Genomic DNA, 288,358 nt, shown 5'->3' on the forward strand with positions numbered 1-288,358 from the left:
AGAGAGAGAGAGAGTGAGTGAGAGAGTGAGTGAGTGAGTGAGTGAGTGAGTGAGTGAGTGAGTGTCACGGGGATCCTATAATACCCGTAACTGAATGAAACACGATTGTCCAAATATCTCTCCTAACTGTATATCTATTAGATCTCTCTGTAACAGGCAGTTATACCCGCGTGGCTCGTCTAGGTATGATCAGAGATAAGATCTTATATAAAGTATATATTATTATAGCACGTTTAGTTCACTAGAAAACACAACAAAAACACAATACACTTTGGAATCTGTATTAACCTACGCTGACAAATGTACTGCCGCAGTAGTTAATTAACAACAACAAATAATAACAACCCAGAACTGATCACTTAATTAGTTAATCTCTAGGTGTCTAGTTTACACACTATGCTAATCACTTCACCGTGACACAACACCCACACGTCTGATAATTGAGAAACGCTTCCAGGAGAACTTAATTAATAAAGGAATTACAACTCTATTCCTAACTGGTTAATTTTTAATTAACCCTTAACTACTCATTCAGTAACGTGTGATAATTGAGAAACGCTGCCAGGGGAACTTAATTAATAAAGGAATTACAACTCTATTCCTAACTGGTTAATTTTTAATTAACCCTTAACTACTCATTCAGTAACGTGTGATAATTGAGAAACGCTGCCAGGGGAACTTAATTAATAAAGGAATTACAACTCTATTCCTAACTGGTTAATTTTTAATTAACCCTTAACTACTCATTCAGTAACGTGTGATAATTGAGAAACGCTGCCAGGGGAACTTAATTAATAAAGGAATTACAACTCTATTCCTAACTGGTTAATTTTTAATTAACCCTTAACTACTCATTCAGTAACCTTGTAACACAGAATTAATACTGGTACCTATCACAATAAAGACAATAACCTACAGTTTACCTAAGTCCTCTAGGATGACTGGCTAAGCTTTAATAATTATTTAGACAGTGAGCCTACAGTTTACTGCGTCAGATGACCGGCAGCACCGTCTATATAATATTGGTATAATACAGTATTAAAATATTTAAAGTCACATCAATCACATCAAGGTTATACAACAGAGCAGAAATAATATATAATTACCACGTCCGGACTGAACTTATATATTTCTTTCAGTGGACGACGTCCGTTTCCCCTGCAGCCTTCCTATGTTTCTCCCCGATATCTCTAAAACCCTAGCTATTTAGCATAAAGCCGAATATCGCCTGGGGGCACAACGCGGTACCTCACGTATCATGAGATATTTCCGCAACTCCCAGAGACGCAGTTTTCTCTTAGAAGACCAGACTGGCTGTCGCCATTCCGCAAGCAATCCCCTGGTCATAAACAGCACTACCGGAGTTATTACGTAACTACTGGCCACATGGCCTCCACACCTCGGCTGGGTGTGTATTGTAACAGCTCGACCACCGTCGCGCAGCGGAGGTATTACGTAACAAAGTGCCCACCTGAGCTTAAGTGCATATTGGGACTGCACACGGCCCTCTAAAACAATTAATATCGCCACAGGCGAAAAGAAATTAAGAGCATGTCCCGTCACACACACCCACCTCAAAAAGGATATTTCCTCTACTTTAGGAATAGGGAAATAGACTACATTAAAACAAGGTGTGCGTTAAACGACGCATCCGGGCATTTATAACACATAGTAATAAGGTGACTACCAGTAATTACAATGAGTCTCTGAGTCCCTGGTATACAATAAAATATATAAAAACAAAACAGAAATCAAGAATGTCAACACATTATCATAACGTTCAACTAAGGGACAGGGCATCAGCGATTACATTGGAAGTGCCCTTGATATGTTCAATGGTAATTGGGAATTCCTGCAGAAGAAGACTCCATCTCAAACTCTCTGGTTGGAGGCTTTCATTAGGATGGTCCAGTCCGTCTTCGTCTTCTTGGAACAGCACAGCTCCAGCTCCCACGTCACTGGCACCCACAGCTAGCTTGAAAGGCATTCGATAGTCTGGTGCTGCCATCACGGGAGACGAGGGGAGGATCTGCTTAGGACGGTTGAATGACTTCTCGCATTCATCTGACCACTGGAACTTCGTTTCCTTCTTGTTCAGTGTCGCACGTTTTCCAGGTTTTCTCCGATAGCCATGCTGTCGAATCGGTGTAGCGTTGGGTTCGAAGCGCACATCCTGGCTTAATGTATTGGTAACCGTTGGAAGGTCCTGACAAATGGAAACATTGTCTGGTATCAATGTAGTCAACTTTGCTCGCTGGGGGCTCAAGTCTGCTAGAATCTGGCTGTTGGTTAATTTGATCTCTGCAGTCTTGACGTCATCAACGAAACTGAGTGACTCTCAATTTGGACCGGTAACTCTGGAACTATCGGCAGTCTGTCAAAATAACCTTTTAGCAAATTGATGTGACAATACCTACTTTTCCTAACCCTATCAGGAGTGTTTATCACATACCCTGTCTCATTAACCCGTTTGTGCACAACATAGGGCCAGAAATAGCTGTTCTGCACAGAACCCCGTTTAATGGGAAGGTACAGCAGCACCTTATCCCCTTGTTTAAATTCCCGACTCCTAGTCTTCCTATCAAACACTGATTTTATTTTGCTCTGAGCCTGGCTCAGTTGCTTCCTAGCTAGTTCGGTTGCCTGCCACCTCCTATCTCTAACTCTCTTATTCATTAATACTCCCTTGTCCTCAGTTAACAATGTAGTGCAAGCTGCCAACAAATTTGGACCAGCCCCCTGCTCTAGGATTAACTCTTGTCTATTACAAGGTAAGTCCCCTCTATCAAACACAACTGGTTCAATTCCCCTCTGCGGGAGATCAACATGTTCCACCACATTTAATTCCTCAGTTGACTTATCTACCATTTTACTGATAACCTCATCCACTCTAATTTCATGGCTCACACACGTATCAGACAAATCATAAATATCCTCTGGGTCTCGTGTTACCCTTCTGGTCATAGCCCTAGTCATTACACACGCAGGATATCTAATCTCATCAACCTCACTCTCTTCTATTGGTAAAGGGCTGTCTTTAATTAACAATTGGTCACATTTCGGCTGACAACACTGACTAGTCAAATCATTACCCAACAAAACTCCTATGTTTTCAACAGGTAAGTCCTTCACAACACCTTCGAACACAAGAAAACGTTATGTAACCGGACAACCATATTTTCTCCAGTAACTGAGGTTAAGGCAAAACTACGTCCTGTATCTGAATTTTCAATACCAGCTAAACACTTTGACGTTATAAGCGACAGGTTACACCCAGTATCTCGATAGATTGATATTGCCTTACCAGTGGACACATACGGGTTTACTTTCTCTGCCATGGAACTAACCATTAACTCTCTCGCTAATGGAGCTGACCTCACTAAACCGACCACTTGCGCATTATCGCCTTTCCTTTTAAAACAGTCCCCGACAAGATGGTTATCCTTTTTACAGTAACTGCAATGTGGACGAAAAGTTCGTGCATTGGCTGATAATGCAGGCTTATCCTTACTTTTCCCACCAGGTGCATTCCTTGCCTGACTAGCTGACCAACTAGATGACTCTCCCCGATAGTTACTTTCCCGGGAAAAACCTGGCTGAAATTTCTTCTTATCACCCTGTTGTATAGAGCTACCCTGTACTGCCTGAGCTTTGTGTATTAACACGTAGTCATCTGCCACTGTGCCTGCCTCCTCTATTTTTTGATATCACGATCCTCTAAATGAATACGTAAGCTAACTGGTAATCCATTCTTAATGTCCTGTAAGATCAACAACTCCCGTAACTCGGTATATGACTCTACCTGATGAGAAACCACCCATTTATCAAACATCCCTGCCTTCTTAGCCACAAACTCACTATAAGACTGACCCTGCGTTTTTCTCAACTCGCTATACCGTAAACGATAATCCTCAGGTCGTAATTCATAAGCCCTCAGCACTGCCGCCTTAACTAGGTCGAACTGACTCATTGAATTATAAGCTACACTAGCCTTCCCCGTAAACTTAGACACGGCTAACAATGTCCACTTAGACTGCAGCCAATTTAGCTGCTTAGCGGCCCGTTCAAAAAGTTGGAAGAACATATCTACCTCCTGGTCATCAAATACAGGCACTGATCTATAAGCCTCCGACATGTTAAACCCATTTCCGGCCTCCCGTCTAACTTCTTCAGTATTCAACTTTAACTTATGTTCCACTTTTAATTTTGCTAACTGGAATTCTCTATCCCTATCTCTCTCTCTCTTCTCTCTCTCTCTCTCTCTCTCTCTCTCTCTCTCTCTCTCTCTCTCTCTCTCTCTCCTCTCTCTCTCTCTCTCTCTCTCTCTCTCTCTCTCTCTCTCTCTCTCTCTCTCTCTCTCTATCTCTATCTTCTCTTTCTCTATCTCTCTCTCTATCTCTATCTCTTTCTTCTCTATCCCTCTCTTCTCTTTCTCTCTCTCTTTATCCCTCTCTCTATCTTTTCTATCTCTCTCTCTATCACCTAAAACTTCCTGGATAATAATTGTCTTTATATCACCTAAGGTTTTAGCTGATGTTAAATCAATTTCTCGCTCACCCGCGATTTCAACTAATTCAGCCTTACGTGCTCGCTTAATCTCCACTACACTGAGCGTAGGCCTATCCAGCAAATTCTTATCCATGTTTAGATATGACGCACTTATTATTAATTAATTTTCTAGTGAACAACGTTGCTACTTCTAGTTATTTGTAAAAATAATTTAAAAAGCCCCCATTTACAAACAATACTTTTTTAAATATGCATGTCCCGTTTCAGATCCGGGACGAGCGCCCCAATTTTCACTTCTGTCACGGGGATCCTATAATACCCGTAACTGAATGAAACACGATTGTCCAAATATCTCTCCTGACTGTATATCTATTAGATATCTCTGTAACAGGCAGTTATACCCGCGTGGCTCGTCTGGGTATGATCAGAGATAAGATCTTATATAAAGTATATACTATTATAGCACGTTTAGTTCACTAGAAAACACAACAAAAACACAATACATTTTGGAATCTGTATTAACCTACGCTGACAAATGTACTGCCGCAGTAATTAATTAACAACAACAAATAATAACAACCCAGAACTGATCACTTAATTAGTTAATCTCTAGGTGTCTAGTTTACACAATATGCTAATCACTTCACCGTGACACAACACCCACACGTGTGATAATTGAGAAACGCTTCCAGGAGAACTTAATTAATAAAGGAATTACAACTCTATTCCTAACTGGTTAATTTTTAATTAACCCTTAACTACTCATTCAGTAACCTTGTAACACAGAATTAATACTGGTACCTATCACAATAAAGACAATAACCTACAGTTTACCTAGGTCCTCTATGATGACTGGCTAAGCTTTAATAATTATTTAGACAGTGAGCCTACAGTTTACTGCGTCAGATGACCGGCAGCACCGTCTAAATAATATTGGTATAATACAGTATTAAAATATTTAAAGTCACATCAATCACATCAAGGTTATACAACAGAGCAGAAATAATATATAATTACCACGTCCGGACTGAACTTATATATTTCGTTCAGTGGACGACGTCCGTTTCCCCTGCAGCCTTCCTATGTTTCTCCCCGATATCTCTAAAACCCTAGCTATTTAGCATAAAAGCCGAATATCGCCTGGGGGCACAATGCGGTACCTCGCGTATCATGAGATATTTCCATAACTCCCAGAGACGCATTTTTCTCTTAGAAGACCAGACTGGCTGTCGCCATTCCGCGAGCAATCCCCTGGTCATAAACAGCACTACCGGAGTTATTACGTAACTACTGGCCACATGGCCTCCACACCTGGACTGGGTGTGTATTGGAACAGCTCGACCACCGTCGCGCAGCGGAGGGAGAGAGAGACAGAGAGAGACAGAGAGAGAGAGAGACAGAGAGAGAGAGAGAGAGAGAGAGAGAGAGAGAGAGAGAGAGAGAGAGAGAGAGAGAGAGAGAGAGAGAGAGAGTGAGAGAGAGTTAAAAATAGCTACAAAGTGGGCCTTGATTGTGGCCTCAGACCACAATTAATTTCGCTATATGTTTCTATATAGCCTTAGTGGCTATAACATTTTTATTAATATCAGCAGGCCCGTGAAGTTTTGTATGTACCTTTGCCTGCATGGGGGACACATACCCTGAAAAGGACAACCCCTGTTGTCCAGCTCTTTCTCCCAGCATATTGGTTTAAACAGACACACCCTCTAAACCAGGCCGGAGTACACCCATTTTACACAAAAAGCACTACTTTTGCATGGGCCGGAATTACCACAAACAAGTCTTCAATGTCAACAAGTTACACATGTTTACAAACTACATGCTATCCCCTGTCACTTCAGTCAAACAGTTGCCACTTCATAGCTGTCTGCCATGAAATAATCACAGTCAAACAGCAGACTATTTGCGCGGTGAAACTTCCGGATTTTGGACAACCAAATGGGAAGATAACTGTAATCTGAGGCCATGTACGTAAAGCCAACTGGCGACAAAATGGTTCTAGAGCGACAACATGGTGGTTGGACTATACCAATTCAAATCCCATAGGCGACCATGTTAACGTTTGTGTTTAAAAACACTATATACAATATATCAACCAAACTGTGACCCATAAATATCAGTACTACAACCCCTACCTCAAAGTATTAACTGCAGAAAATGGTACCTTTCATGGCTCATTTTCGGTATAACCAGATGTTTCTGCAACACCCCTAGTTTCGCACAAAATTTTAGTACTTTTTTTTACAGGTACCCCATACATGTTCCAAGCACAAGGCTACTTGACACGGTGGTACTACATCAAATAAAATTGCATACATTTTTAGCCCAGATGAAACTAATTTTTTTTACAACCAACACACTCACATTTATAACCAATCACAGGACTTGTGGTGTTAACTTCTCTATCAAAAGTTCGGTACACCTCGAACTTCGACCCAGCCGGAAATTAATTGGTATAGTGCAACCTGGTGCGGCAGGTGTGACTCACTTTTTCGCTGGCGACAAAATGGGCCGTTACAGTGCTCTGCATTAGACTTCAGGGATTATTTTGTGTAATCGATGTAACATAAGACTAGAGTAAGTAGCTGTATTAAAAACCACTCAGCATTGTTCTTGTTTGCAGTGCGATTTTTTAAAGTTGCATTTGCCAGACGCATTAAATACACATTTTAGTGTGTGTGTGTGTGTGTGTGTGTGTGTGTGTGTGTGTGTGTGTGTGTGTGTGTGTGTGTGTAATTTCTTCTTTTTTTCTTTTTTGTTAAGTTTATGAAACGACATAAAATGCAGTTATTGTAAAATGAAATTGTAGCTACAATAAACATTAGGATGACCAGAAATATACTGGATGTATAGATATTAATACTTTAAGCAAGAAAAAACTGAAGGGAGTGATTAATTGCTCTCCTGACATACGATATAAGATATTTTCATATTGAGAATTGGTATTAAATCCTTTGCTGTATATTTGTTTTTAATCACATGTATGCTAAAAGGAGTTCCAAGTCACTCTCCTTGAAGTACCGGTACAAGTAGGATTAGGAGAGTAATGGAAAGGGAGAGTAATAGCTTCCTTAGTAGCAAGATATTTTGACACTCGTGAGGGCGGACAACAAGGACACTGGATATAATGTCGACTTATCGGGTACATGCATAGTGATACCTGATGGTGATACCTGATGGTGATACCTGATGGTGATACCTGATGGTGATACCTGATAGTGACACCTGATAGTAATACCTGATAGTGATACCTGATAGTGACACCTGATAGTGATGGGATGAGACGTAACCCAGTGGTAAAGCGCTCCCATGATGCGCGATCGGTTTGGGATCGATCCCCGTCAGTGGACCCATTGGGCTATTTCTCGTTCCAGCCAGTGCTCAACAGCTGGTTAAACCAAGGCCGTGGTATATACTATCCTGTCTGTAGGATCGAAAAAAAAAAAAAAATGTTTTATTTAACGACGCACTCAACACATTTTATTTACGGTTATATGGCGTCAGACATATGGCTAAGGACCACACAGATTTTGAGAGAAAACCCGCTGTCGCCACTACATGGGCTACTCTTCCGATTAGCAGCAAGGGATCTTTTATTTGCGCTTCCCACAGGCAGGATAGCACAAACCATGGCCTTTGTTTAACCAGTTATGGATCACTGGTCGGTGCAAGTGGTTTACACCTACCCATTGAGCCTTGCGGAGCACTCACTCGGGGTTTGGAGTCGGTATCTGGATTAAAAATCCCATGCCTCAACTGGGATCCGAACCCAGTACCTACCAGCCTGTAGACCGATGGCTTACCACGACGCCACCGAGGCCGGTCTTAATCGAAAAAGGTAGCCCATGAAGTGGCGACAGCGGGTTTCCTCTCTCTATATCTGTGTGGTCCTTAACCATATATCCGACGCCATATAACCGTAAATAAAAGGATGAAAGTTCATGTAATTGAGGGTTAGAGCCGGTTAGGAGTGTTCGGGGACATGCTTTCCCCCCCCCCCCCCCCCCCAAAAAAAAGAAGAAAAAAAAAAAAAAAAAGTGAAAAAATTAATTCCAGGTATTAAAATATGGTATTTTCAGCCTACGCGCACTCTCGTATTATGTATTTTGTCTGTGTCTATGTATATGTGTATGAATGTATGTATGTATGTATGTATGTGTGTATGTATGTATGTATGTATGTATGTATGTATGTATGTATGTATGTATGTATGTATGTATGTATGTATGTATGTGTGTACGTGTGTGTGTATTTGTGTCTGTATCTCTGTATATGTGCTTGTGTGTGTGCGTGCGTGTGTGTGTGTGTGGGGGGGGGGGGGGGGTGTGTGTGCCCGCGCGCGTGTGTGCGTGCGCGCGTGCGTGCGTTTCTGCGTGTGTTTATGCATAACAATTATTCCATCCATGCAGTAAAAAGAATGCAGTACTATTTTAAGGAGTGGAATATGTAGAACAACGTGACCGCAAATATAATATTTTAAAGCCATAATGGATTTCTTGTTGGTTTTACTCCTTTGTTATTGCTGTTTGTCAAATGTAAATCTTTAAAAAGCCGAAAGAAAGATACACTCGAGAAAGGACACTTTGGTCGCATGTCAGTGAGCATGTTAAAACATTGTTTGAGCCACGGAGACGTACCGGTTCATAGAACCAGGAAGAATAGTAACGCGATCCGTCTGTCTTTGTAATTGTATGACTCGGCTGTTTAAAGGTATACTGATGGCCAAAATAAACACACAACTGATATCTGTAGCCAGATATACATGTACATGTATTATTCAACATAAAACGTATCCTAAACGACCAGAGGACGAAAAGTCTAGGGTTTAAAATGGTAGTGTGTACGAAATGTCCAGGGACGAAACAAATCGGGTACAAAACGTCCCGTAACCTGGCCACAGACCACAAATAATTTCGCTATATGTTTCTATAATGGCTATAACATTTTTATTAATATCAGCAGGCCCATGGATTTTTGTATGTACCTTTGCCTGAAAAGGACAACCCCTGTTGTCTAGGGCCCCGTTCCACGAAGCGACCTTAGCCCAAAGATCAACTTTAGTGCATAAAGTAGCTATGCGCTTAAAGTAATCTTAGAACTAAGATTGCATCGTGGAATGGGGTCCTGCTCTTTCTCCCAGGATATTGGTTTAAACAAACACACCCTCTAAAACTGGCCTGAGTACACCTATTTTACACAAAAAGCACTACTTTTGCATGGGCCGGAATTACCACAAACAAGTCTTCAGTGTCAACAGGTTTACAAGGTACATGCTCTCCTCTGTCAACGTCAGTCAAATAGTTGCCACTTTAAAGCTGTCTGCCATGAAATAATCACAGTCAACAGCAGACTACTTGCGCGGACAAATATCCGGCTTTTAACGGGAAGACAACTGTAATCTGAGGCCACCTGTAGCCATAAGCGTACGAGATGGGGCTGGAGCAAAACCCTCTTTTTTTTTCTCCATCGACTCTCGATGAAGTCAGACGTGTCTACGTGCGCTCTCGAGTTGCCCCCCCCCCCCACCTGGGGGGATTGATGGCTAGCTACGGCTTGCTGTTGGAGTACCGCGTCGCGTACACCGGGTCACGGGCAACCGTGACCTTGGTGTATGGTGACGCGGCCACAGCCAAGAAAAAGAGAACTAGAAAGAAGAAACGTGCGCCAGGGACAGCTCAGGCGGGGACAAAGCCGGTGGCCCAACCGCCGGCGGCGGTCCTGTCTGCATCGCTGCCCCCACCACGACAGATCCAGACGGAGCAGAAGGAGGCGATTCGTCCACCAACAGCACCGACTGTACAGAAGCAGAAAGAGGAGCAACGACCCATTGCACCACGGCCTGCTTCACCTGTTCTCGCCCGTCGCTCATCAGCGTCGAGACCCCCACCCATGGGGGACTCCGCGAAAGCGACATTGGACGTTGGAGTTGCCAAGCGGAAGGTCGTGACCCCCCCCCCCCCCCCCCCCCCCCCCCCCCGAGGGACCAACCAGCCAAGACGCGGCCCTCCGCTTCCGACAGGGACGAATGGCAGCTGGCTAAAAGAAAAATCAAGAGTCAGTACGCTAAGTACGTGATTGGGGACGTCTCGGATCCCTACCAACTGCCAGGCGGGATCCGAGAGGAAGAGTTCAAGACTTTCCAGGACGGCAACCAGATCGCCATCCATCCTGGAGACCTACGGGGAATCGGGGAGGTACTGGTCATCACCTCGCGCCGGGATGATCTATACAGACAGGGGATCCTCTACAAAGAGATGGACAACCACACCGTCCACAGGATCATCAAGATCATCGCCGGCGCCCAGTACCTCCCACTGGCTCAATGCCTATGGGGACACAAGTTTAGGAAGTTGGTGCCCCACTTCAGCGAAGAGTTCATCATCTCCTCCCCGTAGACGCCAACCTTATCTAGGACAGGTAACCTCCTTTTTGGACTTAGTTGGACTTTAAACGTTTTCGATCGAGCTTCAAAATTCTTATGTTTATTTTTTTATAAATAGTCCAACGCAATTTATTTTGGCGCCCGTTCAATTGCTCAAATCACCTTAAAACCTTTTCGGCCGAGCAGTCAAACTTATTTTTGGGTTTAAATTCTTAGTCCGGACATGATGATAGGTGCAGTTATTCTCCGTAGACATAGGTTTTTCTAGTTAGACCCGAAGGAATTGAAATTCAGCCAGTCAGAACACGGCCCATTTTCGGTGTCTACTAGTCGGTCCGCGCAGTCGCTGGACACAACTAAATACGTATTCCAAATTCTGCCCACTTCAAACTCAATCCCCCGCCCCCCCCCCCCCCCCCCTGTCCTGGACTTAGTCACTGGCAAAGGCCAGAGATTATGCCCAGGACAGACATGCTTGAAACCTTCGTGGTATATGAGCATGTAAATAAATATTGGAATGGAGCAAAACCTCAAATTCGGGCAAAAACGATAGAGATATTCTGGAAAAATATATTAATATAACCTAAGACCTTTTTACTGTGTATTTCCATCATTCTACCAGCAAAATTAGTTGTAATCCATGTAAAAACGCGTAGTAATGCTAATATGAATAAATGTTATTATCCAAATTCAGGCATTTTCGTTTAATTCGGGCAAAAGCCAATAATAAGAGTATGTACTGGTATTCAAGCAACGGTCTCGGTAGCGTCGTGGTTAGGCCATCGGTCTACAGGCTGGTAAGTACTGGGTTCGGATCCCAGTCGAGGCATGGGATTTTTAATCAGATACTGACTCCAAACCACTAGTGAGTGCTCCGCAAGGCTCAGTGGGTAGGTGTAAACCACTTGCACTGACCAGTGATCCATAACTGGTTCAACAAAGGCCATGGTTTGTGTTATCCTGCCTGTGGGAAGCGCAAATAAAAGATCCCTTGCTGCCTGTCGTAAAAGAGTAGCCTATGTGGCGACAGCAGGTTTCCCCTTAAAAAAACCCAGTGTCAGAATGTCTATATGTTTGATATCCAATAGCCGATGATAAGATAAAAAATCAATGTGCTCTAGTGGCGTCGTTAAATAAAACAAACTTTACTTTTTTTTGGTATTCAAGCAATAGAACACGATCCAGGAAGAATGTGCCACTCCTTTGGTTACAGACAAAGGATATATTTACAGCTGATTTTATTGGGGAAGACCAGTTGTCCCGAAGTGGCTTTTAATAGAAAAACTTCCTGATATTTTATTTCCACTAGTAATGTTGCATCTGCAGATCTTCCAAATATCACGCAATCTGCGGGAGCCTCGTGCATATTGGACACCTCACACAAGAAAGAATGATGTACTTTAGTAAGTTTGAACTTTAAGTTGTCTGGGCTGGTTATTAAAGGAACACGCAATCGTCAAAAGCGAAGTCACGCGTATATGATTAACTAAACAAAAATATGTGCTTGCCTTCGTCTGAATAAGGGCCAAAGAAGAATAGGGGTTGGCGTATCTTCCTGGTCGTAACGTATCTGTGTTGTTACTTATCTCATTAAGGCAGCCCAGTGTAGTAGAACGTTTACCTGAGGTGCGATGGGTCATTGCCTTCTATGGACTCGGGTTTTTTACCGTTCCAACTAATGCTCCACGCGTAGTATCATCGTCTTCTATCACATTATATTCATGTATTCTAACGTGTAAAAAAAAATATATATATGTATATATATATATATATATTTGCAGTCAAACCTGACTTAAGCGTTCACAAACGGGAGTAGAGAAAAGTGACCGCTTAAGACAGGTGGCCGCTAATTACAGGTTACCACATCTAGTCTTTAAAACGTTTGGTGTTTCTTTTCTCTTTTCTCTTCTTTTTTTTTTTTTCTTTTTTTTTTTCTTTGGACATGTCGCTTCCTTCAGAAATAAGGTCATTGGAATGTATTAATTTAACCGTTCTCAATAAGTTTGCCTGTGTGCCCAAGACCTAATGGTGTCGTAAAACAAAACAAACTGTTTTTATATTAAATACATTTTTCGACATATAATATCAGTGACTGTGTATTAAATGTGTTTCTGGTTATCCCAGTGTTTATTGTATGTCAAACTTCATTTTACTTCCGATTTTATTTCTCGTACGTACAACTGCGAGGCTAGGACCCTAACTCCAGTTTGGGCTACTTACAAACATTAGAACCAAAAAAACAAAACAAAAACAACAAATAAACAAACAAACAAACAAACAAAAAAACTAAACAAGAAAAAACCCTGAATATACAGTCAATGACTATTCTAAACAAGAAACTATATAGTACGTAATTTTAGCAGTTAAAATATTTTATTAGTCGAAAACATCTCACAATGGCAGCAAATACAGGGCAGAAATGTTTACGTAACTTATTTTAATCCCGATACTGGTGACTGGCGTATTTGCTATTTCAAAGGGAAAAACTACGTGACAATGTTGTCACCCCTGCACCATAGCCCTTGTAGAGGATTTTTTTAAAATCGTATATCAGTCAGCATTCAAAATAAACAAATGACAATTCTGTGTCTTAGGCCCCGTATCCATAGACTGTTCCCTTGTGAACTTGTGACAGTGTGGTGTTGTGACCTCGTGACCTGGCCTTGTATCCTGTCTCCATAGCATGTTCCCTGTGGCGTGTGCACTACCGATTTATTCTACTTATCACCACGTGATTATCTTATAAAACAAACGTTGAACAGAATGGAAATCAAGGAAATCACAAAAGCTTTTAATTCAAAAATGATTTTGTTTACAACTAAAGGATGAACCGAACTACTGGTGTTTGTCATTGTGATCCTTATTTGTAGGGTCCCACCGCAGCTCATGTCCTCTCACCTCAATAAATTCAGCTTCACTCATATTGAGAACAGGAAGAAAGGAAATGTTTTATTTAACGACGCACTCACCACATTTTATTTACGGTTATATGGCGTCGGACATATGGTTAAGGACCACACAGATATTAAGGGAGAAAACCCGCTGTCGCCACTTCATGGGCCACTCTTTTCGATTAGCAGCAAGGTATCTTTTATATGCACCATCCAATAGACAGGATAGCACATACCACAGCCATTGATATACCAGTTGTGGTGCACTGGCTCGAGCGAGAAATAGTCCAATGGTCCCACTGACTGGGATCGATCCCAAAACAACCGCGCATCAAGCGAGCGCTTTACCACTTGTCTACGTCTCGCCCCCTATTGAGAATAGCTTCACATAACTATTAACACCAAAATGGCTTGTACGCTCTTGTGGCGTATGAAAAATATTTTCATTCCCTGTGTTCCCAGTTAGTAGGTTACACGTGCTGTGCACAAGGCCACACCGTGTTCGACCTATGGGAACGGCCACTAAGCAAAACAAAGATTCATTGCCTATGTGGCATGTCACAAGGTCACATGCGAACACGGAACAAGGGGACACACCACAAGGGAACAGACTATGGATACGGGGCCTAGGGAGCATTTCATCATGCAAAAAAAATAATTAAAAATCCACCACCATCAAGACTAGGGTCAATGCCTGTTATTTTAGATGCCATCGGAATAAGCTTTATAAAAAAAAAAAAAAAAAAAAAAAAAAAAAATTATGGAAAAATAATATTTACTAAATCATGGCTACCTAGAGCGCAAGCATTCACCAGGCTCAGGGAGTTTAAATAGCTTTCACGAGTCGATGATTTTAGTTGAAGAGGCACACGACTTTTTAAATATAAGTATTGAAACGCGATACACCAATCAAATAAGTAAAAAGTAGACCGAAGAATCGACATTTTTAATACTGAACTTCCGGGTTTGGTCTTGTTCCCCAGATTTAACAGGTGTTGTCACGTATATAGCCTATACTAATGGAAAGCAATTCCATCTGCATTAAATAATGTTTAGTGGATAGGCCAACATGCCGAAACAAGACTGATAGGAATTACGTGTTGAAAGCAGTCTTCCATGTTAATATCATTCTAATAGGGCCATTGAACATGTTCAAGGTGGATGAATGTTTCACTTTTTAACATTAAGGTCATTTGAAGGTCACAGTGGTCAAAAAGGTCATTTTACACACAGAAACCCACCCCACCCCATTTTTTTTAACACCCCCCCCCCCCCAAAAAAAAAAAAAAAAAAAAAAAAAAAAACAATGTTAAAAACTATATTTTTTTTTTCCACTTGGAATCAATACTAATGGTTTATTAAATACTTGCAACATAAAATTATTGCCCATTGGAAAATTATTTTTAATTTCTGACAATACAAGATTGATTATTTTTGTATGTTTCCATTAGTCTATTTTCCATTAATCACATTTTATATCCTCCTAGTCAGTATGAAGAAACATTTTAAGCGTGGGAACGTTACTCGGTCTAGAGCTCTTCTTCCACTTTTAAGGCCACTACGTGTGACGTCGTATCAGCAAAGACATCCATATATGACCAGTACACCTAAGGAATTAAAAAAGAGAAGAAAAAAAAAGAAAAAAAGAAAGAAAAAAAAGTAGTTTGTTTTATTTAACGACGCCACTAGAGCACATTGATTAATCAATCATCGCCTATTGGATGTCAAACATTTGGTAATTCTGACTCGGTAGTCATCAGAAGAATCTAGCTACATTTTTCATAATGCAGAAACGGATCTTTTATATGCACTTTCCCACAGACATACCATGGCCTTTGACCAACTGGCTGGAACTATATATAAAAAAAACCCAATCAGTTGAATGGTTCGATCCTGCGACGCAAGCACCTCAACGGTGTGAACTAAATCCCGCCTCTCTCCAGTAATAGGGTACGACCAGTAGACAGCACCACTTGTTCAGGGGAAAAAAGAAAGAAATTTTTCATTTAACGACGCACTCAACACATTTTATTTACTGTTATATGGCGTCAGACATATGGTTAAGGACCACACAGATTTTGAGAGAAAACTCGCTGTAGCCACTACATGTACTACTCTTTCCAATTAGCAGCAAGGGATCTTTTATTTGCGCTTCCCACAGGCAGGATAGCACAAACCATCGCCTTTGTTGAACCAGTTTACACCTACCCACCGAGCCTTGCGGAGCACTCACTCAGGGTTTGGAGTCGGTATCTGGATTAAAAATCCCATGCCTCGACTGGGATCCGAACCCAGTACCTACCAGCCTGTAGACCGATGGCCTAACCACGATGCTGGTCACTAGTTCAGGAGACAGGACTTTTTCCAGATGGATCACAGTTGCAAAGCTGACGGCCATATTAAAGTTTTGCTTACGTAGTGTATAAAACCACCAGTGGTGTTGGCGCATTTGGCTCCAACCTAGGTCATGATATGGAATATTCCACCTTCTGCAATCAGGTATCAAGCATGTGTTAAAGCAAATGCCTCTACAGCAACTGTCACAGCAACCAATAGCTGTTAATTACTTTTGAAATTGACAAAGTTTAACAACCTATTTATAATAATAATCTACAATATATACTCTTCAAAAGAAGAAACGCAAAACCACATTGTCGTAACATTTGGAGAATTGATTTAATTATTGAATGGTGAGTCCGATAATTACCAAATGTTGCAGGATTGTTCACAATTCACTCTAGTCCATTGTGAGTAAGTGATAGGACACACCACCAAGGTCAAGGTCATCTGGAGTCAATACCGGGTGTGGCCTCCGCGTGTGTTGACAACTGCCTGGCACCGCCTGCCCATTGAAGCAACCAGAGTACGGATGACGTCCCGGGGGATGGTGGCCCACTCGGCCTGCAAGGCTGCTGCCAGCTCGGGCAGAGTCTGGGGCTGTGGTTGTCGCTATCGGAGGCGTCGGTCCAACTCGTCCCATAGATGCTCAATTGGGTTCAAATCCGGTGATATCGATGGCCAAGGAAGGACATTAATGTTGTTGTTCTGTAGGAAAGCCGTTGTGAGACGTGCTGTGTGAGGCCTGGCGTTGTCATGTTGGAACACTGCGTTGGCGTTGGCCATAACTGGAACGATGTGTGGCCGGAGGATCTGGTCAATGTAGCCCTGTGCATTCAGGTTGCCCTGCACGTGGACCAGGTCAGTTCTGCCAGTGTGTGAGATGGCTGCCCACACCATGACACTACCCCCGCCGAATCTGTCCACTTCCTGCACGCAGTTTGCCGCATAACGTTCACCACGACGCCTATACACGCGACATCTTCCATCATGACGTCGGAGCAGAAATCGGGACTCGTCACTGAACCACACCTGTCTCCATCGCAGTTGAGGCCATTGTCGATGAATCTGGCACCACTGCAGTCGGAGTCGACGGTGTTGTGGTTTTAAGACGACACCTCGAACTGGACGTCTGGCACGAATTCCTACCTCACGTAGGCGGTTCCGTACGGTCTGGTCGGATATCCTGCGCAAACCTGGTATTGCTGCGGCTGTGGAGGTGGCAGTAGTCAATCGTTCCCGAAGGTGGCGTACCCGGATGTAGCGGTCCTGCCCGGGGGTAGTGACCCGTGGTCGACCGGATCTAGGGAGGTCACGTGTTGATCCATGTTGCTGGTAACGGTCCCAGTCTGGAGATGGTGCTTGGCGACACATGGAATGCCCTGGCAACGGCCGTTCTGGATTCGCCTGCGTCTAGTCGGCCGATGGCATTGTTTCTCTGCGGTTCACTGAGACGTGGCATGTCCTGGATTGTCAACTGTCGGCCAGATACAGAGGCCAGGCAAGCGAACACCCTGCACTTTTATACTGTCGGTGTTCATGTTGCACGTGCAGACAACGCACGTGCAGTGGTGACATGGTTTGCACGTGGCTGCGTTTTTGCGAATATTCACATTTTGGAACTTTATTGTACAGTAGCTGCGTTTTATCGAATGTAACCGTGGGAATGTGTTTGGGACATGCAATGATCTTATATTCACAAAGCATGAACCGGTAGGAAACATAAAATCAGAGTTATAATCCATTTGTACCCTTTTACGTTTCTTTTTTTGAAGAGTATATGATGCTAGATTTCAAGTTTTTCATCGTTCGGACCACTTCTCCTCTTTTGATTTGTACTGCAGACTGCCTTGTTTGTGCTTTCTCCCGATACCGCATTTCATACTCAACACATAAGTGGTTAAATACCATGTATATAGGCCGTGGCTAGTTATCTACACTGCGATCATATTTTGGGTGGCAAGTCCAGCGTAAAGTCACCACCCCATGCAAATCTCAGGTTACATCTAGTTTAATATACCACATACAAAAGGGAACAGTGGAAACTGCATATGGAAGGAAATGTTTTATTTAATGACGCACTCAACATTTTATTTACGGTAATATGGCATCAGACATATGGTTAAGGACCACACAGATATTGAGAGAAGAAACCCACTGTCGCCACTTCATGGGCTACTCTTTTCAATTAGCAACAAGGGATCTTTTATATGCACCATCCAACAGACAGGATAGTACATACCCAGCCTTTGTTGCACTAGTTGTGGAGCAGTGGCTAGAACGAGAAATAGCCCAATGGGTCCACTGACTGGGATCGATCTTATTGCATATGGAGACATATTAATATAATACCATCAGTATCGCACATTTTACTCTGTATACCACTTAAGTTGGAACAAACAGCACCCCAGAAAGTAAACTATTACGGTAACTGAAAAACAACAACAAATTTCTCAAGTCATTTAAGTTTTTTCTTTTTTATTTTACAAGTTTTGTGGCGTAACACTGCGCAGTATGGCCATTTGTACATGTTAAACATGGAACAAAGCCTGTACACAGCTGCTCCACATAAGCTTCAACTACCGTTTCTGTTTAACGTGTTCACAATGAAACATGTGGAAGTTAATATTTGCTTGAAGATGGCAGATCAAGAAGGCAACACGATTTTTAGTTTTATTAACAGAACAACAACATTATGCAATCGCCTTCTGCGAAATGAGATCTCCAAACAAGGACACATCTAAAGAAAAATGTTTTAAGTAGCAGCCTGAAAGGGCAGAGCAACCAATGAAAACATCAGTTGCTTCGAAATAAAACAAACCTCATGTAAATACTCTTGTCTAAGCTCCATGAATCTAAAGTTCAAACTGCTAAAACATGGAAATAAACAGCTTTTAAAACAACATGATGAGAGAAATACTTGTAGGGAGGAAAAACCCAAACCTTTTATTCATACCCCATTTCTATTCAAACATCTCCACAGACAAATATCTGTTTGATTCAAAAGGCTAAAGAATGTTTACAGGTATAAAATTTAGCAATAATTGTCCCTCACCCTTGTGGGTTTGTTCTTCAAATCCCTCCCCTTACCACCCCCACAAAAAATCCAACACCAAAACCATACCCAAAATTCTTTAATAAAATGCTTCATACTAATCAAAATTATTATCCGAGTCAAAATAAGACAATTTGATGACTTACTTCATTTTATACTGTAACTGAAACTGTCAATAGTAGAACATGCACATTTTTGTCAGTATATGGTATATAACAGATGGAAACTGCACCAAAAACATTTAAATTCAACAAAACAGAAACAATAGTTAAGAGTTGTATATTACGGTAACTACAGGTTTTGTTACCTAAAAGTTTATCTATGTAACAAGGTGCTTTCTTAAAACTGAATAAAGAAAACACCTAATTCAACTTTTATTTATTTATACTGAACTCTCAAACTGGCAGATACAATAAAAATTGTAACATGCAAACCATAAACTTCATATTCAGACCATAAACTATGTCTTATTGGAAATAACAAGATTCATTAACATGAAAAAGTCATACAATTAATAAGTTAATAATGTAGCACATACATTTTTATACTTAAATAATATACTTTTAAATTTAAATTAGTTTTTATCAAAATTAGCTTTTTGTGTCAACTTCATACAAAAATTTCATACTGAAATCCATTCAATGGAAAGCAAACTGATGAATTAATTAATAATTTAGCAATTCAATTGTGTTTGTGGCTCTAAAAGAAATGATACAGAACAGGTTAAGTACTTTAAAAAAAAAAAAAAATGAAAATGTGAGATCTAAGGGAGACAATTTGTTTCAGTCCCTCTCCATAGACACGAATTCAAATAGAACATTCTAACCATACGAGAAATATTGGTCACTGCAGTAACCATAAAATGAAACAAAAGGAGGAAGCCATTATTTACATATATATATATACATATATATATTTAAAAATGTAAATGGTTAGTTGTTTATTTAAAATTACTGACCATTAAAACTTAAAAAAAGAATTTTACAAAGGTAGCCCGTTGGGTGACCATCGAGTTTAGGATATGAGTAGTATGAGCTGAAAAACAAACCCCACACAAAAAATCAAATGACAATATTCACTGTGTTTGTGCTGGCACATACTATAGAACTGGCAGCAGACGACATAGAAAATGCTCTATATATTTTGACAGTGCCAGACTCAGCTTCTGCGATTTTGGGCCGGGGCTTCTTTTTTTTTAAAAGAAGCTCAACATGTATTGCAGACACTGCCTGTATATTTTAAAATCTTGAAGTTGTTGACTTATTGGAATGAATTGGATACACCATAATTATCTAGCAGACCAGCATTTTGACATTCAATATTATGGTAAAATTAATCTAATCAGCTGTTATTCTGGGACAAAATCAAAGTCTATATTGTAGTTTTAACTCACACTAATGCGAGAGCAAATAAAACACACACTGAATAGGTATTGAAGGATAAAAATTAGTGATTTGTAGGGTCTCTTTGTGTTAGCATGACAATCAGTGCATTAGTCTAATAATTCAAATGCTACTTGAGTTAATTTAATTATAACAATTGTACAATCAAAAACTGACTAGTTAGTGCAACCAGATTATAACCGATGATGTATGATTAAATTACAACCAATTCCCAATGCTAGTTTTGGCCACCGACCTCCCTGCAACCAATATCTTGAATAACTGACATTTTACTTGTTCTGCAAGTATCATAAAAAGCAGTTTCGTTACTAAAGGCACAAAACATCCAGTTAGGGCAAAATGACTTTAAATCAGCAAAAGCCAACACTGAGTACGATAGATAAAACTTGGCAGTGTCTGTATTCACTAAAGATTAGACAAGGGTACTACAGATCTGCTGATTAAACTAGTGTATAAATCTACAACACAAACTGCTACTGTCACAAATACTAACATGTCAACTGTACATCTGGTGAATATTAATCTGTTAAACTTTTTAACTATACATCACCTATGTGTTATGCACAATATTTTTGAGAAAAAAAAGAAAAAAAAAGAAAAAAAAGAAAGAATAGTTTACAACAAAAACATTGTACTTGACTAAATGAATAATAATATATCAACAGAATGATGGGAGTGAAAATGGACAACCGATAATGAAGTGGAGGTTATTTACAATGCCTATGTTACAATGTACATGTTTGAATGTATGGTGAATGACTGTTGTGTGTGGTCTATGTACACTGACGTGATCATCAGCACTAGTCTCCAGTAATATATGTAGCACCACCGTATGCCAATGTTTGCACAATTGTGAACGCTGCCTAACAAAAGAAATGAACTTAGTTCCTCGTCATCACAAAATGCAGTCCCTCTATGTCAATATTTCTAGCAGGTCTCAACAAAGTCAAAATATTCTATTATTAGCATGTGGAATTGGTAACTTCAGTGTCTGTATAGCAAATTATATATTTCATTTACTACAAATATCACAGCTGCATCAATTCCAACAATCTGTTAATGGTACATATGCAGAATTCCTCTGTTCATGAATATGGTCGATTTTCAGGAATATTTAAGTGCAGTCATGTCAAATAGCATTTAATGTTTTGTTTAACTAGTTTAAAAACTGTAAAGGTAGTTCAATTAATTTACAAACAGTATAAAATACTTAACAGAACTTAAATTACTGGTTTCAAATTGTGAGCAGAAAAATAAATGCGCACACACAAAATGTTCCCCTCAAATTTTCAGTTCAAAATTTTAACCATACTTGTTAAAAGTAAACTCTATTATGATTGAGTGAAAGAGACAGAAAATGTATGCCATCATTAAACATCACCTAAAGTGACTGCTGTATAAAAAAAAAAAAAAAAAAAATCTATTTATATGTTTTAAAAAAAACTCACATGAATCTATGAAATTATTCAAAATGCATTAAAAAAAATTTACAATTGCTATCAGTAGTAGTTGCTTGAACTTGGATATACTTTATTGGGCTTCCGGCTGTAGACGTCTGAGCCGGACACTATAGACGACTGTACAGATGAAGGATGCTGCTGTGGTGGGGTGTGGTTCCACTGAACGGTAGACGACTGGACTCCGTGGTTGTACTCAAACTGCTGAACTTGGGGCATCGAGTGCGGAGTAGTAACTTGAGCAATGTACTGTGTGTTCTGCGATGCACCAGACTGGATGGCACTGACAACACCTAGCTGCTGCTGCTGTTGTTCGGAAGACCCAGGATAACGTGGAGCTGTTTGAGGTTGTGAAAGAAGAGGCCTGTTTACTGGAGCCGGTGAGGATCCATTCCGTACTGAAATTATTAATACAAATATGTAACAGTAATAACAGTAATACCATTAACACTAAGCTGCATTAAATGTAGCCCAAATATCCAAACCGAATTTTACCTCCCATTAATTTAATTTGAACACAATAATACACCGAGTAGGAAATAAAATGAAATAGAATGTAAGGACATTGATATTCAAAACCTAAGAAAATGTCATGAATTATGTAATTATCTGACATCTCCAAATGACAGAAACTTGTGACAATCAGTTTAATAAAATATCATATATATATATATATATATATATATATACGTTTACAAAAAAAAGTAGGGGAACCTGAAATATTAATATCAACTATTAGCCGAACATACGTTTTGACCACAGACATCCTAGTAAAGAACGTTCAGGTCTGTTTATCAACACACCGAAATACATTCCATAGTTTGCATATGCAGTTGCCCCGTACACGTGTGTAGGTTGTCATTCTCGATTTTGACAATTTCCAGGAAGGTCCATTAATCACTGTGGAACAATATTTCTGTCAATCTTTTTCATTCTGTTGATCATACAGTTGTTGTTTTGTTTTTAGTAATTTTTATTGTTGTATTTGCGATTTACTGATAAACAAACGCTTCTGACCCCAATCGTCCTTCAAGATCTTTAGTCATAAAACCTACTGTAATTCTGAACTACTGGTTGTAATTTTTGCCCAATTAATTCACTGTTATCATATAACAATTCACTACAGCTAATATACCTTACAATTTTGGCAATATATATATTACAGGTCATATCATATACCAATTGCTCTATTTTTGGGGTGGGATGTACCTCAGTGATAAAGCATTTGATGTGCGGTCGGTTTGGGATAGATCCACGTTAGTGGGCTCACTGGGCCCCATTTCTCGTTCCAGCCAGTGCACCACGACCAATATGTCAAAGAGCGTGTGTTATGTGCTATCCTGTCTGTGGGATGGTGTATATAAAATATCCCTTGCTACTAACAGAAAAATGTAGCGGGTTTTTTCTCTAAGTCTATATATAAAAATTACCAAATGTTCGACATTCAATAGCTAATGATTAATACATCAATGTGCGCTAGTGATGTTGTTAAACAGAAGGATTAATGTTAAAAATAGAAGGGAAAAAAGGAAAATAGAAGGATTAATGTTAAAAAGAGAAGGGAAAAAAGTTTGTTCTATTTTCCTATTTTAACAATTATAATTCAATTAAAACTTTCAGAATTAAAAAATAAAAATTATTGACAACCAACCTTGACCAGCAACAAGTGGTCTATGACCGGTCAGTGGCATCCGTCGGGCTGGCCCTTGAGGAACCAACGGCCGTGGTCCAGTAGGTCGATTAGACACAGAATGGGACATAATGGGTCTTGATGGCAGAACACTTGGTGCCAAAGTTCGTGGCGTCCCAAGAGGACAAACCATTGGTCGCAAGCCACCACGAGGTGGGGGCGGTGGCGGTCTAGAGCCACCAGGAACCATCTGTCCGCCGATAGGAAAGCGAATAGGAACCCTGGGCAACATTCTTCCAGCAGGAGGAATACAGCTCCCTAAAGGGACTGTAGTTGGCCTGACTGCGGAATGAGCTGGTGCAACTATGACAGTTGTGTTCTTGTCCGAGGACGGTTCCTCATCTACAAACAAACAAAATAATAAAAGAAACAAGCATTCTGAGAATACTGCTAAAGCAATACATGTCCTCTACTGGGCCAAAACAAATTTAATATCTCCTAAATTCAAGAACCATAACTGTGAAAAATTGCCATGAAAAGTCAAACCTGATAAAGCTATATACAAAACTTCAATATCTCAAGGCATTGTGAAGAAACATCTGGAAAACTATTTGTGGGACACAGATGGACCAACAGAAGGAAACTGGTTGGACCGATTGGGGACGAATAAAAATACAATATCTGAAAACATCCTATTAACATATATGGTGATTTATTTACCAGTGCAAAATAACATTCACTTTAATGCTTACATATAAAAATAATGTATATAGCTATCGGTCAATAAAATACATTGTAGACATGTTTTACAAAAGGAACTGGAGGCCACCAACTTAATTTTAAACCAAAATTATTTTACGTTTTCAGAGTTAAAAAGTTGATTTTTACAATACTGTAGACAACAAAAATCATGCTCTACAATGCATACATTAAGCATAAATTGTTGTTCTAATTAAACAAAAAGGTTGACTTGTGTATTCAGCTGTCTGTGATAAAGTTGTATGAATTTCAAATTGAAATGCTAAATTTGCAGTAAATATTTTAGCTGACAACAGAAGCCTTAGTTGTTTTAAAGGAACTGATAGTCAATTGTGATAGGTAATTTAATAATAATTTTCAGTTTTTCCACAACGGAAATCATGCAATGGTGTGACGTATTTCACAAACTGTCGTCAGTAAGACATGGTGTTTGAAAATAATAACTGTGAATACAACAGAACATCAGAGCACAAATCTGAGAAAGGATGCATTGCTTTACTTAATTCAGACTACACAGTTCCAAGCAGCCCTCAAATTAACCATTAGTCAGGTCTCCTATCAGTTATGAGTTCACTTGCTATCATTGTGTTCGCAATACATGGTTTTCACAATTGAAGAATTATCTCAGTTGACAGCACTTACTGTAATAAATAATACCCAAATGAAATAACATGTTTCTATAGTCCGTCCCATCCTCCTACAAAAATGTTTTTTGTAAATAATTTTAGTTTGGTTAGAAGAAAAGTAGAAGTGTTTTAGAAATAACTAAAAAACACTATTTTGTGTGCAATTTAGAAAACAATCGGCTCAGAAATAAACAGTTTGTAGTAAATTCCAAAGTATAAAAAAGGCATTCTCTGCTGAAAGGACTATATGTATATTTATCTTATTTTTTATGGTCGAAACTCTTCCAGATATCACTTAAATTCCATTAACATCTCACAAGATTTCATCTCATAGGAATTACATGGATCCTATTAAACATAATAAAAAAAATTAAAAACCTGCATTGAAATTCACTGACTGAAAATTTCGGTCTTAAGTACAATTAATTCATTATAAATTCCTTAATATAATTTGTTTGCCATCTAGGTTATTTAAAATGTCATTTCTGGAGAGTGCTTTCAAATACCCACAAACACATGTCATGACTATGTTGTTCATTGCAAATAGTTTCATATTCATGGTAACACCCAATTCAATCGAATGCCATGCTGGTGTTTATTACTATCCATTCATTCAGTGTTTAGTACATTCCATTCTGATCAGCAATTAAAATTTCGAAACATAACTGATTCGGTTATGACTGAAAAATACTATGTAACCTACTAATCAGTTACCCGGACTACATCTTACCTCGAGGGCGAAAAAGACATCATACAGTAAACAAGATCCCACATAAATAATATTTAATATTTTACACAGGTACAGTAATTTATGAATTCATACACTTTGTAAATAAGAATGTCCACCAAAAACTCAATAGTCTAAAGATAACAATCAGTGGAATATGGAAAACTGGAACACTGGTAAACCATGCACAACTAAAACTTTGCAAATCCTAAAATAAATGCACAAACAATACTTTAATAAAAAACATTTTGGGGAAAAAATGCAGACATCTGCATAGTTATTTCAATCAAAAAATACATTTACATTCATTGATATTGGAACATACAAACATTGTTTGGATTTTTTTGCAGGAAGATTGCAAATATACATGCATCAGATTTTGCTAAAAAAAACATCAGTTACTGTAGTTAATTTTGAGAATTCGATCCTTGGTAGTCATGTTTTTATCAACTGCCAGATCAAATCCCCAGCAAAATCACAATGGTCAAAGGATTTCAAATGGATCGTTATTAACCAGATCTTTATAAAATTTTAAAGCACCAGCACATGAATGTGGGGGGTTTTCTGTTCAGATTTTTTTCATTAGTTTTAGATAAACCACCACCATTTCTCCCATCCCTAGCTATGCAAGACAGACCCATTCCATGATGTCAGCCCATACGGAATAAATCTGTCATGTATAGGCTACGACGTCACTGTGTTTAACATTGGGAGCATTATGCCGTTGATAATACATGATGTCATATTAATGCTAGTTGGTTAGTTTTAGATCAATATTTTGTTATTAAAATCTGCATTATAAAAGCCATCTTGTTAACACATGAAACAGACGCAACAAATATGATAGTGTAGTTTATTTATAATAAAATGGTAAAAGTTACTTTTTCAGCCATCTTTCATTGTTCATGTAAAATAATGATTTATTTATCGAATGGATGGGAAAAAAAGACTGTCATATGTGGTCATGTGCGACAGAAAAGGCACACCCTCAGTGGTAGATATTTCAACTCTGGGACTCATCAAGCCTTGTCCACCACCTCGGGTGTACTTTTACTATCCCATATAACCATATATGATGGAGTCTTATTAATCTACTTAGGCAAGTTTTGCTTAAATTCACGTGCCTATGCCCTCTTTCTGTAACCCAATATCATGTTTCTAGTTTAGAAAACAAAGCCTGGAAGTGGCAGTCCTCTTTGTCAGTGTTTCTGCCAGAAAGAAATTGTTGGGTATGGCACTATGTAAGTGAATGCTACCACAGCCAACAGGAGGTATCAGGGGACTCCCCCAGAAAGAAAATGAGTTAAGTTTACGGTTAGGTTTAATTAGGGCTTCTAGATTATGGTAGCCCCGCTCCCATAGCTAGTGATATTCAATGTTGGGCTAGTAAATAAATACTATTGCCATGCCCGACGGCTAGTGAAAACAAAAGTCAAATGTTTCAGTAAAGTCAATTTTGTAAATATATCCTGCCCCTACACCAACTCCTCAATGTTTGTGTTTTTAAGCTCCATCTCCCTCTTTAGGTGACATATCTGATTATTACTATTATTTAGTCAAATTGTATTAACTTAAAAGTAGGTAGGGCTAGTGAATTTTTAATTGTGGCTAGTACATTTTTTAAATCACTGATCCCATGGCTAGTGGATCTTATAAAAATTCTAGAAGCCCTGGTTTAATTTTTTTTTTTTTTTTTTTTAAATGTTTTATTTAACGACGCACTCAACACATTTTATTTACGGTTATATGGCGTCACACATATGGTTAAGGACCACACAGATTTTGAGAGGAAACCCGCTGTCGCCACTACATGGGCTACTCTTTCCGATTAGCAGCAAGGGATCTTTTATTTGCACTTCCCACTGGCAGGTTTGCACAAACCATGGCTTTTGTTGAACCAGTTATGGAGCACTGGTCGGTGCAAGTGGTTTACACCTACCCATTGAGCCTTGTGGAGCACTCACTCAGGGTTTGGAGTCGGTATCTGGATTAAAAATCCCATGCCTCGACTGGGATCCGAACCCAGTACCTACCAGCCTGTAGACTGGTTTAATATAGTCATACAGTAATGATAATAGTAGTACATTTTGTCAAAAGGTTAACTTAAAAAAAAAAAAAAGTAATCAGCAAAACATTTTGGTTTACCCTCTGGCAGAAACCCTGTTTGTGGTGGTGCAATAAAATATCCAGTAAAGGATTTCCTCATTATTTTCACCTATGTTACCCTGACTCGGTGGTGTCATGGTTAAGCCATCGGACGCAAGGCTGGTAGGTACTGAGTTCGCAGCCAGGTACCAGCATCAACCCAGAGTGAGTTTTAACACCTCAGTGGGTAGGTGTAAGACCACTACACCCTATTCTCTCTAACTAACCACCAACAACTAAGAATTAACCCACTGTGCTGGATAAACAGCCCAGATAGCCAAGTTGTATACCCAGGAAACTTAATTTGATATAAGCACGAAAATAAGTTGAAATGAAATGAAATATATTATCTCTTACAAGAACTAATCCTACGTCTTATGAACACATAATTACTACAACTAATTCTACTTATATGAAAGAAACAAGTCTACAAGCAATAAAGCTTCATGCTATTAACAAGCAAGCTAACTGAAAACAAAAAAAAGCAGACAAAAGAAGAAGAATCAGGCAACAAGCAAAGTATCTATGGAGGGTTAGAGACAGAACAGAACACAGCATGTAAAGCTGGTCTGCTCCGACATCAACTCACCATCGACCCGCCGACACAGAGGGGTCGGGGCACCATTTGGTGGTGGTGGGGGAGGCGGGGGTGTTTGTGAAGATGTGTCATTTTCCTCATTTTTCAATTCTACAAAAGCATTTTAATTACATAAACTTAAATACATAAATATTAACATACAATAAGATTAACAATATATTATTCAGATGACAATACTAAAAATAATTTTAAATATTTTTACTTTAATACAAAATTAGTCATTATATAAAATACATTTTTTTAAACTAGCACTTTCAGCATGAGCCAAGCTGCAATAAGCAATCAAATGATTAATGTCACGTGATATAGTCAGTATTAAAAATAAAAAAATAAAACTATGAAGCGGTTGTCGTGAAATAGTTTACCCTTATCTTCTTCTTCACTTTCCTCCAGGCCAAATTCTTGTCGCAGTCTTTCCGTTAAACTCATGGGCTTTCGAGGTCCTTCCTTTCTCAGTCTCTTAACTGGAAGTATTGACAACAGTTTCAAATAGAAACATCAAAAACATGTATTCTCTAATAATAAAATAACTTCTACTTCTGATATGTTCACACATTAAAGATCAATAAATGTTAGGAACAAGTACACAGACATTTATGTAATCTGTTGCACATTTTACTTTCTAAAAATAATTTTGGTTAAACTTTTAAGTTTATTAGTAAAAAATAAAAATCCCTACAAAATTACTGAATTTAACTTTTTTCATCCTCAGAACTGCTAGTTTGAATTTATTAAACACAACTGATTCTTAACAGATAAGAAAACAGACTTAAGTTCAAGCAGCCATTTTGCAAACTATTTTGACAGGTTCCAGCCATGGTCATTTGTTTAATGTGTAAAGTAAAAACCAGTCTAGCAAGTGTTAGTGACAAATGGATGACTGTGAACTTATCCCCGGATAAACCAAATATTCTTTGGAACAATTTTTTAAAAACATTTTGTTGATGTATGAACAAAAATGTAATCACATACATAAATTTATATTCTATTATATTATAGACAGTTAAATACTTTTACGTTAAACAAGAATGCAAATAGCAACAGTATACATTATATGTAATGTACACAAAAAAGTAAAACGTACCCTTTCTTGAAACTTTCTCAGCAGCACTAGGAAGAGACGAGAACAGTGGCAGCGGTTGCAGACTAGCAATTCTGGAGTTATTCATGTGGGTACCGAGAGATGAAGAGAAAGATTTAACGGGCGTTGAAGAGTTACTGTTATCTTGTTTCTTCTCCTTAATTCTCTTTCTGTATTCCAGCAAGCTAACCTTTAAAAAGAAACAATGATCAATTACTATCAATTAATCAAGCCGAGAATTGTTTCTAGGTCAAAATGCATCATTGCGAATAGGTTTAGGTATGAATAATCCACTTACCGTATAACCAGAAATTTTCATGGTCTTAATTTTTCGTGGTTTGGGGTATAAAAACATTTCAAGGTTTTTTATTTTCGTCATTTGCCAAATCTAAATTGAAAGTGATTTTATTTTCGAGTTTTAACAAGTCTAGTTGCGAGAATACTTGTTAGTGTTGATTAAAGTTTCACGTCGGCTGCCAGATATTCAATACCACCGATGTGTAAAGTTAAACAATAGAGCACTCAGCTGTAGCCTAACTGGCCACTGTGATACCCTGTATGCTATTCGCAAGATGATGATAACTAGTTTAACGTGCCCATATACCACTAGGGTTTCGAACACGCCCATCCTGAGTCCGACCTCCGATAAGATCGGTGGCCTGACTCAGGATGGAGGGGGGGGGGGGGGGGGGGGGTTCAAAATGGGCAGAATTGACTGCTCGGCTGAATATTTATATAATTTGGAGCATTTTAGAAGGACAGTCCAAAATTAAGTAAGAGAAAGAAGAGAGGATCGGACTATTTAATAATATTTTTAAAAAAAGAAGTAATTTCGACATAACATTTTGAACGCAGATCTAAAAGTTTAAAGTCCGATCGATATGTCCACGCGAGTGGCCTCGTTAAGGCCGTTTGGGTGCACAGCTTAAAGGGACGAGATGGGTTGCATCCCGTCAAGAAAACTCCTAGATTGACAGTCGATAGACATTGAAGGTATAGTGCTGTGCTGAAATACAGATCTTGAGAAGCCAGATCCGTCTGAACGAGAGAGAGTATCAGACTAGGGTATAGTCCAGTCGTCATGGTTTGGTATAGTGGTGCGGACGGGCCTGACTCCGGAGGATACAAGATGGTATCACTATAAAGCAAGGTAAAGTCTAGAAAAAAAGTAGTAGGGGCCGACCCCGCTTCCTATTTCTTCTTAGAGTGGGGCGGTCAATCTTCCAGTGCTGCTAGGACAGGCTCGGACATGTAGAGACTAAACGAGAACAACCGAGGCGTTCTGCAGAATGGCCGTCATATGAGTTACGAAAAAAACCAAGTCGACAGTCAGACGGAGAAATGACGTGGAGGCAAGGAATCTCGCTAAAAAAGAATCCAACCTGGTGGTGCAGGCTGTTGAAACAAGAAGCGTTCCAGCGCTCAATCAGTTCCAATGGCCGCATACATCCCAGTACAAAACTTCATTTTGCTGACAAAAACAACGAAATGAAGGACCCCCAAGCCTAGCACACGAAAGCACGTGCAGTGTGCACACGCGAAACAAACATGTCTTACCGCGTGGAGCTCCAGACTGGGAATCTATTCGCAAGACAACTGATCAGTCTTTGATTTTGTGTAAAACCAATTACGATTTGTGTGAGATGTTTTCTAAGTCAGTTTGTGTGAGATGTTTTCTAAGTCAGTCTGTGCAGTGTTTGATGTTTAATCTGAGCTTGACATGTTTCACTCACACTGGTATAGTAAGCTGGCTTTGTATACCAGTGTAGCAAACATAGCAATACATACACATTTTACATTTCAAACTTGCAACATGAGTCTGTTGAGCTGGTTGAATAAATCGGTCGAAAACTATAGTTTTTTTACCATCACCGTCAAGAGGACATGAACTCGAGATCCCATCTTCATATATCGATGCCGCAAATAAAGCCATATCTACACGTAAATCACGGAAATGAAAACGCGAGTACAATTTATTTGATAACGAACATACAGCTAAGATTGGAAAATATGCTCTTGAACATGGCGTGGCAAAATGCAGTCGTCAATTTTCAAAAGAACTGAATAAACCAGTCAGCGAATCGACAGTTCGAAGTATCAGAGACAGACATAAGCGTCGTATGCTAAACGCCAGATGGAATATTTTATCTACAGAGAGAGATATTAAAGTAACAGAAACAACTTTGCCCCCCAAAAAAACATGGGTCGACCACTGCTATTGGATGATGTTGATAAAACAATCCAGATTTATCTGAAGGCCATCCGTGAGGCTGGGGGTGTTGTCAACACTTCTATAACAATAGCAGGTGCCAAGGGACTGCTGACAGAAAACGGTGGTTCAATATCTTTAACGAAGAGCTGGGCAGCTTCCCTCTTACATTGGATGGGGTTTTCAGAACGCAAAGCAACAACAAGTGCAAGAACTTTACCACAGAACTTTGAATCTATCAAAAGTGAATTTCTAGACAGAATTTCTACAAACATAAATCAGTACGACATTCCAGATGAACTAATAATAAACTTTGACCAGACTGGCTTGAAGTTTGTGCCGTGTGGTGAGTGGACCATCGACCAGAAGGGATCAAAGCGTATTGAAATTGCTGGACTAAGCGATAAACGCATGATAACGGCTGTTGTTGCTTCGACACTGAGTGGGGACATGCTCCCAGTGCAGTTGAATTACGATGGGAAGACAGATCGTTGCCACCCCCAGGGTGCAAAATTCTCTACTGACTGGAATATCACACACTCAAAAAACCACTGGTCAACCAACGCAACAATGGATGAATACACTGACAAGATTATTATACCATATGTGAATCACGTTAAGAAGGAACAAAAACTACCCAAACGTCAGAAATCACTGGTCATACTCGATATGTTTAAATGTCATCAAAACCGAGCCTTTCAAGACAAGTTAAAGAAAGCTCATATCAACCTGGTCTTTGTTCCGCCTAACTGCACCGATGCCCTGCAGCCACAAGACGTATGTGTGAACAAACCACTTAAGGACGCCCTGAAGTCCGAGTTCACCACATTGTATTCAAAGCAGCTTTCCCTGGCTATGAAAGACGGAGATGGTGTAACAAACATCAAGATCGACATGCGTACTTTGGCAATAAAACCAATTCATGCAAGGTGGATTATGAAAGTTATGGCAGAATTGAAAACACGCCAGGAAATGTTGAAATCTGCATTTATCCACCCTGAAATCATTGATGCAGTGCGGGCGATCCACAGTGATAATTAACCGTTACAGTACTGATAAACATCCGAGCAGTACATGGTTATCTGTAATGTTTATTTATTATTATGTGCGTAACTGTGCAGTTTGTGATTAACAATTAAGGACAGACATTGACAAAAACAATATACAAAATTTTAAAATTTTAAAATATTTCATTATATTCTACAAACAGTGAAATTCACACAATAACTTTTTTTAAATTCTAACTTGTTGTCTTAACTATACTATTCTCTTGTCGTATCCGGTGGACTGCGCATAACAGGAAATAAAATGTTTCGGTAAATTGTCAGCGTGTTATGGTTTTTATAATAAATATTTGAGATAGAATTTGTTGATGTTTTCAAATATTTTCAAGGATTTATATTTTCGATGCTGACTACTTACCCTCGAAACCCACGAAAATAAAAATCCTCAAAAATTTCTGGTTATACGGTATACAAAATAAAAACCATTTCCCACAAACAGCTGAAAATGGGAATTGAACTGTAGTAATAGTATATAATATATAATAATATAACTGAAACAAGAGAAAATATACAATAAATTCGATTTTCTGCTATTTCAAGTCAATAGAATTAGTATATTGACAGATTTCTGCAACATCCCCTCTACCCCAAAGTTGTTATCTAGAATTTTTCTGTTTTCTCTAGTAACAGTACTTAACATACAATGGCTTAGTTGACCGAATTTTGAACACTATTCAGGTGATTGTTGATTATTTTATGAACATCGTATTATCTTTCAAAATTCATGTTACAAGTAAATTGAACATTGTCATTTCTAGAAAAAAAGGCATTCAACCAGGAATCAAAACAAATCCAAACCCACCAAATAACTTATACCATACATTTATTTAAAATTTACTTCAATTTACCTTAGTTTTTTTTTACAGCTTTCATTAGACATTAACAGAACTTACTTTCTTCTTTGTTGGTGCTAGACTTGTGTCCTCTGCTGTGATAGGACCCGTGGACTGCACCGACGACTGCGCTTCAGTCTCTGTAGACACCACAGACTGAGAAAAATTAGGGAGCGAGGCTGCAGAAGACTGCGAAATGTCCTGAACCGATTCCACGGCACACGTGGAAGAGACCCCACTCAAGTTCTCAAACCCTGAATCTGCACTGGTTTCATCACAAGCTAGTTTTACAAAGTTTTCTGACTGCGAATCAGGCACGTTAATACTGTCAGCACTATGGACACATGAAGTGGCATCACTTGTTTCATCACCCTCACCTTCCCCGGTGCTCGACACACAGAACAGGCTATCATCACACTGGACGTTAGTCCTTTCGTCTTCAATATGCGACACAGAATCACAAACATTGGCATTTTCCACAGTGGCGGAACACAGTTCTATATTATTGGATGAACAAACATTATCTTGTACAGAAGTGTCTTTAGTTATGCTGCCACACGAAACTTCATCGTCATTCGACTTGATGACCTCCGACGGCACACAACTTTCAGACACCTCATTTGATCCACTGTTCCCGGCACCCTTCAGTGTAAGTGAAGAGTCTACAGTTCCCGAAGACACACACGTCTCGTTATCGGCAGCAGGGTCACTTTTACTCTGCTCCACGTCGCAGGCAGTGTTCTGGGAATCACACAGCAGCTCATCATCAGCAATGCACTCTGTGGAGTCTGACACCAGTGGCTTGCTTTCCATGTCCACACTGTCACTTCGACACTCGGTCATTACAGCATCAGATTCGCCATTTTTTTGTAAACAAGACTCACAATCACTGCCCGTGCCGTCAGTCTTGTCCTTGGTGGTCACATTGCCAGCTCGAGAGCACTTGTCCTCAGAATGATCGGGCTCAGTTTTCATTATGCTGTTGTTATCGGCCTCCTGTTTGTCCAGAACATCCATAGCACTAGACTTCTTGATGGGAGATTCTTTCATGTCACATTCGCTGTCCATGCTAACACTATGCTCAGTAGATGATTGAATAAGAGACTCGGACGCATCGCTTTCAATGTCTGTCGAGTCTCGATGACCACTAGAGTGGCGGAACTTTTTGGACAAGTAGATATTCTGAAATGAGAAATAAATTTATAATTTGTAGATATTCAGAAATTAGAAAAGAAATTATGATCACCAAGAACCAATTTTAAAAAGTGAGCTCAGGGTTAAAATCACCTTCAATGCATAAGCACATTATGCACTTCAGGTGATCTTAAATGCATAAGCACGTTATGCACTTAGCGATAAGATTGCTTCGTAAAACAGGGCCCTGAACTCTTATTAACTAATGTTTTTTAAACAATTCAGTCCACTTCCGCACACACACACACACACACACACCCCCGCCACCTACTCACCCCAAAAAATAAATGGAATTAAAAATAAAAAATGAATAGCTTACATGTTCAGAGAAATCTGCTGGTATAATAGGGGTGAGAGGCATGAAACCATTCTTGTTCTGTAGGTCTTGAAGGTCAGCTACCAATGGGACGCTATCGGCTGAAGTCGAGTCACCTGACTGGACCGATGACATTATGGACGGAGTGGAGGTAGCTGGCTGGTCTAACGATAGTGACTCGCGAGCAAGACGACGCTTCTTCAAAGGTGTAATGATATCTGAGAAAATACAAACATTCCCAAGTACATCATTTACTTAAGCTTTAGAAAGGAACATTTTCCAGCAAAGAATATATTTGGACCTAATAATTGATGAGTATTCTGTATATTGTTCCTGACTTACCACTAGATGGAATATATTTTGACATAATAGATGATGAGTATTCTGCATATTGTCGATGACTTACCACTAGATGGAATATATTTTGACATAATAGTTGATGAGTATTGTGCATATTGTCCATGACTTACCACTAGATGGAATATATTTGGACCTAATAATTGATGAGTATTCTGTATATTGTCCATGACTTACCACTAGATGGAATATATTTGGACCTAATAATTGATGAATATTCTGTATATTGTCCATGACTTACCACTAGATGGAATATATTTTGACATAATAGTTGATGAGTATTGTGCATATTTGTCCATGACTAGATGGAATATATTTGGACCTAATAATTGACGAGTATTCTGCATAATATCCATGACTTACCACTAGACGGAATATATTTTGACATAATAGTTGATGAGTATTGTGTTTACTGTCCATGACTTACCACTAGATGGAATATATTTTGACATAATAGTTGATGAGTATTGTGTTTACTGTCCATGACTTACCACAAGACGGAATATATTTTGACATAATAGTTGACAAGTATTGTGTTTACTGTCCATGACTTACCACTAGATGGAATATATTTTGACATAATAGTTGACGAGTATTGTTTACTGTCCATGACATACCACTAGATGGAATATATTTTGACATAATAGTTGATGAGTATTGTGTTTACTGTCCATGACATACCACTAGATAGAATATATTTTGACATAATAGTTGATGAGTATTGTGTTTACTGGTCATAACTTACCACTAGATGGAATATATTTTGACATAATAGTTGATAGAGTATTGTGCATATTGTCCATGACTTACCACTAGATGGTTTATATTTGGACATAATAGTTGATTAGTATTGTGAGTCCATGACTTACCACTAGGTGGGGATGAGCCTGGGCTGTACAGATGAGGATTTGGACTGGCACCCCCAGACATGGGTGAAGCATTGTCACTCTCACTAACCGTGGGACCAGTTTCAAACATAGCCTGACGCAACCATCGCTGTAAGACAACAAAACAACATACATGAATTGCATTACTTATTTTAATTCTTAAGACTCTGAACATCACAAAATTAAAACCCTGAAACATGCTTGACACATCCATCTCTGTAGACAACAACACAACACACATGAATTACATTATTTTATTTTAATTCTTAAATCTCTGAACATCACAAAATTAAAATCCTAAAACATGCATTTGAAAATCTCCTTTATCAAGTACAGACAAAAATTCTACAACGTTTTGCTATATGCAAAATCTTTACAGTCACAATGTTCTAAAAAAAAACCATACAATAGAACATACATTTCTAAGCACTTAGTAATCCAAATATAATAAAGTTACAATTGTCTGGCAGTCTATTTAAACTTTAAGTACTGCAGTGAACATTTTGTTCAGTATCGCAAATCTATGGAACTTTCAGAGATCACTACAGAATTTTAGCTGTTAATCAATTTTCACTTGACTAGAAATATCACTAATCAAAATTTTTAAAACAAAATGTTCCCTGTACTGACAAGAATTTCATGGATATTTTAATGAAACTGGATAAGATCTTAGACCATTACAATATTCAGAACAGGAAAGAAAGAAATAAAGTAACTGAATTGTGCCGTGCAAATATTATAGGTCTTGAACAAAAACTTAAAAGACAGTGCAACTCACCTTTTTGGCAGACCCGCTACCATGTTCAATAGTTGCTTTCTGTGCAGGCTGGTGTGCTATGGATGGATTGGAACACCCAGCACTCTGACTGTTTCTCCGGGGCAGGTGCTCCATGGCGTTCCGGGGACTTGGCAGACATGTGACAAACACCGTCTCGTCAACTTTCACCTCCAGAGGTTCAGATTTGCAATTTGGTGCTGGCTTCAGATCGGATATCTTTTCACTCTTCCATTCATTAAATAAATGCTGTGATAGAAAAAGTGTAAAGATTTGACTACAAATAGCATGGTCAACTTTCAGAATTTCAAGATGTAAGGTATAAAATTATTTCAAACAAGAATCCTTTTGAAAAAAATATTAGCTCAATAAAATTAACTTAATGGTTTAATAATAAAATTTATTAGTAAATTAGTTGAACAATTATCAACACCCTCAAATAACTGATATTCTGACATGGTTGTCAAACCAAAACAGGCACTGAACAAAAAGCCTTTTCAATTCAAAATTCCCACTAGTTGTTACAGAAAACTATCCATATCATGCTTCCATTTGCAAAACAAAACAGGAAAATAATGTGTAGTAAACTTATCCCATTTGAATGACAAGTAATGTGATTTAGTGACACCAGTACATGCAGCATAATATGGGACAATATAGGTGATCTGCAGAATCATGAAGGTCAATTAATGTTTTGTGGATCTGTAACCTACTTTCTTGGTCTTTAAGAACTTGAAGCCTCCACTTGCTTCAATAACCTCGGCGGACATGGGGAGAGGAGCGGACGTGGGTAGAGGAGTGCACGGAGTCGATGCGTTCGAGTTGCTGCTCTCGTCGACAGAGCCAGCCGATGAGATCTCCAGAACACTGGTGCTGTTGATTCTTGACCTCCTGCAGAAGTCAACAGAAAAATAACTAGTAACCACAGATACATGAAGACATTCAGTAAACTTTAAAAACAAAGTAACTTGAAAATAACAGATACAATTAAAAAAATAAAAATGAGAGGGAATTTCAATTTTTGCCCAAATGTAAAATATAACACACAAGCGTTCTGAGCAGGGGTGAGGAAAAGCCCTTTTTCCCCGGTCTGGGACCGATCCTCGATCTCTGAGACCGAATTTTTTTTTTTTAAATGCGCGTTTGCTGGTCCCACTTTTGTCATTCTTGTCGGTCCAAAGCACTTGTCCATTTCTATTATTGGAACAAATTCCTATCGGTCAAGTGGACCGGCCGGCCCAGACATCGGTATCTCATGCATGATTTAAAATAATAAATAACTAGTGGTGAATATGGCTGGTGTTTCAGACGTTTGTGATTTTAAAATCTGCCAAAGTATATCGCCAGTCATTGAAGTCGGACCTACAGTAGTGTCAATTGACTGCCACTAGGCTAGACATTTGTCAAAGTCGCTGAGCCGGTCAAGAGATTACACGGACACTAACGATAGCACCATTCTTGGACCCAGAATTTGCAACTGGTTACAATCAACACCTGTCAACACCTGTGTATGGAGCTCTGTCGGGTCGAGTGTCCTAGTCCGAAGCAAGAGGCTTTTGTGCAATACAAATAATCTCTAAATTTATTTATGGTTGACTGTTCAATGTAGTGTATCCAATAATTATAAAGGATTTTAAAATTAACAAACGGTTTCCACCTTTTTTTTTAACAAGTGGGAGTAAGCAGAACAGCTACATATACTGTTATCTCAAGAGCCAGTAGAGGTCAAATTTCATCCAATCAGTGATGACGTTATTACTCTCTTTGTCTAAACATGTGCTAGCTCAGGCTGTCAAACGCTTCACCGGTGCCATCTTTTATTAATTTTCAGGATACAGTACTGAATACTCGTACTTTTTATACATATATGAGAAATAAAATTCATAACTTTTATTCTTTTTTTTATATTATTTATTCTATTACCGTATTTGACCGGAAATAAGCCCAGGGGGCCAAGACAACTCATTGTGAGCTTAGCATGGGGTGGGCTTGTTCCCAGACAAGGGGCCAGTTTTGTTGAGAAAAAAAAAAAATAATAATAAAATAAAATAAAATAAATAATAATAATTAAATAAATTAGGAAGAAAACAAAAAACGTTCAGTAGCACCTATTAAATAATTAATTAGTGTTCCATTTGTTATTAATAAATAATAATTGTTTATTAATTAAATTGGGTTTTTTTACTAGTATCTAATTATCTGAAACACACCTTCCATGTTACAATTACTTACCAGTTCTGTTTATTTACATCCAAAATTTAATGCTGAGAAGACTTAAAACAACAGCAATTGACAAAGTCAATAGCATATACACACGTTTCTGACACAGGCAGCCAGCTTACACTACAAAGAATTGCCAATCTAGGTCATTGTTCTTAGCCAATCAGAATACGGTATTTGCCTAATTAGCATTAACTGCAGACCCAGTGTGGTGGTAAAAATAGACATTGGTTTTAGTTCAGACTTGGGCTTGTGTACTTCAAAGAAATACTGCAGGCATGAAATTGAAAACAATGTTATACACTGTTACTGTTAGACTGTAATGTTATACACTGTTACTGTTAGACTGCTAAATCTCACTGGTGGTAAAATATTGTGTTACATTTGTGTTTAATTATCTGCAGGAGGTATGACCTTTTAAAATGAACTTTGAGCAAACTTGCACTTTCATGTTATTTATAAGGTGACAAAGTTGGGGGTGGGCTTATTTACAAATGAGGGCCTAATTTCTTAAATGCTATCAAAATGGAGGGGGGCTTATTCAAAGACATGGGCTAATTTCCGGTCAAATACGGTATGTAAAATATATACAATTTGTGGGGGTTTTCACTGATCATATGTGATTAATTTTTTTTCTTCATGTTTATCGTTTCGCGTTCATGATTCAAGATAAAACTATACAAATATCACTCTGATTTTAAAAAAAACTATTTAGCAAATATCGTTTTTTAAATGTTTTTTTTTTTTAATTCCCTTCCAAGTGATGACTTCAAGTGGGACCAATTGACAATTTTATTTTTCCCCACCCCTGGTTCTGAGTACTACTAAAGCAATACACGAAGGCTACTGTAGCCCAACACATAAATATTTCAGCTCAATATTTTAAGATGGACGGACAGACGGACAGACACACAGGACAGAGAATACCTATAGTCCACTCCAGTTGGACCAGCAGTGGACTAATAAATAACACTAACACTATATCTATATTGCGCATATCGAAAAGCATCTTACCGTTTCCCATGTTTTCGACTTTTCTTTCTGCAAACAAATATAAAAAAATTATTACAATAAATTTTTCTATGTAAATATGTATAGTTTATTTCAAAAAATACTTTTAGAATATGCCAATTACAAATTTATTTAACCTTCTGACTACAGCAGTTTTGTACACGGAGACCCTGTATGAGTGGTCCCTATCATAGTCATATAGTTATAGTCATGTGACTGGGACAGGAAGGAATGTACAGTAGAAGAATCTTAGGCCATCCCATTGGCTGTTGGGATGTTCGAACCAGACTACTATCCTTAGAGGAATACGCACTAGTTTGAGGACAGGTGATGTTGAAAAGAAAATACATACTTAACAACAGGAAACAGTTTAGTTAAAAGAATGGCTGTTTTTGATTTTGCTTTTTCAATGGAAAAGTAAAGTTTGTTTTTTATTTAACGACACCACAAGAGCACATTGATTTTTTATCTTATCATCGGCTATTGGACGTCAAACATTTGGTCATTCTGACAGTTTTTTTAGAGGAAATCCGCTGTCGCCACATAGGCTACTCTTTTACAACAGGCAACAAGGAATCTTTTATTTGCGCTTCCCACAGGCAGGATAACACAAACCATGGCCTTTGTTGAACCAGTTATGGATCACTGGTCGGTATAGGTGGTTTACACCTACCCACTGAGCCTTGCGGAGCACTCACTCGGGGTTTGGAGTCGGTATCTGGATTAAAAATCCCATGCCTCGACTGGGATCCGAACCCAGTACCTACCAGCCTGTAGACCGATGGCCTAACCACGACGCCACCGAGGCCTGTCAATGGAAAATAACTTGGAATTTCGAGTTCAAAAAGTGATTTTCGGAAAGTATTTTCGCTTGACAACAACAGTGGCACATTGCGGTCATTTTCAGGGATTGATAGCCGATTCTGACAGCTAATTTTATAATATGATCGTTTTACCAACAATGAAAATCACCAAATATTGGGACATGAATCAGTTTATTTTTTGTAAAAAATTCTGGTAAAAAAAAACCCCACACAGTCATTAGGAATAATGGACATAAATACTAGTTATGTTGCCACAAATTCCCATAAGTAAATGTGACTTTTTGCCTAATTTTAGCATTAATTGATCAAAAATATAAAAATTTGAAAAACCCACAAAAATAATACTTACCTATTCAAATATGAACTTTATTTTATGTATTTATAAAAAAAATAAGGGAATATATATAAGTACAAATTATAAACTTGTACCCATTCAATTAAAATATGTTAACATTCACAACCGAACATAACAGAAAAACATTAAATACTTAATATACCGAATAGTTCATAGTTCAGCTAGTCTAATATTAATTACCACCATCATCATAATCATCATCAAAACGTTTGTAGCTTTCTCTAAAGTTATGTTCCAAAATGACCTATAATTTGGGAAAACATTCCAAAGCACCACATTAGTGTTCTACCATGCAATATATGTATACATATTTTACTTTAAAGCTTCCTTACATTACATACCCTCTATAAACCTTTATTGGAGGAACTTCTGGTTTGAGCTCCACTTTAATATCCACTGAACTGGTTACAGGTGGTTGGTCAGGTGCTGGATTTTCAGTCTAACAAACAAAATATTTATTTATTTATATATTATGTATTATTTGTTTTAACACAGCTGTAAAGGGGCCATTCAAAAAGATCTTTAACATGTTTAAAATACCAGAAATGTACCAAATTTGCATCCTCACAATCATGTGTAAGCACCATCCTTAGTTTGTAACAACTGTAAAACAGAAACAGCCAATATAGCCTTTATTAAATAATTTTTTTACGATGTACTTACATTTGCATGCCTAGAATATAAATATGTTTATTCAATACATTTTAGATGATAATCTTTGTTATTTTGTGCTGGGAGAGAGGGATCAAGAGTGAGAAAGTTTTGTTGTTGTTGTGGGGTTTTTTTTGTGTGTTTTTTTTATCCCAGTGCCCCCCTTTCCTTTCTCTCCTTTGAATTCCATCTCATTTCTTCCCGATCTGGCAACTCCTCCTATCTTTCAACTTCTTTCGCTGTCCACCTCCACATCCCAGTCCTTGTCTCTCCAACTGCAACAGGTGCTAGTCTCTTGTGGCTATCTGTGCCACACACCTGTTCCCCATCAGCTTTTAGCTGTGGGCTTAGTCTGACCACTTCGGGGAGTGTTCAGTACTGTATTTTCCCATGTATTATGCGCACCGGTGTATAATGCGCACCCCCCACTTTGTACGTTCATTCCAAGAAAAAAAACAGGAACCACAATATACTGTGCACCGTTTTTTTAAACCACAAAATCGACAGTGAATGCAAGATGTACCGTTTTCCCCCCCGTCACCAAAATTAACGAAAAGCGAAAGAAGCGGTATATTCAAGAAACCAAGAAACAAAACTTAAGTTAGGTATTTGAGTACATAGACCTACATGTCACATTAAACAAAGGCTAGTACTTGCGTACTTACATGTCACAGACTCACACGTGCATAAATCAAAACAGTTATATACCCCATACACTGTAAATGACTAATAAACATATGAAAACTAAAATATAGCATATTACATTTCGTTCACGTGGCTAACGTAAATGCGCGAGATTTCTAAATTTATAATAGTGTGGTATATTTCCGGTTTGCCGGAAATGGCCGAATTAAATCTCATGGAAATTAAAAATATTTACGGTCCAGTTTTGTAATTTTTGTGCACTTTTTGGCGAGGTATGGATACTTTTGTAGATTTATTTTGCATTTATTACAACCATCACAAGTGAAAAGCGATTTTTAAGAGGGTTTTCGCATTTCGTTGTAATGAACATTGTCAATAACCTGTAAAGTACCGTAAACTACTGATCGGCGATTTTTCATGGGTGATCGCTGGACATTTTTAAAATATATTTTTTCTATTGCTATGTATAGTGCACACCCCCATTTTTAACCTGTATTTTCTGGAAAAAAAGTGCGCATAATACACGGGAAAATACAGTAGTTACTTCTGGCATTGTTAAGAGGCACTTGTAGCCACCTACTATGCACCCCTACTACCGGCGGTCGTTAGTTAGTGCCGTGGGTAGGACCAGCTTTATTAGCGGCAGAGGACGAGGATGCCAGGTGGGTGCAGGGATATACACAGAGACTGCACCCATGGAGGAAGTTGAGACAGGTAAGCGATGGTGTGGACGCTCAGAAGACAGAGGAAATTGACAGAAAGGGTCGAAACAGATTGAAATCGTGGGAGAAATTGGAAAGTTTTTTATATTAAGATAATGAGAATGATAGGCAGAGGGTGATAGATGAGAAAGATGAATGAATGTGTGAGCCAGCTTTGACGGGATTTGAACAATTGTCATCAGCTTGATTGTCCAGCAGCTTATCCACTAGACCACGGAGAGAGTGAGAAAGTTAAGGAAGGGAGAAGCAAGGGAGCAGAGGGAAGGAGGGAATATAGATACAGGTACAAAGGGTTAAAATTTGCTATTAACCTTTTGTTTGACGAGGCAGTAATGTTATATGAATGTAGATAATAAATGTGGGTGACTACATTTTTACCACCGTCCACTTTAAAAGAATGTATCTTTTATTTGTGTTATAAATTTAATCATAAGATAAGTTCTGAACATTCTCAACCTTTTTGTTGTGTTCACTCACCTGTAATTTAGACAATTCCAGAGAGAAACTCTCATCAAACACAAGGATTTATTTGCCTATACCTCTAGTAGTCCATTCACACACTTTTACATAATCGTGGCTGTAATATCCAGGTAAAAAAATAACAATCACCTTTCGTGGTTTGTCTTCGACATTTTCTTTCACCTCAGGTGTCTCAGGGTCTTTATCGTCACTCTTGGGAGCCTCACTTTTACTGTCGTCGCTCTTTGAGTCTGGATTCTTGCCATCCTGACTTTTCCTCTGAACACCAATCCTGGCCAAAGCCTCTTTACGACGCTCTTCTCGCTTCTCCAGTTTTTCAAAGGCTTTCAGGATAGCTTCCATCTTTCTTTCCTCACGGGTCTAAATTACATTAGAAACACAAACAACTTAAAGCAAATGATTATACGTATATCAGGTGCCATTTACTGATCTGCACGATTGATAGATCGATCTTCTGCACCAACAGTGGAACCATCATTAGTGTAACCATCAGTAGATTATGCAAGCATCTATCAATCGTGCAAGTATAGGATTGATCGATCAATAATGATCAATTGTTAGCATAGCCATCGATAAATCACCTAAGCATTGATCAATGCCACTGCACAATCTACCGATAGCTAAATGAACAATAATCGATAATGCAGACCAGTTGATGGTACCAGACACATATACCATTAAGTTTTCAACCCACCACCATTTTCAGAATTATGACTTGCAGAAGGCTGCATAATTCAGAAGAAAGTAAAGTTTGTTTTATTTAACGACGCCACTAGAGCACATTGATTTTTAATCTTATCATCGGCTATTGGACGTCAAACATATGGTCATTCTGACACTGTTTTTTTTAGAGGAAACCCGCTGTCGCCACATAGGCTACTCTTCTTTACGACAGGCAGCAAGGGATCTTTTATTTGCGCTTCCCACAGGCAGGATAGCACAAACCATGGCCTTTGTTGAACCAGTTATGGATCACTGGTCGGTGCAAGTGGTTTACACCTACCCATTGAGCCTTGCGGAGCACTCACTCAGGGTTTGGAGTCGGTATCTGGATTAAAAATCCCATGCCTCGACTGGGATCCGAACCCAGTACCTACCAGCCTGTAGACCGATGGCCTGCCACGACGCCACCGAGGCCGGTTAATTCAGAAGAAGAAAAATACTGACTTAAATTTTATGAAATAATTCAGTAATGTCCATACATTAAATATATTTACGAAACAGAGATAAATATAATTTAATGGTTAGACATCTTAAATACAAGAAGCTATTTATGTTGACCATATCCACACTTTGTACTTTACCTTCTTGTGGGCCTTTTCCGCTGATTCAGCATCATCTTCAGTTTGGGAGTTAGCTTGGCTTTCTGTGTTAGCACCAGATGGCAACGGTTCGAATTTTGGAATCACCAACGGCTCTTTAGGGGAAATTACTTCAACAGGTTCTTCCTTTGGTACAATCTTTTTCTGAACCTTTTAAGAAAGCAGGATAATATAATTGCTTAACATTCAAGAACTAAACAAACAACTACTCTTACTTTTTTTTAATACACAAATGCAAACTGTAATAAAACATTAGTAATAATGTAATAATAGAAGATTACATCTTGTGACAAGTAACTTAGTAAATATTTTCCCTCCTTCAGTTTTGTTTGTCACAAATGTTAAATTACTCTTACAAGCAAAATATATCAAAAGTTAATTTAAATATGAACACCAATAACGTGTCAATAAACCCTAACAAATGTGAAATACAGATGTCATGTATGTACATTATGTTCATATCAGAGAATCTCAGTTATACTTAAATTACACTTTAAATATTAAAAGTGTCGTTTTTGTTAGTTTGGTTTTTCATTTCATTCATTTCAACATCAGAACTGACACACAGTTAAATTACACATAAATATAATGGGGTCTGTGATAATTGATATAGTGTAATGGTGGTTGTCTACTTTCCTTGATTAACCATAGAGGTTCTGTCAGTTATGATGTTAAAATTAATGAAAGCGGACGGACACACACACACACGCACATGCACACAAAAACAACTTTTAAACTAGTAATGGCACTCACATTTATAATATTAAAAGACGCTCTTGTGTACACATGAGACTTGATGTCTGGTGACTGTTTAACTGGTGATGGCAGAATATTATTTGGACACAACGAATCATCGACTTTTGTCGGAACACTAGAACCACTGGATTTCCTCGAACGATCATCCGTGCTGTTTTTTCGCACTTTCTCCTCGGTACTACTACTCTTCCTTGTCCTACTAACCACTTCAACACTGTTCACAGTCTGTATTTCGGGAGTACTAGGAGTACTAGGTTTGTCTGTCAATTCATTAGCAACAGTACTTTTTTTTCCTGGAGTATTTGACACACTAGGTTTTCTTGTTTTCTTTTCCTTCACTGGCGATTTGGATGTTCTACAAACAGACACAGATACACAATATTGCTAAAAAAACAAAACAATGATGTCTAGGAATCACAGAATGGAGTACACATAGAAATGTACACCTGCCAATTGCCAAATTAGCCATTTGCTAATTTATTATACAAAGTGGCTACCACATTTATTATTTGGCTAATAAGTCTTTAAATTAGCCACTTTTAAATAATTTTAAAGGAAATACTCTACATGTGAAAAAGAAAGAAATGTTTTATTTAACAACACACTCAACACATTTTATTTATGGTTATATGGCGTCAGACATATGGTTAAGGACCACACAGATTTTGGAGGAAACCCGCTGTTGCCACTACATGGGCTACTCTTTCCTATTAGCAGCAAGGGATCTTTTATTTGCGCTTCTCACAGGCAGGATAGCACAAACCATGGCCTTTGTTGAACCAGTTATGGACCACTGGTCGGTGCAAGTGGTTTACACCTACCCATTGAGCCTTGTGGAGCACTCACTTGGGGTTTGGAGTCGGTATCTGGATTAAAAATCCCATGCCTCGACTGGGATCCGAACCCAGTACCTACCAGCCTGCAGACCGATGGCCTACCACAATGCCACCGAGGCTGGTCTTTACATGTGAAAACTGCCTAAAACAAATTTGTTTCTAGTGCTACATTTGAATAGAAAGGTTAAACAGGGTTCCTTTAACACAACAAAACATAGATCTGTCACATAACACTTCAAAAAATGAGAAGGGAAAAAAAAAAAAAAAAATCTCTCATAATTTCAAGACTAGAGATACAATTGACAATGATCTCCTGGCAATAATATTACTTACATGTTCTCAGCATTTTTCACTTTTTTCCAAAATTTTGAGACAGGACAGTTGTTTCGCAAACAAGCACATTCAACACAGAAGGAGCTGAAACAAAACACAAACAATTCATTTATTATGATAGCAAATATTATTCAAAAAGATCAGAAACATTTTTTTAAATACCAGTAATGGACCAAATTTGTTTTAATCACACACTCATACGTGTAAGCATAAATGGAAATTAAAAACTTACCAACTGATACACAAAGGACATTTAAGTGTTATGCTGTCTTCTTAACTTTAAAAACAGATGTGAAAATTTCTGCACACACACAAAATGAGGTTAGAAATAACACAACTGATGCCACAATTTTACTACAAAAATATTTCTCCAAGTAGCTCTGTAGTAAAAGAACTGAAATCTTTCTTTTTGTTGGCATTTTGCAATAAAAATGCTGCAAAAAGCAGCCAATTCTACTCACCACTCTTGATAATTGTAGTCAAAAGGGATGGTGATTTCTGTACCCTGGAGGATGTTAGTTTTGGCATGAAAGAAAAAACTGATGTTTCCTCTTTCCACCATATGATGCACCTGTAAAATTTGTGAAACTGAATGTTTATACTGCAGTCTTTTAAACAAACAGCAAAGAATCATCATATATTACATTCAGTAGTACATGTTATTTTAATAATTTAATTTTAATACAGTTGGGGAAAAAAAGCTTTAAGGCAATGGTTTAGTGTCTCCATTATATTCAATCAAGAATTTATTTTTGACTGCACAAACAAATGTGGTTAATAATGTGTCTTCCGTTTTCCAAACACGTACTTACAAAAGAAAAACACAAATGTAACAAGTTAAACCAAAAAGTATTGCCTATGAATTCCACTATTAAATCAATAAACTGCTATATGCCAAATCTCATTAACTTGTATCAATGTCTTTTTAATAAAGTTTTTTTGTTTAACGACACCACTAGAGCACACAACAAACCTCAGCATTGGGAGAACAAGATCTTCGGACAAAACGTGCATCACTGCCAAACGAGCTGGCATCAACAACAAGATCATAATTTTCATATTTTGAGTAAAACAGAACAAACGGATGCAACCTGCAACAAGAAAAAACACATGTGTAAAAACAACATACAAATTCAGTTTGGAATTCAGTTTGCACTAAGTCATGTAAAGTGCCACAAGAAGTCCAAGATTTTAGAATAGTAGTTTTCAAGACAAATATTTGCAGAAATAATAAGAATGCACATATAAATAAAAAAATTAGTTTTAAAAAAAGTCATTTTAACTTTTGTACGCACATAATTTTTATCAGTTGTCCTGGAAATGTGTACTTATATTGTTTAACAAAAGATTTATTGCAAACCAACATACCATTCTGACATATTAATGTTTTACAAATTTCAGAATAAACATTTTTTAGCTACCAAGATGGGTGTCTCAAGCAACAATGAGAAACACACTAGATATTTCTAAATAAAAAATGTGCATGTTTAATTAGTTCAAACTTTTATACTTATACTTTTTTTTTTATGAAGCAAAAATCATCAATATTGGATCCGAAGCTTCTCCTTTTCATAATATTTCAATGGATAACCAATGCAATTGTCAAAGGTTTTACAATACCTTTTAAAAAATAGATTTTCTTCAAAGTACTGTTGTCGTAGCAGAACTTTGCCTTTAAATTCTATCACAATTTGACCTGGGGAGATCTGGTCTGCAGCCAGCAGACCCTGTTAAAAAAAAAAAAAAGGTGTATTAATTTTATTCATAAATCAGTACATTTCATCCAAAAATGCATTTTCCAATTTATATCATATTTTAGAGCAGTTAATGGGTTTTAAAATTATACAAAATATTGTGTCACATTTACAGATATCCACTATTTACACCCATTATTACCAATCAGTGCTTTGGCAACCACTTTTTTTTTTAAAGTTTAACACTTTATATTTCAATATTTTTTTGATTTTCATGTTGGTGAAATTTAGGATCAAATTAGCTGTCACAATCTGTTATCAATTCCTGTAAGAATTTTCTAATTTAACAGAACCAGGATGATTGTGTTCCCATGCAAATAATTAAGGGCATACCACATACACATGTCCTCTAAATTGTAGCATAATGTGGAAACATAGTTTCGTCTATTCGGAACATGTATTTGATAATCGTATTCAGGACTATTTATATAATAAGATTTAATAGGTATGTAATAAAGTTTGTTACACAATGCTGTAAAATACAATCAAGTGCTTACTTTTCTATTCTTCTGGACATCAGCGATGTAACATAGCTGAACCCGCAGCCGTGCCACATCCATCTGGATGTCATTCTGAAACAAATAAAACAAGCATATTGAGAGTGTTGCTAAAGCGATGCATGTCCCCTACCAGGCCACAACTACAAAAACTAGGTAAATCGCCATGAAATTCAAACTTTATTTGTAACAGTAAATGATAAAGTTAGACACAAAATTTCAATTCAATATCTTGTGGCAAAAAAAAAACCCTGCAAAACAAATTTCCATATCTCCTACCCTCAAAGGACTGAACTGTCAAAAATGGGTAAATCGCCATTGAAGTCAAACCTGATCTGTAACAGTGCATGGCAAAGCTATACAAAAAATGGCAGCTCAATATTTTGAGACATTGTGAAAATAAGGTCTGGAAATCACTGATCACACAACAAAAAACTAAATCTAAGTAGTATATGCCAAGTGACTGAGAATTGTTTAAAACCAGTAATCAGAAAGAATGAACCACTTATTTTAAATCTCATGAACACAGCATTTGTTGTCAAGTACACAAATGATTACATACTACAAAAAATGAGTAAATGAGATATATATACAAACTAAACTCACATGGATTCCATTTATCTTTGTAGCAGATAAAATTTCTTTTAAATCAGCACTATAACGATTTTCCTTTGCTTCTTCATATCTATCCACCCATGGACTAGAGATAAAAAAACCCACACATATTATACACATTCAAAAAATTGGAAACCAAGTAAAAAGCGTGTAATTTTATTTTAAATATATATCCCACCCCTTTTTAAATTATCCCACCAATATTCTTGATTATATTATGTAGTTCTGCAATGCCAACACTATATTTAATTACATCTTTGCAAAAAGGTAGTTTTTCAGAAGACCCTATTGAGCACATACATTTTAGTCAAGTAGACAACAACACAACCAAAATGGGTTTTTCCCCCATCAATCAGCCATTTACAAATGTCAAAATTCATTAGTCTAAAATGAATCACTTGCTGATATCACTTTCACACTACCAAGAGCAGTCACTGAATTCAAATATATGTAAGTGCATTATACACTTGACATTTAGTTTTTTCAGCAAGATAAATATTTAAAACTAGTACCAGCTACGACTAATAAAATTGTCAAGACAAATAAGTGACAGTGTTTCTGCCAGAAAGTAATTTTTGGGTATGGTGCTATAAAATTGAATACAACCACAGTCAACAGGGAGTATAGGGGGCCTCCCCTAGAATGAAAATGGGTCAAGTTTAGGGTTAGGGTTAAGAAAATCATACAGTAATGATAAGAGTAATTAATTTTGTGAAAAAGTTAATTTAAAAAAAAAAAAAAAATTGGGTATGGCGCCATACCCGTTTTACCCTCTGGCAGAACCCTGAGTGAGTACCTCAAATTCACTTTTCAAATTAAAATATACCTGAATGAACAGTTCCACGGATCTTTTCGACTAACCATTGGAGACACAGACAGTGGCATATTCCTCTTTTTCTGAAATGGACAACACGGGTGTCAATATAAACAAACCTTTTTAGAGTACTCCTAAAGCAATACATGTCCCCTATTTGGTCCAACAAATTTTCATATCTCAAACATTCAAGGGCCATAACTGTGAAAAATAGGTAAATTGCCATGAAAGTTGAACATGATCATATATAAACTTTAATCTCAACATCTTCAGAAACTGAAAATCAAAAATGTCTGGAAAACAAATGTTCATTATCTCCAAAATTTAAGGGCCATAACTCTGTGAAAATTAATAAATTGCCATGAAAGTCAAATCTGTAATAGTATATGATAAAGCTATACACACAATTTCAGCTCAATAACTTGAGACACTGCAAAAATATCTGGAAAACTGTATGCGAGACAGACAGAAGGATGGAGATCAAACCTATAGTTCCCTCCAGTTGGAATTGGTAGGGGACCAATAACCTCATTATATAAATTAAAAAATCATTGTTGGTCATTCGTAAACATCGTGAGATGATCTTGCACAATTATGTTGCTGTTATTACCTCTGTCAAATTTTGCAGTTGGTTTGGTGAAAAGGAACTTTACAATACAAATATATATTGCCAGACTGATCTGGATGCCACGTTTCACAGTAAAATCAAATAATGCATTAAGTGCAATCATTTTAAAGTCTGATATGATTTTCTTAGATCTCAAAGAGCAAAAGCAGTGCAATCATTTTAAAGTCTGATATGATTTTCTTAGATCTCAAAGAGCAAAAGCATCATCTTTTTTAATAATCAATCAAAATAAAACTCACCCTAACTAATTTCACTGCTGTCTGAATGCTGCCCTGTGTCACCTGAAAATCATAAATTACGATTTAATTTTTTTCCAAAGAAATAAGCGGAAAATCCAACATGGCTAGCATTTAACATACTGAATAGTGAAAAGATTAAGCAGGACACAGACTTAATTAAAATCACTTTTTCCAGAACAGTATTAACCTCTAGAGCATATTACATATTTATTAACACTAGATTATAATGAATTTCAAAGGGTACATTTCGACCAAATTTCTACTTTGCTTTGCTAAATGGGCAATTCCACGAAAAACGGTACCTCTGGAGTGATTTTCCCCCCCCACTATTTATGCCTTTATTTTTCACATAAAGCTTTTTTGTTAATAATCAATAAACCATAAAATACTCAGGTTTTAATTCAAAACTGTGTCATATGACTTGGTGGCCATCTTTAATTTGTGCTATTTCCTCCTAAGAATAGAACCCAAATTGCACTGAAATATTTTTTCAAAAATGTCATTAAAATTGGATGAATATGATAAAGGTAAGTATTGCATTTTGTTTCCAAGATCTTAATAGTAATTCCCAAACAACACAAATTAATAAATTTGGAATAGATTTTTATGAATAAAAACTTATAGCATGACCTCGTTGCGTCAGTTACCTTTTGAAGCTTAATTTTAATATTGCCCTCCAACAGTGCTACCATATATTATATCTTTTTATATTCTCTTAGTGTGCCATTGTTACACAACATGGCAGCATAATAATTAAGTGAGCACACAAGAAGTTAAAATTTATTGGTAACTGACATAATTCCACAGTCATTGACGCAACATATTAACACATACATTATTTTCCATTGCTATATTTCTTCGAGGCATAATGTAAGATTGTGAAATGTGTTAATTCCCAAACTAGAGTGAGTGCGATAAAAAAATTAATGATAAGTTTTTGAATTTTCTTGACCTTTGCACTTGTAAGTTTTATAATTTCTTTATTATCACATCTGTGTAAAACTATAGAAAAAAAAAATAGTTTTTAAGAACTGCAAATACTGTCACTCCTTAGAAGTTAGTCTAAAGATGTCTATTTCACTAAAATAAAATAATCAGGACTCAGTTAACAGTTTTTAAATAGATACATGTATGTAGATGATAGCAGTTTCACAAGCATCAATGCATATACCCGTATCCTTCAAGATAATATTATATACAATGTATTGTATAGCTTTTGACATCAGATGCACATAGAATTTGTTTCATTAGATATATTATATTGCTTATGATGTCAGAGGCAGAAGTTGTTTCATTAGCTTAGATTGATAATGTAAACAGTATCTATAATGTTCAGTAATAATTACCAGTAACACAAATTTAAAATCAGTTTCATACATGTAGTGGCAAGTCACTTATTTTGTTATTTTTACATTTATTTATTATAAATAACTACACATTGGATGATTTCATACATAACCTTTCATAATTAACTCAGAAAAATAAACCAACATTACACCATACTGCTAGTGGTTTCCCATGAATTCTTGGCTCAATTTGTAAAGTACATGTACATAAACAGTTCAACAAAATAGCCAATCCTTTGTCACTGTGGAATTGCAACTCAAATTCAAAATGTGATTTCACGCAATTAACTGTTGGTCACCTGAAATGAATTTTGTAATGATATAATTCTTTTTTACCTGTAAATGAAGTTATTTGGTTGTAATATTTTATGGGCATGTAATTTAATTCAAGAATAATCTTCACATTTCAAAAGATAAATAAAATAATAATAATAATTTTTGGACATGTATTATGCAACTATGAGATTGCCCCTTTAATAGTTCTAAATAGCAAATGTCCTTTCATTTGATAAATTGGTTACTACTTCTGAAAATATCCCAAGTTGCTGATGTGTTTAGTAGAGTACCTCCCAAGACAGCAACCTAGAAAATTAACAAGAATCAAGCACATTTGAACGAAGACAGAAAGAGGTTGGAGAAGGAAAAGAACAGAGAATAGTGAAAAATGGAGCAAAATAAAGTGAAATCAAACGAAAACAAATGAGACAGGACAGCGTGCTGAGAATAAAAAGAAAGAATATGGGTTATTTACAATATCTGCCTTATTCCCATCGATTTTTTTACAAAAACATTTTGTTTGGTAATGTCATAAAAAAGTGAATGCAGTATATATACTTGTAAATTTCAAAAACATTTTTTTATTACACTTCCAATCAAGATGTACATATAAACTTAAGCTGTTGCATAGCTGCCAACATTTAAAAACGGGAAAGACTAATCATTTTCGCGTGAATTGTGACCCGTCGTATAAACCCTTTTGCTGTGTAAAATATCCAGATATTTGTTTATGAATTGTTTTATCGCTGGCCTCATCGATGTCCTGGTGTTTCTTCGTTTTGATGTGCCTTTGGCAATAATTTTTCCCGCCATGGGCAACAGAAAAATCAACACGACATAAAGTGCAAAATACACTAGTATTACTAACAGAACTGGCCTTCAAAACAGGCCACTCATTGCTGTAGTCCTGTTTATACTTCTGTACTACTTTTGGCTTTTTCTGAGCTTTGCACAGTTCATATGGCTCTGATCGTTCGCGTTTTTTCGACATCTTTACAAAATGGCGTCGTTTCACAAGCTACGTCTATACGTGGTGTGTGTGAAGAGTTGGAAAATTGTGAGAACCCGATATCCTAAAATGCAATTTCTTGCATTCTACAAGTGAATTTCATCATGACAAATGCATGTATTTGCATATTAAAATAATAATAATAATTTGCTTTGAGTAGGGATAGGGTTGGGAAATGGGGGATTAACCCACCACCCTGAACATGCCCCTATTGTTAGTTTTTTTTATTTCCCTTTTAAGATGTATGTATTTCTTACAATTTAGATGCACCATTTGCCAAAGACAAATGTTTTATTTTTAAAATATGTTCTTATTAGTTTTTATGATTTGCAAATGTTGCGCCAGTTACTTTTAGTGTTACGTCAGTTAGCCATTAATAAAAAAACTTAATAAAACAAATCCTTGTAGAAAACTTAAGTTCTCTTATTCTAGTGATCATAGATTACCTGTGCACTACACATTTCTATATATACCTGAAAACTTGATGCTTCAGATTCAAAGAATTTTGGCAAGTTCCAAGACATGTCAAATACAAGTTACTTTTTTTGTTGCGTCAGTTACCCACACTTCATTTGTGATTGTAGCTGCGCTGAGATTATATGCAATGAAATTTTCTTTTGACATGACTTTGTCACCATATATTTATTTCAATCAAAACCATTAAGAATTTTATTGAATACTTAAAAAAATAAAAAAATAATCAAGATGTTAATAAATGTCTGAATGTTGCGTCAGTTACCGTGGAATTGCCCAAATACATTTATGGGCATGTAAAGATTAATTATTTGGTGAAAATGTGTATCACATTTCAAAGGAATGAGGCAATTAAATTTTTTTAAACAAAGTTCGAAATGACAAATAACCTTCAAATACTATATTCACTGGAAACTTTAATTTGTAAATAAAGTATATACTATTTTGATAGATTGTAAATAAAATCCTCACCTTTGTCAATTTATTGACATCTTTTAAGTTTTCCTTTTCTTTTTTCGGCAGTTTCCGGCCATTCTTTACTCCAGATTTCCTTGGAGAGACTTTTTCCTTAGTTTTTGAAATTCGTCTCTGTTTTGGAGTTTTACCTTTGGTTGGGGATATGGATTTCCTGTTCAAAGATGCCAGGTGATTAGCAGCCTCATCTGGATCAGTGTCAGTAGCACTAGTGTCTGAAAATCAAATACAAGAAAACATACAATTTACACTTGGCCCTTGAATTTCACAGAGACAATCTGCAGTGTCAACACAAAAACAGCTGCTAAGTTGATCAGCGATAGCAGTTTTTAACCATTATTGGATCTTATTATTGGTACTAAAATGCTGTTGGAAAGTAATCTGAAATGCAAGGGCTGGGTATCTCTATCAATACAGAGAAACTTTGTTTCTTCTCGGTCTAGTGAAAAATAGTACAACTGGCAGTCACATTAAAATTTAAGATGACAAATGAGTTTTATTTTACAAATAATCAATATTTATTTATTTATTTATTTATTTGTAATCAGTAATTTTTGTTAATACTACAATAATTATATTTAATGTATTTAAAAAAATTAAAATGTAGTTCACTCTATATATATGAGATGAAAAAACATTCTGATCTTACCTATTTCTTCTCGTTTCTTTCTCTGGATGAACTTCGCTCTCTCCACATCAACTGGTTTAGATTCACAGAGCTCACAATAATAATTATCTGGTATATTATTACGGTCGATGCCCATGCAGTCAATATGCTGCCACACACTGCAAAATTAATTTCAGTAACAAATTTAACTATGCTCTTAAGGATGGCATTGATGATATTAGAAACCCTTAGCCTAAGAAAAGGTTGAAAAATATGAAAATATGGACATAAATCTGCAAAGAATTATCCACTAACAAAGTTTTGTAACTATCTGTTCAACTTTTCAACAGCCATGTCTGAAAACGTTTTATTTTGAACTGATCAAAAATTGGGCATTAAATAGGAAAAATAAGATATGTTTTATTCAAACTGGGTGAAATGAACCAGTGATTGCTTAACACATTATTTTATTTTATAAATAAACCACAACCACTTTTTATTGCTACTGTATTACTGAAATAAGCACTTATAACGTGTTTTTGCATGTATTTGATATGGTTTTGTCACAAGTAACTGGTCTCCACCCTATCACATTTGCTTATCATCCAACACATCAACCAGACTAGCATTATTTTTTAAATTGGAAAAAATTAAATACTTAATTCAGAAAGAAAAAAGAAAGAAATGTTTTATTTAACGACGCACTCAACACATTTTATTTACGGTTATATGGCATCAGACATATGGTTAAGGACCACAAAGATTGAGAGAGTAAACTCGCTGTCGCCACTTCATGGGCTACTCTTTTCGATTAACAGCAAGGGATCTTTTATATGCACCATCCCACAGACAGGGTACTTAATTTAGTTAACATTTACAAAATGCATACCTGCACTTGTCACAGCATATCATGTACCCATCATCATGCAGGTACCCACAGATACATCGTGTAATGCTGTCATCAACAATTTCTTCCTTGGCGGAAAGCAGTTCATCCATTGCCGGAACAAACTCCACCTCCACATGTCCATTGACCTTCGGAACGGGGGACCGAGGTGGTGATGGAGGCGGAGGAGCACCATAATTATGATCCTGTAAGTTATAACAAATAAAAAATTAAAAATTCTCTCTTTCTGGCAATGCCAATAAGGAAACTGATGCACAAGTTTCTAAAAACTAAGAATGAAAGACTTTTGAGGAAGCTCATCACCACTTTGCTGAGACTAGCTTAGTTCTTCTTAGCATGTGATTTAAACAAAAATTAAAAACTAGATTAGGATTAAATAAGTCTTCACCAGGAAAGGCGAGTGATCACTTATGCTCCCCTCCATACTCACCTGTAAAGTTTTAGGAGAGGAGCAAACTGATTGCCTTGTGATAAAGTATTTAATGAATTTTATTTGAAACTTTATGCGAGTGCTTGCCAGGCAGAGTTTCAGAAGAGGTATGTTTAGGTTGCCTTTGCTCATGGAGAACACAGTATCAATGTTCAATATCTAAATCAGGGGACCAATTAATCATAAGTCTGCATGAATTAAGATTTAAAATTTGAAATGATCAGCAATGCTTACTTACAAAATCAGTTTACTTACAAAAGCAGGGCTAGCCCTGGGTGAGCTTAAAACAATTCGCCAAACTGTCTACTGAACTTCAAACATTGTAGAAATCAAGTTATTTTATATAAAATGTCAATTATTACATGAAATTATTTTGCCAAATTAAAATAAAATTTGCTAACTGCTTTCAAAATTCACAATTGGCGAATCTGGCTAGCCCTAAAAAGAATAATGGATATTGGTAACATTAAAAAGGCTTTATTGGGGAGAATTTATTGATAACACAAAGATGAAATAGTACTAGTGGTAATCATGTAACAGATATGTACAATACCTGATATGGCAAGCCGAAACAGCTGGCATAACTCTGTGATGTTTGGCAGGATTCACTCCTTGAAGATGATTCAGCTACATGTATATCAGATCTAAAAAAAAAAAAAAAAAAAAAAATTCAATAAGAATCATTTTTAAAAAATCACAATAAACTTCATGCAGGTTGCACACCATCAATCACTTCTGCTTCTTTTCAATACAATTATTATTACTCAGAGTAAACTCTCAACAAAACAACTTGATATCGAGAGAAATATTTCACTGCTGGGTTTTTTTTAAAAAGGACAATTAAAAGGTAACTGACATATAAAAGACCAATAAGCTGTTAACACGGCTAGTGAATTTCAGTCAGAGCTAGCTTTGCCACTCGCCAGATTTGCTAATTACAAATTGTAAAAACAATCATCAAATTTTAATTTAACATAGCAAAATAATTTCATGCAGTAATTGCTGTCAATTATATTATTACTAGAAAATTTGACCTACAAAATTATATTTTAAACTTCCGACTCCAAGGTACAAGTTTAAATCAATTAAGACTTTGTAACAATGTTCTTGTTATAATTTTTAACATATAAAAAGGGAAGCGACTGTTCAAAATGTTGTTACTCTCCATTATTGTAAGAAACAGCATCAGTGGTGTCGTGGTTAAGCCATCGGACATAAGGCTGGCACGTACTGAGTTCGCAGCCCGGCACCGGTTCCCACCCAGAGCGAGTTTTAACGACTCAATGGGTAGGTGTAAGACCACTACACCCTCTTATCCTCAGTAACCAGTAACAACTAACCCACTGTCCTGGATAGACAACCCAGATAGCTGAGGTGTGTGCCCAGGACAGTGTGCTTGAACCGTAATTGGATATAAGCACAAAAATAAGTTAAAATGAAATATTGTAAGAAGCCACTCATGGGAACATGACTACACATGTATGTAATAAAGGTAATTTTAAAATAACTGTATTTGTCCAAGATCAGTTCAAGGTTATTCCCAAATTTTAACCATTATTATAGTTTTGGAGAGTACTAGCCTATATACAGGATTCTGTAAGTATGTAAGGATGAGCGAGTCCTTAAATATTGATCCAGGTTAGTATTAATTATTTGCAAACAGATATGTTATATATTGCAAAATAGTTTATTGGGTGGTTATGAATTATAGAAGTGGTAGACCTTTTAGTACTTTTATGACAACAAAATCTTAACTTGAACAAATCTATAGATTGTAATTTAGCAAGTGCCATTTGAAAATATTTAAGGCAATCAAAATGCAACACAAGGACCCATAAATATTTCAGCACTGAAAAATTGTGCAATTATTTGAAATTGATTCAAGCAAGCAGTAAACATCCAAATTTATATGGATTCCCATAAAAATTACTAAACATTTCCTAAAATTTAAGAGATCAAATAATCATCTGTAGTCTGTCAGTGTTAATAAACTCAATACATGTATACCGAAATAATAATAGTAGAAAACTCAAGCTTGTGTGTGGATTTAAAAGCATAGCATACATGTTTTCACATGTTTGTAGACTTGCAAATGTAGTGGTTTATCAGTCTACCAGTGATTAACCCATTTCTATGAAACAAAGTCACACCAAAAAGACCAGTGGAAGCTCAATTTTGTTTCCAAATATTAGTATTAGATCCAGGTTTCCTGTGTTGCTCATTTTCAATACGAACAGTTATTAAGCAAAATTCTAAACTTCAATAAACAGTTTATAAATTAAACATGCCATTTTGTTTTCTACAAATTTATTTGGTTTCAGAGGATTCTCACAGACTGCTTTCACACAAATAATTTTATCGTGAAAAACGACATTTTAGCCCTGCATTCAATATAATTGATCTACAAAGTTATTATGAATTATGTGCCATATTCCAACTGTTCTGAGTTTTTCGGCCATTGTAAGATGCTTAACCGGCTACAATAATACATTTTCTTGTTTAGAATTTATCAGTGTCTGTATGTTCAATGTATTTCTGGCTGCCTTAGTACTTCAAACTTCATTTTTTTTTAATAATATGGACAAAATCATCGGTAAATAAAATCCAGTTTTGGTTAAATTACAAACATTGATATTCTAATCAAGAAAAATCAGAGATTTTGTCGATTGTTTTTGTTTTGTTAAGTTAACCGTTTGACAAAATTAATTCTCTTATCATTACTGTATTATTTTCTTAACCCTAACGCTAAACTTAACCCATTTTCTTTATAGGGGAGGCCCCCCATACCCGCCTGTTGACTGTGGTTGCATTCAATTCCATAGAGCCATACCCAAAAATGTCTTTCTGGCAGAAACACTGAAAAGGTATTTAATATATATGCAATTTTAATTGTAGAATTTTTTTTTTAATATTGTGAGTTGGAAACATGCTACAATGGCAGCAACTTCGGGATGACCTCTGTAAACCTTGAAAAAGTGCCATGGAAAACTTACTCATGCGACCACTTGACTTCATTGCCACGCACAGGTCCAACGTGTAGTATGAAGCTCATCTTGTTGGCAGGTTTATGTGTAATCCATGATCAGTGGGTCTGGCAAGCAGCTTAATGAAAATCACTTCACTTGACATGGCAGACGATACAATGGACTCCTGAATAATATAAACAACATTCATCTGTCAATGCAGTGTACAATTAAAAACAAGATTTTTTTTAAAGAGCTACTATCAAGAAAGAAAATTAACTGCAGGGCTTGAATTAAACACAGCATCAACAGCAACTGCCATAGCTGCAATATGAATTGCAGGGTTCACCTTGTCCACTGCCAAATTAGTCAATTTGTATATGAAGTCATAGCTTTTAGGTCTCACTAATTTGGGCACAACACGGGGGTTTTTTTTTGTCTGTTCTGAGCACACTACGGTTTTTTTTAAATGAACTATTTTTAATAACTTTCAAGGAAATTCTCCACATTTAGATCTCAAAATTGGCTAATACAAAATTTTGTACTATTTGGTTATTGCCATTTCTGGAGAGAAAAAAACAGATTTTTTATAGACTTTTTGGCCCAGACCCTGGGCGTTTTCTAATGACCCATTTGTTCCAGTGTGAGTCCTGTAATTATCATAGGTCAAGGACTTTACCTACAAAGTTTTTTTTATGTTGCTGAATAAAAATCATTGCCATGAAATCAGAGGGCTGGTATACAGAGTACAAATTTTTCAATTTATTTATGTAGATGACAGAGGAATATTTGGTAAATATTTCAAATGAATCTGAAACCAAAGTGCTTGGGAAAAATGGTTGATTTAGAATGGATTGTTAGAGTGGATTGACAAAACAAGAAGTAAAATAGGACCCGCTGTTATATTTTTTAAAAAGCAGGCCAAAAGAAATATGAGCTGCTAAGAAAAACATTTATGGCATGTTGGAAATAAAGACAGCACAGGGTCAGTGGAGGGTTTGGGATAGTGTGTGAAAAATTAGGAAGTCCTGAGTTGTATTTTAGAGCATTATAAAATTAAAATATAACAGAATAACATGCTCATCCTCAGCTAAATAGCAGATGTAATGATTGTACATATATTTGTGTCTTGAAAAATGAACTGGAATATTATAAATTTTTATTTTACCTGCTAGGTCTAAAAATGGACTGCTTTTTGAAGGCCACTATTTCCAGCCCTGCTGACCCATACAAAATCTTTATACATAGCACAAATTAAACAAAACCTGGACCACACATCTGCATTCCAGTCTGTTAAAATGTGTCTTGAGCATTCAGTTCATTCTGTTAAAATGTGGAAACACCTACACACGAAACTGCAAATCAACCAGTTCAACTGATTCAGTCTCAGTGGTGTGGTGGCTAGTGTGAAGGACTCACACGAAGGGCTAACCCTAGATCAAAAATAGCTACATGTTTTTTAAAGACAAAACATTAGCCAACTTGGAATTTTATTAGCCATTTTATGAAAATGCTTCAACCAAACATTTTGTTAGTGCTGTTCCAGATATATGATGTATTGAGCTATATCAATAAATATATTATTTAATACGATTAGAAAAAAAAAAAAATTAATAATAATTATATATCGGTATATTTTCAATTAAATTAAAAAATATTCCCCTGAAAAACAGAACCAGCTGAATTCGTTTGGGAATTTCCGTAAGATTTGATCCGTGACGTCACGAAGGGAACTCCTTTCGATAGTCAGCACCATTGTTCATTGCTTCTTTTGTGTTTATTATGGTTAAACATTGTGTGTTGTTGGCGGCTGTAGCAATATAAAAGCTGGTAATTTTAGTCTTCACGCATTTCCTAGTAATGCTAGTGTCAGAATGCGGTGTGTGAATTTGTTTAAAACAACATGGAAAGACTGGACAGGAAAAAAATGCCGGAGACCGTTGCAAAAGCAGACACTTTAGTTTCGATTCGTCCGAACTGGCTTGTCGGATTAAGCAAGATACGGGAATACCATGTGTTATGGCTTTTAAAAAAGATGCTGTACGAACAATTTTTCTGCAACACAAAACAAATGACAACAAGCCGACGACATCCACACCGAAATGACATTGGGGTGCATATCGTCAACGTCACGAACTGCGTTATGCTTCCCACTCAGGTCAGTTTGTTTTCTCATGCACAGTTCGTGCAATCGACATCTGATTTGTTGTTGTTTTCATCTTGTTCACTTTTTCTTTACAGTTCAAGAACATTTTCATTAACAATAAAGTTCAGACAAGTAAGTATCTATAGCCTAGTCCGTCCCATCCTACAAACATGTTCTTTGTAAATAATCTCAGTTTGGTTTGACGTAAGAAGAAAAGTGTCTTGGAAATAACCCCCCCCCCAAAAAAAATGCTATTTTTGTATGCAACTTAGAAAACAATCGGCTCAGAAATAAATAACTTGTAAATTCCATAGTATGAAAAAAGGCGTTCACTGTGAGACAGACTATAAATACATTAAATTAATTTCACTATACCTTCCCACAGAGAACACCCTTTTTCATACTATGGAATTTACTATAAGTTATTTATTTCTGAGCCAATTGTTTTCACAACTGCAAACAATTTTTTATTTTTTTATTTTTTTTAAACACTTTTACTGGGGGTTTTTTATGTTAATAAAACTGAAAGTATTCACAAAAAAACATCTTTATAGAGGGATGAGATGGACTAAAAGTCGTTTTTGTTTATTTCTTAAAATTATCGATATCGGGTTCACTTGACTCATAGAAGTCAAGTGTTATTTATTGTCTTTTCTACTACATCACAAGTACTAGAACATACAGTGTAGCAAAGTAATTTGCACAAAAAGCTAAAGAACAAAACAAGAATAAGTCTCCAACGACCATTTCCACGTCATCTGTCTTTGCAAGACGTTCCAGGTTGAAACTTGTAAGGCATTATTTGTTGTGTTGCACAAATATTAGTTCAGTCATCATTATTACACTATTCATCATCGAAAGAAGAATCGCATGATAATTGAGCCTGGCAGTTATTGTCAGTCCCACTTTCACTTACACTGGAAGTCATCTTGTGCTAGGTTTCTGTGAAGCAAACAGAAACCAAGTTCCCTTCACAACGTCACGGCTATTTACAGGCAAATGTTTTTACAGAGTATTTTACTCGGTCATTTCTGGCAGTGTTCTACGGGAGTGATGTTTTAATACTTTTATGGGACATTTTCGTAATTACTGATTTACATATCGGTGTAAAATATTACTGCAGTGAATTAAGAAGGCATTAATTGTGGAATATGAAATTTTAGTGTATGGTCTGGAAAAGAACTTTCAATATCATGTTGTGATTCGCTATGCATGTTTCAGAGATTGTTACACAATTTTAAAATGTGTAACAGTAGTTGCTAATTTATAAATTTTCAGTTGTCGCCATCAAAATTTAGAAAACAGAATCAAAATATGAAAATGTATCTTTTTCAGCTAATACTGTACAAACTGGAAAACAAAATCCATATCAACTTAATCAAAATTTAATTTAAAACAAAGATTAAACATAGATCAGCTTCAGTCTGTCACCACCAATACAACATCGGGCCAACACATTTCTGCATCTCCCAAGTTCAAGAGCCACAACCCTTTGAATGCCATAAAAATTAAATGTGATCTGCAACTACCGTATTTTCCCCTGTATTAAGCGCACTTTTCCCCACCAGAAAATACAGGTTAAAAATGGGGGTGCGCACTATACATAGCAATAGAAAAAAATTCTTTTAAAAATGTCCAGCGATCACCCATGAAAAATCGCCGATCAGTAGTTTACGGTACTTTACAGGTTATTGAGTGTTCATTACAACGAAACGCCAAAACCATCTTAAAAAATCGCTTTTCACATATGATGGTTGTAATAAATGCAAAATAAATCTACGAAAGTATCGAATCCTCACCAAAAAGTGCACACAAATTACAAAACTGGACCGTAAATATTTTTAATTTCCATGAGATTTAATTCGGCCATTTCCGGCAAACCGGAAATATACCACACTATTATAAATTTAGAAATCTTGTGCATTCATGTTAGCCACGAGAACGAAATGTAATATGCTATTTATTTTTTTCATTTATTTATTAGTCATTTACAGTGTATGGGTATATAACTTTGTTTTGATTTATGCACGTGTGAGTCTGTGACATGTAAGTACGCAAGTACTTGCCTTTGTTTAATGTGACATGTAGGTCTATGTACTCAAATACCTAACTTAAGTTTGGTTTCTTGAATATACCGCTTCTTTCGCTTTTTGTTAATTTTGGTGACGGGGAAAACAGTACATCTTGCATTCACTGTCGATTTTGTGGTTTAAAAAAACGGTACGCATTATATTGTGGTTCATGGGGTTTTTTTCTTAGAATAAACGTTCAAAGTTGGGGGTGCGTATAATACATGGGGAAAAAACGGTACATGACAAATATATACAAAGTTTCAACTTATATCTTGACGCATTGCAAAACAGAATATAAAAATGACAGCAATGAAACCTATAGTTCCCTCCAGTTGGACTGGTAGGGAGGGGGACTAATAGAATAAATATTTGTTTTAGATGAGAGCTGGTAGAATTCATTATCCTTTTAAAACTAAAAATTGCACGGGTTTTTTTTTTTGGGGGGGGGGGGGGGGGGCGGTTTAAAGTAACCTCTCAATTTACCAACCCCACCATTACATAATTTGCATTTAATGATATTCATCCATTTTATTCAGCATCTTGTTAATTGCCTTTAAGAATATTGGATTCACATTTTATTAGAACAAAATGTTTCATTAAAAATCGGCAACATTAAAAAGGATAATCAAACTAAAACAAGTGTATATAAAATCCAGCTAACTTTGAAAGTTATGTGATGTCACTTTGCAGTCTTATAAGTATATTATTTTATATAACAAATGTCATTATTAGCAGAGACTAATTTTATTCACTGTACATGTTTAACATAAGCCTACTGTTATTTCCCCGTGACCTTGATGCATGCCTGTTCTAGATGGTGTGTGCGAAATCAACAGACTGGAATAATTACACAAAACTAGTTAAGTACATCCATTAATGCGAACAATTGTTTTTCACTAATTTATATCAAGATTTGCTTGCATGTGATCAGTGTTTAATCTGTGCAACTGTCTTGACTACACATGCAATCTCAAATGACCTTGGAGCATGACCTATATTTAAACCATGTCTCGACTACACGTGCAATCTCAAATGATATTATAGCATATATTCAGTTTGACATTCTTGCAAACATATATGACATGTATAATATTCGCATCTTGGCACTGTTGTAATTTAGCTCTAACGAACAAGCCATGTGAAAAACGTCTAATTTTCAGCCAGTTTTTATTACCTTGGTCCAAACAAAGTTTGAACAACAAGCTTTAGATCTTTGTTTTCATATATGCTGAGCACATGCCATCAATTTAACAAGCATTCTGAGAGTACTACTAAAGCGATACCATAAGCAATAATTTTACATGACAAAACATAACTATCATCAAAAAGATTTAATTTTTTAGCAAAATTAAAATAAACGACACATTTAAGCAACATAAAACATTAGCATGCAGCACTCTACATTGCAACCGTTTCTTTCGTTTGGCAACCAATACATTTCATACTATCTATATATAAAAATCGAAGTAAACTCCTAGATGGAAAAGTTAACGAGGAAGGTCATCACATTAGAAACTGTCAAAGATAAAGTTTAAGTTGTAAAAGATGTTTAAAAATAATATATGACAAAACTTAACATTATGCAGGATATAGACAACTAAAACTTAGTAAAAAAAAAATTGTAATGTACATGCTAACTATTGTTGTTTGGTATCCTTTTGGTTTAATCAATAGCATGTAATCAGTGTTGTGTGTCACGTCAAAGTCGATCACCTACAAAACAATCTCACACATTTTTTTCAGAACAGTCTGCTATACATTGTCATACAATATCAGCACTGCTAAATTCTTTAAAATGTTATGCTCACCAACATATATATATATATATGTTTAATTATTATTAATTTTTTATTATGCATGTAAACATGGCCAGGCTGCAAAACGATGGGTTTGCATCGCAAAAAGTGATGCAAAATCTTGCGATCGCGATGCAATATTTAACGACTAGCAGTTTGCGATGCATGTTTTTTTATAGCCAAACTGATATTTGTATTGAGATTGTAGGAAAAGTATGTTTTGTAGTGCACGCGCGGTGGTTGGCTTCTCGATTTACAACTTTCACGCATGTGCCAGTATTTCGAATAGAAAATACTGTCGAATATGCAGAGGATGTTCAATGTTTTGACAAGAACAGTGATGTAGGCTTACTAGTTGATACGTTATCGGGGAACCTAATTTGCAAGCGGCTATGACCGTGTGCATTTATCAGTGAAATACTCGCCATGGCGACTAATAAAATTCCCTTGCGTCTAAAAAATAAAATCACATTTGCCAGTTGGCAACTGGCCAATAATTTTACTTTAATCTATAAACAAAACTGGACATCGGAAAACAGTGGACCAGTAGCAATTTATCTTCTATAAAACTTTTCTTCTGTAATTTGTTTGAAAAAAAAAATGTTTGAGACAAGTTATATCAAACTATGAATAACGATTTTCCAGTATTCAAGAGTAAACACATTTAAGGGAGGCAATACTTCGTTATGATGTTAACTTCCGTACTTGAATTTCAAGCGTTTGGAAATAATTCCTCCAAGTCAGTCCTGTCCCATTTAGAGTTTAATTTATGTATTAAAATGAGACTGTTGAGTCACTGTGTGTCTTTACATGTCTGTTTGAAACTCAAATGTTAATTATTTTAAATGATACACATTTTTCAAACTCAATATAAAGTTGATTTTCGACACACCCTCTCTGTTATAAACATGCTGTTGTCATTTTGACAGCTAAATAAAATAATAGTTTAGGCCTACGTCATTCCCTCCCAAAATGAAACCACAGGAAATAGTGGGACCTATTCGAATGCCACCTTCAGTACCGGTCACTGCCATCTCAGATCCCATATGTACCGCCTGAAACTGGCAGACGCTGATAAATGTCCATGTCAAACAGGACCACAGTCCCCAGAGTACATCCTACAATTCTGCCCCCTCTACGATGAAGCCAGGATAAAGCACTGGCCAAACGGAGCAACACTGGCTGTCAAGCTTTGGGGTTCCAAAAGACTTGACAGAGACAGAAACAGCATTTTTTATCACCACAATGGACTCAACCAGACTCCAAATCTAAAGCATGATCAACTATAGCTTGAACGCAGAATAAGACAACAGTGACAGTAGTCATCAGGTTAAATATTTCTACAAAAATACTACTTCTTGACCCCTATATTTATGAAATACACCACAAATAATTCGTGCCAGTGATTTTGGATCAAATGTGTAATGGGTTTGATTTGAGTGTGTTGGAACCAATTCAGGTTTACCTGAACCGGAACACTGAGAAATAATATTGTACTCGATATAATAATCATGGGGAAAAAAAATTTGGTTCAGTAATTTTACGGACATGGTACCGGAAACAATCATCACTGTGAAATCCTAAGGCCTTATTCTGTGCCCTGCAAAATGGTAATATCTTGGGTTTTAAGATAGGAGAGCAATGAAGCACTCTTCTCAATTGTTTTTATGACGAGGTCTGCATTTGGTAATTATATACTGTAGGGTTTTTATATCTCACTAATTTGGGAACAATGAGGACCTTTGTCTTTTCCAAGTGCAGGGAGGTTGTTTTAGTTGTCATTATTCAGAAATGCATTTAAAGTTATTTTAATGTAATTAAACTCAACATTTCAGTGGTTTTGAGGTAAAATATTTTGGGGTCAGTATGTCTGTACTTAATTTGGGCATTATTATTTTGGGCACGTTTATTGTCTTGACTTAAATGCAATCTAAACTAAAAGACCTGTATTATGGTAAATTACTAATATATGTTTGAGGTAAAAAGTAAAGGAAGGCTAGCAGTATATAATCATTCACATCTGAAGACAGATTGCCTTAGTTATAATTTCAGCCACTTGCAACTTTTATTCGCCAAATTTTATTTTGTTTTTGCCAACATGAGACATGGCAAGCTAAGATTGTCATGTTCAAATACACGCTTATGTAAAATATAGGTTAGATGACAATGTCAAAGTCTTTCTGGCTATTGATTAGTGGAAATGGCTGCCATACCGGTATTAGGCTTAAGACAGTACCTTTGCTTTCATTATTGAATTTATTCATATATAAATTTTATCATAAAAGATAGTAAACAAGATGTCTGATTTTAATGTGCAGCAAATAATGAATATTATAATATATATAGATATATAAATACCAACAAATAAAAATAAATGATAATATGCAGTTGTAATAGCATACTAATGGCATGCAGTTGTAAAAATGAAGTACGAAATTCAATAACGGCTGCAGGTTAAAACCACCATGACAACTATTTGGACCGAATTTAAAATCGATCAACTTACCGTTCAAAATAATCACAATGAACCTAATCAATCCTCACACAACAAAACTACATCTTAATATGTAATCGAGAAGACAGTAAATATTTAATAAATGTATCAACGTAAATCCAAGTGAAGTTCGGGAATGAATTCCTGTCAAAACAAGCTTGTTTTGGTCGAACAGTCAATGATAGTTTTGATATTACTTGCAATATTTCCTTGCCTCCTGCGATGCAGTCATTTTATATATGCAGTTTTAATGCAAAACCACAAGTTGTCCCAATACAAAGGGTGGTAAAACACACACTTTTCTGAAAAAACGTCAATATCCTGTCTAACCATCATCTTTCATCATGGCGGCCATTGAAATTTTTAATAAGTGGGGTTTACATATTATGTTCAAGCGGGAACCTGCCAGATGACTGGTATTGAGTCATTTACGTTTCGTTTATATGATCTTAGATTAAAGAGTCAGCGTAACCACCCTCGGAATAACAGTTTGTTATAATTACAAATAAGTAGATACTAATATTTTACTACAAAATTATTAATATTCAAATAAAATAATCCATTAAATGCATGTTAAAAACATAAAATGAACGTTTATTCAAATAGTTGTTAATAATTATGGTCATTTATTTCCGTCGTCTGCTACCGACTGCGCATGCTCAGTGGATGTAGGTACCAACCTGTCAAATGCAAATGTTGATTATGCGAGGACGACATTTCGGATTGGGTTTTATAGACCTATAATTCTAGTAGATTGCTATTTTGTGTTTGCTAACATGCTTGATCCGTCATCAAGCGAAGAAGAATCCGAAAATGAAACTCAGGATGAGGAAAACTCTGATGTCCTTAGCCTACCCAGTGCTGAACAGAGAAGCCTCTCGGCAAGTGGGGATAACTTGAGTGTGGTTGGTGGACACTCCAGGTCCAACAGCATACGTCCTTCCAGTCCTAGCCCGTCTCTAGCTAGTGACAGGGAAAAAATCGTAGAGGATGTTGAGAAACTGGAAAGACAGGAGGAGGAAAGAAAGAAAAGATTACAACTGTATGTATTTGTAATGAGATGCATTGCTTATCCATTTAATGCAAAACAACCCACAGACATGGCAAGGAGGCAAACAAAAATCACTAAACAGCAGTTACAAACAATAAAAGAAAGATTTCATGCTTTTCTCAGTGGTGAAACAAACATTGTAGCAGATGAAGCATTTACAAATGCTCATCAAAGCTATTATGAAGTATTTTTGAAAAGTGACCGTGTGGCAAATATGGTAAAAAGTGGAGGTTGCTCTGCTAATGATTTTCGGGAAGTCTTTAAAAATAACATTGAGAAAAGAGTACGCAGTTTACCAGAGATTGATGGTTTAAGTAAAGAAACTGTTCTCAGTTCATGGATGGCAAAATTTGACGCAATATTTAGAGGAGATGACGATCCAAGAAAACAACCTCAGAGAGCAACAACTGCTGCTTCAGAATTGATCCTCAGTAAAGAGCAATTGTATGACATGTTCCAAAACATACTTGGTGTTAAAAAGTACGAGCATCAGATATTATACAATGCTTGCCAGGTAATGTTATAAATAAAATTTTTAGGGGACAATATTTCAAAATCGTAGATATATCTGTAACTGAAAGTCTGTTGCCTCAAACTCGCATTGAGTTTTAACAGCCCTCGAAATAAGATGTAGTCAGCATAACCAGTTAGTAGATTATATCGTATTTCTCGGTCATAAACAATTCAGTGACTCTTAGTTTAGAAATTTCTACTAAAGTAAAATAGGATGCAGATCAAAATAGATCATGATGCTAAACACCTGATGAATGGATCAGTAAATTTTACAGTGTTTGAATGTTTGGTAGGATCCTATTAATTGCCACAATACGGAAAACCATGTGATGTTAATGCACTTAAAATGGTGTCAGTAAGAATATTTAGCACCATAAGAAATACAATCAACATACTTAGAAACATACTATTTCGTTTATTTAGAACTATTATTTGCATGGCTTCTGAAAAACCATGGCAAGTGAAATATTGCACACCTCAAAATGCTTAGGTGAGTGAAAAATTGCACTTGAGACCATGCTACGGCGACTGCTTAGGCGAGTAAAAACCAAGCATTAATTTATGAAGTAATTGGTGCATGTAAATGTAGAGACATGTTGCAAAAATTAACCAATAAACCAATAATGTTTTCTTCTAATTTTATGTTGTTTGGTTCATTAGTGTAGTCTGACTTCTTTTCCCTTTCAGTAATGAAGCTATTAAAATTTTTTATGAGCAGTGCTATTAGTAATAGAAATATGACATACACTGATGCAGACGATTTGATGTTTTAATTACAATGTATTATATACTATTCAGATATCATCATTTGATGCACACAATTATAGATACCATTTCAGTGTTAGATAAACCCTGGATCAAAAATACCTGTAGCCAAAATATTAGCCAAATGGAATTTTTATTAGCCATATTGAAAATGCTTTAGCCAAATTTGTTTTACGCAGTACTGTATAGAGTATTTATATATATGAATAAGAAAATGTATCTTTTTCAGCTAATTGTGTACAAACTGGAATAAATAGGAATAACAAAACCTCAATGAGTTAATATATTACTTCGATTTTTTCATCGGGAGTGGGGTGCTTCTAAGGCCTATGACATTAAATTAACAAACATAGAGAAATATGGGGGTGGGTGGATGTTTATTGAGGGTAGTTGTTTTTTCTTTCTTCCTTTTTTTCCCAAATAAAAATTTCAGAGCTTTTTTTTATATAGAGCTCATTATTTCTTTAAATAGCAATCTTCATGTTAATTTGAATTTTTTTTTTTTTTTTTTTTTTTTATTATACCCATCAATTCCCCACCCCAAACAATTTCATAATTTGTGCCATGTTGTTGCTGTTGATTTCAGCGTCGGGTTAAATGCTTGTGATTTCTGCTTGCAAAATACCGTGGCTAAGAATACCGACTTCACAATATACTCCATTTATTTAAAAAAAAAAAAAATAATAATAAAAAAAAAAAATGTTAATAAAATTAAAATGTAAAGTCTTTTTAAAATCCAACTAACTTATTAAATGTCACCTCACAGTCTTACAAATTTACATCTTGAATAATCTAACAAATATGATTATTGTAAACTACTTTTATTCAGTGTACATTTAACTGCAATTTGTATAAATACTGCATGTTCATTTCCCACGATAGCGATCTGCATGCGTGCTCTCGACCATGGGTACGAAATCAACAAAGACAAAGGAATAAACAAAAACTGCAGTTAGGTATTCATTGATGCGAACAACTATTGTTTTTCTACATATTTACATCAAGATTTACTTTTGCGTAATTGTATTGTTTAATGTCCGCAGCGATATCTCTTGACACGCGGGTGTCGGCTGACTCTGAAGCGTGACGTATATTTGCACCGAGAGCTGTCCTCAGTTCAGCCAGCAAACGTTCTTCCTAACGTTCGCGGACTATTTGATTGATATTCGTCATGTCCATTTGGTTTAACATGAAGTGCACAAACCAGTCTAGCGAACGTTTTGTTTTCGCTCGGTCTGGCTGAACTCTGCCCTTGAGATAGCCTACATGTCTTTCGGCCCTGAACTGGCATGTGTATTAAAATTGACACGCTTTGTCGGGCTGTTTTTATTACTTTGGTTCAAAGATTTTACAAAGTAAAAATAACAAGTTACAGATCTTCCAGACATTGCTGTCATACATGTTGAATGCATGCCGTTAAAATTAATAACCGTGATTATTAAAATAAGCAAACATTATAAGGCCTACGCTAAATTCTACATGACAACAATTTTTTTGATACCGGTCGCGAGATCACCATTACGCTAATTGAATATTTGGTATTATTATTATGTTTGAGGTATCGGATAGATTATGTAACCGTTTGTTCACTTCAGAAGACAGAAAAATGGCTTAGATTTTTTTTTAGCTACTTGCAAATTTTATTAGCCATTTCTTTTAAAAATTAGCGAATGGCTAATTTGGCTACCGACAGCACGAGCCCTGAACATGCAGTTATAAACGTGTAGGAATCCAATTGTCTTGAATTTCATTATCATGTACAACGAACATTATTCTAAGGGAAAAACCCACTGGTTCTGAGGAGATGATTCAATTTTAGAACTGCGACCTAAGCATCTCAGGTATGCACTACCAACTGAATTAAGATCCCTCATATTATTATTTTTTTTTTTTTTTAAATAACTTGTTAAACATAGGCCTACAATTAGTTCAATTGATAGTGTTGGTTGGGACACTAACGTTTACGTGACACTATTAATTCAAAATTATGCAACCAGTCTCCCTCCAACCCCTGCAATTAAGAAAATAACCACGGCAAGAAAATTGCCATGCAAAAATATAGTCCACAGCAATTTTACCGTTAATATGTTTGCAACTCTGGGCACAATTTCACAAAAGATGGTAAGCCTAGTTTTGCACGTAAATGTAAATCTACGACTAAACCACAATTCTTATTACTATTACAGGCATCGAAATAAGCATTGTGTCTGGTAACCCATCTACAGGTTACCACAAAATATAGCCAGGTAACCTATACGTTATCACAACAAAATGAAAGTTAGAATTGAATTCCTGTTACTACTACTTTTAATGCGGACGTTCTGAAATTATATCGGTGCATGCAAACATCGGTACGAGAAACAAAATACGGAAGTAAATGTATCTAGTGGGCGCTGCTTAAACATGAATTGCCGAAATTGCTTACATGAACATTGGTGCAATTTCGAACGAGAAAACGAAATGCAGAAGTAAATTCATCTAGTGGACACTGCTTAAATGCGGATTAACTATAGCTGCTTGAAAACGAAACGCGGAAGCCTGGTTTATGTTCGGAAACGAAACTATCGTTAAAACATTGAAATTTTTGTCGAGAACAAAACACCGTCTTTTCTTACATGTGGTAATCTCCCGGTAAGCTGAACGACCGTTCTCGACTTATTTCGATGCCTGCTTTTATAGTTAGAAATACACATATTTCATTTTCTTTTGTTCTTAAAATGCTCCATTTTTAGTAATGGTGTAATTTTCTTTGTGACATAGATGCCGAACACTTGTAAATGTATGCCCAGTACAACTGCTAGCCGCAGACATAAATTTACGAAGTTTTGTGAAAGTGCCCTCTGGATACATAAGTAAATTTGAATTGAGTTTATTTGTGTTGTTTGCCAATATGCTGTAAGATTCACTTATGTCAGTGTGGTGGTAGAAATTAGGAAATATTTTAAATGTCCTGGGGAACTAGTAGCTGAGGAAAGTTACTAGTCCCCAGGAAAAATTACTAGCTCCCCACCCCCATTTCATTATTGAAGCAATTTGAGAAGACGAAATCTATATGGGGACTATACACAGCAACTAAAATAAGCTTAACGTACAAAAACGAACAGTGTTTTCACAGGTTCAGTTCAAGTATAACTCGCTTCACCAACTTGGTCGTCATTTAGCAACTGTTTTTGGGGGGGGGGGGGGGGGGGTTTGTTGGTGGTTTTTAAATTACACCTCCCTCCCCTCAAGGCGGCAATAAAGGGTGGAGTGTTTACAAAAAATAATAGCAATTATAATATTAAATTCATTTAAGTCATAAAACTTTACTTTATTGAATTATTTTATTCTGTCATAATACACTCGGACGTCCACTGGTAAACTCGGAACTCTCCACTCAAGACGTTTGGAAGCAGCTAGTTAAAATCCATCGATGCCAGCATGATCTATTACAATGTGTTTAAAGACTGTATTTATTACCGACGAAACGAACACAAAACACTAACACAAAACACTAACACACACACATGAACAAATAAAACACTTATTTCCTTTCCGTACATGCCTCATCTATAATTGGAATATTACGGTAATTTTCAGAATTCGGAAACAAAAACCGGAAAGTTCTAATTGTGTTTGTCGTAAATATCCGGATTTATCGAGACCAAACGAAACTGCAATACTTTTGACTGTCAATCTGTCATGGCAATTTATTTTAAGAAGGAAATGTTTTATTTAACGACGCACTCAACACATTTTATTTACGGTTATATGGCTTCAGACATATGGTTAAGGACCACACAGATATTGAGAGAGGAAACCCGCTGTCGCCACTTCATAGGCTACTCTTTTCGATTAGCAGCAAGGGTTCTTTTATATGCACCATCCCACAGACAGGGTGGTACATACCACAGCCTTTGATTTACTAGTCCTGGTGCACTGGCTGAACGAGAAATAGCTTAATGGGCCCACCGATGGGGATCGATCCCTGTTTGACCGCGCATCAAGCGAGCGCTGTACCACTGGGCTACGTCCCGCCCCTTATTTTGATAAAATACATCTACAGTTTATATGTTTAATAGGTTTCATTGGCAAAATAGTTTGACTGTCCGCATCATGAATCTGGGTCACAACTACCCAGTATTTCTCACCCGGGGGACTAGCACCATTTAAATTGTACTCGCCCCCAGGGATTTCTACTCGCATTGGCTTCTATCCCTGCCAGTGGTGGTATTCGTTGACCGAAAGTGACGTAACCATTAACACGCAAATGACATATGTACAATCAGGAACAATGTAAGGGATGACAATTTATCATATATACAGTGTAGTCAGTCCACACTGGAATGCTAATTCAATCTTTATCTTTTAATTATATTAAATCAAAGTGTCAGAATATATTTAATGTGATAAAGAATTTAATAATTTTTTATAATAACAGCATAATTTCTGTTAGGAAATCTGTCACCAAGACCGAATGCACCCCTTTCAAACCCAAGTAAATCGGTTGAAAGGGGTAGCATATTTTGCAAATATAAATGTCGGAGAAAATTTTATCAATCTACAGGAACAATCTGTCTCTATATATGTATATCTACAAATATCTCATTATCAGTCTGACATGACCAGTGGCACGTGCAAAACCACTTTTGCCTCAATGATGCTGTGCACATGCTATGTATCGGGTCACGTAGGCTGATGGGCTTCAAATGGAGTGTTGACATTGCCATTACAATATTTATTCCTGAAAAATACCAGCTTTCAACACTCATTGACTATTTTCAAATTTTAGATTGTGAAGATTTTTTATGTTGACTCAATATATTTACTTTTAATCTCTTTTCAGTTCACAAAGTATATTTTAATTTTAACAACAGGGAAAAAATACATCTTGAAAAAAAAACCCCAATATATTCCATGGCCAAATGCAGCTGAGAATAAAAAACTGTGGCAATCTCCACAACATTGCCAATTGCTGCAGGGGTTGCAAATAGGACATTTTCTAATCAGTACATCTCCCAACATGACATGTAGTATGAGACTAATTTCGTTCCGATTTAGATGTTGTCACAGTACTATTCGCTGGCATGCGACAAGTCAATGTGACTAATCACATAATCAGAATGACTGTTTAGCAGCATGGGATCTTTTATACATGTATGCATCATCCTAGACAGACAACATCTTTTGTTAAACTAGTTGTGGTGCACTGGCTGTAACAAGAAATAGTCCAATGGATCCACTGATGGAAGTCAAAACCTAGACCAATCGCACATAAGTTGAGTACTTTACCTCTAATCTATGTCTAGCCCCTTTTTTTTATCCCACCCCCCAATTTGTCATTTAAACGTATGATATATTGTACAAGCAGGGCTAGCTCTGCATGAGTAGAACATTTTGATAAATTATCTACTAAGCTTCCAAAATTGGACAAACCCAGATATTTTCTAACAAAATATCAATTATTTCATAAAATTATTTCGCCATATCAAAATAAAATACTCCATTTGTTTTTGAAATTCACAATTGGCGAATTTGGCGAGTGCCATTGGTAGCCTTGGTACAAGCTTCAAAATTCACGATGACTCCATAGCATTTGCCATACTGCCTTGTGTCTTTGCCGTGATCATGCCTAAAAAATGTCAGTTAATTTACTGCTATGAATAACCGTGCTCTTTTAAATATCTGTCACGTGGTGCCCCTTTTGTGTATGTGTTTAGTGTTTTAAAACTTGATACTGAGGATCACAGGTTTTTTAAATAAAAAATTAAATAAAATGAACAAATTTGATGTTCCTCGGTAGTGTTTGTATACATTTTATAAACTAAAAATAGAACGTAACAAATCATAAATTACAGTTGAAACGTACAGCGTTAAGAAAAAACCCTCTGTGAATTGCCAAAAGTTTTAACATGTCGTGCAGAGTTACGAGAAAAAAAGAAGTGAATTGCTGAAACAGATTCCCGTGACTCCATTTTTTTTTCTAAATAAAAAGTGGTTACGCGAAACTAAAGGCTAAATGAATCAGGAAAAAACAAAACTGCCAAAACTTTTTCATTATTTCAGGTAAAAATTATTATTATTTAAACTGACCTGTGGTTGTTTATATTCTTCATGACATAAATTATTTTAATGTTTATTATTGGATGGACCCATGCTAAAATCACCCATATTAATTTATTCGCAGAACTTTAATTAAAATACTGAAATAAATATGAACTGTTTAATTGTTATGTTTATTCTTGAATATTCCATTTATTACACATTTTCAGCAATTCATATACATAATCATTAACAAATGCTATATACTCTGTTCTCGTTAGAGCAGTAGCCAACAATGAAAATTGTACCATGACTTCTTCCAGTGACCTTCACCTTTGCATGTGGAAAAATAAATGCAATGGCCTGCTGCTCAGTACATGCAACAATCGAGAAATCCTTTGTTTTGTTGAGATCGCACGTGTTGTTTTTGGAAAATAAACAGACAATGTATAAGATAACTGCAGTACTTGGCAGTTTGTAATAAACACCATGTTTACAATAATTGCAACAAACATTTTACTGTACTGTCATGCGATCTCGTGGGTCACCAATTGCCGTGGTACCTAATAAGTGTTCAGCAGGTTGATGATTCCAATTTCAAACAGATTTGTCATGCTCATATCCATTCACCGTCTCTGACAATACCAGTGATTGAGTCCAGGGCTTAAGGCGACAAGTCTTGAGGTGATACCATGCAGTGGTACAAAAAGAAAACAATGGCAAACGATCATTTCAAAAATAATAATACAAATTGTTTTAAAGGGACATGCCTGAGTTCACTGCTATTTTTAAGATGTTATCTCTAAATTTTACTTGTATCTATCTGATAATCTGTGATATTTGTATTTTTGCACAGTCCTTTACACTGTGTTTTTATTTAAATCTTAAACTTTTATATTGATGTGGTTCATCAATTAATGTTTTGCTTTTACCATAGTTTGACACCCAATACCCGATGTATTTTTCTTTCTTGGGTTGTCGTTAAACATTCATTCATTCATTCATTCATTCATTCATTCATTCGACTAACATAGACTTTTTAACGATTGTAATTACATATCAAATATATTTTTCTGCACAAAATATTAGTGGCTGTATATTAAAAGTTTCTGATCGTTCTAATATTTGTACTAGGTTAAATTTCATTTTATTTCCTAAAATATTGTTTTTTCATACGTACGAAATCATTTGAAGACAAAATCCAGTTTGGGCTAATTAGAAATATTAAGACAACCAGAAACACATTGAATATACAGAAACGGATATTCTAAACAAGAAAATATATTTAATATGTAAGTTTAATCGTAGAAATATTTCATTAGTCGGAGAAAAAAATCTGTATTGAAACATCCTCCAAATCAGTGTTTCTGCCAGAAAGAAATTTTTGGGTATGGCACTGTGGAATTGAATGCAACCACAATCAATGGGGTATGGGGAGTGGGAGGGTGATTTGTGCCTCCCCTAGAAAGAAAATGGGTTAAGTTTATGGTTAGGGTTAAGAAAATCATACAGTAATGATAAGAGTAATTAATTTTGTCAAAAAGTTAACTTAAAAAAAAAAAATCTGCCAAACAAATTGGGTATGGCGCCATATCCCTTTTACCATCTGGCAAATCATTCTGGTCTTACCCGTCTCTACATATCAAGTTGAAAGGCTATTCTCCTGCATAAAGAAAATACCGGTACTGGGAGACTGGCGACTCAATTTGATCTGCACAGATCTGTGCAACTCACTTTTGAATGAAATTATCATTCTCCATGAAAATAAAATGTGGGAAATGATTAATTGTTCCTCATATAAAATGTGGCCGTAGACCACAAATTCCACCAGATACGTGTCCACTGACCAAAAAGGCACCAAAATTCTACCTTGATTTGCCCACACCTACCCCAAGGACTTTATTATGGGGAACCATTTAACCTCCTGACTACTGGATTAATAATTTTTTTGTAAAAACACGTTAAGGGGGGTACAAGGTTTTACCTCTTGTTCATATATTTTAACTTAATTTTTTAATAAATAAATAAAATAATAATATAAGAGTAGTTAATGCTGTTTATAATAAGCAAAATAATTGATAAAATCATGGGTTTTTTGTGCATTTGTGATCCCTGTCCATTATTTATGGTCATTATTCCCAACCACTGCGTTTTACGGACCACAATTTTCTTTTGGAAAAAATTTATTCATATCCCAATTGTTCCTGATTTTTGTTGTTGGTAAAATGATCAAATTTATTTAGAAATTAGCTGTACCAGTCAGCTTTCAATTCTTCAGAATTATTGCAATGTTCATTATTATTGTCAAGCTAAACCACTTGCCGAAAATCACCTTTTCCGCTAAAAAAATTTCCAAGGATTTCTCACAAAAAAACCACAAAAGTGGCTAATTGTAATCCCAATCAAAGATATCTCCTGTTTTATTATGTGCAAAACTGCAAGGAAATATGAATTGGTGAAAGCACTGAATTATTTAGAAATTAGCTGTACCAGTCAGCTTTCAATTCTTCAGAATTATTGCGATGTTCATCATTATTGTCAAGCTAAACCACTTGCCGAAAATCACCTTTTCCGCTAAAAAATTCCCAGGTATTTCTCACCAAAAAACACAAAAGTGGCTAATTGTAGTTCCAATCAAAGATATCTCCTGTTTTATTATGTGCAAAACTGCAAGGAAATATGAATTGGTGGAAGCACTGAATGTTGAACAAATTTACAATGTTTTTTTAAAATCTGAAATGTAGTTTGCATATATTGATGTTCTGGAATTGCAATCAAATACAATTGTTGTTCTGAAACTGCATTTGAATTTGTCCCGCAAATTCATCCCAATTAGAACTTAGGCGTAGTAAAAAAATTGTTTGGTTCCGGTTACCCGACCGTCCCTAAATTTTTGGTGCCGACCCTAAACTTTTTTTAACCTTTTCCCCACCCTTTTTTTTCCCACTAGGGTTTTATTTAATAATCCATTAATATCAATCCTAATTTTCGTCGACTCTAAAAACAATAACTGCAGAGAGATGCCACAAGAGCTGTCAGTCCAAGATCTCGTTACCAGAAGACCCGGAACACTTCGCGCAATTTTACTTCCGAAGAGTCAATCAGAACTCTTTGTACATTTCTACGAAATATAAACTCGGACACAATGCGTCACCATTTTGGACGGAACTTTTTTCAGTCACATGATCAAAACATGGCCATGGAATATAATTGCTCATTCTGTGCTTCAGTGAATAGACAACTACATACAACAACAAATGCATCAAAGAGAATACGCGAAAATGATATAATACAAAAGATAACAGACACATTAGGCTTTAAACCTACTGACAGTTACAGAATATGTGACAGATGTGTAAATAAAATTATTAAATTCCAGAATTTTAAAACACGGGTTTTTGAAAATCTACAGAATGCAGGTAATCATATAAGCACAGGGACGCCACCCAGCACTGGTCCGACGCCGAAACGAAGGAAAACTGTTGTTGAAAAACTTATTGAGTCTGTTGAGAAGTTAAAAGTATATACAGATCGCCCACATGCCAAAGCTTCATCACGAAGTAAACTAGTTTTTAATGATCACATATATGAAAAGAAAGATAATTTTATAAACAAATAAATATTCCTGTTGTTATTTTGGACATTTCTTACCGATCTTTTTATATAATAATGGTCCAGCTACGGAGTAAAATGCGTGTCAAATTTATAAATTTATTTTAAAAAATTCAATTTTAACTGTAATTAAATATGTTGAAGTAACCTTTTTTAGAAGTTTCTAAAACAGATTGAAAATACAAATCCATCACGAAACAATTTTTTTAGTCGTCATATCTTTATCTTTACTCATGAACCATGGTTAAATCTTTGATCGAACTACATTATGTTACGAACTTCGCCCTAACCGCGTCACCAAATACATGAAAATTTGGTGTATTCCTACAACTTGTGTCCGAGCCTACATCTAGTGTAGCGGAATGTGATGAGGTGTTCCGATTGCCGAAGAGTTCCAAATGAAAAGCTTCCGAGAGTCATTCAGAACTCCTTGTACATTTCCACGAAATATAAGCGTAGCGGAATGTGACGAGGTGTTCCGATTCCTTGAATGTCGTTTCATTTGAAATTGATTTAAATACATGTGTAATATTATTTGATTTGAATGAGCACATTTTTGACATTCTACTCTGTAAATGGAAGACGCCATTCACACCACATGCTCTCGGACGTGTTCTCGTACTCATTCGGAACTACTCGGAACTTGTGAATCCAATCTTCAAAATGTTACGCTAGTTTACAGTTAAAAAGCAGAATGATACAAATTTCCAGTCTATTTTGGTAGGGGAATTCCCTAAAACGTAATCGAACTTCTAGAAATACCGAGTTACGATTCAATGTTAAACATAAAGAGTAAACATGAAAATAGCCGATTATGCTAAAAAGATTACTTAAATTAAATATTTAGACATAAGCTCTATCAATATTTTGCATTTGTTTGACAAATAACCCCTGTATTTATTATTAAATATGATGATATCCATGGCATTTGAAATGAACTGGTAGTACCCAAAACCTTAAGAAATGACAACTCTTTTCACATTTAATAGCGTCTGCAGTGCTGTAGTTGTGAGGGGGTGTAACCATGTTGTGGATCAGACCTTTAAAAGCAAAAATACAAACCTGTTTTACCTCTTTGTCAACAGTGCAAAGATACTGTGCAGTGTCCTTATGGACGACCAAAAGGGAAACTGTTTTCCTGAAAATAGTTGTTTTCTTTTGATATCTCTGCTATGAGGATAGTTAGTATGGAGATCTTTTTGTTAACTTATTTTGTTAATTTTTATTGACATCTTCATTGTGTTCATGATGTACATTTTGTTACTGCAATACTGGCAATGAAATAGGCCGGGAAGATCAGTGTTGTTGCTGTAGTTGTGAGAGGGTGTAACCATGTTGTGGATCAGACCTTTGATATTAAAACCTTTTTCCAATGAACAAATTATAGTGTTATTTTAGTGTTATCGTAGTTTATAACCTTACCGTGTAGTATTAGACTTGGGTGGTGTTGCCATTAATACCGATTGTGGTTTGACTAGGTTACGACATGGGTTTTTTTTTATAGAAAATAATTAATGATTCTCATTAGAGTATGTATTGTCAGTTGCACTGTAACACAAAGAAAGAGCTTTTAATATATTAATCTGCTATACTATTCAGGAAATATTAGCTCAAAAATGGGGGGGGTCCCTACCTACCTACCCTATTTGTTTTTGGCATGTAACGGGAACCAAACAGTTTTTTTTACTTGGCCTTATGGAAAATGACAATGTTGAATTGTTTTAATATGATGGAAACTGGGTGCCATTTTCAGGGATCAATACAGAACTTTTAATTCGCTTACTGCCTGCTAGTAAATGACATGTATTTACTAGGCAAATCTCTTTGTCAACTCGCACAGTTTTACGTAGCATATAATTTTATTTAGGTACATGAGTTCTGAACAATAAAATAAATGCACACATTTATTAAGATTGTTATTTTTCTCCTTTTTTTTAACAATGGTTGATAATTTAACTGTTGCATGATTAAAACATTTTTGACTTTAACAATTAAAACATTTTTGACTTTAACAATTTGTAGTATATAATTTCTCAGAATTTTTAAGAAAAACACAATTCGTTGTTAAATTGGTATTCGTGAAAATGTTGCCTTTTAGCATTGATATCAAGTGTTGTTAGCGATCATGGAAGTGAACTTTTAATAAACAAAAATGTTCTTTTTATAAAATATTAAAGTGTTTGTCCTCTGTACATATATCAAAAACATTCCCCTGCCATTATTGACATTAAAAGCTGAACACGTTGAACCATGCATGCACTGAAAAAAGGTATGTTCCCAACACATGCTCTATTAGGGAATTTAAAACCTAAAACATTTTCTGGTTTTCTTGGTAGGGTTAACTTTTGTTTAGTAGAATGGATTCACTTTATGTTCAAGTTGTTTACTTTTTAAGGCTGCACCCCTATACCCCACCCCCACAATCTTTGTTCCGCAGTTACTCCAAGTTGCCTTCTGAATATTCATTTAAAATTTAATTTCACTTTTTTCCTTTTTTTGTTGTTGTTTTGTTTGTTATTTTTTGGTAAATACTTTGGAGTGAAGAACCTTTTTTACTATTTTAATGTGAATTTAATATGTAGTGAACAAAGACTAAATGATAAATGAGCATCTTTCTACATGCAGAAACCTTAGAGTTACTGGTTTGATCATAATATTTCTTTCTATTATTGAAGAGAATGCGAACTGGAATATAAAAATTAAATGTAATATTGGGACATAACATTTATTGGCTATATATATATTTTTTGTCAATTTTTAGTATTCAGACAAAAATAATAAAATAGATTTTTTATGTTTACGGCATTATAGAAACTAACCAGCTGAGTTGAGCAAATTTAATTAATTCAAGGAGTACTGGTTGAATATTTTTTATTCAAACTTAAAGTTCAAATTTTGGACTTAAAAAAAAATAAGACAGCAGTGGGTCAAGTGAGGTTTGAGATAATGTGTGGAATATTAGGGCCTGAGATGTATTTTAATGGAGCATTTATGGAATTAAAATATGTAACAGAATCACAAGGTAAGTAGCAAATGAGATAATCATACATGTATCTGACTCTTAAAAAATGTCCTGCAATTTTTGGTGGTTTTAACAGGTAAATATCTGTTTCACCTGCTAGATCTAAAACAAATGGACTGCTTTTCGCAGGCCATTTACTTCAAAAGCAGTCCATTTACTTCAGTCCCTAAAAGTATATGTTTCAAAGATCACTACACAGTTTTAAACTATTAAAGGGACATTCCTGAGTTTGCTGCACTTTTTAAGATGTTATCGACTAACTGAGACTTTTTAACAATTGTAATTACATGTCAATCAGTGTTCAAGATTAACGGTATCCTGATATGCCGGGGATACCAGAATTTAATTTTAAATACCAGACTTCAAGAACCCAGTATCCCACCGGGATACCATATAATACTAAATTCTCAGGTGGGATACCAGATTTTGAAATGTTAGTATCCAACTGGGATACTGCCCAAAAAAAATTAATCTCGATACACCGAGTCGAGCCTATTTTTTGGCATAAAATATTAGTGGCTGTATATTAAATGTGTTTCTGATTGATCTAATATTTGTACTAGGTTAAATTATTATTTTTTCATACATACGAAATTATTTGAACACAAAATCCAGTTTGGGCTTCTTACAAATATTAAGACGACCAGAAACACATTGAATATACTAAACTAACTACAAGTACATGTATATACCATGTGTGACTAATCAGCATTGGCACTATGGCAAATGAATTTTGAAAACAATTCTAGAACTCGTGATTATTATTAATGTACAGTACATGTTGGTGAAACTGATAATAAAATGCAAAAAGTTATGTAATTAGTTACAGAATTATTGCTCAAAATTGGCACTATCTGACAAGTCTTGCCTGATCATGAAATCTGCCTAATCGGTCAGATTTTAAGGAAATTTAGAAACTGATTTATAATAAGTACAACAAATATTTTGTTTTTCCAACTGAGTTAAAATTGAATTTATGAACACAGCTTCCTAAATTGTTTGGTTGGTTGGTTGGTTGGTGGTTGGTTGGTTGGTGTGTGTGATTGGGAGTGATAGATCCCTTAATTAATTAAACGTCAAGGTCTGGGTAAAATTTGAACTCTACATTTAGTTATGTTTATGTTTCTGAGCATTTTGCCTATAAAAAAAACATTTACTTGATGTTGTATATGAATAGAATTGATTTTGTGTTAATTTTTGTATTTCCATGCCCTAGAGGTTTTTAACTGAAGAAACAATAATATTGAACTATATGTTTATTACACTTCACTAAAAAGAAAAACACATGCTTCAGCCACTCATCAAATGGTAAAATTGTGAAGTAAACAAGGATCATTAAAGAGCCTCAGAGGAATTAAATCTTCAGGAATTAAAGATATGCTCAGAAGGTTAACAATATTATCACACCATCTTAAATCATGTTAGTCTTAAAAAAGACTTAAAAGAGCTGAACATGTGGTCTACATTATAATTGTAAGCAGTAAATGTTTGCACTTTGCACCATCCTTAATCAGCTGTTATTTAACAATTAAGAAATTGAACATGTCTGCTTTAAAAATGAATACACTTGGGTGGTTTTAATACTCACAGAATAGTGAGTGTATTAAATAATCTTTATCAACAGATGACTTCTTAGTTTATCCTGATATTTAATGCAGTTTTAACTATTTTGCGGTTGTGAGAAATGAAAACCGCTCTTTCTACTGGTAGTGTCTAAACGCTTGCACTGACACAGTGATCCAGAAGATTCCTACTCTGCCGGCTGGTTAAAATAGAATGGCGACAACATGCACACCAAGCCAGAATTTATTGATTCGTGGAGTGTTTGAATACAGAAATTGTTCTGTGGCCTAATAATTAAACAACATGGGTGCACTGCACAACAGCAAACCAATATTATGTAAACACTAGGGCTTTTAAACTGACTGCAAATGTCAAAAGGAATGATTAAAGTTCTTTATTCAATATTGCACTGGTAAATGGTTCATTTAGTTTCCATGGCAACAATTGATTTTGGCGTGTATACATCTAGCAGTAGTGTTCTAACACTCTGCATAATGGCTCACTGGTTATGAAGCAAAGGATTTCCCATTAGTCTGGAAAAGTGTATTTTCCTTGTGATTTTCCTTCATTTACAGGGCTCAAACTTAAGAACTTGTCACCCATGCTAATTTTAAAATGGGTTTTTTTTTAATAAGCAAAATGCTCACTGACAACAAACATAACTAAATGCAGAATTCAAATTTTACCCAGATCTTGATGTTTACGGGATCTATCATCCTCACTCCCCATCACACACGCACACACGCATGCATTCACACTCGCGCGCGAACATACCAAGGCTAGTTCAAGAAAAGTAATTTGAGCTCCCCTTAGTATGTGAATTTATATGATATTAATATTATATGTTAAATAGCACGTCATAATGTAAATTAGTGGAGCAAATAATCACTGCCTTAGTTTATTTCATGGTGAGGTCTGTTTACCATAACGCAGCTAGCAAATGCTGTGACTGCCCTGCCTGGTTTCCTCCCATGTCCTTTCCCAATAGCCATAATTCCATGTTGTGTTTATATCCATCCTTGTTCCATAGCATTGTTTCATTGACCATGTTGAATAAAAAGTGAAACAACATACTTACCCTCCCCACCCTACCCTTAATTTCTTGATATTTTTAATTGTTATTCTTTTTATATTTGTGTTATAATGTCCATCAACAACAATTAAGAAGCAGTGCTCTACAAAGCGAGTAAAATACTCAACATGGCGACTAAAAACATTCCCTGGCATCTAAAAAATAAAATCACATTCGCCAGTGGTCCTTAACTATATGTCCAATGCTATATAAATAAAATGTGTTGAGTGTGTCGTTAAATAAAACATTTCCATCCAAATTTCCAATGTAGTAAACATTCATTTTGTAACATGTTGATACACTGTTACTTGATACACTGTTACTTAGTAAATACACCAATATTGGCTAACATGTAGCATTACAAGTCAATCTTAGATGAAAGTTAACTTATTGGATGTGAAACATTTGGTAATTTTTGACTTGTAACTTGTAGTCTTAGATGAAACATGTTACATGTTTTCATTAGCAGTAAGGAATCTTTTATATATGTACATTCCCACAGACAGAACCACACATACTATGTACGGTCTTTGATATACCAGTCACGGTCCACTGGTTAGGATGGGGGAAAACACAATCAGAAAATGGGGCCTCTGAGATGATTTGATCCTATGATGCAAGCAGCTTGGTCGAGTGCTCTACTGCTGACAGAACTAGATCCTACTCCAAATTGTGGATGAATGTACATTTCAGTAGGTTTCATAAAGGTACTAAAAAGGTACTAAAAAAAATTTGTGCAAGATTTTTGTGTGTATCACAAGTCAAATTTTACAGAAACAATGTTTTCAGTCATCTGTGATAACAGTAATATAATACTAGCAAAGAATTTTAACAAAAAGTAATGGCCGCAGGGCTTCTAGATTATGGTAGCCCCACTCCTATGGCTAGTGATATTCAATGTTGGGCTAGTAAATATCTACTGTTGCCATGCTAGATGGCTAGTGAATTTTTTTTTTTTTAATTTAAATGTTGCAGTTGTCTTATTTTGTAAATATATAAATATCCTGTCCCCACCCCTACCCCCAATGTTAGTGTTTTTAAGCTGTATCTCCCTCTTTAGGTGATTTATCTGATTATTACTATTAGTAAAAATTTATTAACTTAAAGTAAAGTAGGGCCTGTGAATTTTTAATCGTGGCTAGTAAAAATTTATATCACTGATCCATGGCTAGTGGACTTCATAAAAAATTTAGAAGCCCTGATATGGCCCTTAATTAATTTTGTTGACTGTATGTACATTTCAGTTTGTGTTGTATAATTATATAGATGAGCACAAAGGTGGCTACATTAAATGAGGTAATTTGAGCCGGTTTAACTAAACACAACTCCGTGTTTGGTAATAACAAAATATGTCACGCACATCAAGCATTAGTATTTAGTGCTTATTAGTAGGCGTGCAAGTAGTAATTTTTGTTGGCTACTGTTGCCATGACAGTTGCCTAACTCTCATTCTTACAAGTATATATATATCTCTCTCTCTCTCACTGTTCAGCAGATGTAGCCACTTTTTCAAACGACATCCTGTTTTCAGAGATAATGAGCTTCCTGGTATTAAAGTTTCATTGTAGTTTTAAATGGCAAAGTCTGAAGCATTTCTGCATTTAACTAATATCATTTGGTATTTACATTAAAAAAAATACATACAGGTATTTTTTATGTTGAATAGGGATTATTTCTGTAATTGTTTTTGCAATGGCATCTTTGTATTTGTCAAAATAATTTAAATAATTCCTTTTTCCCTCGGTGAATGTACAACATTATTGCTAATCCATGCTTTTAGTTTGATTATCTTAGCCATTGTAAATTCACATCATTCAGTCTTCCTGAGAACTGATGTTCATGTAATGTGTATGGCCATGTGATCAGAAGGCATAAAAATTTAAATTTGAGGCTAGCTAGCCTAGGTGATTTACTGATTTTGTAGTATTCCTGTGAGAAGTTCTGTGGTCAGGTTCATCAACATTATAAGAAATGGATTCAAGTACGGTAAGCTTGGTTAAAAAAAAAATAATAATAATAATAAGCCTCTATTGTCAAATATCAAATAAATTAATATATTACCGTATATCTTCGCCTGTAAGTCGATCTCGGCTATAAGTCGAGTCCCTAATTTCAAGCCCTGAAAACTTATTTTTTTATTGACCCGTTTATAAGTCGACCCATGAAAAACAACTTATAAATATTGAAGTATTTCTTATTTTCAGCACATAAGAACAATAATATACAATATTTGAACAAAAGAAAATTATTTTACAAACTTCAGTTTTCACGTTTTGTACATCGCAATCAAACTACATAGCATCAAAACGAAACATTCCCTTAGTAGATAGTGAAAGCTGTTTGACTGTCACCGTATAGCACTGTACAGCATGGTTTTGTGCACAGACAACTTTATTTATAAACACTGACAACAAATCACTACGATAAAACTGAAAGTATCAGTTAATCACATGTTTTGCCGCCATATTAATACATGTAAGGAGGACAACTCTGGAAAGTACACTGGTTTTGTACCAAATGATGTATGTCCCTATTGCTCTAGTGAACTGTTGAGATCAGTCTAATCTGTTTTAAGGGAAAGCTCAGTAATATTCATGAAGTTAATCACCGACAAAACATTGTTTGAACAACCATTAATGCCAGTGACCAGATTTCAAAATAAACTCAGGTAACAGGTAGTTAGTATTGTTTACATTTTTGCTATTAGTGATGACTGTTATTTTAACTAAGTGGACTGTTCTCTTGGCATGTGAGAGATCGCACGCCTTTTTGCATAACCGAAACCGTTCTAATGCCAAAAAAAAGGTTATACAAAATAAATGTGTCAAATTAACATATTTGAGTATAAATACAGGGCATACTTCACCAATAAAACTTGTAAAATAATCCCCAAAACGGTAATATTTTTGGGTGAAATTTTTTTTACCCTCTTATAAGTCGACACACACACACACACACACACACCACACACACCCCCCCCCCCCCCCCCCCCCCCCCCCGAGTTATAAAATAATTTTTGGGTGAAAAAAAATCGACTTATAGGCGAAGATATACGGTAATCAAATTTCAGAAAATGTCATGTGAAATCATATATATAATGCAACAACAGTTAATGCAGAATATTTCAAGCTGACTTGTCTAGTAGGCAAATTTTATTTTAATTTGGCTAAAAGAAAATAGTTTTTTTTTTTTTTTTTTTAGATCATTTGACAAAACTTTCTGACCACCCAGAGCTAGCCCTAAAATGTTAGTTCTATTCCATTCATTCAATTGATTATTGATTGTAATTCCATTTTCACATTATAAAAAAACAAACAATATATATATATGTTTCCACTCATACCAAGATAATGTTTGCTTGCTGTGATCAGCCTTTCTGTGAATGCTTGAACCACATCATGGGGTCACATAATTTGTTGAGAAACATTTTGGTAAGCAATGAAGGAAGGAAGGAAATGTTTTATTTAATGACCCACAACACATTTTATTAACAGTTATGTGGGGTCAGACATGGTTAAGGACCACATAGATATTGAGAGGAAACCCACTGTCGCCACTTCATGGGCTACTTTTTTCGATTAGCAGCAAAGGATCTATTATATATACCATCCCACAGACAGGATAGTACATATCGTGGCCTTTTGTTAAACCAGTTGTGGAGCACTGGCTGGAACGAGAAATAACCCAATAGGTCAACCGACAGGCATCAATTCCAGAATGACCGTGCATCAAGCAAAAGCTTTACCACAAAAAAAACATGACTTGTTATTGCAAATATATTTTTTTGAAAGGTCAAATTGTGGAATTTTATATTGTGAAAGTAATCCATAGATTTCAAACAGTGGCAAATTACGTTTTTCATAGGCTAGGCTCTTTAACTGTTAATTATTCATTATACAGTAAAAACCCACCTAACGACCATGCTGGTACTAAGACCACCCTGCTATAGAGACCAGTATTTTAAAGTACGGAATATTTCCTTATTATTTTATAGTAAACTACACCTGTATTTAGACCACCCCACTATTACGGAATTCGACCAATAAAGTCAGACCCAATGGTCGTTTTCAGTGCATTTGGACCACACAAATGCGACCACAGCATTTATTGGTCATGTCACATAAACGACAAACAATAAATAACATGTAAAATCATGCCTAGTTGTCCACGCTATGGTGTTAAAGTTGATTGCAGGTATATGCAGGGTTTCTGCCAGATGGTAAAACAAATGTGCATGGCACCATGCCCAAATATTTTTTAAGATTTTTTTTTTTTAAGTTAACCTTTTGACAAAATTAATTACTTTTATCATTACTGTATGATTGTCTTAACCCTAACCCTAATCATAGTCCATTTTCTTTCCTGGGGAGGCCCCCCATACCCCCTGTTTACTGTGGTTGCATTAAATTCCATAGTGCCATACCCAAAAATTTCTTTCTGGCAGAAACACGGATATGTGTTGCTCAAATTAGCAATTAAAACTAACTTTTTAATTCAAGTGATCGCTCTACCAGTGAGGTGCAGTTTGCCCCTAAATAGGCTTGAAGTATCAAGAACTCATGTAGAATTCTATTTTACTCTGTGACATAATTTCCCTTAGTTCTGTCATCTACCGGTAGTGGGCATCTTTCTTCTGCTGATTCGATAGTTTGATTGTAAATCGATAGCAATTTATTTATAGAATATTAACTTACATCAGCAAGAGTTTAGTCTAAATCATCAGTTTTTTTAGCAGCCACACATAAAATACAATAGTGTAAATCTTTACCACACATTTTGAACACTAAATTCACAAGCAGTTAATCTCTATTATCTGCTTTAATAGTACTGTTAGATAAGGTTAATTCATTAATTTTGTTTATGTATTTTGATCTCAGAACAGATATCTATTACTCATCATTGTGTGTTTAGATTATCGCTGTTTTAATTATACATGTATGTATACATTATTGTTCAGCTTTTTGCTTTAATATTTAATGTTGGAATGTTGCTGTTGAGTTGGTTTCCATGGGAGAAAGAACTGATTCTTTGTAAATCATTAACAGCATGACATTCTGTAATTGCCTTTCACATTTAATTGGCATAAATGTGTGTGGGGGGTGGGGGGTGGGGGGTGTAGTTGGTGATGTTTGATCAGTGAAATTAGGTGCTGAATGAATGTACATAAAATATTCTAATATTCTTAGCTCCTTTATTGTCTGGGTGTTGTTGCAGATATATAACGTATATATGTATATATATGACTGATGCTTACCAGCTTTGACAATTACAATATTTATGGAACACAGTATGTCATGTGCAAGCTTTTGAAACCAAACTGTGCACTAATGAACATATTTTTCACAAAAGATTACATACATATTAACCAAGTACATGTATTTTAAATATATATATATATATATATATATATATATATATATATATATATATATATAATAACTGAACAAAAAAAACAAAAAAAGAAACTTCCGATTTGTACATATAGTATTTGTTGTGTTAAAGAATTCATTGTGTAATGAAATTGTATAGGTAGTATTAGCCTTGAGCTGTATTATCAGGATTCATGAATTTTATCGATTATTTTTGCACTGTTAATCATCGACAACGTGAAATTCAATTTGCACGTGCATGCATGGTTCGACATGTCCCGTGTAGTATTCGGTCAATTTGTTTTACTTGTCTTACGCGTCAATTTATGCGAACGGGCGATTGGCATGCTTGATGCTGGCATGTCGACAGAAGACGTTGCAAGGCATGTTGGGAGTTCTAGTCTTCGCGTAAGATTTCGAACGACGGGAAGCACCAACGACTTGCGCCGAAATGGATGTCCACGTGTTACAACGCATGGTCAAGACCACTTTATCATAAACACGCATTTGCACAATCGATTCCAAACTGCCACTGCTACTGCTGCTAACACACCTGGGCTTCATAATAACTGAATCAGTGGGCAAACTGTTCGTAATCGTCTGCGGGAGAACGGTTTACATGCACAACGTTTTAACGCAACATCATCGTCTAAATCGTCTTAATTGGGCACGTGTACACACACGTTGGATACGGCGACGCTGGAATACCGTTCTTTTTTCGGATGAATCCAGATTTTCTTTACAACGCGATGATGGCAGGGTGCACGTCTACCGTAGGAGAAATGAACGCTATGCTGACTGTTGTGTTCTTGTGGGGGTTGTGTCATGGTCTGGGCAGCCATTGCCCATGGTTATCGTTCACCACTAGTCGTCATTGATGGCAATTTAAATGTTCAACGTTGCCGCGTGACATTCTCACTCATCACGTCTTTCCTCTGTTCCATAACAATGCCAACATCTCGATTTTTCAGCATCATAATGCCACCTCTCATACAGCTAGAGAGACTGTATATTTCTTAGGACAAATAACATTGATTTCATTGATGACTGGCCCGCTAAAAGTCCTGATCTCAACCCCATCGAGTATGTCTGGGATAGTCCCAACCCACCCGCTAACGTCAACGAACTTCGTCAAGCACTCATTCAGGAATGGAACAATATTCCACAGGCAGAAATCAACACTTTAGTCAATTCTATGCGCCTGCGATGCACTGCAGTGGTCAATTCAAGAGGTGGTCATACCCGTTATTAAGTGGGTGGGTTTTTTTTAACCCCTACCCCAGTTTTCTGTTAACCTATGGCCATGATTTTTGCACCAAACGGTGCATCATGGAACACTCTTTAAACGCATATATAACAATTATTCCCCCGGTTTGTTTTCATCAAGTTATGTTCAAGCAAAGTTAGCGGAAGTTTCTTATTTTGTTTATTATATATATATATATTATATATTTTAGCTCTGTGTATCAATTGACACTCACCAATATCTTAACTGTCTACGCACTATAATGTTAAACATTTGCAGTTTTGAATCATTTGTGTTTTTTTAATAGAAGCTTCCATTATTGCTGAAATAAACGCTTGAGTTATGACAAGAATAAGTTTAATGAACTGAACACAGAAAGTTATTTCAGACACAAACCGGGATTAACCCGTAAGAACCTGGGACATTTACTGGGATCAAATAGATTTATTTGATTTATCTTTTTAATTGTTTTCTGTTGTTCGTCTGTCTGGCTGACCCATTGATATACAGTTAAATGGCAGAAAAGGCACTGAAATAAGCTGTAATGTGAAAATAAACTGTAATCAAAGTCTGCGCAAGTGAGTCAAATTAAAGTAATACCCATTTCAGGCAGACAAGTTTTCCTTAATTTCAGGCATGCTTTCACATACTGGGATGTAGCAGTCAGTTGGAATGTTTTATTTTTAGATGCACTGTTCAGCCAAGTTCATTATCTGAAACCAATTACAGTTCTTGCAGAGACTACATTTATTTTGTATGTGATGGAGATCTTTCTGATATACCGGTACAGCATATAGAAAAATGTACTAAATAGAATCCATAATGTATATTTGCTGCTAAACCTGTATTCTGTAAACTGCTTACCAGAGGTGCTTGCATCATAAGATCACGAATCACCTCAGTGGACCTATTCTCTGGTTGGGTTTTTGGACCCAACTAGTGCACCACGAACGGTATGTACTGTTCTGTCTTTGGGAAAGTACATATATAAAAGATCCCTTACAACTAATGGGAAAATGTAGCAGGTTTCCTCTTTAAGACTGTATGTCAGGATCATCAAATATTTGACATCCAATAGCTGAGAATTAATAAATCAATGTGTTCCAGTGGTGTCATTACATCAGGCCTTGTTTCATCAACACTGGTGAATTAAAAGGGTGGGTGACCAATTATTTCTTATTCCGACTAATTCTCTAGACCTTGATTATGGAAATTTTTTTTAAAGCTTCCTTGCTGTTAACTAATAGTAATAATAGCCTATGTGATGGTTACAGGTTTGTTCTTTGATTAAACTACGTTTAGCCACTGATTAAACATTAAGAAATGTTGCTTGCATTCTTCTCTTACAACTAGTGTGGGTGGGGGGGGGGGGGGGGGGGATAATATATTGGAGGAACAAAGGGTTTCAGTTTTAATTGTTATTTATAACTGGTAGTTACCAAGTTTTTTCCGTCAGGTTTCTTAACTGCATATTTTTTGTATTTTAACCTAAATTGTACCTGCTATACCTTATCACTTTCTTTTTTTTTTTTTTTTTTTTTTTTTTTTAAACAGCATTGAATGTCCGCTATTTATTTTATTTCAGGCTTTTCCTTTTAAATTTATCTCTACTATTTTTACATCTTTCTAGATACCAAATGTCATAGCTGATCTTAATGGCTTAAAATCAATCTCAAGTCTGCTATAAATAATATTTACAACTGTTGTGCAAAAAAGCAATCTTTGGATGATCATAAAAATTTACATCTTCATCAGATTTGGAATATTAACTTCATGGCAGTGATTTGAAATACATTCAGGATAATGATTTCTCTTCTGGTGTCTTCATTGGTGTGTACCATTAATCGAAACAACCAGAGTGAATATGTTATCTCACAAAACTACCAAAGTGATGATACATGTACATAAATGAGTAATCAATAAGTCATTTCCCGTTATTTTCATTTCCCGTTATTTTCATTTCACAGTTGCATATTTATATGTAAACATAGAAATTGTAAGTGTGTTGGGTGCTTACTTATTTCTTTTGCTCACAAATGCATTGTAATTAACTTAAAAAAGAATCAATTTTCATGATGGCAAATTTATAGTCTGTTTTTGACATATATGCAGTTTTTCTGCCAGAAAGAAATTTTGAGGTATTATGGAATTGAATGGAACCACAGTCGACATGGGGATAATGGGGGCCTCTCCCCAGAAAGAAAATGGGTTATGTTTTGGGTTAGGGTTAAGAAAATCATACAGTAATAATAAGAGTAATTTATTTTGTCAAAAGGTTAACTTCAAAAAAAAAAATCGGCAAAACATTTGGGTGTGGCCCCATACCCATTCTACCTTCTAGCAAAAACCCTGATATGACTTATACTTGTGTAACTATACGTACTTACAATGCTTAAACCAGGGATTTATACAGACGTTGAGTGGGTCTGAACATAGGCCCCTTTCCAAAAGAAAGTGGCACTGGAAATTCCCAATTTCTTTGCTAAAAATTACCTATATATATATATATATATATATATATATATATATATATATATATATATATATATATATATATATATATATATTTAATTATGTCTGTTTGTCAAATCATTTTGATGTATTTTGATCAAATACAATGGGATGTAGGTCATACCAATATTAATTTAACAGTGGTGTACTGTATCAATCGGTCACCTGAAAACAATATCTCAATTATAATTAAATCACACTAATATTTCCAATTTCATCGGACATGGGGTCATGACGACAAAATCTTGGGTAAATAAATGTTAAAACACCTGCTTTGTGGATTGAGGTCATTGTCTTTCTATTTCCCTGCAACACAAAAGAAATTAATGTGTCAGCTGATTGGTACTTGTATCTGTACATGTTAGTGCAAGTCAGTTGACAGTCCACTCCAATAGTTTGCATAGAATTCTCATATAACCTTTTTTATTACAAGTAGAAGGAAAGTAACATTTCTTAGACAACAACTCAGTACATTTTATAAACTATGGCTAGTGGACAAACTAGAAAATATGCTGTCCCTGCATAATTCTTAAATGTGTTGCAGTTTGCAGACCAACACAGACCAAAGAAAACTTAGGGCAGTATTGTCGGAGATGGTCTGCTTTGGAAAGACCATCTGCGACCATATTCCCATTAAATTTTCTTTGGTCCGAGTCGATCTGCATTGGTTGGTGTCCTAGTAGAGATTTTATCGAACCAGGCTTTACCAGCAAATACAAGGAAACGTACAACTAAACAAACTCTGAGGTGTGAGACCTTTTGCCACCATTTTGGTATGTGTTAGTTGTCTTCTGGTATTGATTGGCCATTGTTAAATGAATTTGGAGCAAGTTATAGTTTTGTTTCTAATTAAATGATCTCTTGTGAGAAATTATGTTCCAACCCAAAGAAAATTGTCTTGAGTTTTTACACTTTGTTTTGGATAATGGCTGTCCAGTTCCAGAAGCTGAATTTTTTTTAATGAACACATACGGAGTAAAATGTTCATTTTCTGTCTTGGCTGTCCATAAGGCAAGGTTTCCGGACTACTGGAGTCCAGATTATTAAGGTCTAACTGTAGTCAAGTCCCTCTGGAGATTGTAAAAAATATTTTTTTTCCTGCATAATTATTACGATTGTAACCTATTGGTTACTGACTGTAAAGAAAACTTGTAAATATGCAATCTCATTTCTAAATAGCTTTTCTAAATAAGGCAATTTTGCCCACGTTGCATGCAATTGTTTAATTCAAAGTAGATTTCCACCACAAACTGGTTATGGCATAATGGGACTATTTTTAGCATATTGTTCAACTGATGTAATATTTTCTAAATTGACTTCAGAATTCAATATTCGCCGAGCTATATAGTAATCGCCCAGAACTGCATAAAATTGTCAGCATAATTGTCTAGCAGCCAATTTATAAAAGGCAGTCCGCAGTTTGTACAAGTAACCTTGGTTGATACTGAATAGTAGACATTTGCAGTAATTTGTTGTGCACTAATGTAATATATAATTAATACATTTTTAGAATACTTGATTGCTGTAAATTGAAAAATAAATAAAAAATAAGGTATTTGAAAAGTATGTGGGCAGGAGGAATGAATAAGTGCATGTTTTATCAGGTGTCAGACAATGGTAAAATAGGCCGTAAGAAACCGTTATAGCCAAGTCAGAACAAAAAACATAACCATGTCAGGCATTCTGCCAGAAAATAATTTGAGGGCATGTAATAATAATAAAGAAACCCAGACAACTATGCCCCTACCAGGTGGTTATATATTTTAAATGCTTTGAAATTGGATACAGCAATTCATGCACTTTGACACATTTTTATACACCCGTCTATGATGGGCCGTATTAGGTACGGCGTTGTCTGTCCGTCTGTTAAATTTTTCTTGTTCGGAACATATCTTACATACAGATGCATACAGGACAATCAGACCTCACATGTAGGAACAACTTGAGATGGTGTTGTGTCGTGTACTATTACTAGGTCACTGTGACCTACTTTTCATGGTCTACTGCACATAACAGTAAATCCTTGTCTGGACCATATTTTGCATACTATTAGTTACGCGGTTTTTACCAGGGCGTACAATCCAGTACGCCCTGGCAAAAACTGCGTAACGAATTTATTACCTTTTAGATCTTTTTCAAACATTTTGAACAAATCACACAAAGATTTTTAAGGTTTAAAATATTTTTATAAGATAAAATTTCAAATAAAACACAAAAATATAATTTTTTAAAGGAATGCAGCTTTATATGAATTTTAGAAATATACTAACATTTTTAAAAAACTATTTATACACTAAGATATGCCATTTACCAGATAATACTATACAAATTAAAATGCTATAACACTAACTGAAAATATTTCTACTTTTATCAGGGTAATACAAATCACTAATCTAGGTTTAACTACAAACATTTTTATCTTTAATTATTAATTTAAGTGAATTATCCAAGTTGATTTAATATGTATGAAATGTTCAACTTCTGTTATTAATGCAGAAAATGTTAATAAATAGAACATTTTTTTATTAATATTCTTATTCGCCATTGAAGCGAGCTGTCAAACGCAGACGATTTGTAAACAAAGGGGGGCAACTCTTATCACCTTAATGACACGGGTCTTGTCAATTTATAAATAAAAATTATTACACGGAAAACTACCAAACAACTGATTACACTCGGGCACATAGATATTTATCAACCTATACTTACCCGTATAACATTCCAAAGAATGCATGTCATGCGTTTTTCAAAGAAATAGTTTTGTTATAGTTCGGTCACCTACACAGTAATAGTTCCCGCCATTAAATTTACAATGCAGTAGCATGAGTATGCGAAAATCTATATTTTTTGGTTATAACATGTTCAAGAAAGTATGTATTTAAAAATAATAAAGTAATAAAAAAACACTTGCCATAAATCGCAATCTCTTTCAAACAGAATTCAATACGTATTTTCTAGTTTAAGAGCTGAGGTGCGAGAGTGAAAAAACAAAACGATAACCATTTCTGCAGAACTTACAAAGCGGAAGTCACGTGCAAATTTTGTATTGGTGCCCAAATTCTGTATTGACCCGGAAAATGACACTGTGTACCTTTGGTATGGATTAGCTATTGACCAATCAAAACGCATGAAATTTATCTAAAAGGTAATAAAGATGCATACAGAACCATCAAACCTCACATGTAGGAACAACATGGGATGGTGATGTGTCACATAGTATTATTAGGTCACTGTGACCTACTTTCAACTTGGGATGGTGGTGTGTCACATACAATTACTAGGTCTCTGTGTTGCAGATAAATCAAATAATTTGTCTATATTATGAACATCATATGGTTTTCCATCAAACACCTGACGGGCGTATCATGTATCTCACCAGTACTCTTGTTAACAGCAGTTCTCCTACTGTCATCTGTATAAATTGATTTCCCAGATCCCTCTGTACCCTCTGGCAGAAACCCTGCATGTAATCCATGTTACAGGTACCAATATTGTGAAATATTAACAAAACATTTTGTTACAGTTTGGAAATGCTCATTTGTAATTTCTGTACACATACATGTATTGAAGCTGCATAAAATAAAAGTAGCATTTTGTGTAAGTAGTATACACATATATTTTAAAGAATTGTATTATTACTGCAGTTGATGAAGAGAGTTATTAATATAACGTTTTTTTCTTAATACAACATGTCAGAATTATCAAATGCTTGACATCCAGTAATCGGTGACTAGTGATATTGTAAACAAAACAAAGTTTAATGGTCTTGTTCAGTTAAACTTTAATTTTATTCAGATTATTCATATTTATATTTTAAATTGAAAACCATAATGAGCACAAGTATTACCTAAAGTCTCAGGTAGTGTTGTTTATTTGTATATACAATGTATTAAAGTGTTTCCATGTAAACGTTCACATGAAGATAACAAGAAATCATGTCTCTTTATTTATTATAGTTGGATAATGCTGATGAGCAAGCTGCCCAAGTACGAAGAGAGCTTGATGGACGGTTACAGTTAGTTGAAACCATGGCACGGGTGAGTTCAGAGCAGTTCGTGTACCGTAGTTATTTACATACATGTACCCCTATTATTGTGTGTGCTATTGTGCTTATGTCATTGGTTTTTTTGTGATATAAAAAGCATGCTGGTTATTATTTTTGGTGATAGATGGTTACAGTTAGTTGAAACCATGGCACGGGTAAGTCCTGAGCAATTCATGTAGTTAGTTAGTTACATACATACATGTACCCCTATTATTGAGTAGGTAGTGTGCTGTTGTGCTTGTGTCATATGTTTTTTTGTGATATAAAAATCACACTGGCTATTATTCATCTACATGTATTTTTGGTGACAGCTGCAGGTTTGCCAAGTTTCTGTGTTGTAATTTGACACCTTTGCAATATTAATAATAGTAATTTAATAATGTTCATGTCATTTTAAAAGAAATAGTAATAAACCAGAAATCACACTGCTTATTATTCATCTATTTGTATGAAGTTTTTTTGGGGTGGGTGTTTTGTGTGTTATGTGGTTTTGTCTGTTTTTATAACCGCCCTTGAAACCTCTGTGTTATGAATAATGCTGCCACTAATAACTTGGCGGCCACTTTTATCTCTGCTTTTACATCAGCTTAGCTGAATATAATAACAATTTAAAGGGCTGCAATAGCTGCTGTATTTTTAGTAACAAACAAAACACTACATAGCTGATGTCGGGTGTCTGTTATCTTTCACATTAAGAGTCGGTTTATTCAGCATGTGTAACTTGTCCTAACAAAATGTTATGCCTAATTTGTAATAAAATTAGAATAGTTGATTGCAAAGCACATTCAACACTTAATTGGCATCATGCCCACAAATCTATTGATTGACTTGTTATGGATGCAATTTATGATGAATAAATATTATAAGGTCTGTCTGTGTGTGTGTGTGTGTGTGTGTGTGTGTGTGTGTGTGCTCTACATATACTCTTCAAAAAAAGAAATGACATTGATTTTCATAGTTTAATTTAAAAAAAACCTGTCGGACATAATACAAGCAACCAAAGATCAAGATGCCATGGGAAGGGGATTACTCTGTACAACACGTTGTGGAATGTTCTGCCACTCATGCTGCAGTGCCGTAAGAAGTTGTGGAAGTGTCTGAGGTGATAGATAACTCCTGCACAGCTCTGATCCAGTGCATCCCATAGATATTCTATTGGGTTTAAATCCAGTGAACGGGCAGGCCAAGGTAATGTCTGGACATTATGGCACTGCAAAAACTCCTGACTATCATGTGCAGCATGTGGTCTGGCATTGTCATGCTGAAACATTCAACCGCTGATGTTCATGTGCAGAATGACATGATGCTGCAGGATCTTGTCTCGATATCTGATGCCCATGAGTGCACCTGCCACATGCAAAAGAGCCATCCTACCACCATGATTGATCCCTGCCCACACCATGACACTGCCACCACCAAAACGGTCGACTTGTTGCATGGAGCATAACGTTCCCCTCGACGTCTATAGACGTGTGTGCATCCATTAGCATGTGATAAAAGAAAACGAGACTCATCTGAGAACAAAGTAGTCCTCCACCTGACACGTGTCCATCTCATCCTCTGCTGGCACCACTGCAGACACTCCACTAAATGATGTGGGGTCAAAAAACGTTATGTCGCACTGGTCTTCTAGGGAAAATTCCTCCCTCCCTCAGCCGATTACAAACTGTCTGGTAAGAAATTGTGCGTAGTCCAGGGATTTGTGTCGCTGTAGTTGTTGCTGTTGTGGTTCGATGTCAAAGATGAAACACCCGGATGTTCGATTTTAAGTGGCGGTGATTACTCTGGGACGACCTGAACTTGGCCTGTTATTAACACTTTGAGTGGTGTTGTACCGTGTCTTTGATTCTGTAAAAATAATCCAATAGCATTATTTTTACCAATGTCAAGTTTCGGTTTTTTTGAAGAGTATATTATAAATTTAATAAAATGAGGATACTCAATCATTCAGAACACCAATCACTTTGAATAACTGCAAATGGATTGGGAAAAACCATTTAATTAAAAATGTCTCCAGTTTGTTTTAAAAATTACCAAGTCCCTGGTATGCCCCATTTGTGTGTGTGTGTGTGTGTGTGTGTGTGTGTGTGTGTGTATGTGTGTGTCTGTAACGTCTGTAACGTCTGTATATGTTGTTGAATTGTAGAGTTATTCCGGTCAATGCAGAAAATTGCCTTGGAATTTGTAATTTACATACTTACAGTGAACCCTCTCTAAACCCATAACACTAAATAAATTGTCTGGTTTTAAGGGGCATCAGTTTAGAGAGGTTCTGTTTTGTACTGTGAAAACATCTGGTTTTGAGGGAATTCCAGCTTATAGAGGGTGCAGTTTTGAGAGGTTTCACTGTGTATATCATTATATATATATATATATATATATATATATATATATATATATATATATATATATATATATATAGGCCCTAATCTAGAATTGAAAAAGAGAAGTGACTTCTCCCTTCCAAGAAGAACGGAAAGAAGTGTGATAAAAAATAGGCAAAGTGAACATTTATCGCTACATTTTGTAACATTTTGCCCTGTTCCTCATTCAATCGGAAAAATTCTGAATTATACACTTTGTTCTAATCATAATATTTTGATATAAAATACTACTTCTGATAATAAAATTTAAACAAAACAGTTGTATGTTTTACTAAAAAAGTTATATTATTAAGTAGTTAATAATGTGTCGTTGTGTTAAAATGAAAGTATTAATTAGTATTTTCTGGCATTACTGACATGAATATGGCAGGGGATTAACAACACTTGACTGGCACGACATACGTTCATGTACAGTCTGGTGCCAAAGTAAAAACATAGTCCAACATACAGCGACAAGGTGCCAAGTGAGCTATGCCATCAGACATTTGTTGTGTAATTTTGTTTTTGAAATCATATTAGGTCCAAAATATTATGGCGACTTCAACTTCTCACTACTACTAATAACTTTGGCATAGAAAACCCTCATTTCACTGGTAAGATTAGGGCCTGATATATATCTACTTAATATCTTTCCCAGAAGTTGCATTACCAAAACAAATGACCCTAATTTAATTAATTCTACTTAAGCTTTTATATCTGCATTGCTGAATGTTGATGCAAATTGCAAGGGCTTATATCAATGTATTATTTAAAAGTTTGATTAATATGGGTTTTTGTTTGTGTCAGATGACTGATTAAGATTTAAGCTAAAGCATTATTTTAAATTATTTGACAATTATAGACTCGTCGTCATCCAAAGTTTGTTGTCAAAGAAATGGAAAGTATGTACGTGGATGAGCTGAAATCTTCCATCAATCTGCTCATGGCCAACCTGGAGAGCTTGCCTGTGTCAAAGGGAGGAACGGAGAACAAAATATCTATCCACAAACTTGGAAAAAGGTATAACCGGTAAGTTTATTATCTAGCAATTATATTAAATACACCCGTCAGAAAAAAAGCTAATATTTTAATGTCTTGCCTCTTTTCATATGTTAAGCCCAGTAATTAAAAAAACAACAAGTAGTACTGCATTTTGAATTTGATAGCTGAATTGCAAAAGAATCAATAAAACTTTAAAATCTAGACTCAATGCTTTAATAAAATCACACCCATGCAAATTGCGACTTTGCTAAAGTATAAGCACAGTTCTCCAAGGGTCTGATTCACTAAACTTATGCAACTGTGCAACCTCGCAATGCAATGTAAGGACAGCGCAAAGTTGCTTCAAAGAACTTTGTGAATTAAGTCCCAGATCTGTATTAAGCTTTTACATAATACTTTGATGTTCCCTGATCTACATATCTAAAATTTATATATACTGATGGACAAAAGAAACGTTACCCCAGTAAATTAGTGAAATATTTTAGCATTTTCAATAAAAAAAGAGATTTATTACTTTTTCCTTATCTGCATGAAATAGACATGGCAACCTGAATTCACAATCAATAGGGGTAGCGCTAACTGGGAAAGATGCACACGTGGGTTTCATGACATTCATCGTGCACGTGCATCCAATTTTGATTGCCATTTTGGTAGAAATTCTTGCTAGGATACCTTCAAACAAAAAAAACATCAAATTCCTTTTCAAAGAAACCATACAACAATTCTGCGTCTTGACAACAGTATCAGGGAATAAGCAATTGGTATGTTGCAGGCTGGTGCAAAGCAGGTAGACGTTGCTGACGATATCACATGGTGAGGATCATCATTTCCAGGCCATGGCAGCAATATTTGACGACCAACACTACTGCTGACTGGTAGATCTAGGGTAACCACACTGAGACATGACAAATTCATCTGGTTATGGCATATGCGTAATCAGTTCGAAACGCCTTCACATACTGCATCTGTGATCCCTGGTCTGCACAGGATTTCTCGTAGAACTGTATGTCGTTGTTTGGCTGAAGCTAGCCTACGCACAAGAAGACCCTACCGATGACCTATGCTGACTCAATGTCACCACCAACAATGTCTGGAGTGGTCACGACATCACCTGCGATGGAGATTCGTGACTGGCAGGAAGTCTTGTTTCCAGACGAGTCTCGGTTTACTCTACGTCATGCTGACGACCGCGTCTGAGTATATCGCAGAAGTGGTCGGAGATATTCGGACCCTTGTGTCTTGAGTCACGATCGTTTTGAGGGTGGAAGCATTGTGGTGTGGGGCGGGATTATAAGAAACAGTCGCACAGAACTTGTGTTCGTCAATGGAACACTAAACACTTGGCGTTATCGAGATCAAATCCTAATTCCACACGTGTTACCTTTTATGGCAGCTAACATTCTAGCAGGACAACGCTCGCGCCCATGTCACAAACATTAACATCGACTTCATCCATCAACAGAATGTGGATTGTTACCATGGCCGGCTCCCTGACCCGATCTTTCCCTGATAGAGTATCTGTGGAACCAGTTAGGCAGATAAGTGAGGAGACGACGTCAGCAACCAGAAACATTGGCAAAACTTATGAAAGCTTTGCGGCAGGAGTTGCAGCATATCCTCATGGAAAGGATCAACCGCCTGATAGTGTCTATTCGTCGCTGATGCCAGGTTGTAATCAACAACATGGTATCATTCACCTGTTATTGACTTTGTGAACTAGTGGTTTTGATGAAACAACTTTGGTAACGTAGCTTTGCGCTGACATGACAGTGACTAACTTGTCTTGTCATCCCCGATTGCAACATCATTTTATTTTATAATAATGAATTGAAATATATTAAATCTATATCATAATATACACATGTAACGTTTCTTTTGTCCCTCAGTATATGTGCTTAGGATTTGAGACTTTTCTTTCCCATTCTTTTCATAAAACAGTCTTTGACAGGTCGTAACTTTATAATCACTCTGTAATTTTAATATCTACAGGAAACATTTTGTTCAGTATCACGTCGCATTTCGCTACACAAGTTTCAGAGTTTTTGAGTAGAAATACCACTAATCAAATTTTTGAAAACAAAATGTTATCCTAGTGCGAGTCATATTTTTCCTGACAATTCATATAGGATCATCAAACTTTGAATGCAAGTACAACATGGGATTGGGTGTGTGTGTGTTGTGTACAATAACTAAATTACAGTGACCTGCTTTTAATGCATTACTTCCACATTGAAGAAAATCCTGGTTCGGACCATATCTTCCTTATCAGTTCATATAAGATCATCAAACCTTATGTGGAAGTACAATTTGGGATGATGGTATATTTCATATCATAACTAGGTCACCACAACCTACTTTGGATACGCATATTGTGTACCTCACCGGTACTCTTGTTTAATTTAATCATAGCAGTCCATATAACTTGACAAAATGCTTCCATGAGGTAATAACTTACAGCTCAACTATTATGGATATTATAGTCATTATTAGTGGATGAAAATTGAATTGATATCTGAATGTATTGCTGCTTTGCATGTTATTCAGGATACATTTTCTTTAAATTAATTATTTTCATGAAAAGAATATTTTGAAAAATTTTAAACATTTTTGGGTTGGGTTTTTTTTTTTGTTTTTTTTTTTTCAGAATATATGGAATATTATGTATTTTGTTATTAAGTATGATTTTTGTCTTAGGACTCAACATTCTTCCCTGTCTAAACTGGACATCAATGAGGATAATGAACCAGGGCTTTCCAAATTGGATGTGGTGCTATCATTTACACTGGAGGTAATGGTTTTGCTCTGTATTCATAATATTACTAGCTTGATAGGGTGTGATGGCATTACACTAAAAAGTATGACCGCTATGTATTTAGCCAACCCTCATACCTGAGGCTATACATACAGATGGCATTTATATATCCATTTCTATGTTACAAATATGGCCACATCTATTGATGTTGTATTTATGGACTTTATCTTTGTACGTAATATTTTGTTGACTGGACCAGAGCACAAAAAGATCTTTGGGAAGTGCAGCATCAGATAAGTACAAAGAAGATGGTTGGCAGTGCAGTTCCAGAGAACAAGCGATCGGAACAATAAGAAACTGTCAATAAGGCCTTGCATATTATGCATGCAGACTCCCATTAGTTTCTTGATAAGTGGGTTGTCAAAATCAGACCAATTTAATACAATTTTTAAAATTACTTATTTTGTAGACTGTTTAAACTGATGCATATTTTACTGGGTCTGGAAATCTCTCTGAACTATATTGATTAATCCTACTTTAAGTCTTTCATGATAGAAAAATGCTGTCAGAAACAGAACTCTATAAATATTGGCTCTGTTTGTTGTTTGACCTTGGGTGTCCAGTATTACTGGAAAAGGTGGCTATTATAGTCTCGGGTTTTCCTTTAATCTACTAACAGAGATACTTGTCCATAACATAGACAATAATTTCGTGTAATAAGACATTGATATTTCAAAATAAGAGAACAAATATATGACTACTGAGGAGAGAAGGAACTTGTGTCATCTATAATTTAAAGCAGGAAAAAAGTCTGCATTTCATCTTGAATTATGGAATCTGATACTTTTTGCTCCATATATATAATAGGTTTAATTGCACATAGAATATAAGTTGTTTACTCATTTGCAGAATATAAATTGAAATTGAACTTAACAAGTATATTTTACAATAATGAATTTGCTTACCCATTTACAATTTGCTAACAATATTTTCTTTGCCGTCTTAAAATCTGTCTAATGTTTGTATCAGTTGTGCAGTTTATTATTTTTCAGTCGTTAATCATGGGTAATGTTACACAAATCAAGGAATGACAATTCATTATGTAGTGCAACATATTGAGAGGCAGGATTTTGTATCCTGCTGTAAGTTATCAGGGAAGGTATTACTGTGCACAGTTATAACTTAATAACATCATAAATAAATAAAAATTCCTTTGGAATGTTTGTTTGGTTGGGAGGTTTTAATGATCATTGACATCAGTGTTTCTGCCAAAAAGGAATGTTTGGGTATTGCACTATGGAATTGATTGCAACCACAGTCAACGGTGGGGGGGGGCTCCCTCGGGAAGAAAAAGGGTTAAGTTTAGGATTAGGGTTAAGAAAATCATACAGGAATGATAACAGTAAATAATTTTGTTAAAAGGTTAACTTAAAAAACAAAACAAATCTGCAAAAACATTTGTGTATGGCACCATACCCATTTTATTCTCTTGCAGAAACCCTGAAATTGTTACTTTTGTTTTTTCTTTATCCAGGTGCATGTGATAGAAGTGAAAGGTTTGAAGTCATTAGCTCCCAATAAGATTGTGTATTGCACTATGGAGGTGGAAGGTGGTGAAAAGCTTCAAACAGACCAAGCCGAAGCATCAAAACCATGGTAATAATTATTTCTTTATTTAATATCAGTATTGATTTGGATATTTATGTTTATAGATAATAAGTATTTCCTTCTTTTTTTTTTTTACTTTATTACTTTCTCTGAAGTGATTCATAACAAGACATTGATAAATAGAGATTATTATACAAGCTTGTGTGTCGTACTGATTTTACGAGCGAGAGCGAGGGTAATACATGAATCCTGACATGAGTTTCGTAAAATCAGTACGACTCACATGCGAGTGTAATAATTTCTTTATTATCCATATTATTATTGTTGTTTTCTTTATGAATAACAAGACCCAACTCAAAATGTTTCAGCCACAACTAGGAGACGACGAAATGACATCACATTTTAAATGTACAATCTGAGCTAGGACTGGAGAAGCAACGTCATGTTATGACGTAGCTTCCCAAAATTACGTCATTACACTTGTTATTACACATGTGCTTTGTATGATTATTATTAACTCAGTTATGTTGAACCATATGGATAATAATACAAATTATAAACATACTTTACAGGTTGTGAATTTAGCAGGATTCCGTGTTTTCGTGATTCTCTAGATTGTGAATCGGAAGCGTAAAATTATGTGATGAAATCTCAAAATATCTATATTACATTAGTTTACGATTCCAGCAAAATCCTAACAGAAAATCCCCAAATTCAATGCCTGCTCTGTGTGTGTGTGTGTGTGTGTGTGTGTGTGTGTGTGTGTGTGTGTGTGTGTGTGTGTGTGTGTGTGTGTGTGTGTGTGTGTGTGGAATTTGTATTGTTTTATTTGCCTGTGAATATGTCTTTATAAGGTATGTCCATAATAATAAACAAAAAAGTCAGTAAGCAGCAATAAAAAAAAAGTGTTGACTTATTTTGACATTTAATCTGTGTTATGTTTTAGTTGGGACACACAAGGAGATTTCACAACAACACACCCCTTACCAGTTGTCAAAGTTAAACTCTATACTGAAAGTTCTGGGATGCTTAGTCTGGAGGATAAAGAGCTTGGAAAGGTTTGTTAATTTTTTTATATCCTCGATTCATATATATATATATATATATATATATATATATATATATATATATATCACTCTCACTCTCACTCTCACTTTCTCTCTCTCTCCCTCTCTAATTATTTCTTATTGAATTAAACTGCTCTTTCAGGTTATCATTCAACCAACTGCTAATAGTAGTCGCATTGCTGACTGGTATAAAATGCAGAATACTAAAAACTTTCCAGACAAGCTTGTCATCAAAATTGCAGTAAGGATGGATAAACCACAGAATATGAAACATTGTGGGTAAGGAAGAATAAGTATTATTTGGTTGAATTTCAGGGAATATTTTGTTTTCTAAAGCATGATGAGCAAGTTGCTAATAAATTTCCAACTACTATGTAGCATTTTAGAATTGGGTAGCAATTTCTAAAACTTGTGTTTCAAATTGCTATACGATGCTGAACAGAATGTTCCCGGAATTATTGTATGTGGGGTTTTCAGCTATAATGCACAAATAATTAGTACATGGTGCATCATGCAGGTTCAACAGTTATCCAGTTATTGGTCTTGTTTGCAGTCATAATATACACTTCTGTAATAGATCTTTATATCAGATTTCTTATGATCAATTGCAAGTTTAAATGTATTTTTCAGTGTTTTGTGTATAGTAAATAATAAAATGGAAATTTTAGCTTGAACTAAATTGTAATTCTTGATATTAATATTTAACCATATTTATTTTTGTTTTTGATTCAGTTCCAATCATTTAAGCTGATCTGCTTTTTGTTCTTTTAGGTACCTTTATGCATTTGGTAAAACAGTCTGGAAAAAGTGGAAGAAAAGATACTTTGTACTTGTTCAGGTATGTTTTTTTCTCTTTTTTTGTTTTGTCCATAATTTAATTGTTTGTGCCCAACATATATAGCAAGGTGTAAACATGTATTGCTTTGTGTGCCAAACCCCATTAGCACCGTTTACTTCTTTACCAAATACATGCAATAATTCTATTATTACTTACTGATTGTGAATTTAAATAGACTATTTACAGTAAAACCCTTTAAAACGATACCTAGGGGCAGGATGTAGCCCAGTTGTAAAGCGCTCGCCTTATGTGCCAATGCACCATGGCTGGTATATCAACGGTTGTGGTATGTGCTATCCTGTCTATGGGATGGTGCATATAAAAGATCCCTTGCTACTAATGGAATTAGGTAGCAGGTTTCTTCTTTAAGACTAAAAAGTACCAAATGTTTGACATCCAATAACCAATTATTAATAAATCAATGTGCTCTAGTGGTACCGTTAAACAAAAACAAACTTTAATTTAAAACCAGACCCTCTGTAAATCGGAATTCCCTCTACATGCAGTGGATGTTTTTCATGGTTCCTTTTTAAATTTCAGTACAGAACAGAACCTCTCTAATCAGTAACCAGACTTTCCATGGGTGTCCAGTTTAGAGGGTTTTCACTGTTTATTTTTATTTGATGTCATTATTTTAACAGTCTTTTATTTACATTAAATCTGTTGTATTTTATTGACATCCAATAGCCATTGATTAATAAAACAGTTTGCTCTAGTGGTGTCATTAAACAAAGCAAACTTGACTTTTGCTGTGTTTTATCATATTTCTAGTAATTTTCTACATAACTCTTGATATGAATGTTTAGTTTGTCTGTTCATGTAGGTTTCTCAGTACACATTTGCTATGTGTAGCTATCGTGAGAAGAAACCAGATCCAACTGAAATGATGCAACTTGATGGATTTACAGTTGATTACTGTGAACCACTGCCAGGTTTGTAGCTTATTGTTATTTTCATAACACTTCCTAAATTGATTTTTATTCACACATCCCCATTTAAAAACTCCAGTGTATGTTGTCAATGTTTTGAATTAATGGTGGAATAAATTGCAATAATTTCATTAAACTTGATTGGATATTTTCATATGTTAAAGGTCAAGGTCATAATTTGCACATTTGTTAATACTTTTATTATAGAGGGAGACAATCTTAATAGCTGGTACCCTAATTTTTATATAGGAGTTATGAACCTTTCTGAATTATTATCAAAATATGTCAAACATTTGTAGCTATTGAAACTTGTCATATGTTTTACAGCTTGAACATCATATTTTATCTGTATATCAAAAATAAAACCTTTTTGAAAACAATGTTTTGCTGTCAGTGTCTCTCCTGTGTGTAACATTTTGATCTGATTGAGTTAAAAGTGCATAACGTCATTTGTACCAATCGTGATGACATTATGTGCTGTTGTGATTTTACTGTTGCTAATTGAGTTTTATTGGCGACTATTAAAAACTAGAGTCAACAGCTTTAAAATCAAATAATAATTGTGTTTTATAGTTATATTACCATATGAAATGAAAATTGACTTTACATGTTCAAATCCTTTGAGACCCAGGATGTCATCTCCAACTGTATGACTTGCTGTCCATTGGGGGTGGGACGTAGCCCAGTGGTAAAGCGATCGCTTGATGCACGGTCGGTTTGGGATCATTCCCCATCGGTGGGCCCATTGGGATATTTCTCTTTTCAACCAGTGCACCACAGCTGGTATATCAAAGGCCATGGTATGTGCTATCCTGTCTGTAGGAAAGTGCATATAAAAGATCCCTTGCTACTAATGGAAAAATATATCGGGTTTCCTCTTGATAACTGAGTCAAAATTATCAAATGTTGACATCCAATAGCTGATGATTAATAAATCAATGTGCTCTAGTGGTGTCGTTAAACAAAACAAACTTTCTTTTACTGTCCACTGAAAAAAGCATTATGTTAGACCTAATTTTTTGGGGTGATATTTTGTAGAACTGGAGGGCGGCAAATGTTTCTTCAACCTGGTGAAAGAAGGAGACAATGTAACATTTGCTACAGAGGATGAGTCGGAGCGTACGTTATGGGTTCAGGCTATTTACAGAGCCACAGGGCAGACTCACAAACCAGTGCCACCTGTTGTCCAGACAAACAAAATTAGCAACACACAGATTTCTAGGATGCAAGGAGGTAAAAATCAATTGACAGATATTGTTAAGAACATGCATGCATATAGATTTTTTTTTTTTTTATTGTTGTACGTCATGTTGTACGTACAAAGACACCTAATTAAAACGCAGTACAGTACAGATGGTTGGTTTATAAATAGACAATAGAGGTTGTGTTCAGGAATGTTGTAATTCTGGTCTATAAAATACTTAGTTATTTCACTGTGATTATTTATAGTAACTGGTAGCTATTTATATACTGGCAGCAGACAGGATAATAAAAGGAATGGTTTCCTGTGTCTTATTATTACTTTTTTTCAACTGGTATTCTCGGAGTGTGTTTTTCTTGAATGATATTTAATTTACTGGAATATGTTGATCCATGTTTTTTCAATGGCTTATTTTCATTGTTATGTACTGTTTTACAGATGCCGACAGGGCTCGAAAGCATGGTCTTGATGAGTTTGTTCAAGGCGACCCATGTACATTCGATCACCATGATCTGTTCAAGTTACTGCAAGTCCTCACACTAGACTACAGATTAGATGATGCTTACACCTGTCTGGTATTTATGAGCAACATATGTATACCCTTTTTTTTTTTTTCGGAGATTTAGTGTGGGTTTTTTTGTAATAGTTATACAGTTATGGAATATATTTTTGTCATTGATTAGTTTGATAATGTAGAGAAAGCCATTTAATAACATTAATTTTGAAAAAACAACACTAAATAATTTATTTGCATGTTATTGTAATAAATGAATAACATAATGTGGGATTTTTTATTCTAACTACTGCTTCACAATTGGTATATTTATATTAAAAGTCCATGTATGTGCTATCCTTACAGATGGAAAACGTTTCTTGCTGCTAAACAGTAACAGTAGCTGATGAGGTAAAAGTAGGCTTCATTTCTCTCCTAGAGAGCTGTCATAATTATCTAATGTTAGGCTTAAGATAGTTTTAAGTAATGAATTTAAAAGTTGTTTTGGTATGTATTAATATGTTAACTACATTATTTCAACACTGTTATTGCCATTGCAGGGATGGTTCAGCCCAGGCCAGGTGTTTGTGTTGGACGAATACTGTGCCCGGTATGGAGTCCGAGGATGTCACCGTCACTTGTGTTACCTCAACGACCTGCTGGAGCGAGCTGAGAAAGGCATCATGATAGACCCAACACTGATTCACTACAGCTTTGCATTTTGTGCGTCACATGTGCACGGAAACAGGTACATCAATAAACATTTATAAACAATTGAAAATCACTCATAAAGTCTTTAGAAGCATAACAGAAATACACTGATAATATGCTGACTTTAACATTTTCATCATAACAGAAACATGTAATGTTCTTGTAACTCTAGTACCTTCTGTCCTTCGTATCCTCAGTATTTTGTCATTTGAATGTTACTTAGGTGCTAGATGGATTATATTGAAACATAACATATATTGGGCTATTAGTATATGAAAAAAGAAATGGTCACCCAGTAAACAATAGCTACAGCTGCATAAAATCACATTCCTGTTTTCGGTTACACTTGATAAGATTTCTTGCCAGTATCACAAGTGAATTTTTTATTGGATAAATGTGTAGTATATTAAATTGTTAAATATGTGAATCAGTTTCCATTTTTACAAATTGTCGTCTGACTATCTTTAGTACAATTGAAACATTCCTTTAAGGGTTTTTTTTTAGTTGTAAGGTTTTCTAATTTATAAGGTCAATAATTAATTAGTAATAAATTAAGATATGGGGATTAAATTATTATAATCATAACATTTTGAGAATGTGCTTATCTTCACAGACCTGATGGCATTGGAACTGTTTTGTATTGTGAGAAAGAGAAGTTTGATGAAATAAAGGAAAGACTGAGGATTCTTCTTGAAAACCAGATTACTCATTTCAGGTAAAACTGTAACTCAACGTGTTAATAAACTTTATCGCAGACTCCACAAGGAGATAATAAATTAAACATTTATAAATATAACTCAACAGTTAGAAAAGAACTGACATATGCCATATTTGTTGTAATGAAAGATACTGTTCTTTATAGGTTGCTTGGGGGGGGGGGTTTTGGGGTTGTTTTTTTTTTAATAGTACATTGCTGTTATTGCCTCATGTGCAGAGTTGCAGAACAATGCTGATTTTACATGATATATGTATTTAGAGTTATTTAATTTTTATTATAATCTACTAAGTGTTTAGCACTTAAGATGACAAGTATATGAACTTTATACTGGGTTTTTTTTTTTTTTTTTTTTTTTTTTTACTATATAGGATTTAATTTATTGTTTGTGTTTTTAATAATGGGAGTCTGGATTTGTTTTGGGTTTTTTCAGATACTGCTTTCCATTTGGAAGACCAGAAGGTGCACTGAAAGCCACACTGTCCCTTCTTGAAAGGGTAATTGTTGTCATATTTTGCTTTAGCTGATTGTTATTTGAGAATAAAACTAGTTGGTCTAACTGTTAGAAATATATTTTAGTAAGACTTTTAACAAATATTTTCTTTTACTTTCAGGATATTTATTATTATTATTTAATGCTTCTGGCACTATTGTTTTTTTTTGGGGGGGGGTGGGGGGTTGTCTTCTGTACCTCATAATAAGTATTGTCTTCTGTGTAGTTTTCATAATTGATTACATACTAGTCTGAAACTATGGACCAAAGTTATTGTTGGGGTATTTTGTGTGGGGGTTTTTAATGCACATGTTTAAGCATTGTAAATGTATGTAGTTACCGTATTTGACCGGAAATAAGCCCATGTCTTTGAATAAGCCCCCCTCTGTTTTGATAGCATTTAAGAAATTAGGCCCTCATTCGTAAATAAGCCCACCCCCAACTTCATCACCTTATAAATAACACGAAATTGCAAGTTTGCTCAAAGTTCATTTACCTCCTGCAGATAATTAAACACAAATGTAACACAATATTTTACCACCAGTGAGATTTAGCAGTCTAACAATAACAGTGTGTAACATTGTTTTCAATTTCATGCCTGCAGTATTTCTCTGAAGTATCCAAGCCCAAGTATGAACTAAAAACCAATGTCTATTTTTACCACAACACTGGGTCCGCAGTTAATGCTAATTAAGCAAATACCTTATTCTGATTGGCTAAGAACAATGACCTTAGATTGATAATTCTTTGTAGTGTAAGCTGGCTGCCTGTGTCAGAAACGTGTGTATACGCTATTGAGTTTGTTGTTAATTGCTGTTGTTTTAAGTCTTCTCAGCATTAAATTTTGGATGTAAATAAACAGCACTGGTAAGTAATTGTAACATAGAAGGTGTGTTTCTGATAATTAGATACTAGTAAAAAAACCCACAATTTAATTAATAAACAATTATTATTTATTATTAACAAATTAATGGAACACTAATTAATAGATGTGCTACTGAAAGTTTTTTGTTTTTTTCCTAGTTCATTTAAGTATTGTTATTTATTTTAATTATTATTATTAAAAAAAAATTCAACAAAACTGGCCCCTTGTCTGGGAATAAGCCCACCCCATGCTAAGCTCACAATGAGTTGTCTTGGCCCCCTGGGCTTATTTCCGGTCAAATACGGTAATATGTGTAAGTCCAAAACAGGCTTTATATATTTGGCTCTGTATGTTGGTTTGAATTCTGCCAACTGATACTTTACTTTGTGTTTTTAAATATATTTACTGGGTCAATGTTTTTGCTGGTGGACATCCTCAAGTACATCATTAGCCGCATTGCAATTTAAAAATTGCTGTTTATTAATATCAGACTTATATTAGTTTCAAACCAAGTGTTTTTCAACTATGGTTAATAGGGCTTTCATTTTTGTGGATGCCACAGCAGTTGAGGTTGCGGACCGGCCTCGGTGCTGTCATAATTAAGCCATCGGACATGAGTCTGGTAGGTACAGGGTTCACAGCCTGGTAGCAGTTCCCACCTAGAGCGAGTTTTAACGACTCAGTGTGTAAGTGTAAGACCACTACACCTTTTTCTCTCTCACTAACCACTAACAACTAACCCACTGTCCTGGACAGATATTCCAAATAGCTGAGGTGTGTGCCCAGGAAAGCATGCTTGAACCGTATTTGGATATAAGCATGGAAATAGTTAAAGAAGAAGATTGCGGGCTGTTAAATGTCAAGGGAATCGTTGCAGTAGGTTCGAATCCTGCAATTGACACTTTGTGATTTTAAATATTAAACAGGTATTGATGAAAGACATTGTGACCCCAGTTCCACCAGAAGAAGTCAGACAGGTGATCAAGAAGTGTTTGGAAAATGCTGCACTTGTCAACTACACAAGAATCTCAGAATATTCAAAAATTGAAGGTACTGACACGTGCAACATTCACTATCATGGGATTTTTTTCCCTCTCTCTTTCTTCTCTAACAATTAATATTGGTTTCTTTGACTTAAATTGTTTCAAAACATCAAACTTTGAAATACATTTGACTGTCATCACTTTCAGTTAAAGTTTTAACTCAGATTTTGATATTTATTAATAAGCAAAACATTTATTTGGTAAGCTTTATGTAATGTATCAGAAATTTATTATAATGCTTGATAGGTTTGAAAACATTTCTGGCTTTCAAAACAAAATAATTAGCCACAGGTTTTATCTATCTCTTTTATACACAAAATATCAGTGACAACATTTGATGTCTTAACAATATAGGGCAATTGTTTTATGATTTTGCATATTGAAGTTATTCCAATTACCACTGTCGTGGTGGCAGTAATTAGATTTTTAATCAGTATGTTATAGTGAATACTGATTGACTGTGGACTTTTTGTATTTGAGATAATGAAAACAACTATATAGTAGTATGTGTGAAAATACCAGACAAACTTGCTCACCACAATCTATCAGATTTGTTGTGACCTTTACTGAACAAACAAGTGTGTTTTGGCATAATTATTTTTATTGTTTCAAATATAAGGAAGTCCAGGGTCGATCAGTATTTACTGTATGAATTGAAATGTAACAGTTAAAAGATATTTTTCTTCTATTAAACTTGAAGGACGTAAAAAAGGTGAAGTTTTAAAAAGTCATTCACTATTAGCACATTACTTTGATATTTTTCGTTCAGACACTTGTGATTATTTTTAGAATAGTCCTGTGTGTTCAGATTAGATGCATTTATTTTGTATAAAGTTATGTAGCTTCTGCGTTTCAGTATTTTATTAAAATGGTTGTTAACAAAATACTCGTTTTTGTCTCACATTCATTATGATGGATGGGGAGTGTTTGGAATGAATTAGATCAGTATGTTTGTAAATACGTAAGCTGTAGTCCATCAATCCATTATGCATACTTTAAAATAATATTAATTAATTGGTTAACAGAGGATGTAGTTCACAGGTAACAATCCTTGCCAGAGGTGCAGAGGGTTACAGGATCAATTACACATTATTTAGTGAAACTTTTTAACTCTTTGATTCTATGGGTGGAACTTGACACACCAAATCTTTTAATGTGCTATCCGGTTTCTGCAAAAGTTCATATAAAAATATGTTCCAATCATTACACTGGAGACAGAGTGAATGAGTATTTTTTATTTAGTAGAAATGGAAGACATTTTCTCTTTTTTATTGCAAAATGCATCATCGGACTGATTTGTTACTATAAATTAATTTGATGGTCTCCATAATGTTCATTGTTAAAAACTGCTAAATACTGCAAGTCATCGTGGCATAAAATTACTTGTGAGACTGATGATTACTGCTTATGGTCATTCAATTTCATCTGTTTGTAAGACACATATTGTCACTTTTTTAAATTGTAGCACTGCTGATTTTAGGTAACACTTACTGAGCACATAATTGCATAGTAACTTATGATTTATTGTTTATTGAATGTTCACTTTTGTATTGGAACATGTTAAATTTTTTCTCCCTAACCGACACCATTATTTTATTTTATTTTTTCATTATCATTTTTGTGTACATCTTGTTTTTCGAATATAAAAAATATTGGCTGGAATTCTTCACAGTACCTATAAAGGTGTTTTTTTAAGACTTCAATAACTGCATTATATGGCAACCAATTAAGTGTTAAGCAATTATTAATTCCATATATGATTTTCCCTGGTAAAGGTGATATCTATATCCTCTAAAACATTTCCTACAATTCTTTGGCAAGTCGTCTACTTGGCTTGGGTAGTTAATTTGTTTATTTACACATTATATGGACTTTGGGGAGGGGGAGAACATGGGGTATGGGCACTGATTATATGCATTAGGCAGTACGAGTTTTATGAAAAAAGAATTGGTAAGCATTTTAAAGTGTGTATATTTTTATTGTGTCTCTGCCACTTTTTTAGGAGTTAATGGTAGGTATTGATGTAGTAATGTTTTAGGTTCAGTTTAGAATTTTTTGTTTTGTTTAGTCCTTGCTTTCAGTGTTGTTTTTTGTGAAAAATGTGTTGTTTTACCAGATTTCTCTTTTTTTTTAATTACTAGGTATTGTAAAATATAAATAAATAAAAAATTTCAGGTGCACTTTGTGCATCATGAAACAGTTATACCAAGCAAATATACTATGGTTAAAAATATCTAGGTACATATCAAAGTGTTATGTCCCACTAGAACGTCAAGTGGGATGTTACATGTCAACATCATACAACTGGTGCATTACGACAACACCAGAATGTTAATCAGTTGAGTTTAGTGATATAAATTGAAATCGATTAATGGTATTAAAATTCGCTATAATTTTTTCGGTACATAAACATGATTCAAAATGGAAGCTCATTTAATATTCTATAAAACCATTTATTTTTTAGTAAAGTTAAGTTTATGATATTTATCGTGGAATCGACTTTAGTTTCTCTAATAGTTTGAAATATTGGTCCCTGCAAAATTCTCTACCACCCCAGTGCAGCCTCAAGCCCAGAGCATCTAGTTCTAGGACCTAGATCATAGTTGCCTTTATGAACCAAGCCTTTCCCTTACTATGACATTGAACTCCCAGCAAATTACATAATTATATACCTGCATCATAGATTGAATTACCTTCAGGTTACTGCTTTGCTTACTGTTAACCCTACATTCATTATGATTTATGAAAGTTACAAATCACTCGAAATGCTTCTTCTGTAATCAGCATATATATATATTGGAGAAAAACTGTATACAATGAAACCTTGCTAATCTGTCCCACTGCCTAGCCATTTCAGAGATGTTGGTGTCTTTAGTATACAAACCAAAGAAGCAAATTTGAGATCACTTTTTTTTCACAGCAGTTGTTTTCATTTGTGACTAACTAGATTTAGAAGCAGAATATCCAAATTAATGAGTAAATTTCCAACACTGAAGTTTAGTGTTTTAATCTTAATGTCCATAAGGTAACATTTCTGATCAACTGCAGTCAGCAAACAAGGTTTCACTGTTCACATTTGTTCAGAAGGATGGTTTTAGTTCAAACCGGGCTGACATGATAGTCAAAATATATTGGTGATTTAGAGACTTCTAGTAAACTGCCGAATGAATAATTTAAAAATATGTTTGTGAAGAGTTAGATTGTGTAAGATTAAAGCACAAATGATATGAACAGTTTGTTACAGTATTTTAACAGTAAACTGCTAGAGTATAGTGTAATTGACATGTTTTTATTTTATAATTATTATTTTTTCAAATTAAAAATGAGTTAAATGTGACAGAAGCACAATTTTTATTCATCAAGTTCTATAATGCATGTTTCTTAAGGCAACGACAATTAATTCTTCATCTGTTTTTCATGTGTATTGGTTTTATTAATTTTTAATTTATTAAAAAAAGCTCAGGATCATTTATAATAGTAGTTTTTGTGGTTATTCTGTAATAATTACGGTAATACTTACAATTAATTTTCTTTTGTACCTCCAAACAGAACAAATGATTGTACATAATTTAATCCTTTGGTAATGCTAGGCTAAATATGTTCGCCTACATATGTTAATTTAGTCCTGACTTTATTCTTTATTCTGTAAGGCCTTGTTTCCAGCCCAAACTTCTTACAATGAACAAAACTGTTTTACTGTTTACAAGTTAATGTGAATTCCTTTTTTTTTTTTTAAATATGTATTAAGCAGATTCATGAATGTTTTGTTTGAGATGTGTGCATTATTATTATTATTAAGGAAATGTTATAATGTACAAAAATACTACTAATAATTATGTTTATATAACACCGAAATTGTTATTACTAACACATTATAAATAAATGAATATATTATTTTATATTGTGTCCACTTCGATTTTTGTTATAAAACTTCGATTTATTTTGTTGATTTTTTAAAGTGGTGTTAAAATATAATACTTCAAAAAATTAATCCTATTTAAAACGGGAAAGAGGGGCGGGTGTCTAGGCAGAAATATCATGTTAGCAAGTTGTCTACATTGCCGTTTAGATGCTCTTGCTGAGGACGTACCACCCAAGAAGAAGCTGGAAGATATTATGCACCTCACAGAACTATGCATCGAGGTTCTACAGCAGAACGAAGAACACCATGCAGAGGTTTGTGTTTAACATGTATACATTAATATTCATTCAATCATCATCATCAGGTGTTGGCTATTTTCTTTGGTATGGGTTGTTCAACATGTATACATTAACATTCAATCATCATCATCAGGTGTTGGCCTTTTTCTTTTGTATGGGTTGTTTAACATGTATACATTAACATTCAATCCACATCATTATACATTAACATTCAGTCATCATCATCAAGTGTTGGCCTTTTTCTTTGGTATGTGTTGTTCAACATGTATACATTAATATTAAATCATCATCAGGTGTTGGCCTGTTTTTTGTATGGGTTGTTTAACATGTATACATTAACATTCAATCATCATCAGGTGTTGGCCTTTTTATTTTGAATGGGTTGTGTAACATGTATACATTAACATTCATTCATTCATTCATCATCAGGTGTTGGCCTTTTTCGTTGGAATGGGTACATGATGATGTATGTGACAAATATTTTTGATGCAATTATGTATGTCAAAATATGTTCATAAACTTTTGATTTTAGTCATTTGATAAAACAAAGTTAATTTATATTTTATTCATTTTGTAAATCATGACTGCTTGTTGGTGACAAAATAAGTTTGTCCATCAAGCTATAATGAGTTTTTAAAATTAATCTGTTTTATTTTTAAATTTAGATCTTCATGTAAAACATTTTTTGCATTAAAATATATACATCATCAGATATAGGGAAAGTATTTTGGATCACAAATGTTATTGTTATTAGTTGAGTATCATTAAACTTTGCTTGGCAATACACCCCAAAAGTTTGTGGAATGTGTATCTGAATATCTGTTTCGTGAATTTTGTGCTTCGCAGTTTACCTTTGATGGCAGTCATACTGAAACTTGTCTTTGAAAAAAACAAAAGATCATCCAATACTATTTTCTGTTAATTTTCTAAGAAACCCAACTCTCATGTCACATTATTTAACTTGTGGATGTAATTCTGAGCTGAAATGACAAGTTTTTGTAAAACTGCAAAAAGTTTGCTGTTGTGGCAAGCTTCCTGTCTAGTGCAGTCTGATTTGGTGTTGGAACGCAATGTGAAACCAACCATGTGCATAAGTTGCATGGGTTAATATACACAACTAAGGTCAGTTGAGTGTATTTTGCACTTTGGTTATTAATTTATCTCATAGTTGATTAAAAACAAAATATATAGTAGACTGCTGGTTATGTGATGGTTCATGTTTTGCATAGGGGCCCCTTTTTGCTCACATGCAAAGCATAATGTGAAACCGTAGAATGACATTTTTCTTTTGCCATCGATTCATCAATCTTTGTAAAACCTTACTTAAAGTCAGGTTAACATTCCTATGTAATCATATTTCCACTTTTGTCTTTATCTCTGTGTTTAAAAATAACATTCTCTTAAAGGTTAAGGTTTGGGGGGGGGGGGCTTTCATTATTCCCTTTTGTAATAAATGTTTTGGGGAGGGGGATTTTTTATATATTTTTTTAATTAGATATTTAATGAAAGTCAAAAATATGGAAGGCTTTGCATAAAGTTATAGAGAGATGGTTTTTTGTTGAGACTAATGTTAACAGTAATGTTCTTAAATGCTCAACAATAAAAAAAAAGATATGCAAACTAAAATGGGTTATGCAAATGGTTTTTTACATAATGCTATTTCAAGTTATGCGATTTTAAAATTTGTGATGGCCTGTATTCAGTACATAACATTCTTAAATGTGTTATGCAAATATATTTTTTACATAACCTTATTTCAAGTTATGCAGTTTTAGAATTTGTGATGGCCTATATTCAGTACATAATATTCTTAAATGGGTTATGCAGATGTTTGGCAGAGTTCGACAAATCCGCTAGCCCGACGCCCGTGGCTAGTGGTTTTTAAGTTCGGGCTAGTGAGAAACGCAAAACCACTAGCCCCTGCGGGCTAGTGGTTTCCCCCCTCCTCTCGTCATCGCTCAATCGTTTTTTTTTCTTTCTTTCTTTCTTTTTCTCTCGGCTGAAATTTCGTTTAATAAATTTGATTGTGACGTTTGTCATCGAATAATATCAACGCAATCAGTATATAATAATAATAATCCACTTGAGCTAGGTCTGCAAACTGCAGTAACATGCTATCTCTACATCGTCACAGTTACAGCATGTATTGTTTACCTTTCCCTTTCAAGTTTCTGGCACAGGAAATAAAGTCTAATGACATGCGTGTTTTGATTGGTTAGACACGTCACGTGGTAGTTAATCTCGCACATATGTTTTAGGCTAAGAACTTGGAAATCACCAATCGCGACGACAGGTTAATCTCGATCAAGTAAACCCCAGCCATGCTTTGAATTTCAGTGTTTGTTTTATTTACCTATTGTTTTCTAATTTAACACTTTGCTAACCTTTGGTTATCGGCAATCAGGAAAACAATTTACTTTAATGGTAACCGCATATGCAATGACTCGGCTTGGCCTTTTACATGTAGCGGTTTGGATAATACGTCACAGCTGCCGATACAAGATAATACCTTTTTTGTTCATCAATTAACAACGGATTAGATGTCGCCGTTATATTCTTTTGATATCAGTCTGACACGGGATAATGCCCTGTATTTGGCATCACCGTTCCTGGCGACATAAATAGTAGGCCCTAAATATATAACCAACTACCAAATACACTGAACCATCTATTACCGTGTGTCACACTGTCGTACCCTCATTTAAATTTAATTATTTTGATAGTGTGTTTAGATACCAACCAAAAGTTTGCTCAATTATTTTTCCCTGGGGGAAGGGCAAAAACGAAAACGGGACAATGACGATGGATCATACTTGACAAAAAACAAAACGTACGACACGACAAAAAAATGAAAGTTACAACATGATTTAAGTGTTTGTTTTATTTTACTGTTATACTCGTAAATGTGTAATGTTACAAAAATTATATAAAAATCCAGTTATAATTGATCAGGAATTTGGGCTAGTGCTTTATCTTGGTGGGCTAGTGGTTTTCACAAACCCACTAGCCTTGTGGCTAGTGACTTTTCTAAATATTTGTCATACTCTGTGTTTGGGTGGGTTTTTTTTACCTAACCCTATTTCAGTACCTAACATTCTAGTCATCATGGCTTTGTCTGTTATCTGTTTTACTAAAAGTAAAAGTAAAGTTTGTTTTATTTCACGACGCCGCTAGAGCACATTGATTTTTTATCTTATCATCGGCTATTGGACGTCAAACATATGGTCATTCTGACACTGTTTTTAGAGGAAACCTGCTGTCGCCACATATGCTACTCTTTTTACGACAGGCAGCAAGGGATCTTTTATTTGTGCTTCCCACAGGCAGGATAGCACAAACCATGGCCTTTGTTGAACCAGTTATGGATCACTGGTCGGTGCAAGTGGTTTACACCTACCCATTGAGCCCTGCGGAGCACTCACTCAGGGTTTGGAGTCGGTATCTCGATTAAAAATCCCATTCCTCGACTGGGATCCGAACCCAGTACCTACCAGCCTGTAGACCGATGGCTTGCCACAACGCCACCGAGGCCGGTCCTGTTTTACTAATGATCATGGCTCATATCACATTAACTTGTGATGTCTTATGCAAGTTATTTAAAGAAATGTACATAAATACATATGCATAAAGTATGTACATAAAGTGTTCTTTATGTCGGGTTCATGATTTTACCTCCATCTCATTTTACTCTAGAATGATTCACTTTTGTAGAAAAAAATAGTTTATAAAATATTAATTCCAGTTTTTTTGCATTTAAAATATATGGTGCAGTTGTTTAACTTGATATTCTTGAATAAATGTATATAATTTTAAATTGTTGTCTGATTACTGAAATCAGCTGAAGTTAATCTAATTATTATGCTCTGGTTGTAAAAAGTGCATTCTACTCAACTGACCTTTGATACTACATATTTGCACACGATACTTTTCTTAATAAGATCTCATGTTTTGTGGGTTATCATTACAGTGACGTTATACTTGTGAATTGTGATCAGCTTATGTAATGACTGTTAAGTAATCGTTTTATGTTTATAAAAAATTAATTAATATGAATTTTGTTCCCTTTTACTTTTACATTTTGATCAGGCTAATAAATAGAACATTTTGAGGGTACTGGGTTTTTTCTTCTGCAATAGAAGATACATAAGTACCATTAACTAAAATATATATATATATATTTTATTTTTTTTAAATTATTTTATTTATTTTTATGGGCTTTTTTAATCAGCAGTTGACAATGCTAAAATAATATATACTTGTATTAATCTTGTTTTATACTAAATGCAGTGTAACCGTATGTAAACCTTAAACAGCCTTAGATATAGTCTTAAAATTGGTATTGGTTGTCATCTTGTATAGTACAGATTGACGTCTTTTTATACTGGCTACTTAACACTGATTTCTGCTAAATCTTTGTTTGTTATACAAGATAAATAAATAGCCTTTATTAGTCCCCTATCAATCCAAATGGAGGGGACTATAGGTTTCATCTATGTCCTTCTGCCTGTCTATATGTCTGTCTTTTCATCTGTCTGTTTGTCTGTCCATCTGTGTCCAATGCAGTCTTCCGGATCTTTTTCTTCACAATGCCTTGAGATATTAAGGTGAAATTTTGTGTATAGCTTTATCATGTAGTGTTACAAATCAAGTTTAGCTTTCATGGCAATTTACCTAATTTTTATAGAGTTATGACCCTTGAATTTAGAAAATAAGACAATTTGTTGGGCCCAGTAGGGGACATGTATTGCTTTAGCAGTACTTTCAGAATGCTTGTTCGAACTAAAAAATAAACCAATTGGAAGGTTGGGAGTGGCGTAAAAGGAGAATTATAGAATTAATGTTAGTGTGTACAAACTACCATGTGACTATAAGTAAATACAGTAATACTGTTGCCTAGGAATGTTTGAAATCATTGTCAGTAGCCATATTAAGATGTCTAAACTGAGAGTATGGAGGTAAATAATGTTAATGAAATAGCATTAACAACATTAAAGCTAGATGCAAAGTGTTTTTAAACTGCTGTCACATTCACACCAAATAACTGTAATGGCAGCCAAGCCAGACTGCACATTGACTGTTGAGGTCTGTTCTACAGATATTGGTAATTACCACAACCCAATAACTGTTCTTTCAAACTGCATGATCAAAATATTAATTTGCTGTTGTGCTTTTTATCTTCTTCTGCTGTAGGCATTTCGATCGGTGAGTGACCCATTCTGCGAGTGCAACAACACACATCTTGTTACATTGTCACCAACAATTTGCTTGCTATTTTCATTTTCCTATTTTTCAAGCAATGCTTGAATGACAAATAGAATAGATGAGAACTCATAGGATTTGTTACTGTATTGACTCACAAAATAGATTAAAATTCACTTTCCTTTTTGCAAATAGATTATTAGTAACACACATCTTTATACAACTGATTTATATATTTTTAACTTTTCGTTTAGCTTGTAGGTTTAGATATTTTATAGCAGTTATGCATGATATTTATAAAATATTGTCATACATTGTTCTGATTTTAAAACTAAATATATTGTTAACATACTTATTGTCTCAAAATAGAGTACAGTATATATATTAAATCTTAAATCAATACAAGTTTATATCTTTTTAAGATTACTGACTGTAAACTGCTCATTATATTTATACATCTTTCAGACTGCTTGAGTATGTGATTTGCATGAAAGCAATTTTCAAACTACTTTCAAAATTATGATTTAATGCTCTTTTTTTTTTCCTTCACACTTTTCTATTCTCATGACTTTTTTCATGAATTGTTTTAATTATCACACAATTAATTATCAGTTAATTAATAAAAATTATTTCTGTGCAGCAAAAAAAAAAATAAAATAAAAATGTTAAAAGACTTAATAGTGACAAGATGTGTGTCAGTTTCTTGTTACATAACCTTGCTTCAGTGTTTACTAAATTGACACCTTTCTGTTAATTTTTTTCTTTCCCGAGTTTTTCCTTGCAAGACTTCATGCAGTTGATTTTGTTTCAGTCTTCAGTTGGTTTTTATCACCCTTATTTACAAAATCAACATTTTCATAGTTTATCATCAACTCTTACATCATCTCAGTGTGATTTCTAATGTCTGAGTTATATTTTCCGCACAGTTTTCATAACATAACATTGCCGTATCATCTGTTTTTAACTAGATGTGTAACCTTGAAGTTAATTACTAAATTGAATACATAGTTTTGGCTTTTCATCTAATTCGTCTACCGGGTAATAATTGTTTTGTGTTATGAGGGATACTTTCTTTTTAACATTTTACAGTGACATTTCATTACGATAATCGTTAAGAGCCAGATTGTTTGTGTAATGTATAATTTAAAAGGTATCTTGTTTTAACTATGCTGTTTACTGTAGGCATTTGCCTGGTTTAGCGACTTGCTCGTACAGCATGCCGAGATATTTTGGTCCCTGTTTGGTGTGGACATGAATGCAGTTCTTGATGCCCAGCCACCTGACACCTGGGATAGTTTTCCACTCTTCCAGCTGCTCAATGATTATCTCAGAACAGATGGTACGTCTTTCATAGACTATAGTCCGTCCTATAGTGAAAGCCTTTTTTTTCTTACTATGGAATTTACTATAAGTTATTTATTATTTAGCTTTTTGTTTTCGAAATTGCACACAAAAATGGTTTTTTTTTTTTTTTTTCAAAAACACTTTTACTCTTCTTCTTAAATCAAACCAAAATGAAATATAGGGCTAGTACTGGGTGGCTTTATTTGTTCGGTAAAAAATTGTGTCAATCTTCAATTTCTTTCGCCAATCTAAATATGTATTCGCCAATCTAAATATGTATTCGCCAATTACATTTTGGCATTTCAGTCCAAATATCTAGTTTTTAATCTTGTTCCTTATGATATTTATATAGTACATGCTAAAATGTACTTACTATTCAGTTTACATCTTGTATGACATTGTTTTAGGGGATCTATTTTTTACTAATCTAATAGTAATAATGAAATGCTGCTGATGTCTATAGGGCTGGCCATAGCCCAGTGGTAAAGTGCTCGTATGATGTGTGGTCAGTCTAGTGTCGATCCCCGTCGATGGATTCATTGATAGTCAGTGCACCACAAGTGGTATATATCACAAAAGAGCAGTTTTACTTTTTGTATGCATCAGATAATGATATAAATTGTATGTTTTTCTGTAATTTGAAAGAAGCAAGTGAAATTTGATCCAATATATATGTTCCCCAAAAAGATTCACTGGACTAAGATATACACTACATATATTTTTGCACCACAAGTGTGAAATGGTAAGGATCGGTATATAATGTTTACATATTTAATAACCTAACAAGTTATATCATTCAATATCTTTCGAGATATGTGTGTAAAATGCTGGAATAAATGTAGTCCAGAACAGGACCCAATGCCCTTTTGTTTTTATTACAATTTTTTTTTAAATATGATGAGACATCAGAATAATTTTAAAATGACAAAAGGAGTTTATAAATGTCCAGTTATGGAGACGTTCAACAATTACATAACGTAGGATCTGACTTTTTTTTTTTTACTCTGCCCCATTACGTTTTGTAATGCTGACAATACTCAACCCTCTAAAGTTATGTAACAATTGTCTCCCACCCACTTCCTTCTTTTCTTGTCACTAACATTAATTTTATCAACATTATAAATTTATAAACATTAGATTTTCTGTTCTTATTTTGGTTTTCTTTTTTGCTTTATATAAAGATAAAGCTCTAGTCCCACCAGACACTGCTACCCCTCCAGATATTGTTCCAATGCCACAGGCATTTAATTTTTTTTAATTTAAAGTGCCTAACTCTTGATCATACCCTACCCCATGACCTCGTTTTGTAACTACCATCCTAACTTACCTGTATGATTTATTACTGAATACAGTGCATAATTGTTTTGGTGTCCAACTCCAGATTGCCATTCACCCAAAATAAAGACAAAGGAAACGTCTTTATATGTTATTGCTATCAAAACACTGGTGTGCGACTCTTACACAAGTGGAAAAATGCTTTCAGTTTTACGCCAGTTTTGAGAGAGTTGTATTTCTGTACTAGGGGTGGAGGAATGTATCATATTGGCATTTATATTATATCAGTAGATTAAGCAAAAATGAATTATAATTTCGCCATTTAATATGTTTAAAATATAATCTTTAAACTTAGAAAGTTTAAACTAATAATGATTGTATATAAGTGAGAAACAATATGTATTTCTCAACAACGTACCCACTTCGTGGAAATGAACTCAACCACGTGGCCTAGATTTACAACATTAACCGGTACGACAAAACACGACTAATAAAATTTAAAACTTGTTGTCACTAGTAATCAGACATTTAGTATCAACAATGCAACATGTCTTAAACAGTATTTCATTTTATTTAATCGCATTGTCTAACTTTACGACAAGCAGCTGGAAGTACACTACTGAAGAGTAGCAGGGCTTGCGCTGTCGTTCGCCAAAGTCGCCAATTGCGGAAAAGAAAAACAAATGGGCAAAGAATTTTCGGTTTAGCGAAAAAATTTGCGAAAGATTTTTTCCCCATCACGATTTTTAGAACCAAACGTGTTCAACCAGTTTTGTTCAGTTGATCTGCCTCGCGATGTGAATAAGCGTTATTTGCATGTCCACGTGGCCAGTCTACTATTTAGCAGCGTAGTGCCAGCTGCTTGTCGTAAAACTAGAAAACACGATTAAATAAAATGAAATACTTTTTAAGACATGTTGCATTGTTGATACTAAATGTTTGATTACTATCGACTACAAGTTTTACTTTTTATTAGTCATGTTTTGTCATACCGGTTAATGTTATAAATCTAGGTCACATGGTTGAGTTCATTTCCACGAAGTGGATGCGTTGGTGAGGAATACATACAACCGTGTCCGGTGTATCGGCACGTCCGGTGATTCGGCGCACTTGGTATTTTGCTTAAGAAATTGTCATGTTGTCGGTGTTTTTAACGAATTAAGTTCAATTTCTTTTTCATTGGTTAATCCAGTATCAACATATTTATTTTAAGGGTGCAATTAAAAAAAGAAAAAAGATTTATCAATAATTATATCATAATTTCAAAATAAATCATTCACCTGTTTTCGTGTATATAAACGCGAAGTAGGTCAGCCTTATTGATATTAAGAATGTTAAAAGCAGTCGAAAAACACCTTTCCCACATTTTTTAAATTATAGTAAACAGTATACCGTATATTGCCATGTATTAGCCGACTTTTGAAGTCTAGAAATACTTTCCAAAAGAAGAGAGTCGGCTTATACACGGAGGCAACAAATTGGTTCATAAAATTCCGATCGAAAACACTCCCGACCCCGACTTACAAATTTTGATCAGACCCTTAGAGCCTTTCACAGCTTATGTAACAATAATTTGTGCACAATATAAATAATACTCCCCGTCATGCAATATTATGTAGTTTTTTGTTCTTGAATGCATTAGTAGTTTGATGAATAATAATAAAAATTACTTGTTTTATTGTCATTTCAATGGTAAAACGTGTTCCGCCATCTTTGTTTGACACCTCTGTCTATATAATTTTGTAAGCTCTTATTTGATTGGATTACACAATTTTGTGTAAACAACAGCCATGGACCACAGAATCGTTTTTCTGTGTGTATGGGGAAAACAGGGATTAAACATGCCTTAATTAGTTTATTATTTGCTGTCCAGTGAATAATTTAATTACTTATGTGCAGTGATATGTTGTTACAGCTTGAATTGTTTATTTTCCTGTTATGATTTATCGGTGCTAAATTATTTTTGCACGGCATGGAAGACGTTAGCATTGCGATGACGATTACCGTGTCTGTAATAATTAAAGGGGAAACAAATACAGTGAAAAAGAAAAGCACAAGTCTATTTGTTGACAGTATTATTGAAACCAATACAATATACAACTGGAGAAAAGATGACTTCGGCTTATACATGAGGCCGATGATTTTGTACTTGATATTTAGGGTCAAACTAAGAGGTCGGCTTATACAAGGAGTCGGCTAATACACTGCAATATACGGTAAATGTAATTATTTTTGTTCAGTTATTTTTATTTAAACTGAAAAGGAAAACACAGACAAATGCAAACAAAACGAAAATTTTACACCTTAATTGACAGTCATTCCAGTATACAATTGTCACATTGTTATAAAAAATAAAAGCAAAATAAGATCCATGTGTTTGCAAAATCTACCCGAGAAAAATAAAATCCATGTAGGCATCTTAGCCATGTATGACAATGAACATGTATACATCTGTAGTACTGTGCGGCCCACTCAAAAAACCAATTCTGAAACTGATCATGAGATGGGTCATGTGTGATCGTTCATTTTCATTGTAATATTTTTAACAAGACAAAACAAAAAAGTACTAAAATAATTTTGGGACAATAGTGTAGCATTTATGGGCTAAAAGTGAGGTCATGGGCGGTCTATAAATAGCAGGGTCAACAATCCACATCTACTGCGCCGAATCACCGGACATGCAAATCGTTTTGGATACAAGGGGGTGCCTATATTTATGTACCATTTTAAAATGTTTATTTACTACAGACAAAAAAGAATTTGTAGCGTATTTCAGATTATGCACTGCTTCATTGGTGAGAGTCACATTTTATTAAGTATTTCACAGTGTTCACATAGAAAATGGTCCTTGAATACTTAGGTGCGCCAATACACCGGACACCACTGTATTGTTTCTCACTTATATACAATCATTATTAGTTAAAACTTTCTATGTTTACAGATTATATTTCAAACATATTAAATGGCGAAATTATAATTCATTTGTGCTGTATCTACTGATATAATACTAGCGCCGACATGATACATCCCACCGCCCCTTGCACAGAAATGCAAAACTCGAAACCGGCGTGAAACTGAAAAAGTTTTTTTCCCCACTTGTGAAAGACTGTTGCATGCCAGTGTTTTGATAGCAATAACATAAAAACATTTCCTTTGTCTTTATGCTGGGTGACTGGCTATAACCTTGAGTTGGACACCATACCAATTATGAATAGTATTCAGTTATAAATCATACCGGGAAGTTAGGAGGGTAGTTACAAAACGAGGTCATGGCGTAGAGTATGATCAAGAGTTACATACTTTTAATTCTTTCGTCTTTTCATAAAATAAAACAGCCTGTCTGGCCATTTTGTTTCTTTAAAATATGATTTTTCTATTATATATACAATAATACATCTATTACCAAAGTGATTAAAGATACATGCCTACAGGCCTGTGGCATTGGAACAGTATCTGGAATGGGTAGCAGTCTGGTGGGACTATTGAGTTTTATTTTTATATATAAAGCAGAAAAGAAAAAAGATAACCAAATTAAGAACAGAAAATCTAATTTTATAAATTTATAATGTTGGTAAAATTAATGCCAGTGACAGGGAAAGAAGGAAGTGTGTGGAAGACAATTGTTAAAGAACTTTAGAGGGGTGATTATTGTCATCATGACAAAACATAACGCAGGCAGAGTTACAAAAAAAGTCAGATCTTACATTATGTAATTGTTGAACGTCTCCATAATTGGACATTTATAAACTTCTTTTGTCATTTTAAAATTATTTTGATGTCTCATCATATTTTTTAAAAATTGTAATAAAACAAAAGGGCATTCTGGACCTTATTTATTCCAGCATTTTGCACACACATCTCGAAAGCTCAGATACTGAATGATATAAGTTATTAGGCTATTAAATATGTAAACATTATGTACCGGTACTTATATTTCACACTTTTGGTGCAAAAATATATGTATAGTGTATATCTTAGTCCAGTGAATCTTTTTGGGAACATATATATTGGATCAAAATTCATTTGATTCTTTCAAATTATATCATACAATTTATATCATTCTCTGATGCATACAAAAAGTAAAATTGTCTCTTTTGTGATATACCACTTGTGATGCACTGACTTCAATGAGCCCATCGACGGGGGATCGACCCTAGACTGACCGCACATCATACAAGTGCTTTACCACTGGGCTACAGCCAGCCCTAGACATCAGCAGCATTTCATTATTAGATTACAAGATGTAAACAGAATAATAAGTACATTTTAGCATATACTATATGATCATAAAGAACGAGATTAAAAATTATAAAATCTTTTGACTGAAATGCAAATATGTTACTGGCGAATATATATATTTAGATGGCGAAAGAAATTGAAGATTGGCGAACAAAAATAGCAACCCAGGGCTAGCCCTGAATAGACTGGCCTCACAGACATGCAAATAGTGCTTATTTACACCATGAGGCGGATCAATAGAACAAAACTGGTTGAAGAAATGTTTGGTTCTAAAAATCGAGATGGGGGAAAAATTATTTCGCAATTTAAAAAAAAAAAAATCGCAATTGGCGAATAGAATGATGTGATGGACTATAGTCATTTTGGGGCAGGATGTTGCTCAGTAGTAAGGCGCTTGCCATAGGTGAACCACATATAGACACACCCATACTCAACAGCATTGTGTTTAGCATTGTGTTTTCCCAATCCCTGCCAGTTCCCTGTGACTGGTATATTGAAGGTATGGTAAGTACTGTCCTGTCTGCAAAAGTTTCCTATGAAGACTATGCATCAGTCTTACCAGTGTCTTGACATCCAATAGCTCTTGTGTTGTAATTAAACAAAACAAACTTAACTCTCTATTACTAATAGTATTGGTAGCATTCACATACCAGATTGCATTCATTGTGGTGGTGGTGGGGGGTCTTAATTTTGTAAAAAGTATGACTGCTGTTAAACATAATCGTAAAAGAGTCTGCTTAATAAACTAGATCAGTATTTGGTGTGAAAAAGATGAAAGCAAATAATTAGTTGGTCAGGTGTGTTATATGGTACATGAGGATCGGCTGAGTTCAAACTAAAGGCCACTATTCACAATTCAGAATCTTACCTATGTAGATTATGGCCTTATATTATAAATATTAATTATCACTTATATTTATAAACGCAAACACAAAGCCACACACGCAGTAAAATACATCAATCCAAGTTTAGAAACAATTTTAACAGATATAGTTTATTGCATGAGTATGGCTTACAGTTCACATACATTTGTTACCTAAACAAAATCAATAACCAAAAAACCTAACTTTTTACTGGATATTTTAGAGTACATTAATTTTGAATCTGCAAAGACATTTTTGTTACTCTTTTCAGAAAACTTATGCAATGGTCGATTTCATCAGCAACTGAGAGATGTTTTTGCACCACAGGTTGTCAGATACGTTGATTTAATGGAATCATCTATTGCCCAGTCAATTCATAAGGGTTTTGAACGAGAGAAATGGGACCAAGTGGGGTATGTTGTTTACACTAAAAGAGAATTTTGTAGCAGTCATTTATGAATTTTAAGTGTCACAACTAATATGGTACATACCAAATAGTTGCTCATTAAACAATGTCCTGGTGAGATGGAGAAAACTCTTTGTTTTTGGTTACCTAACATAATATGTTATATTAAAGAGGGTACAATAAGTATTAGGTATGAGTAGATTTTTTATTTTGTAAGTTGGATGTGCTACAGTTTTTATAAACGTTCAGGAAAAAGATAATGATTTTTTAATGGCATGATATAATCTTGTGTTAAATTATTTTTTGACATGGGTTGTATGTCGTATATTTGTTTAACAAAGGAATGGTTGTGGTACATCGGAAGACATTCTCTGGAAACTTGATGCCTTACAGTCTTTTATCCGTGATCTCCACTGGCCAGAAGAAGTTTTTGCTGAGCATCTTGATCACAGACTTAAGCTAATGGCTGCTGACATGATTGAGGCAGCTGCCAAAAGGTATATGTATAGTCTTGTTGCATTTACTTCATGGATTGTCACAAAATTGCCTCATTTTTACAAATACTTTTTTTCTTCTTCTTCTTGCTAACTGCTTCCCCATTACAGTTGTGTCTCCTGACTTCTCTTTCTATTGACTTCTTTTTTTTTCTTTTTTTCTTTTTTTAATGTTTTTGAAAATATAATAATAGATGATCCATATATATATATATATATGTGTGTGGTCCATAAAAGACAGTGCGCTTAAGGATATGAGATGGGAGTCAGCATTAGCAATAACGATGGAGACCATACTTGTATTTCCATCATTGTTATCAAAATAATAGTTGTTATCTTTGTAAAAATGTGTTCTGCTTCCTTTAGAACACTATATAGCTGTTTTGTAGTAAAAGCAAATGTGAATATCCATATTCAAGCATTTTCATTGAATTGGGGGGTGGGGGGGATTGGCCTCCCTTCTCTCCATCCCCCCCCACACACACACACACACACACACACACACACACAAACACAAAAGGGAGCCCACATGCCTGTAACAATTCACTTACTATTTTGTCGACTTCAGTAACAAAAAATCCCGCATAATATGTTGTAAGAAGATTACTGTTGTGTGATTTTAGAATCCACTTCAATAGAGTTGTGTATTTCAGTAGTATTGGAGCTTGTGAAAACAAATATTGTAATGTAAATATTTATTAATATTATGCTCTTCTTTTAGGACACTAAAATCATTTGAAAGTTACTTGAGAAAGGGAGGAAAAGGGTGTGACTACATTACATATGCAGAGATCTGTACCATGATGAATGTCATCATCGACTTGAAAAATAAGGTGTGTGTTACTACATGCAGTCATTACAAAAGCTTTTTTCTTTTGTGTAATATTATTGTTAAAACTAAAATAAAGTACATATTGTTTACTGTGTCATGATGCTAAGAGACTGCTAAAACTTAATATTGAATTTAACAAATATTTAGTTTATACTGGTATTATGTTAGACATACATACATATGCTGACTTTAATGGCTGTCGATAACTATTTAAAATATTGTGGGGATAAAAATTATATAGATATTTTGCAGTCAGTCATGTAAGTGAAATGCTATATATAATGACATAATATAATAATTGTAAATGTTCAGTACAACCAAATATGTTTATTCAGTTTGTATCGTGACTTTACAGTTCAATAATCTTTTACTTTGTTTCTTTTTTGTTCAGGCCCTTCACCTCTGTGCCTTGGATAGTGGCCAAAATATGGTAATATATTTTCCTTTCGTGCTTAAAGTAAATTCTGTAAGAAAATAATCTCCTTTTCCAGTTTGTTATGTATAACATAATTGATCTTTTTGGGGTCATTTAAAAATTTAATAAAATTTTAAAGTTTTGATGTGAAAATATTTGCATTGTGAAATATATTTTCCATTATTTTATTTATTGTTACTTGAGCAATTACAAATTTGCATTGTTTTTCTTACGTAATAGACAATTGTCATTGAGGAACAAGGAATATCGCAAGTTTGATTATGTGGCATCTTTTTATATTTTAAATTTTAGCAGTTAGGTTGCGAATTGTAAAACAAAATTCAGACATATTGTGGCTACCAAAATTTTACAGCTTCATGTTTCAAAAAGAAACCTTTAATGACATTAATTGCTTAACAATTTCTGTAGCATTAATTATTTATGATTTTAAGTTTAAGACTGTTATTTCTTTTTGAATGGACTTTTATTTTGTTTTTATAATAATATATCTATTCATACCTTTTTTTCAAGCATCAGTATCATACCAAGATAGATGAATTCTTGGAACGAGTTCAAGTCCAGATGGTCAAATGCCTTGTTGAAAAGGTTATTTTTCACTTATTGTGTTTTTGTGGTAAAAGATTTTCAGTATGGTCAGTATGGGTATTTTTAATATTTACATGTATTACTGTAGAATACTTTATTTTCACGGGATCAAATTTTTGCGATTTAATGAAAATGGGTCAGTTCGCAAACATTTATTTTCGCGAATCCCCCAACCCCCATCAATAAAAAAACGAAGTACAGATGTCAATAATTTTGTTTTAAAACCGGAACTTAGTTTTGCCAGTTGGTTACGCTAATCTGTAGAACTAATCCTACATGTACACACGAGTGCTATACACATAAAACAATAGTTTTCCTGCTTTAACCAATCAGACTTTATTGTTACGTTAATAAGCTTACAGAAGGTGCTAACCGCGTGCAGGTTTTCTTAATCCTTATAATTGTTATAGCTCAGTCCGTATTTTTTCACTTCCACATTTTTAATATACTGTGATAATGCGTGTTTATTTCCGTCGTTGAACACGTGTAGACTCTGTCCAATGAACTGATCGCTAGCATAAAGCTTTTTAGTGTTAGTATTGTTTTATTATCATGTATGTACTTATCATCGTGTTCTTGATTTAAAGTTTTAAACAGCTTTTGTGTTTTGTGGTTTGTTCTGTGACAGGAGGGAGCACCGCTTTGTTACTACTAGCCTCGTATATCGGAAACTAATGTGGTATAGTTGAACAAGACTACATTTAAAAAAAAAAAAATTGTCGGCCTTTATTTTTGCGTGGAATATATCTTCACGAATTTCATTCACACGCGAAAAACGTGAAAATAAATTCCACACGAAAATAAAGTATTCTACAGTATGTGGTACAATAGTATTTGTTAATTAGAACAAGTGTTGTACTTAACCTGCAATATCAACAACATGATTTTGTTGATGATTTGTGACTTTGATGTGGAGTCTAATATTTAAAATGCTTTAATGCAGCTTAGACTTTTTTCACTTTGTCTTTTCAAATGGGCAGTCTCAAAGTCGCATAATGATAAAAAATATTTCTACTTTGTTTTGGGGGGTAGGGGATAACAATTAAAAAGATTATACCTTGAATTACAAGCAGACCAAAAATTACATCCAACTTAGATTTTGCCTTTAAAGCTGCTTAGGTTTCAGGTTGTTTCAAATAGTTTTGCTGTTACAGCTTTATTTGTACTGTTATCGTAGATGCATTAAATTACCACTTTTGTTACATCCAACATGTTTCTAGTTGTTCTAGGCCCTGTTTTTTATGAAGCAATTTTAGCGCTAAGATCACGTTACATGCATAAGGTAGTTATGCACTTACGGTGCTCTTAGCACATGGTGTTTGTAATAGCGCAAAATTAATTCAGTGTGAAACAAAAAAGTTATGTACCTTGGCAACTAGGTATCAGCGAATTTAAAAATACATTAATATATATTTCAAATATTTGTTTTACAATTTCAGCTGTTGTCTGTATTAGAATCGGTGTTGAGCAAATTGGCCCGCTATGATGAGGGGACATTTTTTGCATCAATATTGTCATTAACAGTAAGTTTCACAATATAAAGGACCTTTTTCATTGGGTGTAATTTTGATGTATTTATTAAATTAGTTTGTTTTATAAAGATGTTAGATAGTTATTTTTCAAATTAATGTGAATATATAGAGGTTAATAAACGAGTTACAGTTATTATCAAATTTATGTCCCTCGTGAAATAATTTTCAGTTGCCACGAGCTTTAGTGAGTGACAACTGAAAATTGTTCTCATGACGGACATAAATTTGATAATAACTGGTACAGTTTGTTATTCTATTGGTTACCTCAGCCATTTTTTTTTTTTTCGCTTTAAGAACTTCCTATCTTCATTATGACTACATTTTTATGTAGAGATGTTAAAAACTTTACACACTATTCTGAGTATTGCTATGAATTTGTATCTTAATTAACGTTCACAGTTAATTTTAAAAGACTAAAGATCTATTTATTCTGTGAAAAGATTCATAATTAATTGTATTAAAATAACATTTTATTACAAATTTAACAATTAAAAACTGAGAGACATAAATGAAAATGTCATTGAGTATGTTCACCAAATCATGATGTCATGTTTAGTACTGGCATATTCATTGGTTTTGTAAGCATCAAATTGTCCAATAATATTTTGTTACACCAATGCGTAATAATTTTTCAGTGAGAAATTATGATTTATTTTGTTCCTGGTTATGAGTGCCTACTGGGGTAATAAACATAAATAAAATACTGCACAAAGTAAATGGAAAACAAATTTGTCATTGTCATAGTCTTGCCTTGACATGTCAAAAGGCATGAGAAAGAAATTACTTTTTCGACGACAGTAGCATCAGCTTTTGAGTTCAGCTTTAGTTTACACATTTAATTCATTTCTTACAAATTGCAAGTTCTAGATTGATGAAACTTAGTTTATAGTTACATCTGTGAGTGTTCATTTCAAAACATGCTTAAACATTTTAAATCTTATTTCTTCTCTATTTTTTTCTTATTTTTTTTTTTTGGGGGGGGGGGGGCATTTTTGGGGTGGGGTGGCGGAGGTGGGTAAGAAGTAGATTAATCCTGTTTGTTACATCACAAAATATTGTTTTATTCATTGAATGAGTGTCATGGTGGGGGAGATATTTAATTTTGTATAATTCTTGTTAAAAATGTACTTGCTAGAACTCTAGATTGTTTAGTGTATTAAAAACCATCGTCAGAATTATCTAAGACTATTTAATTTTATTTCTCAATGTTTTGTGGGTTTCTTTTACTTGCAGAAACCAGTGAATGAGCTTGGAAAGTCGTATGTTGATTTCATGCGAGGAAACTTGGATCAGCTGAGGCAAAAAATTACTGATGAACTGTATACCTTGACCATATTTGAGGTAAAGGACTTTTTGGTTCTTAAACGCTTTATCCACTTGAAAATATTTGTATGTTTTTTCAAAGTAGGATCCCAGATTTGCTCTATAGTGGCTTCTATATTATCCTTTGTATGACATTAGATTTTAATATATATCTTTGTTGTGGGAAACTGGTCAGATGAAAACAGTCTGCTTGGTTGATTAATCTTTATATAGTTTCGGAGGGGGGTGATGTATTTTTTTTTTAGGAAGATTTAAGTCTACTAAAATGGTTTATGATTGTCAGACTGATTTTTAAGAAGTTTATTTTATAATTTTTATTTTAAGAGTGGTCAAATAAATATGGTCTTTGAATGTTGGACTGATTCTAAAATATTTTTTGTTTTATAATCTTTGTTTTAGCAGTGGTATACTAAAATGGTCTATGATTGTTCGACTGATTTTTAAACAGTTTCTGTTTTTCAATCGTTGTTTCAGGAGTGGTATACCGGTCAGATGAAAATGGTCTGTGATTGGTTGACTGATCGCCTTGACCTCTCCCTGCACCCTTATCAGCTGAACTGTCTGATGGCTATAAACAGGGTTGGTCACATTTCACTAAATAATTGTCTTCATAATAACACCTAATACAGTGGAACTTGACAAAACTGAATTCCTGTTAAAGCCAGCCATATATCTCAGATGTGACATCTTTTTTTATGTATTCAGTGTATTAAAACTAAATAAACAAAAAACTTGTCTATTTTGGAAACTTAGTGGATTTTTCTGTACCATATAACTAGACATAAGACACACACAGTATGTGCACGCACGCACGCACAATCACACACACACACACAGACGGAGAGAGAGAGAAGCCCAACATTAGAAAGAATTGCTTCACCTCCCCATACCCACACTTGTACATCACTGATGGACATCACAAATTCATGACATTTAGAAATTGAGATTAATAATAATATTTGTGATTCTAGGAATACATTCCCTGGGGTTTTTTGTGGGGGTTTTTCAGAAATGTTATTCAGATTTTGAGCTGCAAGGAGTCCCAGAAAACTGCTTGAACTGCAAAACATACCAAACCATCTGTAGCCGACTTCAGGTAATGGTTAACTATTTTTGGCTTGCATATCAATGCATAAAGTTTTTAAAAAAAAAAGTAAATTTTGAATTTGAGTTTGTTGATGTGAGGAAGTGGGAAAGATAAACGACTGAGTGGTAGAGCCATCTCTGCTGCTGGTATATCAGTGTGTCGGTGCAGTGTTCTGTCCTGGAAAACCATGTATAAAAAAAGTTCAAGAGATTTTTGCCTAGATAACCAAGTCTTTAGTTACATTTTAAAGATAGTATTTGTAGCTTCCACTTCCAATAAAATATAAAGCAACAAATATTTTATTACAAATCATTAATGAACAGTTTCTTTAATACTAGGTAAAATGACTTTAAGATTGTATAATAATTCTTCACCACGTAGCTATTTTGGCAGTTTGCATGAATTTAAACATGGATAACCAACTCTCCAACAGAACAACAGTTCACATGAAATGTGCCCTGTGGTTTTATTTTTTATATTCTTAGTCTGACTCTATATAACTAAATAATATGTGTTAAGTGCATCGTTAAACAAAACATTTCCTACCTTCCTTGGTGTTGCAATTGCCATGTTGCCATTCAGTAGCCACTGATTAAACAATGTGCTGAATCATCATCCAAAGATGAAAGGACCTATCTGGAATTATCCAGCCAGTGCATGACTGGTACATCAAAGGCCGTGGTACGTGCTATCCTGTCTATGGGATGGTGCATATAAAAGATCCCTTGCTGCTAATCGAAAAAGAGTAGCCCATGAAGTGGCGACAGTGGGTTTCCTCCCTCAATATCTTTGTGGTCCTTAACTATATGTCTGACGCCATATAACCATAAATAAAATGTGTTGAGTGCCTTGTTAAATAAAACATTACTTTCTTTATCTGGAATTTTGAATTTGTAAGCATCTGTACAGTTTCCACTGTTCATATTCTCTTTCCAAAACTTACAGATGCTTTGTATCCATTCAGAATTCAGGTCTCCATTTTAGAGCATTGTGCAACCCTAACTCCAGGACCAATCTCTATATCTGACCACCAGTATTACAATTTCCTTCTGTCTTTGTTTTTTTCTTAACATACTTTCATCTCTGCTCATTGAATAATTTTTGGCATTCGTTTTGTCCCAGTGTTTTCAGTAGTTAAGATGATTAGTTCTATGCAAATTAGTTGTACAGGTTTTGAACTCGATTAATTATGCACACTTTGTTTTACCATCTATAGGTTGAAGAAGCCACCCAGTCCGTAACACAGTCTGAAAGCAGCAGCCGAACAACCTTCTTGGGTCGAAGTAATAACATCAGTGAAGATGAATCAGACTAAAGTCTTTATTTACATTTGAGGAATGTATGCACAGTTTGCAGAAAGCAAACAGAAATAACAGATTATAATGACATTTTAAGTGGAATTGTTTAAATGGTCCATTAGAATTAAATAGTTAGGTGTTTTATTTTTTTGTGACATAATTAAAAAAAAATGTCAGTATTTATTAAAAAAAACAAGACACTAGACAATTTCTAGGTTAACAGTATTTGTTGTTGAAGCTTATTTATTTACTTCCTGTAGACACTTGGGTGTCTTTCTAAAACAAATAGGAATTTTATAGTCTTAAGTTATAATGTCCGTTTGTATATCTGAGTGGGTTTTTTTTAAAGATGATTGTGATATAAAATCATTTCTATAAGCATTTGCATATAGTTTTTCTGTAGTACAACACCAAAGAGAAATGTGATTGACAGAAATGAAAATGGTACAATTGACATTAGGGATACTGAATCAAAAGTATGTGCCATTTGCCACTAGCCTGATCATTATTCCACAAGGTGTGCAAGATTTACTGTCTAGACAGCTGATACAATTATATCTATATTTTAAGGACCAATGACTTTATTTATTTATTAAGTGCGGACTCATAGGTGTTACTATTCTGGCAACTGATAGTCTTAACTATATGTCAACATTCACTGACTTGAGAGTTGTTGAGATCTGTATTAAGTATTTATGTTATTTGCAAAGTTAACCAAACATCAGTCATAGCTGGACCAGTGGTTGATGATGCTCTTTGGTTGTTGCACCTTTATTTTATGGGTATTGACATAGTGATCCCAAGTTCGTTATTGGTCTACACTGTGTTTGGCATTTAAAGCATTGCTAAGTACATGCATGTCATATGCCAAAGGTCAGTGTCAATAAATTGGATTAAAAGCCATTATTAAAGTTTTTGGGGAGTGTATATTGGCATGTAAGTTTGCCAATGTTTAGCATGCATATATATATATATATATATATATATATATATATATATATATATATATATATTCACCACAATGTTATTGGTCATAATTGGATTACAGGATATGATTTGAAATGGTTGAGGGTGTGTAACACTTTTTATTTTCATTTTCTTTGCTTACTTTGAATTACCAATAATTTGTCTTAACTAGAACTCTTTAAAGTTTGTAAAACAAATGGCTATTATTTTGGTGTCAAAACATTTATGAAATATAAATCGGATGCATAAGATTTAGGGGTATGTGTTTTTTATGTGAAGATTGCAGCAGATTATGAATATTGTGAGAAGTCATGATTTCTTAAAAAAACAAAAAAAACAAAAATTATACTTAGTTTGAACCCTAGGTGAGAAATGTTTTATCATCTTCTATTTTCCCCTGTGTACTTTAATAATGTGCTTCCCGCAAAGTTCTGGACACTGTAGATGAAAGATCTTATGCAAAAATGCAATAATTTATTGTGGTTACTGATATAGGCAACCAGTTGTAAACCACCAGGATGTAGACAGACCTGTGATCTATACGTTAATTTATGTATAGATTTAAGCAAGAAATGTTGACTAAAATTATACTATTTATTATATAGCATTTTTAATATTTGTTTGTATTACAAGTATTGCAAAGTTGTGATTCATACACTTAGGATTTAACCAGTATGCTTTGTTTTGATTAATTAATATGTAGACGTTCCTTTTACCTCTGTTTAACTAAAGAGTAGAATACAAGATAGTATTCACATTGTACAGAGGAAAATATCTTGTGTTTTCACAATGTACATTTATCAATACATACACTATGTGTTGTATATACTTAATTATATAGAGTATATGTTGTATATATACTTACATACGTTAGTATATAAAACATTTCTAAAATATATCTAAAGAGAGTATGATGTTGATATTCTTTTGTAAAAAACCCACAAACATTTGTTTTACCTCGTTTATATTGTTAATGTTTAATATCTTTACTTTTGTTTGTCATCTAGACAGAGTTTAAATTACACAAATTGTAGTGAATTGTATACAGTTTAGAGTTTAATAATTGTTATATAGTGAGTGAACATGAGGGTCTAATAGTGCTTGTTTTGTTTTTTCAAATTTTATTTATTTCTATTAATAGTGAGACAGTTATGTATGTCAGGGCTTGATATTAACAATGGTAATTACTGTTGTAATATGAATTGCTGTAGATAGTGCCTCAGTTCACGTATCGAACTTAGCACCAAGATCATCTTAAATGCATGAGGTAGTAATACACTTTATCATATAATATCTTACATTTTCAGTGCAATCAAAGTATGTGATATTTTTCAATTCACATACTTTAAGAATTTGATAACTTTGCAAATTAGATGTAAATTAGTCGAGGTCTTGGCACTAGGTTTATTGACATTTAAGCAAACGGACTTGGGTGACACTCCATGATTGACGTATGCATTCATAGTCATCAAATAAAAACATTTCATGGCATTTGACGCTGAAAGCTGTCCAGCGTTCAGAAAACAAAAAACGTTAGGCATAAATTTATTTTGATGTAAGGACATCCAAAATGACGTCATTCGAGTTTGACGTCACTTCCATTCAAAAATACACCATGCCACGTATTCTTACGTCATTTGAATATCTAGTAATAGCGGACTGGAATTAAAGCTGCGTTTACAGTTTACAAAAACATGTTGTATTAAGCTTGAGCTTATATGATAAAGAGATTATTACCCTCGTGTATTTCGGTATTGTCAATATATATTAGGAATAAAAATAATGTATTATGCTCGCCAGAGGTTCGCATAATACAATTTTTATTCCTAATATATGATATTGATGATACCGAAAAACACTCTGGTAATAACCTCTATTAATGTGATCTTAGGTCTAAGATTGCATCATGGAACAGTGTCCTGGGGCTTTACCAACAGCAATTTGTTGCCATTGTATAAAAATTATTGCCATCGGATGAAGGGATAATTTTTGCTTTTTAAGTTGTGTCTATTTGTGGCAAAATTTAATGGTTTAAAATTGCTATAGGTGAGCATTTGAAGCATTTAAATAGAGAATATTAAATGAGCAGCCATTGGATACCGTTTATCTTACAATGAGTTGTTTAAAAATGTGCAAAAGTGAGTTTGATTCCTATTTTAAACAACGAGTTGCAAGATAAATGGTATCGAACGGACACAAATGTAGTATTCTATTTCTTACATATCTAAGAAAACAGTTTAAAAATAAATTTGAATGCCTTTTTCCAACTAAACCTAAGTACAGCCCTAGCGCTTATAGTTAACTTGTGCTTCACAAACAAATCAATTTCAGGTTAACAGAGTGATCGATTCAACCATGTTTTTTTTTATTGGATGGTATGGCATTGGTGACCTGGTGATCACCTAGGAACAGCCAGTCGTATGTCTTTAAAATGTTATCGCACATATGTGTGTTAACGCTATATGTGTTATCAAAAATAATGAATGATGTTCTCACCAAAGTGTGTAAGAAAACATTTTAAAAGTATAGGTAACAAATTTTGAAGTTTGTGCCCTGTAGGTTGGAAACAGATCTGGGCCTGTGCTTATAAAACTTTTAAAGAGTCCAGACTAAATCTAATGACATCACACGCATACAATTTGTATGGCATTCCATGACGTTACTGTCCTAGACTCTAATAGAGTCTCGAGTCTAGATTCTAAAAGTTTTATAAGCACCAGGCCAGAAGCTTTATAACAGCAAGCTATGTCTGGCAGTGTTTTCATTCAAGGACTACCGTTTTATGCGTGTGGGACACTAGCAGTTCATTATTATGATTTTGGCTCATTGCTGCAAATATGCAATTAACATTCTGTATTAAAACATTGTAGTTATTAGCCTTTTGGTTACTATTTGTGATTACATGCATTAGTACAGTATTTAATGTCCATTATTTGTGGATTTAGACTGCAAGTTAGTTAATTTGCCTATTAGCAACTTTTTTAAAACTATTTATTCCTTGTTTGAAAAAAGGACAACACTTGTGCATTTACCCTCCCACCCCGGAGTTGGCCACTGGCAATGTCAGTAACCAAATCCGGGGTGGGCATGCCTGAACCCTTGTGGATATGGGCACGTGAATAGAGTTCCCGTTCCCGTTCCGTTCTGTGCATTTTGGGTAAAGACCATCACCATAGCCAGAATTGCAAACCAAAAGCTTGATTCTTTTTATATTATAATGCACTTTATTTTAAGAGAGAACATGTAATTAAATTGTTTTAAGAGATACAATATACATGTGATTAAATAGTTGTATGATTCATATCTCTCGAGGGATAATTTTATAGCATGTAATCTAATACATTGTATGCCCAGAGAACTTAGTTAAGAATCCCGTGGGGTTTTTCTACCCTGACTGTCTTAACAAAATGTTTATGTATGAAACATGACGGAAAAATATATGTAAATATTTACTTACTTGACAAAAACACAAACGATGATGGCAGTGTTTAATATTTTTATTGTGTTAACTACACAAATTTTAACAATGCTGTCTTTGAGGCAGAATGGGAGCCACAATAAATATGGATCTGAAAAGTTTACCAATCTGGTATAATTGACCATTTCTTTCAAAAAATGTTCAGTGTAATCTCAAGCTAAATCGCACATAGCTGAGAACTCATTCCTGTCGCATCACAATGCAAGGTGATGTGGGATTTGAGAACAGGAACACATTCATGCATTTCTTATATTTAGGAACACATCTGCACTGGAACAGAGTTTTGAATATACCGATAAAGACAACCTAAGTTTAAATGCAATTCAGCCTCTAAGGCTGCCAGAACATATTTCAGGTGGATGCCCTTTCTCGGGATATATCAAATAAAACTAGCATTTTCTGTCAAAGGTAAATCAGTGCCCTTTATTTATCAGGGGGTGCGTAATTAATTTCTTTGTGTATTATGTAATCCAGCTTCAATGAAGTTAAGTATATGCATGTACTCTTTTTACCGGCCTCGGTGGCGTCGTGGCAGGCCATCGGTTTACAGGCTGGTAGGTACTGGGTTCGGATCCCAGTCGAGGCATGGGATTTTTAATCCAGATACCGACTCCATACCCTGAGTGAGTGCTCCGCAAGGCTCAATGGGTAGGTGTAAACCACTTGCACCGACCAGTGATCCATAACTGGTTCAACAAAGGCCATGGTTTGTGCTATCCTGCCTGTGGGAAGCGCAAATAAAAGATCCCTTGCTGCCTGTCGTAAAAGAGTAGCCTATGTGGCGACAGCGGGTTTCCTCTCAAAATCTGTGTGGTCCTTAACCATATGTCTGACGCCATATAACCGTAAATAAAAATGTGTTGAGTGCGTCATTAAATTTAAAAAAAAAAAAAAAAAAAGAGTACTCTTTTTCTTTTTTTTAAATCCAATTGTCGAATTTATAACCACTATTTAACTATGTTAACTATGGTTGTGGTTCTGTTCTTGACAGGTTAAGAGTTTATATCGAATTCAAACTATTGTTGTCTGTTATAATATATGTTGATGTGGGAACTTTGATGTGCATGCTTGTAGGTGTGAATAATGAAAACTTGCTTTAAAGTATAGGTGCAGGTGTTTAAGTTTTATTATTCATGAATCTGCAAAGTCTATGGATCTATGAATGTCATTTTTTGAGGGGGGGGGGGGGGGGGGATGCTGCGTTTTTTATTATGATAAGTGTTGTTGTTTTTAATGGGATGTCTTTAGGGGTTTGGGTTTTTTTCTTACATTATATATGTGGTATTACATCGCATACTATAATTAGTTCACTTTCAAGTTGACATATGTTTCATTTAACACCAAACATAATAGGACATTTTAAATAATTGTATGACTCGTACTATGAGGAAGGATTATCAAACTTAGTGTGCAAGTACAGCTTTGGTAGCCAGTGTGTTGTATCCTATAATTAGGTCACTATTACCTACTTATTAGTTAATTTATGTTTGATATATTTACACCTTATTAGGAAGAATATAATTATTATACTAATAGACATTATTTTGTCTTATCTACTTGATAAAAAACTGGATTACTTTCATAGTCCCATATCTGATACCATAATTTTCATGGAACTGATCTGTCTCAGTATATCAAGTTTAGAATCTAGTCTTATACAATATACATTCTTCTTCGACAATCTACATGTATCCTTTGAAATATTTTTTGTTTTGTTTTTTACTTTGTTGATTTTTACTTTATTTGTATTTTGTTTTTGATCATAAAACAAAAATATATATATATCATACAAATTTAGATATACATGTACATGCATATGTATACGTGTTCTAGTGTATATATTACAATTCAGAATGTTAGATTATGGTATAGACATCAGTACATTTTTGTAGTTACTGCCTACTGTACTAAAACTACTTAATGTTTTATTGCTGTTCAGTTTGATGAAGCATCTGCAATTATTTTTTTAAAGAATAAATCATTGCGGAAATAGGTTTACGATTACTTAAAATGTAAATATTTTTTATCAATTAAAATTGTTCTATGATATGGTTTACATATATTATATTCTCCACATGTTGGATTTTCAGTCATTTTCAATTTTTTTTACATTACTTGATGTTTGTTGCAAAAAAGGGAATCAGAATTTGTGAGGGGATTGGAATTCCTTGTTTTCAATTATCTATTAAATAAAATCTCTGAGATGAAGTATGTGTAACATGTAGTAAGAATAGATTTTTTTTAATTATTAAAAAGTGGGAAAACTATAAGATTATGAAAGCTGTGTATTAAATTGTTAAAGATTCTGTTCGTTAGACGTCACACATTTTAAAATGTATAGTGTTCATTTATTGAAATATAGGGCAACATATGTGAACTCCGCAGATCAGCACATTCCATTACAAATTAAGTATGTGTAAGGCATTAGGTGAGTTAACATTGCACATCAAGTACTACCAAATCCAACAACAAATTACTATTTAATTGTGAGATCATTCCCCGTTATGCATTTAAAATTGGTAATGTAACTACATAAGTGATCACTGAATTTACATTCTAATCATTTTAATCATTCCCATCACTATAATTTAAACTATTTATTAATAGTTTTGAGAAAGGTTTACTGGTGTTATATATTTTATGTTTATCTAATATAAATTCTAAGTATTTGTGTGAATTCCTGCATGAAAATGGAAACACATTCCAAAGCTCTGCTCTTATGTGTATTTTGTAATATTTTTGTTTGTTGAAGTAATGAGATCTAGCTACAGTGGCTGTCACATATTTACACATTAACAGTTTTTTCGTTTGTATTGTTTACTACTTAATACATTTATAGAATGTACTGACTGGAGTGACGATGGTTATTTTTCTTAAACCAACTTGTATACACAACTTTGTGACCAAATTGATCTGTTTTATTTATTTATTTATAGATTTTTAATAAGCTCACTGCCTTTTATACATTTTCTATTTTCTGTTTTTCAGTCTGGTGTTCCTTTGGAATACTGGTCTACAGTTCTTTTAAAGTTTTTTCTGGCTAAAACTTCGTTCTTGCGTGAAATGTTAATTGCTTTACATCTGCTCATGTGAGATTACCTACAGATTCATTTAGCATTCACTAACCCAATATTTTCAAATCTTATCAAGTAAATGTCTTACCTTTGTGATTTGTTGAAAGAGTTTTGGAGGTCCAAATATCCGGATTATTTCTAAATAATATTTTTAAAATACCTGTGATATCATTTTTGGACATCTTTATCTTCTATAAATAGCTAACAACACACCCATGCTTTTAAAACTTAAAAGTTAAGTCTCAAGTCATTAATGATGTGTTGAGATTTTAACTTCATGGTAACGCCATACAAATTGCATGCCTATCATTGGAACAGGCCCATAGGAAGCACAAATTATTGGTAAGGCCTATTTTGACTCCATTGCATGTGGATAATGCGACTCCACCCACCCCACACCCCATTTTTAAATAGATACTTTTTACTGAATTCTGGGCCATTTTGAAGCAGGAAGTTGATTCCATGACAGTTTGGCCTTTCTTCTTCATATGGCCCTAATGTACAGAAATAAATATTCTAAACAAAAAGAAAGTTTGAGCCAGGTGTATACTGTACAGTTTTGTAAGAGAGGCATGGAATCAAAGGCCTAGATCTAATAACGTGTAATCTCAAAAACCCAGGATGTTTCAAGATCAAGAAGTAGTGCTTAATTTCAAGATAGAGAAATAGTCCTATGGTATGATTTTTACTTGGTCTCAAGATCAAGAAATGGCCCTATGACATAATTTTCACTTGTATTTAAGACCAAAAATTTGCATAATTTTCCACTTTTATCTCAGAATCAAGAAATAGTTTTATGGCATAATTTTGACTCTAACTTGTGTTTATTTTAAATTACCAACATCTCATGGTTGCTGGTTTAGCACTCTCAAAAGAGATGATAATGTTTGACTATATGGCATAAATTGATGTGCATTATTTTTTTTTTTTTTTTTTTTTTTTTTTTTAATTCTTTCTTTTTCTTTTTATTGACAAAGGTACAGTTTGTAAAACATAAATTACAAAATACAAGAAAAAAAGAACAATACACTATACACACAGCACGTCATTGAATACAAACAGTATTTGAAAAAAAGAATGTAAAAAGATACGTACAGCTGATGTTTCAGGGAGGTATAACATGTATTTGAACACATGGGCTATTTCACCGCAGGTCTCCTATTTCCACGACTTCTATTTTTGCATAAATATATATTATTATAAATGCATTAAAACCAGTTGATTAAATCAACCTTAATAAAAAGAAAACGGAGAAGAAGAATATTTATTCACTGGCTTCTAATACCGCGACAAATAGGCACCATTTTTTAATATGGTCGTCCCCTTGCAAATTTATTTGTGATATTATTTTTTCTGTCGTAATAATCCTTTACCATGGCTAGAAGACGAGGAAACGATAGTGAGATGTTCGCTACTCGAGCATTATATATATATTTTTTTGTTATTAAAATTAAATGATTAAGTATTTTTTGTCCTGTTTGTATACCAAATATTATCTTTCTATCGTTTATAACTGTACGGCATCCCGTTACGTCAAAAATCCAAGATTCCAAATTTCGCCACAAAGAAGTCACTTTTGAACATTTTACAAAAAGGTGCATTATCGTTTCCTCGTCCTCATTACAGAAAGTACAAAGTGCATCGTCCCGAATCCCTATCCTACATAGAAAGGTATTGGTTGCTATTATTCTATTAAGAATTTTATATTGAAAATCTATAAGTGCGATCTGGGTGTTAAATATACCTTTTTCCATATTAACAGGGTGTTATCATCGTTTATTATCGCAGACCAGCGGATTTGTGCTATTGGCATTTCTACATTCATAGAAAGTATATTATAATATACACCACAACCTTTACTAATTTTTGTCATTAAAAACATATACGTCGGACACAAAGTATTATATAAATTTATCTGTCCTTGTAATTTTTGGACAATGCCTTTCCAATTTTCTGGGATACTATGAATTACATTTTCGTAATCTAAAAAGGTTCCTCGTATGTTGTATTTTTGTTTTAACTCTGCAAAAGGAATGATGTATCCTGTTTCAAATAAAAGATCTCTGATATGTGTTATACCGTTATTATACCAATTGCGGATAAATAATGACCTGTTTTTAAAATGTGTGTTTTTCCATATCGGCTCATTTACTATTTCGTCGCAAGTTTCAATTTCTGTTTTTTTGCACAAGATCTTTCCATGCATTCAATACATTATTCCAAAAAGAATTTTTAAACTTTTTATTTAAATATTCACCAACATTGGCTCCCATTTTAGATATAGCTACATTATCCATATATTTATTTACAAACCATTTCCATTTGCAGTCTGATTAAAAGTAGCGTCTTAACCATGAAACTTTTAGAGCTTTAATAAATGTTAATGTTTCAATCATTTTTAACCCACCCTCAGTATAATTTTTTGTAGTAACTGAGCGTTTAATTCTATCTGGACCACCTTTCCATATAAATGGGAAAATCATTCTGTTTATTTTTAATATATATTCATTAGGTGGATTTAGTAGACTGGTAAAAATATTAGTTAGTTTTGACATAGCTAATGTTTTGACAACCGTTATCCTACCACATATAGTTCCACATCTGCCACGCCACGAATTTAACAGTTTTTCTATTTTTACCAGTTTTTCATCCAAATTCAGTGTCCAGATATTATCTAGTTGTTTATTAAGTGTTATACCTAGAACCTCAAAATCGTTTTCACACCAATCTAGACTTAGCTGTTGGCACATTTCTGCCACGGTATTCGCAAGGGGACCTAATCCAATAGTTTTTGTTTTTTCTTTATTTATTTTCAATCCCGATTGTCTCTAAAAATATCTAAAGTACGAAATGCATTTCTAAGAGACAAAGGAGATCCATCTTCTTCTGATGTGCATTTTTGGTTGGTATGTTCAAATATATAGTGTGTATGACCTCAAAGATTAAGGTTACTGAATTCATGTTTGTTCAAATTGAAAACCACTGAAAAATTCCACTATTGTATGTATGATTTTTACAAGACTACAGTCATTCACTTTAACAGACAATATGTTGGCGTATACTATAGGATTTGGGTTACTTTCCTGTTGTCTGTAATCTAGTTGTGCAGTCATACATTCCAAGGATTTTCACACTTGATTATATTTAGTCTGTTTTCATTCCTTCTTGTTGAAGTTGCTTGTACGTTTTAGCGTATATTAAGCTGCATGCTGGTAATAGGATCGTCATTTTTCATATTTGATGTTCCAATTTTGTTTCTAATCTTTACGTATTACTGTTTTAAAATATTTTCATTAATGTGTGTATAAGTGCTTTTTAAGAAACTTACTAAATTCCAAACCTAAGTAACCTTTTGAGAATCTTTTGCTCTAATGTACAACTCTTCAGGTTTTTTTCCCTTTTTTTTTTTTTTTAAGTACGGCACGACTCATTTGTACATTTCTTCGGTCTATACCTCCGACAGATATTGTCTTTCAGTATTTACTGTGACTGTTGTCTTCAAATAACCAACGTCGGTTTGTGATATTGTAAAAACTAGTTGGGCAGCATCATTTGTGTATAGAAACCTCATTCAACAGGTTAATGTGTTGTGTGTCCAGGTAAAAAGAGAAAAAAAATCTTTGCATGCTTATTTGTTAAGCAAACAGATTTTGTTTCACAGTTTTTATCAATATGCAAATTCTTCCTGATGTGCAATAATTTATTTTGTTTTGTTTTCAATTTGCAGATTGAATAAATAGAATAACACTAAATGTTTTGTTGGTTTTTTTTTTTATAAAATATCAGTAGGCCTACATGTATACAAATTTAAATAAAACACATAAAGGTCTGTGAAAAATACAAGTAACACAGGTAAGTCCATTTCAAATTTGGCATAAAATTCAGTATTTTTTTAAAGTTACAACATTAGTTAGGATGGAATCAATCAAAATGATTGCATCACTTTTTTTTTCTACCAAACCTATCTGTTTCTAGTTTGCTTCAGATGATTGCATTCCATCAAAATGTGATGTACCGACAGTGCTCACACTGAGGTTGAAGGATCCTTCAAGATCAATGAATGTGTCGATTATGTGACAGATGTGACCATGACACAAGACTGTTTCATCCTTCCTGTACCACTACTATCCCAGTACTGGCATGACAGAATGAAATTAGTTAGCAACACCATTCCAATCATCTTGCCAAGATGAAAAGATACATTGGTTAATGTCGAGTTTAAAATCAGTGTATAGCACACCAATCCACTCCAATACTGGCATCTGACAAATCCAAATTGGACGTTGCAGCTGAATCTGCCATTTAATTACACTAATGGCTGAGAACACAACAAAATAAAATATCTTTATTGGCAATGGATAGAAATACACACTTTAATGTCGCCATTCCAATTGATGGATGCTCCAACTTTATATTGTGTAAAGCTTGAAAATACAAAATGGATCTGTGAAAATTTGGATGCCATAGAATCCTTTATTTCTTCCAAGGCTTTAATGGTTCTTCAACTTTGAGTACATAATACTGATGCTGAATTGGGCAGTCTCATGGAAATGCTGGTGTCCGAGGGAAAAACCGTATCGAGCCACAGAATTCCCGTGCTGTGCTCCGTCTGCATAAACTAATGTAATCACTGTACCTGTTGAGAGAAGGATAATTGGAGTTGCCTGAAGATTGTTATACCCTTGGGGATCATTTTGTTCTTATTCTACTGTCGTCCTTCACACCTGTTTACCTTTGGATGGGTGAGATGTAGCTCAGTGATGGGCACTTGCTTTAGGTGCTGTTGGTCTTCTGATTGATCACCCTGGACGGAATCGGATTTTCTTGCCCCAATTTGTTTTTTTTATGACCTATCTATGAATGGCTATGGTTTGTATTTCCCTGTCAGGTTTGGGTGGAATACATATTAGCCTAATAATAATCATGATTTATTGATATTCCAGCAGTTTGTTCATTACTAAACAGCATGTAGCAATTTTAAAGAGGCTTCTGTTGCAAACAGCTGCCTTCTGTTCATACTTAAAAGTATACATACCACTGCATTTTGTAGATATAATGGTAAAATTTCCCACCTGCACCCTCCTAAAAAGTTTTTCCGATATAGCGGTCTATAGGCAAGTTGGATGGGCGCCAAAGCATGAAAAAGAATAATTACTTCACCCTTGTGCCTTGAGCTCTCCTATACAGTTTGTTGGATGCCTTTTATCATATTACCAGTGATAAATTTACTATTTGTTACACACACTGAAACTAGGGCTTACAATTTAAACAAGAGGTAGCCTGGGTTCTTATTGTTTACCATTACAGCTACCTACTTACAAAGATAATGAAAATCCTATATCAAGTGGCAGTAAGATTTGTTTTACATGTATGTACTGAATGATTATTAACATAAAACAAATGACATTACATACAAGATGATAAATCATCATATGTTTATTCACAGATACATGTATTTCAAATGCGAAAAACAGGACTTTCACCATACTTCCAAGACCTATATGCCTACAATGCCAACGTTCATTTTAGAAGGCAAAAAAAAGGAAATGTTTTTAAAAATTAAATTATACAGAGTTTGAGAAAAGAAATTGAGACTTATTCTCTATTCCACCCATGCCCCTTTATTTTTGTTACAATGCTACATATACAAGTTTTTAAGTCTGATAAATTAATACGCAAATAAATATATTTGATAATCAAATCACAGACCTGTTTAGTAACTGCCAATCAAAAAACTGATAGATGTAACGGGTACAAAGTCTATCTACATTTTATTACAGCAAGTTTAATTCCTCAGCATATATTATTGTTAGAAGTAAGAATAATTCTCTTCAAAAGGACCGTAAAAACAAATATTGGTATAATATAATTAATTCTCAAGCTTCAGGTTATTCTACTAGTGCAAAAAGCACTATATTTATAGGTGCTACCTATTTAATATTAAAGTAGTTTACCATCCATTCGAGTCTAAGGTTATATTTTATATTCAGTAACAACATTTGTTACATTTAATTGGATCTTTTCTGTACCTTGTACAATTGCTAATTTTTATACAAAATGGCTACACAATTTAGTCTTTGGCTAATAAAATATTCCTCAAATTAACCACATTTTAATAAAATACTCTACATTTCTGAAAATTGGCTAAACCACAATTTGTTCCAGTGCGAGCCCTGAAAAAGTTTTCTAAAGTTCTGCAAAACCAGAATATGCATGCCTTATTTTTATTAAATGCATTTATTGTCTGTAAACAGAACAAGTATAATGATAAATTCAAAATGAATTCCTAAATAACCACATACAATTCAAAACACAGTACTCCCACAGGTTGTTCTATTCATTGGTGCTGAACAGTAATATGTACTCAATATGGTTATCTCCCTTTCTGAATAACTATTGGACATAAAATTATTATGTACAAGTTGAATCCATACACAATGAGTCATGCTGTTTGATTTCTGAACACAGGCATTTAGTTGTATCCTGGTAGTGTATGCACAAAGTGTGAAAAGTTTCTAGAATGATGAATAAACAGTAGTCTAGACATGATTGCATTCATCCGGATGAAGGCCTTTGCTCGTTAATCTGTCCTTGACCTTTATTAACATCACTTATACACACCCACTGTCCTTCTAAAGATTCCTTCCACAAACTGACCTGAAAGAGAAATAATTAACACAATTATTAAGGTTTTGTGATAAATAGAAGAAAAACCCCCATTAATATCCATCAGTGATGGGAATTGGTTGACACCAACTGATCAACTTTCGATTACACAATCGGTTAGAATCCCATGACGATAAGGCTATGAATTATAAGGACCATGTACCTATTGTCGTGTGCACCCTGCAAATGGCTAATTGTACCTTTATTAACTATTTAACCCGTTTCCTGCCGTTGATGTGTATACACATTAAGCGTTATTACAATGACGTCACTTTGCATTGTTTACATTTAAAAATCGTTTTCTAAATTAATTGTTGACATTTTTGTCAAAAACAAAGTAAGAAAATGTTAATAAATAGTCTTAGAATGACATATCCGAATATTTGCTAAATTGTTGTTGTACATCTTATGTGGGTTTTTTTAAACAAAAATGACCCGTCAAATGGTGCGTGCTATTGTTTGTTATTGTTTCTTTTTATGTAAGCATGAAAACAAACCCAAACAACTGTATATTTACAACAATTTTATTATCTAAACTGGAGGAACAGTTACAGTTAACATTTTACCACGCAATCGATTATGGATTTTTATAACTGATCATCACATCGTAAGAGCAATTCCGATCAATTTTTTATTATAATCGATCTCTGGAACACCATTAATGTCTATTACTTTTCCATTTTCACGGGGCTAGCTCTAGGTGAGTAGAACATTTCACCGAATTATTTATTAAACATAAAAAAATGCAGAAATCCAATTATTTTTTAAACAAAACAAAAAAAATTAATACTTGAAGTTATTTCGCCAAATTAAAATCAAATTAACCAACTGTTTTTGAAATTCCCAACTGGTGAATTTGGCGAGTGTCTGCTTCATGATCATTAGAGTATTTAATCGGTTTATTATGGCTTTCATAAATCGGATGATGAACAAGCTAGATGTGTTGTAACCATTGTTGGCCATTTTTTGGAACATTCTCTCTTTTTTAATGATTGGGTCAGTTATGAACATACTATGTTGCTGCTGTATTTGTTATAACTTTGACTGTAAATCTGTTGTGGCATTTTTGTTCCAAGAATAGCAGTATTTTTGTGTTAAAATATTTTATATTTAAGATTTTAGTTTTGGTAAAAAAAATACTCAAAATGATATGTATGTTAAACTATTTTAGCATGAAATTTATGAATAAGCCTGTTTACCTTATTATCTCCACCTGAAACAGCAAGAATGTTGCCCAGAATGGACCAGCTGACATGCCAAACGACATCATTGAACTTGTGCAGAATAGAAGGAGTCCACGTATTGCTGGTTCCATCATTTGTCCATATAATAACCCGGCAGTCCTGAAAATGTTTCAAAAACATTTAAATATATAATAGCAAGAATATTAAACAAGCATTCTCAGACTGCTGCTAAATTCAAGGGCCATAACTCTGTGAAAAATGGTTAAATTGCTATGAAAGTTAAATTTTATCTGTAACAGTACATGATAAAGCTATACACAAAATTTCACTTCAAAATCTCAAAGCATTATGAAAAAAATGTCCAAAAAAATGTATGTGGGATGGACAGACTGATGGAGACAAACCGTATAGTTATAGTCACCTCCAGTTCGACTGGTGGAGAATATTAAATAAGAAGAATATTAAATAACATAATGTGGACAACCAATAGAGTAAAAGCCCAGCCGTGTACAATACAGTAAAGCAATACAATATAAGAATGTGTAATATCTTGAATAAACGGAGTCTGACATGTATTTTAGTTGGCTGTAATCGTGCAGGCCTGCCAGACCAACCAGTAAATAATAATAAAACCAAGTCTGACATTTCTGTGAGATCGAACCAGTCCAAACTATGCACCAAATAACCGTAAAACATTATTGCACATCCAGTTTTATATAGGCTTTAATCCCTAAGGAGACGTATTCCAAATTCCGCACCATTAAAATACCCTGCATGTTTTTCTGGTCCCTGAATTGGGCTACCTGTGCTCTCTTGCACTTGTAGATTTGAGGGTATGAGCCTAACATTTCAGAACCAGCATCCAAAACAGGCATGCATTACAACAGCTTGCTCTGAATATGCAGGCATGATTCAATAGTGACATAGCCCAGTGGTAAAGCACTTGCTTGGTACACGGTCGGTCTAGGATCGATCCCTGTCGGTGGGTCCATTGAGCTATTTCTTGTTCTAGCCAGTGCACCACAACTGGTATATCAAAGGCTGTGGTATGTGCTATCCTGTCTGTGGGATGGTGCACATAAAAGATCCCTTGCTGCCAATGGAAAACTTTAGTGGGTTTCCTCTTAAGACTGTATGTCAAAATTACATCCAATAGCTGATGATTAATAAATCAATGTGCTCTAGTGGTGTCATTAAACAAAACAAACAAACAATAGTGACTCGTAAAATTTATTTTTAACTCTCACCCTGGTAGCAATTTTACCAGACATTCTAAGAGGGTAGGTTGTTAGTAAATATTAATTGTTTTGTTAAACTTAAACAAAAAGAAGAAATAAATAAAATGCAATATTTAAAAACTGGAGACAACCAATATGTGAAGATGAACAAGGTTAAAGACAACCACCTACCTGTGAACAAGATGCAATAATACTCTTGGGCAGACCAATTGACGGCGCCCAAGCCACATCTCTCACCCAGTCGCTGTGTCCCTCCAGTTTCTGGTCCTCTACCCACTTGCCATCATCCTCCCTGAAGAAAATAATCAGTTTAATTTAGAACAATTATTACCTGTGGTTTCAAGAAAGTTACTGTAATTTCACTTATTGGCTTGCTGTCTAAACACAATGTACCTGCTGTAAATTCTGCTCAGTATGTTGGAATGAAAAGATATACAGATTTATAATTACTTGTCAACTATGCATTAATTTTTAAGGATGGCTCAGTGACCAAGAGGACTGGACAGACTGTTCAATACAACATCAAGTTCCATTAACATGTACACATACCAGGTTTAGATTTGCCATAATACTAACTTAGCATATCCTCTCAAGTAGCATATCATGAATAGATAACAACTGTGTAATATATAATATAATAACCCTACATTATAAAGTGATCTGAATGAAGTTTCAACACTGTAGGAAAAACAAACCACCAATACCACCACATAAGCTTTTTCTATTAAACAGTATTTTTCACATGAAATTCTCAAATATAGGAGAGTATACACACCACCGCCTTTGATAAACCCTGGTATGATAAAACATAGCATACACGTTGGTTTACAAAACACTGATTTTGAGAGATGCATCTAGTTGAAAAGAAAAAGACGGGTTTTTTCTCCATCTTCAATGTCTTGTATTTATTTTTAAATGATTAAGTTTATTTTTGAACCGAGAACTTGCCTCCACACTTTAACAAGATTATCACAGCCACCAGACACAAACTTCTTCACTGGCTGTTGTCTCCCACTCTCAAACAGAGCATTGGATGGAGTAGCTGGTGCCCAGCTCACCGCATTACAACCAATCTGAAAACAGGACGGTGGTTTTAACGCTATTTATTAATTATATGGGTGCTATTTGTCTTTATCCACATCTTCACAAGAAGGTTATAGCTATGAAATGAGTGAATCCTGCAAACACTTCAAAATAAGGAAACAAGTACTGATTTTACTGTTAAATATTTACATTAGGCTTGGAATTCATTTTGCAATTTTTTACTCTTTAGATTTCAAGAATGCTAGGAACTGAGAAACAGTTCTAGAAATGAGTCTGGAAATCAGACTTACTGTCTTTTAACAGCAATAAGGAAAAACTTGAGACAAAGGTGGATAAAAACCAAAGATTCATATTAATTTATCACTTCTTTAAATAAAAAATCCTGATATATCTGAAATGCTGTAAAAACTAAATAATGATAACAACAGAGCAAAAGCTGCTTGTGAATTTTATTAATATCAGAAAGCATACTGTGCATTTTTGAGCGATGTTTGCTTCCTGCACCTATCAAGACTTGTTTTACACAGTAAATTATGAAAAAGAAACAGTAAGAAATCGCTGTGATAACAGTAATGTACTTACAGTGTGTGCACCATTAATTTTTGAAGCCTCCCATGTTCCATCACCTAAATTAAAAGCAAGCATAAATAACCAGTCTGTACATAAAACCAAGTATATATGGTTAAAAGACTCTCTTAGTAAAAACAAACGTACATCAGTGTTATTCTGTTCATTACACCGGAATTGACACTTTCCGACACAGCAAATTAGGAACAAACATGCATCGGACATCTGAAAAGACCTCTTTATAATGACATTACACAATCACAGATACCGTAGCACGTTTGCAGTACACACGCACAGACAGTTAGAATCCTTCATCTCGCCGACTGTGTCACATGCTGTCTGCGAAATTTTTAGACCTTTAGTTAACCAATTAAAGGATTAACTTCGAACACTAAAATCTTCTATTTTCATGAGATTTTGTAAACGAAAGAGGTACCAATCGTAAATGTCTTCATTAGACTGACAGTGAATGCACCTTGTTTAATATATTTAATAATGTGGGGGGTTTTAAATCAAATTTAATGTATGTATTTGTATTTGTTGTTTTTAATAATAATTGAAATGCATTAATTATTTAAATGCTGTTCAGTCATCAATTAATATTAATTAGTATTTTTTGTTATGTTATTTTGGCAATGGAGATAACTCATGACAATTCGATACACCGGCAATTTCAATATAACGACAAAGTAACCCAGGGACGAACATGGTCGTGGTAACGAGGTCTGACTGTACTTAATTTCTTGTTGATTTCTTTTCTACATGTAATTTTGAAACAATTTCCCAATCTAAATTTAAATATGAGATATTATTTTTAAAATGGAATATACATGGGAACCAGAAGTTGTTGTTCTGAGGTTTAAGTTTTTAAAAGTATATTTTTCATCTAGAAAATTGGTAGAATTTTTCATCATCTGTTTATTTATTTCCTTCCTTCCTTTAGTAAATTATAAACATGATGTTAAAAGTAAAATAACATATCTACTACTAACTGATCATAAGATTTTGAGTCAGGTCACCACTCAGTATTCGTGTTTAACGATAACCCAGTGGCCTTATATAATGCAAAAAACAATAATGTGCACAATCATAAAGTGGACAAAAAACATCAATAAACAATAGTACTCTACATGTTATTTACCTGTGCTTGAAATAATGGATATTGTCCCATCAGAACTGCCACAAGCCAAAATTAAACCAAACTCATGTGGTGCAAAAGACACAGAATTCACAGACGAATCGTGATTAGAATATTCATAAAGTTTGTCCCAAGTGCCATTCATTTCTTTCCAAATAATCACTTTTCTGTCATAACCACAACTCGCCAGCAGGTTTCCGAACATCGGGTGAGCCCAAGCCAGCTGCCAAACTGGGCCATCATGACTGTGAACAGAAAAAAAAAAAACAAGATGTACAATATTTCATGTAAACGTTAATTTTGTTCACCTGTCGATTATCAGGGCTAGCTCTGGGTGAGCAAAACAATTCGCCAAATTGTCTATTAAATTATTTCCTAAAATGACAATTTTTACAAGAAATTATTTCGGCAAACTAAAATAAAATTTGCCAACTGCTTTCAAAATTTCCAATTGGCAAATTTGGCGAGTGCCAGAGCTAGCCCTGGTTATGAAACTTCAAATTCATGTGGATTGTTACATGATGTAAATAAAGTGTTGGTGAGTCTAACTTTATCAATGTATTCCATAAATACATACGTGTATTCTATACTGTTCTAGACTGATTTCATAGCTGTCAAGTTGTGTGGTTGGTCCGGGTATGTGCTATCCTGTCTGTGGGATAGTGCATATAAAAGATCCCTAGCTACTAATGAAAAAAAATGTAGTGGGTCTCCTCTCAGACTATATGTCAAAATGCCAAATGTCTGACTCCAACAGCCGCTGATTTAATTAAATAATCAATGTGCTCTAGTGGTGTCATTAAACAAAAACAATACAAATATCATTAAGTAAATAAAATTCACTAACTGAACAATTAGTTATCTAGGTAAATATCAGAATTAACTTCTGGTTGTAATATAACATTTGGAAATATTGTCCCCCTGCAATCATAGTAATCTACAATACTCTTCAAATGACAGGAAAAATATAAATACCAACAATTTGCTATAAATACATCATGAACTGATGAATTATTATTACCCTCTGAGGTCAGTGATCAAAGTTTGTTGGTTGTTTCTCACATCAAAGATCTTAATGGATCGATCCGAAGAACATGTGGCTAGTTTGATTCCGTAATAGTCAAGCTGTGCATCATGCTAAAATATTTAGTGAAACAACTTTGTAAACATAAAATTCACCTGACCTTTTTCATGTACCAGCCAAACCATATCACAAAAGTAGTTTTTTTTTTAATCATCAGTCTAACTCAGCGATAGCTCTAAGTGAGTAGAAAATTTGGGCAAGTATCTGTTACACTTCAAAAATTGCAGAAACCCAGTTATTTTCAAACAAAATATTAAATTATTTTGTCAAATTAAAACAAAACGTTTTAAAATTCACAACTGGTGAATTGATATAACGATTTATATACACAACAATTATATTTCATTAGCCTTCTTATTACTTAAAGACAAAATAATAAAACTAAATAATCAACGATAACAACGAACAGCACTACAAATAGATTAATTTCCAAAATGAAAAATATAGTGTAGTCATGCCTCATGATAAATAATAGGGAAAGCACTGTCTAAAAAGTATTCATTTGTTTGTTCTTGAGCATCATCATTATGCCATCAAAAGTGGCCACATTAAAACCATTTGTTTGTTCTTGGACATCATTATTATGTCATCAAAACTGGACACATTACAGGGCTTCTAGATTATGGTAGCCCCACTCCCATGGCTAGTGATATTCAATGTTCAGCTAGTAAATAACTACTATTTCCTTGCCCGACGGCTAGTGAAAAAAAGGAGGTCAAATGTTACAGTTAAAGTCTATTTTGTTTATATGAATATCCGCCCCCATCCCAACCCCTCAATGTTAGTGTTTATAAGCTAGAGCTATCTCCTTCTTCAGGTGTCATATCTGATTATTACTATTATTTAGTTAAATTGTATTTACTTAATGTAAAGTAGTGCTAGTGAATTTTTAATCGTGGCTAGTACATTTTCTAACACCATTGATCCCATGGCTAGTGGATTTGATAAACATTTTAGAAGCTCTGCATTAAAACCAGTACAGACATTCAAAAATAGTTTACAGTCTGATATCTCTTAGTGAAAGAACTTACAATCATGTCCTCATGTGCTGTATCAATGGAATTAAGAACAGACACCTAATAAAAGAAAACAAAGCATTAGAAGTACATACATGCATATGCAAAAAATAAGTCTCGCTCCTTACATACATACATACATACATACACACACACACACACACAATAATGGAGCAGAAATTATACTATCAACCATGATTAATTTTCAAACTGATTAGTAATTTGCTGATGGAACATTTTAAAAAGAAAATGTTTGTGATGTTTGCTGATATTATTTCTTCATTATGCACGTGAAAAATTCAAAAACATGATGTGCGAAGAAAACATATGACAGTATGGTAAGTGGTCTAAAGCGGTGTTCTCATTATACAATTTGTCGCATCAACTTGTCACATGTGCTTTGTTGTAGCAACTCGAATCCTGTATGTGGGAAGCCATTACGTCATAAGATTCCATGACGTCAAACAAAGCTTGTCAGTTTAAAAATATTTTGCAGGAAATGTAAGTAGTGTTTTCCCTAGCTTGTTTTAGCATGGTGCAGCACCATGCCTCAATAGTCTAGCACCATCTTGCCTTAATCAGCACCATGCTGCCGCGATTAAACAAGCCTTTTCAATAATTCTAAAATTGCCTTTATGAAACACCCAAAATGTATTATTAATTAATAAAATATGCCTTTTATATCTTTTGCCATTCATTTATTAAAGGTAATGCATAAATTACTTTAATGTTTATTTTAATTAATTTTTGTGTTTTTTTAATGAAAAACAAGTGCCCCGAAAATATATGCCCCATAAGTGTTTGGTCTACCATGCCTTGCCTAATTTCTAGGGAAATCACTAGTAAGTGCATACAAATGTCCACTGAAATAAAGCAAACAAATTTAGACAATTGACTGACGGTATTATGTAACAAAACAATTAGACCACATCTGAACAATAATAGGTTTTATGGACCCATGAAATCTGGACATTTTGACATTGAAAAACAAACAAAAAATCCTGCGAAGTGACAAAACTGAACATTGAACTTTAATGCGATTTGATTGGCTGATAGCTTACGATTTGTTATGAGAAATAGGACATGTTCTAATCAGTATGATTCCGACACAACTAAAGTTTTTGCGGTTTAGGTGTTCTCAGTCAAATCAACAAATGGCCCACGCACTTCGGTCTCAGATTCATTTGAAATTTGTACCAAACATGCCTCAGCTATCCACATTAACAAATCTCAAGTTTGAGTTCTGTATTTCAAATAGCTTTTAAGTAATTGACATTTTCCTAACTATGGTACGAGTTAAATTTAACTGAAAAATGGCCGCTGTAATTTTCCTGCTATATTTCAAGACCTATTATCTCAGGACATGATGGACTTAGAGCCCTGAAAGTTTGCATGGGCACTAAGGAGGTTATAAAGAACTGATGCTTTTCAGTCATCAGACTGAATGACTGGCTACAAATGAAAAATGTCAAAAATGCAAGTTTATATCACGAGCACCCATTTTCCAGACGCTAAAACAATGTCTCACATTCACTGCATACAAATAATATTTTTTGTCTATGAAGTCCACCCCAATCACTGCATAACTGTAAAGTTTTACATCTATGTGCTGTTTAGTTATGGAATAACACCCTTCCGAAATAAGAAAAATGTCAGATTGGGAACATTTTCAATGACAAAAAAACCAATGTGGGTTAACTTCAAAAATCTTGAAACTGAGCTCATTTTATAGCTAGTGTGATGTAGTTTGTGTGTGTTCGCATTTTTGCACGTATGTAACTCGGAAGAAAAAAGCTAACTAGCAGGGCTTCTGCCAGCGGATAAAATGGGTATGGCGTCATACCCAATTTTTTTGGCAGATTTTATTTTTTTAAGTTGACCTTTTCACAAAATTAATGACTCTTATCATTACTGTATGATTTTCTTAACTCTAACCAGGGCTAGCTCTGCCACTCGCCAAATTCGCATTTTAGGAACCACTGGCAAATTTTATTTTAACAGTAATAATTGGTGTTTTGTAGAAAAATAACTGGGTTTTGCTATTTTTCTTAGATAATTTGGCGAAATTTTTGCTTACCCAGAGCTAGCCCTGCCTAACCCTAAACCATTTTCATTCCGAGAGAGGCCCCCCATAGCCCCTACAGGGCGCAAAGCAGCACTTTATATTTACTCGCCAACTGGCTAGTGAATGAACAAAAATACTAGCCAACTAGAGATTGTTACTCGCCAGGCAACATATGAAGTAGGCCTACATGTATTAGTATGGATAATTATAATAACATAATTAAAGAACTTTAAACACCAACCTCATCCTATTTTGTTTTACTTTCCTTTGTAAACCGTTTTTTAATTGGGTTACGCGATTCCGACAAGTATACCGATGGCTACAGTTACCGAAACTAGGACGTATTTTATTTATTTATTTATTTTTGTTCACGATATGCTATCGTTACCAACAACTTTCTTGAACATTTTTTTAAAATTTATTTAGCATATTCCCGCCACGTAACAGTCAGCTTAACTTTAGGTGCAAACAAATTGGCTGCGAAGCATTTGGTCCAATGCTTTGTGAAAACTCATTTACAATCGGAAAACCCTGATGTGTCACAAGGCTTTCCGAACACCTCGATCGTCAAGTCGGCCGGAGAGCTCCGAGTGTGATATCCGCAAACAGGGCAAAATGCAGAAGTGTATGTTTACAGTTTCGATCATTAGTGTATGTGTCGTCTGACTGATTAGTGAAATAAATGTTCCAGTGACAGCTTCATTCTGAAAAAATAATCTACTCGCCAAAAGTGTTTTGCAAATTTAAATCGCCATAACAGAATTTCACTCGCATAGGCGAGTGTTTCACTCGCAGTATTGCGCCCTGCCCTATTGACTGAGGTTGCATTCAGCACACACTTTGTAAATATTCAATTTCATAGTGCCAAACCCAAAAATTTCTTTCTAGCAGAAACGCTGCCTAGTAACCATAACCTTTTGAATTTAAAAGGAAAATGGTGAAGAAATGTTTCTCTGAACTCTGTGTTGATGATAAAAAAGTCAAGCATTACCTAAAATGTTCAATCGACGATGATCGATCATTGCAAAAGTGTCGGGAGACTATTACTTTTTCGCGACATTTCAATTTTGAAAATGTTTAATTCATAATTTATAAAATTTTCAAACATTTGAATTGATAAAATGTCATTGAAAGTGTAGCAGAATTATTTTAAAGAGATTTATTATTATTATTTATATTTAAAGATACTTGTTTTATTATTAGTGAAAATAGCTAAATTTGTAAATGAGATATACTGAGGAGACGGAACTTACTTTCTTACAAGTTGTAATCAACGAACACAGTCCAACACAGCATAAGTTGTATGTGTCTTTATTTCACAATTATGATACAGCAAACTGAACCATATTTGTGATTACAAACATCCAGGGAACAGGCAAAAAACGTCCTTTAACTCTTTATCCTTCTCCTTTGAGTGTTAAGGATCTTACTCTGTTGGAACACTACAAGAGGGGAGATGAATGTGATTAACTTTAAATCAGTTTAGTGGGGATAAATCATAAAACAACTTCAGACTTGCCACCAAAACTTTGCCAAAGCATAAAAGCTCAATGTGGTGTGTCCGAATCAATATGCAGGGTTCCAGCTGCCGTTCGCCATTGTCGCCAATTGGCGAATTATCACAAATTTGGCTATAATCTGGTCAATCAGGCAATACAAAATGGCGATTTTTTTTTTTCAACCAATGTTTCCCGAAATTCGGATTATCTTATTTTCCTAATATATATATATATATATATTTAATGTTGCGGCCATTCCAAAGAAAATATACGTGCGAAACCCTTGCCCTTAATAAAATAAAATCTACATACTGGGCTCTGTTCGATCGAGTACTTCATTCGTATGAATATATTTATTTCAGTTTGCGTAAGCTCAGTATGACCTATTAAAACGCCAGATATGCGGGTCCACAATTTTTTATTTAAGTTTCACACCAAATTATATTCTTATGTTTTATCTACCAAGATAATTTGCATTTTGTATCATTGTTTAGGTTTAATTTTAAAACATTGTTCTAGTAAATCAAACGCTCGTTCAAATGCAATCTTTAATCACAGTTATCACGTGGTGACGCTAAGCGTTGCGGGACCGCCAGTGATTACAACACAATGCCACGACCAACCAAGTACAAACGGGATCGCGATTTGAAATCTCAGGTACAAATAACAGATATTCTTCTACCCGTTCGGGAAGTCCACATGGCTGACACCGACATCAACGAATCAACTGAAACTTGCGCCACCACTACTGAGGATGAAACTAAAGATAATTATGACGGCATGTACCTGGTTGACATTTCGACCACCGATAGCAATACTATCGGCGATAGGCTTGTTGATGGTATGAAGATATTAAAACATCCCGACCACAGACTAGGGGCATCCTCTAAGGACAATTTTCACACAAATGGAATATTGAAAGACCATGGTCCATATTTAGAAAATAACAAAATGTTATGCAAAATATGTATTGAAACGGGGTGGTCCAACTCGTTCACTTCCGGGTGCACAGAAATAAATTACACAAATATAAATATTAAAATTTTCAATCCGCTCTTTTGGCTATAAAATGTATATCGTGGCTATAATTTTATAAAAGTAAACATTTGGCTACAACTTTGGCTATTAATGAAAATTTTCCAGCTGGAACCCTGAATATGCCAATAAAACGAATGTGGTTAAATGTACTTACCATGATTTCCACAAATGTTATGGCATAGACTGTGTCGTCTGTTAAGATTAGAGCTTACTGTGTTTCAAAATGTAAGTTAGCTGAGAAGAATGTGATGATCTCAAATCTGCCAAACCAACGGAAGTACTTTTCTTGAACGTGGCACTTTACTTCCGGCATGGACTGTAACTCTCATTAAATCGCATACAGTTAGTACCCAAAAGTTTTCTTCTTCTCTAGCTCTCGGTTGCGTCGGTTACTTGAAATATTTCAGTAGTATATACAAGGGGAGGAGGGGGCGAAACTCTCAGTGAGATGGTCTAGGGGATGGAAATGTGACGGCCTTCAAGGGCCTAAACCTGTTTCGGAGGATTCAGGGGCATCGTGTTACTTTGGAATTCCAGGTGTTAGAATGTGTTATTTTAAATAGATATATTAAACTAAATTAATATTTGTATTTGTTGTTGTTGTTGTTATTGTTATTGTTATTCAGTATATTATATAGCATATATATCAAACACGGGCAGTAGAAATATAATTATTATTAAGGCTTGATACGAAATTACATGCGAATGGTAGTTCAGTTTCCATGATGATTAACAGATTACTAAACTACCAGTTTAGCCTATATAGAAAGGATGATACGTCGCTTATACACTGTTAAATAGATTGTTTTGGGAAATTTCAATTGTCCGTAATCCGTATACGTAAACCTAATCCGTAATGCGTATTCCGCATCAATCATTTTCTATGCAAATTTGGGTTGAGTAGATTCCATTTATGCAACCTCCGTGCGCATCCGACCACTATGCATTGTGGATTACATATACGTATACGCATACGGACAAATGAAATTTGCGCCTTTCTTTCAAACAATCACCACACACACACACAAACGTACACTGTGGCACACGCACACATATACACAGTGACGCACGCACACACACCAGCTAATTTTTTTTTTTTTCCGTCCATGACATTGGGTTGATGTGTTGTTGTTTACAGCTAGTGAAAAAGAAGTCTGTGTAGTGACTGTATCCATCCCCTACCCCCCCCCCCCCACTGACCCTTTAAACTTACCTTAGGTGGGAGCCGTCCCTCAAAGTGAATTCAATACGAAGCTGCGAGACCCAGCTAGGAATATTTGACAGTGATGTTAGTGTGTCTGTTCACGCAAAGATAATCTAACAGCTTGTGTCACAGTATGTTGCCCATATGCAAAATTGGCCTCCAATGGTTGTACCCCTGCGCGTGCTGTAACCTCACCGTGGTGCAGGGGTGTAACATTCTCTTTGAGAATGGCCAATACAGCACAAAATTGAAGTTTAGAGTAAAATTCAGTATCCGTAAAATCTGTGATATTTGTATTTATATTTTTGCACAGTTCTTTACACTGTTTTTGTTTAAACCTTGAATTTTTATATTGATGTTGATCATCACTTTATTTATTTGCATTACCATAGTTTGACACCCAATAGCCGATGTATTTTTCGTGCTGGGGTGTCGTTAAACATTCATTCATTCATTCATTCATTCCAATGGTTGTAAAAAGTTTTAAATGTGTTTTGTTTAACGAAACCACTAGAGCACATTGATTAATTAATTATCTGCTATTGGATGTCAAAGATTTGATAATTCTGACTCGTAGTCAACAGAGGAAACCCGTTACATTTTTCCTAATGCAGAAAGTGATCTTTTATATGCACTTTCCCACAGAAAGGAAAACATATGCCATGGCCTTTGACCAGTTGTGGGGCACTAGTTGGAACGAGAAAAATCCTATCATTGGCAGCAACGGATGTTATATGTACATTTTCCCACAGACAAGAAATACATACCACGGCCTTTAACCAGTTGTGTTGCACTGGTTGGAATGAGAAATAAAAAAATAAAAAGCAGTTGAACGGATCCAGTGAGGTGGTTCGATCCTGCGACGCAAGCACCTCAAGCGATCGCTCAACCGACTGAGCTAAATTCCGACACTCCCTCCCCCCTCCAATGGTTGTAAACCAGATATGATTACATAGAAGTGATGGAGGTTAACCCCTCTCCCACCATCACTGAAGTCGTGTTACAAATTTAGTATGCATCGGTTATTGGATGTAAAACATTTGGTAATTCTGACATAAAGTCTTACATTTTTCCATTAGTAGCAAGGGATCTTTCATATCCACTTTTTCTCAGACTGGACAAGAGGGCGGGACGTAGCCTAGTGGCAAAGCGCTCGCCCGATGCGCGGCGGTCTAGGATCGATCTCCGTTGGTGGGCCCGTTGGGCTATTTCTCGTTCTAGCCAGTGCACCACGACTGGTATATCAAAGGCCATGGTATGTGCAATTCTGTCTGTTGGATGGTGCATATAAAAGACCCCTTGCTACTAATGGGAAAATTTTTAGCGGGTTTCCTCTCTAAAACTATATGTCATAATTACCAAATGTTTGACATCTAAAAGCCAATGATTAATGAATCAATGTTCTCTAGTAGCGTCGTTAAACAAACCAATTTTTTTTTTTCGGTTGTGGTTGTTTTTTTGTTTTTTAACATACCACGGTTTGTGATATACCAGTCGTGGTGCACGTGGGAAAAAAACACGATTAGAGAATGGGTCCGGTGAGGTGATTCGATCTGAGGCCGGTAGCGTTCTATTCTAAATGGCATGTGTATATAGACATATGTGCATTTGTACCTATATCATAGCATTTTACATTCCATTGCTTGACAATGGAAGACAAGACGAGACGGACCTGTATTAAACTGTTCCTACTCCACCACACTAGCCCAATAAACATGGTGAGGTAAGGTACCTCTACTCTCTTTTGATTCGACAATGGCTTTCATTTTCTACTTTATGGAGCTGTCAAATGCAGATAAGTGGATGATCATTCGGTTTCTTCAGAAGCTGTCCGGCAGGAGTCTTTGATCTCTGTCGTCTTTTGAGCCGACAGTATGTGTATTCATACTTTTCACACCATCAGCGTTGTGTTAATGTTAATTAGCTTCAGGTCAGTGCGAACAGGTGGTATCTTTTCCTGCTGCAACACATTAAGATAGTTGGAGCGTGTGCAGCAAATTATGCAGGGTCTAGTCTATGGCAAGCGAAGGTTTTAGGGGGTCTGAGTAATGCTACCCTGGAAAATATTATTTTAAAAAGATAATTTGCTTAGACTAGGGTGAGTTCGACCCCGATCCGTCTCTTAGATAGTATTACCTACGCTTCAAAATTCAAAAGGAAAAAACCCACACAAATATTAGATTAGGTCTAATAAGAATTAATTCTACTAGTTTATGTTTATGTACATTTCTGTATGATGCATATATGGAAATAAATGATTTGATTGATTGATTGATATTAATCGTGTAATTCGCATATATGATTCTTAAGAGATTAGATCTAATAAGAATTAATTCGCATATATTATTCTTGCGAGAAACAAATCGGATCCTTATCACATTTACCAAGAATCCTCACTACTGAAAGCATCCTGTTTCATTGAAATGTGTATGTACGGAATGAATTTGTCGCTGATCAGATATATTTGAAAGATCTTATGTTGTAATCCTTTTTTAATGAGAAATATATTGACTTTTAGCCACAATGCACGTGCTCGCAAAATTTCATCTTCTTTTGGATTATCTCTCTCTCTCTCTCTCTCTCTCTCTCTCTCTCTCTCTCTCGCTCTCTGTGTGTGTGTGTGTGTGTCTGTGTCTGTCTCTCTGTGTTTCTGTGTATATGCACACACACATAAAAATATGTCCTTATCTTTCCACGTTGATGTGTTCATTGGGTTATTTTTCGTTCCAGCCAGTGCACCGCGTGGTATGTGCTATCATGTCTGTGGGATGGTGCATATAAAAAATATTTTGCTACTAATGGAAAAATGTAGCGGGTTTCCTCACTAAGACTATATGTCAGAATTACTAAATGTTTGACACCCAATAGCCGATGATAAATAAATCAATGTGCTCTAGTGGTATACACTTTAAGATTAACTGTTTGTCCTCACACAGTAGTGTATGCCTCCAACCCCACCTCACACAGTTTATATATTCCTACGGTCATAAACGTACGAGACAGGGGAGCAACTGCAAAACGTCCAATTTGGGCAAAAATTATACAGATATTCGGGCAAATTGTGTTAATCCGAGACCTTTTTATGGTGTATTTCCATCATTCTACCCTCAAAAGTAGTTATAATCCATGTAAAAATGCGTAGTGATTTGTTTGCAACTCTGTATAGTTGTTTGGCAGTAATGTTAATTTGAAAACCTGTTGATATCGAGATTCGGGCATTTTCGTTTAATTCGGACAAAAACCACCCTGCCCCCCTACAAAAATTGAGGCCGTACGGCTATGGTTCCCACGGGCATGTTGGTTTACTAGTACATGTATTTCTTTTCATCCCAAGTGCGTCTTAATGGAGACTGAGAAGCTGGAAGTTGTAACAGCTGGTTTCATCCACCGAAGCGCCTGACCATGTGTCGCAACTGCCGTGTCAATGAGGTTCATTGATTAACACTTGTATCGTTACATTTATATAGTACTTATTTTGTTGCGCTGTGGTAGATTAACAATGAAGGTAAATTGCTGTTAATTTAATGTGCATATTAATAATATTAATAAGTTTGCGGTATGCCGAAAAACAGTTAAACGTCCAATCAAAACAAAAGAAATCAAAGCATAACCAATAAAAACGAAACAACAACAAATCATTAATTAATTAATTAATTAACATCAACAACAACAACAATAATAATAATAAAAATAAAAACAGCAGACAAAGAAACAAATAAAATAATAATAAAATAAAAAATGCACACTACATTTTCATACGCATAAATGTATGTAACAATCAAAACATAACCAATAAAAACAAAATAACAACAAATCATTAATTAATAATAAAATAAAATAAAACAACAGACATTGCAGTCAAAGAAACAACTAATCAAACACAAAAAAATAAATAAAAATAAAGCATACTATACTTACATACGCATAAATGTATGTAACAATTAATAAGGCGGACATTATTGCTATTAGTCATTTCAACTATCTGGGTAATGGGCATAAACATGTTTCTAGAAGTTGCGAGAACGATCGTTTTGTTCGCGCATCATTCACGTAAATCCAATTTCGCGCAACCTATTTTTTGTTTGCGCATTATATACTCTTAAAACAAAGTTGGGGAACCTGAATTATTTATGTTAATATCAACTATTAGACAGAACATACGTTTTGACCACAGGCATTATAGTAAAAAACGTTCAGGTCTGTTATCAACACACCGAAACACATTCCATAGTTGGCACGTGCATCACGGAGTTGCCCCGTACACGTGCGAGGGGTGCCATTCTCGATTTTTATAAGTTCTTAGGAAGGTCGATTAATCACTATGGAACATTATTTCTGTCAATCTTTTTCATTCTGTTGATCATACAGTTGTTATTGTTTTGTTTTTGTTTTTAGTAATTTTTATTGTTTGAACTTGCGATTTACTGATAAAAAAACGTCAACTTTCAAATTTCACTTTGACCCCAGTCGTCCTTCAAGAACTTTGGTGGTCATAAAACCTACTGTAATACTGAACTACCGGTTGTAATGTTTGCCCAATTAATTTACTATTATCATATAACCATTCCCCACAGCTAATATACCTTACAATTTTGGCAATTGTAAATTCTTATTAGAGTTCCCCTACTTTTTTTGAAGAGTATAGTTAGAACATCGTTTACATTGACACAATAAGTTAAGCAGAAAGGGTTACGCAAATTTTCATTTCTCACACTCTTGAGACTTTTGTATAACCACGATAACAGTCCTAAACACTTGTGGGAAGCTTAGCAAACACTTTGGAGTCAGAAAGCACGGAACGTGTGTTTTTGTGGAGACACCATGTTCATGTTTTTGTATTTTACCACCAACGCTTACGTTGGAGAAGGGGGTGACTCGCGTGTTCATGTTGTTGATCTAACGCTTTGCATGTGGACACAAATAAAAACTGTTTGACTTCTTTTATATTACGCTTTAAACATACTTTGCACAGTCTGAATTAAACAGGTGTTTTTTAAAACTTAAAACAAATTATTTTGTCTCCCTTGAGAGTCGTTAAACATTAATTAATGCATCCAGAAATGTAGCCAACGCGCGGAGAAGGGAAGCGAATTTATTTATTTATATACGCCCCCACGCCCCCCCCCCACCCCCCAAAAAAAACCCACCCCACACCAACCATATTAGGTCACATTTTACCAAAACTATAATTTTTTGCTGTTAATGGTGTCTTTTCATGACCATTTTTTATTTCTTTACATTTATTTTCTCATTCGTTTCATTTTTTTTTTTTTCGCCCTTCAAAATTGAATAAAAAATCAAACATATAACATATATGCCAATCTAAATTATTAAATAAATATTTATGTAAAAGATTAATGTCTTGGTTTTTGTTCTAAATACAATTAGCATCTAATCTTATTTATTCGTGTACTTTATCTGTTTGTTTTAGCCTATACTGTCAAGGTGAATTTGATTTATTGGCGGAGAAAAATTAAGTTTAAAAGTTGTAGACCTAAGCAGGTGAAACCTAATTCTGTTTTATGATGACAGATATCTACGTGTGTTCGTATTAAACAACACCAACTGCCTCTGGCGCGCAGTGTAATTTCGTAGTATATTATATAAGATTACCAGTAATTGAAATCTGATACGTGTTTCTGTTACACATCTTTCATCGCGTTCAACATGTACACTCATTGTTGTTTGATCACGTGACACACAAGCTGTTGTTTTCATCTCCCCATAAAAATTACTTTATATTATTTCACAAAATACGTCTACATAACGAATTGTGTCGGTAATGAAATAAAACCAGTTTACTCTGAGCATTCTTACCAAATGTTAGATTTACGTCAATTGCACGACTAGCAGTTTAACATTTGTAGTGGGAGTTGTTTGGAACGGCGTAGGTACTCATGCAGCCATTTTGACGCATTCGGTAGGTTTGAGTTCGCTTGGATTTACCGTGACATGATCGAGATAAAGAAAACCAGTTCGTATATTGGGATATATACGTCGATTTGCTTTCGATTCCTGGACCATGTACACTGAATACTGGCCGTGAAAATACGAGTGTATGATATATTGTTTTTGTATTATACCTGTGGAGTAAAGGTGTAATTGGGTACGTTTGGCGACATGGGCGACATAGTCACACAGAAAGTGTGTGAGCAGTGGGCAGCTTGGCTGTCGTGCATCCACAGCAGACTTTTGACGTGTGTTGTCATACTTCTTCACGTATCTTCCACACTGTCATACAACATTCATATCTCCTCCACGGACCCGGGGGGAACGCTTGTTTACAATGGAACGTTGGGCAGAGCTTGGTCCCATACTTTTGACTGGCCCGCCAGTTTGCATGCATTCCCCTTTGTGGAACTGGACTCCAGTGCAGGGACTGTGTTCATAAAACAGAGGTTGAAGTGTGCCGACAACCCAGAGGAGAGCATTCCAAATCCGTTGCATTTTAGAATAATATCGAGGACTCGCATAAATAGTTTATTTTCAAATACTTCCATAACACCACATTTGTTGTATGTCCATGGTAACAAGTGCTCTTTATCTCACATCAGCAGAAGCAAAATGTTTCATTCAGTGCATGATTCTAATCACTATATTATTGTACATAGTAGTAGACAGTTATGCATTCCAAGAGATCATCACGTGTTATCCTTTTCTCATTTTATTCCTCTCTCATTAAGACAGCAGTGTAGGATTCATGTTGAGATGCCCCATTCATCAGATTTTAGTGTAGATTCGAAGATGTTAGATATCACAACAATCATTAAACGGTGCTTCAAGAACAATGCAATCACATTCGACTTCAATGTGATGTTTCATTGCAAGAACAAAGGGTCGTATGATCTTCCATTCAGAGTTGCCATCCATCCTATTACAAATGGTGAGGTGAAAGTTGTATCGAGCGAGAGACACAGTCGTGTGCGTAGAGCTGTTAACAATGCTCCAAGCTTTGCAAGTCCGTCGTATACAGAACATGTCCGTGAAGAACAGGCGCCTGGGGTGGTGGTGACCACCATCACAGCAACCGACCCAGATGCTGGGAATTCCGGGAAAATATCCTACAGCATGGTACCGAGTCGTGACCAGAGAAGTCACGATATGTTTACCATCGACCCAGTAACAGGAACCATCAAGACAACCAAGAAATTAGACCGGGAATTTATACCTGCTCATTTCTTCACCGTGATTGCCCAAGACAATGACCTCGTACCCAAGAGTGGTACAACTTCTTTAATGGTCATCGTTGATGACATCAATGATCACGCACCAAAATTTGAAGAAAATGCATATTATTCTCGTAATATATCTGAGAATCAGCCAGAAGGATCGATCATTTTAACCGTTCAAGCTGTCGACCAGGATATTGGCGATAATGCGAAAATCCGATACAGTTTTCTCGATTCTGGTGGTTCCAGCAATTCATTTATAATTGATTCTATACGTGGGATTATTTCAACACTGACCAAGCTTGACCGCGAACAGAGATTGCGATACCGGCTTATCGTACAGGCAATTGATCAGGGCGACATGGCTGCAAGGAGGTCATCATCAGCAACTGTAGATGTTAATGTGCTTGATCTCAACGACAATTCTCCCCAGTTCACAAACGACAGCTACATCGTGAAAGTGCCCGAAAACATAGACGTGAGCAATCGACCGGTGATTGCGTACATCTCGGCCACGGATAAAGATGCGGGAATGAACAGCAGGATCAGATACACGTTGACTGGAAACACAGACCAGATCTTCAGCATCGACAGCAGCACGGGGAATCTGAAAATCGTGAAACCGCTCGATCACGAGTATGTTTCTGAGTACAAGCTGAATGTCCGGGCGGAAGATGGTGGATCGCCGTCACGAAAGAACACCACCGTGGTGCTGATCCAGGTGATCGACGTGAACGACAATAGTCCTCAATTCACCTCACAGCTTTATGAAGAGTACATCTCCGAGAGCGCCAAGGTCGGCACGCAGATTCAGCAGGTGCATGCCTCCGATCGGGATTTCGGTGAGAACTCCAATCTGAACTACACGATTCGCAATCCACCTCCAGACATGCCCATCATGATAAACCTGAAAACAGGATCTTTGCAGACAACCCAAACATTGGATAGAGAAAAGCAGAATACGTACAGGTTTGTCATCGAAGCGAAGGATAATGGGAAGCCTCCGCGTTCGGCCACGGCTAGTGTTGTGATCCACATCCAGGACGTCAATGATAATCCACCAAGATTCAATCCGCGGGTTTATCAAACAACAATTTCTGAAGATGCTCAGGTGGGATCGCCGGTTGTCACGGTAACCGCCGTCGACAGCGACGAAGGTGAATTTGGAAGGATTTCTTATGACATAGTGTCTGGAAATATGGCCAATGCATTTCAGATCAGCAGGGGAACTGGGAGCATATCCATAGCCAAACGACTAAATGCAAGGGAGCATAATCGATATGTCTTGTCGGTTACTGCGAGAGATATTTCCGGTAAAATGGACACAGTCAACGTTTTCATCAATGTGTCTGACACTAACCGAAATTCACCAGAGTTCCAGGGATTGCCGTATTTGAAGGAGATAGAAGAAAATCTAGCGGTTGGAACATCGGTTCTGAAGGTTCTAGCTCTGGATAGTGATAGGGGAGAGAATGCTAGGATTACATATTCATTGGAACCAGGGACGTCCGCCTTTGCTATTAATCCAGTAACCGGACTGATCAAGACGCGTGAAATCCTGGATCGAGAAATGACGCCAGTTTATGTGTTAAGCGTTGTAGCAAGAGATCATGGAAATCCATCTAAAAGTGATATTGCTGATGTTGAAATTAAAGTCGACGATGTGAATGACAACAGTCCGTTGTTTTCAGAAGACACTTATCAGGCCCATGTACGGGAAGATGCACTACCCGGTCGCATTCTGCAGATCTCTGCGACAGACAAAGATACGGGAATCAACGGTAAGATGTATTACACATTTCATAATGGCAATGACGGGAATGGTGACTTCACTATTGACAGTGCACTGGGAATCATTCGTGTTGCAAAACCGCTGGACAGGGAAACCAAACCTTACTACGAACTTGTAGCTTACGCAGTTGACAGGGGTTTGGAGTCGAGAAATACGTCTGTGAAAATCAAAATCATAGTTGACGATGTGAATGACAATCGTCCGAAATTTGAATCGCCTGTCATAAATGTCTGGATTCCTGAGAACAGCCCCATTGGATCTACTGTTGCTAGAATTTCCGCGACGGATGCAGATTTTGGAATTAATGCTCTTATTGAGTACAGTTTCGATGGTGGTGCAGACGCAGATTCCTTCCAGTTGGTGGGACGAAAAGGAGACCCAGCTATAATCACGACCCGCATTTCTTTGAATTACGAGTCTGATAAAAAGCAGTACGAACTAATTCTAAGGGCTGCGTCAGAATCGATGTTCTCAACGGCACAGGTTCTGATTAATGTCAGAGATGTCAATGATAACGCACCACAACTTAAAGATTTTATGATTATTTTTAACAATTTCTACGAACATTTTCCAACAAAGCCTATAGGGCGAGTTCCAGCATTTGATCCTGACGAATCTGATCGAGATCGACTGACGTACCGGTTTAGGTCTGGATCCATGGCAGGCCCTCTACACCTGAACAACTCAACAGGGGACATAACTCTCGACTCGAGGGCTAATTCAGATGTTCCAAGAGTGGGCAACTTTGAAGTCACAGTTTCTGGTAAGACCTATAACTTTTAAATAGTTTTTATATTATTTTATACAGGTCTGCTGTTGTGCTTACTTTAAATGCCAAGCCAAAGTATTTCATTTTAAATGTAAATGTATACAGAAAATAACTCATTATATTTTAGACAATTTTAATCTTACAGGAATATATATATATCTTGCAGACACAAGTGCATATACGTGACAATAAAACTTTTGCTTTAATACAGGAGAATTCTGAAACCAAGACAGCCGTATACATTTTAATGGAGAATAGGCACTGGCATAGCCAGGATTTAATTTTTTGGAAGGGGCAGTATCATGAGTCATGTTTTGAAAAAAAATCTATGCTTTGGGATGGGGAGTGTCAATGTTATACTTTGAGGCCTCTAGTACACACATTTATGTATACATGCACATGGGATATTATATCGGCACAATACTTTCACTTTTTTAGATGTATACTTTGCTAAAGAGTAATATGTTATTGCCAATGGGGGGGGGGGGGGGGGGGGGGGGGGGGGGGCCTGCTAGCCTTGTTAACTTGAAAATTTCCACTCCTTTAGTTGCATCAAAGCAAATTACTTAACTAAGTCAATTTAAGTTTCTGCTTTGTTTCCAGTTTGCACAACCTGTGATATTGTTTTCCTGTTGGTTTACGCTGTGGCAGTGTTTGATGTGAATTTTCCTTGGGGCACTTTCTTACATGCTGAGGGTATATTTTGCTTAGGGATTTGTCTTCCAGATTTGATCTCCTTGTTTGTACAGCACTGATTAGGTCAGCTCTAGAGATTTGTTCACTCAGGCATTTTGGCAGTCAGCTCATGTTGACATTGTGATTTTTCATTTCTTACATGCACCTACAGGTACATGTACATTGTTGTACTTCACTTGTATGTATCACACGTAACAGTGTTATACTTAGTACACCTGTAGAGGTTATGAACATGACCAGTACAATGTAGCATGCATAGTAATATAAAATATATTTTAAAATTATTGACATCCATAGTTTTACTGTATTCATTTAAGTATTACATTGTAGATACAAGACATTCTTTTACTTAGTGCCCAAGTTGGTAATATTGTATGATTGGTATGAGAATAAACCCAATGGGTCCATTGAAAATGATCAATCATATGACCTGTTGCACTTACATGAATGCTGACTAATATTACGGGGTGGGATTTAGCTCAGTCGGTTGAGCGCTCGCCTGAGGTGCTTGTGTCGAAGGATTGAACCACCTCGGTGGATCCATTCAACTGATTGGATTTTTTCTTGTTCCAACCAGTGCACCACAACTGGTGAAAGGCTGTGGTATGTGCTTTCCTGTCTGTGGGGGAAATGCATACAAAAGATCCCTTGCTGCATTAGGAAAAATATAGCAGGTTTCCTCTGATGACTACGTGTCAGAATTACGAAATGTTTGACATCCAATAGCAGATGATTAATCAACCAATGTGCTCTAGTGATGTTGTTAACCAAAACAAAGTTTAACTCTATTATTACTGAACTACACCTACCTACCCAGATTGTGCTTTGGTGCATAAAAATACATGACATTTTTTTGCTATCTATGGCCAGCCAATTTATCAGTTCCATAACCAGTTCATCCTTGCCTATGGTGCTTTTGTTGTAGGATTGAATCCATTTGGTGGACCCATTTTCTGATTGAGTTTTGTAAGCAGGTTACGAATGAAAATATCGGTCTTTCAATTTTCAAAGACCTGTGTATGGAGTTCCCAGACTTAATGTAGTTCTCCCAGACTACACAAGGTCTTGGGAAAACCCCAAGACTACACTGTACATGTGGCTGTGGGCTGCTTAATGTCCTGATGGACTGCGATGATGGCTGTTTTGACACAAAACACTTGAGTGTTGCTGAAACATGGCCATTAACACAGCAACATTGTGAGCTTTGAAACATCACAGGCAGAAAGCATGGTGGACTGGAAATAAAATAACAGGTCCTGCCCGGCTTTTTACAGTCTGTTCCTTCTGTGGGAATGTTTTATCATCAAGATATATGTACATGTATACTAGACAACAAAAGATAATGCAGATACAGTGTATTATTATTTAAAAAAATTTAATTTACCGGGTATAAAAAAAAAAAAAAAATTAAGTTTGAATTCCATTATTTTTTGAGTGTGTTAAAATTATAAATGTTTTGTAAACATTTTACACCCAATTTGGCAGTCTGTATACCAAATTTATTTTATAACATTAAAAAAGTATTCATCTGTAGTCCTACCCTATGGAATTTACTATATACTACAAGTTATTTATTTTTGAGCCCATTGTTTTCTAAATTGCACATAAAATAGGTGGGGTTTTTTGTTTTGTTTTTTTGGTTTTGTTATTTCTAAAACATTTCTACTTTTCTTCTTACATCAAACCAAACTGAAATTATTTACAAAAAAAATAAATGTTTTGTATGAGGATGGCACAGACTATAGGCCATGTGTATGTTTATGGATTCATAATGAAAATGTGGTTCTTTAAAAATATTTTGGTGGTATTGGTTTCAGGTGATACAGACCCATATACCACTAATTATCTTTAGCAGAAACTAAATGTGTATTTTTCTACAAAATCCAACTTAATTCAACTCAACTCAGATTAGTTTTCTTCAAATTATTATACAAAACATGCACATTCAATCAGTGAAAAAACACCAAAAAGTTATAATATATATATATATATATATATATATATATATATATATATATAATGTTAGTCAAGTTTTTACAATTTTATAAACCTATGTTCCCATTAAAGGGGCTATAACTTTAGATGGGTCCATAATTATTTTAAATTGATTATTTTCATTCAAAAGGTTAGACTTTAATGTTGTATAGCTGAGAAATAGTCCATGATGGTGATGTATATTCCAGTTTCTTCCATTTATTTGCAATGAATATTCTGTATATAAAAATTTATGGTTTTTTTTTAATAATTTTTTTTATTTAAACTTGGAATAATCATGAACAATACCAAATACACTGGTATGCATACAAAAATAAAGGCCGATAAACATATTTCAGGTGGGGTGTTTCTTTTATTTACAATGTGCACTTAAGGCTTACTTCATGTGAGTCTAAGCAAATATGTCAGCTTAGACAATTTTTCTAGTCTGGTTAGTCATTTGAAAACTGCAGAACAGACCTGGATTATCTAGATGCAACTTGCAGGTGTTTAAAAAGAAAAATCTAGAAAATGGCATGCAACCAAAATAATTACACAAGTGTGTTTCTGAAAAGCTGAACTTACTTTCTTTCAATGTATTTTATTTAATTGTTTCTCAGTTTAAAAAAAAAAATTAGTAGCTGAAAAGAGTGATATGTAATTTCAATTAAAAAACAAACCCAAAACCCTACCCTACATTAAAAAAAGAAGGAAAAAAAAGCCTAATCTCATTTCATTTAAGAGGTCCATTGCTATTTTCACAAAACCAGTGTTCCATGAATAGAATATCAAAGACTGATGTATACTATCTGGGAAATACGTACATACTGTTGTGTCTATGTGAAAGGGCATTTAAAAGATCCCTTGCTGGTTTGTAATAGGAGTAACTTATGTGGTGGTATTGTGTTTCCTATTTGTCGGTCTTGCTTTTAACCAAACATGGAAATTTCCATAAAAGTCCCCAAATACATGTCCCGGTAGTCAAATTTATATTCTGTTATTTTTTTGTAATACATTGAATACACAGTGTATCACACATGCACTTGCATAATTATCAGATATCCACTATGTTTCCTGACATATTTTTAAGATAAGGTTACCGTAGAAGCATTTGTTCAAACATGTATGCTAAATATTGGAAGCCAGTGTTTTGTACATTCTCTTGGGCTATATTGATTTTGTATTCCGACTTCATTTTAATCTCATTTTCCGAAATAAGCCCGAGTGCATTGTATAGTAATAGCATATCGGTTTCAGAATTATGTGCTCTGAACTGTGTTGAATGGTTTCAGTAAACTTTGAACCGGGTGAATAATGGCGGAGTGTTCACTTAATGGTGTGCAGTTTTATAAAGCAAAATGACATGACCGAAAGGGCATGCTCTAAGTTGGTTTTTGCACGCCATGCTAACAAGACTAAACATTTACATGTATGAAATCCTTCACTGTGTGGGTGGTGTTAGGTGTTCATGTTTGTTTGTTTAGAAACAGAAATATTTTCACTTTTTGTGTTTGATGGTTCTTAAAACTAAAGTGTGATGGGTCAAAACATTTATCTTTTTCATTAAAATTTTGTTATTTCCCATTCCAACCACTAATGATTTATCAAAGGACATGGTATGTATGCACTTTCTGTAGGACATAGCCTAATGGTAAAGCATTCACCTGATGCACGGACGGTCAGGGATCGATCCCCATAGGTGAGCCCATTGGACTATTTCTCATTCTAGCCAGTGTACGATGAATGGTATATCATACAAAAGTGTAGTGGGTTTCCTCTCTAAGACTTCATGTAAAATAATTACCATAGGTATGACATCCATTGGCCTATGATTAATAAATCAATGTGCGCTAGTGATGTCGTTAAACAAAACAAACTTAATTTTATTTCTGTAAACCATTTTGTTTTAGTGTAACCCATCACAACCATGTACTATGATGATGATGTACATGACATCATAAAATTAATGCACAAATGAAAATTGGGTTATGAAAACCTAGATTTGTGTGAGAGATGAACAAGTGTATAATGATTGTTTTCGGTATTTTTAAGTGGCCTATGCAGATAAGCACAGATTCCTTTCTTCTGTATCTGTTAAATACAGCATATAATCAGAGATATCTCACATTGTCTAAGTATATATGTACCCTGTATATTGTATGCTATTTTCTTTCTGTGCAGTTGATACTAATGTTGGTAAAATGGAAAAGAACTATGATATGTGTATTTTGTGTGGTACGTGTTTGTGTGTGTGTGTGTGTGTGTGTGTGTGTGTTTGTGTGTGTGTGTGTGTGTGTGTGTGTGTGTGTGTGTGTGTGTGTTTGTGTGTGTGTGTGAGAAAGAGAGGGAGAGGGAGAGGGAGAGAAAAATATGCCAGTACCCTACATTATATTGTGTTGCTTTATTATTTGTATGTACACAACCCATGTTTACCCTTGCATTGGGTTGTTTAATTGTAAACATGGGCATATCGGTAAAAGAACAATGTTCGTAACAAGTTTAACAGTTAAAAAAAATACTTTTGTCTAATCTGTGTTGTGTATTTTATCAGCAACATGCAGGACTCTGAGAATTAAAAATTAGCTTAATCCATTTATGGGTAACACAAATAAATTTACGTAACCCATTTTATTTTTTTACATAACTCAGTATGTCCATGTAAATGATATCCTAAATTTAATGTTCAAAACAAAAAAATATGTTATGCAATATTAGATTTGCATGTGCAAAACACCAACGGATGGAATGATCGTTCTTGCAATTTTCATCAGTCTGACATATGCCACACATGTTCATGTGTGTTGGTTTTCCCCCTCTCTCTTGTTTGTGCAAAGTCAACAGAAAAAATTTCTTGTTTACACCTCAGATAGTTGCATATTTGACCATGTTTTCATCAGAAAGACAGCCCATTGTTCTTGTGGGGTTCCTTCTGTTTGCATTACCCTAAAGTTGTGTTGGCAAACCTTCTTAATAAGCCAAATGATACAAACTTTTGGCACTCGGAGTCCCCCCTCAACAGTGAACACTGGCACTAATTTTTTGTTCCAATTTTTGTACAAGATTTTATTTTGTTCAGTTGCTGAATCACACAATGTTTTGTTTTCTTTTATAATTACATTGGTTTTAATACATTCCAAGGCTTACCCTGTCTATTGCCAAATTAGCCAGTTTCCTAATATTTATACAAAGTAGCTACAACATTTAGACTGGCAAATACAATATTCCTTAAATTAACCACATTTTAATAATTTTCAAGGAAATTCTATACATATCTGAAAATTGGCTAAACGAAAATATGTTCCAGCATGAGCCCTGCTTACATGTATTGACCAACTTATTAATTATTTGCAAAACAACCTACTTACTGGTATGTTATTAGCATAACCAAATGTTTTTGTTGCCCACTAGCATTAGCAGATCCAAGAATGTTTTGGATATGTGTGTGACAGGATTTGTTATGATATATTATAAGATTAATGGATTGCCATTCAAAGAAGGTATGCAGACATGTCTAGGGGGATTTGGAGGCATGTAATCCTGAGAAGAGGCCATTTACACAGTCTTGTAGCAATCATGTAATTACATAAAAATTTGTGTTTGATAGAAAATATGCTAAATTTAAGGGTTTTTTCCCCCCATCAAAACCTTATTTTGATACATGATTGCTATATGACTGTTTATTCATATAAACAAAAAATAGACGAAGATGGTTAAGGACAACACAGATAATGGCCTGTGGTCAAGTTGCCAAATACAACCAATGTCTCGCATGGGCGACTTAAATATTAAAAAAAAAAAATGGCATTAGTCTCCCAAATAATATTATGTAGGCGATCTTCTTTAGAGCTATAACCTATGAGCCACTATTAATATTTGTATTCCACATTAAAATCTTGCTCATGGTTCTCTTAGCATAATTTGTCAACATCAATTATTATTTCTGGGGCCAACATATTTTTTGGCGAGTTTCGAGCAGTGCATCATCCTACAAATAGGATAATACATACCACAGCCTTTGTTGCACCTGTTGTGGAGTGCCAAGATGAAAAAATAGCTCAATTGGCCCATCAATGGGGATTGATCCTATATTAATCATGCATCAGGTGATCATTTTACCACTGCTATATCCTGCCTCTACTAGGGTGCACTGGCGTAGGAAGCGGGTGGGGAGCAGGGCATGTGCCCCCCACTTTATAGCATTAGTGATGGTTTTTATATATTTATACATGTATTTAAAAATATACATGTATGTGGTGGCCCCCACCACACACACACACACACACTTTTTGGCATCTTCCTATACCCGTGGGGTGTCTGCAAACTTCCCTTTCCACCAATGACAGAATTATGAAAGAATATGTTTGTTTGAATGTGTGTAAGAATAGGGGAAAAAAGGATCTTGATTCTTGTATTAAATACTACTTTATTTGTACCCAGGGTTAGCTATGGTTCAGCAGAAAAGTTTGCCAAATTATATATTAAACTTCGAAATTTTATATATCCAGTGAAACCTCTCAAAACCGGAACCTCTGTAAACTGGAATTCCCTCAAAACCGGACGTTTTACAGAGTCCCTTTCTAAAAACCAGAACAGAACTTAACCTATCTAAACCAGATCCTTCTTAAAACAGAACATTTGTATTGGTTCCAAGGATGTCCGGTTTAAGGGGTTTCACTGTACCCAGTTATTTTGTAACAAAATATCAACTGGTACTTAAAATTCTTTCACCAAATTAAAATAAAATTCACTAATTATATTTTGAAATTCGCAGTTGGCGAATTTGGCGAGTGCCAGAGCTAGCCCTGGTAACCCTCAAATATTAGCCCCTGATTCTGGCATGTAACTCACATCCAGCACAATTCTTTTCTGTCAAAATCAGCCATGCATGAACATAGTTGAAATAGCCATACCAAGCTTAGCAATAATTAAATGACCTCCTTCCTGCCCCTTCTCTCCCTATGTGGTCATTTGTGGCCTACCTTTAGAACTGTCGGAGAATTCAGTATAGGCCTACTCGTATGTGTTTTGTGTGAGAAAAAAAGAAGTGTTTTATTTAACGATGCACTCAACACATTTTATTTATGGTTATATGGCGTCAGACATATGGTTAAGGACCACACAGATTTTTTGTTTTAGAGGAAACCCACTGTTGCCACATAGGCTACTCTTTTTTTTACGACAGACAGCAAGGGATCTTTTATTTGCACTTCCCACAGGCAGGATAGCACAAACCATGGCCTTTGTTGAACCAGTTATGGATCACTGGTCGGTGCAAGTGGTTTACACCTACCCATTGAGCCTTGCGGAGCACTCACTCAGGGTTTGGAGTCGGTATCTGGATTAAAAATCCCATGCCTCGACTGGGATCCGAACCCAGTACCTACCAGCCTGTAGACCGATGGCCTGCCACGACGCCACCGAGGCCGTTGTGTTTTGTGTGAGATACATTACATTACTACACAGTAGTGGTGGCGTTATCACATTGTGTAATACTGACTTTACATAATAAGATTAGCTCTATTTGTTATTTGCACATACTTGCAATGCATACAATGTATTATATAGAGAGTAAAACCTCTCAAAACCGGACCCTCTGTAAACCGGAATTCCCTCAAAACCGGACATTTTTCACGTTTTTCAGTACAGAACTTAACCTATCTAAACCAGATACCTCATAAAACCAGACATTTTACTTACTCCCGAAGGTGTTTTGTTTAGAGGGTTTTCACTGTATATAGGACTGTCATTCACGACCTCGGTCATAAAAATATGAACTGAGTTCTGAGTGAGATATATATATAAATCTTATTTCGTCTCCTTCTAGTTGTGGCTGAAACATTTTGAGTTGGGTCTTGTTATTCATAAAGAAAACAACAATAATAATATGGATATTAAAGAAATTATTACACTTAAGTGTGAGTCATACTGATTTTACGAATCTCATTCAGGATTCATTGTATTACGCTTGCTATTGCTCGGGCAATACAAAAATCCTGACACTCGTTTTGTAAAATCAGTACGACACATAAGCTTGTATAATAATCTCTATTTATGACATACCCTACTTGTACCAGTACACTCGTTATATAGTGGTCATATTTCTAGTCATATTTTCTTTAGGTACGCTAACATCATTCTCATGTATTTAATGTTTTAAATAATAAACTTTTATAATGTTTTTTTTTTTCATTTTGTTATATATGCTTTCCTTAAAATCATTTGACGGTTCTGTAAATAGTATATTATGATATGTCTCCATGCCTCTGAAAATTGCGAGTATAATTTTGCGTAACCCATTTTTCGTTCTCGCATTGAATTTATGACATCATTCACATGGTCATGATGGGTTACGTAAAAACTAAACGGGTTACCTGAATCTGTTGTTTGCCTAACCCATAAATTGTTCGCACAACATTTTTATTTTCAGAGGCCTTTGTATCTTAATACAGGAAACCTACATCGTAATATATTGCAATAAAAAAAATTCTCGTAGTACCCATCCCTACTATTTACCCACAGACGGCAATGCTACATATACTATTTAATAATATAACTTGGCTTTGATATTCCAGTACATGTCACTGGTCATGGAGTGCTGGGTGAAATTTACATGTGTATAGCATAACATTTACAACCTTTTATAACCTTTTATAACTTTCCTTTATGATGTTGTCAGTGTAGGACTGACTGTGCCATCTTCTCCTGTTGGACTTCTTTGTATTGTGTTTATCATGTTAATGAGACACTAAATCCCCCAACACTTATTTACTGCCTGTTAATTACCGGATCGTGTAATAAAGGAGGAATAACCCAGGAGATCGGCTACTGTGGAATGTTAATCAATGGTAGCAACAAAGGTGTCGTATCATATGTGTGTCAATCTCTTACTGATATATATATATATATATATATCTGTTATGAATGTTATACAATACCGGCCTCAGTGGTGTAGTGGTTAAGCCATTGGTCATAAGGCTGGTAGGTACTGGGTTCGCCTCCTGGTATCGGCTCCCACCCAGAGTGAGTTTAACGACTCAGTGGGTAGGTTTATAAGGCCACTACACTGACTTCTCTCTCACTAACCATTAAAAACTAAACACTAACCCTCTGTCCTGGACAGACAGCCCAATTGACCGAGGTGTGTGCCCAGGACAATGCAGCATGCTTAAACCGTAATTGGATATAATCTACACGAAAAAGATCTATAAATGAATGAAACTCAAATGCTGCATTTTTCAATTGGCAGCTAAGGATCATTTATATGACTCTTTTCAACAGATAGGACAGCACATACAGCAGCCATTGATAGCCATCAGTCATGGTTAGGGTCAAGTTATCAGTCTTGGTAGGGCAGTGGTCAAAGGGAAATTCTTCAGTTTGCTGCAATTTTTAAGATGTTATCGACTAACAGAGACTTTTTAACGATTGAAGGAAGGAATGAAATGTTTTATTTAACGATGCACTCAACATATTTTATTTACGGTTATATGGCATCAGACATATGGTTAAGGACCACACAGATATTGAAGGAGGAAACCCGCTGTCGCCACTTCATGGGCTACTCTCTTCGATTGGCAGCAAAGGATCTTTTATATGCACCATTCCATAGACAGGATAGCACATACCACTTTTAATGATTGTAATTACATGTCAAATATATTTTTCTGATCTGATCGTTCTAATATTTGTACTAGTTTAAATTTCCTAAAATATTTGATACGTACGAAATTATTTGAAGACAAAATCCAGTTTGGGCTCTTACTTATATTAAGATGATCAGAAACACATTGAATATGCAGACACTGATATTCTAAACAAGAGAATATATTTACTATGTAAGTTAATCGTAGAAATATTTTATTAGTTGGAAACATCTTAAAATGCAGCAAACTCAGGAATGTCCCTTTAAGTGGCACCTCAGAACAATCAATCTCAATGCATAACGAAGAAACCTAGGGGGTGAAAGGTTTGACTATGTGCATGTGTATATCAAAACTGAGCAGACTTCTGGTTCATGATCACTCAAATGTAGCCCACGGTGAAAGTAGAATTCTGTCAAGTGAAAAACATTTTAGCTCAGGAAATGGGACTTGTTTGATTTGTTTGAAGATCTGGCTCACTAAATCCAAGTGACATCTTATAAAGTTCCTAAGGCCAGTATTTTTTAATTTTTAGGTTTACGAACAAGAACGTTTGTGCACAAAGGTAGGAGGAAGGAAAAAAAACAAACAAAAAAACTCTGTTTGGGGTGTATCAGTAGGGGTGATGTTTTTTAAAATTTTTAATTGGTATATTTATTGACGAAATAAGTGTTATTTCTCACTGTTACCTTACGAAATGCGCCACAATAGACTAGAATGGTAACTTTTTTTCTTCTTTAGAGCTATTTGTGGAAGTCGGCGGCAAAAAAAAAATAAATTAAAAGTGAAAAATACGACTTTTTTTTAAAAATTTTATTTGAGCAAAATGTACGTTGGCGGTTACATAAACCGAATAATAAAAAAATACTGGCCTAAGTGTAAATAAAACACTTAATGTGCCAGGTTTAGGCTACTCCTACTAAAGAGGGGCAGTGAGACGTAGCCCAGTGGTAAGTGTTTCGCTTGATGCACGGTCGGTCTAGGATCGATCCCCATTAGTGGGCCCATTGGGCTATTTCTCATTCCAGCCAGTGCTCCACAACTGGTGTAACAAAGGCAGTGGTATGTACTATCTTGTCTGGGGGATGGTGCATATAAAAGACCTCTTGCTGCTAATAAAAAAGAGTAGCCTACAGTGTTCGAGATTAACAGTATCCCGATATCCCGGGATACCTCAATTTAATTTTGGATACCAGATTTCAATAACCCAGTATCCCATCAGGATACCATATAATGTTTATTTTTTTTTTTAATCCTGCGTTTTTATTTTTCACTGAAACAGTGAAAGTTGTCATTTACTGGTGAAGTTAAGTAACAGTGTTGTTCAAGTTTGTCACAATGCTATTTATGAATTTCATTTAAGCAGGATACTAAATTCTCAAGTGGGATACCAGATTTTTAAATGTTAGTATCCAACTGGGATACTGCCCAAATTTTTTAATCTCGAACTCTGGCCTATGAAGTAGTGACAGCCAGTTTCCTTTCTCAATATCTGCATAGTCCTTAATAATATGTCTGACGCCATGTAACTGTAAATAAAATATGTTGAGTGCATCATTAACTAAAACATTTCCTTCTTCTTACCAAAGAAGCAGCAAAGGATCTTTTATATGCACTTTGCCATAGACAGGACAGTACACACCACAGCCTTTGATGTACAAGAAGTGGGCTCTCATTTTCATTTCTACTTATTTTCGTGCTCCTATCAAATTAGGGTGGGATTTAGCTGTCAGTTGAGTTCTCACTTGAGGTGCTTGCATTGCAGGATTGAACCACCTCGATATATCCATTCAACTGATTGGGTTTTTTTCTCTCATTCCAACCACTGCACCACAACTGGTCAAAGGCCATGGTATGTGCTTTCCTGTCTGTGGAAAAGTGCATATAAAAGATCCCTTGCTGCATTAGGAAAAATGTAGTAGGTTTCTTCTGATGACTAAGTCAGAAAATTAATGAGTGTTTGACATCCAATAGCCAATGATTAATTAATCAATATACTCTAGTGATATTGTTAAACAAAAACAAACTCTATCCAGTTAATATTCAAGCATGCTGTCCTGGGCATACATATCAGCTGTCTGGGTTGACTGTCCAGGACAGTGGGTTAGTGGTTAATGTTTGGTGAGACAGAAGTCAGTGTAGTTGCCTTATATCTACCCATTGAGTATTTAAACTCGCTCTGGGTGGGAGCAGGTATGAAGATATGAACCCAGTACCTACCAGCCTTAAGTCCGGGTTGGCTTAACCACTACACCACCGAGGCTGGTAGTGGGGTACTGGTTAGCATGGGAAAACAAACTGAATCCACCTTGGGTAATAAATTATACAACCCATTAGCACATTAGCCAAGCACTCTACCAGTGAACTACATCCCACCCCTAACCTAACAATGTATGGTGTGCTGTGGGCTAACAAAAGCTGTGCTAGTTCCTTTGAAGTGAGGTACACCTACTTCAGTTTGATGGGGGGCTGATAAACTTCAAGCATACATGTGTTGATTGTGTGTTTCCATTATTCCATTATAATGCTTACACGATTTATTCCCTTTGGTCTGAAAAAAATGTTTGACATGTAGAAATTACTTTGTAGTGAGATGTAATTAAGAGGCCCAGAGAGAGAGATGGCTGGTAAAATCTAAAGTTATGCAGGTTCAGTTAAACTTGTAGATAGGTTTAATGGGCCATAGTTTAACAGAGCAGAACATCCAACCGTCTGTTTTGAATAGAACTCAAAGATCATGTCTGAAAAGACTAATACATTGTGAAAATCTGCCGATTTACTCAGTTGTACAATGAGAAATATTTTGTAGAAAGCATTAGTAGAGAAAAAAGAAGAAAGAAATTGGTGTAGAATAAAAACTAGATGGCTCGACTGTAAGCAAGAATTATGTGGGACAATTAATCTTTTGTTGTCGTTGGGGGTAGAGTTGAGACTCAGTGGATTAGGATTTCAAGCTTGATAAATACAAAATTGTGGTGTCATCCACTGATTGTGTTTCACAGTATGCTGTATCCAGCTCTTCTGACCCCAACCCTTTCATAATGAGTTTTCTTTTGAGGAAGATGAACAGCATTGTTGTAATATATTGTTACATACATTTTTGTCTTTTGTATTCAGTTTGATTGATTTCTTTTATTCTTTTTCTTTTATTCTTTTTCTTTCATTCGTTTTCTTTTCTTTCTTTCTTTCTTTTTTTCTTTCTTTCTTTCTTTCTTTCAATCTTTCTTTTTAATTGTATACAATTGTTAATTCCAATTCCATTTCATATTGTTATGTGTAATTTTTGTTTATGGAGAGATGGACAGTTGTTAAAAAGTTTGTTTTGTTTATCGTCTCTTGTGTGTCAAACATTTGGTAATTTTTACATATAGTCTAAGAGAGGAAACCTGCTACAGTTTTCCATTAGTAGCAAGGGATCTTTTATATGCACCATCCTGCAGAGAAGATAGAACATACTACAGATTTAGTATATCGGTGATGGTGCACTGACTTGAACAAGAAATAGCCCAATTTGCCCACCAATGGGGATCGATCCTAGACTGACCTCGCATCAGGCGAGCACAATACCACTGGGCTACATCCCACCCCTGGACAGTTTTTAAACATTGTCAGTGTCATTGGTATTAACATTATATAATTAATTTTTTATTTATTTATTACAAAATATAGCCATCTAATTTGTAAAATTATAGCAATGAGTTTTCATTAATTTCTCAATAAATTCTGTAATGATGTCCACAATAGCAAATACAATACCTTAGGACATCGCTAATACATCTGAATAAGTATATGCACTTGCAAAACCAGCAGTTTCTTTTTGTAGACATCAGAATGTTTTGTTAGTTTCTGAGAAATTAATTCCTTACTACCGTATATCTTCGCCTGTAAGTTGATCTCGGCTATAAGTCGAGTTCCTAATTTCAAGCCCTGAAAACGTATTTTTTTATTGACTCGTTTATAAGTCGACCCATAAAAAACAACTTATAAATATTGAAGTATTTCTTATTTTCAGCACATGAGAACAATAATGTACAATCTTTGAACAAAAGAAAATTATTTTACAAACTTCGGTTTTCACGTTTTGTAGCCGACATCGCAAACAAGTAACATAGCATCAAAACGAAATATTCCCTTAGTAGATAGTGAAAGCAGTTTGGCTGTTACCGTATGGCACTGTACAGCATGATTTTGTGCACAGACAACAACTTTATTTATAAACACTGACAACAGATCACTACAATAAAACTGAAAGTATCAGTTAATCACATGTTTTGCCACCATATTAATACATGTAAGGAGGATAACTCTGGAAAGTACACTGGTTTTTATGTATGTCCCTATTGCTCTAGTGAACTGCAGATATCAGTCTAAGCTGTTTTAAGGGAAAGCTCAGTAATATTCATGAAGTTAATCACCGACAAAACATTGTTTGAACAATCATTAATGCCAGTGACCAGATTTCAAAATAAACTCAGGCAACAGGTAGTTAGTATTTTTTACATTTTTGCTATTAGTGATGACTGTTATTTTAACTAAGTGGACTGTTCTCTTGGCATGTGAGTGAGATCGCACGCCTTTTCGCATAACCAAAACCGTTCTAATGCCAAAAAAAAAAAAGGTTATAAATAAATAAATGTGTCAAATTAAAATATTTGAGTATAAACACAGGGCATACTTCAACAATAAAACTTAAAATAATCCCCAAAACGGTAATATTTTTGGGTGAAATTTTTTTACCCTCTTATAAGTCGACCCCCCAAGTTATAAAATAATTTTTGGGTGAAAAAAATTCGACTTATACGCGAAGATATACAGTAATAAGTTATAACAGGTTTTTTTTTTTTTTTTTTAATCTTTTCCCCCATCATGACTGTTATTGCAAAGCCTTTCATGTCTGTGATTTTAGCACAAGTTTGTATGTTTGTGGAATTTAACAGATGTTTGCTACTAGTTAATTTCTCTCTTGGGTATAATGACACCCTATGGAAATATTATTAGGTTGATAAGTGTTTTCCACAGTGTAATACTGATTTTAGATTTAAGAAATCTGTATCTCATACAGGTCTTATCTCTCTTTTTATGAGGATAAGGAAATGTAATTCAAAATTATCTCTGTAATTTCTTTTAACCATAAGAAATAATCTTACAAAAATAGAATGTTTGCAGATGAAACACATGTAATATATAAACCAGTGTTTAAAATAAGGCTATTTGAATCGTAAAGGTGATAACAAAAATTAAAGCTTGTTATCATATATTTTTCATGGATAACTCCCTAAACTCTTCAGTGAAGCAAGTTAATTGTGTTTCAGATGTGCTAATGTGTCTTCACAGCTCCCAACTCTTTTGTTTTGTTTATAATTTTAGAATTTGTGGACCAGTGTTGATTAATATTTACCTTTGTTTGACACCCAATTTATGGGGGTTTTCATGTTTGGGTGTCATTAAACATTCATTCATTCATCAGTTGCTAATTTTTTTATACAAAGTGACCATAACATTTAGCATTTGAGTAATAAAATGTTCTTCAAATTTGTCAATTTGGAATAATTTTCAAGGAAATACTCTACATATGTGAAAATTGTGATAAAGTTATTTCCAGTGTGAGCATTCATTCATTCATTCATTCATTCATTACAATCTGACTGAATACCAAGGTCCAACTATATTTCTATAATACATAGGGCACTTAGCCAAAGCTGCTATGGTGGCTAGTGACTTTCTCTAACATGATTTGTTCAACGCTATGAATACTGTACAAAGAGATAACTCCCAAACACAAGCAATAACATTCTGTGTGGAGGTATGAATAATGATTAGGCTGCAGATATTTCTGTTGTTATCATCATTGATGTGAGACTGAGAGTCCCTAAGGACCAGGCTATTGTGATTGACCATGTGTTATTAATGTAATGGATGAAGGCTGGTCAGAACAGCGTCAGCCAGTGGGGCGTCTATACGTCAGCCAGTGGGGCGTCTATACGATAAATCTATAAAGGAGTTTCATTGTTATGATTTGAACTCTGTCTTCAAGTGTCGGGAGTCATTATTACTGATGTGTTTTGAACAACCTGAATCAGTAAATGTACATTTTTATAATTTAGAGAGATGACACCAATGTGCAAGTTCCATCCAGTGTTCCACAACTTGTGTAACAAAGGCAGTGATATGTACTATCCTGTCTATGGGATGGTGCATATAAAAGATCCCTTGCTGTTAATCGAAAAGAGTAGCTCATGAAGTGGCGACAGCAGGTTTCCTCTCTCAATACCTGTGTTGTCCTTAAACATGTCTGATGTAACCATAAATAAAATGTGTTGAGTGTGTCGTTAAATAAAACATTTCCTTCCTTCAATCTCTCTCTCTCTCTCTCTCTGTTTATGTGTGTGTTTTTGAATGCGCTGGGCTGAATTTATGAATCCTGTCTTTTCTAAACACAGATGTTTAAGCATTGTAAATGTACATGTAGTTACAAGGGTTTCAGACATAAACAATGAACAGGCTTTGTAAATTCGGTCCATTATGTTTGCAGTTAACTTGTGTGTTATAAGGAAGGGGTAAACAGATTGCCTGATTTTGATTTAAGTAATTTGTTTAATGACAACCTACTCCCACCCCAACTTGTTTAAAGCCAGCAGATTCTGGGTTCATACCCTCGTATCGGCTTCAACCACACAGCTTAATCACAAAATACAAGCCTACTACACCATGCATTGATCTAGGAATTTAATATAGAAAAGACCATGGCATTAATATACTGTCTTTCAGTGATATTGATAATGAGATTTCTCACATTGTACAAAGGAAAAATTAATTACTTGACCAAAAAAAGAAGGGGCTATGGGTCCAAGCCCCTTGGAGACCCCACCTAAATCTGCACCTGTACTATGTCATTGGTATAGCCAAGATTTTATATTGGAGGTGGAGGGCTACAACCACATTTTCTATTAGTTGTGCTACGGGGCAACACGCTAATATAAAAGGTAGAGGAAACAAAGAAATGTGTGTCGTCCGGCTATGTGTGTCCAGAAAGCTTACCTGAGTATTAATATAGAATACATGATTTTTTTTTAGTGATGGCTGCTAATTTTCTGAATTTTTGTTAACAACTACTATTTAACATTTTAGATTTGTGTAGCAATCTTTGAAAATTGACAATAAACTACATATGGTTTGATACTGGAAAATATGTTCTGTAGTATTTGTGCACAAAAATAAATTAAAATGAATTATTTATTTATTTATGTGCTGAAGTATTTTGGTTAGTAATTTATCAAAACTAAATTAAAAATGTAGAAACATTATTAAAGCTTTAAGCTTAAGCCAAATAGTAGACTTGAGTGTATTAACCATTGAGACCATTCATTGCTTTCAATGCACGAGTCTGTTTGGAATGCTAGCGGTGAGACATGAAATATGGTTTTGTCGAGTACAGATGTTATTGAAAATCCTGATTTGATTTATAATATGGTGATTACACAGTCTGTGTGACCAGTTTTATTACTTTCGACGGAGCGTACAGATTCCTTAGGCAGATGGCGTGTAACTTTGATATTCTTAGCCATGGGCTTATGATACATACTCTCTCAGTGCCATTGAATACGGCACGTATGTTACATGTTTGTACAGTTACGGCGCTGGCTTTAATGGGACAGAAACATTTCTAAGAATTTTATGTTATTTATGTTTGCATATTCAGTTTGATTATATACAGCATGGTCATTCCGTTATTCTTGGTACATGGCCATAAACATGCATATTGCAATAAAACATGTAAGTCACAAAAGAAAGATGATAAATATGTATTGACTTCTATTATGCATGTAATTGCTGTAGTCAATTTCCCGTGAAATTGGTTAACAATACTAATAGCTTCCAATGAGTAATACATATATATATCTCAATTTGCAAAGGAATGTATTCAGCATGTGCAACACAGAAACTGAAAGAGTGCCATGCTGTTTACACGTTTGCTTTATATGTACCTGCTTTATATGTACCGTATATATAAAATTACAGCATATTAAAACTGAAAGTGATTTAATATTCATTATTTGAATCAAACCTTTCATATGTGCTATCCATATCTCGGTTTGATCCAATTTATTGACTAGAACAGCATTAGTTACATGGGAATAGTATTTTGCAGTGATCTTTTTAAACTATCAACTCTTGTGTTTTAAATTTGATATAATTACTAACCTTTCAGAAAAAAAAAAAAGAATTGTAGTGTTATGATACATATTTTTATGTTCCATTTTTAATATTTATAGGATATTAAACAAGCTTCCATTTCATATCATGTTTATGTCCCATGTGAAATAATTTTCAATTTTCACAAGCTTTATCGAGTGACATAAATTATTTTACGAGGGACATAAACATGATAAATGGTAGCAAGTTTAATATCATATTTATTACCCATAATCAGTTTTAATTTCTATCACTAATCTCATTTTACTTATGTTCTGATACAATTGTAGTGTGCCAATCGATAACATTTGATATGAACTAATATATTTTTAATAACTTTATGAAAGTGAAACCCCACCAATTCAAACCATCACAAAACCAGAATTGCCTAAAAACTGGCCATTTTGCATATATGCATCTATTACCACTGAGTTTTACCCTCAAATACAGAAACCCCTGTAAAGTGTTTACTGTCAAATACAGAAACCCCTGTAAAGTTAACACTGGACATTTTATTGAAGTATTCCCAGGGGAGTAATGAACAGCTAGAGTGATCTATGTAGTTCCCCTTGAATAGCAACATCTGCCATTGTGAATTTTTAAATCAATTGGCAAATTATATTTTCATTTAGCAAATAAATTTCATGTAACATTTGTTATTTTATTAGAAAATAACTGGGATTTTGCAATTATTGAAGTTTAAATAGATGACTTGGTGAAATTTTCTGCTCATACTGATTTTACAAAATGAGTGCCATGGTTCATATATTGCCCGAGTGAGAGCAAATCAATAAATCCTGACACAAGTCTCATGAAATCGGTACAATTCACGCAATAATGTAATAATTTCTTTATTATCCACGTTATCCATAATATGTTTGTCCATGAATAACAAGGGCCATGTCAAAACATTTGAAATGTAGCAGAACTATAACGTCCCTTCCCAAAATGATTTAATTTGATGTGCACGTGAAATCATTATAACACATGTGTCCTACTGCTTATATTTCCCTGAATATCTTTAGCTTTGTGGATAATAAAATTTATTTATCTCACACTTGTGTATATTTTCAGATGGTATAATTAATTTATCACTTGTATATAAATTTTCAGATGGTATAACTAAGTTATCACACTTGTATATAAATTTTCAGATGGTATAACTTAAGTTATCATAATTGTATATACATTTTCAGATGGTATAACTAAGTTATTACACTTGTATATATTTTAAGATGGTATAACTAAATTATCACACTTGTATATATTTCTTCAGTTTGTATAATTAAGTTACACCACACTTGTGTGTATATTTTAAGATGGTATAACTAAGTTATCTCACACTTGTATATAAATTTTCTGATGGTATAACTAAGTTGTCACACACTTGTGTATATTTTCAGATGGTATCAACACGGTGAAGGCCGCCTGTATTCTGCAGTTCCGCCTTGTCACGGAGGACATGCTCCTGAACAGCGTGACGATCCGCCTCAACAAGATGACCCAGACGACCTTCCTGTCCCCGCTCTACAAGTTCTTTGTGGACGCCCTCGCCACCATCCTGCACCAGGATGAGAGCAACATCTTTGTCATCGACATCCAGGATGACACCGATGTGACGGCACAGATCCTCAATGTCAGTGTGTCAGTGCGCGAGATGACCATCAGCGACCGCGGCAGCAGCAAGGATATTTTCTACTCACCAGAGTACATCAAGGAGCAGATCTACCTGCAGAGGGTGATGCTGGCCAATTTGTCAACATTGCAGGTGGGTTTTAATGTTGTCTTTGTCAAGAGTTTCCTTTCCTTTTTGATATTTATTTTTTAGTGTGTGTGTGTTGTGTGTGTTGTGTGTGTGTGTGCTGTGTGTGTGGTGTGTGTGTGCGTGCTGTGCTGTGCGTGCTGTGCTGTGCTGTGGTGTGTGTGTGTGTGTGTGTGTGTGCGCGCGCTAGTATATGTGTTTCACTTAATAATAAGCTGAGTATATTGAAGAACATGCATCCTATAGGTGATGCTGGCAAATTTGTCCACATTTCAGGTGTGTTTTAATTACTTTCCTTGCCTTTTTTGTCTCACCTTTACGAAGTGAAAAGGCATAGGTATTACTTTTTGATGGTGATGGCCACAGCATGTAACTTTTTGTTTTAAAGTTTCGCTTTAGATTACTTTCTCACAAACTGCAAGTCCTAGATCTGAAACTTGGTTTATAGTTGTACCCATGGATATTCATCACAGTGCACCTAAAAAGTTTATGGTCTAAGCAAGACATATAATTCCACAAAATTCTTGTTTATGAATACATAATTCTTGTTTATGAATACATAATTATAATATTTGTACAATACATGATTGCTTTTCTTTTTGGTACTATTCCAGGTCCTGCCCTTTGACGACAACCTGTGTGTGGTTGAGCCGTGTACGAACTTTGAAGTCTGTCAGACCGCGCTGGTCTTTGGAAGTGCGTCGGACTTCATCACTTCTGACACCATGTTGTTTAGACCCATTCATCCTGTCAATGGCTATAGGTGTGTCTGTCCCACAGGATATACAGGTCAGATTTGTTATACTTACAGTGTATATTCGTGTCAGTATGTAGGTTACATGTATTGTTTTTTAATTGATCACCATGACTGGTATATGTAGAAAGGATATAAAAGTCAGATTTTTTTTCTAAATGTGTATAGTAGTTTGTATGTTATGTGTATTGTTCTTTGTTTTAATATCCTCATATCATGGCTGATATATGTAGACTTGCATATAGAATTAAGCTTGTCTATCCCTTATATGTTGCTGTCCATATCTCCATCAATTTTTCACTTCATCCATCCCATCCATCCAACCGACCAACCAACCAACATTTACCCATGGTTTTACAAAAGTGTCTGCCCGTCCATCCATCCATCCATCCATCCATTCATCCATGATCCATCCATCCATCCATCCATCCATCCATCCATCCATCCACCCATCCACTCATCCACTCATCCACTCATCTATCCATCGTCTATCCTAGTGCAGGGCACAATAGTACACATATTAATATTAGCATGTCGGTTATGCAACTGTAAATTCATGCAAACTGGCAGTCAGTTATTTGGTGTACCATTCCATTGTCAAATTAAAAGTTGCAACATGATGGATCACAGAACTTTATTCATGTATACCAAACATTTTCCAGACTTGGTTTTTTTTTTTTAACTCTTGATGACTTTTCCATGCATACATGTATTTACCCATATTTTTACCACTGTGTTCGATTTTTGTTTTTGTTGTTTTACATGATGGATCACGGAACTTTATTCATGTATTCCAAACATTTTCCAGTCTTGTTTTTATGTATGTATATGTGTGTGTGTGTATATATATTTACCCATGTTTGTACAACTGTTCTATTGTCAGTTTTGTTGTTTTTCATCATCAGGGATGAAGAGAGTGAACCTGTGCGATGTTGATGTTGACCTGTGCTATTCCCGACCTTGCCTCAATGGAGGCCAGTGTTTTCAGAAAGAAGGAGGATACACATGTCTCTGCTCAAACAAATTTACTGGTACGTTTACACTTGAAACATTTATTCAGGAGAAATAATATTGTGTAAGAGATACAGCATGAGTGTGGGAAGAATGCAATGCAAAAAGACCAGTCTTGTCGATACACTCAAAGGTCAAGGTCATTTGGAACTTCTGGTTATTTGGTTATTTTAAATCTTGATCCATTTGGTAAAAAGAGTTCACATTGGAAATGATTTTGCACTAGTTTGCAAGTAATTCTTTTCAAATATGGCTTCCATTTTGACTGAGAGTCAAACTGTAAGGGTAAGAAAATTAGTTAGAAATTTTCATTAAATAATAGTTTTTAAACTGCATACCCACTGTGATACAAGGGCAATCTATAATATTTGAGTAACAAACAAAAATCAAACAACTTATATTGTTTGAAGTATTTTTAAATATTGGTAATAAGCTCTATTGACAGTGGTTTTTTGGGATGTATATTTACAAAATGTTATTGGGAGCATTTTGTTAGTAGATACCAAGCTCCCTATCCGCTTTTGTATGCAGATTAATTAATATTTTCTCTTATCTAGTACATAATATGAGACTCATCGTGGCTTTGCCATTCTAATTTGCTGTGAGGATTGCTAGACCATTAAAGAAGGTTTTCCAATTCTGGACCAGTACTTATAAAACTTTTAAAGAGTCTAGGCTCAACAGTCAAATGACTTTGTATGATGTTTCCATGTTGTTAAAGTTTCAGACTCTTGTTAGATTCTTGAGTCTAGACTGAAAGTTTTATAAGCATGGGGCCAGTTCACTCACATCAGATATATTTTCTTCTGGTGCTATCTGGGGATGGAACATAAACCAGTAATAAAAAGCTTGCCTGATGTGCAGTCAGTGTAGGTAGGATCAATCCCCATCGGTGGGCCCGTTGGGCTATTTCTTATTCTGGCCAGTGCTCCACAACTGATGTAACAATGGCCGTGGTATTGTGGTACTGTCTGTGGGATAACACATATAAAGGATCCCTTGCTGCTAATCAAATGTCCATGGATTGGCAGCAGTGGATTTCCTCTCCAGTGAGCTCTGTGATTCTTCCACATGTTTGACATCATATAATCATATGTTGAGTGTGGTGTTAAATAAAAACATTTATTTCTTTCAGGTGCCAACTGCGAGTTCAACTTGACAGCGAAGTACACAAGTCTTACCTGTCCCTCTAATCTGTGTCATCACGGAACTAGTTGTGTGCCACTCATTCAGGGTGGATTCCGCTGCATGGGTTGCCCTGACAACCAGAATTACGACCAGTTCTGTCGCCTCACCACCAGAAGTTTCAGCAAGGGATCGTTTCTGACATTTCCATCATTGAAGACGAGGAACCGCTTTGTCATACAGCTAGAGTAAGTATTCTTTCATATTACAGTGAAACCGGTCTAAACCGGATCATGCCTGGGACCTAATATTTATCCGATTTAGACAGGATTTGCAGTGTTCTACGTTGCGACCAAAATGTTGGCGTGGCGACTGACTGAATTTATTATCGTCGCCATCTGGCGACTGACTCCAAAAACGTCTAAGTATTAAATTATTGGCCATGTGCGTTCAGAGTCCTAGCAGCGAAAACAAATGAAATTTGTTGACATCATTGTGCAGTCGGAACATTTCACTATTTACGAAGTTGTCTGATTGATCATTGTGAATTCCGTATTAATTGTCGGTACAATTTGGAACTCATCGTTGATTTTAGTAATTTGGTGAAAACAATCCAGATACTTACAACACATTCATAAATGATACAAAATGAGTAGTGTCACACTGTGGCGAGTAACATTTTAAGCTTGGCTAGTAAATTTTGTTTGTCCACTAGCCAAAGAAGAGTAAGTTATAAAACCGAGTGTAAAACACTGATTCAGTGTTTAGATGGTCACGTTTTAGAATTTAGAACATTCAGGACCATGAAACCTGGCTGAATTTGACAGGTTTCCGGTTTATTCAGGGTTTAGGCAGGTTTCACTGTATATAGGAATTGGGGGTGGTGGTTATTGTGTTGCCATTCATCTGGAGGTTTTGCTTCAGTGGTTTGGGGGTATACCAATGTTTTGCACACTGGATTATATTAGCTAGCTTTTGGATGATAGAACATTCAGTCATACCTTAGGGTTTATATTTGTTTTCAAAATTCTCACAGAGTTATCAGTTATTTTTAATGGTATTGGAAGCCCGAATCAACTGATGATCTAGTGATAATTGTATTTATTTGTATCAGCAGAATATTTATTAACTTTGAAAATAGGAAACTGTTTGAGAAAAACAGGGCCCAATTTCACAAAACATTTTAAGCCTAGTTTTGCACGTAAACGTAAATCTACGACTAAAACACAATTGTAAACATACGAAAAACCGGTATAACTGCTAGTAGCAGTAGTAAACTTAAAATGTTTAGTGAAATAGGTATCAGATGTCTGTATTCACTGCAGGACACAATATTTCACGAGAACCGTTGTTCTGTTCGCATGTCGGTTACACAGCTTTAAACTCACATGAACCGCCAATTGGTTACGTGGTGAACAAATTACATCCCAAAATTATAAGTACCATATATCAGTAGTCAATTTGAAAATAGTTTATTTTTTAAGTACATTTGAACCACCAATGTAGCACAGAACCGTAGTTCAAGTGTTTTACAATTAGGTAGGTCTAACTCATCGTTTCATGTAATCGAACAATCAGTTTCCTAATTAAAACGCACATGAACTGACTTCGGTTACCTAAGATTTTGAAATATTGTCCTCTGCACTGAATGTAGGGAGGTGTATAGTTGTAAGCATGAAAACTAGTAGCAGTAACGACAATACTAGCTTCAAACATACCACCTGCCACCTGCTACCTGCTAATGAAAACGCTGCATCAGTCTTATGTCAGGAAAGGCGAGAGTCACTCACACTCACCTGGAAAGTTTCAGGTGAGCATTAGTGATCATTCCCTCTCCCCACCACGCTCACCAGGAAAGTTTAAGGTGAGCAGCAGTGATCATTCCCTCTCCCCACCACACTTACCTGGAAATTTTAAGGTGAGCAGCATTGGTCATTCCCTCTCCCCACCACACTCACCTGGAAAGTTTCAGGTGAGTAGCATTGGTCATTCCCTCTCCCCACCACACTCACCTGGAAAGTTTCAGGTGAGTAGCATTGGTCATTCCCTCTCCCCACCACACTCACCTGGAAAGTTTCAGGTGAGCAGCAGTGATCATTCCCTCTCCCCACCACACTTACCTGGAAAGTTTAAGGTGAGCAGCAGTGATCATTCCCTCTCCCCACCACACTCACCTGGAAAGTTTAAGGTGAGCAGCAGTGATCATTCCCTCTCCCCACCACACTTACCTGGAAAGTTTAAGGTGAGCAGCATTGGTCATTCCCTCTCCCCACCACACTCACCTGGAAAGTTTCAGGTGAGTAGCATTGGCCATTCCCTCTCCCCACCACACTCACCTGGAAAGTTTCAGGTGAGCAGCAGTGGTCATTCCCTCTCCCCACCACACTTACCTGGAAAGTTTAAGGTGAGCAGCATTGGTCATTCCCTCTCCCCACCACACTCACCTGGAAAGTTTCAGGTGAGCAGCAACTTGATTACTTTAAAATAGAAATTTTAATAAATTTCAAATTTTATTTTAATCATGTGATTGGACACCTAGCACCATTTCACGAGTGTTTTTCAGCTTGCCTAGATTTTTTTTCATAGCAAAGATTGTTCATGGAAAGTATCTAATGTTTGTTGGTAGACAGCAGGTGCAACTATTGCTGGTACCATCACCTCCTGTGCTGGGGTGTTGTTAAACATTCATTCATTTATTCATTTATTCATTGATTTTTTCATTCCATCACCTCTATTTTTGCTTACATATTTATTATGTAGTACTTTAGTGTTGGTATAAAGTGCTCCTACTGGGAGTGACTAGTAAGAATTTTCCTATTAACTCAGTTTGGCAGGGCACTGGACTCTTGCACAGAGGGAGGCCATGGTTTGAATTTCATCAGTGCTGGTTGATTTAGCTGTTACATATAACTGTATACTTTTCAGAAACAGCTGGGGGAATATCATTGACTGTCAGTATTCTAAGTTTCAGATGATCAGAATAAATAGTGTCACAGGAGTAATTTAAATAAGAGCCAGATGAGTTTGGTGTATTTATACCCAATAAACCAATAGATGTCACAGGAAAAACATAAATTTAACATGCAAATTTTATTGTGTCAAATATCGTAAAGTTCAGAGATTCTGAAGATGTCATAGCAGATTTAAACTGTTATATTCCATTCTATTGATTGATTACCAGTAGTCACCTGAGAATCAGATGACCTTTACTACTGCTTTTTCCCAGACCCAGTTCCTCTTGGCTGTGAAAAATCAAACAAATAAGGAAGCATGAGTTGAGCAAGGCCATATAATATTTTATGTTTTAAAGAGACATGCACATGAAGGGGCGGGATGTAGTCTTGTGGTAAAGTGCTTGCCTAATGCGCCGTCGGTTTAGGATCGATCCCCGTCGGTGGGCCCATTGGGCTATTCTTCTTTTCAGCCAGTGCACCACGACTGATATACCAAAGGCTGTTGTATATGTTGTCCTGTTTGTGCAGGATGGTGCATATAAAATATCCCTTGCTACTAATGGAAAAATGTAGCAGGTTTCCTCTCTAAGACTGTATGTAAAAATTAACAAATGTGTGACATCCAATAGCCGATGATTAATAAATCAATGTGCTCTAGTGGTTTCGTTAAACAAAACAAACTAAACCGTTCTGAAAGACTTTCATATGATTGTTTTGCTAGTGATTAACTAAACACTAGTTATTAAACTGTAGTTACTAAATATACCAGACAACAATAGTTGCATACTCCTTACTGTAAGTTTCTACTGAATTTAAGTTCCACCGATACTACAACTTAAAGCTTATTTTTTTAAATGTCCGATATGCAGACCTTGCTAAAGTTTTATAATGCTAATATGTCACTTATTTGGAAATCGTTAACTTTTAAGATCGCTAATATTTTATGATTTACCGTATGTTGAACACTAAAAAGATGTAGTTAAAAATGTGCTGAGGTGTCATTCAATTTAAACATATATGGTATATTGCTTTCCTTTCTTATTGATTAACTTACATGAAGTGAGTTACTTCATGTAACACATGACTAGATCCTCGTAAAACTTAATAAAACATAAGACTCCACCACAGTATTCATATTGTCGCAGAAATTGCATGTGGAACAAAATGACATGCAAATTGTTTTATAAACACAGACCCATGTCAGTGTCAAGCATAAGAAATTCACTCTGAGGGACAAAGAGCTGTTATTTGAGATCAATACAGCAAATTGCTGAGAGATTCACAGGAAGCCTGAAGTCTGGTTGGCGTGTGAATCATTTGACATTGCAGTGTGTCTGTTTACAAGATGTTATCGGCCAGCAAATTTAGCCACTATTTCAGTGAACGTGTTTGTATACAGGGTTCTCACTGGCTCTGAAAAACATGGAAATCTCTTTAATGAAATCTAAATCAGGGAAACAAACAAAGGATTTGAGAAAAGATGGGAAACTTGGGGAATATGTTAAAGAATCTTGTACTGAATTTGACTAGCTACATGTAGCTAAAAGATTGGAGGGGCAGTAGGTAGAATTCTTGCCTCAGGAGCTCCGTTTGAAGGATCTAATCCCCTTGATATACCTAATCTCTGATTATTGTTGGGTTTTTTCCCACTCCCCACCAGTGCCCCCAAGACTTGTGTGTCAATGGCCATGAAATGTATCGTTCTGTATGTGGAAAGTGCATATAAAAGATTTCTTGGTAATAATAGGAAAAATATAGCAGTTTCTTTTTGACTACATCACATAATGACCCATTTTTTTTTTTTACATCCAATAGCTAATCCAATAATAAATCAGTATTTTCTAGTGGTTTATTAAACAAAACAAACTTATGCACTCTTGTAACTGAATAACTTATACTAAATGTTTAGGGGCATTAAAAAATTTATTATATTTTTGTAGATGTAAATCATTTTTGAAAGAAAGAAAGAAATGTTTTATTTAATGACGCACTCAAAACATTATATGGTGTCAGACATATGGTTACGGACCACACAGATTTTGAGAGGAAACCCACTGTCGCCACTACATGGGCTACTCTTTCCGATTAGCAGCAAGGGATCTTTTATTTGCACTTCCCACAGGCAGGATAGCACAAACCATGGCCTTTGTTGAACCAGTTATGGATCACTGGTCGGTGCAAGTGGTTTACACCTACCTATTGAGCCTTTTGGAGCACTCACTCAGGGTTTGGAGTCTGTATCGGGATTAAAAATCCCATGCCTCGATTGGGATCAGAACCCAGTACCTACCAGCCTGTAGACCGATGGCCTAACCACGACGCCACCGAGGCCGGTAAAAATTATTTTTGTGGACAACCTATAGTGAATTTGTTTTCATGTCACTTACAAGTGACTATGGGTTCAAACAGTGGTAGTCACTTATTTCTTTTGATATGCTATTACTCACAGTATGTATAGCTCTGTTTCATTTGAAATGTATTGAGGATTAAATGGTGCTGTGCAACCAATAGTTGTCCACTTGCTTTAGGTTGAAGCTGCTACTGGTAGCTCTAAACCATTTTAATTCCCAGCTGGGTCAAAGTTCGAGGTGCACCAAACTTTTGATAGAGAAGTTAATACCACAAGTCCTGGGATTGGTTATAAATGTGAGTGTGTCGGTTGTAAAAAAAATAGCTTCATCTGGGCTAAATATGTATAAAATTTTATTTGATCTAGTACCACTGTGTCAAGTAGCCTTGTGCTTGGAACATGCATGGGGTACCTATAAAAAAAAGTACTCAAATTTTGAGTGAAACTAGGGGTGTTGTAGAAACATCTGGTTATACCGAAAATGAGCCATGAAAGGTACCATTTTCTATAGTTAATACTTTGAGGTAGGGGTTGTAGTACTGATATTTATGGGTCATAGTTTGGTTGATATATTGCATATAGTGTTTTTAAGCACAAATGTTGACATGGTCGCCTATGGGATTTTATTTGGTATAGTCCAACCTACTAGGTTAACCCGTTAGCTTGACTGACCTCGATGGTGCAGTGGTTAAGCCATCTGACTTAATGCTGGTAGGTGCTAGGTTCACCTTCTGGTACCGACTCCCACCCAGAGCAAGTTTTAACAACTCAAGGCCACAACACTGACTTCTCTCCCACTAACCACTAACTACTGACCACTAACCCACTGTCCTGGACAGACAGCCCAGATAGCTGAGGTATGTGTTCAGGTCAGCGTGTTTGAAACTAAATTGGATATAAGCATGAAAATAAGTTGAAATGAAATTAACCAGTGTGCCATCAAGGTCAGTGTCTGCACTTACAAAGTGAGAAATAATAAGCTGTTCTATTGATTAATGGCTTCCATTTTAGACAGACGTGCCATCAATAATTGAATTTTTGCATGTGCATGCAAGTTAGTCTAGTGCAGTATCTAACCATTTACATTCAAGACTGCCAGCACAGGCACAATCTACACGGACATCTGTTGATCAGTTCAGGGGTTTCCCTGTCCCAAACACTGTCCCATAAATGGTAAACCAAAGGCTATAGTTTGGTTTTGTTTCGAGATATTTTATTGATAAAAAAAGAATCAAAAGGATTGCACAACAGGCAGAGCCTATATAAGTGCTCTCCTAAACAAGATGGACATCAGACAATATTCATAATCATATATATCTAAAGCATAATAACAATGTCTCATGGCATAAAATATTTAACATAATTAATATTTTTTAATATATAGTAAAAAAAAGGTAGAGAGTAGATAGAATAGAAATGGGATAGTCGAGAAAAAATATGATAGTAATGATCCTATTGTTGGAGCTAACCTTAAAGGCTGTGGTCTGTACTGTCCTGCCTTTGGGAAAGTTTACTGATGGAAAGAAATACAGGAACACACAAATAGTACCATATAGTATTGACTGCAACCAAAGGCACTACCCAGAGTATAAGAAAGTTAACTGTGCTACTGGTAGACATACCCACAGTACTGACATTCAGTCCCACATTACATCTCTGTGTTTTATACAGACGTAACTATAATAGTGAATTAAATTTGATCTTAGATACCATATGTTCCCATATTTCTTTCTATCAGTATATATGTAAAAAGATCTCTTGATGCTTTTTCAGTAACCTTGGCAATAGCGGGATTTTTAAAATAGTGACCTACAGTAATTTCTGGGTGTGGGTACATGTGGAAACATGTTTGTGGGAAATCTGGAATAGGGTCAGGAGGAAAAATAGTCAGCTTATTTATTTACAATATCTGCCAAGGTATTACAGAATAAATTGGATCAAGAACAATTTTAACACAGTAACTGCCTCAAGGCCACACCACAATTTTGTTTTCATTACCACAATCGTTTCCCCCACCTGTCCAGATAGTCTGTACTGTATCCCATCATAAAAAACCACCCAAATAAACAAAACAAAACAAAAACACCCCCCAAAATAACAACAAAAACACCCATAAAGCAACCTTTATTCAGTTTGACATTTGAAGGGAAGGGAATGGAACTATTTTAACGTACCCACATCCTTACGGTTCAGGCACGCCAACCATGGGTTCAGGTACTGACCTAGCCAGTTCGCGATTCCATGGCCGGGGGAGGGGAGAGGGAGGTAGTTGGTTGAAGGGGAGAATTACTAAATTTTAACGGTAAGACCTATTTCGAAAAATGGAAATGGGGAATATGGGATATTACAATTAATATGCATCACTAGATGCATAAGAATTTTTTTTAAATGCACCTGTTCAAAATATGAAAAAGCTCAATTAGGCTATGGATTTTAAATAATAATTAGTTAGGTGCTAATTTTTGTCGGGCTGGTCCTAAATATGTTATAGATAAGTGCACCTTTTAAAACAAAAGTGAAACACCAAATTAATTAATTCATTTAAGCCCTGGAGGATAACGGGTTGACAAAGGGGGGAGCATCGCACCCAATCCAGATTGCGATCCTACATCGGGCAAAGCCCAATGGGTAGCTGGGCCGGATTTCCATGGGGCAGGCGCGCCGGGGGGGGGGGGGGGGGGGGGGGGGGAGGCCCTCCTACCATACAGTACTATCGGCCAAAACTGCTTACGACCCTACCACACCCAAATAAGTACCCTAACACGGCAGCGTCTCTCTCCCCCCCTCCCCCCCCCAAATCCTGTCTACCCCCAAGTTATCCATACAGCTAACCGGGCGTTAAGATGATGAATGAAAGGCAGGAAGGGTGGGGATGATTGGGTAGGAATGATATGGTATGAAAAGCCTGCCAGTCGCATCCAGAGTGAAGTTGGTGGAAACGTATCTCTTTCGTTGAGTATAGTCTGTTGGTAATGACATTGATGTTATGACTCCGAGGTGTGCTGCTAAGTTCCTCCAGCATGCGCGTGCACTACACCCGAAGGAGTGCGCCACCTATACGGATGACAAACATCATTTCTATATAAACCATGAAGTCGTCCAAGTGACCACTAATCGTTAAGTGGACGGCGACATGTATCAGTCCAGCTATTTTCTTTTAATTATAATTAATAGGGACTGATTAAGTTAATGCCAGTTTAAAACCTGTTGATATATTGACATTTGACATTTGATGGCTCTTGAGTTGTTAGCAGAGGCTTTTATTTTGTTGAGCAGTTCTTGGTATGTTTCGTTTGAGTAGTTCTGAATATATATATATGCCATTTTAAAGCACTTATAATTGTTTTGCTTGAGTGGTTGGGAGTGTGTTTTGTACAACACATCTGTATAGTTTAAAGGGGTGGGGCGTAGCCCAGTGGTAAAGCACTCACTGGATGTATGGTTGATCAAGAATCAGTCCCCATCGGTGCACCCATTCGGCGGCTATTTCTCATTCCAGACTACTACACAGCTGGAGCAATAGAGGCTGTGGTATGTACTATCCTGTGTGTGGGATAGTGCATATAAAAATTATATTGCTGCTAATTGAAAAGTTTTGTCCTGGACAGAAGATCTGGCACAAATCAGAACTCGTGGGCCCAGGATGGACGTGCCTGAACCTTCAGTGGATATGGGCACATTAATAGAGTTTTCATCCTTCTAATTGAAGAGAGTAGCCTATGGTGTGGCAGTAGCTGGTTTTCTCTTATTATTTGTTTGATTCTTAACAATATGTCTGATGCCATATAACCGTAAGTAAAATGTTTAGAGTGGGTCATTTAATAAAACACTTCGTCATCTTTCTGTTCATACAGTTTCAACAAACGTTGATATTGAAGTTAAAATTGTAAACTCTTTTACCATTATCTTGAGTTATCTTCAGATTGAAGTTGGCTATTATCCCTAATGTTCCCCAAGAACAAAATAGCTTAATGAGCTTATTCATTGCAGATATTTAATCCCATTTAGCTAGCTGCATGAGTCTTCTGCACCACTATCCAATAATAATTACAGAGGCTATTTTCTCTACAAATTCCACCAGCAAATCAATCAAGTCGCTACAGACCTGAAATGAGAAATCAATAATGTTCCTGGTTGATGTGTAAATGTGATCCATGTAGCAGCTCCTGACCGTGTTGTTTGGCCTAACTAATAATTATCTGGGCCAACATGCTGTGCAAATATCTTTTGTAAATATTTGACAGCCTGTTTGCATTTCTGGTCAATCCATAAAATTTGAGGCGCCGTTTGTATTGTCTTAGTTTAAACAATATTTATTGGCGTCAAAATGCGGTTTGGGATTGGCCAACAGGCTTGTAATGAATCGCTATTAGCCAGATCTCTTTGATTACTGTGTAATCAGATATTTATAACATGGGACTTTGAATGATTCAACAGTGAGCAAGAAATATTGATTGACATTTATTCATAAAAATCATTGAATGTGTTGTCTTACACACTTAAGTAATTACATATTATGATGCAGAACTCACAGCTCTGTAATATAGACCATGGTATAAACATGTAATGTAATATTCTGTTGTGGGATGGTGCATCAAGCGTATCTGCAGATATAAATGTGTGCCGAGTGCAACATTAAATAAAATATTTAGTTTTTTTCTTTTATATCTGGGGTACTGAGTGTTGTTTGAATAACCATTTCTTTGAATTTCCACCCTTCCGTCTCTCCCATCCATCAAGTTTAGTTTGAGGATCATCCTTTACAAAAATAAGACGATGCTTAAAAATATGTCAAAGGAAGGTGCAATACCACTTTTTCATTCTTCTGTCTTGTCCATCCATTTAAATGCATCTATCCAGTTAAGTGTGTCAAACATCTTTTCTATTTTATTTTACTTTCATGTTTTGGGGAATACCCTTAAAATATTGAACATTCTTAAAAAATAAAAACCACCCATGATAAGCATTTTTAAAAATACGGTATGTCAGAACAATTTTCATAAGTTGGCCTAATAATAATGAGAAATACTGTATTACATCACCAGGTTGCTACGTATTCAGCTATCTTTTCATATTTAACTGGTAACCAGCCAAACTGCCATTACATGTATCTATTATTGCCAACCCAGCTGTTTAATCACTGTCCTTTTGACCAAAGCCTGGTAAGCAATAAATTCAGTTTTAAACTCTCAAACTATAAAAATAATTTATAATGTGGTGGGGATGGCTTCTACTTTTACTACTTTGTTAACTTCATTTAAAAATAAAATTGTCGATTCAAGGTGTTGACCACCAAACTAAACTCTCCCACCATTAATCAGATACTTAGCCATAGTGACCTTTGACCTGGGTTATTCATTCATCATCAGACATGATCACTGTTGGCTTTAAGTGACAGCAGTAAGCACCACTGACTTGACAACATGACAATGCCTGCAAGCCTGGCAGCTTGTCCCACCAAGATCCTCTGTCCATGAAACTTAGATATTGTTTTAACAATAACTGGTATGATTAACCTGCTCCATAAGGGTCTGTATTAGACACTAGTGTGGCATTTGATTGATGGCTTGAAGGTGATACATCATTGTCGTCCCAGTAACTGATAGTTGATCATTATCATCTTCTTTTGTTGCACTGCATGGTGTTCTTTTCACTGCATTGTCACTTGACATTGTTGGTCATGATTGTTGTTTGTTAATAATCAGTGGTCTTGTGAATAGCACATGTATACATTGAACAGCACAAGCTAATGTTTGTTAATCAGTGGTCAGGTGAATAGGTGGACAGTACAGACCAGACCTTACTCTTTAAGGGAAGCTATATCACTCTGGAAGGAAGGAAATGTTTTATTTAATGACACACTCAACACATTTTATTTACGGTTATATGGCGTCAGACATATGGTTAAGGACCACACAGATATTGAGAAAGGAAACCCGCTGTCGCCACTACATGGGCTACTCTTTTCGATTAGCAGCAAGGGATCTTTTATATGCACAGACAGGATAGCACATACCACAGCCTTTGTTACATCAGTTGTGGAGCACTGGCTGGAACGAGAAATAACCTAATGGGCCCACCGACGAGGATCGTCCTAAACCGACCGCGCATCAAGTGAACCTATCACTCTGGATCATCTGAGACTTAGTTCAAGCATAATATTTCTTAACTCAAATTAGTATGTGAATTTGTATATCAATATGGTAATATTTTAAATTGCAGTTAATCACTCTTCTTAATTTTTGTTTATACCAAGATGTGATGGAGTAAACTAAATTTCAATTTCTGAAATGCCAAGTTTAGTTGAACAAAACATAATAAAACATAAATAATATATATACTAGCTCAGTAGAGCCTGAGGTGCATGGGTCAAAGGATCCAATCACATAAGTGGATGTATTCTCTGACTGATTTTTTTCTTCTTGTCCTATCCAGTATCCCATGATTGCTATATCAAAGGCCAATGTACGTGCTTGCTGTCTGTGGGAAATTGCATATAAAATACCCCTTGCTACTATTGGAAAAATGTAGCAGGTTTCCTCTGAAGACTTCTGTCTGAATGAACAGATGTTTGACATTCAGTAGCCAATGATTAATTAATCAATGTGTCATAGTGATGTCATTAAACAAAACTAATTTTTACTTGTGTACATAGCCAAATTCGATTTGTCGGAACCAAACAAAATGCATTAAAATAATGAACTCATAAACGTGTGAATTCTCATATGAGTATTTTGATGAATTTATTATGTAATATATTTACATAGTTCATATTCTGGTAATTTGTTGAATGACAGTGTAAACCCAGGATGTGGAGAGATTGGCAGCAATGGAAATATATACACATTCCCACGGACAAAATGGCACATACCATTTGTGGTACAGTGGCTGGGATGTTAAAGACCCAGTTGGTCTGCCTAGGAGTTTCAGTCCTATTACCCAAGCACCTGAAGCGAGTGTTCTACCGACTAAACTAAATTCTGCCTCTCCTCCCCCCCCCCCCCCCCCCTCCCTCCCCCGGTCTTATTATAAATCTGGGGGCGGGATGTAGCCCAGTGGTAAAGCCAGTGCACCACAACTGGTACCTGTATATCAAAGGCTGTGATATGTGCTATCCTGTCTGTGGGATGGTGCATGTAAAAGACCCCTTTGCTACTAATGGAAAAGTGTAGCAGGTTTCCTCTATTACTGTGTCAAAATGACCATATGTTTGACATCCAATAGCTGATGATTAATAATCAGTGTGCTCTAGTGGTGTCGTTAAACAAAACAAAAACTATTTTTTTTATTAGAAATCTTTTCGACATTTGCTTTCTTTATCATTTATGTTTCTATGGAAATGTTTAGACACTGTGTGTCTTATGTTTTACAGTGAATTTATATATTTATGACTTTTGTTTCATTTCAGGTTTGCTACTCAGGAACCTAATGGCCTCCTGTTCTACAATGGTCGATTCAACGAACTTCATGATTTCATGGCTCTAGAAATTATAGATGGACAAATCCAGTTTTCCTTTTCACTCGGTGGTAGCACTATACAGGTTCACCCATATGTGAAAGGTGGAGTCAATGATGGGCAGTGGAAAATGGTCCGAGTCAACTATCATAGCAGAGTAAGTAAAACAATTTTTTATTTAACGACGTACTCAACAAATTTTATTTATGGTTTTATGGCGTCAGACCACAGATATTGAAGGAGGAAACCCTCTGTCGCCACTTCATAGGCTACTCTTTTCAATTAGCAGCAAGGGATCTTTTATATGCACCATCCCATGTACCAGTCGTGGTGTACTGGCTGGAATGAGAAATAGCTCAATGGGCCCACTGACGGGGATCGATCCCAAACCGACTGCGCATCAAGCGAGCGCTGTACCACTGGGCTACATCTTGCCCGCTAGTAAGTAAAAAGTACAGAATGAGGCTGTACCTATGTGTATGTGCAGGTTTCATTCTTACAGAAACAGAAATAAAGGGGAAACGTGTTGAAGCTGATGATTTACTTGTGTTAAAAGAAGAAACAAACAAAGAAACGAAACCCCACAAAACAATCAAATTAGAAATAAACAACTAATAGCATTTGGAAGGAAATGTTTTACTTAACTATGCACTCAACACGTTTTATTTACGGTTATATGGTGTCACACATATAGTTAAGGAACACACAGATATTGAGGGAAGAAACCTGCTGTCGCCACTTCATGGGCTACTCTTTTCAATTGGCAGCAAGGGATCTTTTATATGTACCATCCCATAGACAGGATAGCACATACCACGTCCTTTGATGTACCAGTCGTGGTGCACTGGCTGGAGTGAGAAATAGCCCAATGAGGCTGTACTTATGTGCATGTGCAGGTTTCATTCTTACAGTGGATCCAGAAATAAAGGGAAAACGTGTTGAAGCTGATGATTTATTTACTTATGTCAAAGAAGAAAGGTAAACAAAAAACCCACCAAAACCCACCAAAACCCACAAAACAATCAAATTAGAAATAAAAACTAATAGCAACCAATAGCATTTTGGTGGCAAGTGAAATATCTCAAGTACAAATTGAGGTTGTAATAATTTTTTTAAGTCTGTGTACTTGATCCAGCAGTAATAATAAAAGTACTAGTTATGCTAAGCATTCATGAAAAGAGAAAATGATCAAAGTTTTCTACATTTTTACATCTCTTAATGGCATTATTGGTGGGGAAGGGGTGCAAATTATGAAAAGTAATTATACAGCAATTATCAAAATACACTTATATGCTTTAAATGGAATTTATTTTTAAATCAGAAGTTGAAAGAAGTTATTCTGCTTTCTCAAAATTTTAATAAATCTTGTTATTTCATTTGCATGTAGCAGATAACTGAAAAAAATAGAATACTTTCATTAAATTATCTTCTAAACAGAATTGAAATAAATGTTAATTATAGTGATTTGGATCATGTTACATTAAGTATTTTACCCTAGGAGGCCACTGTAACTGTTGGAGAAGACTGTGACAGTTTGATTTCAATCAAGTTTGGTTCTCATATTGGAAACTACACATGTGCAGCAAGACAGATACATGTGCTTCCTGATCGGTAAGATTTTCAGCCATATTCTACCTATTCCATGAATTTGAACAGGTGTTCTGTGGGTCCAAACATAGGCCTCTTCCCACAAGGAAGTGGCACTGAAAAATCCCCAATTTCTATATTTAATTAGATCTGTTCTAATAAATTCATTTAACACTGGTATACAGTGGCCTGAAACAGGTATGATTAAATCACACTAATTTTCCGAATCTCATCAGACATGAGACCCTGGCGAAAAATCCTGGATAAATCCCTGTATTCTTAAGTGTGATGTCGACCAATTTGATGTGGGAAAAAACTTAAAGGGAATAAATAAGTATTAAAGGGACATTCCTGAGTTTGCTGCAATTTTTAACATGTTGTCGACTAACAGAGACTTTTTAATGATTGTAATTACATATCAAATATATTTTTCTGCATAAAATATCAGTGGTTATATATTAAACATGTTTCTGATCATTCTAATATTTGTACTAAGTTATATTTCATTTTATTTCCTAAAATATTTTTTTTCTTATATACAAAATTATTTGAAGACATAATCCAGTTTGAACTGCTTACAAATATTAAGACAACCAGAAACACCTTGAATATACAGACACTGATATTTTAAACAAGAAAATATATTTAATATGTACGTTAATCGTAGAAATATTTTATTAGTCGGAAACATCTTACCTTGCAGCAAACTCAGGAATGTCCCTTTAAGTTCAAATGTTTGTTGCAAGCAGTGATATTTTATTATATACTGATAGGAAGAAGTAAAGGATCACACCAACACTAACAGGAAAGAGCGACTACAAACAAACAGATAGACATACATAAAATAATACTTCCAAATTTTCTGATGTCATAATATCTATAAAGGTTTTGAATGAATGATTTTTAATAAATATAAAAATGTGGATATCTCTTAATACATCATAATGCTTACACACAAGCAAAATATGGAATTCATCCTCAATATGACGTAATCCTTTATCTAGACAATATGGACAGAGTCTTTCAGTGCAGGCTATATTGTTTTTCTAACATAACAGTTTATACTAAAGATAACTATCTTTATTCTTTACAGGTGTGCAAATCCATCAAACCAATGTCAACGACTCTTTGACCTGACAGGACCGTTTCAAATTGGGGGTCTTCCGAAACTTCCGACCACGTTCCAGATTGAAAACAAGGACTACGTGGGCTGTATCCGGAATGTTTACATCGATCGGAAACTTCTCGATCTCGCGTCCCCCGTGTCTTTCAGTGGAAGTGGGACACAACCAGGATGTCCGGCCAAGAAGAAAGAATGTCTGTCCCTGCAGTGTAACTCAGGTAACTACTTTTTAACTAACTCGTTTGTTCATTTGTTTTTTTGTTTCTTCGTTCGTTCGTTTGTTCGTTCGTTCATTCGTTCATTTCTTCCTTCGTTCGTTCATTCATTCATTAGTTCCTTTTTTCATTGATTTATTCATTTGTTAAATTTATTTGTATTTATTTTTGGTCCTACTTGTACACACGTCTCGGCTATATGGGTTGTCTAAATATCAGAACATATGTTAATGGTTAGTATTTGGTGAGAGTGATACTTAGTGTAGTGGCCATTAAGTTATGAAAACTCTCTGTGTTGGATCTGGTACCTGATACTGATCATTTTCCATCCTTTTTAATTTTAAATAGATTAACATTGTTCATTAACCATTTTAAAAAGTACAACTTAGCATTTCTTTTGTTTTAATGGCAGTAAACTCGATATCAATCACTACTGTTCCAAAGTAAAATAAAATTAGCCAATTGCTAAACTAGCCCTGTTTGATAATACAAGTGAGTTTACCAACTAAGGTGTGTCAACTGATTTTACAGGAAGCTGTCGAGAAGGATGGAATTCATTTGTGTGTGACTGTCCAGAAGGGACTGGCGGCAAGGACTGCAGTCAAGGTGAGTACTTAGTTTCTTTAAGGATCGGGCTCAATGATAAAGTGATCACCAGATGTGTGGTAAATCTACCATGCGATCACACAAGATGGGCTCATCGAACTGTATCCTTTTCCAGCCACTGCACCACAACTGGTGTAGCAAAGGCTGTGGTATGTACTATCCTGGTATGGTGAATATAAAAGATCCCTTCCTGTGAAAAAGAAAAATGTAGCCTGTGGAAATGGCGGCAGCGGGTTTTCTCTCTCTTGTTTTCTCTCGCTGTTGAATGTGTCGTTAATTAAACATTTCTTTCTTCCTTTCTTTTCTGTCAGTTCCTTAATACTGTCTGCAGATAACATTAAATAAGTGTAATGTATGTAAGGCTTACAATTAACATGAAGCAAGAGGCAGGTGCCACCCAGAATACACAATATCCTTTCTAATAATCAGTTTCTCAAGCATTTTGTGTTTTGTAATGAACCCTTTGGCAATATTCTAAATCATTTCAATAATTTTTTATAAGCTTACAGAGATATTGATTTGAGATTTAGGATCAATTTCCAGCAAATCGATGTTTCAAGAATATTTATATTTATTCTGCAACCACTGTTTCTATTGACAGATTATGATGACGGATAAAGCAAAGTTCTATATATGTATGGTAGCAGGATATGCCTTTTGATGTCATTCATTTAACGTCACACGCATAGCTACATTACAAAGTCGCTCATTTGACCTCTAGGTCATAGTACAATGTAACTGAAATAATGAAATAATAACTTTTTCTCTTAATATTTATGGTCTGCAGAATAAAGATAATAACTAGTTAATGACATGAGATATCTCATTCTTACCTTCACAGGATAAAGCCGATATCCGACATCATTAACTAGTTATTCTCTATTTATTTATCAAATCCTTATTAATGATAACTGCTGAATATTAATATTTCTTTGCTGAATTTGATTTTATAACTCTTGTTTTAAGTATATTCCCATATTTTTTCACAGTGATTTCAAAATCTTGGCGTCTCCGTGGCAATGGTTACCTGCACTACAAGGACCTGACCGTTCCGGCTGTACGATTTATCTGGTACAACGGTCTGGCATTCCGCACTCGACAGGCTGAGGGAACTCTGATGCAAATCATTCTTGATGTGGGCGAAGTGGTCATTAAGGTATGCACTTTGTGTTTGGTCTCTGAGGTGCTCGGGTTTGATGAGGGGTGGCATGTAGCCCAGCAGTGAAGTGCTCGCTTGATGTGCAATTAATCTAGGATTGATCCCCGTCGGTGGGCGCATTGAGCTTTTTCTTATTCCAGCCAGTGCACCACAACTGGTATATCAAAGGTCATAGTATGTGCTATCCTGTCTATGGGAAGTTGCCTATAAAATATCCCTTGCTACTAATGAAAAAATATAGCGGGTTTGCTCTCTTAAGACTGTAAGGAAATGGTTTATTTAATGACGTACTCAACACATTTTATTTACAGTTATATGGAGTCGGCTCTTGGACTATATGTCAAAATTACAAAATATTTGACATAAATAGCCGATGATTAATAAATCAATGTGCTCTAGTGGTGTCATTAAACAAAACAAACTTTTTAACTGAGATGCTTGGGCTGTATGATGAAATCTCTTTTTTAACGGACACACTGAGTTTTACCCTGTCAACTAGTGTCTCCCAACCTTTATAGCAAAGACCATGGTATGTGGCATCCTGTCTGTGAAGAAAGTGCATATATAAACGTTTCCTTCTTACTAATGGGGAAAAAATGTAGTGGATTTCCTCGGAAAACATCCGGCAAATTACTTATTGTTTCAGCTTGGGTGTAGGCTATAACTCAGTGTTTTCTTTTTAGTTTGGTCATACTCAAAGTTTCATTGAAATTCCCTTGAAATTACAGCAGTAAATCCAAATTAAAAAAAAAAAGTATGATTTTTATTGTGGTGGGATAGATATCGTTACAGCCACCAGAAATGTGAAGTGCTTTCAAAAATCCACTGAATGCACATATAGGTTTACAGTGGGAGACATGCAATTGGTCAGCTTAATATGTTTTTGAACACATTACCATGTAGGTGTCCATTTTAAATGCCATATCCCGTCCCTGAATACTGGAGGACTTCTCCAGTATTGAGGAATGGGATATGACATTTAAAATGGGCACTATATATTTTTAAACATTGCACACCATCTCTAGAAAAGTCCTGCATCTTCCCCAGCATCAGTAATTCACATTAAGTTGTGAGCATTCATTTTGAAATTATCTCATGATTAATATTTCGTTAATTTCAGCTTGTGGATGGATTCATCACATACACTTTTGGAAGTACATCCATAACCTTTGACCATGCCCAAGTGAATGATGGGAAGTGGTACTACTTTGAGACCCGCTGGTACCAAGGCCGTCTTGAGATGTTTCTCAACTATGGTCAGCTGAAGAAAGCTGTGGAAATGACCAGTACTATTAGTGGACGCTCCATAAATATGGTCTACGTGGGTGGACATCGGATTGGAAATGGACCCATTACAAATGGACTGGATGGATGCATTAAGGTGAGATAGGCGGAAAAGTTACAGCAAGTTTGTTTGGCAGAATTTATTAATAATATTTAAATGGTTATTCCTGTCTTTGCCGCCAGCTTAACATCTCATAGCTAACATAATATTTTAACAGTTAAATTTAAATACAAAGTACAATTATTGGCTTAGAATTTCAGTGTCTATAAATGCAATGCATTTTAGGTCATCCATAGCTGAAACTTAATAAAAGCACCTCAGAATCAATCCGTCTTGGTGGACCCATTCAGTGCCCCACAACTAGTATAGTATATCAAAGACCTTGGTATATGCTGTCCTGTCTGTAGGAAAATGCATGTAAGATCCCTTTCTGCTAAAGGATGTAACATATCTTTTTTCTTTTAATCTTTCAGGATGTGAATGTTGGTAACACAACAACCTGTACTTATGGTAGTATAGAGTAATATGCTTCTAAATGTTATTTATAATCTTACTCAACATATTTTACTCAACATATCTTACTCAACATATCTTATGGGGGCGGGACGTAGCTCAGTGGTAAAGCTCTCGCTCGATTCATGGTCGGTCTAGGATCGATCCCCGTCGGTGGGCCCATTGGGCTGTTTCTCATTCCAGCCAGTGCACCACACCTGGTATATCAAAGGCTGTGGTATGTGTTATCCTGTCTGGGATGGTGCATATAAAATATCCCTTGCTGCTAATCAAAACGAGTAGCCCAGCGACAGCGGATTTCCTCTCTCAGTATCTGTGTGGTCCTTAACCATATGTCCGACGCCATATAACCGTAAATAAAATGTGTTCAGTGCATCGTTAAATAAAACATTTCCTTCCTACAACATATCTTATTTGTTTCAATGTTTCAGGATGTGCGTGTCGGTAACACGGCCACCTCCAAGTTGGAGAATCCCGTCCACACCAATGCTGAGGAGGGCTGTATTGGAGCGGATGTGTGTGCCAACAATCCGTGTGGAGCGGGGCGCTGTGTTGACGAGTGGGAGGGGTATTCCTGTGTGTGTCCGCCAGGTTAGTGCACTGTTTACAAGATAAATCACTACTCTGGGAGCAGACTCTATCTCAGTCGGTATTCCTGTGTGTGTCCGCCAGGTGAGTGCACTGTTTACAAGATAAATCACTACTCTGGGAGCAGACTCTATCTCGGTCGGTATTCCTGTGTGTGTCCGCCAGGTGAGTGCACTGTTTACAAGATAAATCACTACCAAGTGAGCAGACTCTATCTCAGTCGGTATTCCTGTGTGTGTCCGCCAGGTGAGTGCACTGTTTACAAGATAAATCACTACTCTGGGAGCAGACTCTATCTCAGTCGGTATTCCTGTGTGTGTCCGCCAGGTGAGTGCACTGTTTACAAGATAAATCACTACTCTGGGAGCAGACTCTATCTCAGTCGGTATTCCTGTGTGTGTCCGCCAGGTGAGTGCACTGTTTACAAGATAAATCACTACTCTGGGAGCAGACTCTATCTCAGTCGGTATTCCTGTGTGTGTCCGCCAGGTGAGTGCACTGTTTACAAGATAAATCACTACTCTGGGAGCAGACTCTATCTCGGTCGGTATTCCTGTGTGTGTCCGCCAGGTGAGTGCACTGTTTACAAGATAAATCACTACTCTGGGAGCAGACTCTTATCTCGGTCGGTATTCCTGTGTGTGTCCGCCAGGTGAGTGCACTGTTTACAAGATAAATCACTACTCTGGGAGCAGACTCTATCTCGGTCGGTATTCCTGTGTGTGTCCGCTAGGTGAGTGCACTGTTTACAAGATAAATCACTACTCTGGGAGCAGACTCTATCTCGGTCGGTATTCCTGTGTGTGTCCGCCAGGTGAGTGCACTGTTTACAAGATAAATCACTACTCTGGGAGCAGACTCTATCTCGGTCGGTATTCCTGTGTGTGTCCGCCAGGTGAGTGCACTGTTTACAAGATAAATCACTACTCTGGGAGCAGACTCTATCTCGGTCGGTATTCCTGTGTGTGTCCGCCAGGTGAGTGCACTGTTTACAAGATAAATCACTACTCTGGGAGCAGACTCTATCTCGGTCGGTATTCCTGTGTGTGTCCGCCAGGTGAGTGCACTGTTTACAAGATAAATCACTACTCAGGGAGCAGACTCTATCTCGGTCGGTATTCCTGTGTGTGTCCGCCAGGTGAGTGCACTGTTTACAAGATAAATCACTACTCTGGGAGCAGACTCTATCTCTGTCGGTATTCCTGTGTGTGTCCGCCAGGTGAGTGCACTGTTTACAAGATAAATCACTACTCTGGGAGCAGACTCTATCTCGGTCGGTATTCCTGTGTGTGTCCGCCAGGTGAGTGCACTGTTTACAAGATAAATCACTCCCCTGGGAGCAGATTCTATCTTAGTCGGTATTCCTGTGTGTGTCCGCTAAGTGAGTGTACACTGTATACCGGATAAATCACTACCCTGGGAGCAGACTCTATCTCGGTCGGTATTCCTGTGTGTGTCCGCCAGGTGAGTGCACTGTTTACAAGATAAATCACTACCCTGGGAGCAGACTCTATCTCGGTCGGTATTCCTGTGTGTGTCCGCCAGGTGAGTGCACTGTTTACAAGATAAATCACTACTCTGGGAGCAGACTCTATCTCGGTCGGTATTCCTGTGTGTGTCCACCAGGTGAGTGCACTGTTTACAAGATAAATCACTACTCTGGGAGCAGACTCTATCTCGGTCGGTATTCCTGTATGTGTCCGCCAGGTGAGTGCACTGTTTACAAGATAAATCACTCCCCTGGGAGCAGATTCTATCTCGGTCGGTATTCCTGTGTGTGTCCGCCAGGTGAGTGCACTGTTTACAAGATAAATCACTACTCTGGGAGCAGACTCTATCTCGGTCGGTATTCCTGTGTGTGTCCGCCAGGTGAGTGCACTGTTTACAAGATAAATCACTACTCTGGGAGCAGACTCTATCTCGGTCGGTATTCCTGTGTGTGTCCGCCAGGTGAGTGCACTGTTTACAAGATAAATCACTACTCTGGGAGCAGACTCTATCTCGGTCGGTATTCCTGTGTGTGTCCGCCAGGTGAGTGCACTGTTTACAAGATAAATCACTACTCTGGGAGCAGACTCTATCTCGGTCGGTATTCCTGTGTGTGTCCGCCAGGTGAGTGCACTGTTTACAAGATAAATCACTACTCTGGGAGCAGACTCTATCTCGGTCGGTATTCCTGTGTGTGTCCGCCAGGTGAGTGCACTGTTTACAAGATAAATCACTACTCTGGGAGCAGACTCTATCTCGGTCGGTATTCCTGTGTGTGTCCGCCAGGTGAGTGCACTGTTTACAAGATAAATCACTACTCTGGGAGCAGACTCTATCTCGGTCGGTATTCCTGTGTGTGTCCGCCAGGTGAGTGCACTGTTTACAAGATAAATCACTACTCTGGGAGCAGACTCTATCTCGGTCGGTATTCCTGTGTGTGTCCGCCAGGTGAGTGCACTGTTTACAAGATAAATCACTACTCTGGGAGCAGACTCTATCTCGGTCGGTATTCCTGTGTGTGTCCGCCAGGTGAGTGCACTGTTTACAAGATAAATCACTACTCTGGGAGCAGACTCTATCTCGGTCGGTATTCCTGTGTGTGTCCGCCAGGTGAGTGCACTGTTTACAAGATAAATCACTACTCTGGGAGCAGACTCTATCTCGGTCGGTATTCCTGTGTGTGTCCGCCAGGTGAGTGCACTGTTTACAAGATAAATCACTACTCTGGGAGCAGACTCTATCTCGGTCGGTATTCCTGTGTGTGTCCGCCAGGTGAGTGCACTGTTTACAAGATAAATCACTACTCTGGGAGCAGACTCTATCTCGGTCGGTATTCCTGTGTGTGTCCGCCAGGTGAGTGCACTGTTTACAAGATAAATCACTACTCTGGGAGCAGACTCTATCTCGGTCGGTATTCCTGTGTGTGTCCGCCAGGTGAGTGCACTGTTTACAAGATAAATCACTCCCCTGGGAGCAGACTCTATCTCAGTCGGTATTCCTGTGTGTGTCCGCCAGGTGAGTGCACTGTTTACAAGATAAATCACTACTCTGGGAGCAGACTCTATCTCAGTCGGTATTCCTGTGTGTGTTCACCAGGTTAGTGCACTGTTTACAAGATAAATCACTACTCTGGGAGCAGACTCTATCTCAGTCGGTATTCCTGTGTGTGTCCGCTAAGTGAGTGTACACTGTATCCCGGATAAATCACTACTCTGGGAGCAGATTCTATCTCAGTCGGTATTCCTGTGTGTGTCCGCCAGGTGAGTGTACACTGTATACCGGATAAATCACTACCCTGGGAGCAGACTGTCTCAGTCGGTATTCCTGTGTGTGTCCGCTGTATACCAGATAAATCACTACCCTGGGAGCAGACTGTCTCAGTCGGTATTCCTGTGTGTGTCCGCTGTATACCAGATAAATCACTACCCTGGGAGCAGATTCTATCTCAGTCGGTTAGAGCACTCGCCCGAGGTGCTTTGGTTGCAGGATTGAATCTCCTCAGTGGACCCATTCTCTGATATTTTTTCTCCCATTCCAACCACTGCCCTATGACTGGTATATCAAAGACTAGGGTATATGCTGTGCTGTCTATGGGGAAGTGCATATAAAAGAACCTTTGATGCTAACGGAGAAATGTACCAGGTTTCATTGAAGACTATGAGTCAAAATTACCAAATAGGTAATACAATAGACATACAATAGGTGATGATTAGTAAACCTAGAGGTGTCGTATAGCGAAACAAACTCTTTACCCCCTGAGTTTTTTCCCATTCCAGGTGGTGACTGATAAAAAAAGCAACTTCATGATTTTTTTACATGCCTTCCCTAAAAATATTTTCCAATGTTTTGAAGGTGAATAGTGCAAAATGTATGCAATATTGAAAATGAGCAAAAAATCGAGTCATTGTGTTTATTGTCAGCAGATTTTTTTTCATATTTATAATGAATAATTCTTTTTACAAACATTCTTTTCTTTTCATGTAGGCTACATTGGGCCACAATGCATTGACATCTGTTCAACAGCCAATCCATGTGAGAATTTTGCTGAATGTCGACGCCCATCTGGCATTATCAAGCACTACACGTGCGACTGCGGTCAGCGACAGAGTGGACAGTATTGTGAGAGGATCGCCCCGTCCACTTGCCCCGCGGCGTGGTATGGGAACCCTGTGTGTGGCCCCTGTAAATGCCTAGTACACAAGGGCTTTCAGGACAACTGTGACAAGCTTACCGGGGAGTGCTATTGCAAGGTACTGTAAAGCATTCTTGTTGATACTTCTTTTTTTTTCTCTGTCTGTCAGTCCGTCAGTCGGTCCGTCTGTCCTACAAATAGTTTTCTGGGTGTTTTTTTCAATGATGTCAAGATATTGATGTAAAATTTTGTGTGTAGCTTTATCATGTAGTTATAGATCAAGTTCAACTTTCCAGGCCTGTAGAGGGGGGTGGGTGGATGGGGGGGCCCGGGCCCCCCAATAATTTTGGCTTTTTTTTGGGGGGGGGGGGGGGGATAACCTTTACATCTTGACTGAATGTAAAACTTGTAGTGAGACTAACGGATCGAGATTAACGGCGAGAGTTACAGGAACGGGCAAATAACCTTTGAATCAAGCCCCCAGACCCCCCAAATAACTTACGCCTTTGGCGCTTCTTCAGTTGACCCCTACCCCAAATAATGTCCACCATGCTACGGGCCTGCTTTCATGGGTGTTCAACCATTCTTGACAAAGTTATGGCCCTTGAACTTATAAACTATGAACATTTGTTTGGCATGGTAGGGGACATGTATTGTTTTAGCAGTACTTTCACAATGCTTGTTTTACTTCATTTCAGCTTCTTTTCTTTTTTCTATTTTGCATAAAGTAATTTTCACTTTTGATCTCAAATGTTGAAAACGACTGAGTTGTAAAGAATGTTTAGCTTTTTGAAAATCATATCAGCTTTATTTCTTTATTATAAATCTATTAGGTTTAAAATTTTCTTTGCTCATTATTAATAAAATGATGTGCACTACATGAGATGTCATTTTCAAATGGGTTGTATTTAAGAATATATAATTTGTACTTGTTTGTACCTGCAAACTCCAGCCTTGTACAAAGAACCAAATAGCCAGTACCTGAGCTTAAAAGTCCTGGCTCAAGACTAGAATCTAAAGTGTCTCCAAGCTTTTAACTACAATGTTTTTGTATTGGTAAGACTTTTTAAAGTCTCAGATCTAGACTTAAAGTTTTATAAGAACAGGGCCAGGTATCTATTGTTCATTAAGATAAAAAAAAACATGCAAAAACTCCCAAGGCTTGAAATTGATTATGTGGAGTGGGAAGCAGTCTTTGTCTGAGATTTCAAGATGGGAAGCAAACGATAAGAAGTGAGAAGCAGTTCTAAAAATTAATCTTGGTGTTTTAAACAGCATTGTGGAAGACACGACAAATATGAATAAAAATGTAAGATTTATATGATCACTTCAGAAAATCAAGTCTTCTCAATATATATCAAATACTCAGTCAAACACACGTTGGAAAGCAAAAGGTGCTTGTAAAGTTGCATATTTTGCATTTTATGTGGCATTTGCTGTCTGCCTCAAGTCTACTTCTAGCTTTGCATCCACATACATACATATAACATCAACGCCTGTAATTGCCCATGGTATCTGGTAGTGCATGGAGACTGCTGTGTGGGTTTTAATTCTCCACAGCACATGTTTTGCTGTGGACCATTTTCAGTTTTTTGTTTTCCAAGGCATGTTTTTAATTTACCATGGACATTTTTTTAATTGCAAGGGTTGTAATATGCTATAATAATGGTTTTCTCTGTTTTAGTCCAACCACTACCAACCACCTGGAAGTGACACGTGTCACCCTTGCAACTGTTACATCCTCGGGTCAGTGGGTTCAGAATGTGACAACGTGACTGGTCAATGTCAGTGTCTGACCGGGGTCATAGGTCGGCGATGTGATCAGTGTTCCAGCAGGTTTGCCCAGATCGATACCGTGACAAAATCATGTAGAGGTGTGTACTGGTTTGTCATTTTGTTTCTATCCACAGTTGGTTTTAATGTTTTTAAAAGATAGTTATTTTTTACAATGTATATTAAACTAATAACTGTGAATAATATTCCTGCATGCATTGTGTTGTAAAAGTTTGTTTTGTATAATGACACCAATTGACTGTTGGATGTCAAACATTTGGTAATTTTTATATATAATCTAAGCGAGGAAACCTGATACTTTTTTCCATGGTGCACTGGCAAGAACGAGAAATATCCCAATGGGTCCACTGATGAGGATCGATCCTAAACCCGGCTGCACATCAAGTGACACTTTACCACTGGGCTATGTCCAGCCCTTAATGACCGATCATGTACTTTCAACAGATCTTGCATTCCTCAATTAAAGACTGCATCAACTAAAGCAGAACACTTAATCTGAATGACAAAAACCATTATCATGATCAAAATCATACCTCCACACAAGGCAGAGTCAAAAGATAATTTTGGCACAGTTGTGTTTGCTTCCACAAATCTCTACCAGGTGCCTTGTCTGTCTGATATAGGACTGCCACTGCCCAGGAATTCTTTTTACAGGATGTTACATTCTTGCATGACCTGTGGGAGGACTGCCACTCCCAATAATCAAAACATGCGCAGGACAGAATGAATGAATGTTTAACAACACCCCAGCACGAAAAATTCATTGGCTGTTGGCTAATGCACAGGACAGAATACATTTTTACAAGTAATTAATGAATGAATGAATGTTTAACGACACCCCAGCATGAAAAATACATCGGCTATTTGGTGTCAAACTATGGTAATGCAAACAAATAAGGTGATGATCAACATCAATATAAAAATTCAAGATTTAAATAAAAACAGTGTAAAGAACTGTGCAAAAATACAAATATCACAGATAGATACTGACTTTTACTCAAAATTTTAATTTGTGCTGTATTGGCCATTCTCAAAAAGCACCACGGTGAGGTTACAGCACGCGCAGGGGTTACAAGTAATTAAGCAGATTTATTATTTTTCATATTAAATAATTTAGCTATATTTACATCGAAACCCACATTTGACACACCCAGCAGCCACATAAAGACAGTTCATTATCACCCCTTACCTTTGTTTGACATCCTTTGTCAATGTGTATTTTTGTGCCTGTTAAACCATTCATTCATTCATTCATTTACTCACTCACTCACTCACTCACTCACTCATTCACTCATTCATTCCCTCAGCACCAAGATCAATTGATTATTATAGAATTAATTACTCAATTCCTTTATTTCAGTTGTCTACGATACTTGTCCATATCATTTTGCTGAAGGTGTTTGGTGGGATCCTCCTGGCTTTGGCAACACAGCTGTCCAGGAATGTCCTTACAAAGCAACTGGTAGGTTTTCATTTATATGCAATTCTCTATCTCATGGTCCATTCCTTGACGTGGTGAGGTAGCTTGCATGTCTCAATGACTTGGAGAGCTATGCCAACTAGAGCATTAGCTCTTGGTATGGTCACCCAAGCTGGACTGGTCAAAGGGTAGAGACTAGACTAATATGGACCGGACAGACCGAGGACGTGAGTCTAGGAGAAGTAAACTCCAAAATCAAAACTCTCCTAGGAGAAGGAAAACTCCAAACTCAAACCAAGTCCACTGAAGTCAGAGTACAGAGTCTATGCATAAGCATTAGCATGGAAACTGAAAGGAAATGTCTGTACATGCACCAAGCTCTGTGATCATGAAACAGATATGTGAAAGGCAGATAATGTAATTTATGATGTACTCTGTATATATTGCATATCTTACTTTTATACCCATCCCTCTTTCTTCCTTTTCCTTTTTCTTACCTTACAAATAAATCTATTCTTTAGGACTATGATAGTATAGCATCCATTGTCTATCAATTTTTTGATACTGAATTGCCACTTAGCCTTGTCCTTTCAAACTTTTAAATAAAATTCTCAAAACCATAATCCTTTTCTTTTATTTAGGTGATGCCAAAAGAAAATGTACAGAGGATAAAGGCTGGCTGGAACCAGATTTGTCAAACTGTACAAATGTTAACTTCACAAAGATACTGCCAAAGGTATGCTGTCATTCAATAACCAAAATTAAGTTTTTTTGTTCATTGTGTACTGACAACTGAATTATTGTCTCATATGTTAGTTCATGTATAACAATTATCATTACTAACCTTTTATTTGACAATTTATACCCATTGTTATATATACGCAACTAATAATTCATTGTTTGTTTTCATATTTGATACATGTTGTTTTTGAGCTATCAGCTGAGTAATAATACAAGTAACATTTTGCTCTGCTAATGACTCCTCGTGTATGGTAGGCTTTATGTAAACATTTAGGAGAGTACTCTTTGTTCACTTGTGAAAATATAGATAATTGTGAATGAGGGAACATTTGTTCAATATCACGTTATGTCCCACTAAGCAAATTTCCGATTGCTACAATGCTAAATAGTCATTGCTAATATATTTTCAAATGACTAGTAATTATTGATCAAATTATTGAAAACAAAATTTTGCCCCCTAAATAGAAGATGTTGCCTGCGATATTTCATCATATGTTTTGTTACATTTTTCCTAAATTTAACTTTCCAGTTGGAGCAAATAAAGCTGGGTATAATCAACACGTTTGTTGCCGTGACAACTATTGAGAGTCTGAAGAATGCCACTGACACGACAGCACCAATGTTTGGAGGGGACGTTCAGATAACGTCTGAGATTATTGAACACGTCCTGATGTATGAGAACAAACAGAAAGGACTGAACCTGACCAGTGAGCAGCACGGGACCTTTATACAGGTTTGTGATGATAACGTTACTTACTTCCAGGAGATTGGAAAACTGGTTGTTTAATCAATATTTTTATTTTTAAATGTTCTTATTCTTGTACAAGTAATTTGTAATAATTAAATTTCTGTTGCATTCATTACAACGTAACGTCATCCCATTGGTCCAGACGTAGCAACGGGCGTTTGTTCATTTTTCGATGAACTTAAAAATTACGTCGTCGGGGAACTCATATCTGATGACGTCATTTTATATGGGCAAGTTGTCTTATTGTCTTATGCTAAGAGGCTGACAATAAGTGGTCTGTCCTGGACAGAGGTTAATGGCTAGACGTTAACAGTTAGTGAGGGAGAAGGCCAGATTATTTTGACAAGCGTATTACATCATTAAACCTGTGAAATGTTTTCATATGTTCTCATAATAATATCACATACATTTATTTATCTTGCAGAAAATGTTAATGGCTTTGAGCAATGTAACAGAGTCTGACTTGAAACCATACTGGAAGCAACTAAACATCAAGTCTAACGCAGCAGCCAAACTTGTCCATCTCTTTGAGACGTATATTGCTACCTTGGCAACCAGCATCTCATCAACAAAGTCTCCTCCATTCGACTCGGTCTCTGACAATGCAGGTATGATTAGAGCCACTTTACCTAGTTTTTGTTTTCATTGTTCACTTAAATATTACTTACAAGTTTTTATTTAAATTATAATTTTTTTGTCAAATCCAATGTTTCTAGTCATCCTGGCATTTGTAGTTTCTTATTTTGGAAAGTAGATTCAGTGACTTGATAGAGAATACTCCCCAAGTGTCTTTTGATGTGATAATTTATCAGCACGAGTTGATAAAAGTATAAATTCCAAGGCTTGACAAGTATTTTTATACTTTTATCAACAAGTGCTGATAAATTATGATATCACAAGACTCAAGGCGGGTATTCTTTTTATCATCCATTTTTTTTTCTCTTCATTTACGACAATTGTAAACATTTCTTTGAAACCTAATCAAGATTATAAGAAACGATATCTCCTAGGAGAATATCACAGGAGATATCGCAAATTATAATGTCAGTGATATCTCCTACAACAGTGTCTAATGGATAATAAAAACAGTTATCTTACTCTTCAACTTTGCATTTTAATTTGTCACTGTATTATTTCCTAAATTCATTAAGGCTTTTGATTTGAAACATCTTATAATGATGGGTCTTTTTGCATGTTTTTGATCTGTTTAATCTGTTTTACATTAAGAAAATATTTTCAATAAAATGAATCACTTAAAATATTGAGTATAGTGTTATGTTGTGTATTTTTGCAGTGCTTGGCGTTGACTGGATTTCCAAAGTGAATGCAACAAAGAAGACTATTCCCAAGTATGATAATATTCAGAGGAAAGGGATATTTGATGAGGAGACTCACGTTGAACTTCCAATGTCACTTTTCAAAACCACACGTAAGTGTAATAATTGTTTCTTCGTATTTTCCACATTTTGTTGTAATATTTTGATGACTGTTTGAATATTCTCAAAATCTCTATGAATATGACCTGTCAAAATGGTTTTTTATCTACTAGAAAACGTTTTTTTAAACTCTGAAATGATTTTTAATAATGGCATATATATTTTTTATTGATGTGTTTATCCATCAGCTAGTCAGCTGTCCAACTAACTGGTATATCAAAAGACATGATATGTGTTTTCCTTCTGTGGGAAAGTGCTTGTAACATAATTAATAACTCTTTCTTCAAACTAAGACTTTGAATCTATAATGTAATGTATTGTTTTAAATTGTTTGCGTTATGTTTTTGTCAGTTGTTATTCAAAACATCCATTCCTTGTCCATTATGCACAGGTTTTCAGTTAAATATTTTCTCTTCTCTTTTTTTAAGATATTGGAATGCGGTCTCTACCCGGTGAAAACACTGAGCCCAAAGCCTACATTGGTTATATTTTGTACAGAACTATGGGAAACATTCTGCCTCAGAAATACTCTTCCTCTGTCAGGTAATTATGGTATTGTCCTTCTTGAATTAGTCCAGTTACTGCAAATTGGCATCTTTTTACCACCTACTAAAACAACCCACCCTTTTACAAGACTTAGTATTGTTTTTTGTAACCCAACTGTTCAATAAAACTCCCCCTGAGTTTATCTTCCAGTGAACAGTATAAAGCCATCATTTCTGAACTACAAATAAAAGTATGATTTTTTAATTTATTTATTTCAAATAATTGTAGTATTGTATTAATACAGTTAGGAGTGGGTGGTTTAAGTTAAATAATGTTTTTAATCTTTTTGTCTACACTTCTATGCAGCAAAAAGTTATTTTCATTGTAAGCAAAAAAAAACCCCAAACAAACAAAAATGAAAATGAAAACAACCCAAAGCAAAGGCTTCAGAACCCTTTAGTCCCATACATTCTGATAACTAGATTTTAAACAAATGAGTACCTGTCTGTTTGTGTTGAATTTCCCATTTAACCCATAATCAATGATGGGTTCATCAAAAGACCATAATATTTATCTTGTATGTAAAAGATTAATTGCTGTTAACTAATTGGAGTAGCCTATGCCATGATTGTGTTTTCTTTCTGATTAAACTGTATGCTTGTACACCAACATTATTTAGTACTATTTTGTTGAATATAAAGCAACATTAATTTTAACAAGTTACACGAGGGTGGATTTTGCTACTGTTTAAACAGTATGTTTAGATATTATTAAACATTATTTATGTTGTGTTTGTTTTTTGTGTTTTTTGTTAAATGTAAAGCATCGTGATGTTTTTACAACAATGACATTCTGAATATTTTCAGTTGAGTAAATAGACATGAGGTGTTTTGCCATGTTGTTTATTACATGAGTTTATAGTGCGTAAGAATAGTATACCACTGGACCGCACATGTGGTTCTGTATTTATTATATCCCACCTTTCTATGTTATAATTAACAAAAGTTTAATTAACACAAATTTCTTTGTCTGGAAAGTTGGTTGAATTTGATGGAATTAACAGATTTTTTTTTATTGCATGGTCAGAATTGTCTTTATTACTATAGTAAGGTTAAATGGGTATGTAATAAAGTAAGAAAAATATTCTTTGAAGAGTGTCTTGTATTTTTATGTATTTATGTTATCATTTAGAATACTGCGTGGTCGTCCAATGGCCATTGGCAGTGCCACCTTTTCACTTGTTCTGGTTGATGAAGGGAAAGTGAAGAAGGGTCCAATCGAAGAAGCTGTCAACATCACATTCAAAATGCTCATCACTCCCAACCAATCAGAGCCTTTGGTACAGTGTGTAATGTGGGTGGAGCATCCAATCAGGTTAGTTATTATTTCACTAAATATAAAGATGCATAAAATTGGGTTATTGGGCTGTTACGTGATACACGGTCCACTTGGTGAAAATTAAAGCCTTATTTAAAGAAGTAAGAGAAAATGAAAGTTATGTCTATGAGTGAACGAATACTGACATAGTGTTTAATGATAATTTATGGTTGAATTAGGTGACAAGATCATACCTGTCAACTCTCACGCAAGTCTCACGCATTTGTGACAAACATCACCCAATGTTACTATAATCTCACGCTTTTTCTAAAAGTAAAAATATTTTATAATCATGGTTTATATTTTGGAGCTGAATGGAATTATATGCTGATTATGCAGGGTCTCTGAATTCGTTACCTATTAATAATAATACAGCATATTGAACCTATCCTTGGTTCAATACCAACAATCACTCTGGACTCTGACTTCTAATTTTCTCATGCCTAAGAATTGCCACAGGTTGACAGCTCTGCAAGATATGTTGCAATCACATTTGACTGGTTAAATTTGTGGCAGGAAGTTTGTATTCTTGTATTCTGAATCACGATTGTCACGTGATTGACATCTAAAAGCCACTGATTAATTAGTGCTTTCACAGTTGTTGTATCATAATCATTTCTTTTAAATCTCTTACCGTTACTTTAATTGTTGATAAATCAATGCATTATGTTCAGTTTATAATATCCAAAGCCCTTGTGTGCATTCCATTTCAGCAATAGAAATAAACATAGTTCACTGGACAAGTACATCTATAAATCTCATTGTCTGCCAATATTTTCACTTGTCCCACTAAACTATTTGTTTTATTGAAGAACAAGGACAATGTTTTTGACTGCTCCAAATCAAACTGTATTGAACATTTTGCTTGTCCAAGTAGATTTTTACTTGTCTGGACAAATGGACATGTGATTATTTTGATTGCTAATTGATATAGCTTGATCAGTGACTTTCTTCTCTCCCCTCAGTTTAAACTTGTCAACACGTGGAGACGTTTTCCACGTGGTTGTGAAATGTTTATTTGATTATTCGTTACAGGGGATGGCTGTGGACCACAGATGGATGTACTGTCAAGGATCGCTATACGAAGGGCTCGGATAACTTTGTTGTATGCTCATGTTCCCACCTCTCCACGTTTGCTGTTCTCATTGACATTGCAGAAACAGAGGTAGTTATAGCAGTGTTGGATGTATTGGAGTTCTAGTTTTAATATACATAAGCGTACTAGATGTTGGAGGGGTTTGGGGTGGGGTAATATATTCATCTTCTTTTCACCTTTGTTTGACACCCATTAGCTGATCACTATATTTTTTGTGCTGGGGTGTCGTTAAACACGTTCATTTATTCTTTGTTACTTCCTAAACACATCTTTACCACATTATGTTGGTTTTATTATAAAGATGCATATTTTTTAACCCTGATCAATTGTAGATTTAAAAAATATTTACACTGTACTGCAGTAAACATTTTCTTTTCACATTACCTGTCCTCAAAACAAGTGCACTCCCCCAACCCCCCCTATGGCTAGTAGTCTGGTCCGAACATCCCAACAGCCAATGGGATGGCCTGAATTCTTCTACTACATACTCCCTCTAGTTCCGGTCACATGACTGTAACTTCCTTCTTTTTCTCTTTGCTGTCGGGGTCCGGACGTCTTTTCTTTGCTCTGCTTAGGAGTCAATTTTATTGTCAGATTTTGGTTTTGTATTTGTGTTTTATGGTGGAATATCTTCCTCCATTGTATTCTTTGTCTTTATTGCTTCATTTGGTGTGTTTCACTTCATTGTTACAAGTGTTATTTCCAAAATTGTAATGCTTTGTGTGTGCCGGATAACAACGTGTAGGCCTCCATTTGCAGGTAATATATCCATAAAAAAGAAAAAACTCCCAAGTTTTCTCCATTTGTCCTTTTTCTCTTTGTTTTTTGCTAAGCAGTTTGACCTGAAATGTTAATCTATCTGTCTATACTGTTAATGTTTATGTTTTCAGTTCCTGGCTGGTACAGAGTTCCCAGTGGAGGTTATGACATTTGTGCTGGTGTCTGTGTTGCTCGTATGTTAATGTTTATGTTTTCAGTTCCTGGCTGGTACAGAGTTCCCAGTGGAGGTTATGACATTTGTGCTGGTGTCTGTGTTGCTCGTATGTTAATGTTCTTGTTTTCAGTTCCTGGCTGGTACAGTGTTCCCAGTGGAGGTTATGACATTTGTGCTGGTGTCTGTGTTGCTCGTATGTTAATGTTTATGTTTTCAGTTCCTAGCTGGTACAGTGTTCCCAGTGGAGGTTATGACATTTGTGCTGGTGTCTGTGTTGCTCGTATGTTAATGTTCTTGTTTTCAGTTCCTGGCTGGTACAGTGTTCCCAGTGGAGGTTATGACATTTGTGCTGGTGTCTGTGTTGCTCGTATGTTAATGTTTATGTTTTCAGTTCCTGGCTGGTACAGTGTTCCCAGTGGAGGTTATGACATTTATGCTGGTGTCTGTGTTGCTCGTATGTTAATGTTTATGTTTTCAGTTCCTGGCTGGTACAGTGTTCCCAGTGGAGGTTATGACATTTATGCTGGTGTCTGTGTTGCTCGTATGTTAATGTTCTTGTTTTCAGTTCCTGACTGATGCAGCATTCCCGGTGGAAGTTATGAAGTTTGTGTCTGTGTCTACACTGTCAATGTTTTTTGTGTTTTTTTTCAGTTCCTGACTAGTGCAGCCTTCCCAGTGGTAGTTATAAAGTTTGTGTCTGTGTCTACACTGTTAATGTTTTTTGTGGGTTTTTTTGTTTTTTTCAGTTCCTGGCTGGTGCAGCGTTCCCAGTTGAGGTTATGACATTTGTGCTGGTGTCTGTGTCACTCGTCTGCCTGGTGCTGTCATTCCTGGTCTTCATGGTGTTCAAGCGACTGCAGAACAACTGGAACAGTATTCACATCAACTACGTCTTCGTCCTCATCATCACTCAGCTCGCGTTTGTCATCGGCATCGACCAGGTCGATCACGAGGTACAACAAAGTCATCATATACCAAAAATGAAAGTTGTCTGGATTATTTAAAATGAAATTCTACATTTTTAATTGTGTATGCAGTGTTTGTCCAAAAATCTTCATCCAACACTTAGATATTGTTTTTGGCTGATACTTTGCATGCATTCGTAATGTGGGTTAATCCAGATACTGACTCCAAACCCTGAGTGAGTGCTCTGCAAGGCTCAATGGGTAGGTGTAAACCACTTGCACTGACCAGTGATCCATAACTGGTTCAACAAAGGCCATGGTTTGTACTATCCTGCCTGTGGGAAGCGCAAATAAAAGATCCCTTGCTGCTAATCGGAAGAGTAGCCCATATAGTGGCGACAGCAGGTTTCCTCTCAAAATCTGTGTGGTCCTTAACCATATGTCTGACGCCATATAACCGTAAATTAAATGTGTTGAGTGCGTTGTTAAATAAAACATTTCTTTCTTTTGTAATGTGGGCACCATTTTAGAGCATTGTGCAACCCTAACCCTTAGCAAATCCCAGCACTCGACCACTGACATTAAAAATTCCAGATGTGTTCTCGTAGCCCACTTTCATTTTTGATATTCAATAACAGATCTAGTCATTTTATACAATAACACGTTTGGTCATTTTATACAATAACAGATCTGGACCGGTGCTTTATTTTATACAACAACAGATCTGGTCATTTTATACAATAACAGATCTGGTCATTTTATACAGTAACAGATCTAGTCATATTATTCAATATCTGACCTAGTCATTTTTATACCACAGATATAGTGATTTCATCGGTTGTGTTCTAGCATTAATTTCCACCATGTAAAGATGTTTATTTGTGTTGCAGCTGTACTGCAAACTGATCTCCATAGCCCTGCACTACTTCTACCTGTCCGCCTTCGCCTGGTTGTTTGTCGAAGTTCTCCACATCTACAGAATGCTCAGTGAAATGCGCATAATAAACTATGGATCTATGAAGTTCTACTATCTGCTGGGATATGGTATGTAATCTATTGTATTCAAGATTAGGGACCAATAGTCATTTGATTGGTTATGTTGATGTATGGACCAGTGCATAAGAGTTTGTGTGTGTGTGTGTCTGCGTGTGTGTCTGCATGTGTGTCTGTCTGTGTGTGTGTGTGTGTGCCCATCTCTGTGTGTGTATCTCTCTCTCTCTCTCTCTCTCTCTCTCTCTCTCTCTCTGTATATCTCTTCTGTGTGTGTGTGTGTGTCTGCGTGTGTGTGCCCATCTCTCTCTCTCTCTCTCTCTCTCTCTCTGTGTATATCTCTTCTGTGTGTGTGTGTGTCTGTGTGTGTGTGTGTGTGTGTGTGTGTGTGTGTGTCTGCGTGTGTGTGTGCCCATCTCTGTGTGTATCTCTCTCTCTCGCTCTCTCTGTGTATATCTCTTCTGTGTGTGTGTGTGTGTGTGTGTGTGTGTGTGTGTGTGTGTGTGTGTGTGTGTGTGCATCTATGTGTGTGTATCTCTTTCTGTGTGTATATCTCTTCTGTGGGTGTGTGTGTGTGTGTGTGTGTGTCTGCGTGTGTGTGTGTGTGTGTGTGTCCATCTCTGTGTGTATATCTCTTCTGTGGGTGTGTGTGTGTCAGTGTGTGTTTGTGTTTGTGTGTGTGTGAACATTCACTTACGCAAGGTCAGGTTATGTATAATTAATGAAAATTATCAATGTTTACTGCTTTTTAAAAATGTGTTACCAGAACAATGTTGTTGTTTATGTTTGTTTTTTGTTTTTCTGGTATTATTTTAAACATTTTAAGAAATCCCAACCTAGTATTGTTTTATAATTTGTATATCAGTTGAAACAAATTTTAACCTTTGCATGTCCTATGTATGTACCAATGTATCTGAGACCATTTAGGGAATGGAGATTATTACAGAATGTTTTAACGTAAATAACTCTTTAATAATTATTGTTTTCTGTTTACTTGCAGTCATTCCTGGCATTATTGTTGGTTTGTCTGTCGGTCTTTATACCAGTGGTTACGAAAACAGAAAATTGTAAGTATAATTGTCTATTGGTTTTTCAGTCATTTATTTAGAACCATTAGCTGTTGATCAGATGGTGTCATGAGGTATTGTTAAACTTTAAAAAAAAAAAGGTTAACATGTCCCTTGGTCCACTCTCTGTTCTGCCCTTGTAAAGTACTAGCTTTTTAAAAGCCACATTCAAGCTTGTGTGATGTTTATGTGCTATTAAAAAGACTGTATTTGCTCAGTGTTGATATAATTAAACTAATTACAAATTGTTTATAAATCTTCTTATATTTTTACCAATTCCAGATAACTGTAAATATATTGTTTGAACTTCATTTTTACAGTTGCTGGATGTCCATATTTGACACATTTATTTGGAGCTTTGCTGGACCAGTGGTAGTTGGTGTTCTAGTAAGTAGTTTCTTGTTACCTACTTGGATAAAGATATCTGAAATTGTTTTTTATTTGTAAAGTATTCCTAGGCCAGTGACATATATATATATATATATATATATATATATATATATATATATATATATAATAAAGGTCACCTGCGCAGGTAGGCTATGTTTTTAACATCCATTTGTATAATACTGTTGTATTACATTACAACTTTTCCCCTTTGTTTTTACTGTAAACCAGAGCACATACTTTAAAGATATCTTAGCTCAGGGGTTATGACGTGTTTTATGATATTGTCACTCTAAGATAGCATTAAATATATGGGGACTTATGACTCGGGGGTGGAGTGAGGGGGAGAATCCTTGTGTGCAGTGATGTGCAGTTTGAAATTTTTATACAATTTCTCCATAGCAGCATTAAATGATAAGATTGAGTATAGTTCTTTTTCTTACACATCCATTTGTGAGAACACCATGCATTATTTTTGATAACACATTGACACATTAACACATTAACAATTAACAATTTCAAGACATACAACTGGCTGCTCCTAGGTGATGACCAGGTCACCAGTGCCATGCAGCCAATGAAAAACAATAAGGTGGAAATATATTACCCTGTGACGTATAGTTAACCAGACAATCATGTATCTGTGACTCGTAAGTTCGCTGCAAGTGCAATGGCTGTAAATAACTTTTAGTTGAAAAAGATGTTAAAATTTGCTTAAAACCTGGTCTTTGAGGATATGTAAGAAATAGAATAATACATTCGTGTCTGTTAAATACCATTTATCTCACAACTTGTTGTTTAAAAATGTATCAAACTCGCTTTTGCTCGTTAGATACATTTTAAAACAACCCGTGAGATAAATGGTATCTAACGGCCACTTATGTAGTATTCTTTATGTCTGTAATATTTGTCTCTGTTGTTACAAATCATTAACATTGTTAGTATTCATTGACATGAATTTCTTGTGTTTGAAGTTTAATGTGGAGTTTACTTATATTACAGATTAATATATGTACCTTCATCCTGGCAATGCATGCTAGTTGTCGAGAGAAGATTCGGGAACCAGAAAAACTTGGTGCTCTGAGGTACAAATAAAGTCTTTCTTCATATAAATTATTATTAGATCATTAAAGTGTGGACATGCTGTGAAATAATTTGTATTTATTATGTTTTTACAGTAATGAAATTCTTTGAGTGCACTAATTTAATATTTGGTGTATTTAAATTTTAGTAAAACAGCCTGTTTAATATTTGCTTAAGATTAATTATGTATTTATATGTTGTTAATTTTAATTCTTCTGTATATTACAACATCCTTTCAGTCATTGAAGGATGAGGTTCAGGTTAGTTGGTAAAACGTGTTAGATATCAAATAGCCATAATTTAAATTTGTGTCATTAAACAAACATTCTTCTTCTGATCTCCTCTATCCCTTCTGCTCCTGCACTGATCTCAGTTATTTAAAATAAGGAATTTAAAGAGCTTGTTTTTGTCTGACATATTAAGCTGATTGTTTTTTTTCTCGTTCCAACCAGTGCACCACAACTGGACAAAGTCCGTGGTATATGCTTTCCTGTCTGTGGAAAAGTGCATATAAAAGATACCTTGCTGCATTAGGAAAAATGTAGCGAGTTTCCTCTGACGAGTCAAAATTACCAAATGTTTGACATCCAGTTGCCGATGATTTATTAATCAATATGCTCCAGTGGTGTCGTTAAACAAAACAAAATGTTTTGTCTTACATGTAACTACATATGTTTACAATACTTAAAATACCTGCATTTAAGAAACACCGGCTTCGTAAATTTGGCTCAGTGTATTTATGGTGTGTGTTTGTATTCCAGACTTGGTCTTCTGTATTGTATAATATGCCTTCTGCTCCTGGGCTGTTGCTGGGTGATTGGCCTGATCTCCATTAACTATGAAAACAAAGTCTTCCACTACGTCTTTGCTGTTTTGATGGGAGTCAACGGCATATTCATTTTTTTCTTCCAAGTGGTGCTCAGTAAGAAAGTAAGTACTTTTTTTTTAATTCTGTGTCATATTCAGCAACATGTAATAATAAAAAACAACCTAAAATGTGATTACAATATTACAATATCAATTTGTTTTTAAAAATATAAAATGGAATCTGTCAAAAAATTGGGGAGTCTTAATTTTCTCTTGTTTATACCTTTTTTCGTTTTTAATTTTGAAAAAAAGCCTTCAAAAAACCTCTTTAAAAAAACAATCCATATACAGTGAAACCCCTCTAAACCGGACACACTCGGTACCAAGTAAAAAGTCAGGTTTTAAGAGGTATCCGGTTTAGAGAGGTTCTGCACAGACATTTAAAAAGGGACCATGAAAAACATACGGTTTTGAGGGAATTCCGGTTTACAGAAGGACCTGTTTTGAGAGGTTTCACTGTATATAGATTCATAATACCTTCATGACAATCCTGTAAATGTTTTTGAATAGGAAAACTTCGTGTGAAATATGGTGTCTAGTTTAATTTATCTGTACATGGTTCAAGCATAACATATGGTAATCTTTTCTCTCTGTTCTTTTCCAGGTTAGAATGTTGATAAAGCGTGCTTGGTACAGAATGCAGGGAAAGAAAATAGAACTGGATGAAAATCTAGTGCGAACCAGAAGTACAATGTTGTCAGTAAGTATTAAACATTTTACTTTTGACATGGATGTTCTTGTTCATAGAATTTCTCACTCCAGCCAGTGCACCACTGGTACATCAACGGCTGTGGTATGTGCTATCCTGTCTGTGGGATGATGCATATAAAAGATCCCTTGCTGCTGATAAAAAAGAGTAGCCCATGAAGTGGTGACAGCGGGTTTCCTCTCAATATCTGTGTGGTCCTTAACCATGTGTCTGACGCCATATAACTGTAAATAAAATGTGTTGAGTGCATCGTTAAATAAAACGTTTCCTTCCTTGTTCATAGAATATGCAGATTCACATGATGAGGAGTGGATGCAAAACGGAATATGGAGGGTAAATTATAACAATAAAAACAATACTTTTAACTATTGGACAACAGAAAAAAGCCTACATAAACCTACTTATAAAAGTTTATCTTTTACAAATAGTTAAGTTGTTTGCAGTAAAAGTGAACTACAGAGTTGGCCTACAGAAACGATTCCTTTGAATCATAGACTAGTCAGCTAATAGTCATATATACTGAATGTCTTCTTTTTTTTAAATCATTAATATGATATGTATCTGTAAACTGAAATTTCCTTTCATTACCAGAGATCGGCACTGGCCTACAGGAATGACTCGTCTGACGGCGGTATGGCCCGCGTGAATATCGGAATCTCTACCACCTCGACGAGCAGTCGCACCAGCAAGTCTAGCAGTGCATTCAAGAAGGCCGACGACTACCTGCGCAGTACAAGCAGCTCCACGTCGGGGCACGGGCCGCTGTACCCACCCAACACCGGGATACCGCCCTACGGCTACGACCCGGCCACGTTCCACGACAAGGAGCCCGACGGTATGTCTGAACCACGTACGTCTCAGCTTTTATCAGTTTTATCATTTTCAGTTATTTTTTTTTCTTCTTCTTTGTCGTACGCTCAAATAGGGACCCCAGTGGCTCGAACAAAAGCGGCTGTATTCCATAGGTTCTCCAAGGGGAATTTTTATTTGATCTAGACTTGATTGTATGTCTCAAGGCCTAGATGGTTCTACTTTTTTATTTTTTATTTTATTTTTTTGAGTTATTTTAAAAAATATATATAAACCTGATGATTTAGAGTATTTCCAGTATATTCTTCTGTTGAATGTTTTTATGTGATTGAAATATTTGATTTCTCATATGTGTCATATGTTACTTATTTGTGTGTTGAGCAGGCGTGGCACAGTGTAAAAAAAATAGTGGTACGGCTCGAGGTTGCCAGACTCTCCTTTCAAATTCACTGTGAAGGACATTTTCACAGATACAAGAAATATAACACACACACTGTTGATTCAGTGTACAGTAAATATACACCTGTCCCCACTGTCATGAAATTTTAAAAACGCTGCAGGCATAACTTCATTGCTAGGTCATACCGATTGCCATCTTCATAAATCAAGGCTAATATTCGTTCCTCGTATTCAGCCTTGATACATGTCGTCAAGAAATCGTGCCACAAAATGCTTAAATTTCATTGGATTCAATGAGATCTGATTGCAACGAATCGCAACGCTCCTTATAGATTCCCTTGTTATTGTAAACAAAGATGGCAGCGTCAGCGTCCGGTGGTTAATTTTTGATATTGCTTTCAAGATTGTCACATGTTACCGATGCTGTGATTGGTCAGCGATGTCATCGTGTAAGGGACATAATCGGTGTTACAAATTTTCTTCCAATAGAGGGCGCTAGTAGTGGATATCAGTAATCTTGACTACATGTATCAAGGCTGAATACAAGGAACGAATATTAGCCTTGATTTATGAAGATGACCGATTGCATGGCATTAAGACGTTAATATACTTCAAGCTGGGTTTAATTCTATAAGCACCGACTTGGGTAATACATTTTAAGTGTTTTTTCTTTTTTTCTTGGTTAAATGAGTTTTATTGAAATAAAATCAAACATTTTGAACAACAATATTCATGGTTTTATTGAAATAAAATCAAACATTTTGAACAACAATATTCATGGTTTTATAAATTGGTTCATTATTTCATTATAGGGGTAGGACATAGCCCAGTGGTAAAGCGCTCGTTTGATGCGCGGTCGGACTGGGATCAATCCCCGTTGGATAGACCATTGGGTTATATCTCGTTCCAGTCAGTACACCACAACTGGTATATTAAAGGCCGTGGTATGTGCTATCCTGTCTGGGATGGTGCATATAAAAAAAGATCCCTTGCTACTAATGGAAAAAAATGTAGCGAGTTTCCTCTGTAAGACTATATCAAAATTATCAAATGTTTGACATCCAATAGCCGATGATTAATAAATCAGTGTCCTCTAATGATGTTGTTAAACAAAGAATTTCATAATACATTTACAGTTTGCAGTCCATATTATTAAATTTACATTTTCTACTTTATTGCACAGACCCAGACACAGGGGAGATAACCCACATGAAGGACGGCAATGAATCGGACACGGACAGTGAGCTCTCGGTGGACAGAAACAGTTTGGATCTGGCGTCTAGTCACTCCTCCGACGATGATGACGAGTTTGATCTCGGACCTCAGTGGGAGCAGCCTGCTCCGAAGAGTAAAGCTGTTGGTAAGAGTGACAGACATTTTCATTTCCCGAGATCCCAATTTTTCAGGTTTTTTGCATCAAATAATGTTTATTACAGCCATTTTTATTTCCTTGGATAAGACTTTAAAGCTTTTTATCTAGTTTCACCTTTATTTGTTCCCAGCTGGTCCAACCGGAGGGGACTATAGGTTTCATATCTGTCCTGTCTGTCCTGTCTGTCCATCTGTCCTACATATAGTTTTCCATACGGTTTTTTCACAATGCCTAGTGCTATTGAGCTAAATTTCTGTATATAGCTTTATGATACAAATCAAGTTTGACTTTTATGATAATATATCCATTTTTGACAGTTATAGCCCTTGTACAAATATTTGTTTTTGCATAATCCCCCCCCCCCCCCCCTCCAAATGCCTCATAATATTGAGCTAACATTTTGTTTGTAGCTTTATCATATACTGTTACAAATCAAGATTAATTTTAATGGCAATCTACCCATTTTTTACAAAGTTTTCCCCTTGAACTTAGGAGATAAGACAATTTGATGGACGCAGTAGGGGACATGTATTGCTTTAACAGTACTCTCAGAATGCTTGTTATTAGTGTTTTGTATTAAATAGTTTTACAAAGTAAACAAGATTTGATTGGAGGTGCTGAACATTTTATTTGTATTTAAGTACGGTATTAGCTTAAAATAAAAGACCATCAGTTTTTATTTTTAAATTGGTGTCAAATTCCTGTATTAAAAGGCAGTGTTGCACAGCATTTCCTCTACTAAATGGCCCAACAAAATACTGTCAGAAAATACATACATTTAATTTGACTCAAAAAGTATTTGATTTAACCAGTTACATAATCATCATATTCCCACATTTTGGTATATAATTGAATTATGCCTATATAGCTATCAACAAATAATGATAATTTTATATAGTGTTTTCCCTAGCTTGTTTTAGCACGGTGCAGCACCATGCCTCAATAGTCTAGCACCATCTTGGCTTAATCAGCACCATGCTGCCCTGAGATTAAAGAAGCCTTTTTCAGTAATTAATTCTAAAATTGCCTTTATAAAACATAAAAAAGGTATTATTAATTAATAAAATATGCTTTTTATATGTTTTGCCATTCATTTATTAAAGCAAACACATGAATTACATTAATGTTTATTTCAATTAATTTTTGTCTATTTTTAATGAAATAAAAGTGCCCCGAAAATGGTGAAAATGCCCCAAAAGTTTTTGGTGTACCATGCCGTGCCACATTTCTAGGGAAATCACTATTATATATCTTTTAGACCTTTTACATTTGCTTGCTAAATGCTTATTGTAGTGTTAGTTGAAGAGGAACATGTAATGTACAATTCAAGTAACGCGATCTGTGCAATTCCGCCTGTAATAGGCCAGCTGCTAATTTACCTTGTATTTGCCATGGGATATATTAAATAGTTTTTTTAATCGTCCTATAAAGATCCATCAGATTTAAAAAAAAAAAAATTTTGTTCCTTCTGTTTTCAGTACAAGCCAGAGAAGCCTTAGAAAAGCAGAAGAAAGAAAGAGAGAAAGAAAAGTTGAAAAATAATGCCAATGGTGAGTTGCATAGAGACAAGGTTAGCAGTCATGACTGGAAGTTGTATGTTATCTTAGACATGATGATGATAAGTTATTTTTATATTTTCAGTCAAATCAGAAAGACAGTTGGGAGATAAACGATATGGAGTTTTTAGATTTGCGGGTGTTATTGTCTGATCCTACAAATGTAATTTTTGACCGAAGGTGTTAGCCTGAGGTTAAAAATGAAACATTTGCTGGCATCAAATAGACAATAATGCACACACATCTAAAACCTCCATATAGTTATTTACATTGTAAAACTGAATTGTTTTTCTGTGGAACTAACTATGTGGTATTTCGTGAAAAAAATACCTGGCTACAATCTAACTGTAGACCCTTGAACTGTCAATTTGGCCTGTTCCAATTGCTAATGACGTCACTTTCTAATGATGTCATTAGCTTTCTGGGTGTTACTTTCATTTGATCCTGGAAAAAGAATGTAATTAATGAATCAGAATCACAACAGAGAACACACTCGCCATCAGTTTACAGTTGATAGATAAATAGATGTGGCTGTTTCAGTAGGTTTAATTCCATGTGCAGAATCTCTGCCAGCTCAGCCCATCTCGTCCCCCATGTGTTCTTATTTTCATCTGACTAGCTATGGCTTCAGTGAATAAAGTTAAAGTTTGTTTTGTTTAATGACATAGTCTTAGAGAGGAAACCCTGTACATATTGTCATTAATAACAAGGGATCTTTTATATGCATCATCTCACAGACAGGATAACACATACCACTGCCTTTGATATACCAGTAGTATGGGCACTGGCTGAAACGAAAAATAGCCCAATGGGTCCACCACCGAGTATCGATCCCAGACTGACCATTTCTACTGGGCTACGTCCCACCCCGACATGGAATAATTTATATTTCAAATAAATAATTCTGCTTTGTTTCATATACTGCACAAACTGCCAAATGTTTTTAGGACCAAAAAAAAAAAAAAAAAAAAAAAAAAAAAATGTTGGGATTTCTTTTTTTCAGATCATTTAGCAGGAAGTGGAAATAGAAGTGATGGCGATAAACATCGGACCAATCATTTACGGTTCACGGGAATGCCACCTGATGTCACTATACCAGCTTCAGATCGCCATGGTAAAAATCTTTATTTTAACTGCATTCAAGGTTCTGCAACAGAGAGTATTAAGTAAAAATGGGAAAATTGAGAAAAGATTGTTAATCAATGCTATAGTCCGTCCCACAGAGAACACTTTTTCATGCTATGAAATTTACTACAAGTTATTTATTTCTGAGCCGATTGATTTGTAAATAGCACACAAAAATTGTATTTTTTTTTGTTATTTCCAAAGCACTTTTACTTTTCTTATGTAAAACCAAACTGAAATTATTTACAGAAAACATTTTTATAGAATGATGGGACGGACTATAGAATTAATATAACAGCTATGGTTGGGTTTGTTTTAGACTTTGTTAGTGCATGTGCATGTTCAATTACAATGTTGAAAGATTTGTTTTCTGTCAAAAATAATTAAGTAAAAAGTGATGTCAGCTTTGAACCCTACAAATAGAGGCTTGATTGTTTGTTCATGCATGATGGGCATATTTGTTGGGCGTGAATATATTTTTTGTCGTCCTTTACATGATCATGTGGTTTTTAGAAAAAAAATCTTATGTCCTTTATGTATATGTGTGTGTAACCTGCCGTAGCACAATCAGTGTTCTTTTTCAAGTAAGTTGTGAGAAAAGGATAACATGATATGATCTAATAACTTTCTCAGTTTGTATGGTTATCTATGCCAAATTTGATGAAAATCAATCCATTTTACTAAGGACTTAATATTTAAAAAAAAATAATTACATTTAATGTTTCTTTTAATTTACATTAAAAAAAAATCTAATTAATTTATTAACATTTTAAAATGTGCTGAGAGTCTTTAAACAAATATTACTTTTCTTTCCATGTTAGAAAGTAAATCAATGAGGCCTAATAATGCAGTTATCTGCTTAAAGCCTAGATCACAGTACATGACCCACTACAACTCAGCGGTTGAGTTCTGGGACTGATTTTTAGTCGGCCTGACAGGATTTGACACGACCGGATATGTGCTATTGCATACAACAGCCTTCATAGTGTGTTCAGGGAGCGGGGCGTAGCCCAGTGGTAAAGCGCTCGCTTGATGCGCGGTTGGTTTAGGACTGATCCCCGTCGGTGGCCCCATTGGGCTATTTCTCGTTCCAGCCAGTGCTCCACAACTGGTGTAACAAAGGCCATGGTATGTACTATCCAGCCTGTGGGATGGTGCATATAAAAGGTCCCTTGCTGCTAATCGAAAAGAGTAGCCAATGAAGTGGTGACAGCGGGTTTCCTCTTTCTATATCTGTGTGGTCCTTAACCATATGTCTGATGCCATATAATTGTAACTAAAATGTGTTGAGTGCGTCATTAAATAAAACATTTTCTTCCTTCATAGTTTGCTCACTATGTGATGCGACCATTCAGTTGAGTCATGTCGTATATTGTGATTTTGGCTTGAGACTACATTCTCGCTGCCACACTGTATAACATTTATTAGTAATAAATGCTAAATGCAAACAAAACCACAGAACAGAATTTGTTTTTGAGCATTTCTGTCAGAAATGAATCAGAATATAAACATCAGATACCATGATCAGATGCAATGTATCAAAATAAACTAATCCCTATAGTAAAGTTTTGTGCTTGGAATTTTATATCCATTCTAATTTGGCTTTCTGTTATTCATACACATAGGCATAGGAAGTGGGCAAGGGGGGCACACACTTTTCTTGATCCAGTAGAAGCAGCGATGGTTTATATATACACACACACACACACACACACATACATACATACATACATATATGTGTGTGTGTGTGTGTGCCCCCCCCCCCCCTTTTTGGCACCTTCCTACATCACTGTCATATAAAGTTCAAGTCCTTTAAACTATATCAAAATAGACATATTCCTTATTGTAAAATTTTGCATGAAATCTGTAATGCATTTTATTGTGGCTTTAAATCATTTTATTTTATTTTTGCATTCTCTTATGCATTTGTGTTCCGTGTGTGATTTTGAGTTTTGTTTTTGTTAGGTCGAGATTACATTATCCCCCCTGTCCGCTCCGATAGCCTGGTGAACAATTATGCAGGCAGTAACACCACTGTGGGTGACCGTGTGAACACGGCCCCGATGAGGGTGCAAGTGTTAACACACAATGGCAGCATCTCGTCCGAGTCCGACGTGTAAGTGTTCCCCTCCCCCGGGCGACACAGACTACATATATATAAAGGTAGTTCACACCAACCATGTTAAACACCCAACAAATAACTGTTGTCTGCTTCTGTTTTTTCTTCCTTACTGGAAAAAGCACCTGTTTCCTCCACTTGTTTTCGGTTTTCATTTGTGTGCATGTTTCACTCACTTGAGCACAGATATTACACTTACAAGGTAGTTCACATGTCCCATTTTAAGACCCAATCATAGACATCTTGTTTTACTGTTGTTTTTTTCCTCAACATATTTTAGGTTTGTTTGTTTCTTAGTTTGTTTGTTTGTTTGCATGTTGCATTCATGTATGCATGTCTGTGGATTGTTGGATTGAATGCTTTGGTATAGTGTGCTGGGGGTTTTTAAGGGGTTTTTTTTTTTCCAGATGTTTTTTTTTGTGCAATGTCTTGTGTTATATGGAAAAGCAGATTAAGAACAAAACAGAAATTACTTTGTGTTTTAATTATTTGTTTGTTATCTTCTACTTTTGTTCAATATAAAAAATAATTTTACAAATAATTGACATTGAAAATAATTTAAGGTGTGCACTTTAAAAGGAGAAAATTTACTGTTTGCACATAATATTTCGGTAATACGTTATTATACAATTGTATAATAATAAATAAATAGATCTCTGTTCTAACAATAATTACCCTTTCCTAAATTTTATTTCTAATAATAAATATAATGACATCAAATTCTGTATTGTAATAATAAATATATTTACATGTACATGTGTGGTCTAAGAAATTGGAACGTTTACATAAGTATTTTGTATGATGCTTTGCGGCACTTATGTGAAAGCAAAAGTAAGAATAACATTTTTTATTTATTATTGGGAATATAAAGTACACAGTAAAATACATTTAAACTGTATTGCTCCTAGTTACCAGTTTTATTATAAAGTTAACCTGTAATATTTGTGTTTGTGTTGCAGATCCAGCGATGAAACCACTGTCTGACCTGCTGTGACAAAAGTATCAAACAGTGTCTTCACGTAAACAGCATTGAACATTCCATCATGTTATCACTAGTCTTTACAGACTGTTGAACCCCCACTCACTAGCATCTTTACTTATTCTTGGAGTACAATGTGATCTTTTATAAGTAATACTATTTTAAAAACCAAAAAAACCCCAGCCCTTATTAACTTGCATCTTGGAGTACTTGTTACAAAAGATTAACATACAATGTAATCTTTTATTATTATGTAATACTTTGTAATCGTTGACGATGGCCTGCAAAATATGATTTTAATATTAATATATGATCTGTTTAACATTGTGTTAAGGTCCCATACTATGTATCATGTGAAGTATTACTATTGTGTACAATGTTTATATAATGTTTGCTGTCTCTCCAAGAGAGTATTATATTGTAATAATTATTATGTACAGTGCTAAAGCATATCATATTGTATGTACATTTCACAGATCAGTTCATTATCACTTGTATGTCATTGTCCCTGTACAGTTACATTATATTGTGTATGTTCAAAACTGTTCAAAACTGATAACATGAGAGGGGAGGCAGGTATATATGTACATTTTCAAAGATTAAAAGATGAGGAACAATATTTGTATAAATTGGTAGGATTCAAAATATGGTGGGTTTTGGGTTTTTTAGTATATATATTAAACCATGTTTAAAAACAAAACAAATTATTTTTTAATCAAAAACATTAAGCAATATTCTCATTTTATGTTAAATTACTGTATGTTTACTTTTTACTAAATAATTAAACATTTAATTCCATTTTAAAATTATGTCTACTCAGTCCAGGCCTCTGAAAATTGCGCAAACAATCGTTTCCTCGCACAGGTCTAGTTTTATGTAACCCATTTTACATTATTGAAAAAAAAAAAAAAAAAAAAAATTAATATTTTACACTATCAGTTGGTCAGTTTTAGGTTTAATAAATATCTGTTAGTTTTTATTCTGTATTATAATGAAACTAATCGGTGTAACATTAAATATCTGCCCACAGACTGAGAGCTGCATGTTGGCTAATTTATTTGCTTAGGCTGTTAGGTGGGTCAGATTCAGACCAGTAGAAAAAATCACTTCCAGCAGTATTTAATAGTCAATTTCTATACGTAATAGCATGAATTCAGGGGCCTAGCTTCTATATACACAGGTACGCAACTGGGTACCACCTCAGATTACAAAATCTTTTTTATTATTAAAATATATGATGTAAATGCATGTATGTGTATGCGTTTTATTCTATGGCCAAAAAAGTCTGTGTACCACCTGAAAATGCCAAGCTAGGCCCCTGAAATTTATATACTTGTGCAATTTTCGTATGCCTGCTTACCACATTGGTCATTGTTGGCAGTCATTTCATGCAAATATTACATTTCATTTGTTTGTTAATTTTTGTCATTGTTCCCATAATGATAATTATATTTGTAACGGGTTACGCAAAATGAAATGGGTTACCTGAAAAAAGAATTTGGGTTACGCAAAGTCTCAATTCTCAGAGGACCTGCGAGTCATGACCCTATTTCAAAGAATAACAATTTAATATAGAGAATAATACACGAGTCATGACCCTATTTCAAAGAATAACAATTTAATATAGAGAATAATACACGAGTCATGACCCTGTTTCAAAGAATAACAATTTGATATAGAGAATAATACATGAGTTTCCATTTGATACCATTTGTTTTTAAACAACGAGTTGTAAGATAAATGGTATCAAACGGACATGAATGTAGTACTCTGTTTCTTACATACCTCGAAACAATGAAAATATAAACAATATAATGAACTAAATTATGTTGTTACAGAACGTAGCCTAACTGGGTCATGGCGTATGGATACTTGGCTTTAAGCATACATACCACGTCAGAACCAAATCACTATTGTACTAACAGATCCATTTTCCTTAAAAAATAGAGCACTGTAAAATATTTGCTAACCAATTGGAAAATGAAATTGATGAAAAGTTATCATTTTAATGTGGCGAAGCATTGTAATAATACAGCTAATTTTGAATTTAAATGAGGTCACTTTACATCTCCTTACAATAACACTAAACTGGGTCATGATCTCTCAGAAACGATCTCCAACATACGTTGTATACGATTTTGATACACAACGGTGATCTCCATGGGTGTGTAAAACTAAGAGATATATTTACTGAACAACAAAAAGAAAACTAGTCCATTGTAAGTGTAAATACAGTGTTTTTAAATTTTCTTTTAGTGAAATATGTTCTAATTCTTTTATATACGAATTGGCTATTTTCTAGAAAGGCCATTCTTAATCATGTCAATGGTGACTAAATCCATAATTTAATCAGTTTTATAAATTTACTGTATATGGCCACAAAGTAGGGTTTTCATAAATTGCATCAAACATTGTTTGAACACTCAAAGACAAATGCTCCCTCAGAAGCGACTTATTTGAAGTAACCCACATTTTAAAAAATACCATTATAAAAATACCATTATACCGGTAAAGCACACTGGGTTTGTTAAAACAGACACTGCCTTCATAGTGAATGTCATATTACAATTACTAATAAAAATTGCATAGAAACAATTTCTCGATGATGTGAATTGAGTTGAAAGCATAAACTCTGCAAACCCAGATTAGAATGATCTATATTGTTAGGTTCTCAATGTACCCATCACAAAACCCTAATTTACTCAAAATGACCTTGATGTGGGTTAACAAGTTCTTGCATGCAAAGCTGTGTAATGCTTATCCAAAAAAACAGATGATTTGTGTATCAAATAGCAAATTATTATTGAATATTATATTTGAAGATATGATCTGTTATAGAAATTATATATATATATATGATTAGCTTACATATCAATTGTATATATAAATTAATTCTGTAGGCCTATAGCTATATTGAGTTGTGATCAAATTAAAAGAACAAAAGGCAATGACTACACATATACATATATAGGACTTGTGCTCTTGTTATGGTTTCAAAGTAATCATAATAGAAATTAATCTGTTTTACGTAAACATGTTTAACCTTTTTGCTATATAAGCCATTTGTTCAGTTTTTTCATTGATAAATGATTTAAAAAAAATAACAACAGCTTTCCGAAGGATCTGTACGGTTGTGACTTTTAACAAAGGCTCGTTAATAATAATGGTCATGGTTTAATTATATTTCAAGCCTTGTAAATCATATTACATGGCTGTCCTGTTTAGCAAAGCTTATACAGCGTTGTATTATAAAATTTTAAAGTTGAAATATTTGCATGTTCAAGTATGGTTATATTTTGAAGGAGTAATATTTCAAGTCTTGTAATATATATTTTGCGTGAGTGTATGGTCATATTTAAAGTTACTATGTTGTAAAGCTTAGCTATATACATATCTGTAATGTACATGGCCATGTTTTAAAGTTGTGGTACTGCATGGCTTGTACATTATACAGTGAAACCCCTCTAAACCACACACCCTTGGGACCAATACAAATGTCCAGTATTAAGAGGGATCTGGTTTAGAGAAGTTAATTTCTGTACTGGTTTTTAAAAAGGGACTCTGTAAAACATCCGGTTTTGAGCGAATTCCAGTTTACAGAGGGTCCGGTCTTGAGAGGTTTCACTCTATATCATACACAAAAGGTCATATTCGAAGTTGCTGTACCGCAATAATAATAAGCCTATTACATTGTATTGCATATCTGCATTATAGTATGGTCACATTTTAAAGTTGTGGTACTGAAAACCTATACATTGTATTGCATATCAGTATGGTCATATTTTAACGTTGTGGTACTGCAAAGCCTATATACACTGCGTTGCATATCTGTGTCATAATGTTTTAATGTAGTACAACAAAGCTTATTACTTTGTATTGCATATCTGAATGATGTGGTACATTGCATTGCATATCTATAATGATCAAGTTTTAAATTTGTAGTGTTGTCAAGCTTGTACTTGTGTTACATGGCTGTTTTCTGTGTTGTGCCATGTGTGATAAGTTGAGTCTCAATTGTTTATTCCCAGTCTTCCTGGGCTTCGTTTTTTATTTATTGATGTACATATCATGTCATATTTTATTGATCTCTTTGTACAGAATTTTTTTTATCAAATTCATTTTTATGAAATAAATGTATGTCCTTTTTTGGATAACATTAAATGCATTATAAATATAGCAGTATTTGTTTGTCAGTTTGTTCTAGATTTGTATATATCCACAGCTGAAATATTTTTCTAGGCCTACCATCAAAACAGGTACATCTGCTATACTCCAAAGTATATTAACATGCTTTATGTACAAAATTATAAAAAGGGCCACAGAGCGAGATATCTAGGTCTGGGGGCATTTACCCCCCCCCCCCCCCCCCCACACGAAACTTGAAATATAGATGTCTAAGGCAATATAGTGTTGTTTGCCTGTGCACCACTACTGGTATATCAAAGGCCGTGGTATGTGCTATCCTGTCTATGGAATGGTCCATATAAAAGATCCCTTGCTTCATAAGGAGAAATGTAGCAGGTTTCCTCTGATGACTACATGACAGAATTAACAAATGTTTGGCATCCAATGGCTGATGATTAATTAATTACTGTGCTCCAGTGGTGTCGTTTAAACAAATTAAACTTTTTTTTTATAGTGTTGTTTTGCTACTGTTTGGAACACATTGTGTACTAATTTGTGCATTTTACCACTCATATAATATGATTTAATGGGAAGTTGAACTCGATAACTTTGAAAACTCGCTTTAATTGGTTGTGATACTGCCGGTGGCGTAGCCAGGGTTAGGATTGGGGACGGTGTGGTCGTCGTATTCACAGGTATTCGGGTCCTGGTCTGAGGTTATAGGAGTCTGATTAGTACCAGTCGATGGAACACAGGTCAGGTTATAGGGTTTTATATGCACATTAAGAGCAAGCTGTTATAGAGCATGCCTGACATGAGCGCAGGTGTCCCGGCCTTGGTCGGCTCCTCTGTCCAGGACAGGAAAAAGGGTTGGGGTAGGTGGGAGAGAGGACTGCCCTATACATCTTCAAAAATAAATTTAAACATCTTTTCCAACTAAAACATATTTATGGCCCTAGCTCTTGTGGTTTACTTATCCATCAGTGTAATCAGTTTTATGTCAATTTATACATAAAAACATCAATTACAGCTCTCTTATCATTGCATGGTATGGCACTTAGAAGCCAGTTGTATGTCTTTAAATTGTTATCACACAAATATGTTATTAGTGTGTGTTAACAAGAATAATTAATGATGTTCTCACTAACGGATGTATAAGAAATACAGTTAAAGACCACACATAGATAATAAGAGGAAAGCTGCTGCCATGCCATTCTTTTTCAATTAGCAGCAAGGAATCTTTTACTGTAGTAGGAAGTGGGGGGGGCATGACCCCCCCCCCCCCCCCCCCGTTTTCTTGATCCAGTAGCAGCAGTGTGTGTATTATATATATATATGTGTGTGTGTGTATTTATATAGTAAAACCTGTCTTAAGTGGTCACACAAGGGAGTAGATAAAAGTGGCCGCTTTAGACAGGTGGCCACCAAGTACAGGTTGCCACATATATAGTCTTTAAAACATTTGTGGTTTCTTGTTTTACAGTCTGTACTGCTAATCAACGGATGTGTGTTTCACAGTTGACTATAAATCAACTTTTGACATGTCATGTCCTTCAGAAATAATGCAAATGGAAGGTCTTAAATTAACCGTTCTCTACAAGTTTGTTTTCTTTTTCCATTTAAATTAATTCCTACTTCATGCTGTGTATTTTTATAGTATGTAAATCTACAAGCTTGCCCAGAGACAATTAGATGCATTCCAGAGTCATACTTTCTTAATTGATACGCAGTAGAAATGTCGGAACTGAATGGGTACTAGTATTCCTGAAGGGGTGAAGATCGGTTATTTGCTGCAACTTATCGCCGTTGTTAAAATATCCCTTTTATATAATAGTAAAACATTACTATGGCCGCTTAATACAGGTATTTGGGATCCGATTTAGGTGGCCGCTTATTACAGGTGCATTTACATTAGAAATTGTTTGGAAGGGGAAAAAAGTGGCCGCTTAAGGCAGGTGGCTGCCGAGTACAGGTGGCCGCTAGGACAGGTTTGACTATATATATGTGTGTGTGTGTGTGTTCTGCCCCCAGTTTTTTTGGCACCTTCATCTATTATATGGATCATGCCACACAGGATAGTACATACCACAGCCTTTGTTATAGCAGTTGAGGAGCATTTGTTAGAAAATAGAAACAGCTCAATGGGTCAACTGATGGGGAATGATCCTAAATTGGATCACGCAATGGTGAACACTTTTACTACTGGGCTATGTCAGGAAGGATGATATAACAAAAATAAATCGCCAAACAAAAAAATTAAATATAATGATACAGCTTCACAAATTTATTAACAAAATACGGCGGCAGCACTGTTTGACAAGTGAATTCTCTGTATCTGCACAGTCCGTCTTCCGAATGTCACAAATATGTCCTATCATCCTTATAGTTTGAAAACAACAACACTGTTTGTACATCTCAAATCTACACACTGTATTATAACCTCAACCAGTACATACTGGATCGAACTCTGTTGTAGTCTGGCAGTTGTTCAGTTGGACCTTAAAAAAGTAAAAAGAAATTTTTTTAGAATTGGAGATCTTGAAATTAATGTGATCATAATATTAATGCGAATTTGTATTATTCGCATTAAAGGGACATTCCTGAGTTTGCTGCAATTTTTAAGATGTTATCAACTAACAGACTTTTTAACGATTGTAAGTACATATCAAATATATTTTTCTGCATAAAATATTAGTGGCTGTATATTAAACGTGTTTTTGATTGTTCTAATATTTGTACTACCGTATATCTTCGCCTATAAGTCGAATTTTTTTCACCCAAAAATTATTTTATAACTTGGGGGGTCGACTTATAAGAGGGTAAAAAAATGTCACCAAAAAATATTACTGTTTTGGGGATTATTTTACAAGTTTTATTGCTGAAGTATGCCATGTATTTATACTCAAATATGTTAATTTGACACATTTATTTTTTATAACCTATTTTTTTTGGCATTAGAACGGTTTTGGTTATGCGAAAAGGCGTACGATCTCTCACATGCCAAGACAACAGTCCACTTAGTTAAATTAACAGTCATAACTAATAGTAAAAATGTAAACAATACTAACTACCTGTTGCCTGAGTTTATTTTGAAATCTGGTCACTGGCATTAATGGTTTGTTCAAACAATGTTTTGGCGGTGATTAACTTCATGAATATTACTAAGCTTTCCCTAAAATAGACTGATCTCTGCAGTTCACTTATCTAGAGCAATAGGGACACACATCATTTGGTACAAAAACCAGTGTACTTTCCAGAGTTATCCTCCTTACATGTATTAATATGGCGGCAAAACGTGATACTTTCAGTTTTAATCGTAGTGATCTGTTGTCAGTGTTTATAAATAAAGTTGTTGTCTGTGCACAAAACCATCTGTACAGTACTATACAGTAACAGTCAAACAGCTTTCACTCTCTACTAAGGGAATATTTCGTTTTGATGCTATGTAATAATGATAGTTTGATTGGAATAGTCTGATCATATTGCGATGTACAAAACGTGAAAACCGAAGTTTGTAAAATAATTTTCTTTTGTTCAAATTTATTGTTCTCATGTGCTGAAAATAAGAAATATTTCAATATATATAAGTAGTTTTTCATGGGTCGACTTATAAACGGGTCAATGAAAAAATACGTTTTCAGGGCTTGAAATTAGGGACTCGACTTATAGCCGAGATCGACTTACAGGCGAAGATATACGGTAGGTTAAATTTTATTTTATTTCCTAAAATCAATTTTTTTCGTACATACGAAAATCCAGTTTGGGCTTCTTACAAATAATAAGACGACCAGAAACACATTGAATATTCAGACACTGATATTCTAAACAAGAAACTATATTTAATATGTAAGTTTAATCATAGAAATATTTTATTAGTCGGAAACATCTTACAATGCAGCAAACTCGGGAATGTCCCTTTAACAATACAACTCTTTTATTTCTATGTTTTGTCCAGCAACAGTCGAGGAAGCTATGTGTCACAAGCTATTAAAACAAAGATTAAAATTACAATACATTTATAAAACAACTGTCCAATAGTCCAGCAAAAAAGCTGACTTGATTAATTGCGCATGAATGGGTTTTAGCACGGTAATCTTGAGGTCAACCATTTCTTTCTTTTACTTTTCAAGTGCGCTGCAACTCTCCTGTCATATCTTAGAAAGATACAGTTGTAATGGTACATGTATGCTAATGTTTAGCCATATTTTGGTAACTATACACGTTAGGTGAATGATTGCTGCAAAAATATGCTTTGAGCCGATCTCAAGACAAACATTAGGGACTACACAGGTTAATTGATGTGTACACTGACATGTTAGTGAGTTGATCTTATTGAAGACACCTGTAACTCTGATTTAACAAAAAAGTAAACAGACTTATGTTATTAGGAAAGTAATATTCCATATAGAGGCCACTCGATCACATTAATTTCATGTCACATTTTAGTCTGCCCACAGTCACTCACACCAAAATAGGGATGCGTTAATTTCTGGATCTACAGTATGCAATTTGTTTACCTTTGAAGTTTGTTTTGTTTAACGACACCACTGGAGCACATTGATTAATTAATCATCGGCTATTGGATGTCAAACATTTGGTAATTCTGACTTGTAGTCATTAGAGGAAACCCGCTATATTTTTTGTAATGCAGCAAGGGATCTTTTATATGCACTTTCCCACTGACAGGAAAGCACATACCACGGCCTTTGTCCAGTTGTGGTGCACTGGTTGGAACGAAAAAAACCTAATCAACTGAATGGATCCAAGGTAGCACTCAACCGACTGAGCTAAATCCCGTCCCTTATTTACTTTTGAAGCATAATGGCAACATATTACAAAATGACCGAATAAGTAATTCAATCATTTATTGCATCATTCGTAATACACGGATATGCCCTTTAGTGAAATTGTCATGTCAGAACAAGAAAGAATCATTTCAATCACTGCTTGGTGATCTAAGTTTACAACTCTTAATCTAGACATGACAGGGTTTCTGCCACAAAGAAATTTTGGGGTATGGCACTATGGAATTGAATGGACCCACAGTCGACATGGGATAATGGGGGCCTCCCCCAGAAAGAAAATGGTTTAAGTTTAGGGTTAGGATTAAGAAAATCATATAGTAATGATAAGAGCAATTAATTTTGTCAAAAGCTTAACTTAAAATAATAAAATCTACTAAATATTTTAGGTATGGTGCCACACTTGTTTTAGTAGAGAAATTATCTGCTACAACATGGTCTACTCTGACTTTCAAGAAAGGGATCTTTAGAAGATGGAAAACCACATACCTTGACCGTTGATATACAAGTCCCAAGTTCAGTCAATGCAATCACCACAATGCTTTACAAGAAGGCTTGCTAGTATTGTTTTAGCACTCAAATTAATGTGATAAGTTGGGAACCAGGCAAATTATTAGCAAATGTTAACGTTAAAATTTCATTTGTTTAACAACCCCACTAGAACATATTGATTTATTAATCATTGGCTGCTGGATGCCAAGCATTTGATAATTCTAACACGTGATCCTCATTAAAAAAAAAAAAAGTCCTGCTACATGTTTCCATTAACAGATTTTTTATACCCTTTTCCATAGACAGGACAGCACATACCACAACCGTTGATATATGAGTTATGGAGCACTGGTTGAGATGTGGGGAAAAGCCCAGTAAAAGAATGGGTTCATCCAGGAGGTTCAATACTTTGATCCAGGCTAGCTCTGGGTGATCAGAACATTTCGCCAAATCAACATTTTAAACTTTAAAAATGGCAAAAACCCATGTATTTTCTTATAAAATAACATTTATTACACAAAATTTATTAAAATGAAATTCGCCAATTACTTTTAAAATGTGCAATTGGCGAATATGGCAAGTGCCAGGCAGCTCAATGTTAGCAAGTGCTAACCACTAAGCACATGTACTGAATGCAACCCGGTTGTTAAGCCTTGTTTGAAAAGGAAAACAATTGAAGTGCACTAAGGAAGATCAATCTACAATCACACCCCAGACAAGCATTCTACCACTGTGTTACACTGAATTCCTCTGTCCAAGTTTGGGCCACATTTCAACACACTGTAGCTCAACTTAACGAGTGTTTGCAGGTACTTACCTACAGCTGCCACCACTGGGCATTTGTCATAGATATACTTCGTGCACACTTCACGGAGAACCTTGGCATTCACAGCCTGCAATAGTAAAAAAAAATCATTAATGGCCGATGTCATGTGCTTAAAATTTTTATTTTTAAGCTCAATGAGCAGATGCATGACAAAATACATTAGTAAATTGTCAGTTTTAATTCTGATAAGGTATTATTCACTTTGATATGGATTTTAAAATGGCAACCAATTTTATTCTTTTGTCTAGAGAAGCTGGTCCTTTTTTTTTTCTTCAGTTACTAACTTAAGGTTTGTTTTTTGTTTTTTCAACGACACCACTAGAGCACATTGATTAATTAATCATCGGCTATTGGATGTCAAACATTTGGTAATTCTGACTTCAGAGGAAACCTGCTACATAACCACTAGAGCACTTTCATTGATCAATCATCGGCTATTGGAAATCTTCAGAGGAAACCTGCTACATTTTTCTATTACCAATAGCAGCAGCAGATCATCTGACAAACCAAATGGGCCCACCAAGGAGGATCGATCCTACAACCCAAGACTCAGGTGAGATCTCTCCCACCTGAGCTAAATCCTGCCCCCTTACTAACTTAAAGACAAGTGAAATTTTACTAAAAATTCAATTTTACTTTGTTAACTTAACTTAGGTTCTACAAAATGACTTACATCTATTCTGGCTTCCAATTCAGGCAACGGTATGCGTCTACCGTAACACAGCATTTGTCTGAAATAAATGGAACATATTAAAAAATAATAACTGAAATTTACATTGGAATGCATACAATATCTGAATGTATGGCATGGCCATTTAATATTAATCTCATTATAACACGAACATAATTTAAATGTATTCATTTTAATGTTTAAAACTGTCTGGTCATGCCATGTGATACTTTTTCATAGCCCATGCCACAAGAATTTGTTTTCCAAGGAAAGGAATGGTTGATGACCATTTTATAGCAGTGTATATTAAGTCCACATTCAGACGTTCGTACCTTCCAATATCTTCACAGATTGGAGTGGATCCATCCAGTTGCAGCAGCAGGTTTGTCTTCAATAAATTCTTTGCTCGCTGAACTTCAAACTCTGTGGCATTGTTACACAGTCGCATCCTGAAAACAATTATTGTTTAATGACACAGTAGCACATGGCATAATCAGGAGATATTACATTGCCAAACACTTAAAACTGTGACAGTTGACCTGAACCATGGAAAGTCTTCTGCCACCTCATGTAGGATGGGACAGCATATTCAGGGATATACCAGTGCTTGCATCAATTGTAAAGGAAAAAGGAGCCAGTCAAATATTACTCAACACTATTTTTGTCAAAATTAGACATAATAATGCTTCATAACACTAGACCATACACCCCCCCCCAAATATTATATGACGTACCCCCTGTTCCATTCACAAACAAGTCATGTGATGGGTGTAATGTAGTTTTAACGTACTGTTTTGCAATTTGGGAAAGCGCAGATATGAATTTTAACTCAATCAATAATCCTTTTTGTGTGTATACGTCTAGCAATAACTAACTAGGCCTACGTTAAACACTGTCGTTATGACAGAACGTTTATGAAAAGAAAAAAGTAATAATAAAAAAGTGTGTCACTTAACGCTGTTAAATACACCAACATAATGTTTGGATCTACACCCATCCACCCCGTCGAGTGCTACGTAATATCTGAATGGCCACCAAACCTCCATCTAATCTTGTTACTGAAGACCAGTTAAAAAGCAATAAAGAAATCACAAATTTCCATATTACAGCACTATGTGCATGTCACAACTGGTATATTATCACAATGCAGATCAATGTGGGTAGAAAGAAAACTTAAAAAATCATAAAGTTAATTATTTCAACCTCTGAACAATTTAGGTTCTCCTTTTCACTAATCATTAAAACCTTTAAAGCAACCATAGTAAATGAGTGTTTGTTTAATGAAACCTCAATATATTTCAAACTGGGCTATTTCATGTTTAATGTGCTGTAGTGGATGTTAATATTATCTTATACATGAACAATACACAGCAATTACAACACCATGTATGCATATAAATATATTTTTAATAAGCTCACCATTCACTTTGGATGTTAAACATCATATCTTCAATCTGCAGTCGTTCGCCTACAAAGTAAACTCCCCTGAAAGATAAAACAGTGTATTCAAGAACAACATGAACATTTGAATACCGAAAGACGGAAGTAATTGTTATTTTACCAAAATACAAGCATGTAAAGGATTTCAAATGAAAGAGAAAGGAGATTATATATTTTTTTAAATTAACATTGGCTTGATTGTGATTAACAGTAACTGTGGTTGTCACTCCTATACTGGAAACCAGGTTAATAATGCAATGCATTTGTTTTGCTATCGTTCAAAACATTAGTGCATGTTCAGAACATGTAAATCTCATGAACCATTGTTTACAGCAATTCAAATAATGCATGCGTAGAAATATTGCATCTTGAGTTCAGAACCGAACAACACAGAATTTATCTACACAGATTTTGACCAGGCTTAGAGTATTCATTCAATATGCTAGCCAATTAAACGATTTCACAGTATGTAAAAACAAAAACTTGGATAATTTTCTCTTTTTCAAGAATACTCAACCTGACCTCAAACTAATGGCGTTTTAGTTAAAATGAATGAATGAAGGAAATGTTTTATTTAACGACGCACTCAACCAGGGGTTCAAAAATTTTCAAAAAAATTACTTGCCACAGGGCAAGTGCCAATCAGATATTCACTTGCCCCATATATTTTTTCACTTGCCCATACTTCTTAAGGTAACCAATTGTGTTACTCCTATTTAATTTAATACAGTGCTTAATAGTGTAATAATCTTGAAAGTAATTGGTTTAATTGCACAAATAAAGAATTTTGCCAGTAGGTTACAACACTTACCTAGGAAGTACTAAATGTATGTCTGTCCAGTAGTATCAACGGTCTTCTCTATTTGTTGATTTAAATTTTATTTTTAAATAGTGTCCATTTGTTGATTTAAATTTTGTTATTTGTTTGGTAGTATCCACTTGTTCATCTAAATATAACTATTGTGTTGATGTATGCCTTAATGACCACTTGTATGGCCGTGGATGTTGTGAGATCCCTTTCCACTCGTGAGCCATTCTTTTATGGCTGGCATTGGTTTAGGGATTTTGGCCCATGTGTCATTATTGTGTGTATATTATTTAACATTTTGTGCCCCAAAACACTTCTCTGGAAATGTCTCTCGCAAACAGTCGTGGCTGGGCTCAAAGTAAACATGAGCTATGTTATTTTGTTAAATAGTTCAGGCTTGGTAAACAACAGCCGGGAAGGGGGTGTACGCCCCCGTTCATTTGCAAAGAGCAGATTCCGGAACCATGTTAATGTCTAATTTAATTTGAATATGTCAATTTTAAACTGTATCCCACCTCATTTACCATGTTTGCAAGTATTAAACATTATGATTGCACACACAAGGCATGTATACTTCATTTTTATATGAGAGCTCTGTAAAGCGTATTGGATGTTATTTCTAAGTTTGAAGATCATCGAACCGATTGCTTGTATGAATTCAGTCGAACGTTCAGTGGCGGAAATTACCGATCTTAGTCGATAGTAAAAGGGGAATAACTTTTCAACACATTGTTTTCCGTTTTGGTGTGTCAACACATTGGCAAGAGTTCCGATCGTTCCAGCATTTAGGATTAGGGTTAGTTCTCATTACAGCTATGTAAATGCTCGCACGATCGGAACTCTTTCTAAAGGTTTTACCGAGAGTTGTAACAAAATTTTAAAAAGATGTTAGGTGTTACATTAGTCACTTGTCATCGGGCATATGCAGTTAACATAATTACTTGCGCGGCATGAAAATTCCACTTGGCACGGACGTCAGGATTTTTGAACCCCTGACTCAACACATTTTATTTACGGTTATATGGCATCAGACATATGGTTACGGACCACACAGATATTGAGAGGAATCCTGCTGTCGCTACTTCATGGGCTACTCTTTTCGATTAGCAGCAAGGGATCTTTTATATGCACCATCCCACAGACAGGGTAGTACATACCACTGCCTTTGATATGCCAGTCATGGTGCACTGGCTGGAAAGAGAAATAGTCCAATGGGCCCAGCGACGGGGATCGATACTAGACTGACTGCACATCGAGCGAGCGCTTTACCACTGGACTACATCCCGCCCTGCTAGTTAAAAAGAAAGCACGTAAGAAAGGTATCAGTGACGATACAAGAGGCCACTCACCAGAGACCAGTGTCAGTGTAGCATGTGTTGAAGGACTGGAAGCTGTGACACAGGTTTGCTACTGCACTGCTCGCAGCCAATGGGCTGGCCAGATTTTCACCTCCACCGTGTGACCTGTCCCAGCTACCAATCAGAGTGTTGGCCACCATCAGGGCAATGTTGTCTGGATTGGTCCAGCCACATCCCTCGACTGCGATCGCAACATGGGCCAGAGGCATGCTGTCATCCCGGACTCGAATCTGAAGTTATGCAAAGGGTAAAATGAGAATAGTATTCTAATAACAAGAATTCTGTAGAATTAAATGTCTCGCTTGCCATAAAATTTTCAGTATACCATTGAAAATCCATAGGTGCAACTATAAACCAAGTTTTATAGACCAAGAACTTATAGTTTGTAATAAATTGATCTTAACACAAAACTTTAGCGTTAAACTTTAATGCAAAAGATGATGCTGTCAATGCCGTCATAAAAGTAATACCTAGACATCGACTTTTTAACTTGCAAAGGCGAGACAAAAATTATGATTCCGATGAGGACTGTTCCAGGATTGGAGCAGAAAGCACCTACATGATTGCCTAGTGGGTTTTCTGTGACATATTGTTGAAATGAAGTAAGGGATCACACCAGCACTAACAGAAAAGAATGACTGCAACTGAAAGTTAACTGTGTTACTGACATTCAATCTAACATTACATCTTTGTACATCATATAGACATTATGATGCAAATAGTGAGTGAAATTTGATCTACAGTACCAAGTATTTCCTTATTTCTTTGCCTCAGTATATATTAAAATTAGCATTTTATAGAACAATACACCCTTATAACATGATATAATAATATGATAGTTCACAGTACATCAATTCTGAGACTGTGTGCTATTAATTAATGCAAATTTATCCACAATAGCAAGCCATATTTTCTCCATTCTGTGGACTAATGATAACCTATATACCTGAATACATACTTGAAATAAAGAAAGAGCCAGTAGACTTTAGAATGCCTACCTCACTTCCAGAGTAGCGGCATGGGTGCAGCAGTGGAATCTCCCCATCATAGCCAGCTGTCAGATTTCCAAAGTGCTTCTCAGCCAGCTGAACCAGGGAATTATGGTCCACACCTAGGAAAAGAATGGAATATTTATTTTACGACATCTCAATATAGTTTAAACTATGGCAACGGTCTATATCATGTGGCTATTTTGAAACTTAGTAAAGAGAATCAAGGTGCTGGAAAAGAATATTTGTTTGACCATTTCAGCACATTTTAAACTACAGATATTTGGTGTCTAATATATGATCATAATAACGTAAGGTGGAAAAGCTTAACCACTTTGCCACAAAGGCCAGCTACATCTGATAGAATCTAGGTTCACTTCCCAGTACAGGCTACAACCCTGAGTGTTTTGAAGTCTCAATTAGACCAGTTCAGATATTTGGGGAGTGTGTCCAGAATTATTATAATCTAGCCTTGTTTTAAAATATTTCACACATGAAAAATGAATGGAATACCTGACAGCAATCTTGTAAGACACCACATATTCCCTTCACTTTGTAACTAAGGGCCTCCTCAATTGTATGTCATAGCCCTCAAAATGTACAACAGCAATTAGCAGCACTGGCATAATTTTAAAAATAATTATTGGGTATATATACTGTTTTTGTTATTTATATTAAGTTGTCATCATAAGATGAATTTCATAGGTTCTTATCAACACCCAATAGCCGATGTGTATTTTTGTGCTGGGGTGTCATTAAACATTCATTCATTCATTCATTCATTCTTATCAACAGGACACAAATTTGCTACCATCTGTTATCTCTAATATCATTAAGATGATTTTCAAATCATAATTACTAACTTTGCTAACATGTTTAGGTCGTTAAGTAAACAAAAGCATGATCTGCTAACTACACTTACCACCAGCAGCTGCGAGCACAATACGAGGGCCTTTGTAGTGGGAGTTGATATACGCCACTAAATCATCCCTCTTGATTGACCTGTTGTAACAAACATAAAACATGTATACTAGTGTAAAGGTCATGTTAAGAATGTACCGGTATAGGCTACTTTTGTATTAGTGTTTAAATTTAAAGTTAGTTTTGTTTAAAAATAATACCACTAGAGAACATGTATTAATCACTCATCTGCTGTCAGTGTTTCTGCCAGAAATAAATTTTTAGGTATGGCATTATGGAATTGAATGCAACCACAGTCTACAGGGGATATGGGGGACCTTTCCGAGAAAGAAAATGGGTTATGCTTAGGGTTAGGGTTAAGAAAATCATACAGTAATAATAAGAATAATTAATTTGATCAAAGGTTAACTTAAAAAAAAAAGATCTGCAAAATAATTTGGGTATGGCGCCATACCCATGTTACCTGGCAAAAACCCTGGTTGTTGGATATCAAATAGTTTTGGTGATTTGTTGACTCATAGTGTTAAAAGGAAACCCATTACATTTTTTTCATTAGCACCAAGGGACTTTTTATATATTCATTTTCCCAGACAGGACAACACATACCATGTGTGAATCCATTATGAACAGCATGTTAATTGTATATGTTGTTGACGCAGATATGCTTTGTGGTTTTTCTGACCACTCAAGGGCATTGATACCGGAGAAAAACGTAATACTGTGACCATCTCTTTACACCATGGTCTTTGATATATGTTGTTGGACAAAAACCAGGAAACTTTCATCCCTGTAATATACAGTCATGTAGTTTTTTAAATGAAACACTACTGTGTTGGGATTGACTTATAACAGAAATGTGGCGTATAGCACGAAATATAAGTGATGTTTCCTAATTTATGCCTGGTGATCACTAACTTTATGTTCTCAGTGGGCCCCAAGATGGTTCTGCCAAGAGGTGTTCCCTGGTACGCGATTGCATGTAGATGGTCAAACACAACTTCTTGAAGATTGGTCTCCACCTCCTGAAATAGTTAGAAAAAAAGAAAGATGGATAATCTTACCAAATAGCAGCACTGGATGTTTATTACATACTTTCCCATAGACATATTCACTGCCAGTTGTGGGGCACTGGTTAGGACAAAATAAAATAAAATGGCTTCATAGTTGGAATTAAATCCTGTGACATGCCCCAACCACTGAGCTAAAACCTGACCACTGAGCTAAAACCTGACCACCAAACTAAAACCTGACCACCGAGCTGAAACATGACCACCGAGATAAAACCTGACCACCGAGATAAAACATGACCACCGAGATAAAACATGACCATTGAGATAAAACATGGCCACCGAGCTAAAACATGACCCTTGATTACATATAAGTACCATATAAGCTAACTTTAGAATCGAGACTTAAATAACGATTTTGAATATGGTGGCCTGATGCCCATGCCCAGTGTTTTTTCAAGACTCATGCCACCAAGTCATTCCTTTGGATTTACCCAATAACCAGTGAATGCACAAGGTTCAACAAACCCACTAGCCCTTGGTACTGGCTGGTCAATGTTTTGTCTGGGCTAGTGGAAATTATCCATGATATTACTATAATACATACGGCACTAGCCAAAACTTCTGCAAGGGTTGGGGATTTTCTCAAATATTTGTTGAACACTGGAATGCATCGAATGTAGCGCTTGCAATTCAACTCACAAAATTAAGTTTGCACCGAGATAATTAATTGTGGTTATGTAAATGCTTGCAAAGGACTGGAATTCTATAAGTAAATACAGTTTTGATTTTTATTTACCTGCATTTCTCGAAGGATCACTCCACGTTCCCTCTCAATCTCATTCTCACCCAATGTACTGTTCTGTATGATGTCAGACAAAATGTCAACAGCTAAAACAAAAGATATTTACTGTAAACCGTTGACACGTAACCAATAAAAATACAAATTGTATGACACATTGAACGGATCATTCATATGATAAAAACAACAAAAGTCAGAATCAAAAGCAAGATATTTTTTATAATTTTCTTAAGAATTTTATTTGGAAAATGACATTTGCAAATTCCCTGATTTTCCAGGATTACCAATATATCCATCAACACTGTTAGTGTTAGTATGATAAAAAATATTAACTGATTTATTGATACCTTTTCCCACATCATGTGAAAAGGCTTTGGCATAGTAGACTGTCTGTTCACGGGATGTATAAGCATTTAAATGTGCTCCCATGTTCTCCACCTCCAGTTCCAGATCAGTCTGTGAGCGCTTCTGTGTTCCCTGTAAAAAAACACAATTCGTCTTGGTAAAAAATATGAAAAATAAATCAATGTAATTGCAATAACATAGATATTTTATTCTGAATGAGTGACACGTTACACATCAGCAAAGCTTTTATTAAAAGTCTCAACATCAACTTGTCTTATGATGCCTCTCCAATTTTACGTGTTCCTTTTGAAATGTGCTTTTCTCATCGAAATGTTTCTATTGAACGAGTTGAACAACAGTTAAGCAGTCTCTTGTTAAAACAATTACCTTCAAACATATATAGTCTTATGAATCAATGATCCTTTTGTCAATACATTGTAATTTCCTATTGACTTTAGCATAATTTACTTGTCCTGCACCCAAATTAAAAACACTTCTTATGATTAGAAATGTACAAACAATACAGATATAATAAGAGTTCAAAATACAAATAACAGTTTTTTTCTTATCATCATCTATGTTCAATGACTTATTTTTTGTGTTTTCTAGAAGGATATCATTCAGTTATTTTTACTGGCATCATTCAATCAGACTGGTATATCAAAGGCCGTGGTATGTGATATTCTGTCTGTGGGATGTTGCACATAAAAGATCCATTGCTACTTTCAATTTTTTGTTGTATGAGAAGTATAAACATAATATGCTGGTACCAGTGGAATCTTTGCTAAATACACTACCTTAAAGGCCATATGTTCCAGAAAATGGGCCACTCCATTGTTCTTCTCATTTTCAAACCTGCTTCCTGCATCAATCCACAAACCAACCTGCAAAATATCAAACATGTCATATAGAGCATGAACCCACAAAATTAGCATATTGCAAATATATTTATTGATAATTCTATGATGTAGATGCACATTATTTTGTTCAGTAATAGATGAAACAGTCTGCACTGGAGTAAAACTGCTGTAGGAGAACATAACATATTTTGTCAAGATAAACGATTTTACAGATAAGATATTAAATTCTGAAATTCTGTTGGGGTTTTTTGTTGGAAAAATGGTGCAGTCACTGGCTTTAACATGGATGGGTACTGGCTACTGGCTTCGCATTAAGTAAAAGCTGGATACAAACGAGTTAATGTTAAAATGGGCATCAAAATAATATAGCCAGATTCTAGAGAAATGTCATACTGATACATTAAACTTAAGAAGAAAAAAAAAAAATCATTCAAGTTAGTGATTTTTCACTAATAACTCTTCTAGGCAATTGGAAACATCTCTCAATTCCTACTCCTGGTGGATATGCATGTGAATAAATGCATTTTTAACAACACCCCAGCAAAAACAACACACATATCGGCAATAATGAACTGGATGTCAAATTTTAAGTATGCACAAAAATACACTGAAATGAAAACGAAGAACATTTCAATATAAAGCTCACCGTGCAGGTGGGAATTCCTGAGTCTTCTGTTGCCACTCTCAAACCATTGTCCAATGTGGTCACCTTGGTTTCAGGAATATTCAGCACGGTCTGCTGATAGGTGGCAGCACTAGTTGAACGCCATTTCTTGCTGGTAAACACAGACGCTTGCACCTTTAAAATAAATGAAACGTTTGACCTAAATTTCAGTACTCACGATATTGTGACAACATTGTTACAACTACAATGTAAGTTGTAAGTCTAACATATACAAATATGGCTCATATTCATGATGGTCACCACATGGCAAGACAACATGTCAACTGTAATTCACTAAAACACATGCAAATTACATGTTGTATTATAAAGTTTGTTTGTATAATATGTACTTTAATAATAAGCCTATTGTCATTATTGTTTTCTGGTAACATTGGTGAAGTGCGGAATTGAATGAAGACTGGATAGGTCAGCTACCCATTCTTTCAAAATGCAGACGGAAACTTCACCCAGTTCCTTTTAATGGATATTATGAAAGTTAAAGTTTGTTTTGTTTAACACCACCACTAGAGCACATTGATTAATTAAGCATCGGCTATTGGATGTCAAACATTTGGTAATTCTGACTCGTAGTCATCAGAAGAAACCTGCTACATTTTTCTATTAGTAGCAAAGGATCTCTTATATACAGACAAGAAAGCATATACCACAGCATTTGACCCGTTGTGGAACGGGTATATTGGTTGGAACGAGAAAAAGTAATCAGTTCAATGGATCCAATGAGGTGGTTCGATCATGCGACACAAGCACCTGAGGCGAGCACTCAACCCGTCGATAGAGCTAAAACCTACCCCATAATTTAATACATGATGCTACTTGTCAACAACAATGTGAATACTGAGTAGATTGTAAACTCTGATCTTGGCAATCTCACCACAAACAGTCAGCTTGCTCTACAAGCTATCTTTAACTGGGCAGAATCATTATGGTTTACAATTTGTTATATTAATAATAAATAAATAAATATTTCTCAGAACATTAATGAGTGGTATCTTTTTTATGGGGTTTATTTATACACTTTTTTCTTTACCAACAATATTCTATCACTTTACCCAACTGATAATATTACAATAACAACACAAACTGCTGATCTCTTCATGAATCTTACTGAGTGATGAATGTTGGACATAGAGTAGATGTACTGGAGTAGATGCAAAGAAAAATTGAAACAGTATGGACTATTTGTTTAACGACACCTTAGCCAATTTTCCTTGGTGTCTAACATATATAAACATTCTGACATTATTTAACCTTCTGACTACTGCAGGTGAGATATCTCGCCCAATGTCACACCAGTTGACACACTGTACATTTTCCCCAATTCATATTTCCCGCTGTTTTGCACATGACATTCTCCAGAAATACAGGAAATACAAAACAGGAAGCAGTTACTGACTATGGCTGCTTTAGATTTTTATTTTTCAACAGAAAATACCTTGGAATTTTGGTTTTCAGCAAGTATTTTTGATTAACAATGGTGGCATGTCACGGTAATTTTCAGGGATCGATTGCCGATTGTAACTGCAAATTTGATGATAAATTTGATCGTTTTACCAAAACGAATATCACTAAATATTGGGATATAAATTGGAGTGAGTTTTTTTTTTTAAATTCTGGTCAGAAAACCACTGTTATTGGGAATAATATACATCAATACTGAACAGCTGACCACAAATGCCCATAAGTAAATGCAACTTTTTCGATTTTGTGCCTATTTTTAATCAACATTAACAGATCTAAAATATAAAAATTAGACAAACCCATGAAAATAATACTTACTGATTCAAATATGAACTTTATTTTATGTACTTATAAAACATTTAAGTGAATATATGTGAGTAACAATTATAAACTTGTACCCATTCAACGTGATTTTTGTCAAAAATTAATCCAGTAGTCTAAAGGTTAAAGAAAGAGAAGAAACCTTCAGCCACATAAATACTATTTAACTATCTATGATGAAGATATATAAAACAGGAACATTAATTTGATCAATGTATATTCATATTGGTTATATTATTAAGAATCCCCTTTTTTCTATTTGAAATGTTATTTTTTACCAATTCACCAAAAAGGGAGCCTTAAAAAATTGAATCTAAAAAAAAAAGTCACAGAAAAAAACCCCACAGGAAAAAAAGTCACAATTTTTTATTAAGAGATTAACCGTTAAATGTTCTGTGATTTTAATGTTGGTGGTTTAGGCAGATGTTCCACCTAATACCATGAAGAAATTCTGCCACATTCTTGTGGTCCTATATGGGTGCTCTCTCTGTAAGTCTGTTATCATAGAACCTCGACAATTACCACTAGATCTTTTGACACATTTTCACCACAACTTTGTTTTGCGAGTTGCATGTTTGGTATACATGAACCCCTCATGACAGATTTTGTGACCACCCTTATTGCTATGAATAACTTCCATATTAAATATACTTCTGATACTAGCAAGCTGGAGAATATATCTATATATAGTGAAACACATTTAACCTTAGGCATTTTATAAATCATTTACAATAGGAAGCCCTTAGTTTAAATCTATCCTAATCAGTAAGCTAGACCCAAGCATCACCCCTGCACAATATGAAGACTCTTTCTTTAATCCTGCCTAATTGACCCTAATTAATAAGTGTAACAATTAGTCACCACCCATGCACAATATGAGGCCTCTTTCTTTAATCTAGCCTAATTGACCTACTTAACAATTACCCCATGCATACTATGAGTATGATGCCACATTCAATACTCTACAAACCCATACATTTTGTTATATAAAAATTGTGACTTTTTTTTCCTGTGATTTTTTTCCCTATACTAAATTGTGACTTTTTTTCCAGCCACCAAAAAATTGTATAGGAAAGGAAATGTTTTATTTAACGACACACCCGACACATTTTAATTACGGTTATTTGGCGTCGAATAAAAAATTGTATAGATTATACCTGATAACACTAGAGAGGAATAAAATACTTTGGCAATCGTTGATGACCAAATGGTAGCCGTTACTGGTCTAAAATACACATTTTTCCTAAATCTAATGCCACAGACCTTTAGTTTGATTATTCCTGGGCTGAATTGTGATATTAAACTTACATGTTGGTAACTGGTATTAACACTAGATGAAGAAACCTGACGCCCCTAAGTGAAACTTCATTATTGTTGTGCTGACGTAGGACAAAGTGTGTGGAGATGTGACTCGACCGTCGTGCTAATGTTTAGTGGACATATCATGTATACTCGACTTGGGAATAATCAAACTAAAGGACTGTGGCATCAGATTTAGGAAATAATGCATATTTCAGACACAGTAGCTGATTTTCATTTGGTTGTTGACGACTGCCGAAGTATTACTTGCAGTCATCTTTAGCATTATTCTCACATATAATAGAATAACTCTAGAGGACACTCAAGCTAAATGGTAGAATACTTTGGCTAGCCATTTTACTTTGTGAAGGCGAGACAAAAACATGTCCACCAAGGTCAATCAATACTGGGACTCATCACATCTCAGTATTATATGAATAATATATCTGAGTACCATCGATGTCCCAAACTGAAAAAAATGCCATTTCTGTGAAGGTGAAATTGAGGTTATTTCAATGTTTTTCGGTAGGTGTTCAAAAACATTTACATCACATATTCAAAATGAACTGTCTCATGGACAAAAATACATATTCTTCCATGTGATAGCAGTGTACTTCTATATTGGTTGGATTTATTTACATCCATGATGATCAATGATGGTCAATAGCATCCGACCAAGTTGCATTCAGTGGACACATAGGACTGCTACTACGATTTGTAACATGTCTAATTATTAGAAACAATTAAGGAAGCCGTTTTATTAATAAATATTGAATTTAATTGACAGTTCCAATGAAAAGACATGATTTTTATGGAATATAACCGAAGTGCTTGGCACGTTCGCAGTTCCATGAATCCAAGTCGAACTCGCAAGGTCTGTTACACGGGCACTGATACTGACTGCATTATCAAGCAATTTTAGAAATAAGCTATTTTTTAACATCACTAATGAGTGACCCTTTTATATATAACAGTGAATGTTTACCCTCGGCGATTTTGGCACAACTTTCGCAAGTGCTGTCGTGACCTTCAGCAAAGTAGCCATTTCGGCAACACAAGAGACACAGAGATTTGTGAAAATATGTATCGGTGATAAACCGAAACGAAATGTGTACTGTACTACAGATATCGCCCTTTACCAACACGTACCGTTATTATCGAATATTGCGACTTAGTTGAAATATTAGATCCTTCGAATAGGCTTAGCATATGGATTTTTGTGTTTTTATATGTTAAAATATACAGTTAAATACTAAATTAAAGAAATAAAGTACAAGACAAAACGTTCCATTATATATATTATGTTTGGAATGATCGACCTATAATTAAGATGTCAATCTGCTTAATTACATGGTTTAAAAGGAAATAATATTTTAAGGATTGCTTTGCAGTGAGTAAATTTAGTTATTGAAAATCTTTGGCTTTTTTAAAGTTATCCCCCCACCTCCCTAACATTCATCATCAAAAATAATAATTAAAAAAACAACAACAAACAACAAAACAAAACAACTCTCATGTGTAGGCCTATGTGAAAGTTTGTACGTAGGTGCATGAATGTTTTTTTTTTTTTTATTTTTTTACACCATCTCTACCATTTGCAGAGTTTGCCCATTTAAAATTTTAAATAGCCTACATTTAAGGAAACAAAATTATATTTATTACCAACAGAAGTTATTTTCATAGAAAACATACTTCTGTTATATAATTTTTTACTGATAACTGAAATCGAGCAAGTCATTTTAAATTGTTTTTTAAATGTTCACTTTAACATTTAATCAAAGCCTTTGTAAACAACATTCAAAGTTATGTTAACCAACTGTTCTTTAATTTCACCCCTGGTTTGTGACAGGTTTTTCTTACACACCCGTGAAGGAGACAACCCGTTGTAGGTAAATATCGTCTCCAACATATGTTAGTTAAAGGGCGGGACGTAGCCCTATGGTAAAGCGTTCGCTTGATGTGCGGTCGGTCTGGGATCGATCCCCGTCAGTGGGCCCATTGGGCTATTTCTGGGTCCAGCCAGTGCACCACGACTAGTATATCAAAGGCCGTGGTATGTGTTATCCTGTCTGTGAGATGGTGCATATAAAAGATCCCATACTGCTAATCGAAAAGAGTAGCCCATGAAGTGGCGACAGCGCGTTTCCTCTTTCAATATCTGTGTGGTCCTTAACCATGTGTCCGACGCCATATAACCGTAAATCAAATGTGTTGAGTGCGTCGTTAAATAAAACATTTCCTTCCTTCCAACATATGTTGCCGAACACTTTTGAAACTTGTGACTGGTTACTCCACAGTGATGACCCGGTCACCAGAGCAATACCAACCAATAAAATGAGAATGCCCGAACTAGATTGTTCTGTGACGTGTAAGTTAACCTGAAAATTATTACTGTGTGACGCATTAGTTAACTGTCGCGCAGATGTCGTAAATATGTTTTAGTTGGAAACCCCCTCCCCCTACCAACCCCCCAAAAACCAAAAGAATAACAAAACAAACAAAAAAACCCCACAAAAAAACACACAAAAAACAAACAAATAAACCCTAGTTTTAGAGGATATGGAAGAAATATAATACTTCAGTTGTGTCCATGATACACCATTTATCTTACAACTCGTTCTTTAAAAACATATCCAACTCACTTTCGATCATTAGATAAGTCATTTAAACAATTCGTTGTAAGATAAATGGTATCTAACGGCCACCCATGTAGTATTGGAGAATACTCAACAAGCTACGAAGTAATACCGTTTATCTTGCAAAAGTGAATTGATGAAAGGCTCGGGAAGGACAACATCAATTCATGAGTGCCAAATAAACAGTGAATTGCCGAATAGCTAGTTGGGTATTCTGTTTATTACCCATTATCAATCTTTATCATTTTACGGAAGATTTTCAAACAATACTGTTATTGGAAACAAGTTTGCAAGTTGAGAACAAGAGACAGCACTGCGTCATAGCTGTGACAGATTTCACTGATGGTGTAAGTTAGTTGTTGATCTGACTGCCAGCATGGAAACTAATCTTACACTTAATTAACCCGTTGCACGCACTAAAACGATCAACTAACTGTTGTGACGTAAACGCTTATAGTGAAGCACTGATTATGACGTCAAAACGTATTTAGGGGAAGAATGTTTTTTTTCTTTCTTTTTTTCTTTTCCTAGGGAAAGATAATTTTTCTTTCCCCACTTCTCTTTGCCCATATGGGTAATAATCTCTATTTATGTAACAGAAATTCTGTGAATAATAATAATAATTAAAAAATAATAATAATAAAATAAATAAATAAAATAAACTGACGACGACAACAGCAACGGTATTGATGATGATGATGATTTGAAAATTTTATGAATGTTGTGTAATTTATGGCATATTAATGACTATAAAAGATCACTTGCTACTATTTGGAAAAATGAAGCGGGTTTCCTTTCTAAGACTATACATCAAAATAACCAAATATTTGACATCCATTAGCCGATGATTAATATATCAATGTGCTCTAGTGGTGTCGTTTAACAAAACAAACTAATATAATATTAATTACATTTTATGTTCTACTCTACATTTTGTATTAAAATTCAAGTCTTAATTAATTCCATTACACATCATATCAGAGATTTAGATAGTCTAACAAGTACATTTTCAATGAAAATTCATTATGCAGCATTCATCAGAGGGTTTTGGAAATGTGATTTGAAATATGTATATCATTATTCACTATATCAATCGTTCATCTTCGCTAATTTTCGGCAAATGGTTAAACAGTAGTCTCCCCTAGACCGTTTTGTTGCTATTTACAGCAATCTGTGTTCAACTTGTTAGTGGTTTAGGCTACCCTGTGTAGATATCTTTTTGTTTTATAATTATCAAGAAATATTATAATAAATGTAATAAAATTAATACTTTAATTTTGATTACATTACTGTAGAATTATAGTGACTAAATTTATTTAATTTTAAAGGGGCAATCTCAAAGTTGAATCAAAAATCTAATTTTAGGCCTATTTCTTTTATTATTGAATTATAATTAATTTTTCATTTTGTGTGGAATGTAAAAATTATACCATAAATTACAGGCCCCCCAAACACCCCCCACCCCCCCCCCCCCCCAAACAACAAACAACAACAACAAAACAGCAAAGTTATTCATGTACTGTTTATAGATTTATTACAAAGTCCAGTAGGCCTAAGGATGACTGACAAGTTAATGTGTGATGTGACAATATGAATTACATCTCCATATTGACAAAGAACTAGCTTCTATTCTAATGGATTTGTGGTAAATATTTTCTATGTACTTTGTATTTTTTGCCAAGTTCTCTAAAAGAAACCACACCTGAACATAGTGGCAACACATTAATTACAATATTTATATTACTTAATTATGCAAAGATTTTACGTGAGATTGATTAATTGGTAAATCACAAATATATGTAAACAGTAATGAAATATGACACTTGCAACTTTGAAAATGCACGGTCAATCTAGAATCAATCGGTGGACCCATTGGGCTATTTCTTGTTCCAGCCAGTGCTCCACAACTGGTGTAACAAAGGCCGTGGTATGTACTGTTCTGTCTGTGGGATGATGCATATAAAAGATCCCTTGCTGCTAATCAAAAAGAGTAGCTCATGAAGTGGCGACAGCAGGTTTCTTCTCTCAATATCTGTGTGGTCTTTAACCATATGTCTGATGCCATTAAACCATAAATAAAATGTGTTGAGTGCATTGTTAAATAAAACATTACCTTCCTTCCTTCCTTTAATTTTAGTAACAATGATGGGTTATATTCAGTAAAGGAAAATTCATACATAAAGATTATGGCTCAAGAAGGTATATTGAGGGGTTTTTTTTCCAGTTGAATGTAACTAAGTGGAGCAAACTGATTTCCCTTCAGATCTCATTACCCCCCCCAAACCCCCCCCCCAACAAACAACCCCAAACAAACCCAACCCACCCCCAACAACCCCATAATTTAATTTATTGTATTTTAATTATTATTATTATTATTTTTTTTATTCTCTCATTGTGTTGAAACAGTTTTGTATTATTATTATTATTTTATGTACATTTGATTTGATTTTAAGCCATGGCCACAAGTAACGTCTTGGATAAGCCAGCTGAAATCGGCAGCCACGAAGGAGTGACTGATTCTGTTTCTAACGAAGAAGATGAAAAAACAAGTGCAATTGTTACTAATGGCCGATACATAAATCCATGGACAACATGGCCTTCTGACCACATGACGCTAAAGAACGTATTAAAGTTCAGATGGCAAAGACAACGCAGTAACTTGCCACATGTGGAGGTACATAGAATTACTATATTCTAATAACATCAGACATTGTCAGAGTCTGAAGTGAACCTTACTTTTAATAACACAGTCTTGTAAGGTACCATTTCTTCAGTTAATATTTTAGGGAGATACTGTTACAAGTATTTTTATTTATAAGTCTTAATTTGGTGGATATATTGCAAATAGTATTTTTAGCCACATATGTTAACATTGTCATCTGTGGGATTCTGTTTGGTATAGTCCAACTTTCTAAGAATATTCCAGACTTGTAACCATTGTAACATATAGGATTGGGAGTCTGGTATCACTATTTTAAAAACAGTCATGATATAGGTAAAACATTATCCATGAATAATATGGATACATATGAACAAATACACATATATGTGTACATATACATATAAATATTCCTATATAGTGTATATACTAGTAGTACTAGTTAGAGCTGTAATGATACATCGATTCAGGAAAGCTCTATTGCAATACAATATGATACATTCATGTTTTAATAATTTTTGGTAAAAAGTTTAAACAGAAATTTACAAACTTACGAACATGCACAGTAGAGCAATGAAAACGTAATTTCGACATTCAGTTGCTGGAATTCCCGTGCATTAAGTTATCATGATTCATAAACTTGAACTAAACAGTTTAATTATTGATGATTGATGTGAAACGTTAAGCATTGTAATATGTATCGTATCGCGGCGCAAGTATTGGGATATATATCGTATCGCAACCTCCCATATCGATACAGCTCTAGTACTAGTATTACGACAGTAACATTGAACATGAAAACATAGCTTTTTGATAAATAGTGTTTACAGTGAGATTACAAAGTTTAATTGTACAGTGTATACCATATGTTGTAAAAAAAGGTCATTGTATTTTGTCTTTATTTCCAGGAACTTGACACAACTCTTCCTGTGCTGACACCAGACTTTTCAGAATTTTCTTCACCATCATCATCAGCAATCCGCTGTACATGGATCGGCCATGCCACCTTGCTTGTTGAGATTGATGGAGTGACGATACTCACTGACCCTGTGTTTAGCTCCCATTGTTCTCCTCTTCCGTTCGTCGGTCCAACACGGTACAGACCTCCAGCCTGTACCGTGTCCGATTTACCGGCACTCGATGCTGTGATAATAAGTCACAGTCATTATGACCATCTTGATGCGAGTTCGGTACGAGACCTCAACAGACGGTTTGGCAAACAGTTACACTGGTACGTGCCCATGGGGTTAAAGAAATGGATGCTGGATGCCGGGTGTGAAAACTGTGTCGAAATGATGTGGTGGAATGAGATTTTGTTGTCAGAGGAAACCAGTGTTAAAATGGTTTGTCTCCCCTGTCAGCACTGGAGTGGGCGATCGATGATGGACACCAACAAGGTTTGGTGTTAGTAATGGTTAACAGTAATGGTTGACAGTATTGTGGATTGACATCCAATAGCCGATGATTAATAATAAATCAATCTGCTCTAATAGTGTTGTTAAACAAAACAAACTTTAATTTATCAGTATTGTGATTAGGGAAATAAACAGAAGTTTAATATGATCAATATGAAATAAGTTAACAACCTTCAAATCCACTGGTCCCATGGTAAATGACTTTTAAATAAAAAAAATTCTAGAATCCCTGGGTTACCTGTAATTTGTTGGGTGTAACCCATAAATGGATACGGCATACTTCTCAGAAGCCTGTTTATTATGAGAATTTACACAAGACACAAGCTTTTCACTATTTCAAAGTTGCACACTGGCATATCTTGTATTACGCACAAGTGATGCACAATGCAGCACCATTTGCATCAGTTTTAATTACCTTTTTTGTTTGTTTTGTTTCAGACATTGTGGTGTAGCTGGGCGGTTTTGGGACCCAAGAATAGGTTTTATTTTGCAGGAGACACAGGGTATTGTGAAGGCTTTCCACAGGTTGGAAGACACTACGGTCCATTTACACTAGCAGCCATTCCAATAGGAAACTATAAACCAAGGCAAGTCAAGTGAACTCTTTAAATGATACAATTAATTTTCAAACATCATATACAAGTACATAATTCCAGTAAGAAACTATAAACCAAGTCAAGTGAACTGTTTAAATGATACGATTAATTTTCAAACATTATCATATACAAGTACATAATTCCAGTAAGAAACTATAAACCAAGTCAAGTGAACTGTTTAAATGATACTATTAATTTTCAAATATTATTATGTGCAAGCACGTAATTCCAGTAAGAAACTATAAAACAAGTCAAGTTAATAAATTATTTCCACTTAGCCTGACCTTATAATCTGTGGCATTTCCCCCCCTATTGACTGGTTTGAACATTCCAACAGCTGATTGTCCAGAGATACCTCTTCCAGTCATGTGACATCTTCTTCCTTCTCTCTCCTTCACTGTTACTGTTCAGATGTGTTTTGGCTTGATACGGTTAATTTCCAGACATTAGCATAACTAAACTACATACTGAAGTGTTTTAACTATACCGGTTTAGCTATACCGGTACAGTGAAAAGATCGCATTCACACTTACATTTTAAACTGGTTTAGTTATACCAGTTTAGTTACACTAGTTTAAAAGTGTAATTGTGAATGCAACTTGACTTTCATAATTCTAGCTGAACATTGTGTTGGGAAGACAAAAGGAATGTTATTTATTTTACACCTTAGCATATTTCAAACGAAGGCTGTCACTTGGAGTGAGATGATTTCTTATATGCACTTTCCCATAGACAGAACATTATGTACCATGGTCTTTGATATACCAGTCATGCAGCCTTGGTTGAAAATCCTTTCTGTTAAATACCCAAATGTTTAATAGTGAACAAAGTTTGTAATTTGTCTGTGTGATTTTTTTTCAATTTCAGTTGGTTTTTGTCCCCACAGCATGTCAGCCCAGCTGAAGCTGTTCAAATCCACCATGATGTTCGCTCTCAAACATCCATTGGTATTCACTGGGGAACATTCTGTATGATGTCATATGAAGTAGGTAGCAATCAAAGCAATTAGCTAGTCATATTATTCTTATTTAATTTAGAAAATGATGTATGAGAGACCATTCAAGTTTGTATATTACATTAAGTTGTTTGCAATGTATGTACATGAACCTATTCTATATGTTATTGGGGTTTGAGAGAATTTTGTTTATAAATGTGTAATAAATGTTGGATATACATGTAGCTTAGAGAAGGTCATATGGGAGACCAGTTTCTAAATGTACTGAATGTGTCACCTTCTTTAAATGAAGATTATTATTATTATTGTTATATTAACGTATTATGTATTTATTGAGCCCAGTAATCTTTTATTTTTTTATTAATTCTCATAAATTCTTTATTTTATGGTGCTGATTGTATACTTACAAAATAGATATTTATTTATTGAACATGATTAAAAGTTTGATGCATTAAAATGTTCAAAATTATCAATATGGTTCCTTCTCTCAGTTAAAAGGTTCCAAAGAGTTTATCTCCCCTTACCACACTGGACATTTTTTGATTTGGCCATTTTTCAGATACTTAGCATATTTCCTTTAACATTATTAAAATTTGGTTAATTTAAGGAAAGTTTTATTACTGAATGTTGAAGCCACTTTGAATGAAAATGAGCAAATGGCTAATTTGGCAATAGACAGGGCGAGCCCTGATTTCTGGTATTCTTTCAGATTAAAATAACTCATTAACATAAACGGAGACCACCTCAAAGGAAACAATGGAAGTAAAAGTTGTTGCATACAAATTGTCAAGTATTGAAAATAAGTGACAAATTTGGTCCTAATTTATTCGGACATTATACTTTTATGGGGAGGGGGGGACGTAGCCCAGTGGTAAAGTGCTCGCTTGATGCACGGTCAGTCTGCGATCGATCCCCGTCGGTGGACCCATTGTGCTATTTCTCATTGCGGCCAGTGCACCATGACTGGTATATCAAAGGCTGGTATGTGTTATCATGTCTGTAGAATGGTGCATATAAAAGATCGCTTGCTATTAATGGAAAAATGTAGCGGGTTTTCTCTCTAAGACTTAAATGTCAGAATGACCAAATGTTTGACATCCAATAGCCGATGATTAATAAATTGATGTGCTCTAGTTACTGTTAACATAATGTATTACTTATTTAAAATATTTGTATTCTTTATGTAATAAATTTAAATTTAATTGTTTTGTACATTTTAGCACTACCTTGAACCGAAGCAAGATTTGGAAAAAGCTGTTGAAAGTAGTGATATGAAAGGAACATCTTTTATTTGCCTTAAACATGGGGAAGTTAGAACATTTGGTGACCAGTCTCCTTTACCTGCTGCAAATTAAGTTTATCCTAATTACATATTATGTATAATTATTGCATATTTTCTTTTATTATTGGGGAAGTATGTAGCCCAGTAGTAAAGCACTCACCTGATGCACAGTCGGTCTAGGATCGATCCCCGTCAGTCAGCCTATTGACCCATTTCTTGTTTGAGCCAGTGCTCCATGACTGGTGTGCCAAAGCTCATGGTATGTGGTATCCTGTCTGTGGAATGGTGCAAATAAAAGATCCCTTGCTGCTTATGACTATATGTAAAAATTACCGAATGTTTGATATCCAGTAGCCGATGATTAATAAATCAGTGTGTTTTTGTTGTGTTGTGGAACAAAAACAAACTTTTGTATAATTATTGGTTAATTATCTGAATTGAAGAAATATAGTGATATGTCAGACTTTAGCTTTTGAAAAACACGGGAGCATGAAAAATCATAAACCCTCAGTATGTGGAGGAGGAGAAACATCTTCAAATTTGTGTTAGAAGACCGTGACCGTGACACTAGTATTAACGTGCCTATATCCACAGAGGTTCAGGCACGCCCACCTCGGATTTAATCTCTGACATCGCCAGTGACTAACTCCGGGGCAGGGGGGGGGGGGGGGGGGGGGGGGGGGGGGGGGGGGGGGGATTGAGTTTGAATGTGCAGAATTTGGAAAATAGCCAGTTAGTAGCGTCCAGCGAGAGCGCGGACCAAATAGCAGACACCAAGTGAGGCCGTGCTGTGATTGGCTGAATTTCGATTCCTTGGTGAGACCTGTTTTCTGCCTAAGTAAAAAAGAGAATACCTAATCCAGCCATGTCCGGACTTGAAAATTACACCCAAAAGTAGTTTTGACTGCTCGGCCTGAAAGTTTTTAAGGTGATTTGAGCAATTGAACGGGCGCCAAAGTAAAGTGCGTTGGACTACTTATAAAAAAATAAACATAAGAATTTAGAACCACGATCGCAAATTTTTAAAGTCCAACTAAGCCCAAAAAAGGAGGTTACCTGTCCTAGATAAGGTTGACTAGGGGGAGGAGAGCCACACCCTCGTATCCAAGTTGGGGATCAGCTGGTGGATGTCTGGCTTCGCTAGCAGCCTGGTGATAAGAGGATACTGCTCGCTGAACACCTTCTTCATCAGTCGATGGATCGAAATGTTGTCCATTTCTGCGAACAGTAGAGCCTGGCTGTAGCGGTTGTCCAGACGGTATGTTGCACACACAGCTTTTTTCCCGTCCTTGAACGTCACTGGGTGTAGCTCGTATTCCCCCCGTCCGTCGGGCATGTCCTCAAAGTTCCTGCAACGCGGGACCGTGGGAAGCTTTCTGGTGTCTGTGATGTTCCCGGTAAAGCAGTTAAGGTAGCGCCGATTCAGCTTCCCGTGCAAAGTCCAGGGGTCCATGGTGTCTCCGGACTCTGCACCTTCGGGTGGTGGCTGTGGTTGTTTCGGCGGTGTCCTGGTGGTATTAACCGCAATCGGCGCTTCCGCTTTCCGTTTTCCAACGGCGGCTTGACGGCCCTGCATCACAGACGCTGTCGCCGGTAAAGTTGGCGACGTGCGACTGGACGCAAGAGAGGCCCAAGATGAAGGGGGCCGCCGGGTTGGAGTTGTGCATATGTCTGTACAGGTCTCCTCCACTGGGGCCGTCTGTGAAGTAGGGCTGGTCGGGACCACGGTCTCTTCCTTCCTCTTCACGGGCGAAATCGCAGGGCGCGGCGACGCAGAAGGAGCCGCTGCCGGTAGTTGAGCTACCGGGTTTGGCCCCCCCTGAACCGCTCCCTGCGGGTTTCTCCTCTTCCTCCGTCTCGTTCTTCTCTTCTTCTGTGTTTGCGCGTCGCCGTACACCAAAGTCACGGTTGCCCGTGACCCGGTGTACGCGACGCGGTACTCTAGAAGCACACCATAACTAGTAATCAGTGCCCCCAGGGGGGGGGGCAACTGAAGAGAGCACGAACATAGGTCCTGCTTCATCATACTACTGTATTGGGAGTGGTGTTAGAAGAGAAGTACAGCTTGTTTAAATGAGAGGTGAGATATTTTGCTCCTTTCAGAGTAAATTTAGTTGATCACATTCTTAAACCAAAAGTGATATGCACTGGTGTAACCGAGGTAGGCCATGGCTCCCCAAACACCACTTTTTCAGGTCAGGTCTGAGAATTTAACGTGCTCATTCAGAGCAACCTGTTGTAGCGCACGCCTGTCCTGGGCACAGGTGTCGGCCTCAGCCAGCTCCTCCGTCCAGGACAGGAAAGGGGTGGGGTGGGTGAAAGGGGGCCTGTCTGCACTGGCAGGTGCAAGGGGTCACCTGCAGTCCGACCGTGATCGGTAACAGGCAGAGGGTGATTTGGTGCTATGGAATTTTGAGTCTTAAAGGATGAAACCAAAGAGAAATGGTGTGCATTTATGAGAAGGAAATTAGGCTCATTTTTTAACGGTCCGCCGAAATAGTAAAGAAGGGAGCTACGTAAAGTTTTGGAATTTAGTAAGCCGAGAGTAGCTCATTAAGGGGACCTAGAACCACTCTTTCAACCACCTTTTATATTTGCCAGTCAGGAATTACAGTAAATCATAAAATATTAACAATCTTAAAATTTAGTGAAATCCAGATAATCGACATATTAGCGACATAAAACTTTAGCGAAGACATCATATCAGAAACTGAAAAAAAGAAAAATTAACTAAGTTGTAGAGTGCGTTGAAATAATGTTTTTGCCCAATTCTGACATTATGCAGTTTACAGACAATTTGTATTTAGTAGAAAATTGCAGTAATGTGCATGCTAACTAATTATTTTTATTTTTTGCTAACCTTTTGCTTTAATCAATAGCATGTATCCATTGTTGTGTGTTCAGTTAATCACCGACAAAACAATCACACACACGTTTTTTGGAGCAGTCTGTTGTACATCTTTAAATTTAGCATCATGAAATAGTAGCATCTTGTATGGCCTCGCTAAATTAGCTAAAATGTTATTCTCACCAACATTTCCTGATTTACAGTAATGGGTGTCCTCCCCAATATAAAATTGTGGCTACACCAATGGTTGTATGTGTCCTGTCATAATAAATTGCTCCCACATGAGAGCTATCAACTGAGCAAAGTCTCAAGTAATGTTTTGCTCACCTAATGGCTGTCGTATGCTTTAGTAGTAAATTGCTTGCTTTAAAGCTTAAGGAGTCATAAGATTTATTGCCTTTGATGGACTTGGTTTTTTTTCTGTCAAACATTGCTGGAGTACTCTTGAGAGTACGAGGGCTACCAGCTGCCCAAATGTCTGTCTAGGTCTCTTACCATCAGAGTACTTGGAGTAGTACAAACAGTGCGCCATGACTGGTAATCAAAGGCCATGGAATATGCTATCCTGTCAATAAAAAAGTGCACATAAAAGATGCCATGCTTCTTTATTTGTAGGAGTAATTCTTCCGTTTCTCAATCACCATATGTTAGGCTTGAAGTTTCATATGTGCTAAGATGCTGTTAAACAAATATTCATTTCTTTTTCTTTTCCTCAGCTTCAAAATTTGTAATGCACATATCTCAAAGAATGAATCAGTGCCGCATATACACGTAGCTCAGTGATATAGCTTAGGATTGTGAAGTAATTTAACTAACTCATATGTTTGTTTAAAAACATTTATTCAGTGTTAAAACTACATATTTGTAAATATAACCTATAAAAGGGGTAATTTTAGTGTTATAAAATATTAACAGAACCCTAAAAAGTGGTCTTGTTAATGTTACACTTTTGTTAACTGTCATGTCGTAAAATATACTACAACATATTTGTAAAATGGTATGTAATAAAATATTAACAGAAATCTTAAAAAGGGTGTTGTTAATACACTGCTAACATACATATAAAACGTATGATTATTATAAAAGGAAGACAAAAATTCCCAGACAGTTAATCAAATAATTGTCTGGTAATAACCAATAAAAAAACCCTGTACAAAACTGGATTATAAAAATATTTTCATGTCAGTTGCAGATTCAGAATATGGGTGTACTCTTGGCACTAGGAGGTAACAAATACAGTGCACTCCCTCAGTAGACCAGAACTCTCTCAGTAGATCGGAACTCCCTCAGTAGACCAGAACTCTCTCAGTAGACCAGAACTCTCTCAGTAGATCAGAACTCCCTCAGTAGACCAGAACACTCTCAGTAGACCAGAACACTCTCAGTAGACCAGAACTCTCTCAGTAGACCAGAACACTCTCAGTAGACCAGAACACTCTCAGTAGACCAGAACTCCCTCAAAACAACATTTTTTACAGTCCCTTTTTAAATATCAGTACAGGACAAAACCTCTCTAAAAAGGATACCCCTAAAAACTGGACGTTTTACTTAGTCTTGTGAGGATCTAGTTTAGTGGGTTTCACTGTATATGGATAAACAATTATTTGTATTTTTACTTGGAGCATGTAATATCTTGGTCAACTGGATGTTTTTCAGGAGTTTTTATATATATATATAATGTATGCGCATGTACTTTGAAATACAGGTACTGTAAGTTACCATTTTTCAAAATACATCCCCCTCACTAGAAAAAAAATCCTACATTTGCCTCTGACTGTATTTATGTATAATATTAATAAAACAAGCATTCTGAGAGTACTGCTAAAACAATACATGTCCCTTACCGAAACCAACAAATTTTCGTACCTCCTAAATTCAAGGACCACAACTGGGTAAATCGCCATGAAAGTTAAACTTGATCTGAAACAGTACGTGTTAAAGCTATACACAAAATATCATCTCAGTATCTTCAGGCGTTGCCAAAAAATAAAGTTCAGGAAACAAATTTTTATATCTCCTAAGTTCAGGGGCCATAACTCCACAAAAAAATGGGTAAACCACCTCGAAAGTCAAACCTGTTCTATAACAGTACATGATAAAGCTAGACACAAAATGTCAGATCAATATCTCAAGGAATTGTGAAGAAACATCCCAGAAAAACTATATTTTGGACAGACTGACAGACCGAAGATCGGTAGCGGACTAATATTTTAAAACGTAATATGCATGCTCTTCCAGTATTTATGCAGGTTAGAAATATTAGCAGATAAATGTCGTTTAAAATAGTCACAAAATATTTTTAACAAACAACAAACCTCTGTAGATAAGAGGACATCTAAATGTGTTACAAATGTTTAGTATTAATATTAACAGGTCTTTTCATAATGCCATACTTCATTGCACCAGCCCTGAACGTATTTAATATTTTACAGTTTTGTTTGCCTGGTACATGCTCAAGTCTTAACACACTGGTGATTCTGTAGGAAGCTTTTGTTGACCCAGTAGCAGCAGTCATGGTTATATATGTGCCCCCCCCCCCCCCCCCCACACACACACACACTCACTTTTTGGCACCTTCCTATGCCATTGAAACATGTGACATCATATACAGTATAAGATTGTAATAGGTTACACGAAATTGAACTAGGTTATTTATAATTTGTTTAGTGTAATATCCATAAACAGTTAAACTTTAATTTTCCAGAGGCCTGGGGAAGCAGAAGAAATGTCTTGACTATAACAACCAATGGAAGATGGTCATTTGTGCGTATATATTTGACAATGTATAAACTATACTAATAAATGGAATGGTTCATTGCTTACAAATTGATTGTCTGAACCTCAGCTAATACACAGGTGAAATAACAGTTGTTTTCCCATTAAGAAAAGTGTGCAATAAATGTGTATAACCGCACACTTTTGAAATCCCACCCAACACTGCACCAAACGTCCTTATCACACCATGCAATGTTACTTAAGGGCATGATACACGTCATTTACCATATAAAGTTACTTGTTGTATGCATGGTTATTTGCATGCTTTTGATTTGATGTTTTGATTGACAGCAGATAGACCTTCATGCTGTCACACTTGGACTTTCAGCTGTCACACTTGGACTTTCAGCTGTCACACTTGGACTTTCAGCTGTCAATCAAAACATCGAAATGGTGCAAATAGCCATGCATACCACTCAGAAGTTTAAATTGTAACTTTAATTCTCTTCATTTTATTACCATCACAAAAGGCCTTGTGTGTGCAGTGGTCATTGACCATGGTGTGTACTATCTTGCCTATGGGGGGGGGGGGGGGAGGTAATTATAAAATATCACTTGTTGTGTTTTAATAGGAGTAGCCTATGTGTTAGCAGTAGGTTTTCTCATT

The 288,358-nt window shown here is 35.6% G+C and overlaps 7 protein-coding genes across 14 annotated transcripts in view; 3 read left to right on the forward strand and 4 right to left on the reverse strand.

Annotated features, from left to right (window-relative positions):
• Nucleotides 1-18,580: 18,580 nt before the first annotated feature.
• LOC121367933 (inactive histone-lysine N-methyltransferase 2E-like) lies at nucleotides 18,581-69,266 on the reverse strand. 2 transcript variants are annotated; one of them, XM_041492391.1, is made up of 29 exons: nucleotides 68,944-69,266; nucleotides 60,454-60,610; nucleotides 58,014-58,104; nucleotides 57,013-57,215; nucleotides 56,166-56,302; nucleotides 55,514-55,731; nucleotides 51,938-51,979; nucleotides 51,083-51,153; nucleotides 50,248-50,341; nucleotides 49,642-49,716; nucleotides 49,011-49,117; nucleotides 48,364-48,481; nucleotides 47,852-47,961; nucleotides 47,391-47,474; nucleotides 46,219-46,576; nucleotides 45,448-45,615; nucleotides 44,273-44,503; nucleotides 41,987-42,084; nucleotides 40,470-40,496; nucleotides 37,949-38,126; nucleotides 37,239-37,484; nucleotides 36,443-36,569; nucleotides 35,220-35,434; nucleotides 33,767-34,888; nucleotides 29,604-29,790; nucleotides 28,885-28,983; nucleotides 28,511-28,609; nucleotides 23,686-24,066; nucleotides 18,581-22,432 (listed from the first exon to the last, which is right to left on the reverse strand). In XM_041492391.1, exons 2-29 carry the CDS (start codon nucleotides 60,510-60,512, stop codon nucleotides 22,077-22,079), a joined length of 5,301 nt encoding a protein of 1,766 aa, XP_041348325.1. In that variant the 5' UTR covers nucleotides 60,513-60,610; nucleotides 68,944-69,266; the 3' UTR covers nucleotides 18,581-22,076. The 2 variants fall into 2 exon arrangements, with proteins under 2 accessions (XP_041348325.1, XP_041348326.1); XM_041492392.1 differs by lacking the exon at nucleotides 28,511-28,609.
• Nucleotides 69,267-69,561: 295 nt separating this feature from the next.
• Nucleotides 69,562-141,881, forward strand: LOC121367934 (calcium-dependent secretion activator 1-like). Of its 2 annotated transcripts, none has more exons than XM_041492393.1 (27): nucleotides 69,562-70,496; nucleotides 99,633-99,713; nucleotides 102,947-103,113; nucleotides 105,781-105,874; nucleotides 107,373-107,494; nucleotides 108,393-108,504; nucleotides 108,656-108,792; nucleotides 109,285-109,351; nucleotides 110,175-110,283; nucleotides 111,319-111,513; nucleotides 111,920-112,056; nucleotides 112,535-112,722; nucleotides 113,299-113,400; nucleotides 113,834-113,897; nucleotides 115,685-115,808; nucleotides 119,871-119,977; nucleotides 126,344-126,500; nucleotides 133,154-133,295; nucleotides 133,630-133,785; nucleotides 134,504-134,615; nucleotides 135,006-135,044; nucleotides 135,561-135,635; nucleotides 137,075-137,158; nucleotides 138,401-138,508; nucleotides 138,965-139,069; nucleotides 139,500-139,586; nucleotides 140,794-141,881. In XM_041492393.1, the coding sequence occupies exons 1-27, from the start codon at nucleotides 69,708-69,710 to the stop codon at nucleotides 140,890-140,892; spliced, it is 3,759 nt and encodes a 1,252-aa protein (XP_041348327.1). In that variant the 5' UTR covers nucleotides 69,562-69,707; the 3' UTR covers nucleotides 140,893-141,881. The 2 variants fall into 2 exon arrangements, with proteins under 2 accessions (XP_041348327.1, XP_041348328.1); XM_041492394.1 differs by having other exon boundaries at nucleotides 102,947-103,104.
• An 11,923-nt stretch (nucleotides 141,882-153,804) lies between these two features.
• On the reverse strand, nucleotides 153,805-167,242 carry LOC121367937 (protein SEC13 homolog). The gene is made up of 9 exons (XM_041492399.1): nucleotides 167,087-167,242; nucleotides 162,346-162,390; nucleotides 161,252-161,367; nucleotides 160,234-160,475; nucleotides 159,108-159,151; nucleotides 158,430-158,554; nucleotides 157,653-157,773; nucleotides 156,259-156,402; nucleotides 153,805-155,050 (listed from the first exon to the last, which is right to left on the reverse strand). The coding sequence occupies exons 1-9, from the start codon at nucleotides 167,087-167,089 to the stop codon at nucleotides 154,949-154,951; spliced, it is 942 nt and encodes a 313-aa protein (XP_041348333.1). The 5' UTR covers nucleotides 167,090-167,242; the 3' UTR covers nucleotides 153,805-154,948.
• Nucleotides 167,243-174,038: 6,796 nt separating this feature from the next.
• Nucleotides 174,039-253,553, forward strand: LOC121367935 (cadherin EGF LAG seven-pass G-type receptor 1-like). Of its 4 annotated transcripts, none has more exons than XM_041492397.1 (35): nucleotides 174,039-177,860; nucleotides 197,773-198,137; nucleotides 198,746-198,920; nucleotides 199,791-199,916; nucleotides 201,032-201,269; nucleotides 213,734-213,938; nucleotides 215,280-215,392; nucleotides 216,462-216,709; nucleotides 217,238-217,312; nucleotides 218,302-218,468; nucleotides 219,592-219,852; nucleotides 220,701-220,860; nucleotides 224,830-225,095; nucleotides 226,662-226,851; nucleotides 228,132-228,233; nucleotides 228,833-228,927; nucleotides 229,462-229,665; nucleotides 230,105-230,288; nucleotides 230,975-231,109; nucleotides 231,545-231,659; nucleotides 232,794-232,976; nucleotides 234,015-234,144; nucleotides 235,756-235,962; nucleotides 236,805-236,958; nucleotides 237,905-237,971; nucleotides 238,292-238,358; nucleotides 239,361-239,443; nucleotides 240,203-240,371; nucleotides 240,913-241,008; nucleotides 241,609-241,867; nucleotides 243,410-243,586; nucleotides 245,077-245,148; nucleotides 246,158-246,268; nucleotides 248,245-248,442; nucleotides 249,358-253,553. In XM_041492397.1, exons 1-34 carry the CDS (start codon nucleotides 174,257-174,259, stop codon nucleotides 248,397-248,399), a joined length of 8,958 nt encoding a protein of 2,985 aa, XP_041348331.1. In that variant the 5' UTR covers nucleotides 174,039-174,256; the 3' UTR covers nucleotides 248,400-248,442; nucleotides 249,358-253,553. The 4 variants fall into 4 exon arrangements, with proteins under 4 accessions (XP_041348331.1, XP_041348329.1, XP_041348330.1 ...); XM_041492395.1 differs by having other exon boundaries at nucleotides 248,245-248,395; XM_041492396.1 differs by having other exon boundaries at nucleotides 241,609-241,852; nucleotides 248,245-248,395.
• A 2,218-nt stretch (nucleotides 253,554-255,771) lies between these two features.
• On the reverse strand, nucleotides 255,772-273,720 carry LOC121367938 (mitochondrial-processing peptidase subunit beta-like). The gene is made up of 14 exons (XM_041492400.1): nucleotides 273,571-273,720; nucleotides 269,469-269,621; nucleotides 268,760-268,846; nucleotides 267,965-268,094; nucleotides 267,615-267,706; nucleotides 266,724-266,830; nucleotides 265,810-265,889; nucleotides 264,897-265,009; nucleotides 263,890-264,128; nucleotides 261,712-261,777; nucleotides 260,625-260,741; nucleotides 260,296-260,353; nucleotides 259,614-259,689; nucleotides 255,772-256,000 (listed from the first exon to the last, which is right to left on the reverse strand). Exons 1-14 carry the CDS (start codon nucleotides 273,628-273,630, stop codon nucleotides 255,936-255,938), a joined length of 1,443 nt encoding a protein of 480 aa, XP_041348334.1. The 5' UTR covers nucleotides 273,631-273,720; the 3' UTR covers nucleotides 255,772-255,935.
• A 1,993-nt stretch (nucleotides 273,721-275,713) lies between these two features.
• Nucleotides 275,714-282,232, forward strand: LOC121367940 (N-acyl-phosphatidylethanolamine-hydrolyzing phospholipase D-like). 3 transcript variants are annotated; one of them, XM_041492403.1, is made up of 6 exons: nucleotides 275,714-275,795; nucleotides 277,675-277,895; nucleotides 278,789-279,277; nucleotides 279,734-279,882; nucleotides 280,759-280,876; nucleotides 282,067-282,232. In XM_041492403.1, exons 1-6 carry the CDS (start codon nucleotides 275,792-275,794, stop codon nucleotides 282,199-282,201), a joined length of 1,116 nt encoding a protein of 371 aa, XP_041348337.1. In that variant the 5' UTR covers nucleotides 275,714-275,791; the 3' UTR covers nucleotides 282,202-282,232. The 3 variants fall into 3 exon arrangements, with proteins under 3 accessions (XP_041348337.1, XP_041348338.1, XP_041348339.1); XM_041492404.1 differs by lacking the exon at nucleotides 275,714-275,795 and adding an exon at nucleotides 276,364-276,866; XM_041492405.1 differs by lacking the exon at nucleotides 275,714-275,795 and adding an exon at nucleotides 276,413-276,475.
• A 3,567-nt stretch (nucleotides 282,233-285,799) lies between these two features.
• LOC121367939 (sodium- and chloride-dependent glycine transporter 1-like) overlaps nucleotides 285,800-288,358 on the reverse strand; it is a 32,215-nt gene continuing 29,656 nt past the window's right edge. The window contains exon 17 of the mRNA XM_041492402.1: nucleotides 285,800-288,358. This exon is cut by the window's right edge and continues 249 nt beyond it. The gene's annotated coding sequence lies outside the window, so the exon portion shown is untranslated.

The sequence above is a fragment of the Gigantopelta aegis genome, chromosome 3 (assembly GCF_016097555.1).
Source record: "Gigantopelta aegis isolate Gae_Host chromosome 3, Gae_host_genome, whole genome shotgun sequence".
Classification (NCBI taxonomy): Eukaryota; Metazoa; Mollusca; class Gastropoda; order Neomphalida; family Peltospiridae; genus Gigantopelta; species Gigantopelta aegis.

Bases quoted from the DNA above. Each gene is read 5' to 3' on its own strand.
- LOC121367933 (XM_041492391.1), bottom strand. From the start codon at position 60,512: ATGAGCTTCATACTACACGTTGGACCTGTGCGTGGCAATGAAGTCAAG. The intron at 55,732-56,165 runs GTAAGATCAGAA...TTTGATTTTCAG, and splicing joins AAAGAAACGAGAAGAAATAG to ACACTAGTGCTACTGACACT. The intron at 29,791-33,766 runs GTAAGTTCTGTT...TTCTTTTTAAAG, and splicing joins TAGCACCAACAAAGAAGAAA to GTTAGCTTGCTGGAATACAG.
- LOC121367934 (XM_041492393.1), top strand. From the start codon at position 69,708: ATGCTTGATCCGTCATCAAGCGAAGAAGAATCCGAAAATGAAACTCAG. The intron at 111,514-111,919 runs GTAAAAATCAAT...ACTGTTTTACAG, and splicing joins GATTTCTAGGATGCAAGGAG to ATGCCGACAGGGCTCGAAAG. The intron at 112,057-112,534 runs GTATTTATGAGC...TTGCCATTGCAG, and splicing joins ATGATGCTTACACCTGTCTG to GGATGGTTCAGCCCAGGCCA.
- LOC121367937 (XM_041492399.1), bottom strand. The intron at 158,555-159,107 runs GTAAGTACATTA...TCCTGTTTTCAG, and splicing joins AAATTAATGGTGCACACACT to ATTGGTTGTAATGCGGTGAG. The intron at 156,403-157,652 runs GTAGGTGGTTGT...AAACATTTTCAG, and splicing joins TTATTGCATCTTGTTCACAG to GACTGCCGGGTTATTATATG.
- LOC121367935 (XM_041492395.1), top strand. From the start codon at position 174,257: ATGGGCGACATAGTCACACAGAAAGTGTGTGAGCAGTGGGCAGCTTGG. The intron at 177,861-197,772 runs GTAAGACCTATA...GTATATTTTCAG, and splicing joins CTTTGAAGTCACAGTTTCTG to ATGGTATCAACACGGTGAAG. The intron at 201,270-213,733 runs GTAAGTATTCTT...GTTTCATTTCAG, and splicing joins CGCTTTGTCATACAGCTAGA to GTTTGCTACTCAGGAACCTA.
- LOC121367938 (XM_041492400.1), bottom strand. From the start codon at position 273,630: ATGGCTACTTTGCTGAAGGTCACGACAGCACTTGCGAAAGTTGTGCCA. The intron at 267,707-267,964 runs GTATCAATAAAT...CTTTTGTTTTAG, and splicing joins TTCACATGATGTGGGAAAAG to CTGTTGACATTTTGTCTGAC. The intron at 261,778-263,889 runs GTGAGTGGCCTC...TTTATCTTTCAG, and splicing joins TACACTGACACTGGTCTCTG to GGGAGTTTACTTTGTAGGCG.
- LOC121367940 (XM_041492403.1), top strand. The intron at 279,278-279,733 runs GTTTGGTGTTAG...GTTTTGTTTCAG, and splicing joins CGATGATGGACACCAACAAG to ACATTGTGGTGTAGCTGGGC. The intron at 279,883-280,758 runs GCAAGTCAAGTG...TTTCAATTTCAG, and splicing joins ATAGGAAACTATAAACCAAG to TTGGTTTTTGTCCCCACAGC.